At 48.2% G+C, this 288358-nt stretch overlaps 2 protein-coding genes and 1 long non-coding RNA gene across 7 annotated transcripts in view; 2 read left to right on the forward strand and 1 right to left on the reverse strand.

The window, feature by feature from the left end:
* The first annotated feature begins 17656 nt into the window (after positions 1–17656).
* Positions 17657–138710, forward strand: CERS5 (ceramide synthase 5). 3 transcript variants are annotated; one of them, XM_063952017.1, is made up of 11 exons: positions 17666–18202; positions 68724–68829; positions 91888–92018; positions 105400–105457; positions 107388–107438; positions 107949–108041; positions 110963–111091; positions 124054–124160; positions 125422–125578; positions 125847–125876; positions 137993–138710. In XM_063952017.1, the coding sequence occupies exons 1-11, from the start codon at positions 18030–18032 to the stop codon at positions 138140–138142; spliced, it is 1185 nt and encodes a 394-aa protein (XP_063808087.1). In that variant the 5' UTR covers positions 17666–18029; the 3' UTR covers positions 138143–138710. The 3 variants fall into 3 exon arrangements, with proteins under 3 accessions (XP_063808089.1, XP_063808087.1, XP_063808088.1); XM_063952019.1 differs by lacking the exon at positions 110963–111091 and having other exon boundaries at positions 17657–18202; XM_063952018.1 differs by lacking the exon at positions 125847–125876 and having other exon boundaries at positions 17679–18202.
* Positions 138711–195335: 56625 nt separating this feature from the next.
* Positions 195336–200060, reverse strand: LOC135006402 (cytochrome c oxidase assembly protein COX14). 3 transcript variants are annotated; one of them, XM_063952022.1, is made up of 2 exons: positions 199914–200060; positions 195336–197080 (listed from the first exon to the last, which is right to left on the reverse strand). In XM_063952022.1, the coding sequence occupies exon 2, from the start codon at positions 197071–197073 to the stop codon at positions 196912–196914; it is 162 nt and encodes a 53-aa protein (XP_063808092.1). In that variant the 5' UTR covers positions 197074–197080; positions 199914–200060; the 3' UTR covers positions 195336–196911. The 3 variants fall into 3 exon arrangements, with proteins under 3 accessions (XP_063808092.1, XP_063808091.1, XP_063808090.1); XM_063952021.1 differs by having other exon boundaries at positions 199853–200060; XM_063952020.1 differs by having other exon boundaries at positions 199859–200053.
* Positions 200016–288358, forward strand: part of LOC135006438 (uncharacterized) — a 92272-nt gene continuing 3929 nt past the window's right edge. The window contains exons 1-2 of the long non-coding RNA XR_010206642.1: positions 200016–200069; positions 202147–202228. This is a non-coding gene — a long non-coding RNA (uncharacterized LOC135006438). The remainder of the gene's footprint in view (positions 200070–202146; positions 202229–288358) is intronic.

The raw sequence follows: 288358 nt of genomic DNA on the forward strand, positions 1-288358 counted from the left end.
TCATCCTACTGCAAAGCGGATAACTGAGTCCTTGACAACTATGTTGGTGTTAGACGTGCGTCCGGTATCCGCCGTTAGTTCACAGGGAACTAGACAATTTATTGAGGCAGTGTGCCCCCCGTTACCAAATACCATCTAGGTTCCACTTCTCTAGGCAGGCGATACCGAGAATGTACACGGACGTCAGAAAAAGACTCACCAGTGTCCTAAAAAATGCAGTTGTACCCAATGTCCACTTAACCACGGACATGTGGACAAGTGGAGCAGGGCAGGGTCAGGACTATATGACTGTGACAGCCCACTGGGTAGATGTATGGACTCCCGCCGCAAGAACAGCAGCGGCGGCACCAGTAGCAGCATCTCGCAAACGCCAACTCTTTCCTAGGCAGGCTACGCTTTGTATCACCGCTTTCCAGAATACGCACACAGCTGAAAACCTCTTACGGCAACTGAGGAAGATCATCGCGGAATGGCTTACCCCAATTGGACTCTCCTGTGGATTTGTGGCATCGGACAACGCCAGCAATATTGTGTGTGCATTAAATATGGGCAAATTCCAGCACGTCCCATGTTTTGCACATACCTTGAATTTGGTGGTGCAGAATTTTTTAAAAAACGACAGGGGCGTGCAAGAGATGCTGTCGGTGGCCAGAAAAATTGCGGGACACTTTCGGCGTACAGGCACCACGTACAGAAGACTGGAGCACCACCAAAAACTACTGAACCTGCCCTGCCATCATTGAAGCAAGAAGTGGTAACGAGGTGGAATTCAACCCTCTATATGCTTCAGAGGTTGGAGGAGCAGCAAAAGGCCATTCAAGCCTATACAATTGAGCACGATATAGTAGGTGGAATGCACCTGTCTCAAGTGCAGTGGAGAATGATTTCAACGTTGTGCAAGGTTCTGATGCCCTTTGAACTTGCCACACGTGAAGTCAGTTCAGACACTGCCAGCCTGAGTCAGGTCATTCCCCTCATCAGGCTTTTGCAGAAGAAGCTGGAGGCATTGAAGAAGGAGCTAAAAGGGAGCGATTCCGCTAGGCATGTGGGACTTGTGGATGCAGCCCTTAATTCGCTTAACAAGGATTCACGGGTGGTCAATCTGTTGAAATCAGAGCACTACATTTTGGCCACCGTGCTCGATCCTAGATTTAAAGCCTACCTTGGATCTCTCTTTCCGGCAGACACAGGTCTGCTGGGGTTGAAAGACCTGCTGGTGACAAAATTGTCAAGTCAAGCGGAACGCGACCTGTCAACATCTCCTCCTTCACATTCTCCCGCAACTGGGGGTGCGAGGAAAAGGCTCAGAATTCCGAGCCCACCCGCTGGCGGTGATGCAGGGCAGTCTGGAGCGACTGCTGATGCTGACATCTGGTCCGGACTGAAGGACCTGACAACGATTACGGACATGTCGTCTACTGTCACTGCATATGATTCTCTCAACATTGATAGAATGGTGGAGGATTATATGAGTGACCGCATCCAAGTAGGCACGTCACACAGTCCGTACTTATACTGGCAGGAAAAAGAGGCAATTTGGAGGCCCTTGCACAAACTGGCTTTATTCTACCTAAGTTGCCCTCCCACAAGTGTGTACTCCGAAAGAGTGTTTAGTGCCGCCGCTCACCTTGTCAGCAATCGGCGTACGAGGTTACATCCAGAAAATGTGGAGAAGATGATGTTCATTAAAATGAATTATAATCAATTCCTCCGCGGAGACATTGACCAGCAGCAATTGCCTCCACAAAGTACACAGGGAGCTGAGATGGTGGATTCCAGTGGGGACGAATTGATAATCTGTGAGGAGGGGGATGTACACGGTGATATATCGGAGGGTGAAGATGAGGTGGACATCTTGCCTCTGTAGAGCCAGTTTGTGCAAGGAGAGATTAATTGCTTCTTTTTTGGGGGGGTCCAAACCAACCCGTCATATCAGTCACAGTCGTGTGGCAGACCCTGTCACTGAAATGATGGGTTGGTTAAAGTGTGCATGTCCTGTTTTGTTTATACAACATAAGGGTGGGTGGGAGGGCCCAAGGACAATTCCATCTTGCACCTCTTTTTTCTTTTCTTTTTCTTTGCATCATGTGCTGATTGGGGAGGGTTTTTTGGAAGGGACATCCTGCGTGACACTGCAGTGCCACTCCTAGATGGGCCCGGTGTTTGTGTCGGCCACTAGGGTCGCTAATCTTACTCACACAGTCAGCTACCTCATTGCGCCTCTTTTTTTCTTTGCGTCATGTGCTGTTTGGGGAGGGTTTTTTGGAAGGGACATCCTGCGTGACACTGCAGTGCCACTCCTAGATGGGCCCGGTGTTTGTGTCGGCCACTAGGGTCGCTAATCTTACTCACACAGCTACCTCATTGCGCCTCTTTTTTTCTTTGCGTCATGTGCTGTTTGGGGAGGGTTTTTTGGAAGGGCCATCCTGCGTGACACTGCAGTGCCACTCCTAGATGGGCCCGGTGTTTGTGTCGGCCACTAGGGTCGCTAATCTTACTCACACAGCTACCTCATTGCGCCTCTTTTTTTCTTTGCGTCATGTGCTGTTTGGGGAGGGTTTTTTGGAAGGGACATCCTGCGTGACACTGCAGTGCCACTCCTAGATGGGCCCGGTGTTTGTGTCGGCCACTAGGGTCGCTTATCTTACTCACACAGCGACCTCGGTGCAAATTTTAGGACTAAAAATAATATTGTGAGGTGTGAGGTATTCAGAATAGACTTAAAATGAGTGTAAATTATGGTTTTTGAGGTTAATAATACTTTGGGATCAAAATGACCCCCAAATTCTATGATTTAAGCTGTTTTTTAGTGTTTTTTGAAAAAAACACCCGAATCCAAAACACACCCGAATCCGACAAAAAAAATTCGGTGAGGTTTTGCCAAAACGCGTTCGAACCCAAAACACGGCCGCGGAACCGAACCCAAAACCAAAACACAAAACCCGAAAAATTTCAGGCGCTCATCTCTAATTTGAATAGACACTTCAGAATATGCTGCATATCTGAACATCTTTATTCACCCTGTTACCTTTGAAAACTGTAAGTGAAAGGGAAAATATAAATTCCTTTATCTTTTTAGCACAGATTAAGCTTTTAACAAAGCACTGAAATGTAGCATGTACATAGTGGTCCCAAATACCTTACACTGGTAGTGCAAATAAATAACTTCTCCCTTCAGGCTCTTAAAACTAGAACTCAGGGATTGCTGGGACACATAGTGCCACAAAAATTCTCTATTTAAATAGAACCACATTTATAAAAGGTTTCAACTTTGCTTGATTGGTCTTAATGAGCTAATTAACAAGGACACCAGACTCCTATTACCAGATTTTGCAGGCACAGGTAAAAATAAAATTGGAAAAGAAATTCAGTCATAAATTATCAGCTGCTTGAAAACCCCTTAGAGCAAATCAGCACAGCTAATTTCAATGAATGGTGCAAAGCAGGAAGAACAGAACAGTCCAGGCAAACTGTTTAACCTCTTTGCTGCCAATGCAAACCTTTGCACCAAAATCAAACACATTCAATATAAACAAAACATATCTTTATTTTTACCCCGTGTGGTCAGGGCCGGTGCAAGGTTTCTTGCCACCCTAGGCAAAATTTCAGCCTGCTGCCCCCCCCCCCCATCCCACCCCAATCCGCACACTGAGTCTTAGTACATACAGTAAATGCAGTAAAACCCAAAAAACTTGTTTTTATTGCATTTTCCTGTTCGTACATCCTGTCCAGCTGACTCTTAGGGAGATATTAAATTAGTGATAAGTTTTCCGACAGTCGGAAAATCAGCACTAATTCATCCGTTGGGTATTCAATAGCGGCCGTTTGACAGGTTTTGCTCCATTTTTGACATGCCTTTAAAAAATTTTTAATTTGTTGAATCGTCATGGTCAAAAACGGACCAAAAAACTGTTGAAAACACCCGCAAATTCAACAAATGTTCTCCCGGGCGGATTTTTCGACAAGTTGAAAAATTGGAACGGGCTTTGAATAGGTTGATTGTGAATTCAACCTACAAAAGGGCGATAAGTGCAATTTTTAGACGAAAAAACTGCACTAATTGAATACCCTCCTTAGTGGGAACCTCAAGACAGATTGCTGCAGGTGTTCTACATATATATGTATGTCTTTCCTTTCCCCCTTCCAGCAACCCTTCACCTCTACCCCTTATATATTATAAGATCTAGCCTCACCCCCACCCTTTACTGTATAGATTTAATGATCCTCCCCACCCCTTAAGTATTTCCCCCCTCCAGGGCAGGATTAATGGTGGGTACACACTGATAGATATATCTGCCAATCAATTGATCTGCAGATATATCTATGGACGGATCGGGCAGTGTGCTGTGCATACACACTGCCCGATCCGTCGGGGACTGATGTCATGAACTGGGCGGGCGTGTGTACACGCCCGCCCAGTTCAGCTGTCAATCACCGCCGGCCGCCACAGCATGTGTACGGGTGGGCGGCTGGTCGCCCGTACACACACAGCGACGCGCCAATATATCAGTAGATATATTGGCCGTCGGCTGTGCTGTGGGGCCGGCGCAATACGCCTGTGAACGACGGAGTTCACAGACATATCGCCCGTACACACTGGCCGACGGTCCCGTGATATATCGGCCGTTCAAGAGAACGGACGATATATCGGCCAGTGTGTAGGGGCCATAAGACTGATGGGGGCCCGGGGCAACAAGGTTGTGGGTTCCTCCACCACTAAAATAGATGACAAACACCCCCCAACCCTCCCCCCTCGAAATACACAAACACACACTGAAACAAAGCCCACCACACACACACACCTTTACCTGGACAGGACAGCACAGCGCAAGTCCGCTGTGTGTGGTAGTCTCCTCGGTCTGACTGCCATTGCAGGATGTGGGAGCTGGTAACGGAGCACCGGAGGAGGGGTGGAGGCTGCAGTGCTCTGTTGCAGGGAGCTGCAATGTGGGAGCGGGCACTGGAACCATGAAGGAGGAAGAGACTGCAGCCATCTAATCCAGGAAATAGCGGGTGGAGGCGGGAAGCAGAGCACCGGCTGCAGCGCACACACAGCAACGGGCGGGTGTAATATGTGGAGCGAGTTCGTGGGGGGCGGGAGTATGACAAGTGTTGCTGGCTGCAGAGAGGAGCGGAAGACAGTTGCTATAGCAACTGTAATAATAGCCGCAGCACGCCGCGTACTCTATGTACATAGAACATTAGCGCCGCTGCCGATGGTTTACACTCACATTGTCAGTGCTGCAGGGATGCCGCGGCCGCCCTGACAGTGTGAGTGTAACCATCGGCAGCGGCGCTAATGTTCTATGTACATAGAGAAAGCAGCGTACTGCCGGCTATTATTACAGTTGCTATAGCAACTGACTTCCGCTCCTCTCTGCAGCCAGCAACACTTGTCATACTCCTCTTCAGTAAGGGAAGCATTCATCGGCAGCGTGAGCTGCCGCCCTCAAGTGGCCGGCGCCCATAGGCAGCTGCCTAAAGCTGCCTAGTGGTGGCGCCGGCCCTGCGTGTGGTTGGTTTTAACCACTACTCACAACACCCTTGGTGTGGTACTGATGCCCGCGTATTCAGCTTTGTCTGGAGTTCGCTAGTATGTGTGCTGCTACCTTGCGGCTGTTGGGTCCTCTGCCACGTGTGACACGACTAGCAGAAAGGTCCCTGTTCAGGCGCCATTTGTAACAGTAGTCTTGCTCGAATGTGCTCTGCTACAAAAAATAAGAATTTACTCACCGGTAATTCTATTTCTCGTAGTCCGTAGTGGATGCTGGGACTCCGTAAGGACCATGGGGAATAGCGGCTCCGCAGGAGACTGGGCACAACTATAAAGAAAGCTTTAGGTCTAACTGGTGTGCACTGGCTCCTCCCACTATGACCCTCCTCCAGACTTCAGTTAGGATACTGTGCCCGGAAGAGCTGACACAATAAGGAAGGATTTAGAATCCCGGGTAAGACTCATACCAGCCACACCAATCACACCGTATAACTTGTGATACAATACCCAGTTAACAGTATGACAACAACTGAGCCTCTCAACAGATGGCTTAACAATAACCCTTTAGTTAAACAATAACTATATACAAGTATTGCAGACAATCCGCACTTGGGATGGGCGCCCAGCATCCACTACGGACTACGAGAAATAGAATTACCGGTGAGTAAATTCTTATTTTCTCTGACGTCCTAAGTGGATGCTGGGACTCCGTAAGGACCATGGGGATCATACCAAAGCTCCCAAACGGGCGGGAGAGTGCGGATGACTCTGCAGCACCGAATGGGCAAACTCTAGGTCCTCCTCAGCCAGGGTGTCAAACTTGTAGAATATAGCAAATGTGTTTGACCCCGACCAAGTAGCAGCTCGGCAAAGTTGTAAAGCCGAGACCCCTCGGGCAGCCGCCCAAGAAGAGCCCACCTTCCTCGTGGAATGGGCTTTCACTGATTTAGGATGCGGCAGTCCAGCCGCAGAATGTGCAAGCTGAATCGTACTACAGATCCAGCGAGCAATAGTCTGCTTTGAAGCAGGTGCACCCAACTTGTTGGGCGCAAACAGGATAAATAGCGAGTCAGTCTTTCTGACTCCAGCTGTCCTGGAAACATAGATTTTCAGGGCCCTGACTACGTCCAACAACTTGGAAGCCTCCAAGTCTGTAGTAGCCGCAGGCACCACGATACGTTGGTTCAGATGAAAAGCTGATACCTCTTTAGGAAGAAACTGGGGACGAGTCCTCAATTCTGCCCTATCCATATATGGAAAATCAGATAAGGGCTTTTACATGACAAAGCCGCCAATTCTGATACACGCCTGGCCGAAGCCAAGGCCAACAACATGACCACTTTCCACGTGAGATATTTCAATTCCACGGTTTTAAGTGGCTCAAACCAATGTGACTTTAGGAAATCCAACACCACGTTGAGATCCCAAGGTGCCACTGGAGGCACAAAAGGGGGCTGAATATGCAGCACTCCCTTAACAAAAGTCTGAACTTCAGGTAGTCAAGCCAATTCTCTCTGGAAGAAAATCGATAGAGCCGAAATCTGGACCTTAATGGAACCCAATTTAAGGCCCATAGTCACCCCTGACTGTAGGAAGTGCAGGAAACGGCCCAGCTGAAATTCCTCCGTTGGGGCCTTCCTTGCCTCACACCACGCAACATATTTTCGCCATATGTGGTGATAATAGTTTGCGGTTACTCCTTTCCTAGCTTTAATCAGCGTAGGAATGACTTCCTCCGGAATGCCCTTTTCCTTCAGGATCCGGTGTTCAACCGCCATGCCGTCAAACGCAGCCGCGGTAAGTCTTGGAACAGACAGGGCCCCTGCTGCAGCAGGTCCTGTCTGAGTGGCAGAGGCCATGGGTCCTCTGACATCATTTCTTGAAGTTCCGGGTACCAAGCTCTTCTTGGCCAATCCGGAACAATGAGTATAGTTCTTACTCCTCTTCTCCTTATTATCCTCAGTACCTTTGGTATGAGAGGAAGAGGAGGGAACACATAAACCGACCGGTACACCCACGGTGTCACTAGAGCGTCCACAGCTATCGCTTGCGGGTCTCTTGACCTGGCGCAATATCTTTCTAGCTTTTTGTTTAGGCGGGACGCCATCATGTCCACCTGTGGCCTTTCCCAACGGTTTACAATCAGTTGGAAGACTTCTGGATGAAGTACCCACTCTCCCGGGTGGAGGTCGTGCCTGCTGAGGAAGTCTGCTTCCCAGTTGTCCACTCCCGGAATGAACACTGCTGACAGTGCTAACACGTGATTTTCCGCCCATCGGAGAATCCTTGTGGCTTCTGCCATCGCCGTCCTGCTTCTCGTGCCGCCCTGTCGGTTTACATGGGCGACCGCCGTGATGTTGTCTGACTGGATCAGTACCGGCTGGTTTTGAAGCAGGGGTTTTGCCTGACTTAGGGCATTGTAAATGGCCCTCAGCTCCAGAATATTTATGTGCAGGGAAGTCTCCTGACTTGGCCATAGTCCTTGGAAGTTTCTTCCCTGTGTGACTGCCCCCCAGCCTCGAAGGCTGGCATCCGTGGTCACCAGGACCCAGTCCTGTATGCCGAATCTGCGGCCCTCTTGAAGATGAGCACTCTGCAGCCACCACAGCAGAGACACCCTGGTCCTTGAAGACAGGGTTATCAGCCGATGCATCTGAAGATGCGATCCGGACCACTTGTCCAACAGGTCCCACTGAAAAGTTCTTGCATGGAACCTGCCGAATGGAATTGCTTCGTAGGAAGCTACCATCTTTCCCAGGATCCGCGTGCAGTGATGCACCGACACCTGTTTTGGTTTTAGGAGGCCTCTGACTAGAGATGACAGCTCCTTGGCCTTCTCCTCCGGGAGAAACACTTTTCTCTGTTCTGTGTCCAGAACCATCCCCAGGAACAGTAGACGTGTCGTAGGGACCAGCTGTGACTTTGGAATGTTTAGAATCCAGCCGTGCTGTTGTAGCACCTCCCGAGATAGTGCTACCCCGACCAACAACTGCTCCCTGGACCTCGTCTTTATCAGGAGATCGTCCAAGTACGGGATTATTAAAACTCCCTTCTTTCGAAGGAGTATCATCATTTCGGCCATTACCTTGGTAAAGACCCTCGGAGCCGTGGATAGACCGAACGGCAACGTCTGGAATTGGTAATGACAATCCTGTACCACAAATCTGAGGTACTCCTGGTGAGGATGGTAAATGGGGACATGCAGGTAAGCATCCTTGATGTCCAGTGATACCATGTAATCCCCCTCGTCCAGGCTTGCAATAACCGCCCTGAGCGATTCCATCTTGAACTTGAATTTTTTTATATACGTGTTCAAGGATTTCAAATTTAAAATGGGTCTCACCGAACCGTCCGGTTCCGGTACCACAAACATTGTGGAATAGTAACCCCGTCCTTGTTGAAGTAGGGGCACCTTTACTATCACCTGCTGGGAATACAGCTTGTGAATTGCCTCTAACACTGCCTCCCTGCCTGAGGGAGTTGTTGGCAAGGCAGATTTGAGGAAACGGCGGGGGGGAAACGTCTCGAATTCCAGCTTGTACCCCTGAGATACTACTTGAAAGATCCAGGGATCCACCCGTGAGCGAGCCCACTGATCTCTGAAATTTTTGAGACGGGCCCCCCCCCCGTACCTGGCTCCGCCTGTGGAGCCCCAGCGTCATGCTGTGGACTTAGAGGAAGCGGGGGAGGACTTTTGCTCCTGGGAACTGGCTGTATGCTGCAGCTTTTTCCCTCTACCTCTGCCTCTGGGCAGAAAGGACGCGCCTTTAACCCGCTTGCCCTTATTGGGCCGAAAGGACTGTACCTGATAATACGGTGCTTTCTTTGGCTGTGAGGGAACATGGGGTAAAAATGTAGACTTCCCAGCTGTTGCTGTGGAAACGAGGTCCGAGAGACCATCCCCGAACAACTCCTCACCCTTATAAGGCAAAACTTCCCTGTGCCTTTTAGAATCTGCATCTCCTGTCCACTGCTGAGTCCATAACCCTCTCCTGGCAGAAATGGACATTGCACTTATTTTAGATGCCAGCCGGCAAATATCCCTCTGTGCATCCCTCATGTAGAAGAGTGCGTCTTTAATATGCTCTACGGTTAGCAATATAGTGTCCCTGTCTAGGGTATCAATATTTTCCGACAGGGAATCTGACCACGCAGCTGCAGCACTGCACATCCATGCTGAAGCAATAGCTGGTCTCAGTATAACACCTGTGTGTGTATATATAGACTTCAGGATAGCCTCCTGCTTTCTATCAGCAGATTCCTTCAGGGCGGCCATATCCGGAGACGGTAGTGCCACCTTCTTTGACAAGCGTGTGAGCGCTTTATCCACCCTAGGGGATGTTTCCCAACGTGACCTATCCTCTGGCGGGAAAGGGTACGCCATTAGTAACTCTTAGAAATTACCAGTTTCTTATCGGGGGAAGCCCACGCTTCTTCACACACTTCATTTAATTCCTCAGATGGAGGAAAAACAACTGGTAGTTTTTTCTCTCCAAACATAATACCCTTTTTTGTGGTACCCGGGGTAACATCAGAAATATGCAACACATTTTTCATTGCCTCAATCATATAACGTGTGGCCCTATTGGAAGATACATTAGTCTCATCGTCGTCGACACTGGATTCAGTATCCGTGTCGACATCTGTGTCTGCCATCTGAGGTAGCGGGCGTTTTAGAGCCCCTGATGGCTTTTGAGACGCCTGGGCAGGCACAGGCTGAGAAGCCGGCTGTCCCATATTTGGTATGTCGTCAAACCTTTTATGCAAGGAGTCGACGCTGTCGCGTAATTCCTTCCACAGAGCCATCCACTCAGGTGTCGACCCCGCAGGGGGTGACATCACATTTATCGGCATCTGCTCCGCCTCCACATAAGCCTCCTCATCAAACATGTCGACACAGCCGTACCGACACACCGCATACACACAGGGAATGCTCTGACAGAGGACAGGACCCCACAAAGCCCTTTGGGGAGACAGAGTATGCCAGCACACACCAGAGCGCTATATAACACAGGGATCCCACTATAAATGAGTGTTTTTTCCCTTATAGCTGCTTATATTATATATATATATACTGCGCCTAAATTTAGTGCCCCCCCTCTCTTTTTTACCCTTATGTAGCTTGACACTGCAGGGGAGAGCCAGGGAGCGTCCTTCCAGCGGAGCTGTGAGGGAAAAATGGCGCCAGTGTGCTGAGGGAGATGGCCCCGCCCCTTTTCCGGCGGACTTCTCCCGCTTTTTCTGGAATTCTGGCAGGGGTATTTTTACACCTATATAGCCTTCCTGACTATATATGGTGTAGATTTGCCAGCCAAGGTGTATTATATTGCCCTCAGGGCGCCCCCCCCCCCAGCGCCCTGCACCCATCAGTGACCGGAGTGTGAGGTGTGCATGAGGAGCAATGGCGCACAGCTGCAGTGCTGTGCGCTACTTTGTTGAAGACAGAAGTCTTCTGCCGCCGATTTTCCGGAACACTTCTTGCTTCTGGCTCTGTAAGGGGGCCGGCGGCGCGGCTCCGGGACCGAACGATCGAGGTCGGGTCCTGTGTTCGTTCCCTCTGGAGCTAATGGTGTCCAGTAGCCTAAGAAGCCCAAGCTACCACCAGTTAGATAGGTTCGCTTCTTCTTCCCTTAGTCCCTCGCTGCAGTGAGTCTGTTGCCAGCAGATCTCACTGTAAAATAAAAAACCTAAAATATACTTTCTTTCTAGGAGCACAGGAGAGCCCCTAGTGTGCATCCAGCTCAGCCGGGCACAAGATTCTAACTGAAGTCTGGAGGAGGGTCATAGTGGGAGGAGCCAGTGCACACCAGTTAGACCTAAAGCTTTCTTTATAGTTGTGCCCAGTCTCCTGCGGAGCCGCTATTCCCCATGGTCCTTACGGAGTCCCAGCATCCACTTAGGACGTCAGAGAAATCCACCAACGACCGACTTCAGGCTTGTGCAAAAACAACAAATATCTTTTATTTAGGTAGCTCAAAAACAAAGATATACATAAAACAAAGATCACTGTCATTAGTATAAACTACCAGGGAGGCTAGGCCCTGCCTCTCTCCCTCTTACTTAATAAGGAACGGTTTAGGTCTCAGCATCCTGACACTAGTGGTCCAGCCCTCCGTATCCCACTGTCCCCAGCAGGCCTATCACCTGGACACCAGGGACGTGCGGTGAGCTAAATAGCTCAGGAGGCACTGACTAGCACCAGAGCCAGATTTACATGCAATACATGAGCCAAAACGTACATCTGGGCATTATACACAGGTGCAGCAGTATAAACTCCTGGAAATTTGGTAAGTTTTGAGCAGAGATGTGTGGAAAAGTTAGCCAAGTGAGGCACTGCCTCACCTGCCATAGACTTTTTACTCCAGAGTTTGGCTATAAAAATTATTAGAATACTGCAAAGAAGATATTTCAAATATATTTTTTGTATTTTTCATATACTTTACACAGTCAAAGCTCTGGCACAAATGTTAGTACGACAGGAAAGGCCCTGCCTCACCTGCCTCACCCCACTGCACGTCACTGCTGGACACTAACTGCTTTCAGGAGCCCAGACTCATGGGAGAGACTCTGCTTTAAACCCAGCACCCAGGTGCTGGCTGATGAAGTAGCTTCATTGGCTTAGAAGCCTATAAGACCTGGTCTAGGCCAAATGGATGGGAACCTGGTCCATCCACACTTCCCACCTACCCCCAGGACCCTGTGAGTGGCTTCCAGGTCGCAAAGTACCTCTCCTGCCACTATATATATATATATATATATATATATATATATATATATATATACACATACATACATACACACACACACACACACACACACACACACACACACTGTAGTTGTTAACCTTTTTAACCCAAAGTAAAAAAGTAAACCTATGTTTAAATCTCATAAAAGACAAAGTACTCCTCTATAATCTGAGGTTGTCATCAGCGCATTACAAGGGATATTCAGAGATGGTCGCAGTCGCAGATTTTGCTATTTTATCAATTAAGTTTGAAAAGTAAAGTAAGCTCATACATCCCCATACTTTCCTATTCACTGAGGCAGCCACATGTATGTGTTTTGTTTAGACTTTTTTCTTTCAATGATGTACTCTCCCTATTAACTAGGTCTGTGGGTGCTGTGCAGCCTCTGTGCATCTCCCTGGGATTGGTAGTTAACTCTACCTGAACTCTTCTTCTCAGGCTCCAACACATTCTCACTGCAAGAGCTCTCATGGAGCCTATTGTCTGTCAGTCGCCGCTGATGTCACACAGGATGCATTTATTTAGACACTGTCACAGCACAAGTTAATTATGGGAATTTGTTTTTTTTTCCCCAAAGGATCTCCATAAAGCTCTAGTCAGCTGGAAAATGAAGTAATAAAATATAATTATGTACTATAGTGAGATAAAACTCTGAGTCAGCCCATTAGCTGTTTTATATACAACTGATTGTGTTGTAACTTCTCTGCCCTTGTAGGCACATTTATATATATATATATTTTTACCTGATCTTTGGAATGTAATATGATATAGAGTGTACATCAGGGGTGGCCAAACAGTCGATCGCGATCCCCTGCCTAGCCACCCGAAGCCGCGCCTCTCCTGCCTGCCGCTCTGCCTCCTCAGTCTGGTCTGCGGCAGTGACGGCCGAGTGTATAGCTCAAATCAGGTGCCGGTTCGTTAGCCAATGAGAGCTTGCGGACCGGCGCCTGATTTGAGCTATACACGCTGCCGTCACCGCCGGAGATCAGACTGAAAAGCAGGGCGGCAGGCAGGAGAAGCGCGCGCTGCGCTCTCCACTCCGGTGAGCTCTACTATGGGGGCATATCTGGCATTGTGGGCACATGGCTCAGTGGGGGCATATCTGGCAATGTGGGGCATATCTGGCACTGTGGGGTCATATGTGGAACTGGGGGCATATCTGGCTCTGCGGGCACTTGGCACTGTGGGGGCATATCTGGCACTGTGGGGGCATATCTGGCACTGTGGGCACATGGCACTGTGGGGGCATATCTGTAATCTGGCACTGTGGGGGCATATCTGTATCTGGCACTGTGGGGGCATATCTGGCACTGTGGGCACATGGCACTGTGGGGGCATATCTGGCACTGTGGGGGCATATCTGGCACTGTGGAGGCATATCTATCTGGCACTGTGGGGGCATATCTGGCACTGTGGAGGCATATCTGTATCTGGCACTGTGGGGGCATATCTGGCACTGTGGGGGCATATCTGGCACTGTGGACACATGGCACTGTGAGGGCATATCTGGCACTGTGGGGGCATATCTGGCACTGTGGGGGCATATCTGTAATCTGGCACTGTGGGGGCATATCTGGCACTGTGGGCACATGGCACTGTGGGGGCATATCTGTATCTGGCACTGTGGGGGCATATCTGGCACTGTGGGTACATGGCACTGTGGGGGCATATCTGTATCTGGCACTGTGAGGGCATATCTGGCACTGTGGGCACATGGCACTGTGGGGGCATATCTGGCACTGTGGGGGCATATCTGTAATCTGGCACTGTGGGGGCATATCTGGCACTGTGGGCACATGGCACTGTGGGGGCATATCTGTATCTGGCACTGTGGGGGCATATCTGGCACTGTGGGCACATGGCACTGTGGGGGCATGTGTATCTGGCACTGTGGGGGCATATGTGTTTGAGGTTTTTACCTGTGGGGGCCAATGTGTTATTTCGTGTGAGGCAGTCATTACACTCTGTGCAGCAAGGCTACGTCCCTTTTTTTTGTTAAACCACGCCCACTCTTTGTTATGCCACACCCACTTTTTGTTATACCACGCCCCTTTTTTGCGCGCACGCCTGCGGCGCACGCTATTATTCCTCCTAGGTAGATCACAAAAGCTTTTTAGCTTTCAAAGTAGATCGCTGACTCCAAAAGTCTGGCCGCCTCTGGTGTACTTAATGGGGCTGGTACAGAAATTAGGGTAAACAGGACTACATGTACATGGAATACAAGGATGACATCAGACCAGTAACCACCTCACAGCAAATGTTTATGGCCCTATCGCTGTCTAACCATACTTGCCAACTTTGTTGTTTCAGGGAGATTATTGTTGGTAGTAGATTGCGGCACACTCATGGGTATTTCCTGCAGCGACGGGTTAAAATTGTAGTACTAAGAGCAGCATGCCGCCAGAACCAGTTCGTGTATGGGTAGCTCTGCATACAGTGTATTCTCTTTAAGCCTCGGAACTAGCTCATTGTACTGCCATTATATATCTAAGCAGTGTACAGAAATAGAATAGTAGTCCAGATGATTGCATGACCTACCCAATACCAGTGGTGCAAGAATAAAAAATTCTTAGTCGTACCAAATAATGGGTGTGTTCAATGAAAATAGGGGCGTGATACACACATGGGGGGCCAGATACACATATGACCCCAACAGTGCAGTGCCAGATACACATATGCCCCCAATAGTGCCAGATACACATATGCCCCCAATAGTAGAGTGCCAGATACACAAATGCCGCCACAGTACCAGATACACATATGCCCCCCAGTGCCAGATACACATATGTCCCAATAGTGCCAGATATGCCACCCTAGTGCCAGATAGACATATGTCCCCCCCAGTGCCAGGTACACACATCCACCCCCTGCTCACCACTACTACTGCTATGTGTGAGGAGCGGAAAGCACAGCACGCGCCTCTACTGCCCCTCAGTGCTCATCCGGTTTCCGGCTGCGCCGTGTCTCACAAATGAGGTGCCAGTTCGTGAGCCAATCAGGAGCATCCTAAGGGTTGTCCCTTGTCTACACAGTCTAGCTGCGAAGGCAGTCGCCAGGCAGCCATGTTTCGGGTTGCAGCGGCTGCGTGCGACGTCACACAGCTGCCACGGCCCGCCCTACACACAATTTGGACGCACCTCTGTTGTTCGGCCCACAATCCTAGAATGGCGCGTTGATGCCTACAGAACGCTGCATTGACGCCCCATCCCCGCCGGGACTTAGACTGTGATCGCAGTTTAAGTCCTCACGCATGCACGCAGTGGCATGCGCAGAAGTGCTGAAATAGCCAAATAGCGATTTGAGAACTTCTATGATCAGTACTGAGGCCCTCATTCCGAGTTGTTCGCTCGCTAGCTACTTTTAGCAGCATTGCACACGCTAAGCCGCCGCCCTCTGGGAGTGTATCTTAGCATAGCAGAATTGCGAACGAAAGATTAGCAGAATTGCGAATAGAAATTTCTTATCAGTTTCGGAGTAGCTCCAGACTTACTCCTACATTGCGATCAGTTCAGTCAGTTTCGTTTCCTGGTTTGACGTCACAAACACACCCAGCGTTTGCCCAGACACTCCCCCGTTTCTTCAGACACTCCCGCGTTTTTCCCAGAAACGCCAGCGTTTTTTCGCACACTCCAAGAAAACGGACAGGTTCCGCCCAGAAACACCCACTTCCTGTCAATCACACTACGATCACCAGAACGATGAAAAATCCTTGTTATGCCGTGAGTAAAATACCTAACTTTTGTGTAAAATAACTAAGCGCATGCGCTCTGCGAACCTTGCGCATGCGCAGTAAGCGACTAATCGCAGTATATCGAAAAACGGCAACGAGCGGACAACTCGGAATGACCCCTTGAGTTAGGCCTTTTATCCCAAAAACATTTCTACTGCATTTTAGCCCTGCCACAAAAGGACCAGCTAACATCATGTCAGTGATTCTCTCATTAACACAGGTGAGAATGTTGATGAGTACAAGGCTGGAGATCACTCTGTCATACTGATTGAGTTAGAATAACAAACTGGAAGCTTTAAAAGGAGGGTGGTGCTTGAAATCATTGTTCTTTCTCTGTTAACCATGGTTACCTGCAAGGAAACATGTGCAGTCATCATTGCTTTGCACAAAAATGGATTCACAGGCAAGGATATTGCTGCTAGTAAGATTGCACCTAAATAAACCATTTATTGGATCATCAATAACTTTAAGGAGAGAGGTTCAATAGTTGTGAAGAAGGCTTCAGGGCACCCAAGAACATCCACCAAGCGCAGGATTGTCTTCTAAAGTTGATTCAGCTGCGGGATCGGGGCACCAATAGTGCAGAGCTTGCTCAGGAATGGCAGCAGGCAGGTGTGAGTGCATCTAAACGCACGGTGAGACAATGACTTTGGGAGGATGGTCTGATATCAAGAACGGCAGTAAGGAAGCCACTTCTCTCCAGGAAAAAACATCAAGGACAGACTGATATTCTGCAAAAGCTACAGGGATTGAACTGCTGAAGACTGGGGTAAAGTCGTATTATTTAATGAATCCCCTTTCAGGTTGTTTGAGGCATCTGGAAAAACACTTGCCCGGAATAAGGAAAGGTGAGACCATTCATGTGTGGGGTTGCTTCTCAGCAAAGGGAGTGGGCTGACTCACAATTTTGCCTAAGAACACAATCATGATTAAAGAAAGATACCAAAACATCCTCCAAGAGCAACTTCTCCCAGCCATCCAAGAACAGTTTGGTGATGAACAATGCCTTTTCCAGGATGATGGAGCATTTTGCCATAAGGCAAAAGCGATAACTAAGTGGCCCGGGGGAACAAAACATCGACATGTTGGGTCCATGGCCAGGAAACTTAACCAGATCTTAATCACAGTGAGAACTTGTGGTAAATCCTCAAGAGGCAGGTGGACAAACAAAACCCCACAAATTCTGACAAACTCCAAATATTGATAAGGCAAGAATGGGCGGCCATCAGTCAGTATGTGGCCCAGAAGTTGATTGACAGCATGCCAGGGAGAATTTCAGCAGTCTTGAAAAAGAATGGTCAACACTGCAAATATTGACTCTTTGCATAAACTTTATGTAATTGTCAAGAAAAGCCTTTGACACTTATGAAATGCTTGTCATTTTACTTCAGTATACCATAGTAACATCTGACAAAAAAGGCTAAAAACACTGAAGAAGCAAACTTTGTGAAACCCAATACTTGTGTCATTCTCAACAATTTTGGCCATGGCTGTATAGGAATAACTGGTGACAGGGGAAGTCATTATATCTCCTTGTACTAACAGGAAAGCAGGCCTACCCTATACCACATTTCCCTAGGCTACACCTCCCCACCTTCTTTCCTGCAGCAGCTTACTGCCAAGCCAGTCCTCTCCTGGGAGGCCTACTACCCGAGTCACCAGCAGATGGTGCTGTGACACTTAGGCGCCGCTGTCCCCGCGCATGTCCTGTCATGCAGCTTATCATGTCGCCTCTACAGCTATTGTGTTAAGGAAGGCTTATTATATACAGTGTCGCCGGGACAGTGATACGGGCGGACACAGACGCGGTGTGCATCAACTTGGGTGTAGCAACATGGCTCATCATCCTACGACCCGGGTATAGCAACATGTCTGCAGCTGCTGCCGCCGGGTGGAGCAAGATGGTGGCGGGACGGTGAAGATATTCCGGGTGCGGTCTTCTCCCGGAGGCGGGGTTACACACGAGTATCGCTGCGAGTCCCGCCCGGCCAGCTCCCGTGTCAGAGTGTGTACGGCGGCGGGGGACCGTCATCCCGAGCGTCCCGGCGGCGGCTGGAAGATGTCTGCTCTCTTGGCCTGGTTCTGGAACGAGCGCTTCTGGCTGCCGCAGAACGTCACCTGGGCGGACCTGGCCGATGCGGAGACCGGGGATCAGTACCCGCGGGCTGGGCACATCCTCTACGCCTTCCCCACTGCGCTGGGCATCTTCGCTCTCCGCCTGCTGTTCGAGAGGTGAGTTCCGGAGGGACCCCCAGGCCTAGGACACCTGTCCCCATCAGCTCTGTGCATCCAGCTCCTGCAACCAGGGTTATAGTGTCCAGTGCTGGGCAAGGGGGCATAGTGCAGAGGCACCACAATGGTGTGTGCCCATTCATGTCTCCCATTGTATGGCAGGGAGGACCATGCACTGCCCCCACCAAGCATATCATCACACTGGCCACAATGTTCCAAAGAGTGGCTTTCACTCTAATTTTGTCTTCATTCATTATATTATATATCCACTTACTTGTTGCACTGTTTGAAAATAGATTTAGCTGGCGCTCTAGTATTTGAGAAGTAAACCTGGCACCACTTAGCTGCACCAAGCATCCGTCCAGACACTTTTTCTTACAATATTGTCCTTATTTGCATCACTATTGTGACAAAAGTACAATGCATGGGTACCCAGAATACTGATGTTGGACTTCATGTAGTTACTGTGTGCCACTCAGTTACGGGGCATCGCACAATGTATGGGTACCATAAAATGCAGAAGTCCGGTAGGAGGGACTCCGCACGTTGTTATGGTTAATCTGCAATTAAGACGCAAAGTCTAAGGGGAAGTACGAAGGTATGGGAATTTGCTATCTTTGCGGAGTAGTGTCAAATCATCTTGTGTTATGTGGTGCAAAAATACTAGGTGACTGAGGACAAAGCTATTTGATTTTATGTACTTTCACGCAGCATGGTATCTTGTATGACTATTGCAGCAGTATTGGTAAAGGGGGATGCAGTTTCATTGCCGTCAGTCAGGATCCCGGCGGACAGGATACAGACGCTGGAATCTCGACCGCTGACAATGCCGCCAGCCGGAATCCTAGCCCATGGGCTATTCCCACTCCACAACAGCCATAGAGTGGGAATAGAACCTGTGGCGAGCGAGTCCGCAAGGTGATTTTCTGTGCTTGCTGCTGGCATACTGGCGGCAAAGATGCCATTGTCAGTATACTGACAGCCGGCATATTGGCTGTTGGTATATCATACTGAACCTGGTAGAGAGTATCATGTAACATGTTACGTGCAGATCTGTTGGGGCTGATTCAGATGTTTTACTCTGCGGCTACCACTAGGGGGTACGAAACAGAGCAGTTCAATTCTTGCTCTGTTGAGACGCCCCCGGTGGTCGTGGGGGATGACATTTCTTCTTGCAGCCTCTTGAGATGAGAGAATAAATGTGTGCTAAGTCAGCACAGTAGTTTGGACCCCCAAAGCAGGACTTTTGGGTTTAGCTGTTTTACGCTGCTAAACCCTGTCTGTTTGGGTGCAATATGCATGGACGCCCAAACAACAACTGAATCCTGACAATTGTTTGGGCGTCTAAACAAATCCATTTAGATGGGGTTTTTAGACACCCCAAACAATTAAATTTCCCCTCAATAGAGTGTTTAAGAACCAGGTTCTCTGGCTATAATACATGCGTGCTGAGAAAGCAGGTGTTTCAGTAGTCTGAAAAGATCTTTTGAAAACAGGCTGCTGTAGTGATATTAGTAAAAAGTTACCATCTGTGTTTTATTGTTTATTGCCCCACAAGCAAAATACTTTCCGTGGATTGATGCTTCCGCCTGCACTCTGAGGCAGTAAGGGACCCTCGACTGAAATCATCGCTTCAGCAATGTCATTTAATTGCCAGCAGTTTCAAAATGGCAGCCTTGACTGGGGTTGTGGAAATTGGTGCCCACAATTCTTCTGTGGTTGAGCACAAACCCTGGTGGTACTGTGTGGACTGGATTCTCTCTCCCCCCCCCCCCCCCCCCCCCCTTGTCTTTATAACTAAAGTCAGCTTTTCGGATAACCCTTCATTGTCATTACCCATATACAATGGGGCTCTTATACACATTTGTCGGTAAGGTATCAGGGTGCTGTGTTGAGTGTGCTTTTAAAAACTACTTTTCACATGTACAAAATGAAAGTTGTTCAGATCAGTAAATTAACTTTAATTACCTGGGCAGTCACAGTGTTTATTTTATCGTGATGGCAATATTCTTTGTGGTCCCTTGAAAAACCTAAATTGTATGTCTTTGTGGAATACGTGAACATGGTTACATGTACTTGCCTTGATTACACAGCTCTTGGTGTCATTATCTTTAGTGCACATGGATTAGTTACAGTGAGATATATAAGGAGGGGTTGTAACCAAATCCCAGCTAAGCACACTGCATCCTGACCCTGCTGGAAATCTCTAGCCTCTTCTTACACCTCCGCTCCCTCACATGAACAGTAACACTGATAAGTCCTGGCTGCAGTCACTAGTTTACGTTGTGCCAATTGGACTCTGGCTTCCCTTAGAGCCAAACAATGTGTGTACTTTGGTACAAACTCCTGTATGATTACCATGCATGAGTAAAATGTTTTCCTTCCTTAAAGAACTATTTACTATGTGTACAAATCATTTTCTGCTTAAATTTTAATATGGGTGACCTTAGTCGTTTTGTATATTATCTGGAGTAAAATGTGTCCGCTTTATTGACCATGACTGTTGCATGCATCAAAAATGACTGTGAACACTGTCAATGTTATCTCTGAAACATTAGGCTTGGGGAGGAGGGGGTGGACAGATGATGACTGCTGTTTCTCTCTTCTAATGAGAACACGTAATGTAATTGGCAGAAACCATTATACGGTCTTCCTATGTTCCAAAGGGGATACTAGTGTTCACTCTAGGAATTTTTTAGGGCAGGGTGCTGATCACGGGGAGGGCACATTTTTCATTCGGGAGGGCACATTTTTCGTTCGGGAGGGCACATTTTTCAGTTAGAAGGGCAAAATTAGGTACATACTATAATGCTTGGTCCTCCCATTCCCACATGATAAAGAATGGGCAGTGCGCGCCAAAGGCGCGCAGCAAAAATGTAGGGGCGTTGTTTTACGTGGGGAAGGGGCATGGCCACATAATAGTGGCAATTCACATTACACCACACAGTAGTGCAGCTAATACACACTGCACCAGGTAGAACCTCCTATACACACTGCGACAGGTAGAGCACGTTATACATATTGCGCCAGGCAGAGCACATTCTACACTTTGCGCCAGGCAGAGCCCGTTATACACATTGCGCCAGGTAGAGAGCACTGAGACGCACTGCACCAGGTAGAGAGCACTGAGAGACACTGCACCAGGTAGAGAGCACCGAGAAACATTGCACCAGGTAGAGAGCACCGAGAAACATTGCACCAGGTAGAGAGCACTGAGACACATTGCACCAGGGAGAGAGCACTGAGACACACTGCACCAGGTAGAGAGCACCGAGAAACATTGCACCAGGTAGAGAGCACCGAGAAACATTGCACCAGGTAGAGAGCACCGAGAAACATTGCACCAGGTAGAGAGCACCGAGAAACATTGCACCAGGTAGAGAGCACCGAGAAACATTGCACCAGGTAGAGAGCACCGAGAAACATTGCACCAGGTAGAGAGCACCGAGAAACATTGCACCAGGTAGAGAGCACCGCGAAACATTGCACCAGGTAGAGAGCACCGAGAAACATTGCACCAGGTAGAGAGCACCGAGACGCATTGCACCAGGTAGAGAGCACTGAGACGCATTGCACCAGGTAGAGAGCACTGAGAAACATTGCACCAGGTAGAGAGCACCGAGAAACATTGCACCAGGTAGAGAGCACGTTATACACATTGCACCAGGTAGAGAGCACTGAGACACATTGCACCAGGTAGAGAGCACTGAGACGCATTGCACCAGGTAGAGAGCACTGAGAAACATTGCACCAGGTAGAGAGCACTGAGAAACATTGCACCAGGTAGAGAGCACTGAGACACATTGCACCAGGTAGAGAGCACTGAGACACATTGCACCAGGTAGAGAGCACTGAGACACATTGCACCAGGGAGAGAGCACTGGGAGGGAGGGGAGGACGGGCAGATGCAGAGCAGCACTCACCGTTGCAGCGGGTCCAGTCTCTTGATGCTGACGGCGGAGCCCAGGTCGCCGTGGTGAGGGGGAATTTCAAACCATGCCGGAGGACTGGCGGGCGGGAGACACCGCAGGCTCTGATTGGCTGCTCCTGCACGCTGACCCTGTCTCCACCTTCAACTGAGAGCTATCAGCGCGGCGGGGGGAGGAGTAACAGTGCGGCAGGGGGAGAAATGACAGCACACTGGCGCGGGGAGAAGTGACAGCGCTGGCGCGGGGAGAAGGCAGTCCTTTGGTGATTAGCAGGGCGGGCACAAACGGGCAGGGCGCTTTCTGTCACTCAGAAAAGGGGCAGGGCGCAGCGCCCTGCGAAAGAAGCTTAGAGTGAACACTAGATACGGTCTTTAGGTCGACAGTAAGTAGGTCGACACTGTATAGGTCAACCACTACTGGTCGACAGTAAGTAGGCCGACATGGTTTCTAGGTTGACAGGGACTCTAGGTCGACATGTTCTAGGTTGTCATGACAAAAGGTCTGAGTTTTTCACTTTTTTTTTCTTTAATATTTTTTTAACTTGATCATGCTTTACGATCCATGTGGACTACAATTGGGAACGGTAACCTTGCCAAAAGCTTGGCGAGCGAAGCAAGGGGACACTGTGCACTAATTGGGGTTTTCGGTCACTCTACGGAGAAAACAACACCAAAAAAGTAAAAAAAACTCACGTCGACCTTTTCTCATGTCGACCTAGAGTTCCTGTTGACCTGCTTACTGTTGACCAATAGTGGTCGACCTAAGTCTAATCTACCTAACGTACCACACCCGTTCCAAAGTATGTGTAGTAGAATCTTAGGGCTTTATTTACCAATTGCACTGGCAGTCAGTGGTAAGAATACCAGGCTTTACACTGAGTGGTGTTTACATTGTCTCCTGCAGCCCGCTGGGAAGTGGCTTCGGAAATAAAGCCCCTAATTTTGGTTAGAGTAATGTTGGTTACACTCCCAGCAACTGTAATGTAACGATACATCACAGCATTGGCTGTGGAATTTTCCCAATGGACATGCAGCACATCCAATGGGACAATGCGACCACCCAATTCATCAAACAAAGAAGTGGGTGGATTTGAGTGTACACACGAAGGCCCTGTACTCACGGAGAGATCCACGCTTAAAATCTAAGCAATCTGACTAGATTGCTGAGATTTTAAGAACAGATCACTCGTGTGTACCTCCAACAGCGATAGGGCCGCGCATCGCTATCTCCGGTGGTAGATTGGCCTGCATGCAGGCTCAATCTAGCACGTCGCCCATTTCACCTGCTGGGTGAAATGAGCGGCCCCCCGTCCTCCCCCCTCATCGCCCAGCACACATCGCGCTGTGCTGATCGGCGGGAGAGATGTGTGCTGAGCGGTTCGCTCAGCACACATCTCTCCCGTGTATATGGCCCTTAAGCGATGGTGGTTGCTATCTGTTGTGTATCGCAACATGATATCATATGAGGACAGTTGTACTAAACCATGGAGAGAGAGTACCAGCCAGTCAGCCAGCCCCTAACGGTCATTTAAAGACACAGCCTGTAACATAGCAGGAGCTGATTCGCTGGTACATTATCACTATCCAAGGTTTAGTACAGCTCCTCTATAGTGTGCTAACCGCTTTAGGGTTCTATGGGGTAGATGTATGAACGGTCGGTACAGTGGGAAGAGTTATGTGTGCTGATACCGCTTCTCCCCCATGTATAAATGTGGCAGTGTGTACTCAGTTACAGGAGCTCTATGCGCCCCTGTCATTATCTAAAAGATAGCACGCCGTTGTGCAGGGCAAGATAAGAACAGTCAATCGCACTGACTGTTCCAACATCGGCAGCTATACATTCCAACAGCTGCAGGTGTTGTTGCCCCATCTCCACAGCAGGGCCAGTGCTGTGGCGGCTGCTGGCTATGGGCTGTCCATGAGATCTCACACATGCGCACTGGATCCGGCAGGGCAGGGAGAGAAAGTGCATCAGTACGAAGCGGATGCACTGTGTGCTATGGCGCGAATTGCCGCCAGCAGGTGAGAAGTTAATGTATCTTGTCAATGTTCCTTCCTGCTTCTCTTCGGTAATGAGGCGAAGCAGGAAGATCGTGCCGCTATAATAATACATCTGCCCCTATGTACTAAGGGGCCCATTTCTCAAACCTTGGAGAGTGATAAATTGAATGGTGATAAAGTACCAGCCAATCAGCTCCTCACTGCCATGTTGCAGGCTGTGTTTGAAAAATGACAGGAGTTGGTTGGTACTTTATCTCCATCTATTTGATCTCTCTCCGAGGTTTAGTACATAGATCCCCTCATACCTCTTTCAGACATCAGACCTGGGAAGTGTCTAGTACCTGGCAAATTCCTGGGTTTGAGCTCCATGACCTTGGTCAGGAGAAGGGTCGAGTCCCGGCTTATTTGCATTCAGACGTACCAAAATCCCAGGTTGATGTGCGTTCATGTGCATAAATCTGTGATTTTGATGCATGTCTGAAAGGGGTATTAGTCTAGTAATATACCTGATGGTTATATAGGGGATCTATTATGATTAGCCTTTATTTATATGCCAATTGCACCATACCGTATATAGGGGCAGATGTATTAAGGCCGGAGAAGTGATAAAGCAGTGATAAGTGGAAGGTGATAACGCCCCAGCCAATTATTACGGGTTTGAAAAATGACAGTTAGGAGTTGATTGGTTGGTGCGACATCACCTTCCACTTATCACTTCTTTATCATGGCTTTATCACTTCTCCTGGCCTGCTACATCTGCCACATAGTTGCATAGAAAACACAACCACTTCATTATGTAATGTATAAAAAGAACCGCATAAGGGGATAAACAAAATGGTGAAATATGATAAAAAATTACGACTAATCTCCCTCAGTGAGCCAGTGCCTGGGGCGGGCAGACCAATAGGTTCATTTACAAGACCATGAATGGGAGTGTACTGGGGACATTCATAGTGGGAGAGAGAACAAAGGGAGGAGGGCCTATACCTGATGTTGGTTCTCCCTTTATAAAGCTTATGCTAAAACCTCAAACCCATGTTAAGAGATTAACTGCTCAGTCCATCAGAGACGGCATCAAGTGAGAATCTGGACAGCTTCCATTTAGTGTTGAAGCTAATTTGTCAGTGCAAACCAGCCTGTTTTCTAGGTGTACTCACTACTTTTTCCAAAGCTGTGTGCAGTGCATGGTTGGTTACATCATACATCTTCATAGTTGGTGGGGACGATTAAATTCTTATGCTGGAGTTAAGCTCTCAGGATGAATGCCTAGGAGCTATTCAATTAATTCTTGCGATGGGCACTATTTAGTGCAACAATGCATTTGATAAGCTGTGTTAAGCAGCATCTTTAGTGCTAAGTGCCGGGCACAATGCAGTTATGGGGTGCCCAGCCCCAAGCTCTACTTAAGGACTATTTCTGCTAGCACCTCATGAGGGTCCAAGCGGAATCCACGATAAATGCAGCCTCGATTAAATGTAATTAATTGAATAGGGACTTAGCCCGGTAACGAAATTCCTGCAAATGAATTGAATTACCCACAGTGATTGATATTGTCTTAACATCTTGTTGAGGTTCATAATCCTGGAAACCTTGACAAAAACCATTGTTCTAGACTCCATCTAGTACGATCGGCAATTCATCCAAGAATTCAAGGAAATCCTTTGTTAAAAATCCTCGATTGGAAGGTCACGTCTGTTTTCGGTTAGGATTGGGGATTCAAGATTTTGAATGTTGAATATTTGAGATTCCCCGAACTTGGTGTCTGACTTTAAGGATATGCTGGTTCTCTTTTATTGTCAGTGTTATTGCTTCTGTAAATTATTATCAGTTATTTATATAGCGCACACATATTCCGCAGCGCTTTACAGAGAAAATTTGGCCATTCACATCAGTCCCTGCCCCAGTGGAGCTTACAATCCATATTCCCTATCACATGTACACACACACACATTCACACTAGGGTTAATATTGTTAGGAGCCAATTAACCTACCAGTATATTTTTGGATTGTGTGAGGAAACCGGAGTACCCGGAGGAAACCCACGCAAGTACGGTGAGAATATACAAACTCCGCACAGTTAGGGCCATGGTGGGAATCGAACCCATGACCTCAGTGCTGTGAGACAGTAATGCTAACCATTACACCATCTGTACTGCCCTAAAGAGAACACTGAACAAGACTAATGTGCTATATAATACTGAGGAAGAAACCACAAAAAAACTTAAATGCCAACAGTCTCAGTTTGGGCAAATATCACCTTGGTGATCCTGAAGCCTATTTGAAGAGTGTTCTATACACGGATTAAATAAAAGTAAAATTTCTTTCCCTGAAATGAGCGTATTAAACACTGCATTACTAAAAAAAAAAAAAAAAAAAAAAGATACCTCGTTCCAACTATGGAGAGTAGCGGTGGTACCATCTGCATCATGGTTGAGCTTTGGGATATGGAAAGTGGTGACATGACAAGATGTGAGCAGGTCATGCTAGATAGTTTTCTTTATAAAAAATACAAAACCTCCCAAAGCCAATATTTTGCAGAAATCTATGCCCCAACATGAACCTTTTTGCAGCACCAGTCCGTGTTCTCACTCATACCCCTTTCACATCGCACACATAACCCGGTATCGACACAGTTTATTGCCGTGTCGAAACGGGTCAGTGTGCGATGTGAAAGCGCCTTTCCCGAATTAGCGTGTCGCCTGACCCGGTAATTCAACCCGGTTAAAAAGAAGGGTTTTTACCGGGTTGAATACCGGGTCAGGTGCAGTGTGAATGGGAGCCGTTCCGATGCGACACTGCTCCCATTCACAGCATAGGGAGAGGCGGCGCAGGAGATGAGCTCATCTCCCAGCGCCGCCTCCACCCCCGCCCTTGCTGCTGCTGCGCCCCTTGCTGCTATGGCAACCGACCCGGTATATTGCCGGGTCGGAAAGCCAGCAGAGGAGAGCAGATGCTGGATCCCACCCGGTAAGGACACGTTTCTCTTACCGGGTAGGATCCGGCATTTACGATCTGAAAGCAGCATCACTGTAATGGCCGTCTGCTCCACTCCCCTCTTCCTGCTCAGCCTGTTTGTTACAAGCCAGGCAGCGGTCTATGCAGTAAGCAGCACGTGGGAAAGTGGTATTGGAGGACCTGGTGAGTGATTAGCTTTGGACTGTCCTTGTCCACTGAATTTGGTTGTAACTTGCATGGCATACCACTGACTCTGACTTTCACCCGTGATAAGGTAAATTACGAAGAGGTGTTTCTGTATGAATATCTTTAATGTGTTTTAATTAGCACATAGTTCATTCATAATGGCCATTTCATTTCTCTAACGTCCTAGTGGATGCTGGGACTCCGTCAGGACCATGGGGAATAGCGGGCTCCGCAGGAGACAGGGCACATCTAAATAAAGCTTTTAGGATCACATGGTGCGTACTGGCTCCTCCCCCTATGACCCTCCTCCAAGCCTCAGTTAGGTTTTTGTGCCCGTCCGAGAAGGGTGCAATCTAGGTGGCTCTCCTAAAGAGCTGCTTAGAAAAAGTTTTTTTTAGGTTTAAATCTCAGTGAATCCTGCTGGCAACAGGATCACTGCATCGAGGGACTTAGGGGAGAGATTTCCAACTCACCTGCGTGCAGGATGGATTGGAGTCTTAGGCTACTGGACACTTGGCTCCAGAGGGAGTCGGAACACAGGTCCTCCTGGGATTCGTCCCGGAGCCGCGCCGCCGATCCCCCTTACAGACGCTGAAGACGGAGGTCCGGAAAGCAGGCGGCAGAAGACTCCTCAGTCTTCATGAAGGTAGCGCACAGCACTGCAGCTGTGCGCCATTGTTGCTACACGTCTCACTGATTCAGTCACGGAGGGTGCAGGGCGCTGCTGGGGGCGCCCTGGGCAGCAATATTAAATACCTTTAGTGGCAAAATAAATACATCACATATAGCCATTAAGGCTATATGTATGTATTTAACCCAGGCCAGTTTTCTTAAAACCCGGGAGAAAAGCCCGCCGAAAAAGGGGCGGAGCTTATTCTCCTCAGCACTCAGCGCCATTTTCCTGCTCAGCTCCGCTGGTGAGGAAGGCTCCCAGGACTCTCCCCTGCACTGCACTACAGAAACAGGGTAACAAAGAGAAGGGGGGCATAAATTGGCGATATTGATATATTAAAAGCGCTTATATCAAAAACAACACCTTCTAGGGTTGTTTATATACATTTATAGCGTTTTTGGTGTGTGCTGGCAAACTCTCCCTCTGTCTCCCCAAAGGGCTAAGAGGGTCCTGTCTTCGATTAGAGCATTCCCTGTGTGGCTGCTGTGTGTCGGTACGTGTGTGTCGACATGTATGAGGACGATGTTGGTGTGGAGGCAGAGCAATTGCCGGTAATGGTGATGTCACCCCCTAGGGAGTCGACACCGGAATGGATGGCTTTAGTTATGGAATTACGTGATAATGTTAGCACATTACAAAAGTCAGTTGACGAAATGAGACGGCCGGAAAACCAGTTAGTACCGGCTCAGGCGTCTCAGACACCGTCAGGGGCTGTAAAACGTCCCTTACCTCAGTCAGTCGACACGGGTACCGACACAGATGAATCTAGTGTCGACGGTGAAGAAACAAACGTATTTTCCAATAGGGCCACACGTTATATGATCACGGCAATGAAGGAGGCTTTGCAGATCTCTGATACTGCTGGTACCTCAAAAAGGGGTATTATGTGGGGGGTGAAAAAACTACCTGTAGCTTTTCCAGAATCAGAGGAATTGAATGACGTGTGTGACGAAGCGTGGGTTAACCCAGATAGAAAACTGCTAATTTCCAAGAAGTTATTGGCATTATACCCTTTCCCACCAGAGGTTAGGGCGCGCTGGGAAACACCCCCTAGGGTGGATAAGGCGCTCACACGTTTATCAAAGCAAGTGGCGTTGCCGTCTCCTGATACGGCCGCCCTCAAGGATCCAGCAGATAGGAGGCTGGAAACTACACTGAAGAGTATATACACACATACTGGTGTTATACTGCGACCGGCAGTAGCCTCAGCCTGGATGTGCAGTGCTGGGGTAGTGTGGTTGGATTCTCTGACTGAAAATATTGATACCCTGGATAGGGACAGTATTTTATTGACTCTAGAGCAATTAAAGGATGCTTTTCTTTATATGCGAGATGCTCAGAGGGATATTTGTACTCTAGCATCAAGAGTAAGCGCGATGTCCATATCTGCCAGAAGAAGTTTATGGACGCGACAGTGGTCAGGTGATGCGGATTCCAAAAGGCATATGGAAGTATTGCCATATAAAGGAGAGGAATTATTTGGGGTCGGTCTTTCGGACCTGGTGGCCACGGCAACTGCCGGCAAATCCACTTTTTTACCTCAGACCCCCTCCCAACAGAAAAAGACACCGTCTTTTCAGCCGCAGTCCTTTCGCTCCTATAAAAACAAGCGACCAAAAGGACAGTCTTATCTGCCGCGAGGCAGAGGAAAGGGTAAGAGAGGGCAGCAAGCAGCCCCTGCCCAGGACCAGAAGCCCGCCCCGGGTTCTACAAAGCCATCAGCATGACGCTGGGGCTTTACAAGCGGACTCAGGAGCGGTGGGGGGTCGACTCAAGATTTTCAGCAATCAGTGGGCTCGCTCACAAGTGGACCCGTGGATCCTGCAGATAATATCTCAGGGTTACATGTTGGAGTTCGAAAGGTCTCCCCCTCGCCGGTTCCTAAAGTCTGCTTTACCAACGTCTCCCTCAGAAAGGACGTCGGTTTTGGAAGCCATTCACAAGCTGTATTCTCAGCAGGTGATAGTCAAGGTACCCCTCCTACAACAGGGAAAGGGGTATTATTCCACACTATTTGTGGTACCGAAGCCGGACGGTTCGGTAAGACCTATTCTAAACCTGAAATCCTTGAACCTGTACATACAGAAATTCAAGTTCAAGATGGAGTCACTCAGAGCAGTGATAGCGAATCTGGAAGAAGGGGACTTCATGGTGTCCCTGGACATAAAAGATGCTTATCTGCATGTCCCAATTTACCCCTCACACCAAGGGTATCTCAGGTTCGTGATACAAGACTGTCATTATCAGTTTCAAACGCTGCCGTTTGGTTTGTCCACGGCCCCTCGGGTCTTTACCAAGGTAATGACCGAAATGATGGTTCTTCTACGAAGAAAAGGCGTATTAATTATCCCTTACTTGGACGATCTCCTGATAAGGGCAAAGTCCAGAGAACAGCTGGAAGTCGGTGTAGCACTAACCCAGGTAGTGCTTCAGCAACACGGGTGGATTCTGAATCTTCCAAAATCTCAATTGACCCCGACAACTCGTCTGCTGTTCCTGGGAATGATTCTGGACACGGTTCAGAAAAAGGTGTTTCTCCCAGAGGAGAAAGCAAGGGAGTTATCCGAACTTGTCAGGAACCTCCTAAAACCAGGAACTGTGTCAGTACATCAATGCACAAGAGTCCTGGGAAAGATGGTGGCTTCTTACGAAGCGATTCCATTCGGCAGATTCCATGCACGGACATTTCAGTGGGATCTGCTGGACAAATGGTCCGGATCGCATCTGCACATGCATCAGCGGATAACACTGTCACCAAGAACAAGGTTGTCTCTCCTGTGGTGGTTGCAGAGTGCCCATCTGTTAGAGGGCCGCAGATTCGGCATACAGGACTGGGTCCTGGTGACTACGGATGCCAGCCTACGAGGCTGGGGAGCAGTCACACAGGGAAGAAACTTCCAGGGCGTGTGGTCAAACCTGGAGACGTCCCTTCACATAAATATACTGGAGCTAAGAGCGATCTACAATGCTCTAAGCCTGGCAAAATCGCTGCTTCAGGGTCAGCCGGTGTTGATCCAGTCGGACAACATCACGGCAGTCGCCCACGTAAACCGACAAGGCGGCACGAGAAGCAGAAGAGCAATGACAGAAGCTGCAAGGATTCTGCGCTGGGCGGAGAATCATGTCATAGCACTGTCAGCAGTGTTCATCCCGGGAGTGGACAACTGGGAAGCAGACTTCCTCAGCAGACACGACCTTCACCCGGGAGAGTGGGGACTTCATCCAGAAGTCTTCCACATGATTGTGAACCGTTGGGAAAGACCAAAGGTGGACATGATGGCGTCTCGCCTCAACAAAAAATTGGACAGATATTGCGCCAGGTCAAGAGACCCTCAGGCAATAGCTGTGGACGCTCTGGTAACACCGTGGGTGTACCAGTCAGTGTATGTGTTCCCTCCTCTGCCTCTCATACCAAAGGTACTGAGAATTATACGGAAAAGAGGAGTGAGAACAATACTGGTGGCTCCGGACTGGCCAAGAAGAACTTGGTATCCGGAACTTCAAGAGATGCTCACGGAGGATCCATGGCCTCTACCTCTAAGAAGGGATCTGCTTCAGCAGGGACCTTGTATGTTCCAAGACTTACCGCGTCTGCGTTTGACGGCATGGCGGTTGAACGCCGGATTCTAAAAGAAAAGGGCATTCCAGAGGAAGTTATTCCTACCTTGATTAAGGCTAGAAAGGAAGTGACTGTACAACATTATCACCGCATTTGGCGAAAATATGTTGCGTGGTGTGAGGCCAAGAAGGCTCCAACGGAAGAATTTCAATTGGGTCGATTCTTACATTTCCTGCAAGCAGGATTGTCTATGGGCCTAAAATTGGGGTCCATTAAAGTTCAAATTTCGGCCTTATCAATCTTCTTCCAGAAGGAATTGGCATCAGTGCCTGAAGTACAAACTTTTGTCAAAGGTGTACTACATATACAACCCCCAATAGTGCCTCCAGTGGCACCGTGGGATTTGAACGTAGTTTTGAATTTTCTCAAATCTCATTGGTTTGAGCCTCTAAAATCGGTAGATTTAAAATACCTTACATGGAAGGTAACCATGCTATTGGCCCTGGCTTCAGCCAGGAGAGTTTCAGAGTTGGCGGCTTTATCATACAAAAGCCCATATCTGATTTTCCATTCGGACAGGGCAGAACTGCGGACACGTCCTCATTTTCTCCCTAAGGTGGTTTCGGCTTTTCACTTGAACCAGCCTATTGTGGTGCCTGCGGCTACTAGCGACTTGGAGGACTCCAAGTTACTGGACGTTGTCAGAGCATTAAAAATATATATTTCAAGGACAGCTGGAGTCAGAAAATCTGACTCGTTGTTTATATTGTATGCACCCAACAAGATGGGTGCTCCTGCGTCTAAACAGACGATTGCACGTTGGATCTGTAGCACAATCCAACTTGCACATTCTGTGGCAGGCCTGCCACAGCCTAAATCTGTAAAGGCCCACTCCACAAGGAAAGTGGGCTCATCTTGGGCGGCTGCCCGAGGGGTCTCGGCATTACAACTTTGCCGAGCAGCTACGTGGTCAGGGGAGAACACGTTTGTAAAATTTTACAAATTTGATACTCTGGCTAAGGAGGACCTGGAGTTCTCTCATTCGGTGCTGCAGAGTCATCCGCACTCTCCCGCCCGTTTGGGAGCTTTGGTATAATCCCCATGGTCCTGACGGAGTCCCAGCATCCACTAGGACGTTAGAGAAAATAAGAATTTACTTACCGATAATTCTATTTCTCATAGTCCGTAGTGGATGCTGGGCGCCCATCCCAAGTGCGGATTGTCTGCAATACTTGTACATAGTTATTGTTACAAAGATCGGGTTATTACTATTGTTGTGAGCCATCTTTTCAGAGGCTACTTCGTTTTTTGTTATCATACTGTTAACTGGATTCAGATCACAAGTTGTACGGTGTGATTGGTGTGGCTGGTATGAGTCTTACCCGGGATTCAAGATCCTTCCTTATTGTGTACGCTCGTCCGGGCACAGTACCTAACTGAGGCTTGGAGGAGGGTCATAGGGGGAGGAGCCAGTACGCACCATGTGATCCTAAAAGCTTTATTTAGATGTGCCCTGTCTCCTGCGGAGCCCGCTATTCCCCATGGTCCTGACGGAGTCCCAGCATCCACTACGGACTATGAGAAATAGAATTATCGGTAAGTAAATTCTTATTTTTAAACTTGCCATTGCTTGTCGTATGGATGGTTGGATTTGACATGTCCTATAATTGGCTGAAAATATAATGGTTCATTGCAACCTTTGTAATGAGGGGATGCGTGCAATTTGTTGGCTGTCGGGATATCCACGCCAGAATCACTGCACAACAGGACTATTCCCACTAGTGGGTGTCCACGACACCCATATAGTGGGAATAGATCCTGTGGCGAGTCACCGAGCCTGCAAGGGGACACTTTGCACTCACGCCGCTGCCGGCATTCTGGCGGGCGGGTTGCCGCTGTCGGGATATGGACAGCCGGCATCCTGTCCACCGGTATATCATACTGAATCTGTAATGAGGCAAGAGATGGAAACAAGGTTCCAGTAGGAAATGAACACATGATTTGTCATCACTTTTATAACATAAGTAGTTATAGTTATTGGAACTCTTATTTCTGCCCACATATGTTGTCATTACCCTGTGAATATGAATGTACTAGGCTTACCTGATCTTTCCTATGAGACTGTATATCAATGGCTGCTACACTGCTAGTGTGGACATTGAATGTGGAAGAGCCTTCACATTGGTTAGGAGGGAGGAGTATGGGCAAACCTGTGAGGCATGGCCACGACCCCGCTGAAAAAATACTGTGCGTGGCGTCTCAAAACTTGTCCCCTGCAGCAGCACTGAAAAGTGGGACATTTCTTCTCAATAGCAGCTGAACAATGCTGGGAATCTCCAACAAGCCAGATCCTGGGTAATAAGTACCCTTCAACCCCCCTTCCATATGCACCCCTGCTTCCTTTATGAAATAAGTATTTGTTAGTTAATTATTTATTACCAGTTATTTATATAGCGCTCACATATGCTGCAGAGAATGTTTGCCCATTCGTTAGTCCCTGTCCCTGTGGAGTTTACAATCTAGGGGCTCGATTCAATTCAACGCGGATTGAATAGCGACGTTAATTAACTCCCAGTGCTTTTCAATTCAATGCACAGTCATGTTGGGGATGGCCGTTCTCGAGAACTAAGGGTGTTTTTCCACGAGGACTGGCATTCTCCGTCTGAAGTACCCGGCGCAATGCTGTTTCCTCTATGCTAAGGACAGAATCAGCATCGCGTCAGCACTTTTGTCAGATTTCTGCTTGCACACCCGGATGGGTGCGAGAAGAAATCCTTTCTTCGGGTGTCGCATCGCACTGAATTTAATAGCACCGGGAGCCAGTTAACCTATTAGTATATTTTTGGATTGTGGGAGGAAACCGGAGTACCCTGAGGAAACCCACACAAGCACAGGGAGAATATACAAACTCCACACAGTTAAGCCCATGGTGGGAATCGAACCCACGACCTCAGTGCTGTGAGGCAGTAATGCTGACCATTACACCATCTGTACTGCTCAAAAACATGAAAGTCTCTTTAGGAGAGCCAGGTTAGCTGTGAGCTTGGCCTGTAAGAGAGACGCCTGACTACTCACAGACTGCTTCCTATTAGCTGTCTTGTGCTCTTTGTTCTGTGAGAGCTCACGTGTCATTTACCTTATCTAATCAAGCTTTTTTTGTTGTAGTGCAAAATTAGTAGAGATTACGGTCAATCAAAAACTGTAGACATCTTTTATGTTTTGCTAATAATAAAATTAAGCTGCTACCTGTTTTCTGATAAATGGATTTGTAACAGTGTAACATTTTCGTTCTCACTAGAAATATCTCACAGCTTATTTTACCTGCATTGATCTGTGTTTCGCTGTTTGAGCGTTGTGTGGAAGCGATTATCCTTTCATCTCCAGCCTGGGTCATTTTTCCTGCCACCTGCCGCTTAACGGTGTCTGTTTTCCTTTCTTTATGTGGCTGTACATTATTCTGTACAGTCATTACCAGCTAATTGGTGATTCTAAAGGCTTACTTATGAATGGTGTGCTGGTCTGCTTTTGTACCAGTGAGATGGACTGTCATCCCTTTTATTTGTATATGTAGAACTGCGTACGTATACTAGTTTGGGATAAAATACTTTCCTTTGATCTGTACAACTGTATAGTATGAGAAATTTAGGAACATTAGCTCTGTCTTGACATTGCATCTACATTTGTTTCTTGGTGAACCTTTTTGGGCAGCAACACTTCTTTTTAATTGCTTTCCAGAAATCTTACCACTTTTTAAGTGGACCTGTCACCTCCATACACACGGCCTGATCCAGATTTGTAAGTAAAGTAGAAATGCAAGTAACTTTGTCTGGAACAAGGAGGCGCGCTTCAGTAGGATCCCGACGGTCAGTATTCTTATCTCCGTCAGGGGAGCGGGCTAGGTGGCTGTGCGCAGTGGGGAGCGGAGACGCCGGGCAGCGTGGGACCGGTGTAGAAAGTCTTATCCCAGCGGTTAAACGGGTTCTCAACTTTCCAGAGGATCCTATTACAGAGGCCAAGGAGTTTCAGTTGTTTGAAGAACAAGAGGTTACTCCGGTGTTCTATCCATTTTCTCAGCAGCTTCATGATCGCCTGGCTACTGCTTGGAAACATCCGGACAAACTGTTCCAAATGCCGAAGAAATTCCTTTCTCACTATCCTTTCCAGCCTTCCATGACTAGTAGGTGGGAAAACCGCCCTCCGTTGGATGCTTCTGTATCACGGTTATCCAAGAAGACTATGCTCCCGGTACCAGGGGCCACGTCTCTCAAGGATGCTTCGGACCGTAGGATTGAGTCCACTTTAAAAAGTCCATATACACGGTGGCTGGAGCCCAGCTTAGGCCTACTTTTGGTAAGTGCATGGGTCAACTCTGCCATTGTCAAATGGGCAGAAGAGTTGAGTAGTGGCTTGGACTCTGGAGTGTCTAGGGAAGAACTTAAGATTACCGCGGAGCATATACGGGGATCTGCCAATTACTTGGCATCTACCGCTAAGGACACAAGTCTTATTAGTTCCAGGATTTCTGCATCTGCTGTTTCAGCTCGCAGAACGCTCTGGCTTAGATCTTGGCATTCGGATACTGAATCCAAGAAAGTGGCTGAAGCCATTCCTTTTACGGGTGAGTCTTTATTTGGACCAGAGTTAGATAAATGGATTTCGCAGGCCACGGGAGGAAAATACACGTTTTTGCCATCTGCACCTCCACCGACCAGGCGACCCTATACGGGTCCTTCCTTTCAATCCTTTAGTCCTCAACAGTCCTTTCATGGCAGAGGTAGAGGATCTTTCTCTCAGACTAGAGGAGGCAGAGGTCACGCGCAGACAGCAGACCGTCTCCCAGAAACCAAACCGAATGAGAAACAGGTGGCATGACAGTTTTCCAACCCACCTGGGAGATCCACAGGTGGGTGCTCTGCTAATGGCATTTCGGCAGGTTTGGGAACTAACTTCTTCAGATCCTTGGATTCACAGCCTCATTTCGTTCGGGTACAAAGTAGATTTTGCAGCTTCTCCGCAGCATCGGTTCTTCACAAACGGTCTTCCTCTGTCGCCAGATAAAGCCATTGTGTTGCAGGACATTATTCAAAATCTTGTGGTATCACAGGTGTTGGTACCAGTTCCAGTGAATCAAAGGAGTCTGGGTTTCTATCAAATCTTTTTGTAGTCCCCAAACCAGACGGATCTGTCAAGCCGATCCTGAATCTGAAGTCTCTAAACGAGTACGTGTTAATATGTTGATTCAAGATGGAATCCGTTCAGTCGGTCATAGCGAACTTAGTACCAGCAGAGTTTCTAATATCCTTGGGTATAAAAGACGCATACCTGCATATTCCGATTTGGAAACCACATCACACGTACCTGCGTTTTGAAGGAACATTATCAATTTCGGGCTCTGCCGTTCGGACTGTCATCGGCCCCCAGAATTTTTACCAAGGTCATGTCAGTGATGGTAGCTCATCTGAGATCGTTAGGAGTTACCATTGTCCCATATCTGGACGACTTGTTAATCAAAGCACCACTGGAGACTGCTCTTCTAGAACATGCACGTTTAACGTACCAGATTCTCATTCACCATGGCTGGATTATCAATTTCGACAAATCACAACTGATACCATCCCAGCGTCTTCGATTTTCTAGGTCTGATTCTCGACACACGGCAACAGAGGGTGTTTCTTCCAATCGACAAAGCACTGGACATTCGTCAGATGGCCCAGTTAGTCCTAAAACCAAAATGGGTATCCTTGCACCTCTGTAACCGTCTGCTAGGGAAGATGGTAGCAGCCTTCGAGACCCTGCAGTTAGGTCGTTACCACTCCAGAACGTTTCAATTGGACTTTGTCACAGTGGTCCGGTTCTCATCTACAATTGCACCGACAGGTCCACTTATCTCCCCAGACGCGGATGTCACTGCTCTGGTGGCTCCAGCTGAACAATCTTACGGTGGGTTGCTGGTTCGTAATTTGGGATTGGATTGTTGTGACTACAGACGCATGTCTCAGAGGATGGGGGGCAGTGGTGGTGGATTCTCACTTTCAGGGAAGGTGGTCAACACAGGAAAGCAGGTTACCTATAAACGTCCTGGAGCACAGAGCGATTTTCAATGCTCTGAGGGAGGCATGTCACCTGCTTCGGTCCCATCCTGTTCGAATTCAGTAGAACAATGCAACAGTGGTGGCGTATATCAACAGGCAGGGCAGAACTCGCAGTCGCATGGCGATGCGAGAGGTCTCTCAAATACTGTGGTGGACAAAAGAGAAATTGGGTGATTCTGTCTGCAGTATTTATCCCAGGAGTAGAAAATTAGGAGGCGGACAGCCTCAGTCGCCAAGATATTCACCCAGGAGAATGGACTCTCCACCAGGAGGTGTTCTAGGCCCTAATTTACAGATGGGGCAGTCCACAGATCGATCTCATGGCGTCAAGACTAAATCACAAGTTGCCAAGATACATGTCAAGAACAAGGGATCCAGCAGCAGAGGTGGTGGATGCTCTCACAACTCCCTGGAATTACGATCTTGTATACCTATTTTCTCCTCTTCCACTACTGCCTCGGGTCTTAAAAAGGATAAAACGAGAGTCGACTGCAGTGATTCTAGTTGCGCCAAACTGGCCACGAAGAAGTTGGTTGTCATACCTTCAACTTTTTCTAGTGGACGAACCTTGGCCTCTACCTCTTCGACCAGATCTTCTTCTTCAAGGTCCTTTCCTCCACCCCAATTTGACGCAGCTGCGTTTGACGAGGTGGCTGTTGAGACCGCTATCCTAAAAGATAGGGGGATTCCTGATTCTGTCATACCTACAGTGTTGAGAGCTAGGAAACCAGTGACATCGGCCCACTATAATCATATCTGGCGTTCCTATGTGACTTGGTGTCAGGGTCGTCAACTTCCTTCTAAGTCTTTTCGTCTCCAGATTACTATTTTTCTGACGGGTTCCACAGGTTATCCACAGGATAACATTGGGATATGATGGAGCGACAGCAGATTGGCACCAAACGATCACAAGCTTCCTGGGCTCGTCCATATAATTTGACCAACTCAGTCAAATTAGTTAAATTTTTTTTCTTCCCATAAACGTTTGGCCATGTTACCAGAAATACAGACTTTCCTTCGGGGTACGCTTCGCCTTCAGCCTCCTATTATTCCCACTACAGCCCCATGGGACTTAAATTTGGTGCTGTCCTTCCTTCAGTCTTCTACATTTGAACCATTGGAGGATACAGACTACAGACTTCTTACATGGAAACTGGTCCTTCTGTTGGCCCTAGCCTCGGCGAGTTTCAGACTTGGGGGCTCTTTCGTGTAAACCGCCATATTTGATTTTCCACGATGACAGAGCAGAACTTCGTACTCAATCGTCTTTTCTTCCTAAGGTGGTATCTGCGTTTCATATAAATCAGCCAATTGTTGTTCCAGTCTTTTTCGGGATCCATCCGGATGTTCATCTACTTTGGACTTAGTAAGGGCCTTACGTGTCTGTGTCGATAGGACGGCTTCGGTAAGGAAATCGGACACGTATGATGCTAACCGCAGAGGATGCCCTGGCTCGTTGGATTCGTCTAACCATTCGACAAGCTTATATCTATAAGCGACTACAGCCTCCAGCTTCTCTTGGAGCGCATTCCACTAGGTCGGTGATGCATCCTGGGCAGCATGCAGAGGTGCCTCCACATCGCAACTTTGCCGGGCTGCCACTTGGTCGTCTGCAAACACTTTTGTTAAGTTCTATCGTTTTGATACATTTGCGGCTTCAGCCTCCAGTTTCGGTAAGTTGGTCTTACAGGTACCTCAGAGCTTTCCCGCCCAAGGAGGAAACTTTGGGACGTCCCAGTGTAAGCTCCAGTGTCCCCTACTGGAATGAAAGAGAAAATAGGGTTTTTGGTACCTACCGGTAAATCCGTTTCGATGCTTCCACAGGGGACACTGGATGCCCACCTCAGCTCTGATTATCTTCTTTTTGATTATAGTGTTGGGTTTGACCTGTTAGTTACAGGTGCAAGAAAAAAATATGTGAACCCTTTGGAATTTCCTGGATATGTGCATAAATTGGTTATAAAATGTGTTCTGATTCATCTAAGTCACAACAATAGACAAACACAGTCTGCTGAAACTAATACCACACAAACAATTATCTCATGTTTTTATTGAACACACAATGTAAACATTCACAGTGCAGGGTGGACGAAGTATGTGAACCCCTAGGCTGACTTCTCCAAGAGCTAATTTGAGTCTGGAGTCAGCCAACCTGGAGTCCAATCAATGAGCCGAGATTGGAGGTGTTGATTAAAGCTGCCCTGCCCTATAAAAAACACACACCAGTTTTGAGTTTGCAATTCTCAAGAAGCATTGCCTGATGTGAACCATGCCTCGCAGAAAAGAGCTCTCAGAAGACCTATGATTTAAGAATTGTTGATTTGCATAAAGCTGGAAAGTGTTACAAAAGTATCTCTAATAGCCTTGATGTTCATCAGTCCACGGTAAGACAAATTGTCTATAATTGGAGAAAGTTCAGCACTGTTGTGTAAAGATCACTGCAAGAGCACAGCGCAGAATGCTCAATGAGGTGAACAAAAAGACTTACAGAAATCTCTGGCACATGCTAACATCTCTGACTAATCTACCATACATAAAACACTGAACAAGAATGGAGTTCATGGGAGGATACCACGGAGGAAGCCACTGCTGTCCAAAAAAAAAAAACATTGCTGCACATTTGAAGTTTGCAAAAGAGCACCTGAATGTTCCACAGCACTACTGACACAATATTCTGTGGACAGATGAAACCAAAGTTGAGTTGTTTGGAAGGAACACACAATACTATGTATGGAGAAAAAAAAAGGCACAGCACACAAATATCAAAACCTCATCCCAACTGTGAAGTATGGTGGAGGGGCATCATGGTTTGGGGCTGCTTTGCTGCATCAGGGCCTGGATATGTTGCGATCATCGATGGAAAAATGAATTCCAAAGTTTATCAAGACATTTTGCAGGAGAACTTAAGGCCATCTGTCCACCAATTGAAGCTCAACAGAAGATGGGTGATGCAACAGGACAAGGACCCAAAGCACAGAAGTATATCAACAACAGAATGGCTTCAACAGAAGAAAATATGCATTCTAGAGTGGCCCAGTCAGAGTCCTGACCTCAACCCGATTGAGATGCTGTGGCATGACCTCAAAGAGCGATTCACACCAGACAACCCAAGAATATTGCTGCACTGAAACAGTTTTGTAAAGAGGAATGGTCCAAAATTCCCCCTGACCGTTGTGCAGGTCTGATAAGCAACTATAGGAAATGTTTGGTTGAGGTTATTGCTGCCAAAGGAGGGTCAACCAGATATTAAATCCAAGGGTTCTCATACTTTGTCCACCCTGCACTGTGGAGCTTTACATTTTTAAATTAGATGTGCCAGTTCCCACTAGCTAACCCCTCAATACCCCAGCGTAAGCTCCAGGGTCCCCTGTGGAATCAGAGAAACGGATTTACCGGTAGGTACCAAAATCCTATTATCACATGACATGATCATGTGTTTGGACTTATTTTGGGAGGTAAGCATGGTATCATACAGGGTAGCAGAATTCTTTGATGATGGGTCTTAACTGCTATTGTTATTACTAATACATTGTAGACATTATGGAGTGTCTGGCTCCTAAAAGCCTCACCTGGCTTTAAATAAAAATAAAAACTCTTTTAATACCTGAACTAAATTGTATACATTTGGCATTTCCATTTACGTGTCGAGGTAAATTTCCAGGATTGTTGTACAAGGAACCATCGGAATATCATGGGATTATTGTAGGAAGTATGAAAAAATCTTATGTAGAATGTACTGGTTTGCATTGGCAAAACCAATGCAGTGTGGAACCATGAAAATGGGTATGCTCATAAGTGTGAAGCAGTTATTATGGGGAAAGCCTTACTGATGTAGTAGTTACCAAATCTGCAGCCTTTGCCATGTGTGTGAATTTCAGTCCTTTGTGATGCTGTTCAGCCCATGCACCCCATGTGCAGTCTTGCTGTATGTTGGGACAGCCGGGGTGGTAGTTCTTTCTTATGCAGGGCCAGGTATTCGCCTGAGACAGCAGAAGCTAGGTTTTTTATTTTACAGTGATTCCTGCTGGCAACAGGATCACTGCAGCGAGGGACTGAGGGGAGAAGGAGTCAACTCACCTGCGTGCAGGATGGATTGGTTTCTTGGCTACTGGACATCAAGCTCCAGAGGGACGATCACAGGTACAGCCTGGATGGTCACCGGAGCCACGCCGCCGGCCCCCTTGCAGATGCTGAAATCAGAAGAGGTCCAGAATCGGCGGCTGAAGACTCCTGCAGTCTTCTAAAGGTAGCGCACAGCACTGCAGCTGTGCGCCATTTTCCTCTCAGCACACTTCACACGGCAGTCACTGAGGGTGCAGGGCGCTGGGAGGGGGGCGCCCTGGGAGGCAAATGAGTACCTATAAAGGCTAAAAATACCTCACATATAGCCCTAGAGGCTATATGGAGATATTTAACCCCTGCCTAATTTTTCTAAATAGCGGGAGACGAGCCCGCCGGAAAAGGGGCGGGGCCTATCTCCTCAGCACACGGCGCCATTTCCTCTCACAGCTCCGCTGGTCAGGACGGCTCCCAAGTCTCTCCCCTGCACTGCACTACAGGAACAGGGTAAAACAGAGAGGGGGGGGCACATTTATGGCGATATTTTGATATAACAAAGCAGCTATAAGGGAGCACTTATTATAAGGCTATCCCTGATATATATATAGCGCTTTTGGTGTGTGCTGGCAAACTCTCCCTCTGTCTCCCCAAAGGGCTAGTGGGTCCTGTCTTCGTTAGGAGCATTCCCTGTGTGTCTGCTGTGTGTCGGTACGTGTGTGTCGACATGTATGAGGACGATATTGGTGTGGAGGCGGAGCAATTGCCAAATATGAGGATGTCACCCCCTAGGGAGTCGACACCAGAATGGATGCCTTTATTTATGGAACTACGGGATAGTGTCAACACGCTAAAGCAGTCGTTTGACGACATGAGACGGCCGGACAATCAATTAGTGCCTGTCCAGGCGACTCAAACACCGTCAGGGGCTGTGAAACGCCCTTTGCCTCAGTCGGTCGACACAGACCCAGACACAGGCGATGACTCCAGTGGTGACGGTGACGAATCAACCGTATTTTCCAGTAGGGCCACACGTTATATGATTTTGGCAATGAAGGAGGCGTTACATTTAGCTGATACTACAGGTACCACTAAACAGGGTATTATGTGGGGTATGAAAAAACTACCTATAGTTTTTCCTGAATCAGAAGAACTAAATGACGTGTGTAATGAAGCGTGGGTTGCCCCTGATAAAAAGCTGATAATTTCAAAGAAATTATTGGCATTATACCCTTTCCCGCCAGAGGTTAGGGAGCGCTGGGAAACACCTCCTAGGGTGGACAAGGCGCTAACACGCTTATCTAAACAAGTGGCGTTACCCTCTCCTGAGACGGCCGCACTTAAAGATCCATCAGATAGGAGGATGGAAAATATCCAAAAAAGTATATACACACATGCAGGTGTTATACTACGACCAGCTGTAGCGACTGCCTGGATGGGCAGTGCGGGGGTAGTTTGGTCAGAATCCCTGATTGAAAATATTGATACCCTGGACAGGGACAATATTTTACTGTCGTTAGAACAAATAAAGGATGCATTTCTTTATATGCGTGATGCACAGAGGGATATATGCACACTGGCATCACGGGTAAGTGCTATGTCCATTTCGGCCAGAAGAGCTTTATGGACGCGACAGTGGACAGGCGATGCGGATTCAAAACGGCATATGGAAGTTTTGCCGTATAAAGGGGAGGAGTTATTTGGAGTCGGTCTATCAGATTTGGTGGCCACGGCTACAGCCGGGAAATCCACCTTTCTACCTCAAGTCACTCCCCAACAGAAAAAGGCACCGACTTTTCAACCGCAGCCCTTTCGTTCCTTTAAAAATAAGAGAGCAAAGGGCTATTCATATCTGCCACGAGGCAAAGGTCGAGGGAAGAGACAGCAACACGCAGCTCCTTCCCAGGATCAGAAGCCCTCCCCGGCTTCTACAAAAGCCTCAGCATGACGCTGGGGCTTCTCAAGCGGACTCGGGGACCGTGGGGGGTCGTCTCAAAAATTACAGCGCGCAGTGGGCTCACTCGCAAGTAGATCCCTGGATCCTGCAGATAATATCTCAGGGATACAGGTTGGAATTAGAGACAGATCCACCTCGCCGTTTCCTGAAGTCTGCTTTACCAACGTCCCCCTCCGAAAGGGAGACGGTGTTGGAAGCCATTCACAAGCTGTACTCTCAGCAGGTGATAGTCAAGGTACCTCTTCTGCAACAAGGGAAGGGGTATTATTCCACTCTTTTTGTGGTACCGAAGCCGGATGGCTCGGTAAGGCCTATTCTAAATCTGAAGTCCTTGAACCTGTACATAAAGAAGTTCAAGTTCAAAATGGAGTCACTCAGAGCAGTGATAGCGAACCTGGAAGAGGGGGACTTTATGGTATCCTTGGACATCAAGGATGCGTATCTCCACGTTCCAATTTACCCCTCACACCAGGGGTACCTCAGGTTCGTTGTACAAAACTGTCACTATCAGTTTCAGACGCTGCCGTTCGGATTGTCCACGGCACCTCGGATCTTTACAAAGGTAATGGCCGAGATGATGATTCTTCTTCGAAGAAAAGGCGTATTAATTATCCCATACTTGGACGATCTCCTAATAAGGGCGAGGTCCAGAGAACAGCTAGAGATGGGATTAGCACTGTCTCAGGAAGTGCTAAAACAGCACGGGTGGATTCTGAATATTCCAAAATCCCAGTTAATGCCGACAACTCGTCTGCTGTTCCTAGGGATGATTCTGGACACGGTTCAGAAAAAGGTTTTTCTCCCGGAGGAAAAAGCCAAGGAGTTATCCGAGCTTGTCAGGAACCTCCTAAAACCAGGAAAGGTGTCTGTACATCAATGCACAAGAGTCCTGGGAAAAATGGTGGCTTCTTACGAAGCAATTCCATTCGGCAGATTCCACGCAAGAATTTTCCAAAGGGATCTGTTGAACAAATGGTCAGGGTCGCATCTTCAGATGCACCTGCGGATAACCCTGTCTCCAAGGACAAGGGTGTCTCTTCTGTGGTGGTTGCAGAGTGCTCATCTATTGGAGGGCCGCAGATTCGGCATACAGGATTGGATCCTGGTGACCACGGACGCCAGCCTGAGAGGCTGGGGAGCAGTCACACAAGGAAGAAACTTCCAGGGAGTATGGACGAGCCTGGAAACGTCTCTTCACATAAACATTCTGGAACTAAGAGCAATATACAATGCTCTAAGCCAGGCAGAACCTCTGCTTCAGGGAAAACCGGTGTTGATCCAGTCGGACAACATCACGGCAGTCGCCCATGTGAACAGACAGGGCGGCACAAGAAGCAGGAGTGCAATGGCAGAAGCTGCAAGGATTCTTCGCTGGGCAGAGAATCATGTGATAGCACTGTCAGCAGTGTTCATCCCGGGAGTGGACAACTGGGAAGCAGACTTCCTCAGCAGACACGATCTTCACCCGGGAGAGTGGGGACTTCATCCAGAAGTCTTCCACATGCTGGTAACCCGTTGGGAAAGACCAATGGTGGACATGATGGCGTCTCGCCTCAACAAAAAACTGGACAGGTATTGCGCCAGGTCAAGAGATCCGCAGGCAATAGCTGTGGACGCGCTGGTAACGCCTTGGGTGTACCAGTCGGTGTATGTGTTTCCTCCTCTGCCTCTCATACCAAAAGTATTGAGAATTATACGGCAAAGAGGCGTAAGAACGATACTAGTGGTTCCGGATTGGCCAAGAAGGACTTGGTACCCGGAACTTCAAGAGATGATCACGGAAGATCCGTGGCCTCTACCTCTAAGGAGGGACTTGCTTCAGCAGGGTCCCTGTCTGTTTCAAGACTTACCGCGGCTGCGTTTGACGGCATGGCGGTTGAACGCCGGATCCTAAAGGAAAAAGGCATGCCGGAAGAAGTCATTCCTACTTTGATTAAAGCAAGGAAGGAAGTAACCGTGCAACATTATCACCGAATTTGGCGAAAATATGTTGCGTGGTGCGAAGATCGGAGTGCTCCGACGGAGGAATTTCAACTGGGTCGATTCCTACATTTCCTGCAATCAGGATTGTCAATGGGTCTCAAATTGGGATCTATTAAGGTTCAAATTTCGGCCCTGTCGATTTTCTTTCAAAAAGAATTGGCTTCAGTCCCTGAAGTCCAGACCTTTGTTAAGGGAGTGCTGCATATACAGCCTCCTGTGGTGCCTCCAGTGGCACCGTGGGATCTCAATGTGGTTTTGGATTTCCTAAAATCTCATTGGTTTGAACCACTAAAAAAGGTGGATTTGAAATATCTCACATGGAAAGTGACCATGCTTATAGCCCTGGCTTCTGCCAGGAGAGTGTCAGAATTGGCAGCTTTATCTTACAAAAGCCCATATCTGATTTTCCATTCGGACAGGGCAGAACTGCGGACTCGTCCGCATTTTCTCCCTAAGGTGGTGTCAGCATTTCATCTGAACCAGCCTATTGTAGTCCCTGCGGCTACAAGTGACTTGGAGGACTCCAAGTTACTGGACGTTGTCAGAGCATTAAAAATATATATTGCAAGGACAGCTGGAGTCAGAAAATCTGACTCGTTGTTTATATTGTATGCACCCAACAAGATGGGTGCTCCGGCGTCTAAGCAGACGATTGCTCGTTGGATCTGTAGCACAATCCAACTTGCACATTCTGTGGCAGGCCTGCCACAGCCTAAATCTGTAAAGGCCCACTCCACAAGGAAGGTGGGCTCATCTTGGGCGGCTGCCCGAGGGGTCTCGGCATTACAACTTTGCCGAGCAGCTACGTGGTCAGGGGAGAACACGTTTGTAAAATTTTACAAATTTGATACTCTGGCTAAGGAGGACCTGGAGTTCTCTCATTCGGTGCTGCAGAGTCATCCGCACTCTCCCGCCCGTTTGGGAGCTTTGGTATAATCCCCATGGTCCTTTCAGGAACCCCAGCATCCACTAGGACGATAGAGAAAATAAGATTTTACTTACCGATAAATCTATTTCTCGGAGTCCGTAGTGGATGCTGGGCGCCCATCCCAAGTGCGGATTATCTGCATAAATTGTACATAGTTATTGTTAACTAATTCGGGTTATTGTTGAAGGAAGCCATCTTTCAGAGGCTCCGCTGTTATCATACTGTTAACTGGGTTTAGATCACAAGTTGTACGGTGTGATTGGTGTGGCTGGTATGAGTCTTACCCGGGATTCAAAATCCTCCCTTATTGTGTACGCTCGTCCGGGCACAGTACCTAACTGGAGTCTGGAGGAGGGTCATAGGGGGAGGAGCCAGTGCACACCACCTGATCGGAAAAAGCTTTACTTTTTGTGCCCTGTCTCCTGCGGAGCCGCTATTCCCCATGGTCCTTTCAGGAACCCCAGCATCCACTACGGACTCCGAGAAATAGATTTATCGGTAAGTAAAATCTTATTTTTTGCTGCGATAAATGCATCAAAAATACCGGACGATGTAATTGGATACCAGTGGGAAAAAAACATTGGTGATAAAATAAATTAAATCTGTCAAGATACAGGTCTTTGTCATTATTATTTTGAGTTAGCTTATATTTCCTAAAGCCTGTTTCTTTTGCTCGTACACTAGTTGATTCCTCTTATAAATCATTCTGGCTCCATTTTCCTGGTGCTTTTCCTAACCCTTTTGATACAAAGGTCTGTTGCTTTCAGTATTAAATGTTTTTTAGTTTTTCCCACCTCTCCTGCACTCCTTCCAAGTTCCTCCAATCCGCCAATGAATCGCTTAAACATCTCACCGTTTTTTGCAACGTCAGCCTTCCTAAAATCCAACACCTTTTTGTTTTTGTGTGGCATGAGTTGGACACTGTCTTTATACTATACTATACTATACTGCTTGATGGTCACTCGAACCTAGGTTCTCACCCATATATGTCTGATATACTGTCGCCATTTGTTAGAATGAAATCTAATATCGCTTCTTTGCAAGTGGGCTTCCTTGCCAGTTGCTTCAAAGATTATTGGCTATTGAAGCATGGGCCCTAGAGTTGGAAGCTGAAATCTCTTCTGACCATGCTAGACAATGCTTGTCATATATTGTCACAGCTTCTCCCTATATTAAAGAGACTGCTTCTGATGCCGGTATTCTAGCAGCCAAGGCCTCTACTACGTCAGTCCTGGCTCGCCGGATATTGTGGCTGAGATCCTGGTCTGTGGATCTGGACTCTAGAAAAACCCTGGAGGTCCTCCCTTTTCAAGGGAGATATTCTGTTTGGGGGGGACTTAAATAAGATAGTGGCTGACTTGGCTACTGCCAAAACTGCCTGTCTGCCAAGTACCGCTCCTTCTGTGTAGAAGGCTAACGGTACTTTCGTCCTTCAGGTAAAGCAAAAGGTCAAGCGTACAACAAGCAGGCCCGCACTTCCAAACCTGGTAAGCCGAAGCCCAAAAGAGCCTGGGCTGCCCGTTAGCCAGCTTCCAAGACGGATAAGCCTGCCGCATGACAGGGCGGGCCTCCCACTGGGGGATCCCAGGGTGGGGGGCTGGCTTCTAGGGTATACCCAGGAATGGTTGAAGACCACTGCAGATGCCTGGGTACGGGAAGTCGTCACTCGAGGTTACGCCATAGCCTTCAAAAACCGCCCCCCCTCATCGATTTTGCCTGACAGACGTCCCGTTGGACCAGACAAAGGCAAACACTCTACATTCGGTGGTACAGACCCTCCTAGATACAGGAGTGGTAGTACAGGTGCCTCTTGCTCAGAGGGGCCGGGGGTACTATTCTCCGCTGTTTCTAGTCCCGAAACCGAATGGGTCCTCTCGGCCCATTCTCAATCTCAAGATATTGAACAGGTTTGTGAAAGTTTCCAAGTTCCGTATGGAAACCTTTCGCTCTATAGTTCTGGCCTTGGAACCTGGGGATTACATGGTCTCCGTGGACATACAGGATGCTTACCTGCATATTCCTATAGCAGTGTCACATCAGCAATACCTGAGGTTTGCGATTGGAAACCTCCATTACCAGTTTCGGGTGTTACCTTTTGGTTTAACTACGGCTCCGCGAGTCTTCACCAAAGTTATGGCGGTGTTGACGGTGGTACTCCGCCGTCTAGGGGTCAGGATCCTGCCGTATGTGGGCTACTTGTTAATCCTGGCAAATTCCCCAGAACTTCTCCTACGTCATCTGGATATGACTGTCCGGTTTCTACAAGCCCACGGGTGGCTCATCAACTGGAAGAAATCCTCCCTGGTCCCTGCTCAGAGCATGGTGCACCTGGGAGCGCTATTGGACACTCGCAACCAGCGGTTGTTCTTGTCTCAGGAGAGAGTCCTGAAGCTTCAGGACAGGATTCGTTACTTCATTTCTCGTCCGCAAGTGTCGATCCATTCGGCGATGCAGGTGCTGGGCCTCATGGTATCAGCATTCGACATGGTGGAGTATGCTCAATTCCATTCTCGCCCCCCTCCAGAGGCTGATTCTAGCCAAGTGGGACGGCCTGCCTCACCGGATCAGGTCTCACATGATCTCATTGACTCCGGAGGTCCGTCTGTCGCTGCACTGGTGGCTCCAGGACCAACAATTGTGCAGGGGCCGTCCCTTCTGGATATCCGACTGGGTCCTGTTGACGACAGATGCCAGTGTAAGAGGTTGGGGCGCGGTGCTGGAGCAACACTCCCTTCAGGGTCGGTGGACCAAGGAGGAATCTCTCCTCTCGATCAACATTCTGGAATTGCGGGCTGTCTTCAGTGCGTTGAACCTGGCCCAGCATTTAATTCAGAACCGTCCTGTTCAAGTACAGTCGGACAACGCTACCACAGTGGCTTACATAAATCATCAAGGTGGCACTCGAAGCTGTTTGGCAATGAAGGAAGTCTCACGGATTCTACAATGGGCGGAACGCCATCTACCGGCCATATCGGCAATATTCATTCCGGGGGACCTGAATTTGGAAGCGGACTCTCTCTGTCGTCAGGACGTACACGCCGGAGCGTGGGGCCTCCATCCAGAAGTGTTTCAACTCCTAGTTGAAAAGTGGGACCTTCCAGACGTAGATCTGATGGCGTCTCGACACAATCACAAGGTTCCGGTCTTCGGAGCAAGGACAAGGGATCCTCAAGCAGCATTCGTGGATGCGCTGGCGGTGCCGTTGAGGTTTCGGCTGCCGTACGTGTTCCCTCCGGTGTCACTCCTGCCCAGGGTAATTCGGAAGTTCAAGCAAGAAAGAGGAATTCTGCTTCTCATAGGTCCAGCGTGGCCCAGACGGCACTGGTTCTCAGATGTGCAGGGCCTATCGTCAGAGCGTCCAATTCTACTTCCACAACGCCCAGACCTCCTCGTTCAGGGCCCCTGTGTCTACCAGGACCTAGCCCGGCTGTCTTTGACGGCGTGGCTCTTGAAGCTTCCGTCTTGAGGGCTAAAGGGTTTTCTGAGGCGATCATTCAAACTATGTTGCGGGCCCGGAAACCGGCTTCTGCTCGGATTGATTATAGGGTCTGGCATTCTTACTATGTTTGGTGCGCATCTAACAATTATGACACTTCCAAGTTTAGTATAGCCAAGTTGTTGGCCTTTCTTCAGCAGGGCCTGGACTTAGGCCTGCGTCTGGCCTCCCTCAAGGTTCAAATATCTGCCTTGTCAGTGTGGTTTCAGAGAAAGATTGTGACCTTACCTGATGTGCATGCCTTTACTCAGGGTGTGTTGCGTATCCAACCTCCCTATGTCCCGCCTGTGGCTCCTTGGGACTTGTCGGTAGTTTTGGAGGCGTTAGTCTCCGTTTGAACCTCTTGGTTCAGCTGATCTTAAGTGGCTTTCCCTTTAAGGTGGTGTTTCTGCTGGCTATTGCTTCAGCTAGAAGAGTGTCATATTTGGGTGCCTTGTCTTGTAGTTCCCCATATCTGATATTTCACCGTGACCGGGCGGTTCCTAGGACTTGTCCCGGTTATTTACCTAAGGTGGTTTCTTCGTTCCACCTTAATCAGGAGATTGTGGTACCGGCCTTTGTCTCTCCTGACCTGTCTCCCAAAGAGCGGTCTTTGGATGTAGTACGGGCTCTCCGTATCTATGTGAAGAGAACTGCTTCTGTTAGGAAATCTGATTCTCTCTTTATTCTGTTTGGGTTTCACAAACGGGGCTGGCCTGCTCACAAGCAGACTTTGGCCAGATGGATTAGAATGGTGATTGCACATGCTTATGTGAGGGCTGGTCTGTCAGCTCCTGCTCACATTACGGCCCATTCTACTCGGTCTGTTGGACCTTCTAGGGCGGCCCGCCGTGGTGCGACCCTTGAACAATTGTGCAAGGCGGCTACGTGGTCCTCAGTGAACACGTTCATTAGGTTCTATGCCTTCGATACTGCGCTTCCCAGGATGCTTCCTTTGGACGCCGGTTTCTTGAGCCCGCTACACTGCGTCCCTTCCCATAAGGAACTGCTTTAGGACATCCCCTATGTCTATGCTTGTGGAGCCCAGTGTACCCCGCAGCAGAAAACGAGTTTTATGGTAAGAACTTACCTTTGTTAAAACTCTTTCTGCGAGGTACACTGGGCACCACAAGGCGCCCACCCTGTCATGAGAGTGTGTTGTACGTGGCTACTAACCGTTGTCGTCTCTTTTCCTGCTACTGCATTGGGCTGGTTAACTAAAAACTGAGCTCCTGTGCAGGGAGGCGGGGTTATAGAGGAGGCGGCGCTATGCATCTTGGAAACAGTCAAAGCTTTTGAGCCTGTTGGTGCCTCGGATCAAGATCCTACTCTACACCCCTATGTCTATCCTTGTGGAGCCCAGTGTACCTCGCAGAAAGAGTTTTAAGGTAAATTCTTACCATAAAACTCATTTTTCCTTAATTTTCTATATTGCACTGGTTAGTCATTCTGATTAATTGTCATGAGTGACACCACTTGTCGTCTGTCTTCCCGATGGGACACCGCAATCAGTCTCACTATCTTGGATGACGGAAGCTATTGGACTTTGGGGGTGATCCAGACCTGATTGTAGATGTGCTAAAAAAAAGCACATCTACAATCAGAATCTCTGACATATGGGTGGACGCCCAGCACAGGGCTAGTCCGTCCCGCATGTCAGGCACCCAACCCCCCGCACAGGTGCAAAAGCATCACATGGCAGCGATGCTTTTGCACCCGCCAAGTAGCTCCCTGCCTGCACAACCTAGCTGCGCTGGCAGGCGGATAGCCGCCATGTTCGCAGCGGCTGCATGTGATATCACGCAGCTGCCACGGTCTGCCCCAGCAACGGTTCAGACACAGAAAAAAAATGTGTGTACAGGTGCGCTAACAGCAGCTGGTTTTGGGGTGGTCTGAAGTTCCCCAAATAGGCACAATATAGTACAAAAAAGAAACAATATACCAGCGTTGGCTGTTTTGTCAATAATAGATAATGGACTTATATTAATATAGAAGACATTTATTAAAAAATTTTAAACAATAAAAACATATTGTACGTATAAGGATAATTTAAGAATAGCCACTGGTGGTAAGAAAATCTTTTAAGGTTGGATTAATCCACAGTCTCACAGAAATAAAACAATCAGTATTGATTTTACCAGATTAGTTGGTGGGAGAAAGTAGTCCCTTTTTAATTTCAATGTCCTTAAATAAGGATCCAAGTTCCGGAAAAGAACCAGAACCTTTGGGAGATGGCACTCTCCTACTGAATCAGCTGGGACGTCCTTTGCGTGCTGATATGATGGTATAATAGGTAAGGGTGGGAATAGGCAGTCCCTCGTTCTCATCAGCTGGGATGTCCTTTGGTGCTGTCAGTAGGTCCCACTTGTAGATGGATATATTGAGAACTTAGAGAGATGGCACTTTCCTCATGTGTCAGCTGGAGTGTCCTTTAAATTAGTGATGTGCACCGGACATTTTTCGGGTTTTGTGTTTTGGATTCGGTTCCGCGGCCGTGTTTTGGATTCGGACGCGTTTTGGCAAAACCTCACCGAAATTTTTTTGTCGGATTCGGGTGTGTTTTGGATTCGGGTGTTTATTACAAAAAACCCTAAAAAACAGCTTAAATCATAGAATTTGGGGGTCATTTTGATCCCATAGTTTTATTAACCTCAATAACCATTATTTCCACTCATTTCCAGTCTTTTCTGAACACCTCACACCTAACAATATTATTTTTAGTCCTAAAATTTGCACCGAGGTCGCTGGATGGCTAAGCTAAGCGACACAAGTGGCCGACACAAACACCTGGCCCATCTAGGAGTGGCACTGCAGTGTCAGGCAGGATGGCACTTCAAAAAAATAGTCCCCAAACAGCACATGATGCAAAGAAAAATTAAAGAAAAAAGAGGTGCAAGATGGAATTGTCCTTGGGCGGAGGACCCACCCTTATGTTGTATAAACAGGACATGCACACTTTAACGAACCCATCATTTCAGCGACAGGGTCTGCCACACGACTGTGACTGAAATGACTGGTTGGTTTGGGCCCCCACCAAAAAAAGAAGCAATCAATCTCTCCTTGCACAAACTGGCTCTACAGAGGCAAGATGTCCACCTCATCATCATCATCCTCCGATTCCTCACCCCTTTCACTGTGTACATCCCCCTCCTCACAGATTATTAATTCGTCCCCCCTGGAATCCACCATCTCAGGTCCCTGTGTACTTTGTGGAGGCAATTGCAGCTGGTGAATGTCTCCACGGAGGAATTGATTATAATTCATTTTGATGAACATCATCTTCTCCACATTTTCTGGAAGTAACCTCGTACGCCGATTGCTGACAAGGTGAGCGGCTGCACTAAACACTCTTTCGGAGTACACACTGGAGGGAGGGCAACTTAGGTAGAATAAAGCCAGTTTGTGCAAGGGCCTCCAAATTGCCTCTTTTAACTGCCAGTATATGTACGGACTGTCTGACGTGCCTACTTGGATGCGGTCACTCATATAATCCTCCACCATTCTTTCAATGGTGAGAGAATCATATGAAGTGACAGTAGACGACATGTCAGTAATCGTTGGCAGGTCCTTCAGTCCGGACCAGAAGTCAGCACTCGCTCCAGACTGCCCTGCATCACCGCCAGCGGGTGGGCTCAGAATTCTTAGCCTTTTTCTCGCACCCCCAGTTGCGGGAGAATGTGAAGGAGGAGATGTTGACGGGTCACGTTCCGCTTGACTTGACAATTTTCTCACCAGCAGGTCTTTGAACCTCTGCAGACTTGTGTCTGCCGGAAAGAGAGATACAACGTAGGTTTTAAATCTAGGATCGAGCACGGTGGCCAAAATGTAGTGCTCTGATTTCAACAGATTGACCACCCGTGAATCCTGGTTAAGCGAATTAAGGGCTCCATCCACAAGTCCCACATGCCTAGCGGAATCGCTCTGTTTTAGCTCCTCCTTCAATGTCTCCAGCTTCTTCTGCAAAAGCCTGATGAGGGGAATGACCTGACTCAGGCTGGCAGTGTCTGAACTGACTTCACGTGTGGCAAGTTCAAAGGGTTGCAGAAACTTGCACAACGTTGAAATCATTCTCCACTGCGCTTGAGACAGGTGCATTCCACCTCCTTTGCCTATATCGTGGGCAGATGTATAGGCTTGAATGGCCTTTTGCTGCTCCTCCATCCTCTGAAGCATATAGAGGGTTGAATTCTACCTAGTTACCACCTCTTGCTTCAGATGATGGCAGGTTCAGGAATGTTTGGTGGTGCTCCAGTCTTCTGTACGCGGTGGCTGAATGCTGAAAGTAGCCCGCAATTCTTCGGGCCACCGACAGCATCTCTTGCACGCCCCTGTCGTTTTTTAAATAATTCTGCACCACTAAATTCAATGTATGTGCAAAACATGGGACGTGCTGGAATTTGCCCAGATGTAATGCACGCACAATATTGCTGGCGTTGTCCGATGTCACAAATCCCCAGGAGAGTCCAATTGGGGTAAGCCATTCTGCGATGATCTTCCTCAGTTTCCGTAAGAGGTTGTCAGCAGTGTGCCTCTTCTGGAAAGCGGTGATACAAAGCGTAGCCTGCCTAGGAACGAGTTGGCGTTTGCGAGATGCTGCTACTGGTGCCGCCGCTGCTGTTCTTGTTGCGGGAGGCAATACATCTACCCAGTGGGCTGTCACAGTCATATAGTCCTGAGTCTGCCCTGCTCCACTTGTCCACATGTCCGTGGTTAAGTGGACATTGGGTACAACTGCATTTTTTAGGACACTGGTGACTCTTTTTCTGAGGTCTGTGTACATTTTCGGTATCGCCTGCCTAGAGAAATGGAACCTAGATGGTATTTGGTACCGGGGACACAGTACCTCAATCAAGTCTCTAGTTGGCTCTGAATTAACGGTGGATACCGGAATCACATTTCTCACCGCCCAGGCTGCCAAGGCCTGAGTTATCTGCTTTGCAGCAGGATGACTGCTGTGATATTTCATCTTCCTCGCAAAGGACTGTTGGACAGTCAATTGCTTACTGGAAGTAGTACAAGTGGTCTTCCGACTTCCCCTCTGGGATGACGATCGACTCCCAGCAGCTACAACAGCAGCGCCAGCAGCAGTAGGCGTTACACTCAAGGATGCATCGGAGGAATCCCAGGCAGGAGTGGACTCGTCAGACTTGCCAGTGACATGGCCTGCAGGACTATTGGCTTTCCTGGGTAAGGAGGAAATTGACACTGAGGGAGTTGGTGGTGTGGTTTGCGGGAGCTTGGTTACAAGAGGAAGGGATTTAGTGGTCAGTGGACTGCTTCCGCTGTCGCCCAAAGTTTTTGAACTTGTCACTGACTTATGATGAATGCGCTGCAGGTGACGTATAAGGGAGGATGTTCCGAGGTGGTTAACGTCCTTACCCCTACCTATTACAGCTTGACAAAGGTAACACACGGCTTGACACCTGTTGTCCGCATTTGTGTTGAAATAATTCCACACCGAAGAGCTGATTTTTTTTTGACCAGGCATGTCAATGGCCATATTCGTCCCACGGACAACAGGTGTCTCCCCGGGTGCCTGACTTAAACAAATCACCTCACCATCAGAATCCTCCTTGTCAATTTCCTCCCCAGCGCCAGCAACACCCATATCCTCATCCTGGTGTACTTCAACATTGACATCTTCAATTTGACTATCAGGAACTGGACTGCGGGTGCTCCTTCCAGCACTTGCAGGCGGCGTGCAAATGGTGGAAGGCGCAAGCTCTTCCCGTCCAGTCTTGGAAAGGTCAGGCATCGCAACCGACACAATTGGACTCTCCTTGGGGATTTGTGATTTAGAAGAACGCACAGTTCTTTGCTGTGTTCTTGCCAGCTTAAGTCTTTTCATTTTTCTAGCGAGAGGATGAGTGCTTCCATCCTCATGTGAAGCTGAACCACTAGCCATGAACATAGGCCAGGGCCTCAGCCATTCCTTGCCACTCCGTGTCGTAAATGGCATATTGGCAAGTTTACGGTTCTCCTCAGACGCTTTTAATTTTGATTTTTGGGTCATTTTACTGAACTTTTGTTTTTTGGATTTTACATGCTCTCTACTATGACATTGGGCATCTGCCTTGGCAGACGACGTTGATGGCATTTCATCGTCTCGGCCATGACTAGTGGCAGCAGCTTCAGTACGAGGTGGAAGTGGATCTTGATCTTTCCCTATTTTACCCTCCACATTTTTGTTCTCCATTTTTTAATGTGTGGAATTATATGCCAGTATCAATAGCAATGGCCTACTACTATATATACTGCCCACAACTGAAATGCACCACAGGTATGGATGGATAGTATACTTGACGACACAGAGGTAGGTAGAGCAGTGGCCTTCCGTACCGTACTGCTATATATACTGGTGGTCACGGTCAGCAATCTGCAAAACTAAAATGCACCACAGGTATAGAATGTAGATGGATAGTATACTTAATGACGACACAGAGGTAGGTACAGCAGTGGCCTTCCGTACCGTACTGCTATATATAGTATACTGGTGGTCACTGTGTCGGCAAACTGCAAAACTAAAATGCACCACAGGTATAGAATGTAGATGGATAGTATACTTAATGACGACACAGAGGTAGGTACAGCAGTGGCCTTCCATACCGTACTGCTATATATACTGGTGGTCACTGTGTCAGCAAACTGCAAAACTAAAATGCACCACAGGTATAGAATGTAGATGGATAGTATACTTAATGACGACACAGAGGTAGGTACAGCAGTGGCCTACCGTACCGTACTGCTATATATACTGGTGGTCACTGTGTCAGCAAACTGCACAACTGAAATGCACCACAGGTATAGAATCTAGATGGATAGTATACTTAATGATGACACAGAGGTAGGTACAGCAGTGGTCTACTGTACCGTAATGCTATATATTATATACTGGTGGTCACTGGTCAGCAAAACTCTGCACTGTACTCCTCCTATATAATATTATACTGGTGGTCCCCAGTCCCCACAATAAAGCAGCACACTGAGCACAGATATGGAGTGTTTTTCAGGCAGACAACGTATAGCAAAACTCTGCACTGTACTCCTGCTATATAATACAGCTGCTCCCCAGTCCCCACAATTAAGCAGTGTGAGCACAGATATATGCAGCACACTGAGCACAGATATGGAGCGTTTTTTTCAGGCAGAGAACGGATAACTGGTGGTCACTGATCAGCAAAACTCTGCACTGTACTCCTCCTATATTATACAGCTGCTCCCCAGCCCTCCCCACAATTAAGCAATAGTGCACAATCAAGTTCAACAATAACGGAGAGGACGCCAGCCACGTCCTCTCCCTAACATTTCCAATGCACGAGTGAAAATGGCAGCGATGCGCGACTGCTTATATAGAATCCAAATCTCGCGAGAATCCGACAGCGGGATGATGACGTTCGGGCGCGCTCGGGTTAACCGAGCCATACGGGAGAATCCGAGTATAGCTCGGACCCGTGTAAAAAGGGTGAAGTTCGGGGGGGTTCGGTTTCTGAGAAACCGAACCCGCTCATCACTACTTTAAATGCTGATGCAGTGAAGTGACAGATATTTTGATGAAATAGATGAGGTCCTGGTTCATAAAATGACTGGATGACGTGGATTCCAACAATTGCGGCAGCAGTGGCGTACAAACTCAACGCGTTTCACTGGTGTGAAGTATAAATCCAGCTTCATCAGTATAATTGCAAGTCACTCTGAGGGTTCCTTATGTACCTCTCATGATGAATTGATGAATAACACTTTACACTTGTGTAAACAATCATTTAATTAGATAAACCCTATATAAAAACAAGTTATACTCTATATCAGGCATTCCCAACCACGGTCCTCAAGGCACACCAACAGTGCAGGTTTTAGTGATATCCAGGCTGCAGCACAGATGGTTAAATCAAAATAACTGAGCTACTAATTAAGTCACCTGGGCTGAAGCCTGGATATCACTAAAACCTGCACTGTTAGTGTGCCTTGAGGACCGTGGTTGGGAATGCCTGCTCTATATACTAGGAGTCTATATTGGTCACATAAATGAAAAGTAAAGGTTGATTACAAAAACGAGCATTAGAATAAATTATAATCATAAATTTTACCTTTATCTCCATATTCAAGATGATCCGGTCTCACGTGATCATTCCGGTCACATGGTTGGATTTCTCTTTACATACGTCTATTATTGTTTCCTTTTTTGTACTAACTGTTCAGACACGCCTGCTTTGTCCAGACCGTACCCCCCTGACGGTGTTCTAATGCCGTTGGCATGCCCCCTCCCGTCCTGCTTTCGCACCTCACGGGGTGCTCGTGCGCACTAAACATAGGGCATCAGGCTACGATCGCTGTAGCGATCGGGTCTGAATTAAGCCTCTTGTTTGGCTTCACAGTAGACCTTTTAGCTGCAGTAATTGACACACAGGCTGAATTGGTAGCAATTCTAAAACAGGTGATCTCAACTTGCGCTCACAATAGAACAGTGACTGCCAGTGATGTCAATATAGAGCCTTCACCAAAAAGCCCAAAACATAGAGGTATAAAGTGAAAGAATGATATCACACGGCGCTACTATTCATAATATACTTAAAATTATACAACCATTTATGTGGATCTGATCATATCTTAAAAGGCCTCCAAAGTCTGAAATTCAGAGGGAGAACAAATAATGGTGCAGTACAATAGGTAAAGTGAACAGGTGATAGATTTTTATTGGCCCCACTCACAATTAAGCAAATGGATTATTTGCATATCATCCAAACATGGATATGATGTTTTCAATCCTTAGGTCACCTTCTTTATCACTAAAACTTTAAATGAATATATATGTAGTGCAATACTTTTTTTTTAAAAAAACACATATTTTAATACCAAAAGGTGCTCACATAGATAAAAACAGAATAGGCATATCACCAATGGTAAACCTCCCCAGAGGATGTCGCACAGTCCAGACCGCCACTAGATGTTTTTGTGGTCAAGAGAAAGTCCCTCCAAGGCTCCGGAAACCACGGGAAGAAAGTCTTTCAGGATACTGGATACTGCAAGAGCTACCGCTGGATAGGTCCAAAGATGAAATCCCCGTTTGCTTAAACGCGTTTTCGGACATTAATGTCCTTCCTCAGAAGCATAGGGGCTAGATGACCTGTGTCTCCTTTTATACCGTCTCACCAGATTCCAAATTGGCGCCTCCTGGCGCTATTTTCCGGTATCGCCGTCATAACCGGAAGTGCGTCACCGGAAGTGACGGCCGTGCGTTCCACACGCGATGACCTTCTTCCTGTTTGCGTTCCACCATCTACCGTATATACTAGAGTATAAGTCGACCCGAATATAAGCCGAGGCACCTAATTTTACCACAAAAACCTGGGAAAACTCATTGACTCGAGTATAAGCCTAGGGTGGGAAATGCAGCTCTAGCCGTACACAGCCCTCATACTGCCAGATATGCCCCCACAGTGCCAGATATGCCCTCATGCTGCCAGATATGTCCCCACAGTGCCAGATATGCCCTCATGCTGCCAGATATGCCCCACAGTGCCAGATATGCCCTCATGCTGCCAGATATGCCCCACAGTGCCAGATGTGCCCTCATGCTGCCAGATATGCCCCACAGTGCCAGATGTGCCCTCATGCTGCCAGATATGCCCCACAGTGCCAGATGTGCCCTCATGCTGCCAGATATACCCCACAGTGCCAGGAAGGGTACTTACCCTCCATCGCTCCCGCGTTGTCTTTTGAAGGAGGGACACGGAGGGCACAGCGCGCGGCTCTCCTGAGTCTCCGTCTCTGGCGGCGTGTATGTGTTAAAGTGCCGGCTCGTGAGCCAATTAGAGCTCACGAACGGGCAGTTCATTTAACACACACACACAAGCCGCCGGAGATGGAGACGCAGGAGGGACACAGGAGAGCCGCGTGCTGTGCCCTCCGTGTCCCTCCTTCCACTGACTCGGGTATAAGCCGAGGGGGCTTTTTCAGCACAAAAAAAGTGCTGAAAAAGTCGGCATATACTCGAGTATATACGGTATATATCGGTGGTTCTGGATGAAACATTAATGGAAACACATTTTCTCTGACGTCCTAGTGGATGCTGGGCACTCCGTAAGGACCATGGGGAATAGACGGCTCCGCAGGAGACTGGGCACATCTAAAGAAAGATTTAGGACTATCTGGTGTGCACTGGCTCCTCCCCCTATGACCCTCCTCCAAGCCTCAGTTAGATTTCTGTGCCCGGCTGAGCTGGATGCACACTAGGGGCTTTCCTGAGCTCCTAGAAGAAAGTATAGTTTAGGTTTTTTATTTTTAGTGAGACCTGCTGGCAACAGGCTCACTGCAACGAGGGACTAAGGGGAGAAGAAGCGAACCTACCTAAGTGGTGGTAGCTTGGGCTTCTTAGGCTACTGGACACCATTAGCTCCAGAGGGATCGAACACCGGACCCGACCTCGTCGTCCGTTCCCGGAGCCGCGCCGCCGTCCCCCTTACAGAGCCAGAAACAAGAAGGTGGTCCGGAAAATCGGCGGCTGAAGACTCCTGTCTTCTCCAAGGTAGCGCACAGCACTGCAGCTGTGCGCCATTGCTCCTCATGCACACCACACACTGCGGTCACTGATGGGTGCAGGGCTCTGGGGGGGGGGGGGGCGCCCTGAGCAGCAATAATAACACCTTGGCTGGCAAAACTAACACCATATATAGCCCCAGAGGCTATATAGCTGTATATTAACCCCTGCCAGAAACGATAAAATAGCGGGAGAGAGCCCGCCGAAAAAGGGGAGGAGCCAACTCCCTCAGCACACTGGCGCCATTATTCCCTCACAGCTTCGCTGGAAGGAAGCTCCCTGGCTCTCCCCTGCAGTCCTGCACTACAGAAAGGGTAAAAAAGAGAGGGGGGGGCACAATTTAGGCGCAGTATATATATATATATATATATATATATATATATATATATATATTATAGGCAGCTATAGGGGAAAACACTCTATATAGTGATATCCCTGTGTTATATAGCGCCCTGGTGTGTGCTGGCATACTCTCCCTCTGTCTCCCCAAAGGGCTTTGTGGGGTCCTGTCCTCTGTAAGAGCATTCCCTGTGTGTCTGCTGTGTGTCGGTACTGCTGTGTCGACATGTATGATGAGGATAATGATGTGGAGGCGGAGCAAATGCCTGTGAATGTGATGTCACCCCCTGCGGGGTCGACACCAGTGTGGATGGACTTATGGAAGGAATTACGTGACAGTGTCAGCTCCTTACATAAAAGGTTTGACGACATAGGACAGCCGGCTACTCAGCTTGTGCCTGTCCAAGCGTCTCAAATGTCATCAGGGGCTATAAAACGCCCGCTACCTCAGATGACAGATACAGATGTCGACACGGATACCGACTCCAGTGTCGACGATGATGAGACGAGTGTACCCTCCAATAGATCCACCCGTTATATGATTGAGGCTATGAAAAATGTTTAACACACTTCTGATGATACCCCAGGTACCACAAAAAAGGGTATTATGTTTGGTGAGAAAAAACTACCAGTAGTTTTTCCTGCATCTGACGAATTAAATGAGGTGTGTGAGGAAGCGTGGACTTCCCCAGATAAGAAATTGATCATTTCTAAACGGTTAATGGCTGCGTACCCTTTCCCGCCAGAGGATAGGTCACGCTGGGAAACACCCCCTAGGGTAGATAAAGCATTGACACGCTTATCAAAGAAGGTGGCACTACCGTCTCCGGATACGGCCGCCCTAAAAGAACCTGCTGATAGAAAGCTGGAAAGTACCCTAAAAGCTATATACACACACACTGGCATTATATTGAGACCCGCTATTGCATCAGCTTGGATGTGCAGTGCTGCTGCTGCGTGGTCAGACTCCCTGTCGGAAAACATTGATACCATGGATAGGGATAATATTTTGCTAACGATTGACCATATAAAAGACGCGGTCTTATACATGCGTGATGCACAGAGGGATATTTGCCGGCTGGCATCAAAAATAAGCGCTATGTCCATTGCCGCCAGACGGGGGTTATGGACTAGGCAATGGTCAGGTGATGCCGACTCCAAGCGGCACATGGAAGTTTTACCCTATAAAGGGGTGGAACTTTTTGGGGAAGGTCTTTCAGACCTCGTTTCCACAGCTACTGCTGGGAAATCGACTTTTTTGCCACAGGCTACCCCACAGCAAAAGAAAGCACCGTATTATCAGGCCCCAGAAAAATAAGCGGGCTAGAGGCTCATCCTTTCTGCCGAGGGGCAGAGGAAGGGGGAAAAAGCTGCAGCACACAGCTAGTTCCCAGGAGCAGAAGTCCTCCCCTGCGTCCGGTAAGTCCACAGCATGACGCTGGGGCTGCTCAGGCGGAATCGGGAACGGTGGGGGCACGTCTCAGGTTTTTCAGCACACAGTGGGCTCTCTCACAAGTGGATCCCTGGGTCCTTCAAGTAGTATCTCAGGGGTACAGGCTGGAATTCGAGACGTCTTCCCCCCCGCTGTTTCCTAAAATCTGCCTTGCCGGCAACTCCCTCTGCCAGGGAGGCAGTGTTGGTGGCTATTCAAAAACTGTATTCACAGAAAGTGATCGTCAAGGTACCCCTCCTTCAGCAAGGAAAGGGTTACTACTCCACAATGTTTGTGGTACCGAAACCGGACGGTTCGGTGAGACCCATCTTAAATTTAAAAACCTTGAACACTTATATCAAAAGGTTCAAGTTCAAGATGGAATCGCTCAGGGCGGTTATTGCGAGCCTGGAGGAAGGGGATTACATGGTATCCCTGGACATCAAGGATGCGTACCTGCATGTCCCCATTTACCCTCCGCACCAGGAGTACCTCAGATTTGTGGTACAGGACTGTCACTATCAGTTTTAGACGCTGCCGTTCGGGTTATCCACGGCACCGAGGGTCTTTACCAAGGTAATGGCCGAAATGATGATACTCCTTCGCAAGAAGGGAGTTTTAATTATCCCGTACTTGGACGATCTCCTGATAAAGGCGAGGTCCAAAGAACAGTTGATAGTGAGGGTGGCACTTTCTCAGGAAGTGCTACAACAGCACGGCTGGATTCTAAACATTCCAAAGTCACAGCTGGTCCCGACGACACGTCTTCTGTTCCTGGGAATGATTCTGGACACAGACCAGAACAGAGTGTTTCTTCCACTGGAAAAAGCCGAGGAATTGTCATCTCTGGTCAGAGACCTCCTAAAACCAGGAAAAGTGTCTGTACATCAATGCACACGAGTCCTGGGAAAAATGGTAGCTTCATACGAAGCAATTCCATTCGGAAGGTTCCACGCAAGGACGTTCCAGTGGGACCTGTTGGACAAATGGTCCGGGTCCCATCTCCAGATGCAACAGCGGATAACCCTATCGGCCAGAACCAGGGTGTTGCTGCTGTGGTGGCTGCAGAGGGCTCATCTACTAGAGGGCCGCAGATTCGGAATACAGGACTGGGTCCTGGTGACCACGGATGCCAGCCTTCGGGGCTGGGGGGCAGTCACAAAGGGAAGAAATTTCCAAGGACTGTGGTCAAATCAGGAGATTTCTCTTCACATAAATATCCTGGAGCTAAGGGCCATTTACAATGCCCTAAGCCAGGCAAGACCCCTGCTTCAAAACCAGCCGGTACTGATCCAGTCAGACAACATCACGGCGGTCGCCCATGTAAACAGACAGGGCGGCACGAGAAGCAGGATGGCGATGGCAGAAGCCACAAGGATTCTCAGATGGGCAGAGAATCATGTGTTAGCACTGACGGCAGTGTTCATTCCGGGAGTGGACAACTGGGAAGCAGACTTCCTCAGCAGGCACGACCTCCACCCGGGAGAATGGGGACTTCATCCAGAAGTCTTCCAAATGCTGGTCAACCGGTGGGAAAAACCACAGGAAGACATGATGGCGTCCCGCCTCAACAAGAAGTTGAAAAGATATTGCGCCCGGTCAAGAGACCCTCAGGCGATAGCGGTGGACGCTCTAGTGACACCATGGGTGTACCAGTCGGTTTATGTGTTCCCTCCTCTACCTCTCATACCCAAGTTACTGAGAATAATAAGAAGGGGAGGAGTGAAAACCATACTCGTGGTTCCGGATTGGCCAAGAAGAGCTTGGTACCGGGAACTTCAAGAGATGCTTACAGAGGACCCTTGGCCTCTGCTGCTCAGACAAGACCTGCTGCAGCAGGGACCCTGTCTGTTCCAAGACTTACCGCGGCTGCGTTTGACGGCATGGCGGTTGAACACCGGATCCTGAAGGAAAAGGGTATTCCGGAGGAAGTCATCCCTACCCTGATCAAAGCCAGGAAGGATGTCACCGCAAGACATTATCACCGCATTTGGCGAAAATATGTTGCTTGGTGTGAGGCCATGAAGGCCCCGACGGAGGAATTTCAACTGGGTCGATTCCTGCACTTCCTGCAAGCAGGGGTGACGTTGGGCCTCAAATTGGGGTCCATAAAGGTCCAGATTTCGGCTCTGTCGATTTTCTTCCAAAAAGAACTGGCTTCACTGCCCGAAGTTCAGACTTTTGTCAAAGGAGTACTGTATATTCAGCCTCCTTTTGTGCCCCCAGTGGCACCTTGGGATCTCAATGTGGTTTTGGCATTCCTGAAATCACATTGGTTCGAACCACTTAAGATCCAGGACGGCTGGAGACAGAAAGACTGACTCGCTGTTTATCCTGTATGCACCCACCAAGCTGGGTGCTCCTGCTTCTAAGCAGTCTATTGCGCGCTGGATTTGTAGCACTATTCAGCTGGTGCATTCTGCGGTAGGCTTACCGCAGCCTAAATCTGTAAAAGCCCATTCCACACGGAAGGTGGGCTCATCTTGGGCGGCTGCCCGAGGGGTCTCGGCTTTACAACTTTGCAGAGCAGCTACTTGGTCGGGGGCAAACACGTTTGCAAAATTCTACAAATTTGATACCCTGGCTGAGGAGGACCTGGAATTCTCTCATTCGGTGCTGCAGAGTCATCCGCACTCTCCCGCCCGTTTGGGAGCTTTGGTATAATCCCCATGGTCCTTACGGAGTCCCCAGCATCCACTAGGACGTCAGAGAAAATAAGAATTTACTCACCGGTAATTCTATTTCTCGTAGTCCGTAGTGGATGCTGGGCGCCCATCCCAAGTGCGGATTGTCTGCAATACCTGTACATAGTTATTGTTACAAAAATCGGGTTTTGTTGTGAGCCATCTCTTCAGAGGCTCCATTTGTTATCATACTGTTAACCGGGGTTCCTATCACGTGTTATATGGTGTGATTGGTGTGGCTGGTATGAGTCTTACCCGGGATTCAAAAATCCTTCCTTATTGTGTCAGCTCTTCCGGGCACAGTTCCTAACTGAGGCTTGGAGGAGGGTCATAGGGGGAGGAGCCAGTGCACACCAGATAGTCCTAAATCTTTCTTTAGATGTGCCCAGTCTCCTGCGGAGCCATCTATTCCCCATGGTCCTTACGGAGTCCCCAGCATCCACTACGGACTACGAGAAATAGAATTACCGGTGAGTAAATTCTTATTTTAAACATTGCAAACATAATTCATTTTTAAATTACTTACTGATTAACAATATATAGAAGGAGAATAAGATTATTCTAATAACATAACTTTATATATACATAAAAAGAGAGATTTAGGAATGATTCCATTAGAGAAGAATAGAAGAGATTCGTAAATAGTTCAGAGGAACCATTTTAACTCGAAGTCACTATTTAGACCCTGTGGCATAAGTGTTCCTAAATTATGTATCCAGAGCATTTCCGCCCTGGCTAGGCGGGTGTCTACATCCCTATCCCGCCAGGTAGGACTTAAGGCCCATACACACTTGACGATGCACACATCGTTAACGACTTCCCTTGAACTTCCCTTGAACAGCTGAGCACACCACATGAGCATACACACTACCAACGACCAAAGACGAAAGATGAAAGACCAAAGACGAAAGATGAAAGACCAAAGACGAAAGATGAAAGACCAAAGACGAAAGACCAAAGACCATAGACCATTCATCGTTAAAGCATCCAAGCTGAACAGTTTATTAAAATAATGAGCTGGTGAACAGTGGCTTGGTCGTTGGTCTTTCACACCATACACATTCAACGTTGTCTCTGGTCGGTAACGACCATAGTGGAAATTGAGCATACATGCTCCACAGATGAACGATGGACGTTAACGTCCCGCGGGGCCGCGCATCGTTGGTCGTTGGATGCATACACACTTGACGATATAATGAACGACGTCGTTCATGAGGGCTGAAATGAACGACATCGTTCATTTTATCGTCAAGTGTGTATGGGCCTTTACACACTGAATACCCCAGAACGACTTAATGCCACAGAGACTGCATCCATGGACTTTCCTAAAATGTGCAGATAGAGAATGCGATTCTAATCCTTTTTTAATATTGTACAGGTGTTCAGAAAGCCTTACTTTGAGACATCTAGTTGTTTTGCCAATATATATTAAACCACAATGACACTCTATTCCATATATTATATTTTTGGAGTTGCATGTTATAAACTCCATTAATTTTATACTTTACATCTTTTACTGTAAAGTCTTTGATTTTACTTGCTCCTTTTGTGACTTTACACATGTTGCACATGGCGCACCTATAGAACCCCTGGGAGCGAATACTGCTCCTTTTAGGCGGTTCTATAGCACTGTGTACTAATTTGTCTCTAAGTGTATTTGATCTTCTATATATAAAAGACGGTTTCTCAGGTAAGGCCATACCAATAATGGGGTCCTTTTTGATGACCTTCCAATGTTTTTTAAATGCTTGTTCTATTGCCTTATGTTGTACATTAAATTCTGATATGAAGGCCCATTGAATATTATCATTTTTCTTTATGACCCTATCTTTGCTTTTTCACGACTAGACTATCCCTATCTACAAGATCTACTTTTTGACGAGCCTCTATAAGAAGATTTCTATTATAACCCTTATCTTCAAAACGTTTAGTAATTTCTTCAATTTCTAGATTATATATCTTTTTCCGTACAATTACGTTTTGTTCTTAGGAACTGACTGTAGGGGATACTGACTGTCAAGCCAATTTCTGTGATGTTGGCTTGTATTCTCAATAAAACTATTTGAGTCTGTAGGCTTGCGATACAGTCGGGTGTGTACCTGATTATCCTTAATGTAGATACATAAATCTAAAAAGATTATATCATTATAGCTTTTAGTGATGGTAAGGCTAATGTTAAAATCATTTACCCCCAAGGAGTCACAAAAAAGGTTTAATTGATCCATATCTTCACTCCAGATAAACAATAAATCATCAATGCGAGCACCTTTTGGTATTACAATATGTGTTTTAAAAAAAAACAGTATTGCACTATATCTATATATATATATATATATATATATATATATATATCTATCTATCTATATATATATATATATATATATCTATCTATATATATATCTATATATATATCTCTCTATATATATATATATCTCTCTATATATATATATATATATATATATATATATATATATATATTCATTTAAAGTTTTAGTGATAAAGAAGGTGACCTAAGGATTGAAGACATCATATCCATGTTTGGATGATATGCAAATAATCCATTTGCTTAATTGTGAGTGGGGCCAATAAAAATCTATGACCTGTTCACTTTACCTATTGTACTGCACCATTATTTGTTCTCCCTCTGAATGTCAGACTTTGCCTTTTAAGATATGATCATATCCACATAAATGGTTGTATAATTGTAAGTATATTATGAATAGTAGCGCCGTGTGATATCATTCTTTCACTTTATACCTATATGAATTGGTAGCAAAGAAAAGAAAAAAGCTGTCACTGTGCACCTGGACAAACCATGTTTAAATGCATGCGGTGCAAATCCATGTTTTTCTGCATAGAGGAAAGTGCTGGTTGCTCTGTAAATGCACAATAGACTGATTTTTATACTGCAACTTAGTGCTCAGCTAAGACACGCCCCTCTAAATCTCTCCGCACATTTCACATCTACTCCGTCTGCAGTGCCAAGGAGCAAATTTTTTTTTTAACCAGAAACAGTCCCACATTCAGTATTAAATATTTTATTTGTGGTCTGGGATTGCTGTATGTAGCAATGGCATATCTCTATTTGGTGCAGGCTATGCATGATGCCCTCTCCCCCATTGTTCCTATGGTACCACCTTTCCTGTGATGTAGTGGGAAAGTCTGTTCTGGCACTGTGCCAGAGTCTCTGCTCTCTTCTGCACATGCCTCATCTTTCTGCTTGCATCGCCAGTACGATGGCAGAGCTGCAAGGAGTAGGTGTAGGAGCGGATGTATGCGACATAGGTATGGAGGGTGAGAGCCTGCGGAACACCGGCCCCGTCATCTCTTAAACCGAGGCGAAACACATTTTGTTCATCATGTTACATCAAGCATCCTGCTCTGTGAAATAGGCCAAATTCCAGCTCTACACATTTCCAGTCGCCTCACCTGGACCAACACCCTCACTATATGCTCAGATAGAGCTGATAACTTAATAAGTTCATGCAGCACTAGACACACACAAAAAAGTCTAGTTTTTGTTGCCTGCGATGAAGACAAAGCAACGTTTGTGAAGTCGCAAGCAAACCACACATAAATAGTGACAACATTTTGATTTGATGCAATTAACTGTAAATAGTGTTCTATTTATCTGATTTAATTGACCTTTTCTTAACAGCAGTGATCAATGAATAATGGAACTGCTTCTATTGTGATTCATTTAAGTTGGGGTCTGACTAAATATTCAAAACTTTTTCAGGTTTATTGCTAAGCCATGTGCCCTCCAACTGGGTCTCCAGGGCAGTGGCCCACGCAACGCACAACCCAACGCCATCCTAGAGAAAGTCTTCATGTCCATCACAAAGGTAGGCTCAAGTATTTTATTATTATTTGCTCAATATATAAATGGGTATAATAAGTATTGCAGTTCCATCAAGTGTAAAGCTGGGTACACACTAGACGACGTGCAAATGATACCATGTCGCTCACGATTTTCCCTTGAACTCCCGAGCAAACTATACTGTGCATATACACTGAGCGATTTTACAAACGACATACATAAATCGTCTGACACTACCAAGTTGTTGGTCTTCAGTTTAATTTAATATATCGTTCATCACTGGTAGTGTACACACACGTTAGTGACTTTTTCGAATTTGGGCTGCATGTGTAGACAACAGAGGACCTCGCTAGCGACCTGCAGAGCGCACATCGCTAGTGAAATAGTGCGTACACACTGGACGATAAAACAAATTTGTAAAGATGTGTCGTTATCGGCAAATTCGTTTAAAATGTCGTCTAGTGTGCGCCCGGCTTTAGTTGAAAGAGGGTGTTTACAAGCTGATGCACAAGTTGTATGAATGTGGATTTTCTGTTTTTCTCTAAGTACAGTTTATTCTCATTTACACAAAATGCTTCCTGCTAAATCTCATTATTCAAATGTTATTTGTGTAAATAAACCTCACACCCTTTACAGGTCTTTACTTGCAGACTTAATTATCAAAGGAATGAGCATGCATTGCCATGCAGTGATGAAGCTGAACCATTGCACATACATTTTCAACTAGATTATAATAGATAGACCTATACTAACCATTTATTTCCAAGGGATGTCTGGGATTGTGCTGGGGTGCTTTTTTTTCTCTAAATAAGAACTGTGATGCGGGGCATAGATACCAGTATGCATAGTCTACCTTTATGCTTAGGGAGCTGCCATTTTATAAACCTATGTAAGAAAAGGCCGCATATTATAATGGAAATGAAGTGCTTGTTTGTATAGAGAGTGAAGGATGTTCAGTGCTGCAGAAATCCTCATGGCACCTTTCAGTTGGCACAGATTGAGTCCTAAGCAGTGGTATGCAATTAGGTGAGGTGACAATTCTGCAGATGAGACTTTGGTATATGGTTCTGAAATTACTGGGCAGAGAGATAAGTTGACAGTCGCTTCAGGTCATAAGACTTCTTATCACAATACTTTGCACCTTGGACATTTAATATCACGTGGGGAGGGAACCATTTAATTTTCTCTATCGTCCTAAGTGGATGCTGGGGTTCCTGAAAGGACCATGGGGAATAGCGGCTCCGCAGGAGACAGGGCACAAAAGTAAAGCTTTTACAGGTCAGGTGGTGTGTACTGGCTCCTCCCCCCATGACCCTCCTCCAGACTCCAGTTAGATTTTTGTGCCCGGCCGAGAAGGGTGCAATTCTAGGTGGCTCTCATAAAGAGCTGCTTAGAGAGTTTAGCTTAGGTTTTTTATTTTACAGTGATTCCTGCTGGCAACAGGATCACTGCAACGAGGGACAGAGGGGAGAAGAAGTGAACTCACCTGCGTGCAGGATGGATTGGCTTCTTGGCTACTGGACATGAAGCTCCAGAGGGACGATCACAGGTACAGCCTGGATGGTCACCGGAGCCACGCCGCCGGCCCCCTCACAGATGCTGAAGCAAGAAGAGGTCCAGAATCGGCGGCTGAAGACTCCTGCAGTCTTCTTAAGGTAGCGCACAGCACTGCAGCTGTGCGCCATTTTCCTCTCAGCACACTTCACACGGCAGTCACTTAGGGTGCAGGGCGCTGGGGGGGGGCGCCCTGGGAGGCAAATGTAAACCTTTAAAAAGGCTAAAAATACCTCACATATAGCCCCAGAGGCTATATGGAGATATTTACCCCTGCCTAAATGTACTAAATAGCGGGAGACGAGCCCGCCGGAAAAGGGGCGGGGCCTATCTCCTCAGCACATGGCGCCATTTTCTGTCACAGCTCCGCTGGTCAGGAAGGCTCCCAGGTCTCTCCCCTGCACTGCACTACAGAAACAGGGTATAACAGAGAGGGGGGGCAAAATAAATGGCAATATATTAATATAAAAGCAGCTATAAGGGAGCACTTAATCATAAGGCTATCCCTGTCATATATAGCGCTTTTTGGTGTGTGCTGGCAGACTCTCCCTCTGTCTCCCCAAAGGGCTAGTGGGTCCTGTCTTCGTATAGAGCATTCCCTGTGTGTCTGCTGTGTGTCGGTACGTGTGTGTCGACATGTATGAGGACGTTATTGGTGTGGAGGCGGAGCAATTGCCAAATATGAGGATGTCACCTTCTAGGGGGTCGACACCAGAATGGATGCCTTTATTTGTGGAATTACGGGATAGCGTCAACTCGCTTAAGCAGTCGTTTGCCGACATGAGGCGGCCGGACACTCACTTAGTGCCTGTCCAGGCGCCTCAAACACCGTCAGGGGCTGTAAAACGCCCCTTGCCTCAGTCGGTCGACACAGACCCAGACACAGGCACTGATTCCGGTAGTGAAGGTGACGAATCAACCGTATTTTCCAAAAGGGCCACACGTTATATGATTTTGGCAATAAAGGAGATGTTACATTTAGCTGATACTACAGGTACCACTAAACAGGGTATTATGTGGGGTGTGAAAAAACTACCAGTAGTTTTTACCGAATCAGAAGAATTAAATGACGTGTGTGATGAAGCGTGGGGTGCCCCGATAAAAAACTGCTAATTTCAAAGAAGTTATTGGCTTTATACCCTTTCCCGCCAGAGGTTAGGGAGCGCTGGGAAACACCTCCTAGGGTGGACAAAGCGCTAACACGCTTATCAAAACAAGTGGCGTTACCCTCTCCTGAGACGGCCGCACTTAAAGATCCATCAGATAGGAGGATGGAAAATATCCAAAAAGGTATATACACACATGCAGGTGTTATACTACGACCAGCTATTGCGACTGCCTGGATGTGCAGTGCTGGGGTAGTTTGGTCAGAGTCCCTGATCGAAAATATTGATACCCTGGACAGGGACAATATTTTACTGTCGTTAGAACAAATAAAGGATGCATTTCTTTATATGCGTGATGCACAGAGAGATATCTGCACACTGGCATCACGGGTAAGTGCTATGTCCATTTCGGCCAGAAGAGCTTTATGGACACGACAGTGGACAGGCGATGCGTAGAGGAGTTATTTGGGGTCGGTCTATCGGATTTGGTGGCCACGGCTACGGCCGGGAAATCCACCTTTCTACCTCAAGTCACTCCCCAACAGAAAAAGGCACCGACCTTTCAACCGCAGCCTTTTCGTTCCTTTAAAAATAAGAGAGCAAAGGGCTATTCATATCTGCCACGAGGCAGAGGACGAGGGAAGAGACAGCAACAGGCAGCTCCTTCCCAGGAACAGAAGCCCTCCCCGGCTTCTACAAAAGCCTCAGCATGACGCTGGGGCTTCGCAAGCGGACTCGGGGGCGGTAGGCGGTCGTCTCAAGAATTACAGCGCGCAGTGGGCTCACTCGCAGGTAAATCCCTGGATCCTGCAGATAATATCTCAGGGGTACAGGTTGAAATTAGAGACAGAGCCACCTCGCCGTTTCCTGAAGTCTGCTTTACCAACGTCCCCCTCAGAAAGGGAGACGGTTTTGGAAGCCATTCACAAGCTGTATTCTCAGCGGTGATAGTCAAGGTACCTCTTCTACAACAAGGGAAGGGGTATTATTCCACTCTTTTTGTGGTACCGAAGCCGGATGGCTCGGTAAGGCCTATTCTAAATCTGAAGTCCTTGAACCTGTACATAAAGAAGTTCAAGTTCAAGATGGAGTCACTCAGAGCAGTGATAAGCGAACCTGGAAGAAGGGGACTTTATGGTATCCTTGGACATCAAGGATGCGTATCTCCACGTTCCAATTACCCCTCACACCAGGGGTACCTCAGGTTCGTTGTACAAAACTGTCACTATCAGTTTCAGACGCTGCCGTTTGGTTTGTCCACGGCACCTCGGGTCTTTACAAAGGTAATGGCCGAGATAATATTTCTTCTTCGAAGAAAAGGCGTATTAATTATCCCATACTTGGACGATCTCCTAATAAGGGCAAGGTCCAGAGAACAGCTAGAGATGGGTTTAGCACTATCTCAAGAGGTGCTAAAGCAGCACGGATGGATTCTGAATATTCCAAAATCCCAATTAATGCCGACAACTCGTCTGCTGTTCCTGGGGATGATTCTGGACACAGTTCAGAAAAGGTTTTTCTTCCCGAAGAAAAAGCCAAGGAGTTATCTGACCTGGTCAGGAACCTCCTAAAACCAGGAAAGGTGTCTGTACATCAATGCACAAGAGTCCTGGGAAAAAATGGTAGCTTCTTACGAAGCAATCCCTTTCGGCAGATTCCATGCAAAGGGATCTGTTGGACAAATGGTCAGGGTCGCATCTTCAGATGCACCTGCGGATAACCCTGTCGCCGAGGACAAGGGTATCCTTTCTGTGGTGGTTGCAGGAGGCTCATCTATTGGAGGGCCGCAGATTCGGCATGCAGGATTGGATCCTGGTGACCACGGGTGCCAGCCAGAGAGGCTGGGGAGCAGTCACACAGGGAAGAAATTTCCAGGGAGTGTGGTCGAGCCTGAAAAAGTCTCTTCACATAAGCATTCTGGAACTAAGAGCAATCTACAATGCTCTAAGCCAGGCGGAACCTCTGCTTCAAGGAAGACCGGTGTTGATCCAGTCGGACAACATCACGGCAGTCGCCCATGTAAACAGACAGGGCGGCACAAGAAGCAGGAGGGCAATGGCAGAAGCTGCCAGGATCCTTCGCTGGGCGGAGAATCACGTGATAGCACTGTCAGCAGTATTCATCCCGGGCGTGGACAACTGGGAAGCAGACTTCCTCAGCAGACACGACCTTCACCCGGGAGAGTGGAGACTTCATCCAGAAGTTTTCCACATGCTATTAAACCGTTGGGTAAAACCAATGGTGGACATGATGGCGTCTCGCCTCAACAAAACACTGGACAGGTATTGCGCCAGGTCAAGAGATCCGCAGGCAATAGCTGTGGACGCGCTGGTAACACCTTGGGTGTACCAGTCGGTATATGTGTTTCCTCCTCTGCCCCTCATACCAAAGGTATTGAGGATTATACGGCAAAGTGGAGTAAGACTAGTGGCTCCGGATTGGCCAAGAAGGACTTGGTACCCGGAACTTCAAGAGATGGTCACGGACGATCCGTGGCCTCTACTTCTGAGAAGGGACCTGCTTCAGCAGGGTACTTGTCTTTTTCAAGACTTACCGCGGCTGCGTTTGACGGCATGGCGTTTGAATGCCAGATCCTAAAAGGAAAAGGCATTCCAGAAGAAGTCATTCCTACCTTGATAAAGGCAAGGAAGGAAGTCACCGCGAAGCTTTATCGCCGTATTTGGCGAAAATATGTTGCGTGGTGCGAGCAGCGGAGTGCTCCGATGGAGGAATTTCAACTGGGTCGTTTTCCTACATTTCCTGCAATCAGGATTGTCTATGGGTCTCAAATTGGGATCTATTAAGGTTCAAATTTCGGCCCTATCAATATTCTTCCAAAAAGAATTGGCCTCAGTCCCTGAGGTCCAGATTTTTATCACAGGAGTACTGCATATACAGCCTCCTGTGGTGCCTAAGGTGGCACCGTGGGATCTAAATGTAGTTTTAGATTTCCTCAAATCAAATTGGTTTGAACCACTAAAGAAGGTGGATTTGAAATATCTCACATGGAAAGTGACTATGTTACTGGCCCTGGCTTCGGCCGGGAGAGTATCTGAACTGGCGGCTTTGTTTTATAAAAGCCCTTATTTAATTTTCCATTCGACATAGGGCAGAGCTGCGGACGCGTCCGCATTTTCTCCCCAAGGTGGTATCAGCGTTTCACCTGAACCAGCCTATTGTAGTGCCTGCGGCTACAGACGACTTGAAGGACTCCAAGTTGTTGGACGTTGTCAGAGCCTTAAAAATATACATTTAAAGGACGGCTGGAGTCAGAAAATCTGACTCGCTGTTTATACTGTATGCACCCAACAAGTTGGGTGCACCTGCTTCTAAGCAGTCGATTGCTCGTTGGATTTGTATCAAAATTCAACTTGTACATTCTGTGGCAGGCCTGCCACAGCCTAAATCTGTTAAGGCCCATTCCGCAAGGAAGGTGGGCTCATCTTGGGCGGCTGCCCGAGGGGTCTCGGCATTACTACTCTGCCGAGCAGCTACGTGGTCAGGGGAGAACACGTTTGTAAATTTTTACAAATTTGATACCCTGGCAAAGGAGGACCTGGAGTTCTCTCATTCGGTGCTGCAGAGTCATCCGCACTCTCCCGCCCGTTTGGGAGCTTTGGTATAATCCCCATGGTCCTTTCAGGAACCCCAGCATCCACTTAGGACGATAGAGAAAATAAGAATTTACTTACCGATAATTCTATTTCTCGGAGTCCGTAGTGGATGCTGGGCGCCCATCCCAAGTGCGGATTATCTGCAATACTTGTACATAGTTATTGTTAACTAATTCGGGTTATTGTTCAGGAAGCCATCTTTCAGAGGCTCCTCTGTTATCATACTGTTAACTGGGTTTAGATCACAAGTTGTACGGTGTGATTGGTGTGGCTGGTATGAGTCTTACCCGGGATTCAAAATCCTCCCTTATTGTGTACGCTCGTCCGGGCACAGTACCTAACTGGAGTCTGGAGGAGGGTCATGGGGGGAGGAGCCAGTACACACCACCTGACCTGTAAAAGCTTTACTTTTGTGCCCTGTCTCCTGCGGAGCCGCTATTCCCCATGGTCCTTTCAGGAACCCCAGCATCCACTACGGACTCCGAGAAATAGAATTATCGGTAAGTAAATTCTTATTTTCCTGTCGATCATTAGCTGTGGTGTTCAGATCTCAGATTTCATTTGTATTCATATTGTTTATTATGTGATATATATGATACATACGATATCCCAGCGGATGGAATGCCGGCACTCATATGAGACACTGCTTCAGGAAGCCTATGTCTATCTGGTGGGTATGGTTACCCTCCCCCCTTTGCCACACTAAACCGCCCAGGTGGTGCCTACCACTAACCCTCCCTGCAGCTTAATTGCCCTTTGCCTTCAGAACAGCATCAATTCTTCTAGGTACACTTGCACACAGTTTTTGAAGGCCCTCGGCAGGGAGGTTGTTCCAAACATCTTGGAGAACTAACCTCAGATCTTTTGTGGAAAGAGGCTTGCTTAAATCCTTCTGTCTCTTCATGTAATCCCAGACTCTGTGTTGAGATCAGAACTCTGTGGGGGCCATGTTGTCACTTCCAGGACTCCTTGTTCTTCTTTACGCTGAAGATAGTTCTTAATGATATTGGCTGTATGTTTGGGGTCTTTGTCCTGTTTCAGAATACATTTGGAGCCAGTCAGACGCCTCCCTGATGGTATTGCATGTTGGATAAATGCCTGCCTGTATTACTCAGCATTAAGGGCACCATTAAATTCTGACTAAATCCCCCTGGTGATGTGATTCATAACTTGATAGTGTATGGCTAACATTTCCCCTTAACTGGGACTGTAATACCAAGTTACATAAGCATTTTTGTACAAAAAGCAATAGCCATTCTGGGTGGTATATACAGTTCCATATATAGTGGGGTCAGGGGGGCATAATCCTATGTGGCATATAATTGTTACACACAAAGGAAAGCATAACTAGAAACATAGAATTTGACGGCAGATAAGAACCACTTGGCCCATCTAGTCTGCCCCTTTATTTTTTATCCTTTAGGCAATCTCAACCCTTGAGCTAGATTCACATTAGCAGGTCTGCACAAGTGACTCCACACTTCTGTGTCACTTTAGATCCCACGGGCATTAACCAAATAATGCTATGTCAGTGTATACGCAATTTTGCCTCCCAGGTTATGTAGCACCATACTGCTAAATACATTCCATTAATGGCTTGCCATCGTGTGATGAAGAAACAGCATTTTATGTAGTCTTACAATGAAACCTTGTTGCATGTTTGTTTCTAAATATAAAACATACATTTGTTATTACAGTGCTTGAATGTTTAAGCCAGTTTCCCTTGTTTGAGTGCTGATAATGCCATACTCCACTTGTTTTGGTAGATCTATTCCTCAGCAGATGTTAGGAGGAGATATTGCTGTATAGTTTGTGTAAGGGCTGGGTACATCTCCCTGTTAATGCTAATCATTCTGTGTGTTTGGTTTCCTCTGTGTACTTTGTATATAAATCATACTGTGCACTTATGCAATAACTGCAGATCAGTGTCTGAAGCCTGGTGGTAAGCAGATGTGCTCATTGTCACACAGCAGACAAAGGTTCAAGCCTTTGTTATCTAATGAATAGTGGAATAGGATAATGCACTTGATCTTCTTTCAGTCATGATTAATCATTCCTCTACAATTCAACATGTGAACTGCCTCAGCCCGGCTAACATGATTACACAGTACAGGGGGGTACACACGGAGAGGTCCGTATTTAAAATCTAAGCAATCTGACTAGATTGCTTAGATTTTAAGCACGGATCTGTCGTGTGTATGCCCCCCAGCGATAGTGATGCGCGGCCCCACGCAGCGCTATCGCTGGTGCTAGAATGGCAGGCTCAATCTAGCGGGCCGCTCACTTCAACGCTGTGTGAAGTGAGCCCCATCCCCTTGCTCAGCACACATCTCGCTGTGCTGAGCGGGGGGAGAGATGTGTGCTGAGCGGTCTGTGTTAAGATCGCTCAGCACACATCTCTCCCATCAGTACTGGCCTTACCATTGGTAATAGAGATGGCTACACTTTTTTATATCATATGAGCACATGTATGAGCCGTACAGAGCTCTCCCCACAGGCTTATTCTCTTGGTAAAATTGTTGAGATTCTCAAAATAACAAGATATTGTCAATGAATATTAGTTTGTAGTTTAATGATGACTGTGATACTATACTGCAGCACAGGTGCCCTGCACAAGTAATTGTGTGTGTGTGTGTGTGTGTGTGTGTACACATATGTTTTAGTAAGGTTTTAATTTATTAAAATTCTAATCTTACTACACCAGCAATATAAATAAATAAATATATAAATATATATATATATATATATATATATATATATATATATATATATATATATATATATATATATATAATATACCACCACACTCTCCACTCCCAGGTTGTGGTGCAGTGGCCTGTCGCCACATTGCTCAGCACTCACCATAGTAAGAGTGCTCACCTTAATACATAAATACATCAATGTTTCTCATACGTCCTAGAGGATGCTGGGGACTCCGTAAGGACCATGGGGTATAGACTGGTTCCGCACACTATATGACTTTGAATGGGTGTGAACTGGCTCCTCCCTCTATGCCCCTCCTCCAGACTCCAGTTAGATTCTGTGCCCAGGAGAGACTGGACACACACTAGGGGAGCTCTACTGAGTTTCTCTAAAATACTTTGTTAGGTTTATTATTTTCAGAGAGACCTGCTGGCTACAGGCTCTCTGCTTCGTCGGACTGAGGGGAGAGAAGTCAGACCTACTTCTTCTGAGTTAAGGGCTCTGCTTCATAGGCTTCCGGACACCATTAGCTCCAGAGGGTTCGATCACTTGGTGCGCCTAGCTGCTTGCTCCCAGGGCTGCGACGTCACCCCCCTCACAGAAGCCAGAAGAAAGAAGCTGGGTGAGTATGTGAAGAACAGAAGACTTCCGAGTCTCAGAGGTACCGCGCAGCGGTCGCGCTGCGCGCCATTGCTCCCACACACCAACTGCTCTACAAGGGTGCAGGGCGCAGGGGGGGGCGCCCTGGGCAGCAATTTATACCTCCATTGAGTCTAGCTAAACATGTATACAGTGCATAGGCACTGTATACTGACCCCTGCCAGCATAAAAAGCTATATTAATAGCGGGGCTGAAACGTGCCGAGAAGGGGCGGGGCTTAGCCCTCACAACATGATTCATCGCCATTTTCTCCATGTACCCGCCAAAGCAATGTGTACAATGCAAACATGGGGGGGGGGGGCACAGTGTTTTTTTGCAATATAGAAGGAAATATGGCACTATCTTAGATAACGGGCATGTAATCATTGTGTTGTGCATGTATGTCTGTTTGTTCCCTGTCAGATATACCCACTATAGCTTTTTAGTCCGCATGTGTCGACATGCGTGAGTGCTCTGTCGCAAACAGCTATGGGAATCCCTGTCTGCATTGCCGACGCCTGTTGGTACTTGATTCAGTAGATGCAGTGTCAACAGGTCGGTAGTTGTATGCTTTTCAGAAGTAAACACTGTATGGTAGACACAGTAGTATGTGGGTGACCCTGTCGGCACCAACTGTTATTACTGGGTGTAAATTAACATGTTGTAACTGCCTTATACCTGTATGTATGTATGTGTGTGTGTGTGTGTGTGTGTATGTATATATATATATATATATATATATATATATATATATATATATATATATATATAGTACGGTTCCATGGGCCTGTAGCTTGAGCACAGACATGGTAGTATTTGTGGGGGAGTGTTATTAAAATTATATATGTATACTTTCCTCGGGGTCGCAAGAATGTTATTTTGCCTGGTTGCTACTCCCTGCTGTCGACGAATACTAGGTTTTCTGTCGACCATAAGGTTTCCTGGTTAGATCCACAACTGGGGCATTCAGTACATGGTCATACACATTCAGAACACATTAATGTCACTAGGGACCTGGCGGTTCCGGACTGTATGTGTGGGTATATGTGTATTACATTATGTATATTCATATTACGATTTCTAATGAATGCTGAAGTAAAAGTATTCCTTCTCATGTGCTGGTCGCTCTGTTGATAAAGCTCTAGGTCGGCTGTGACGAGTTGGTCTCAGATCCTCACAAGGAGTCCGAATGTTTATTCTTTTCCCGCCGCGGATAGAATGCTGTGAAAGTCAACTCCTGGTCGACACGGGGCCCTGTCACAAAGGATCGTACACAGGAAGCTAAGTGATATTTTATTTCTATGCTTTGGAGTTATTTGCATTACATGCATATGGGGGAGTGTTTGTATTCGGAAAGGCATCAGATAGAATTATCCTAAAGAGAGAGGGGATGTTTCTTATGTTGATTCTTCTCTATAACATTGCGGCAGGCTGCCGTGCGACTGCAGGAGGTGTGGCCGGGGGAATGCTGAGGCTGACTCAGAGAGATACTGGAGTTTTTCCCTGGGACGGTGTACCACTGTTTGGGGATGCCTCAGTTCAGTCAATCTCGGCGGAGTTAGATTCCCTCACAACGGTTGGTGACGCATTCTTTTGTGGGATGCAGTCATTTTAACCGGTTCGTTACCGTTCTTTTTTCCCTTTCTGTGCAGATAGTGGAAGGTGAAAAGGTAAGAGTTCTGCAGCCTTGTTAGGTTCGCAGAAGTGGATGTCGTTTCCTGTTTCTACCACATCCACCGCATGTCGCTGGGTCTATCTGGCTGGAGCCCACTCCGGTGGGAACTCGTCTACTACTCTTCAGTCAGACCGGGAATGGATTTGGACCTGTGAGTTAATAATAGAATCCAAAGGGGGACATACTGGCGTTTACAAATGTTTCCCCGCACTGATTTTTCAAATAGATCTTACGGTTTCCCCTCTGGAAGGGGAGGTAGTACGCGACACCGTACCAGAATTGCGTCAGGTTCAGGGCATTGTCCTGCTGTCCCTGTTAAAAAAAAAAAAAAAAAGAAAAAAGAAAAGGAAAACAAAGATTTCTCCTTACGAAGTTGAACTACAGGATGGAATTTCTCAGGCCAGGGAGCTCCAGCACGTAAAGGTAGAAAGGGGTTTAAATGCGTTTTTCTCCGCATTCAGCTCACCTGGGTTGATATCCAGGATTGTCTTTGCCATTTCACCGGAGTGATGGCAGTAGGATGGTATTCTTTCAATAGTAAGAGCCATTGTTATTCTGTCCTGATTAAGGCGAGGTCAAGACACAAGTGGTGCAAATCGTTGTTTCTCTCTGACTGTTCTTCAACACAGGGAAAGGCTGTTGTTCCCAACGACGCAGACGTCGGAGGTGGGTATCAGAGTAGATACTGAACGGTTGAGGTTCTGTGTGTTCCTGTGGAAAGAGTTCAGAGGTCTGAGGATCCAGAGTCGGATCAGATTTGCAGTGACAATCCATCAATATGTTCCGTTGATGAAGAAGATGGGTGCGGCCTAAGAGGCCTATTCGGTGAGCAGGTCAAATGCCAGAGTGGTTTTCACGGGGCCAGTTGGAAATGTGGTCCGGGTCTCACCTGCACATGCGCTGGAATATAATCTTAATGGACAGGATATCGCTCCTGTGGTGTCTGCTCAGTTCTCACCTCCCTAGAGGGACGAAGGTTCGGAATCCAGGATGAGATCCTGGTGTCCATGCTTGCAGATCTCCGAGACTGGGGAGCAGTCCTTGCAAGGGAAGTATTTCCAGAGGAAAAGGTCAAGCTGGGAAGCTTGTCTGCAATAAGCTTTCTTGAATTAAGAGCTATTTTCAATGAACATATGCTTTGTGATCTGCCCGTGTTAATTCTGTCGGACGACTTGACAGCAGTGGTGTAAGTAAGCCGCTAGGGCGGAACAAGGAGCAAAGCGGCAATGGCAGAAGCCAAAAAAGTTTTCCGCTGGGTGGAAAGACTGGTAAACGCTATATTAGCAGTCTTCGTTACGGATGTGAACGACGGAGAAATAGATTCCTCTGCAGACGCGATCTCCATCCGGGAGAAATACAGTCGTCATTGAGAAGTTTTCACTGAAGTGACAAGTCTTTGAGGAGTGCCTCAATTGGACATGTTGGCGTCTCGCCTCAACGAAGAGACCTCAGGGATTTTGTTCCAGGTCAGGGGACACTCAAGCTATAGCAGTGGACGTCCTCGGGACACCTTGGGTGTTTTCAGTCGGTCTATGTGTCCCTTCCGTTTTCACTCTTCTGAAGGTGATAAACGTAAGAAGAACAAAGGTTCAGGCTATCCTCATTGTTCCGGTCTAACCAAGGAGGGCTTGGTATCCAGTTCTTCAAGATTTACTCATAGAAGATCCCTGGCCTCTTCCTCTACGTGAGGAACTGTTACAGCAAGATCCGGGCGTGTATCAAGACTTACCGCGGCTGCGTTTGACGGCGTGGCGGTTGAACGCCATATCCTAGCCAGAAAGGGTATTCCCAGTGAAGTAATTTCCACACTTCTTCAGGCTAGAAAAGAAGTAACGGCAAAGCCTTACTACCGTGTTTGGAGAAAATATGTGTCTTGGTGTGAATCCAAGAAGGCTACTACGGAAGATTTTCAGCTGGGTCGTTCTTCTCCTCCATTCTTTGCAAGCAGGTGTGGGTGCAGGCCTAAAGTTAGGCTCCATTTCAGTGCGGTTTTGGCCTTATAAATTTTCTTTCAAGTAAAGAATTGCCAACCTTTCCGGAAGTTCGGACCTTCGTGAAAGGAGTACTGCACATCCAACCTCCATTTGTGCCCCCATTGGCACCGTGGGACCTTGACGTGGTGTTGCGTTTTCTTGTGTCACACTGATTGGAACCTTTATGAAAGGTTGTGTTAATTTCTCTCTTGGAGAGTGGTCATGCTTTTGGCTTTGGCGTCTGCAAGGCGGATGTCGGAAGTAGCGGCTTGGTCTCACAAGAGCCCCTGTTTGATCTTCCAGGTGGATAGAGTGGAATTGAGAACTCTGATAATAGTTCTGCCAAAAGTGGTTTTGGTGTTTCACAGAAACCAGTCAGTTTGATGCCTGTGGTTACTTAAGCATTGGCTGATTCAAGGTCTCTCGATGTAGTCAGGGCTTTGAATATTAATGTCGCCAATTTGGCTCAGATTGGGAAAACAGAGGCCCTGTTTGTCCGGTATGCTCCCAGCGTGATTGGGGCGCCTGCGTCTCTGCAGTCTGTTACACGCTAGATCTGTGATACGATTCGGCGTGCTCGTTCTACGGCTGGATTGCTGTTACCGAAGTTGGTGGAGACCCATTCTACTAGGAAGATGGGCTCTTCTTGGGCGGATGCCCGAGGAGTCTTGGCGGTTCAACTTTGCCGAGCGGCTACTTGGTCGGGGTTCAAACACTTTTGCTAAGCTCTACAAGTTTGATACCCTGGCTGATGGGGACCTCATGTTTTCTCAATCGGTGCTGCAGAGTCGTCCGTACTCTCCCGCCCGGTCTGGAGCTTTGGTATAAACCCCATGGTCCTTACGGGGTCCCCAGCATCCTCTAGGACGTATGAGAAAATAGGATTTTAATACCTACCGGTAAATCCTTTTCTCTTGGTTCGTAGAGGATGCTGGGTGCCCGTCCCACTGCGTACTGTGTCTGCAGTTATTGGCTATGGTTACACTCTTGTGGTGTTTCTTTTTTGTCAGGCTGTTGCTGACGTTGTTCATGCCATGGCATGCGGTGTCTTATTATTGGTTTTGTTGACACAGGTTTTGTTGCATATTCTCTCAACATGTGGCTGTGTATTATTCATGCCGTTGGCTGGTATTCTATTGAATGCCACGTTCTTCGGTATGTTCGAGGTGTGAGCTGGTATGACACTCGCCGTGTTAAAACAATAAATTCTTTCCTCGAAATGTCAGTCTCCCTGGGCACAGTTCTCTAACTGGAGTCTGGAGGAGGGGCATAGAGGGAGGAGCCAGTTCACACCCATTCAAAGTCTTATAGTGTGCCCATGTCTCCTGTGGATCCCGTCTATACCCCATGGTCCTTACGGAGTCCCCAGCATCCTCTACGGACTAAGAGAAAAGGATTTACCGGTAGGTATTAAAATCCTATTTTTTGGTTCATGAATTGTACAATGCACTTAAGCTTGCAGCCCGGGTGACTGTACTGATTAATTTGATATGCAACACTTGTAGTTTTCCCACTAGGTTTTTAAGCAGGCAGGGGTTACGGGGGCAGCACACACACAAAAAGGGGGCGTCCTTAAATGGGGTGTGCTAGGCTTCACCCAAGCTCTCCGTTTAATGTGACTAGATGCTGAGTGCGAGCGCACGGCATCTATTCATGCAACAGCAAGCTGATTTAGCAGGGCGCCGCTAAAGGGGCAGGGCTAAAACAGCCTAGCGTGAATACTATACTTGTATAGCTGTGTGCGACTGAGTCTCTGAATCTGTATACGAAGTGTTACGATGCCGTGGCCGGAGCTTTTCTCGATGCAAAGTTCTACTGTGCTTCATATACAGATTCGGCTGCAAACTAATCAACAGAGTCTCCTGGTGTGTCCTTGACGAATCGCGAAGTGGGTGCAGCCAGTCAGATCATCCAGCTGTTCAATTCAGCACTGCGTATCTTGGCAGAGGGGGCTGCAGTCAGCCCTCCTAGCATTTAATGCTGCCCCCAGCTCTTCTGTGCTTTTTTTTCATTTATTTTTGTTTGACAGATTTGTTATAGCTTGTAACACTTTTTCTGCTGCGGGGTACACTGGGCTCCACAGGTAGTGACATTGGGGTGTAGAGTAGGATCTTGATCCGAGGCACCAACAGGCTCAAAGCTTTGACCTTCTTCCCAGAATGCATAGCGCCGCCTCCTCTATAACCCCGCCTCCGTGCACAGGAGCTCAGTTTTGTAGTTGGTGCCATGCAGTAAGCAGGCATACAACAGGGAGGCTGCTCCAGCAGCCCTGAGAAGCTTTTAAAAGAAAAATGAAGACTTCAAGGGCTGCAGCAGAGGCACTGTCTGTGTTAGATGTCAGTCAGACATCTCCTGCTACAGCTCCATCACCTCCCCCAGCGGCGCTGTACACTCCCGCGCCCTGGTTGCCGGGTACATATAGCTGAGGCTCCAGTTTTCTTCCAGTTAGTCACACACACGACTGCTGTTCTCCTGAATCGCGTGGCCGCACGCAGGAAGGAGGTAACTGGGTTCCCCCCGGTGGGACCCGCTGTAAATCGTGATCCCGCGCGGCCGGTGGGAGGCGTGCCGCGCGTGGACACTGTGATAGTACAGGGACCCCACTAGACCACCAGGGCAAGGGCACAGGTCTGTTTTCTTTCATAAACCGTTTATATAAGCCCACAGTACCTGGTGGTGAAGTCCAGCAGGGGGATAAGGCTTTGACCTGTAGCCCCTGCCCCAGGGAGCCATTTAGAGTAAATGTTCCCGCCCTGGAGCTGCATATCTCTCTCTCCCTGTCAGCGTTTGGGCGCCATTAGGACAAGCTGAGCTGAGCTGATCTTGGGACTGTTTGGGCAAATCCTCCTCTGTAAAGCTGCCTGCATGTCAGCGCTGTGCATTTTACAGGACACTTAAGTATTCTACATGTCTGCTGACAGTGTTAGTTAAGAAAGAGTGCATTTAGTTAGGGTTATATAGTACAAGTACCCTGTGATATACATCCAGCCTTTACTGTGCATTGTTAAATCTATTGAGTTTATAGCTATACATAGTACTACTCTGTATTGCTAGTCCAGTGCAGTTTTATTGCGTGTCATAATTTCTGTATTGTACATTGTGACTGTGTGTGTGTGTGTGTGTGTGTGTGTGTGTGTGCATATAGCTGCTGTGTGACCTCCATTTCGTGTATCTCACTCAGATTGCTGTCCCTATATTCTATAACCTGAGGGGTTAAGTGCATCAGGTTTATCTTTTTAATATAGGTAGTTCACGGGATATACTTAGTGTGTATTTTTCTCTGTGATTTTTAGTCACCATATACCTCTTGAATTCCCTGTTTGTGCTGATACACTGCACAGGGGGTTCTTGTCAGGTATTGTGCTGCTGACATTGTACTGTGTTGCCTTGCATTGAGCTTTCGGATATGTCCACTACAAAGGGCAATGGTGCTGGGGCTACCACATTGCGTGGTGGTGACGCTGCAGACACATATGAGGAAACCAGCAGCTGAGGGTTCAGGTTCTGGGGGATCCTTACCCCCAAGTGGGACTGTAGCAATGGGGGTTCAAAATTATCCACCTTGGGCTACCTTCTCAATGCTATTGAATGCGCTGATAACTAGACTAATGCCCCCTATGGGACCTCCTTTGCCGGTACAACCGCTTATGGGGGTAATTCCAAGTTGATCGCAGCAGGATTTTTGTTAGCAATTGGGCAAAACCATGTGCACTGCAGGGGAGGCAGATATAACATGTGCAGAGAGTTAGGTTTGGGTGGGGTGTGTTCAATCTGCAATCTAATTTGCAGTGTAAAAATAAAGCAGCCAGTATTTACCCTGCACAGAAATAAAATAACCCACCCAAATCTAACTCTTTCTGCACATGTTATATCTGCCTCCCCTGCAGTGCACATGGTTTTGCCCAATTGCTATCAAAAATCCTGCTGCGATCAACTTGGAATTACCCCCCTGGTCCCCGTGGTTAACCCGCCTTGGGCAGATCAACTGTCCGCTCAGTTACAGCAATTGAACCAATCACTGACTACTCGGAAGTCTAACCCTCGCCCGCCTAACACCAAGGGGTCCTCTAAGCGGGCCATTACTTCCTCACAATCCACCAACGTCCCAGACACCTCGTCTGATGAGGATGGCGTTTATACTGACCCCACAGATTCTGATGGGGAATCTGTTTCACAGGTAGATGTTCCTGACTTGAATGCTATCAGGACCATTCTTCAAATTACTGATGACCTGGAGCCTGATGCTGCCCCTAAGAAACCAGACAGGTTTAAACGTCAGAAAGTGGTTAAAAAAGTTTTACCTCATTCTGACCATTTAGTTGACATACGTCAGGAGTCCTGGGAAAATCCAGGAAAGAAATTCACACCTCACAAGAAGATGCTGGCTCGCTACCCCCTCGCAGCAGAGCGAAGTCAAAATTGGGAAACACCCCCGCCGGTGGATTCGCAGGTGACGTGGCTGGTGGTATCCTCAGCTCTGCCGGTAACTACCATCACGTCTTTGAAATAACCGACGGATAAGCGTGTGGAGGGTTGTTTAAAGGTGATTTACACCTTAACTGGTGCTGCGCATAGGTCCACCATTGCTGCGACATGGGCTGCAGAGGCTGTTTGAAGCGTGGGCTCAGGAGCTGGAGGAGGAATTGCCCTCCAATGCTTCTGATCATGCTAGACAATGTCTGTCTTATATTTTCACAGCTTCTCATTACATTAAAGAGGCGGCTTCTGATGCCGGTATTCTGGCGGCCAAGGCTTCTACTACGTCCATTTTGGCTTGCCGGATTCTCTGGTTACAGTCCTGGTCTGTGGATCTGGACTCTTAAGAAAACCCTGGAGGTACTCCCCTTTTAAGGGAGACATTCTTTTCGGAGAAGATCTCAACAAGATAGTGGCTGACTTAGCTTCTGCTAAAACAGCTTGTCTTCCTAGTACTGCTCCTTCGGTGCCGAAGGCTAAGAGTACTCCCTTTGGCTCCTTTCATCCTTCAGGGAAAGCAAAAGGTCAGGTGTACCCGAAACAGGTTCGCACTTCCAAACCTAAACGGGCCTGGGCTGCCCGTCAGCCTGCTTCCAAAACTGACAAGCGTGCCGCATGACGGGGCGGGCCTCCCTCTGGGGGATACCAGGGTGGGGGGCCGACTTCTAGGGTATACCCAGGAATGGTTGAGGACCACTTCTGATGCCTGGGTATGGGCAGTCGTCACTCGAGGTTACGCCGTATCCTTCAAGAATCGTCCCCCTCATCGATTTTGCCTGACAGACGTCCCTTTGGATCAGGTGAAGGCAACAACTCTTAATTCGGTGGTACAGTCCCTCCTGGACACAGGAGTGGTAGTACAGGTGCCTCTGGCTCAGAGAGGCAAGGGGTACTATTCGCCGCCCGAAACCGAATGGGTCCTCCCGAAACCGAATGGGTCCTCCCGACCCATTCTCAACCTCAAGTCCTTGAACAAATTTGTGAGGGTCTCCAAGTTTCATATGGAAACTCTTTGCTCTATTGTTCAGGCCTTGGAAACTGGGGATTATATGGTCTCCCTGGACATACAAGATGCTTACCTGCATATTCCCATTGCAGTGTCGCATCAGCAGTACATGAGGTTTGCGGTTGGCAACCTCCATTACCAATTTCGGACATTACCTTTTGGTTTGACCATGGCTCTGCGAGTCTTCACCAAGGTCATGGCGGTAATGACGGCTGTACTCCACCGTCAAGGGGTCAGGATCCCACCGTACCTGGACGACTTTTTGACCCTAGCAAATTCCCCAGATATTCTCTTACGCCATCTGGATCTGACTCTCCAGTTCCAGCAAGCCCACGGATGGCTCATCAACTGGAAGAAATCTTCCCTGGTCCCTGTTCAGAGCATGGTGCACCTGGGGGCGTTGTTGGACACTCACGACCAGTGGTTGTTCTTGTCTCAGGAGAAAGTCCTGAAGCTTCAGGACAGGATTCGATGCTTCCTATCTCGTCCGCAAGTGTCGATACATTCGGCAATGCAAGTGCTAGGTCTAATGGTGTCGGCTTTCGACATGGTGGAGTACGCTCAATTCCATTCCCGCCCACTGCAGTAACTGATTCTTGCCAAGTGGGATGGCCTGCCTCACCGGATCAGGTCTCAAATGATCTCCTTGTCTCCGGAGGTCCGTCTGTCACTGAGCTGGTGGCTTCAGGACCAACGATTGAGCAGGGGTCGTCCCTTCTAAATCTCCAACTGGGTCCTTCTGATGATGGATGCCAGTCTGAGAGGTTGGGGCGTGGTGTTGGAGCAACACTCCCTTCAAGGTCGGTGGACCAAGGAGGAGTCCCTCCTCCCGATAAACATTCTGGAATTGCGGGCGGTGTTGAACTCATTGAACTTGGCCCAGCATTTAATACAGAACAGACCTGTTCAAGTACAGTTGGACAACGCCACCACGGTGGCGTACGTCAATCATCAAGGCGACACTTGAAGCCGCATGGCAATGAGGGAAGTATCACGGATTCTTCAGTGGGCAGAACGCCATCTGCCAACCATATCGGCAGTGTTCATTCCTGGGGCCCTAAACTGGGTAGCGGACTTTCTCAGTCGTCAGCACGTACACGCCGGGGAGTGGAGCCTCCATCCAGAAGTGTTTCAACTCCTCGTGGACAAGTGGGGCCTTCCAGATGTGGACCTGATGGCATCTCGACACAATCACAAGGTTCCGGCCTTCGGAGCAAGGACAAGGGATTCTCAAGCAGCATTCGTGGACGCACTGGCAATTCCATGGAACTTTCGGCTGCCATACGTGTTCCGTTCCCTCCGGTGTCACTCATGCCCAGAGTAATAAGGAAGTTCAAGCAAGAAGAAGGACTCCTACTCCTATGTTCATACATTCACTTAGGGTATGTTGTGGATTCAACCTCCTTACGTCCCGCCTGTTGCTTATTGTGGCTTGTCGGTGGTTCTGGAGGCGTTGCAAGGGTCTCCGTTTGAGCCTCTTGAATCGGCAGATCTTAAGTGGCTTTCTTTTAAGGTGTTGTTCCTGCTGGCTATTGCCTCTGCCAGACGGGTGTCGGATTTGGGTGCCTTGTCCTGTAAGTCACCATATCTGATTTTTCACCGTGACCGGGCGGTTCTTAGAACACGTCCCGGGTACCTGCCTAAGGTGGTGTCTTCTTTCCACCTTTAATCTGGAGATTGTGGTTCCGGCCTTTGCCTCTCCTGAATTGTCTTCCAAAGAGCGGTCTTTTGATGTGGTACGGGCTCTCCGTATCTATGTGAAGAGAACTGCCTCCATCAGGAAGTCTGATTCTCTTTGTACTATTTTGGTTTTCACAAACACGGCTGGCCTGCTCACAAGCAGACCTTGGCCAGATGGATTAGAATGGTGATTGCACATGCTTATGTACAGGCTGGTCGTCCAGCTCCTGTTACTATAAAGGCCCATTCTACTCGGTCTGTTGGACCTTCTTGGGCGGCTCGCCGTGGTGCGACCCTTGAATAATTGTGCAAGGCGGCTACGGGGTCCTCAGTGAACACGTTCATAAGGTTCTATGTCTTCGATACATCCGCCTCCCAGGATGCTTCCTTTGGACGCCGTGTTCTTGTGCCCGCTACAGTGCGTCCCCTCCCATAAGGAACTGCTTTAGGACATCCCCAATGTCATTCCCTGTGGAGCCCAGTGTACCCCGCAGCAGAAAACAAGATTTATGGTAAGAACTTACCTTTGTTAAATCTCTTTCTGCGAGGTACACTGGGCTCCATAGGGTGCCCACCCTGACGCACTTAGGTTCTTTGGGTTGGTATGGCATTTGCCGCTGACACCCTCTCCTGTCGTGAGAATGTGGTGTATGTGGCCACGTCTCTCTTGCCTGCTACTGCATTGGACTGGTTAACAAAAACGGAGTTCCTGTGCACGGAGGCGGGGTTGTAGAGGAGGCGGCGCTATGCATTCTGGGAAGAAGGTCAAAGCTTTGAGCCTGTTGGTGCCTCGGCTCAAGATCCTACTCTACACCCCAATGTTATTCCCTGTGGAGCCCAGTGTACCTCACAGAAAGATTTAACAACGTAAGTTCTTACCATAAATCTCGTTTTTAGAATAGCTATGTTGTTATAGATGTCTTATATTCTTCTGTGATTAACTGTATTCTAATTTATTAGAGGGTAATGTGCAGGTGTAGTCATAACAGAACGAGGAGATTAGGGGTAAGCTGCAGACAGAGTTAGAGTATATACCTACTGTACAGCGCCCGCTGTCTCTCCATTCTGAGCACATTCAGATTCATGCAGAAAGCTGCAATAACACATGTGCTTATGTAGCATTTGAAAGAGAATTGAAATATGTAAGAATGTATGCATTTACAGTCTCTAAAGCAAACATGTTCCAGACATGACAGGTGTGTTTTATGGTTTGTATAATCTGTAAACTTGTGTAAATGCTTGAAGCCAAATGTGTATACCAAGCGTTGACCTGTGTTTTGTAAGGTGGTTCTAGTTGCTCTGAGCTGGAGTGAGGAGGAGTTGCTCTCTTCTGTATAGAATGCATGTAGTAACACCCATATGTACTACCCAATTCTTCCTCTCTCAGACCTGTGAGCCAAGATGTGAAGTGAGGCTATTCAATAACGAGTCTGATGCTATAATTTGTTTAATTGTATTTAGTACATATTGGCGCTGATTCAGTTGTTCTTTGCGCTCCCTGCTGGGAGTCTTTAGCAGTGGGTGTATATCGGAGCTTATTTAGTTGTTGCTCTGGTCAGATGCCCATTAACAGTTAATGCGCCTGTCCGCTCTAGGTTCAGCTGTGCAAAGCATCCAAAGTCTGGGTTTGGGCGCTTCGGGAGCCGAAATTACAGGCACTTAAACACATTTTATTTTTTTCTTGCACCTCCAGAGGCTTTGATAAAAAATGTGACTGACGCGGCTTATGGGCATCTATCGGAGAAACAGTTCCGGTAGACCAATTTATACACCTGGCGCTGTCACTTACAAAGTGAAATACGTCCATTACTAAAGACATCAAGCAGGTGGCACGCACAACGTTTGAATCAGCCCCATTAATGCTGCTCCCCTTCTGCATCCACACACCTCTGCATTCTTTTCCATTGGTCAGAGCAATTCAAACAGTTTTCTAAAAAAAAAATGTTTGTTTTTGACATGCAAGGCCTTCCGGGACGTTCATCTAGAACATCCTCATGAGTCACTAAATCTTTTGTGCCACTCACATGTGCACGTGACATTCAATCTGCCCTGTAAACCTCGATTAGCATATGGAATGATTTGTTGGGTGTTTGTTTAACTAAATAATGTAAGATAACACGTTGCTCTTCTTTTGAACTAAGCATATTTACGACACACGGGATAAACAAAACTTCTTTGATCGCTGTGTGACAGCAAACTATCTGCGAGAGGGGTGAATCGTGCAAAACCCTCCAAGGTCAATGTTCCCCCACTCCCTTTTTAACTCAGTATGGTTTATTTTTTATAAGCACAGTCCCGTTATTTAATAGCCACACCTCGTACAAACATGCAGCATAGTGAATGACGGTCTGTGTGTACGAGCTGAGATAGTAGAATGAGCAGGGTCTCCCAGTAACACCGTAGTACTGAGGCTACTGTTACACACTGATGCAGGAAGATTGTGGTGTCTGAGTACAACTGTATGAAAGCATTGATATATCCAAGCTGCTACCTGTCAGACCTTAAACCATATAAGCAGGCTCCTCCATATGAAGTGCACGCAGAAAGATTTCTTCTGAGATGGACATAAAATATGTGGCATAAATACTGCTTACTTATCATGGGTTTCACCACTTACGCTGAGTACTATAATAATACTATCATTGTATGTTCCCCAGTGTCCCGATGGGAAACACCTGGAGGGGCTATCGAAGCAGTTGGACTGGGATGCACGCAAGATCCAGAGGTGGTTCAGGCAAAGGCGGAATCAGGATAAGCCAAGCTTAGTAACAAAGTTTTCTGAAAGCATGTAAGTGGGCGTGCAGTGTTTAAGTGAGAGAAATGCATTTCTTGTAGTTTGCTGTTTAATTCCCTACCCCACACATTCAGAGTTGCCTAATGTGTGTCTGTGTGTGATTAGACTTGGCATACAGTTACAGATTAAAGTGCAGTGAGTCACATATTGTGGTGTGTGTGTGTGTGTTTCTTTTGTTAATCATTCTCATTTTTGTTTATTTTAAGCTACAGAGTCCAATATTTGTAACACACTTCAACTTTTATTTTTATTGAATTTTACAACAAAAATCCAAAACAAAACGGGTAGTGAAAAGAAATGGGAAAGTGGGAAGGGAACAATTAAGCCTGCAGGCCAGGTTATTATTAGTATCCTTTATTTATATGGCACCACATGGGATCCGCAGGGCCTAAATACAGAGTACATAAACAAATACACCATAAATCGCATAAAAACATTCCTACCGATGTGTGTTCATAGCGTCTATACTCAGCACAGCTGGAGAGTCCTGGCGTGAGTGAGCTGATAGGTCCTATGCAGTTCCGTTCGCGTCGGACGTCTTTTGTTGCCAAAAATGCTACTTATTTGTATCAGGATGTGGATATGAAGCACAAGCAAACTGTGTTGATTAAAATGATATGCGGCATGAGACTATTCTGTGTGCAACTGCAGCTGCATACAGAATGCAACATTAGTGTTTTCCAGGCATTTCGTAGGCAGATACAGTTGCACAAAGAATATAGGCATGCCGCATATCATTTTAGTCAGCAAAGTTTGCTTATGTGTCTTATTTGCATTATGTTGTGCGTAAGATGCACTTTAGGCGAAAAGACACCTGACGCTAGAATCTGTCATGCCAAACAGCCAAGAAGGGGCTGTTTGGCATGACTTCAGCAAAGATGTATGTGGGCACATCTGTACATACAGCAAAGGAACAAAATATAGCATGGGCATTAACAAACTAGATTCTAAATGCTGAAACCGTGTGGAGTCGCATGATGCCATCTCTTGGGTAGCAGAGCTTTTGTATGATATGTCGCCCTGTACCCGCTGCCTTCCTGGCCTCTGCCCAATACTCACTCCACCCAAACCGTATCATAAGCGGATTAGTAGCTGGAGAGGAGTAGGAGCAACCTGGGATTTCAAATTCACTATGAGCTTGTACCTCTTTAGACCAGGCTTTTTCAACCAGTGTGGTGCGACCAGTTGCAAGGTGTGCCGCGGAGCCAAATCAGCTTCCTGTACCTTCTTCATAATGAACGGTTGGCCCGGGATCTTCTTAGAGGATCAGTCATGCTCCGGCTGTGACTTATGCCTTGATGACGCGGCAGTGTGATATCATAAGTCACGGCTGCCGCGTCTCACCACCCAGCCAGCCCACCCGCCTGTATACATATCTTCCAGTTCCCGCTTGCATCCACAGCTTTCCTTGCCCACCCACATCCACACCTGCCTGATTGGTCGCTGCTCAGTATTCGCAGCACTCCACTATGAACAACCCCCGCCACTGAGGAACAGGCAGGAGGACAGCTGACAGGAAGGGGCTAATATTTGTTATGTTATTTCTCCTTTGGGGAACAAAAGGATTTATGGGAGGAATAATGTGAATAATTCATGTGGGGAGCAATATGGTTTATGTGGGGAGAAATGTGATTGATTTATTTGTGAGCAACATGATTTATGTGGTGAGCAATGTGATTGTTTTTCCTGTGTAGGCCAATGTATGTGTGGATTCTTTTTTTTACTGTGAGGGCCAATGTGTGTTTTTTTTCTGTGGCGAACTGATGGTGTGCCTTGGCAATTTCAAAATATTCGGTGTGCCGCGAGTAAAAAAAAAAAAAAAATGTTTAAAATCACTGTTTTAGACTGTAGTTGCTAGGCTCGGCTGAATGCCAGTGGTAGGCAATTGGTACCTTAGTCCAGCAGTTCACAAACTTTTTGGAATCATGCCACCCTAAAGTATCAGAATTTCTCTAACGTCCTAAGTGGATGCTGGGGACTCCGTAAGGACCATGGGGATTAGCGGCTCCGCAGGAGACTGGGCACAACTACAAAGAAAGCTTTAGACTACTGTTGTGCACTGGCTCCTCCCACTAAGACCCTCCTCCAGACCTCAGTTAGATTTTTGTGCCCGGCCGAGAAGGGTGCACACTAGGGGCTCTCCTGAGCACCTAGAAAGAAAGTATATTTAGGTTTTTTATTTTCAGTGAGATCTGCTGGCAACAGACTCACTGCAGCGAGGGACTAAGGGGAGAAGAAGCGAACCTACCTAACAGGTGGTAGTTTGGGCTTCTTAGGCTACTGGACACCATTAGCTCCAGAGGGATCGACCGCAGGACCCGACCTTGGTGTTCGTTCCCGGAGCCGCGCCGCCATCCCCCTTACAGAGCCAGAAGCACGAAGAAGGTCCGGAAAATCGGCGGCAGAAGACTTCGGTCTTCACCAAGGTAGCGCACAGCACTGCAGCTGTGCGCCATTGCTCCTCATGTACACCTCATACTTCGGTCACTGATGGGTGCAGGGCGCTGGGGGGGGGCGCCCTGAGGGCAATAGATAACACCTTGGCTGGCAAAAAAAATTACCCCTGCCAGTATAACAGAAAAAGCGGGAGAAAGTCTGCCGAAAAGGGGGCGGGGCTTCTCCCTCAGCACACTGGCGCCATTTTTCCCTCACAGTTCCGCTGGAAGGAAGCTCCCTGGCTCTCCCCTGCAGTCTGAGAATACTACAGAAGGGTAAAAAAGAGAGGGGGGGCACTAAATTTAGGCGCAGTATAGATATATATAAAAAAGCAGCTATAGGGAAAACACTCATTGATAGTGTAATCCCAGTGGGATCCCAGTGTTATATAGCGCTCTGGTGTGTGCTGGCATACTCTCTCTCTGTCTCTCCAAACGGCTTTGTGGGGTCCTGTCCTCTGTCAGAGCATTCCCTGTGTGTTTGCGGTGTGTCGGTACGGCTGTGGCGACATGTTTGATGAGGAGGCTTATGTGGAGGCGGAGCAGATGCCTGTAAATGTGATGTCACCCCCTGCGGGGTCGACACCTGAGTGGATGGTGCTGTGGAAGGAATTACGTGATAGTGTCGACTCCTTACATAAAAGGTTTGACGACATACCTAATGTGGGACAGCCGGCTTCTCAGCCTGTGCCTGCCCAGGCGTCTCAAAAACCATCAGGGGCTCTAAAACGCCCGCTACCTCAGATGGTTGACACAGATGTTGACACGGATACTGACTCCAGTGTCGACGACGATGAGACTAATGTAACTTCCAGTAGGGCCACACGTTACATGATTGAGGCAATGAAAAATGTGTTACACATTTCTGATGTTACCCCCGGTACCACAAAAAAGGGTATAATGTTTGGAGAGAAAAAACTACCAGTAGCTTTTCCTCCATCTGAAGAGTTAAATGAAGTGTGTGAAAAAGCGTGGGCTTCCCCTGATAAAAAGATGGTAATTTCTAAGAGGTTACTAATGGCGTACCCTTTCCCGCCAGAGGATAGGTCACGCTGGGAAACATCCCCTAGGGTGGATAAGGCGCTCACCCGCTTGTCGAAGAAGGTGGCACTACCGTCTCCGGATACGGCCGCCCTGAAGGAATCTGCTGATAGAAAGCAGGAGGCTATCCTGAAATCTATATATACACACACAGGTGTGATACTGAGACCGGCTATAGCTTCAGCCTGGATGTGCAGCGCTGCTGCTGCGTGGTCAGATTCCCTGTCAGAAAATATAGATACCCTAGATAGGGACACTATTTTGCTGAACGTAGAGCATATAAAAGACGCACTTTTATACATGAGGGATGCACAGAGGGATATTTGCCGGCTGGCATCCAAAATTAGTGCAATGTCCATTTCTGCCAGGAGAGGGTTATGGACTCGGCAGTGGACAGGTGATGCAGATTCCAAACGACACATGGAAGTTCTGCCTTATAAGGGTGAGGAATTGTTCGGGGATGGTCTCTCGGACCTCGTTTCCACAGCAACAGCTGGGAAGTCTACATTTTTGCCCCATGTTCCCTCACAACCAAAGAAAGCACCGTATTATCAGGTACAGTCCTTTCGGCCCAATAGGGGCAAGCGGGTTAAAGGCGCGTCCTTTCTGCCCAGAGGCAGAGGTAGAGGGAAAAAGCTGCAACATACAGCCAGTTCCCAGGAGCAAAAGTCCTCCCCCGCTTCCTCTAAGTCCACAGCATGACGCTGGGGCTCCACAGGCAGAGCCAGGTACGGTGGGGGCCCGTCTCAAGCATTTCAGCAAGCAGTGGGCTCGCTCACGGGTGGATCCCTGGATCCTTCAAATAGTATCTCAGGGGTACAAACTGGAATTCGAGACGTCTCCCCCCCGCCGTTTCCTCAAATCTGCCTTGCCAACCACTCCCTCAGGCAGGGAGGCAGTGTTACAGGCAATTCAAAAGCTGTATTCACAACAAGTGATAGTAAAGGTGCCCCTACTTCAACAAGGAAGGGGTTACTATTCCACAATGTTTGTGGTACCGAAACCGGACAGTTCGGTGAGACCCATTTTAAATTTGAAATCCTTGAACACATACATAAAAAAATTCAAGTTCAAGATGGAAACGCTCAGGGCGGTTATTGCGAGCCTGGACGAGGGAGATTACATGGTATCGCTGGACATCAAGGATGCTTACCTACATGTCCCCATTTACCATCCTCACCAGGAGTACCTCAGGTTTGTGGTACAAGATTGTCATTACCAATTCCAGACGTTGCCGTTCGGTCTCTCCACGGCTCCGAGGGTCTTTACCAAGGTAATGGCGGAAATGATGATACTCCTTCGAAGGAAGGGAGTTTTAATTATCCCGTACTTGGACGATCTCCTGATAAAGGCGAGGTCCAGAGAACAGTTATTGGTAGGGGTAGCACTATCTCGGGAAGTGCTGCAACAGCACGGCTGGATTCTAAACATTCCAAAGTCACAGCTGGTCCCTACGACACGCCTGCTGTTCCTAGGGATGGTTCTGGACACAGAACAGAGAAAAGTGTTTCTCCCGGAGGAGAAGGCCAAGGAGCTGTCATCTCTAGTCAGAGGCCTCCTAAAACCAAAACAGGTGTCGGTGCATCACTGCACGCGGATCCTGGGAAAAATGGTAGCTTCCTACGAAGCGATTCCATTCGGCAGGTTTCATGCAAGAACCTTTCAGTGGGACCTGTTGGACAAGTGGTCCGGATCGCATCTTCAGATGCATCGTCTGATAACCCTGTCTCCAAGGACAAGGGTGTCTCTGTTGTGGTGGCTGCAGAGTGCTCATCTTCAAGAGGGCCGCAGATTCGGCATACAGGACTGGGTCCTGGTGACCACGGATGCCAGCCTTCGAGGCTGGGGAGCAGTCACACAGGGAAGAAACTTCCAAGGACTATGGACAAGTCAGGAGACTTCCCTGCACATAAATATTCTGGAACTAAGGGCCATTTACAATGCCCTAAGTCAGGCAAAACCCCTGCTTCAAAACCAGCCGGTACTGATCCAGTCAGACAACATCACGGCAGTCGCCCATGTAAATCGACAGGGCGGCACGAGAAGCAGGACGGCGATGGCAGAAGCCACAAGGATTCTCCGATGGGCGGAAAATCACGTGTTAGCACTGTCAGCAGTGTTCATTCCGGGAGTGGACAACTGGGAAGCAGACTTCCTCAGCAGGCACGACCTCCACCCGGGAGAGTGGGGACTTCATCCAGAAGTCTTTCAAATGATTGTAAACCAGTGGGAAAAACCACAGGTGGACATGATGGCGTCCCGCCTAAACAAAAAGCTAGAAAAATATTGCGCCAGGTCAAGAGACCCGCAGGCGATAGCTGTGGACGCTCTGGTAACACCGTGGGTGTACCGATCGGTTTATGTGTTCCCTCCTCTTCCTCTCATACCAAAGGTACTGAGGATAATAAGGAGAAGAGGAGTAAGAACTATACTCATTGTTCCGGATTGGCCAAGAAGAGCGTGGTATCCGGAACTTCAAGAAATGATGTCAGAGGACCCATGGCCTCTACCGCTCAGACAGGACCTGCTGCAGCAGGGGCCCTGTCTGTTCCAAGACTTACCGCGGCTGCGTTTGACGGCATGGCGGTTGAACACCGGATCCTGAAGGAAAAGGGCATTCCGGAGGAAGTCATACCTACGCTGATAAAAGCTAGGAAAGAAGTAACCGCGAACCATTAATGGGCCTTAAATTGGGTTCCATTAAGGTCCAGATTTCGGCTCTGTCGATTTTCTTCCAGAGAGAATTGGCTTCACTACCTGAAGTTCAGACTTTTGTTAAGGGAGTGCTGCATATTCAGCCCCCTTTTGTGCCTCCAGTGGCACCTTGGGATCTCAACGTGGTGTTGGATTTCCTAAAGTCACATTGGTTTGAGCCACTGAAAACCGTGGATTTAAAATATCTCACGTGGAAAGTGGTCATGTTGTTGGCCTTGGCTTCGGCCAGGCGTGTTTCAGAATTGGCGGCTTTGTCATGTAAAAGCCCTTATCTGATTTTCCATATGGATAGGGCAGAATTGAGGACTCGTCCCCAGTTTCTCCCCAAAGTGGTATCAGCTTTTCATCTGAACCAACCTACCGTGGTGCCTGCGGCTACAAATGACTTGGAGGATTCCAAGTTGCTGGACGTAGTCAGGGCCCTAAAAATTTATGTTTCCAGGACAGCTGGAGTCAGGAAGACTGACTCGCTCTTTATCCTGTATGCATCCAACAAGATGGGTGCTCCTGCTTCTAAGCAGACTATTGCTCGCTGGATCTGTAGTACGATTCAGCTTGCACATTCTGTGGCTGGACTGCCGCGTCCTAAATCGGTAAAAGCCCATTCCACGAGGAAAGTGGGCTCTTCTTGGGCGGCTGCCCGAGGGGTCTCGGCTCTTCAACTTTGCCGAGCTGCTACTTGGTCAGGGGCAAACACGTTTGCTAAATTCTACAAATTTGATACCCTGGCTGAGGAGGACCTGGAGTTCTCTCAATTGGTGCTGCAGAGTCATCCGCACTCTCCCGCCCGTTTGGGAGCTTTGGTATAATCCCCATGGTCCTTACGGAGTCCCCAGCATCCACTTAGGACGTTAGAGAAAATAAGAATTTACTCACCGGTAATTCTATTTCTCATAGTCCGTAGTGGATGCTGGGCGCCCATCCCAAGTGCGGATTGTCTGCAATACTTGTATATAGTTATTGCTTAACTAAAGGGTTATTGTTGAGCCATCTGTTGAGAGGCTCAGTTATATTTCATACTGTTAACTGGGTATTGTATCACGAGTTATACGGTGTGATTGGTGTGGCTGGTATGAGTCTTACCCGGGATTCAAAATCCTTCCTTATTGTGTCAGCTCTTCCGGGCACAGTATCCTAACTGAGGTCTGGAGGAGGGTCTTAGTGGGAGGAGCCAGTGCACACCAGTAGTCTAAAGCTTTCTTTGTAGTTGTGCCCAGTCTCCTGCGGAGCCGCTAATCCCCATGGTCCTTACGGAGTCCCCAGCATCCACTACGGACTATGAGAAATAGAATTACCGGTGAGTAAATTCTTATTTTCTCTGACGTCCTAGTGGATGCTGGGAACTCCGTAAGGACCATGGGGAATAGCGGGCTCCGAAGGAGGCTGGGCACTCTAGAAAGATTTATGACTACCTGGTGTGCACTGGCTCCTCCCACTATGACCCTCCTCCAAGCCTCAGTTAGATTTTGTGCCCGGCCGAGGTTGGATGCACACTAGGGGCTCTCCTGAGCCTTTAGAAAGAAAGTATAGAAATTAGTTTTTTTTATTTTCAGTGAGACCTGCTGGCAACAGGCTCACTGCAGCGAGGGACTAAGGGGAGAAGAAGCGAACCTGCCTGCTTGCAGCCAGCTTGGGCTTCTTAGGCTACTGGACACCATTAGCTCCAGAGGGATCGACCGCAGGCCCAGCCTTGGTGTTCGGTCCCGGAGCCGCGCCGCCGTCCCCCTTACAGAGCCAGAAGCAAGAAGAGGTCCGGAAAATCGGCGGCAGAAGACATCAGTCTTCACCAAGGTAGCGCACAGCACTGCAGCTGTGCGCCATTGCTCCTCACACACACTTCACACTCCGGTTACTGAGGGTGCAGGGCGCTGGGGGGGGGGGCGCCCTGAGAAGCAATAATAACACCTTGGCTGGCAAAAATACCACAATATATAGCCCCAGAGGCTATATATGTGGAAAATACCCCTGCCAGAATATAGGAAAAAGCGGGAGAATAGTCCGCGGAAAAGGGGCGGAGCTATCTCCTTCAGCACACTGGCGCCATTTTTCCCTCACAGCTCCGCTGGAAGGAAGCTCCCTGGCTCTCCCCTGCAGTCTACACTACAGAAAAGGGTAAAAAAGAGAGGGGGGGGCACTAAATTTAGGCGCAGTATACATTTATATAGAAAAAGCAGCTATAGGGGACATAACTCAGTTAGTCCCTGCATTATATAGCGCTCTGGTGTGTGTTGGCATACTCTCACTCTGTCCCCCCAAAGGGCTTTTGTGGGTCCTGTCCTCTGTTGGAGCATTCCCTGTGTGTGTGCGGTGTGTCGGTACGGCTGTGTCGACATGTTTGATGAGGATAATGATGTGGAGACGGAGCAGATGCCTTTAGAAGGGATGTCACCCCCTGCGGGGCAGACACCTGAGTGGATGAGCTTATGGAAAGAAATGAGTGCACGTATAGACTCCTTACATAGGAAATTTGACGACATGCCAAATGTGGGACAGCCGACTTCTCAGCTCGTGCCTGTCCAGGCGTCTCAAAGGTCATCAGGGGCTCTGAAACGCCCGCTACCTCAGACCGCAGACCCAGATGTCGACACTGATACTGACACCAGTGTCGACGACGATGAGTCTAACCTGATGCCCACTAAGGCCATTCACTGCATGATTGAGGCAATGAAAGAGGTGTTACACATTTCTGATATAAATACAGGTACCACTAAAAAGGGTATTATGTTTGGGGAGAAAAAACTACCCGTAGTTTTTCCCCCATCAGATGAATTAAATGAAGTGTGTGAAGAAGCGTGGGCTTTCCCTGATAAAAAATTGGTAATTCCTAAGAAGGTACTAATGGCGTTCCCTTTCCCGCCAGAGGATAGGTCACGTTGGGAAACACCTCCTAGGGTGGATAAAGCGCTCACACGTTTGTCTAAAAAGGTGGCACTACCGTCTCCGGATACGGCCGCCCTCAAGGAACCTGCTGATAGAAAGCAGGAGGCGATCCTGAAGTCTGTATACACACACTCAGGCATTATACTTAGACCAGCTATTGCGTCAGCATGGATGTGCAGTGCTGCCGCCGCGTGGTCAGATAAACTGTCAGAAAATATTGACACACTAGACAGAGACACGATCCTGCTAACCATAGACCATATCAAAGACTCAGTCTTATATATGAGAGATGCACAGAGGGAAATCTGCCGGCTGGCATCTAAAGTAAGTGCATTGTCCATTTCTGCTAGGAGAGGCTTATGGACTCGCCAGTGGACAGGAGATGCAGATTCTAAAAGGCACATGGAAGTTTTGCCTTATAAGGGTGAGGAATTATTTGGGGATGGTCTCTCGGACCTAGTTTTCACAGCAACGTCTGAGAAGTCAGCATTTTTACCCCATGTCCCCTCACAGCCTAAGAAGGCGCCGTTTTATCAGGTTCAGTCCTTTCGGACCCAGAAAAACAAGCGTGGAAAAGGCGGGTCTTTTCTGTCCAGAGGCAGAGGTAGGGGAAAAAGGCTGCAACAAACAGCAGGTTCCCAGGAGCAAAAGTCCTCCCCCGCTTCTTCTTCCAAGTCCGCCGCATGACGGTGTGGCTCCACAGGCGGAGCCAGGTACGGTGGGGGGCCGCCTCAAGAATTTCAGCGATCAGTGGGCTCGCTCACAGGTGGATCCCTGGATCCTTCAAATAGTATCTCAGGGGTACAAACTGGAATTCGAGGCGTCTCCACCCCACCGGTTCCTAAAATCTGCCTTACCAACCACTCCCTCAGGCAGGGAGGCAGTGTTACAGGCAATTCACAAGCTGTATTCACAACAGGTGATAGTAAAGGTGCCCCTACTTCAACAAGGACGGGGTTACTATTCCACAATGTTTGTGGTACCGAAACCGGACGGTTCGGTGAGACCCATTTTACATTTGAAATCCTTGAACACATACATAAAAAAATTCAAGTTCAAGATAGAATCGCTCAGGGCGGTTATTGCAAGCCTGGACGAGGGGGATTACATGGTATCCCTGGACATCAAGGATGCGATCTCCTGATAAAGGCGAGATCCAAGGAACAGTTGTTGGTGGGAGTAGCACTATCTCAGGAAGTGCTGCACCAGCACGGCTGGATTCTGAATATCCCAAAGTCACAGCTGGTTCCGACGACACGGCTACTGTTCCTGGGTATGATTCTGGATACAGTCCAGAAAAAAGTGTTTCTCCCGGAGGAGAAAGCCAGGGAGTTGTCATCTCTAGTCAGAGACCTCCTGAAACCGAAACAGGTATCGGTGCATCACTGCACGCGGGTCCTGGGAAAGATGGTAGCTTCTTACGAAGCAATTCCCTTCGGCAGGTTCCATGCCAGAATCTTTCAGTGGGACCTATTGGACAAATGGTCCGGATCGCATCTTCAGATGCATCGCTTAATAACCCTGTCTCCAAGAACCAGGGTGTCTCTACTGTGGTGGCTGCAGAGTGCCCCTAGAGGGCCGCAGGTTCGGCATACAGGACTGGGTCCTGGTGACCACGGATGCCAGCCTTCGAGGCTGGGGGGCAGTCACACGGGGAAGAAACTTCCAAGGACTATGGTCGAGTCAGGAGACTTCCCTTCACATAAATATTCTGGAACGAAGGGCCATTTACAATGCCCTAAGTCAAGCAAAATCCCTGCTCCTACACCAGCCGGTGCTGATCCAGTCAGACAACATCACGGCAGTCGCCCATGTAAATCGACAGGGAGGCACAAGAAGCAGGATGGCAATGGCAGAAGCCACAAGAATTCTCCGATGGGCGGAGAATCGTGTACTAGCACTGTCAGCAGTGTTCATTCCGGGAGTGGATAACTGGGAAGCAGACTTCCTCAGCAGACACGACCTCCACCCGGGAGAGTGGGGACTTCATCCAGAAGTCTTCCAGATGCTGGTAAACCGTTGGGAAAAACCACAGGTGGACATGATGGCGTCCCGCCTCAACAAAAAGTTAAAAAGATATTGCGCCAGGTCAAGGGACCCTCAGGCGATAGCTGTGGACGCTCTAGTGACACCGTGGGTGTACCAGTCCGTTTATGTGTTCCCTCCTCTGCCTCTCATACCAAAGGTATTGAGAATAATAAGAAAGCGAGGAGTAAACACAATTCTCGTGGTTCCGGATTGGCCAAGACGAGCGTGGTACCCGGAACTTCAAGAGATGATCTCAGAGGACCCGTGGCCTCTGCCGCTCAGACAGGACCTGCTACAGCAGGGGCCCTGTCTGTTCCAAGACTTACCGCGGCTGTGTTTGATGGCATGGCGGTTGAACGCCGGATCCTGAAGGAAAAGGGTATTCCGGAAGAAGTCATTCCTACGCTTATTAAAGCCAGGAAAGATGTTACGGCAAATCATTATCACCGCATATGGTGGAAATATGTTGCATGGTGCGAGGCCAAAAAGGCCCCAACAGAGGAATTTCAACTAGGTCGATTTCTGCATTTCCTGCAAGCAGGAGTGAATATGGGCCTAAAACTAGGCTCCATTAAAGTACAGATCTCGGCTCTGTCGATTTTCTTTCAAAAAGAACTAGCTTCAGTACCTGACGTTCAGACATTTGTGAAAGGAGTGCTGCATATTCAGCCCCCGTTTGTGCCTCCTGTGGCACCTTGGGATCTCAACGTGGTGTTGAGTTTCTTAAAATCACATTGGTTTGAGCCACTAAAAACCGTGGATCTAAAATATCTCACGTGGAAAGTGGTCATGTTATTGGCCTTGGCTTCAGCCAGGCGAGTGTCAGAATTGGCGGCTTTATCATGTAAAAGCCCTTATCTGATTTTCCATATGGATAGGGCAGAATTGAGGACTCGTCCCCAGTTTCTCCCTAAGGTGGTGTCAGCGTTTCACCTGAACCAGCCTATTGTGGTGCCTGCGGCTACTAGGGATTTGGAGGACTCCAAGTTGCTAGACATTGTCAGGGCCCTGAAAATATGTTTCCAGGACGGCTGGAGTCAGAAAATCTGACTCGCTGTTTATCCTGTATGCACCCAACAAGCTGGGTGCTCCTGCTTCTAAGCAGACTATTGCTCGCTGGATTTGTAGTACAATTCAGCTTGCACATTCTGTGGCAGGCCTGCCACAGCCAAAATCTGTAAATGCCCATTCCACAAGGAAGGTGGGCTCATCATGGGCGGCTGCCCGAGGGGTCTCGGCTTTACAACTTTGCCGAGCAGCTACTTGGTCAGGGGCAAACACGTTTGCAAAATTCTACAAATTTGATACCCTGGCTGAGGAGGACCTGGAGTTCTCTCATTCGGTGCTGCAGAGTCATCCGCACTCTCCCGCCCGTTTGGGAGCTTTGGTATAATCCCCATGGTCCTTACGGAGTTCCCAGCATCCACTAGGACGTCAGAGAAAATAAGAATTTACTCACCGGTAATTCTATTTCTCGTAGTCCGTAGTGGATGCTGGGCGCCCATCCCAAGTGCGGATTGTCTGCAATACTTGTAAATAGTTATTGCTAACTGAAGGGTTATTGTTGAGCCATCTGTTGAGAGGCTCAGTTGTTTTCATACTGTCAAACTGGATATAGTATAACGAGTTGTACAGTGTGATTGGTGTGGCTGGTATGAGTCTTACCCGGGATTCAAAATCCTTCCTTATTATGTCAGCTCGTCCGGGCACAGTGTCCTAACTGAGGTCTGGAGGAGGGTCATAGTGGGAGGAGCCAGTGCACACCAGGTAGTCATAAATCTTTCTAGAGTGCCCAGCCTCCTTCGGAGCCCGCTATTCCCCATGGTCCTTACGGAGTTTCCAGCATCCACTACGGACTACGAGAAATAGAATTACCGGTGAGTAAATTCTTATTTTTTTTCACGGCACTCCTAGGCCATAAGTTTCTTATTGATGTAAATTTAGAAAAAAAATATTACATTAATTAAACTGTCTTTATATGTAATCCTTAGGCTCACTTATGTGGTGAGGGACATGATTCACTTCCGTTTTGTCCACATAGTTGATTCGCAGCCACCAGCACTGGTTTTGCCTATTACATTGACCATAAATAATTTGAATTGGTCCTGGACCACCAATCCAAGGCACCCCTGCAAGTGTCCCGAGGCACCCAATGGATTGGTGCCATGGCAGACCGTTTGAGAACCACTGCTTTAGTCACTTTAAAATGATGTCCGATCACATACTGATCTCCAGAGTTGATATTCTACTAAACATATCAAAATCTTTCCTTCTAGGTGGAGGTTTATATTTTACCTATATATCTTTTCCTATGGATTATGGTTTCTTTGGTCGGTAAGTTGGTCAAATATTATTTATTTATTTATTATTATTATTATTTGTAATTTTTTGTTCTTAATGTTTTATACATATTCATTTTTGAATTCAGAGTGAAGTTTATTTAAAGAAAATAAATATCTCCCTGAAAGACATTTTAAATATTTCTAGGCAGCAAACTCTGATTTAGTCACTTTATTTTTTTTTTTTTTATTAGCCATGTTTTCAGAAAATGAAGACTGTGTTTATAGTGACTGTAAATTGGCAACTTTTACATAGCGTTATATATTTAACAATGTATAATCTTTTTGCCTGGCAGAGTAACCAGCCTGACTGGTAGCTATATACAGTCATTTTTATTTCTTGCCACGTTCAAAGTGCATACGCCTTTGTGTCTGCTAATTAATTTTCAGCATTTCCTCTAATGCAGCCTGTTGGCATCACTAATCAGTTGCCTACAGATTGCAAGCAAAGCATTCTCCCATATTTGTTAATACCCAGTCTTGTTTATTATGGAGCTTGTTCCAGTTTCTGAATAATAATTTGGTTATTACTGGTATCATTTTTTATTTTTTATTTTTTAATACGACTGAATAAAGATTGCTTAAAATAGCTGGTCTCATAGGCCGATCCTGCCAATTACATGGCTGGGGTCTGTGATGCTGGTTGCAATATGTTGTTTGTGGCCGGCCTAACGACTTCATTCCTAAGCTGGGTACGTACTATATGATGTATTGGCCAGTGTTGCGATCCGTGACTGATCGTAATGCCTATAGTACAGTGTGTACTCCCAGGCCCATTTAATTTATCGTTGGATGAAAGGGGAAGGTCGCAGTGTCCCATCTGATGTGCTGCACTACAAATGGGCCGATGCCACAGGCAACAGTGTTGTGTAATGATTGGCGTGTACAACGATGCAATGTATAGTTACATCTCTTAGGTGTGATCTCAGCTTTAGGAGATTATTCAATACCTACAGGTTTGGCCCGTTCCGACACTTCCAATCCGACTTTTTTTAAAAAGCCTAATTCACATTGTCGGAAAAGGGGCTGAAACCTGTCTGGTTTGGCTGTGCTTCCAACGATACACACTGCTGAAGCCGGCGATCCGCGTGTATTACCGACATGTCGGGAATTCCCGACTTGTTGGAAAAAACGCCCCCCTATTGAATAGGTTGGAACCCCTTCCGACCTAAGTGTCGGAAGCTGCTGTCTTTCCGACAAGATGGCAGCTTCCGACACTTTTTGAATATACCCCTTAGTGTGCGTTAGAATACCAACTGCACACTGCTGAGTTGTTTCTGGGAGGCACATTACGTGACAAGACCATAGATGCAAGGAGTATAAGTGAAGCAATGGTGCAATATTGAGAAATGGTAAAAGAGAAATACACACACACACACACACACACACACACACACACACACATACGCACGTAGGTTTCTGGGGTGTAGGAAGGAAGGAAACTACGCAAATATGAGAACATAGAAACTACACACAAATAGGACCTTAGTCCGGAATTTTACTCATGACCTCAGGGCTGTGAAGCTATGATTTTTTACAGACTCTTGAATCATGTAGTATTGCTGTACACTAGAACTTCCCAAACACGGTCATTAAGGCACCCTAACATTCCAGGTTTTATATTCATGGCTCAGCATAGATGGTTAACTCAAGTTGACTGAGGTACTAGTTAAGTCACATGTGGTCAAACATGGATAGACTTAAAACCTGGACCGTTTGGGTGCTCTGAGGACTGCGTTTGGGAACCTCTGCTGTAGGCATTAGGTAAGAAGCTCTCTGCGTAAACCGTTCATTAGGAGCCTGTGGCATCACAAAGGTGCTTTTCCCTAATCAAGTAACAGGCTGCACTCCCATAAATATGCATCCAAACTTTTGTCTAGGTGCACTTTAAGAATGTTACAACTCTACATTGTTTATTATTGCAGACACCATGGTTCTGGGATACACGACAATGCTGGTACAATTACCCTTATCAGGTAAATCTTATTTTGAAGCTTTGAATGTTACTAAACCCTAATGCAGCATATTTAAACACCTTAAAGCAATGTACTGGTTAATCACTGCTGCACTGGTACATATCAAAGCCCTCCAACACTTTACAAATGCTGCTGACAGTGGTATCTGCTATGCTGTGCCCAATTACTAGCGGGTGTGTCTGATGAAATATTTTTTTGTATTTTTGTATAAATATTTTTGTGATTATCTGTATATCTGATATCTGTGTCAGAGTGGACAGGTTTGTAAGTTGGTTCTACGTTCACCCATCCCTGCTACATCACCCACCTTGTGTAATAGGCCATGTTTATTGGATTGCCATTTCTCTATAGACATTAATTATCAGTATGTTGTGCTTAAATATGAACATTCCCAAGCCTCTAATCCTACATTCTGATGGGTATGTGAATTGTATGTTCTTTTTAATAATTTAGGACCATAGTAAATGTTTTATATTACATTTCATGTGTCCTTTTTTATTTTCTTTCCAGCCGCTCACACTGGGTCTCTACTACTATTATATACAGGAGCTGGCTTTTTACTGGTCCTTAATGTTCTCCCAGTTTACAGATATCAAACGTAAGGTAAGATTTTGCTGTTTAAATGTACTACTTGTGAATGAGCTGCCAGCTACTACTTCCAGATCAGGAGAAATAAAAGTTTGTGTGAATCAATATATGGGGATGTAGTTAAAACGCTGCCAGACGGGATCCCGGTGGTTGAAATACCGATGCCGGAATCCCGAACGACGGCATAATGCCGGCACCAAATTCCTGACCTGAGTCCGGGATCATGGCGTCACTACCGACGCCTGGATTCCTGAACGTTCTTTTAGTGCTCGCGTCCTGCTGTGGGAGGTTAGGTTTAGGCATTATAAGGGGGGTTAGGGTGCAGGGACGGGGAGAGGGGGGTTAGGAACTTACATGGGGAGGGTTAGGCACCACTGGGGAGGGGTAGGGAGCAGGGGAGGATTAGGGTACTTTCTGGGGAGCTGTTAGGATTCTGATGGTTGGGATGCCGCTCTCTGTATTCTGACCCCTGGCATTCTGTCCATTGGTATATCATACCAAATCCAATATGTGTGTACACACCACCCTGTATGCTGCATGGGGTGAGCCAGTTTAGGTACAGGGAAATTGCTCATAAGTGGACTTTCCCTTTGGCTTTTCATTGGCCTTGTGTAATTGTAAACAAACCGGTTTCCTGCATGTAATGTAATACACACTGAAGCTGTTAGCTTAGCTGAAATGCACACTTGGGTTGTCAATGAAAACAGGGCACTCCTGCTGTGGGCAACCTGATGAGACAGTGGTTAGCATTACTGCCTCACAACACTCATGGTTTAATTCCCGACATGGGAGATATATCAAGCCTCCTAAAGAGTGGAGAAGTTGCCCATAGCAATCAAATAAGCTTCTGGCTATCATTTTATAAATCGCATTCTAAAAATGATATGTAGAAGCTGATTATAATGGGTAACTTCAACACTTCTCCACTCTTGTGTGTGCTAAATGTGAATGGCTAAATATTCTCTGTAAAGTGATGTGTAATATGTGAGCGCTAAAAAAAGAAAAGTTAATAGTATAAGAAGCCGACGTTAGAGAGCATAGGGGGTAATGCAGAGTTTATCGCAGTAGCAAATTTGTTAGCAGTTGGGCAAAACCATGGGCACTGCAGGGGGGAAGGGGGGGAGAGGCAGATATAACATGTGCAGAGAGAGTTAGATTTGGGTGGGTTATTTCGTTTCTGTGCAGGGTAAATACTGGATGCTTTATTTTTACACTGCAATTTAGATTTCAGATTGAACACACCCCACCCAAATCTTACGGCCTGATTTGGAGCGCTCAGCACACACCAAACCCCCCCCCCTCCCCCCACTCAGCACAGCGCAATGTGTGCTGAGCGTGCAGAGGGAGACGGGTGAAATGAGCGACCTGCATGGGCCAATCTAGCACCAGTGATAGCGATGCATGGGGCCGCGTATCGCTATCGCTGTGGGGGTACACGCGGAGAGATCACTGCTTAAAATCGAAGCAATCTAGTCTGATTGCTTAGATTTTAAGCAGTGATCGCTCCGTAAGTACCCCCCTTAACACTCTCTGCACATGTTATATCTGCCCCCCCCCCCCCCTGCAGTGCACATGGTTTTGCCCAACTGCTAATAAATTTGCTGTTGCGATCAACTCTGAATTAGCCCCACTGTGCCTGGATGCTGCACTCTATTACATGCTCTTCTTTCTCGGGCAAACCAGGTGCACAAAAGCAAATAACAGCCAATCACTCAGCACTGAAGCTATTTAATGTTAGTTTTGCTCATGGAATAAGTGATATTTCTTGTGCACATCCGGCTCACTGTCTGTCCGCGTACTGAACAGTATTGCTGGGATCCTTTTGTGGCCTAAATTGTCTTATTAGAGAGCATTGGCTAGCTCAGAGGTAGATAACACACAACCAATGTTAATTATGTTCATTTTGGTCACTGTATATAACCTACAAATGAAGCACTCCTGTCCTTATGTTGTGTGTTTGCTTTATAAAGTGGAAGCAGTTTTTGAGATTTTGTTTTGTAAACCATAAGTACGAGCCCTCTGCAATGGCGTGTAACTGTGGAATGTGGACATCCTGGTTTATGCTGGTGGAACTCTGCTCTGAGCTGTCTTGTGACTGCATTTCCTGTACTCTCCAGTAGTAATTGGAACTAATGGAACACAACCCCTTTCTCTCTTCAGCCTGTGTCCTTGTGTTTGTATAATTGCATTCAACCAGTCTCTTATTATAACCATCTCTGTGGTGCCTTTTTTTCTGCACTTCCTGTGACCACAGTAACTTAATTATTTCTCTTTATGATTGAAGGATATTATATACAAGGGACGTAGCACAAGGTGGAATTGCTGTTTTGTTTTGTTTTTTTATATGGAAATGTACTTTAATATAAAAGTAACACCACCCTTACCTAGCTGAACAAACAAACTGTAAAACAAATGCTTATTTTACACATTTCAGCCTATTTGGCAGTTGTTGTATACGTGCCCTTTGGGTAACTGCAGTCTAATGGGGTTCTACGCTGACGGTCTTGCTCTTACGGAAATTGTTTGTGTGATGTTGGTCACTCAGCATTGCTGGTATGTGAGGGAGATGTTGGAGTAAATTCTCCTACGGATTAACTGTGCTGTCCACAAAACGGGCCGGTTTTCGTGCAAAGCCAGCTCACACGATTTCAGTCACATGACGATCCCAGAAGAGGCAGAAATACAGAGCAATATCTTCGGAAGCTGTTTCCAGTCACTGACATGCTGGATATTTTTTCCCCTCAATTGAATGCACCCAGTGATTCTAACAGAGACACGTTAAATGACCGTGATAGCAGAGCTCCTTTGGCTATTTTTAAAACTCCAACTACAAGCATGCACTGCCACTTTAATATGCATTAACATGTTTTAGTAGAAGAATAAACTGTGTCATGCACGTTGTCCCTGTCTAATCTGGATTTATTTTTGGCTTGTAGGATTTCTTAATCATGTTTGTTCATCATTTGGCCACTGTTGGCCTCATCTCGTTTTCCTATGTCAATAACATGGTGCGTGTGGGGACCTTGGTCTTGTGCCTGCATGACGCTTCCGATTTCTTGCTGGAGGTGAGGCTGTTTTTTAATATATTTAACCAAATGATGTTTATAGTAAATTTGCATGCAAATTAATGTTAGTGATGTCTGTCAAGAAGGAAAGGCTAAAACAATTATCAGGGCGCGCATAAACAATTTTTCTCTATCGTCCTAAGTGGATGCTGGGGTTCCTGAAAGGACCATGGGGAATAGCGGCTCCGCAGGAGACAGGGCACAAAAAAGTAAAGCTTTACTAGGTCAGGTGGTGTGCACTGGCTCCTCCCCCTATGACCCTCCTCCAGACTCCAGTTAGATTTTGTGCCCGAACGAGAAGGGTGCAATCTAGGTGGCTCTCCTAAAGAGCTGCTTAGAGAAAGTTTAGTTTAGGTTTTTTTCTTTACAGTGAGTCCTGCTGGCAACAGGATCACTGCAACGTGGGACTTAGGGGGAAAGTAGTAAACTCACCTGCATGCAGAGTGGATTTGCTGCTTGGCTACTGGACACCATTAGCTCCAGAGGGATCGAACACAGGCCCAGCCGTGGAGTCCGGTCCCGGAGCCGCGCCGCCGACCCCCTTGCAGATGCTGAAGCGTGAAGAGGTCCGGAAACCGGCGGCTGAAGACTCCTCAGTCTTCATAAGGTAGCGCACAGCACTGCAGCTGTGCGCCATTTTCCTCTCAGCACACTTCACTGGGCAGTCACTGAGGGTGCAGAGCGCTGGGGGGGGGCGCTCTGAGAGGCAAATATAAACCTTATACAAGGCTAAAAATACCTCACATATAGCCCATAGGGGCTATATGGAGATATTTAACCCCTGCCTGACTGGAAAAATAGCGGGAGAAGAACCCGCCGAAAAAGGGGCGGGGCCTATCTCCTCAGCACACGGCGCCATTTTCTGTCACAGCTCCGCTGGTCAGAACGGCTCCCAGGTCTCTCCCCTGCACTGCACTACAGAAACAGGGTAAAACAGAGAGGGGGGGCACATTAATGGCTATATATATATATATTAAAGCAGCTATAAGGGAGCACTTAATATAAGGATATCCCTTGTATATATAGCGCTTTGTGGTGTGTGCTGGCAGACTCTCCCTCTGTCTCCCCAAAAGGGCTAGTGGGTCCTGTCTTCATTAGAGCATTCCCTGTGAGTTTGCGGTGTGTGTCGGTACGTGGTGTCGACATGTATGAGGACGATATTGGTGTGGAGGCGGAGCAATTGCCAAATATGCAGATGTCACCCCCCAGGGGGTCGACACCAGAATGGATGCCTTTATTTGTGGAATTACGTGATGGTTTATCTTCCCTTAAACAGTCAGTTGAGGACATGAGGCGGCCGGACAATCAATTAATGCCTGTCCAGGCGCCTCAAACACCGTCAGGGGCTGTAAAACGCCCTTTGCCTCAGTCGGTCGACACAGACCCAGACACGGGCACTGATTCCAGTGACGACGGTAGAAATTCAAACGTATTTTCCAGTAGGGCCACACGTTATATGATTTTGGCAATGAAGGAGACGTTACATTTAGCTGATACTACAGATACCGTAAAACAGGGTATTATGTATGGTGTGAAAAAACTACAAACAGTTTTTCCTGAATCAGAAGAATTAAATGACGTGTGTGATGAAGCGTGGGTTGCTCCTGATAAAAAGTTGATAATTTCAAAAAAGTTATTGGCATTATACCCTTTCCCGCCAGAGGTTAGGGCGCGCTGGGAAACACCCCCTAAGGTGGACAAGGCGCTCACACGCTTATCCAAACAAGTGGCGTTACCCTCTCCTGAGACGGCCGCACTTAAGGATCCATCAGATAGAAAGATGGAAGTTATTCAAAAGAATATATACACACATGCAGGTGTTATACTACGACCAGCTATAGCAACTGCCTGGATGTGCAGTGCTGGAGTAGTTTGGTCAGAATCCCTGATTGAAAATATTGATACCCTAGATAGGGACAATGTTTTACTGTCGTTAGAACAAATAAAGGATGCATTTATCTATATGCGTGATGCACAGAGGGATATTTGCACACTGGCATCTCGGGTGAGTGCTATGTCCATTTCAGCCAGAAGAGCCTTATGGACACGACAGTGGACAGGCGATGCGGATTCAAAACGTCACATGGAGGTTTTGCCGTATAAAGGGGAGGAGTTATTTGGAGTTGGTCTATCAGACTTGGTGGCCACGGCTACTGCCGGGAAATCCACTTTTTTACCTCAAGTCACTCCCCAACAGAGAAAGGCACCGACCTTTCAACCGCAGCCTTTTCGCTCCTACAAAAATAAGAGAGCAAAGGGCTTGTCGTACCTGCCACGAGGCAGAGGAAGAGGGAAGAGACACCAACAGGCAGCTCCTTCCCAGGAACAGAAGCCCTCCCCGGCTCCTGCAAAAACCTCAGCATGACGCTGGGGCCTCTCAAGCGGACTCGGGGACAGTGGGGGGCCGTCTCAAAAATTACAGCGCGCAGTGGGCTCACTCGCAGGTAGACCCCTGGATCCTGCAGATAATATCTCAGGGGTACAGGTTGGAATTAGAGACGGATCCTCCTCATCGTTTCCTGAAGTCTGCCTTACCAACCGTCTCTTCCGAAAGGGAGAGGGTGTTGGAAGCCATTCACAAGCTGTACGCTCAGCAGGTGATAGTCAAAGTACCCCTATTACAACAAGGAAAGGGGTATTATTCCACTCTATTGTGGTACCGAAGCCGGATGGCTCGGTAAGGCCTATTCTAAATCTGAAGTCCTTGAACCTCTACATAAAAAAGTTCAAGTTCAAGATGGAGTCACTCAGAGCAGTGATAGCGAACCTGGAAGAAGGGGACTTTATGGTATCCTTGGACATCAAGGATGCGTATCTACACGTTCCGATTTACCCCGCACACCAGGGGTACCTCAGGTTCATTGTTCAAAACTGTCACTATCAGTTTCAGACGCTGCCGTTCGGATTGTCCACGGCGCCTCGGGTCTTTACCAAGGTAATGGCCGAGATGATGATTCTTCTTCGAAGAAAAGGCGTATTAGTTATCCCATACTTGGACGATCTCCTAATAAGGGCAAGGTCCAGAGAACAGCTGGAGACAGCTTTAGCACTATCTCAAGAGGTGCTAAGACAACACGGGTGGATTCTGAATATTCCAAAATCCCATTTAATCCCGACAACTCGTCTGCTGTTCCTAGGAATGATTCTGGACACGGTTCAGAAAAAGGTTTTCCTTCCAGAGGAAAAAGCCAAGGAGTTATCCGATCTGGTCAGGAACCTCCTAAAACCAGGAAAAGTGTCAGTACATCAATGCACAAGAGTCCTGGGAAAAATGGTGGCTTCTTACGAAGCAATTCCATTCGGCAGATTCCATGCAAGAATATTCCAAAGGGATCTGTTGGACAAATGGTCAGGGTCGCATCTGCAGATGCACCTGCGAATAACCCTGTCACCAAAGACAAGGGTGTCACTTCTGTGGTGGTTGCAGAAGGCTCACCTATTAGAAGGCCGCAGATTCGGCATTCAGGATTGGATCCTGGTGACCACGGACGCCAGCCTGAGAGGCTGGGGAGCAGTCACACAAGGAAGAAACTTCCAGGGAGTATGGACGAGTCTGGAAAAGTCTCTTCACATAAACATTCTGGAACTAAGAGCAATCTACAATGCTCTAAGCCAGGCGGAACTTCTCCTGCAAGGAAAGCCGGTGTTGATTCAGTCGGACAACATCACGGCGGTCGCCCATGTAAACAGGCAGGGCGGCACAAGAAGCAGGAGTGCAATGGCAGAAGCTGCCAAGATTCTTCGCTGGGCGGAGAATCACGTGATAGCACTGTCAGCAGTGTTCATCCCGGGCGTGGACAACTGGGAAGCAGACTTCCTCAGCAGACACGATCTTCATCCGGGAGAGTGGGGTCTACATCCAGAAGTCTTCAACATGTTAATAGACCGTTGGGAAAGACCAATTGTAGACATGATGGCGTCTCGCCTCAACAAGAAACTGGACAAATATTGCGCCAGGTCAAGAGATCCACAGGCAATAGCTGTGGACGCACTGGTAACTCCTTGGGTGTACCAGTCAGTGTATGTGTTTCCTCCTCTGCCGCTCATACCAAAGGTATTGAAGATCATACGGCAAAGAAGAGTAAGAACAATACTAGTGGTTCCGGATTGGCCGAGAAGGACTTGGTATCCGGAACTTCAAGAGATGCTCACGGACGAACCGTGGCCTCTACCTCTGAGAAGGGACCTGCTACAGCAGGGTCCCTGTCTTTTTCAAGACTTACCGCGGCTGCGTTTGACGGCATGGCGGTTGAACGCCAGATCCTAAAAGGGAAAGGCATTCCAGAAGAAGTCATTCCTACCTTGATTAAGGCACGGAAGGAAGTCACCGTGAAACATTATCACCGCATTTGGCGAAAATATGTAGCGTGGTGCGAGGATCGGAGGGTTCCGACGGAGGAATTCCAACTGGGTCGTTTCCTACATTTCCTGCAGTCAGGATTGTCTATGGGTCTCAAATTGGGATCCATTAAGGTTCAAATTTCGGCCCTGTCAATATTCTTCCAAAAAGAATTGGCCTCTGTCCCTGAGGTCCAGACTTTTGTCAAGGGAGTACTGCATATACAGCCTCCTGTGGTGCCTCCGGTGGCACCGTGGGATCTAAATGTAGTTTTAGATTTCCTCAAATCCCATTGGTTTGAACCATTGAAAAAGGTGGATTTGAAATATCTCACATTGAAAGTGACTATGTTACTAGCCCTGGCCTCTGCCAGGAGAGTATCTGAATTGGCGGCTTTATCTTATAAAAGTCCTTATCTAATCTTCCATTCGGATAGGGCAGAACTGCGGACTCGTCCGCATTTTCTCCCTAAAGTGGTATCAGCATTTCATCTGAACCAACCTATTGTGGTGCCTGCGGCCACTAGCGACTTGGAGGACTCCAAGTTGTTGGACGTTGTCAGAGCCTTAAAAATATACATTGCAAGGACGGCTGGAGTCAGAAAATCTGACTCGCTGTTTATATTGTATGCACCCAACAAGTTGGGCGCACCTGCTTCTAAGCAGTCGATTGCTCGTTGGATTTGTAACACAATTCAACTTGCACATTCTGTGGCAGGCCTGCCACAGCCTAAAACTGTAAAAGCCCACTCCACAAGGAAGGTGGGCTCATCTTGGGCGGCTGCCCGAGGGGTCTCGGCATTACAACTCTGCCGAGCAGCTACGTGGTCGGGGGAGAACACGTTTGTAAAATTTTACAAATTTGATACCCTGGCAAAGGAGGACCTGGAGTTCTCTCATTCGGTGCTGCAGAGTCATCCGCACTCTCCCGCCCGTTTGGGAGCTTTGGTATAATCCCCATGGTCCTTTCAGGAACCCCAGCATCCACTTAGGACGATAGAGAAAATAAGAATTTACTTACCGATAATTCTATTTCTCGGAGTCCGTAGTGGATGCTGGGCGCCCATCCCAAGTGCGGATTATCTGCAATACTTGTACATAGTTATTGTTAACTAATTCGGGTTATTGTTAAGGAGCCATCTTTAAGAGGCCCTTTCTGTTGTCATACTGTTAACTGGGTTTAGATCACAAGTTGTACGGTGTGATTGGTGTGGCTGGTATGAGTCTTACCCGGGATTCAAAATGCCTCCCTTATTGTGTATGCTCGTCCGGGCACAGTACCTAACTGGAGTCTGGAGGAGGGTCATAGGGGGAGGAGCCAGTGCACACCACCTGACCTAGTAAAGCTTTACTTTTTTGTGCCCTGTCTCCTGCGGAGCCGCTATTCCCCATGGTCCTTTCAGGAACCCCAGCATCCACTACGGACTCCGAGAAATAGAATTATCGGTAAGTAAATTCTTATTATTATCAATCAATTTATACGAACACCTAAAATAAACACATACACATTTGTTTAAGAAAAAATTGCTTATGTGTGTATGTATGTGTATGTATATATATATATGTGTGTATATATATATATATATATATATATATATATATATATATATATATATATATATATATATATATATATATATATATATATATATATATATATAAATGTATTATTGAATAAAAAAAACCCTGATTAATAAAGTTCTCCTGTTTCAGCGGTAAAAAAAAGACTGTTTTCCTTTAATAGACAACTTTCTTTGTATCCAAATGTAACTCGGTTATTAGGATTAAAAGGGTCATTCCGAGTTGATCGTAGCTGTGCTAAATTTAGCACAGCTACGATCATGTTCCCTGACATGCGGGGGGACGCCTCCCCCCCCCCCCCCCCCCCACCGCACAAATACAAACGCATCGCACAGTGGCGATGCCTTTGTATTTGAGGAGTAACTCCCGGCCAGCGCAGCACCTGCGGCAGGCCGAGAGTTGTTAGTCGCTCCCGCTGGCTGCAGCGGCTGCGTGAGACGTTGTGCAGCCGCCGCAAAACGGTCCGGCCACACCTGCGGCAGGCCGGACTGCTCCCCCTAAACGGCGGCTTGACTCCGCCGTTCAGCCCCCTCCCGCCCAGCGACAGCCTCTGTCTCAGAGGCGATCGCTAGGTAACGAAAGCTGCCATGCGCCGGCGCATGCGCAGTTCCGACCCGATCGCTGCGCTGCGACAAACTGCAGCGAGCGATCAGATCGTAATGACCCCCTAAATTCAGTATCAAAAAACCAATTCAGAACAAAGTTCCGTATGCTCCAATAAATGTATCCACCTGTCAGTGAGAAAAGCAGCTGGTAATTTTCCTTGTGTAGTGCTGCTAATGACAGGAGGAACACAAACACTTCTAAAACCTCTTTCAATGCTAGTTAGCGGGCCACCGTTCTGCTCCTGTAACTGGTATCGTAATTCATCAGGTGCAACCGATGTATGCGTTTTTGAAGTATTAGGATAGTAGTCAATATTTAGGTACCGATTTGTACCATATTAATCCAGCTCCAGCTACTTAGCTTAATGTCCACAGTGTAATAATACACTAGGTAGCGTGTTATACCTGCTCCAGCTGTAAGCTTTGGGGCCACAATACACAATGTCCACAATACTTGCTGCCGGAAGATGACTCTGTCAGCATCTACAGACTGCCCAATGTGCTGGTATCTGATTTAGCCACAGCCGGTTGATGTGAGATACATGGAGAGGTCTCGTTTGTGTTCATCAACCAACTGTATAAATCGGCATATTGTGGAATGGAGTGTCCTGAATAAGGATGAATCCGCTGGGAAAAATATTATGGAGTCCAGTAGGAAAGGCATCAGTCTTCACATGATGAGCTAAGATGGGATTATAGGTTTTGATTGCTGTTCCTTCTGTTCTGAAATATTGTCACCCTGCCCTCACCTCACCCTTATTGAGGTTTTGCTAGCTTACAGCTCAGGAGCCCTGATCAGTGCTATTAAAGAGGACTGGGTATGTTCCCGCCTACACTGTGAGCTTATGCTGCATGGTAGAGGGGTGGATAGACGGAATGTGTTTTCCAGTAGTGGTGGCAGATATTCTCCATAGTATACAAAAATTCGACCACTGCTTCTCCAGTTTACCACCACTTTCTGCAGCAGGGTCCGCTGTGATTACACAGGGAATTACATCGGGGTGTAGAGTTGGATCTTGATCCGAAGCACCAACAGGCTAAAAGCTTTGACTGTTCCCAGGATGCATAGCGCCGCCTCCTCTATATCCCCGCCTCCAGGAACTGGAGTTCAGTTTGTAAGTTGGTGCCTGCAGTGCAGGCAGCTAACAGGGAGGGCTGCGCTAGGCAGCCCTGAAAAGAGCTTTTTGAAGAAAGAAGACTTCAAGGGCCGCAGCACAGGCAGTTAGAAGTGCTGTATGTCATGTTGACATATCGTGCTGCGGCTCCCTCACCTCCCCCAGCGGCGCTGTATACTCCTGCGCCCTGGTTGCCGGTTACTTACAGCGGAGGGCTCCGGATACTTCAGGCACACACTCGCCGCTGCTCTCCTGGATCGTGTGGCTGCATCTTCGGGAGGAGGTAAGAGGGTCCCCCAGGCAGGACCCGCTGAAATCGCGATCCGGCGCGGTCTCCAGGAGATGGACCGCGCGTGCTGGCGTGGACACTGGGTCCGTACAGGGACCTCACTAGACCATCAGGGCAAGGGGCACAGGTTGGATTTCTTAAAATCCGTTTCAAATAGGCCCCGCAGTACCTGGTGGTGAAGTACAGCAAGGGGATAAGGCTCTGACTTGTAGCCCCTCCCCCCAGGGCGCCATTTACTGCAAATGTTCCTGCCCTGGAGCTGCATATCTCTCTCTCTCCCTCACTCACTCCCTGTTAGTGTTTGGGCGCCATTACACACATGCTGAGCTGATTTTGGGACTGCTGGGCAATGTCTCCTCTGTAAAACCGCCTGCATCATCCGCGCTGTGCATTTTACGGGACACTTAAGTATTCTACATGTCATTTAGAGAGTGTTGGTTAAGAACAAGTGCATAATTTACGGGTTATTTAGTACAAGTACCCAGTGATATAACAATGCACAGTAAAGACTGGTTGTATATCTATATATACATAGCTTTACTTAGTAGTCCAGTTACTTAGTATTGCTAGTCCAGTGCAGTTTTATTGTTTGTAATCATTTCTGCATTGTACATGTATCAGGGTTCTCATATGATATAGTGTCTCACAGGATATACTACTTTGGTATTTTTCTCTGTGTGTTTACCTCTTAAATTCTCTGTTTGTGATTTGCTTTGCAGCCACACTATACGGGGGATTTTTGGCAGGTGTTTTGTTTGCTTTTATTGTACTATTACGCCCTAAGGTTACGCTTACAAATAATGCTTGCTAAACAGAGTGGTAGATCCATGGCTGATCCTGCACCGTGCAGTGCTGACGCCACGGATTGCTCGGAGGAAAACATTGCAGCTGAGGGTTCAGGTACCGGGGGTTCTAGACCCCTCAGTCAGTCTGCAGCACCGGGGGCACACCAAGACCCACCTTCGGCTGCCTTTTCTAATTTAGTCACTACGCTGGTAACTAGACTTGCACCCCCTGTGGGACCTCCTGTGCCATTACAGCCACATATTGTCCCTGCGGTTAATCTGTCCACTCAGTTACAGCAGTTAAATCAGGCTTTGGCAAAACAAAAACCTAACCCTCCTCCGCCTAAGACCAAGGGGTCATCTAAGCGGGCCATTACTTCCCACACGTTTCAGATACTTAATCTGATGAAGATGGCGCATATACTGACCCCTCAGACACTGATGCAGATGCTTCTGATGGGGAATCTATTACACAGGTGGATGTACCTGAGCTCTTGGAGGCTATCAGACTGATTCTTCAAATTGATGATGAAGCAGAACCTCCAGATACCTCTAAGAAACCTGATAAGTTTAAGCGTCAGAAGGTTACTAAATTAGTTTTACCCCATTCTGACCATTTGGTTGACATACGTCGGCTATCCTGGGAGTATCCAGGAAAGAAATTCTCCCTGTCTAAGAAGATGCTAGCTCGTTATCCCCTCACTGCAGAGTTAAGTAAAAATTGGTACACGCTGCTGCCGGTGGACTCGCAGGTCGCGCGTCTGGTAGTGTCTTCTGCTCTGCCTGTCACTACAGTCACCTCTCTGAAGGAACCGACGGATAAGCGTGTGGAGGGTTGCCTAAAGTCTACACTCTTGCAGGAGCTGTGCATAGGCCCACTATTGCGGCTTCTTTGGCTGCAAAAGCTATTGAAGCCAGGGTTCAGGAAGTTGAAGCAGAACTACCGTCTGATTTTCCTGAAAATGCTAGACAGTGTCTTTCATATATTATTACAGCCTCTCATTATATTCAGGAGGCGGCATCTGATGCTGGTGTCCTGGCGACCAAAGCGTCTACTACGTCCATTCTGGCTCGCCGGATTCTCTGGTTGCGGTCCTGGTCTGTAGATCTGGACTCTAAAAAGACCTTGGATTGTTGCTGACTTAGCATCTGCTAAGACTGCCTGTCTCCCTAGTACTAATCCTTCGGCTCCGAAGGCTAAAAGTACTTCATTTTGCTCCTTTCGACCTCCAAGTAAAGCAAAGGGTCAGGCGTACCCGAAACAGGCTCGCACTTCCAAATCCAGAAGCCCAAACCTAAACGTTCCTGGGCTGCCCGTCAGCTTGCTTCCAAAATAGACAAACCTGCTGCAGGACGGGGCGGGCCTCCTCCTGGGGGACCCCAGGGTGGGAGGCTGACTTCTGCGGTTTGCTCAGGTATGGTTACAGACCACTTCAGACGCCTTGGTATAGGAAGTCGTCGCTCACGGATACAGTCTCTTTCATGAAACGTCCCCCAGTTTTGCTCAACAAACATCCCTTCGGATCTGGTAAAAGCAAAGACACTCCATGTGGTGGTACAATTCCTCCTAGACACGGGGTGATAGTGCCGGTGCCTCTGGATCAGAGAGGCAGGGGGTACTGTTCAACGTTGTTCCTAGTTCCGAAACCGTGGGTCTTCCCGGCCCATTCTCAACCTCAAGTCCTTGAACAAATTTGTGAAAGTTTCCAAATTCCGTATAGAAACTCTTCGCTCTATTGTTCTGGCTTTGGAGCCCATGGACTATATGGTGTCCCTGGACATACAGGATGCTTACCTGCATATTACTGTTGCCATGTCTCATCAGCAATGCCTGCGGTTTGCTATTGGCAACCTACAATTTAAATTCCAGGCCATACCACTTGGCCTGACCATGGCTCCGAGAATCTTCACCAAGGTCATGACTGCTATGCTCCGCCGTCAGGGTATCAGGATCCTGCCATATCTGGATGACTTGTTGATCCTGGCGAACTCTCCAGAGGTTCTCCTCCGTCATCTGGAACGGACGGTCCAATTCCTGCAAGCCCACGGGTGGCTCATTAACTGGAAGAAATCCTCACTGGTCCCTGCTCAGAGCATGGTACACCTGGGGGCATTATTGGACACCCACAACCAACGGTGGTTGTTTTCTCCAGAGAAAGTCCTGAAACTTCAGGAAAAGATAAGATGCTTCCTATCTCGCCCACGTGCGTCGATGCACTCGGCGATGCAAGTACTAGGCCTTATGGTGTCTGCTTTCGACATGGTGGAGTACGCTCAATTTCATTCCCGCCCTCTGCAGAGGTTAATCCTTTCCAAATGGGACGGCCTGCCACACCGGATCAGGACTCTCATGATCTCCTTGACTCCGGAGGTTCGCCTGTCACTGACCTGGTGGTTACAGGACCAGCAATTGAGCAGGGATTGTTCCTTCTGGATCTCCAACTGGGTCCTTCTAATGACGAATGCCAGTCTGCGGGGTTGGGGCGCGGTGTTCAAGCAACATTCTCTTCAGGGTCGATGGACGAGGGAGGAATCTCTTCCCGATAAACATTCTGGAGTTGCGGGCAGTGTTCAATGCTTTGAAACTGGCCCTGACTCTGATACAGAACAGGCCTGTTCAAGTACAGTCTGACAACGCCACCACGGTGGCGTACATAAATCATCAAGGCGGCACTCGAAGCCGCATGGCAATGATGGAAGTGTCAAAGATTCTTCTATGGGAGGAACGCCATCTGCCAGCCATATCGGCAGTGTTCATTCCGGGGTCCTCAACTGGGAAGCGGACTTACTCGGTCGTCAGGACGTACACGCCGGAGAGTGGAGCCTTCATCCAAAAGCCTTTCAACTCCTAGTGGACAAGTGGGGCCTACCAGATGTAGACCTGATGGCGTCTCGACACAATCACAAGGTTCCAGTCTTCGGAGCAATACAAGGGATCCTTAAGCAGCGTTCGTGGATGCCCTGGCAATTCCATGGAAATTTCGGCTGCCATACGTGTTCCCTCCGGTGTCTCTCCTGCTCAGGGTAATAAGGAACTTCAATCAAGGAGGAATACTACTTCTGATAGCTCCAGCGTGGCCCAGACAGCATTGGTTCTCAGACCTGCAGGGTCTCTCGATAGAGTGTCCTCTTCTACTTCTGCAACGCCCAGACCTCCTCGTTCAGGGCCCTTGTGTCTACCAGGATCTGGCCCGACTGGCTTTGACGTCGTGGCTCTTGAAGCTTCAGTTGTGAGGGCCAAGGGATTCTCTGAGGCGGTCATTCAAACTATGTTGTGATGTGCAATGGGCACGGCCGCTCCCACTCGACGGTGACGTGCTCATCACGTGATTATTATGCGATCTATTGCATGATCGCATGGTAATCACTTTTGGCAGTTGAACTGCTGGTGCAATACCCCGCGATGTTGCGTTGCGGGGCATCACACAAGTGTATGGGCACCATTATTTTTTAATGACTTGTGTCCTGATTAACACTTGCTCTATAGTCTGACTGACTGATTGAACCAAGTGTAACCTATTTGATCTTTTGTAGTGTGTGTACCAGTGATCCCTCATTCATTGGATCATACAGTCTGATGCGCTGCACATGGACAATGCAGTGTAGTTTACATGCAGAATGTAGTGATGTCATATATTGTATAGTGTTTGTTGCGGCACAATGTATGGTTATAGTGCGCCGCCCCGTCACTGGGTCGCACCATCGTATAGTGTCTACCTAGCTTAACGTCTGAAACCAATCATGTTGCAATGAGTGCAAATCCTTTTTTCTTTTGCATGCAGGCTAAATACTGTTTGCATGTAGCCCACAGATACTGGGCAGCTTTATTATGAAGATCTCCGTTTGGATACGCCTGTCTCAAATATAAATCTCGCTGCAAATTTTAAATCTCCCCCACCTGCAGCACAACAGGGTTTTGCCAAAGTGCAAAGATACTCGCTCTCTTTGTTTTGCTCCCACCTCAGAATATGCTCCAATGTTTCTTTAGAAAAACAACCCTAGTAATACCCGGGAGTACTCGCTACAGTGTCTGTGGTTGATTTCGCACAGTCTATCATTTGGGTTCCTTACACCAGAGGGAGTACAGTCAGTGTTCACAACAATGTAATATAGTTATACCAGTAGTGGAATGTTTGCTGGAAACTTTTCCCCTACAAAATCTAACAATGTCTGCTGTGTCTGTCATGTGCACAAGATAATGACTTTTTACCTTTACTGCCTATATCATGTTTCCATTCATCTCTTCAAGGCAGCAAAAATGACAAATTATGCAAAATTCCAGAAGATATGTGACACTCTCTTTATGGCGTTTGGGTTTGTGTTTGTTACCACGCGACTTTTGATTTATCCCATATGGTAAGAACAATTTAAAAACCTGTTTGGTTTTTTTCCTTTTATTTTTTTCATTTCATGAAAATATAAAATTATAAACATTTTAGGGGTAAATGGTATTTTACGTTTTGCTCAATTTTTATAAAAAAAAAAGTGTAATTCTGAAGGAGGAATTTTTTCTTGCTGCTGTGGACGTGCTTGCAGAGGTGGGCTTGTCTACCATGCCTTTTGTTTTTGTATCTGTCTCATGATCTCTTTATCAGTCATATTCAGGGTTGGTAAATCTTTCAACCTATAACAGCTGGGGGTTGGCTTAGTTGCCAGGGAGATGCTTTACGTAGGATTGGCAACAGGGAGACCATGGGAAAGCACTAGGTTTGGTCAGGTTTTATAGGTATAGTATAAAAAGCTGGGAGGCATTTTATAATCACTTAAGTGGCTAACATTAATTCTAAAAATCTCAAAATTGTCTTTTTTTTTTTTTTTTATCTTCAGATTTTGTAAAGAATACCTATATAAACCAGATTCAGTGTCATTTTTGTTAACAAATATCAAGATTTGTTAATACAACTATACTGCATAATTTGATCATAGGAAATTCAAAGGATTTTTGGGGTCAGTTTTGGAATTAAAATATAGCTTTATATAGTTAAATAAAAACAAGACACACACACTACCACTTCTTGCAGGACTGTGATTGCAAGAGGATCAGCCAGAAGCAGGGGTTCACTGGTGCAGTAAGTGGGTTGGGAACAGTCGGCCCTGCAACTGTCCCTGAGGAGTCACTGACCGTACTGGGAGGGTGGAGTAGGTGCCCAGCGTATGGCCCGAGTTGCTGCTGCCATCACTTACTGGACCCAAAAGACTACCAGAGAGACTGCACCTGCAACTCATAACAGGCTGTACAGGGGACGAGTAGTGGGGTGAGGAAATCAATAGAGAGAGCATCGGGCTGCTGGCTGGGAGAGTGGAAGGCAGGGCTGAATCGCAGCAGCCCCATAAGCATAGCTTGTAACTGGGCTAGAGAACCAGCCAGTCATGGTCGCATCTGATGCGATGATGCCAGGCAAGTGGTTAAAGCATTATATAATATACTAATTTGCAGTGTTAGAGCCTAGAATGCAATACGTGCAGTATATTTTATCTTCATTATACATCTCGGTGTACACTGGGAGGAACAAAATGTCTGAGGTCATAGCGCTTAAATTGGAAACCTTCAGGCTGCATGCTCTGAATGTGTATAATGTCATTCTAACATGGATCTATCTAATTATGTTGGTTGCAGGATCTTAAATACAACTTTGTTTGAAAGCTGGGAGCTGATTGGGCCCTATCCCTCGTGGTGGCTGTTTAATAGTCTCCTTTTAATTTTACAAGTTCTTCACGTCGTCTGGTCCTGCCTCATAATTCGAATAGCATACAAGTCTCTGACAAAGGGAAAGGTAGGTCAGCTGCCATTCTGTATTACCTAGCTTTTGTTATGGGGAAATTGTGGCAAAAACTAAAAACAAAAATCTTGCTCTATTCTCCCCCCTCTCTGCTCTATCTGACTGGTGTCTGGAAGTCTCACCCCCTCGTGTTCGCTAATCTAATGATACTGCTGCTTACCTACCTACTGCCCTGTTGTGCAGTGACCTTGTCAGGGGACGACCTCTGATGTCTTGGCAACTCCCTGCCTCACTCTTTCTTCCTCCTTTTTCTCTGTGTCAGGTTGGAACTGGAAAATGTCACCCTTTGCCTGTAAGTGCTCTCTGTGCTCTTACCCCTTTGTTACACCACATATACCCGCTTGGTGCCCCTTCACCTCCTGCATGTTTGCTGCCTTCATCTGACACTACAGCCCCGATTCATGAAAGGGAACAGCATGTAGTGACTCGCATGGAGGTCCACGAGACACTCACTTGCTGAATGTGGGCCTCGGACTTCATGACCTCATCTAATCTGCATAGCTATTAATGGCTTGAATTGCACCTGTCTATTACACACAGTGAAGGCAGCCATTGTGTTGATGCAACCTAACCATCCTCCATAACTATTGACATCACTGAAACACTTCTCATTCATTGTTTGTTCTGCTAAACCTGGATTCCTCCACTGTGTGGGTTCTCGAATTACCGAATATACATTGACACTCCTTTGACAGTAACATATGAGTCTCATCAGATGTGTACTGTCCAAGGCGAGCTGTGCTGTGCCTAATCTGCTCTTACATTTTCTTTTTTTCTTTTGTATAATTCTTAATGGTTAAGTTTTCGTCTATTCCTTCATGCGGTTTGATGCATGGCTACACAAGGAAAACAGTCCTACTGAAGAAAGGTTGCCGGATGCCTGGAAGCATCACATGGTCACATTTGTTATGTAATTGCTCCTTCACTTAAATATTTTTTTTTCCTTTTCTTTCCGCTCCGTATCTCATTACTGCGTAATGTAAGCCTAATTTCAACTAAAGTGGTTTTTAGTGCACTTGTAATGGGAAATGTTCATTAAAGTTGACCTGATACTTAGAAAACATAAAACTATACTTGATGTGAGATTAGTATAGAAGATGGTAATGGCTTATGGCAATGATGTACACCAGGGATATTCAACGTTTGCTCATCTAGCTCCTGTGGAACTACACATGCCAGCATGCCTTGCCACAGTTTTGCTATTAGATTGTGCTAAAACTGATGTACAGGTTGCAACATGATAGTATATCTGAGACCTTGCCTGGGCTCTTCTGATACGCAACTAATAAATTAAGGTGCGCATCAGAAGAAGTATTAGGAAGTATTACCTACCTAAAAGCCAACCTTCAGGCATAAACGGATACATGTTGTGGTGGTTTTACGTGGAACAGAATAAGGATTCATAAAAGAATGCCATGTCCCTGAGGAGGAACTTGAAATGGACAAAAAAAGTGCAGGATTACAAGTTATTTTACATGGCCTGAAAGAACTGTAGTGTGGGCGCCACAGGTTCCAGGTCTTCTGTCGCCTCGTCATAGAGTTCTAAAGTGGCCTCCAGGTTCTGCTGGACCTTGTTGAAGATGCATCAAATTGCATCTCACTCTCTTAAGTTGCTCTGTCTATGAACTGTACATGTTCCGTCACAGATGTTTATTTTTCCTGTGCAGTTCTGCTAATCTTTCGTTCGCACTTCTGCTAAGATACACTCCCAGAGGGCGGCGGCTTAACGTTTGCACTGCTGCTAAAAGCAGCTAGCGAGCGATCAACTCGGAATGAGGGCCCCTGTGCGACCAGGTCAGATAAAGCACTTGCAGACATGGTCGCATCTGATGCGACCATGCCGGCAAAATTGACAATCAATTTCACATGCTGTTGTGCAAATGGAATAGACAACAGGTGGGAATTATAGGCAATTAGCAAGACACCCCCAATAAAAGAGTTGTTCTGCATGTGGTGACCACAGACCACTTCTCAGCTCCTATGCTTTCTGGCTGATGTTTTGGTCACTTTTGAAAGCTGGCGGTGCTTTCACTCTAGTGGTAGCATGAGACGGAGTCTACAACCCACACAAGTGGCTCAGGTAGTGCAGCTCATCCAGGATGGCACATCAATGCGAGCTGTGGCAAGAAGGTTTGCTGTGTCTGTCAGCGTAGTGTCCAGAGCATGGAGGTGCTACCAGGAGACAGGCCAGTACATCAGGAGACGTGGAGGAGGCCGTAGGAGGGCAACAACCCAGCAGCAGGACCGCTACCTCCGCCTTTGTGCAAGGAGGAACAGGAGGAGCACTGCCAGAGCCCTGCAAAATGACCTCCAGCAAGCCACAAATGTGCATGTGTCTACTCAAACGATCAGAAACAGACTCCGTGAGGGTGGTATGAGGACCCGACGTCCACAGGTGGGGGTTGCGCTTACAGCCCAACACCGTGCAGGACGTTTGGCATTTGCCAGAGAACACCAAGATTGGCAAATTTGCCACTGGCGCCCTGTGCTATTAACAGATGAAAGCAGGTTCTCACTGAGCACATGTGACAGACGTGACAGAGTCTGGAGACGCCAAGGAGAACGTTCTGCTGCCTGCACCATCCTCCAGCATGACCGGTTTGGTAGTGGGTCAGTAATGGTGTGGGGTGGCATTTCTTTGGGTGGGCCGCGTAGCCCTCCATGTGCTCGCCAGAGGTAGCCTGACTGCCATTAGGTACCGAGATGAGATCCTCAGACCCCTTGTGAGACCATATGCAGGTGCGGTTGGCCCTGGGTTCCTCCTAATGCAAGACAATGCTAGACCTCATGTGGCTGGAGTGTGTCAGCAGTTCCTGCAAGACGAAGGCATTGATGCTATGGACTGGCCCGCCCATTCCCCAGACCTGAATCCAATTGAGCACATCTGAGACATCATGTCTCGCTCCATCCACCAACGCCACGTTGCACCACAGACTGTCCAGGAGTTGGCGGATGCTTTAGTCCAGGTCAGGGAGGAGATCCCTCAGGAGACCATCCGCCACCTCATCAGGAGCATGCCCAGGCTTTGTAGGGAGGTCATACAGGCACGTGGAGGCCACACACACTACTGAGCTTCATTTTTAACTTGTTTTAAGGACATTACATCAAAGTTGGATCAGCCTGTAGTGTGTTTTTCCACTTTAATTTTGAGTGTGACTCCAAATCCAGACCTCCATGGGTTAATAAGTTTGATTTCCATTGATAATTTTTGTGTGATTTTGTTGTCAGCACATTCAACTAAAGAACAAAGTATTTAATAAGAATATTTCATTCATTCAGATCTAGGATGTGTTATTTTAGTGTTCCCTTTATTTTTTTTTATATAATCTCTATATATCTGCATTTCTACCTTTTACACGGTCTCAAAATTGCCCCTGAAGAGAATACATGTTTTTACAAGATTTCCCTTTGATCACCTTTTATCTGTACCAACAAACATTGCATGCTGTTCCTTCGCAGACTGAGCCAATCAGATTGCAGGTTATCCATTTATTAAGGACCGCTAGCATTATAGATACACAATGTTGGTTAAAATTGCAGCACTTTTATTGGCAGAAATTACAGAATTACGGCCTTCATTGCTGAATGCATTGGTAAAAGTAAATTGTGCTTACCTGTCATCCTTGGGTTCAGTTATGTGGTGGTGTACAGTCATGCTTCTGATTGTCCACATTTTTTGATAGGCAAAACCAGTGCTAGTGGCTGCCAATCCACTTTCACCATAAATTGATTTAGTCCTGGACCACCAACCCGCTGCTCCCCAGGGTGCCTAGGCATACAGTTTGGGAAGCACTGCTGTATAGTGAAATGCACGCCGCAGAACACCAGGAAAACGGATGACACTTAAAATATTTCTCTTTATAGAGTTCTTCATTCACTGCCACATTTACTACCATTTTTTTTTTTTTTTTGCTGACTTTTCACAAAAAACATAAAAGGGTATATTACGTTGAGCAGTTTAAAAATAATAATGAGCAATATTACGAAAATGGAAGAGACTCTGAAGGCACAACCAGAGTGCGCGTCCCTCCTGCAGTGCCGGCACGGCCATTAGGCATGCCTCTCCTGGAGATATGGATTGTTTTTTAATACTGTTTTCTGTACACTGCAGAGCTCGGGTTTTCCGAGACGTATTGCAGCAATTGGAATAACCCCGCTCGGAATACCCTTCCGAGCTAAGATCTGGCGCTCAACCGCCATGCCGTCAAACGTAGCCACGGTAAGTCTTGATAAGCGAACGGCCCCTGTAGTAGAAGATCCTCCCGAAGAGGTAGGGACCTTGGGTCTTCCAGCAGATCTGCGTACCAAGCCCTCCTTGGCCAGTCTGGAGCAATGAGGATTGCCAGAACTCTTGTTCTTTTTACAAGTTGTAGAACTCTTGGAATTAGAGGAAGTGGAGGGAATACATACACTGACGTGAACACCCACGGCGTTACTAGGGCGTCCACCGCCATTGCCTGTGGGTCCCTCGACCTGGAACAGTACCTCAACAGCTTCTTGTTGAGGCGAGAGGCCATCATGTCTATGTACTGGTTACCTTCTCAAACACCCCTGGGTGAAGGCCCCACTCTCCTGGATGGAGATCGTGTCTGCTGAGGAAGTCCGCTTCCCAGTTGTCTACTCCCGGAATGAAGATTGCTGACATCGCTACAGTGTGTCTTTCTGCCCAGAGGAGGATTTTTGTCACCTCCGACATTGCAGCCCTGCTCTTCGTTCCGCCTCGTCTGTTTATGTAGGCCACTGTGGTCACGTTGTCCAACTGCACCTGAACAGCCCGATCCTGTCGAAAGTGTGCTGCCTGAAGAAGGCCGTTGTAAACGGCTCTTGGCTCCAGATGTTTATCTGTTTCCCCTTGAGCGACTGCTCCCCAACCTCATAGATTTGCATTTGTGGTTAGAAGGATCCATTCCTGAACTCCGAACCTTCTGTCTTCCAGAAGGTGTTGTGGTTGTAGCCACCAGAGGAGTGAAATCCTGGCTTTCGGAGACAGACGTATCCTCTGGTGCATGTGTAGGGGAGATCCCAACCACTGGTCCAAGAGATCCATTTGAAAGGAGCGAGCATGAAACCTTTCCGTACTGCAGAGCCTCATAGGAGGAAACCATCTTCCCAAGAAGGCGGATGCACTGATGAACCGACACCCTGGCAGGCTTCATTACATCTCGAACCATGGTTTGAATCACCCAACGCTTTCTCCACCGGTAGAAACACCCTCAGCACCTCTGTCGAGGATCATCCCCAGGAAAGACAGCCTCCTTGTCTGCTCCAGATGAGACTTTGGAAGGTTCAGAATCCAACCGTGCTCCTTGAGCAGATGCGTCGTGAGAGCAATGGATCTGAACAACTTCTCCTTGGATGATACCTTGATCAGCAGATCGTCCAGATACTAAATTATGTTCACCCCCTGCTTGCGGAGGAGAACCATCTCTGCCATCACCTTGGTGAAGACCCCCGGTGCCGTGGGGAGACCGAACGGAAATGGCTGAAACTGACAGTGATCGTCTAACAGTGCAAACCTGAGATAAGCCTGATGCGGCGACCAAATGGGAATGTGGAGGTACGCATCCTTGATGTCCAGGGACACCAAGAACTCCCACTCCGTCAGTCCTGAGAACTGCCCTCAGAGACTCCATCTTGAATTTGTCCCTGAGATAAGGGTTCAAAGATTTCAAGTTCAGAATTGGCCTTACTGACCCATCCGGCTTCGGAACCACAAAAAGGTTTGAATAGTAACCTTTGGTCAACTGATGAGGTGGAACTGGAACAATGACCTCGGACACTATATCAATTTTCGGATAGCGTACAGTAGAATAGCTCTGTCTGCCGGCAAGCCTGATTTGAAGAATCTGTGAGGTGGGAGAGTTTGAATCTCCAGCCTGTACCCCGGGACACAATATCCTGTATCCAGGGGTCCAGGCCAGATGATACCCAGACGTGGCTGAAATGCCGGAGTCTTGCTCCCTCCTGACCTTCCGCCAGGCTTTGCGGTCCACCGTCATGCTGAGGACTTTGAGGTACCAGAAGCAAGTTTCTGGTCCTGGGAACCTGCGGGAGCCGGCTTTTTGGATTTGGCACGACCGCCTATAAAGAAGGTGTGAGAGGGCTTGTTCTTTCTTGGCCTAGTGGGCCGAAAGGACTATGACGTGTTGGGAGTAAAAGGCTTCTTCGTAGCTGGTGCAGCTGAGGGGAGAAAAGGAGACTTACCCTCTGTAGCCGTGGCATTCCACGTATCCAGCGCCTCCCCAAACAGAGCCTGCCCTGTATAGGGTAGGCTCTCCACACTTTTCCTGGATTCCGCGTCCGCAGACCATTGGCGCAGCCCAAGACCCCTGTGAGCCGAGACGGACATGGAGATCCCCCATAGCCATGGAAACCAGATCCTTCATGGATTCTACCAGGAACCCTGCGAATCCTGTATGTTACGTAAAAATAAATCAACGTTCCCTTTATCCATCGTAGTCAAGTCCTCCTGCAGAGTGATTGACCACTTTGCTATAGCTTTTGAAATCCATGCACAGGCAATAGTAGGCTGCAGTATAGCCCCTGAAGCTGTGTATATGGATTTGAGCGCAGCATCCACTTTGCGATCTGCCGGGTCTTTCAACGTTGTAGATCCCGGGACTGGTAAGACAACCTATTTTGACAGCCTAGAGACAGAGGCGTCAACTATAGGCGGAGACTCCCATTTCTTTCTATCATCTTCCGGGGAAGGGAAAAGCAACCAGAACCCTTTTAGGGATCTGGAATTTTTTCTCTGGGTTTTCCCAGGCTTTTTCAAATACAGGTTGAGTATCCCTTATCCAAAATTCAAAATCACACATTTTTGGTTCCCCTACTGAGATAATAACACACATACATATATAATATATTATATATCTATCTAATATATCTATAAATACACATAATATAATATATATATGTCATTATCTTAGTAGGGGACCCAAAAATGGGGGATTTGGATAAGGGATACTCAACCTGTATAGCATTTAATTCCTTAGATGCCAGGAAGGTGAGAGGGGCTTTCTTACGGTCTGAAAAAGCGTCCTCAACCTGCTCAGGAGGTGTGTCAGAAATATGTAACACATCCCGCATGGCCTCAATCATCAACTGCACCTCCTTAGCAAGTATGCCGACCCCCTCGACACATCCCCATCACCGTCTGCTGCGTCAGAATCGGTATCCGTGTCATCCTGCATAATCTGGGCAAGAGCACGTTTGTGAGAATGTACCGCAGGGGGCCCCGAGGGAGCAGTATCGGACCATACTACCATAGAGGACTGCAATACCTGAGTAGCATGCTGAATCCTTGCAACCCTTTCAGAAATCTGTGAAATATCCCCCCTAAGAGAGGTTAACCACTCCGGTTTTCTAGCTGGAATCTGCGCTACAACAGTGCAATCCTGACTTATATGGGATGGGATCTTCCTGAGAAGATAAATCCTCTGCAGCATATGAGACAGTCTCTAGACATGGTTGCTTGTACACCCCACATACACACAGGGTACAGGACAGACCGTTTCCCCCCCAAGAATGGCAGAGAGGCACAGAGATTGGAGCCAACCCACACACAGCGCTATATAGGTATAGGGAGACCCTTAACCAGCGCTGACTGTGTCCCTTAATAGGTGACAGTCTTTACACAGCCTCCCCTCCCTTCCACAACTCCCTGCTACCGTACAGATAGCTGGAGGAGCTCTGGAGGCACTACTCTTCCACTGGCAGCGTGTCTGCAGGCAGGAAAATGGCACTGAACGCTGCTGGGTCCGCTCTGATGAGAAGCTCCGCCCCCTTAATGGCGCTGTCTTCGCGTTCTTCCTAGATTATACTGGCCTGAGGATTTAGTGCTGGCTGAGATCTGCGGATCCCGACGGGCTTTTTCTGGTCAGTGTAGTGTTAAGGCGCCGGCTCAGGGCGCGCCGCACCTAAGTACAGCTGAGCTCCCCGGAGCACCGTTAGTACTGCGCTCCTACCCTGTAGCCGCCATCTTCACATCAGCTCCCTGCTTGTTAGGGAGCCGATGACTCACTCGGCACACTTCAGCTCTGTAAGGGGGTGGCGGCATGCTGCTGGGGTGAGCGTCCCCCTGCAGCGTGGAGCGATTTATCCTCTCTGGAGCTCAGTGGACAGTGTGGCTCAGACCCCGCAGGGCGGACACTGCTGCTCTCCCATATCCCCCCCCCCCCCCCTCAGTCCCTCGAAGCAGGGAGGCTGTTGCCAGCAGCCTCCCTGTAAAGAAAAAAGAAAACTCCTAAAATAAACTTTTCTAAAGAAGCTCTGTAGAGCTCCCCTAGCTGTGACCGGCTCCTCCGGGCACGTTTTCTAAACGGAGTCTGGTAGGAGGGGCATAGAGGGAGGAGCCAGCCCACACTGTTAAACTCTTAAAGTGCCAATGGCTCCTGGAGGACCCATCTATACCCCATGGTACTAATATGGACCCCAGCAGCCTCTAGGACGTAAGAGAAAATAGTGCATATCTTACTGTGTGTATAGAACCAACAATGAACGATGCGCGCTCCCACATATCGTCATTCCTGGAAAAAATAGACTGCATGAAGTGTCACCCACTGTATAGCCAAAATCGTTCACAGCCAAAATCATTCAGTGTGTATAGTCAATATCGTTGGTTCTGGACTCCGGGAGCTTCAAGCGAAATCATTGCGCTAAAATCGTTCATAGCCAGAATCGTACCGTATGTAGGTCCCTTAAATCTGCTCCAATGTTTTTGCCATTCATCTTGGAGTCGGACAGTAGTAAAATAGAGGAATCTGTAGCAACTTCACAGCCTGTCCTCTTACACCATTATGTCTGAGGCATTAGTCTATTATGTTTTATTGTTTATACAAAACTGTGGTTATCCAATGCACAGACCAGAGCACGGTTGTATAGTACCTAGGGACAGGTTATTAATGCTGTCTGTATATCGAAAGAAAACCTAAAGGAATGTGATTAGTAAAATTTGAAGAACTTGTACAAGTCAACAAGTTAAAGTTGTCTGAATGTGGAAAACTTGAGTATTTGTTTCCTTTTTGTGGTATTCCATAGTGATTGTAAAAATAAATATAATGCTGTATACCAGTGGTTCCTAAACTCTGTCCTCAAAGTACCCTAACAGTCCAGGTTTTAAGGATATCCATGCTTTAATTTAAATAAATGGGGTACTAATTAAGTCACCTGTGCTGAAGCATGGATTGCCTTAAAACCTGGACCGTTAGGGTGCCCTGAGGGCTAGATATATGATGCAGTGGATAAGTTGCCCATGACTACCAATCAGCTGCTGCTTATAAATTTATAGCATGCTCTTGTTAAATTAAATGTTACTTGAAAGCTGATTGGTTGCCATGGGCAACTGCTCCACTAGCTCACTTCACTCTATTCACTGCATCATAAATATGTGAAGCGAGTGCAGTTCTCTGTGGATATGAGTGTGTGTATAATAAATTGTGTGTGTGTGTGTGTGTGTGTGTGTGTGTGTGTATATATAATATATTCTATATCTCTCAAATCACAAATATAGTAATTGGAACCCAGTTTTACGTTGCTACTAATTGACCCCTCAGCTGAGTAAATGACTTGCTGGTGAGTCGTTCTACTCAGGGGATCTGTCTTGAGCACAAGTATCCGGTGTTGCTCAGCAGTGGGAGATGTTGTTGTTGTTAGGACTTTGGGGCTTTATATTACAGTGGTCATGCAATATCCTCGTTTTCTGCAAAATTGCAACCAGTGTTTTATACCCTATGGTGAATACATATCCACCACTCTTAACATATCCACTGAATAACAATGTGAGTGAACATTAATGAAACACTGTTGGTAATCTTTCTAAGATTAATAGAAATGGGATTGCAGCTCCAGTGTTTCACAATATCAAACAAGACAAAGCAAATAAACCATGATACAAAAGCGAGTAGATTAGTAATACCATATAAAACACACAGTGGTATTTACCACACGACTCTAAAAAGAACTAGAACCAAAAAGAGATCTTCTACAAACAACCTAAACGAAGTCACAGAGGCACTTGTACTGAATGTGTAAGTAAGACGCCAGTTTATGTGATTGGTTTCACACGTAATCCTAAAGTATAAACAAGTCGCATTAAATCAATACTGCAGAAACTTATAATTGAGTGATGTCAAAAAAATAGCCTTTTCCTCGCAACTCCAGTGATGTTAGCAGTTCTTAGCTAATAGAATATCTGGTCATCCCCAAAAATTGTCTGCCTCCACTATCTGCAGTTCTCTTGTGGCGTCCAATCATTTTTATGGTTGCACACTTGTATGCAACATGCCGGTTTTTGGAGGTGGTCTGGAATTATGATATTTAAGCGTTGGGAGGGACGGATTATCCCATCAGTGCACACAGTTCCTAGTGATGTTTAATGCAAGCTTAGCGTAAGTCATTGCCCTGCATTAGTATGAAGTATGTAGATTTCCTGCTGGTGTTTGAAGCCCGAGTTATTACTTATGTAGTATTTCATCATGCATTGCTCATGTAGCCGTTTAGATTCTGAGAACTGCTTCTCTTTCCTGGTAACTGAGCCACTGCTGCTTCTATCAAATATGCATGGAGTGTATACGTGTATAATGAAGCGTTAATAATACATTGCTGATTTTTTATTTTTTTTTGTCTTGCGCTTTCTATTGTTTAAGGCATGCAGCCAGACCATTCTGTTGGTCTCCTGTGTATTCATGAATAATTAGCTATACTGTTACCTTCTGGATGTTCTACCATTTCCATTATATCATTCCGATTATGTAGCCCAAAGAGAACATGTAATGCACATCCGTTGTTTATTCCCCTGTGCCAGCTTTTCAGTTTATTATCCTTTTAAATTGTGTTTAACATTCTGATGGCTGGGTGCAGTGGTGTGCTTGATGTAGTGATAAGGATTTGTTTCTGTGCCTCCTAGTTGCGGGCTGTTACGCAATGTAGTATAAAGGGGAAGCACAAGCCACTCCAGCCTCAGAATTGGGAGCAAGACCTACTCCATGACACTGTACTAGCTGTACAGCTGGCAGTCTGCTCATAGGCATTTTCTGCAGCGTGTTGTACAATAGTATTCTTGGGTGGTCTTCAGCATACCGAGAGATTTTCTCTCTCATGGGGGTCCACGACCCCCTGGAGGGAGAATAAATAGTGTGGCGTGCGTAACGTGCCACCGTGCCCGCAGCGTGGTGAGCGCAGCGAGCCTGCAAGGGGCTCATTTGCGCTCGCCACGCTGTCGGGCGCCGGTATGCTGGTTGCCGGGAGCCCGGCCGCCGGCATACCATACTACACCCGTATTCTCTGCTGCTAACATTTTATGGACTACCTAATGTTCTTAAAAACAAAAACACTGACAAAGTTGACTCTATCCAGAGACGTTGCTATCTGTGTGAATGTGCATGTAGAAATACAAGAAGGTAAATTACTATATTTGAGTTATACAGCTGTACTTATAAACATTGTATTTTTGGATGCTGTGGTGTTATACATCAGAAGTCTTAAGGTGTGTACACACGGCGAGATAATTCTGTAAGAATTTGACTATATTTAGTCAAAATCTTATGAAAAGTTAGTGCATATCTCAAGGTATTAGGCAGCCGTGGGATCGGTATCGTAAGGCTAGATAGACTGTGCGGGCAAGTCAATCTTGACAATTAAGGATGCGGATCTTTGTTGTATTTGTAGAGAAAAGGTTTAAATAAATAACTCTACATTTGTATGTATGTTGCTGAAGTGGCTCAGCAGACCCATATTGATTAATTTATCTTAGAAACCTCTTCTAATGACTGCGAGAGCTCAGCCTGTAATGATCACACTAGCCACCTGTTTCAGTTTGTGTATTTTGTTTCTGTGCTACTTACCGTAATGTTTTTAAAAAAAACAGCTAATTTTGCTTGTACCCCTAAGAGTTGTGAGCTTAAAATAGCAAATGAAGCATATGAACAAGTGATCATTAAATGTAAATCACAAGGAATGCCGACATGAGACTAATATGGAACCCCGCAGCGATTTGTCACCTCCGTGGTGTAAAAGTAGTGTTGTGACGCTCTATGAAATCCGTGTAGAGAACTGGCATCATGGCCGCTCTGTGGCTCACAATTCATACATCCAGGTTGTTTTGTTCAACATTTGTTTTACTCTTTTATATCGCCATCCCAGTGTGGTGGTGGTGGCTGCTGTTTTGCTAGCCATGAGTACTGTTATAATAAACTTGACCATGTCTCCTCTATGGCATCCATCTGCTGCTTGTTCTAACTATAGATCACATACTGTACGTACTTCTAGAGATTGTGGAAGTGGATAATTTGCTGTCTAATCAACTACTGACGACTAACTATGACTCATCTGCTTTCTCCTCATCTCCACTGTAAAGTAGGACAATAACCTCTGTGTATAAAGCTTTTTTTATGCTCTTTTTGCCAGGCCTTGAAAGACGAACGCAGTGATATAGAAAGCAGCTCAGAAGAGGAGGATACGGCATTAAATGGCACCAAATCAATTCACAACACATCCAGCAATGGGTCGAACAGGGTGAATGGTCATGCTGCAAGTGGCCAATGGGCTGAGGAGTAAATGGGTGAACTACCTGGCAACATGGTAATATGTTCCCTTTTGTAAGAGACATGTCATGAGACTTGGCCGCAGTCATTCCTCACAAAAACCTGAACTGAGCCGCCCCTGGAGGGTGAAGCACATCCTGCATCGGACAACAGACAGATTTTATCCCAGCAATTACTTGAGTTTGTTACCTTGGACCTGGATGAGCACGCACTGGCTGCTGTATAGCCTGACCTGATACATCTGCACCTTTCATAAACTGTGCTGAATACCCTCCCCACCAATTAACCATTTTTGAAGAGACTGCCGTTTGCTGTGGCAAGGATGGTGGTCCATGAGCCAATATAACACTTGGTAATAGCTGTTTTGTTTAGTGGGTCCTGGTCTCCTTTTTAAAAGCGATTTTGTTCTATGTGGATGAGAATAGTCAGAGAGCACGCACATAGTTGCGCCAGGTACAGCGGATGGCGACCCCATCACATGCTGTGTGCGGAAACTGATCCGGAGAGTGCGCCTTAATGTCCTATTTTATATCATTGTTTACTTCAGTCTGTGAAAAAAAATAATAAAAAAAAGACACAAATTTGGGGTTTCTGTATTTAATTTAAAAATGTTTTAATTTATGAAATGCCATAACGGTTCTGTGACGTGCGGACTAACGCCGAGGGCTGTGTATGCTTCATGTATTAAAGACTTAAGAAAACACAAACCCCATGTTTTACTGTAAGGCAAGGGCAGGTCTGTGTCTGAGAGGCCAGATTCCAAGGAAGCTTTTATGACTGACCATTTGTCAAATAGGTAGCACTGTTCTTTTACGGTCTCTGAATGTTATTTATCAAGCTGCTACTTTAATAAATGCTAATGAACAGAGAAGAAGGTTCTCTGTACTTACGTTTGTTTTTTCTAGAATGGTCCCGTTGACTTTGTACCTTTTTTTTGTTTGTTTGTTTTAGTCTGCATTATACTTTGCATTGAACAACATTATCATTTGTGGCATTACAATACTTTCTGTTCTGTTTTATGAGCTGATTCTGAACTGAAAGCAAAGCAAGTAACAGGGGATTAAAGTATTTATCATGCATGCAAAATAATAAATCTGTCTGGTTTTGCATGAAGCTCCCAAATGCTGGCCAGCTTTATCTCCCCCTTCAGTAGTGTGGATACGCCCCTCACACACCCCTGCAGATTACAGCCGCCCCACCTGCATGCCTTTGCCCAGGTCCCAGGTGCACAATTACTCCCTCTTGATCTTATCAATATTTCTAGCCAAAATACATGCCCATCACACTAAAGGGAAAGTTGCTTATGACGTCTGTTTTTCCGGCTGGGTCCACAGGTTATCCATAACATTGGGATATGCCAGAGCGACAGCGGAAATGGCACCAAACTGTCACAAGCTTTCTGGCCTCCCAGGATGCATCGGGGCTTCTCCATATAATCCCGCCTACTGACTCAGTCAAATAGTTTTTTGTTTGGTGCGGCAGGAGCCGGACCATGGTCACAGGGCTGCAATTAAATAGCAGCCTGAAGCTTTTATTATTTTCTTTTTATAGTCTTACTATGTTTTGAGTGCTTTCTAAACAGCGTCTTAAACGCATGCTAGAAAGAGTCGCTCCAACAACTCTCCACCGGGTCGCAACAACGCTTACCTTCGCGGTACAGTGCTGTCTCGGCGGGCGTCTGTGTCGGATGATTCTAGCAGGTCCAGCAGACTTTACCAGGCTGTGGCCGGAGCTTGGGGAGAAGGTAAGTCATTGGTTTCCTCTTACTAGGGGTTCCGGACACAGCTACACTGTATTGGAGGAGACTACAAACAGTGGTTGATGCGCCGCCACTCTTAAGTGCAACAGCGCTATGCTTTAGGGATCATAGGCGCCAGGACTAGGTGAGGCCGCGATCTTTAGAGTTTAAGTCAACGGGGGGAGTTAGACGCTCTCCTGGTCGCCCCTCCCCCAAGTTCATGACCAGTTTCCGTGCGTCTCCCGTCCATGAACTAATGACCTCACTTCCGTCTCAGACGCTACCACGAGGGTACTTGGTCGCAGCTTAGACGCTGCGATTGTGTACACTAGACTTTCCGCCTAGACCCGGTCGCAGACAGGAGCGTCTGCATACACTTTTCTCTAACGTCCTAGTGGATGCTGGGGACTCCGTAAGGACCATGGGGAATAGACGGGCTCCGCAGGAGACTGGGCACTCTAAGAAAGATTTAGTACTACTGGTGTGCACTGGCTCCTCCCTCTATGCCCCTCCTCCAGACCTCAGTTAGAATCTGTGCCCGGCCAGAGCTGGGTGCTTTTAGTGAGCTCTCCTGAGCTTGCTAATAAAAGTATTTTAGTTAGATTTTTTTATTTTCAGAGAGCTTCTGCTGGCAACAGACTCTCTGCTACGTTGGACTGAGGGGAGAGAAGCAAACCTACTAACTGTGGCTAGGTTGCGCTTCTTAGGCTACTGGACACCATTAGCTCCAGAGGGATCGAACACAGGACCTGACCTTGTCGTCCGTTCCCGGAGCCGCGCCGCCGTCCCCCACGCAGAGCCAGAAGTCAGAAGCCAGCGGGTTGAAGAAAGAAGACGTCGAAATCGGCGGCAGAAGACTCCTGTCTTCATATGAGGTAGCGCACAGCACTGCAGCTGTGCGCCATTGCGCCCACACTAACCCACACACTCCGGTCACTGTAGGGTGCAGGGCGCAGGGGGGGGGGGCGCCCTGGGCAGCAATTAGATACCTCCTGGCGAAAGCAGCATATATACAGTTGGACACTGTTATATGCATGAGCCCCCGCCATTAATTTTACACAAAATCGCGGGACAGAAGCCCGCCACTGAGGGGGCGGGGCCTTCTTCCTCAGCACTCACCAGCACCATTTTCTCTCCACAGCTCCGCTGAGAGGAAGCTCCCCAGGCTCTCCCCTGCAGACTCACGGTAGAAAGGGTAAAAAGAGAGGGGGGGGGCACATAAATTTAGCGCATTTAATATATATATATACAGCAGCTACTGGGTAAACACTAAGTTACTGTGTGATTCCTGGGTCATATAGCGCTGGGGTGTGTGCTGGCATACTCTCTCTCTGTCTTTCCAAAAGGCCTTGTGGGGGTCCTGTCCTCATATAGAGCATCCCCTGTGTGTGTGGTGTGTCGGTACGCGTGTGTCGACATGTTTGACGAAGAGGGCTATGTGGAGGCAGAGCAAGTACAGATGAATGAGGTGTCTCCGCCGACGGCGCCGACACCTGATTGGATGGATATGTGGAAGGTGTTAAATGATAATGTAAACTCCTTACATAAAAGGTTGGATAAAGCTGATGCCTTGGGACAGTCGGGGTCTCAGCCCATGCCTGATCCTACAGTGCAGAGGCAGTCAGGGTCTCAGAAGCGCCCACTATCCAAAATGGTTGACACAGATATTGACACGGATTCTGACTCCAGTGTCGATGACGATGATGCAAAATTGCAGCCTAAAATGGCTAAAGCCATCCGCTACATGATTATAGCAATGAAGGATGTATTGCACATATCAGAGGTAAACCCTGTCCCTGACAAGAGGGTTTATATGTATGGGGAGAAAAAGCAAGAGGTGACTTTTCCCCCCTTCACATGAGTTAAATGAATTATGTGAAAAAGCGTGGGATTCCCCCGATAAGAAAGTGCTGATTTCCAAAAGGTTACTTGTGGCGTACCCTTTCCCGCCAACGGACAGGATGCGCTGGGAATCCTCCCCTAGGGTAGATAATGCTCTGACACGCTTATCTAAAAAGGTGGCCCTGCCGTCACAGGATACGGCCGCCCTAAAGGATCCTGCAGATAGGAAGCAGGAAAGTATCCTGAAGTCTGTTTATGCACACTCAGGTACTATACTGAGGCCGGCCATTGCGTCGGCCTGGATGTGTAGTGCTGTAGCAGCATGGACAGATAATCTGTCTGAGGAAATGGATACCTTAGACAGGGATACCGTGTTACTGACCCTGGGGCATATAAAAGACGCTGTCCTATATATGAGGGATGCCCAGAGGGACATTTGCCTACTGGGCTCTAGAATAAATGCAATGTCAATTTCTGCCAGAAGGGTCCTGTGGACTCGGCAATGGACAGGTGATGCCGACTCCAAAAAGCACATGGAGGTGTTACCTTACAAGGGTGAGGAATTGTTTGGGGACGGTCTCTCGGACCTAGTTTCCACAGCTACGGCTGGGAAGTCAAACTTTTTGCCATATATTCCCTCACAGCCTAAGAGAGCACCGTATTACCAAATGCAGTCCTTTCGATCACAGAGAAGCAAGAAGGTCAGAGGTGCGTCCTTTCTTGCCAGAGGCAGGGGTGGAGGAAAGAAGCTGCACCATACAGCTAGTTCCCAGGAACAGAAGTCCTCCCCGGCTTCCACTAAATCCACCGCATGACGCTGGGGCTCCACAGGAGCCAGGAGCGGTGGGGGCGCGTCTCCGAAATTTCAGCCACCAGTGGGTTCGCTCACAGGTGGATCTCTGCGCTGTACAGATTGTGTCTCAGGGATACAAGCTGGAATTCGAAGTGATGCCCCCTCACCGTTACCTCAAATCGGCCCTGCCAGCTTCCCCCATAGAAAGGGAAGTAGTGTTAGCGGCAATTCACAAGTTATATCTCCAGCAAGTGGTGGTGAAGGTTCCCCTCCTTTAACAAGGAAGAGGATACTATTCCACAATGTTTGTGGTACCGAAACCGGACGGTTCGGTCAGACCCATATTGAATTTAAAATCCCTGAACATTTATCTGAAAAGATTCAAGTTCAAAATGGAATCGCTCAGAGCGGTCATTGCAAGCCTGGAAGAGGGGGATTAAGTGGTGTCTCTGGACATCAAGGATGCTTACTTGCATGTCCCCATTTATCCACCTCATCAGGAGTACCTCAGATTTGTGGTACAGGATTGTCATTACCAATTCCAGACGTTGCCGTTTGGGCTCTCCACGGCACCGAGAATATTTACCAAGGTAATGGCAGAAGTGATGGTGCTCCTTCGAAAGCAAGGAGTCACAATTATCCCATACTTGGACGATCTCCTCATAAAGGCGAGGTCCAGAGAGCAATTGCTAATCAGCGTAGCACACTCTCAGGAAGTGTTGCAACAGCACGGCTGGATTCTGAATATTCCAAAGTCGCAGCTGATTCCTACTACGCGTCTGCCTTTTCTGGGCATGATTCTGGACACGGACCAGAAGGTGTTTCTCCCGGCGGAGAAGGCTCAAGAGCTCGTGACTCTTGTCAGAGACCTCTTAAAACCGAAACAGGTGTCGGTGCATCGCTGCACGCGAGTCCTGGGAAAGATGGTGGCATCATACGAAGCCATTCCCTTCGGCAGGTTTCATGCGAGGATCTTTCAGTGGGATCTGTTGGACAAGTGGTCCGGATCGCATCTTCAGATGCATCGGCTGATCACCCTGTCCCCGAGGGCCAGGGTGTCTCTTCTGTGGTGGCTGCAGAGTGCTCACCTTCTCGAGGGCCGCAGGTTCGGCATACAGGACTGGGTCCTGGTGACCACGGATGCGAGCCTCCGAGGATGGGGGGCAGTCACTCAGGGAAAAAACTTCCAAGGGTTGTGGACAAGTCAGGAGGCTTATCTGCACATAAATATCCTGGAACTAAGGGCCATATACAATGCCCTGAGTCAAGCGGAGCCTCTGCTTCGCAACCAACCGGTGCTGATTCAGTCAGACAACATCACCGCAGTGGCTCATGTAAACCGCCAGGGCGGCACAAGAAGCAGAGTGGCGATGGCAGAAGCCACCAGGATTCTTCGTTGGGCGGAGAATCACGTGCAAGCACTGTCAGCAGTGTTCATTCCGGGAGTGGACAACTGGGAAGCAGACTTCCTCAGCAGGCACGACCTCCACCCGGGAGAGTGGGGATTTCATCACGAAGTCTTCACTCAGATTACAAATCGATGGGAACTGCCACAGGTGGACATGATGGCGTCCCGTCTCAACAAAAAGCTACAAAGGTATTGCGCCAGGTCAAGAGACCCTCAGACGATAGCTGTGGACGTCCTGGTAACACCGTGGGTGTTCCAGTCGGTCTATGGGGTATATGCAATTCACGGCGAATCGCGGCAATTTTTCGCCGTTTTTTAATTCGACTAAATTCGCCAGGTGAATTCCGGAAGGTGGCTTCCGGAATTCACCATATTCAATGAAAAACGGATTCGCCAGAGTCGCGGGCGAAAATCGGCCGATTTGGCGGATTTTGCCGCGATTTTAAAAAACGGTAAAAAACGGGGAAAACCCGAAAAAAAAATGGCGTGGGGTCCCCCCTCCAAAGCATAACCAGCCTCGGGCTCATCGAGCTGGTCCTGGTTCTAAAAATCCGGGGAAAAATTGGCCAGGGATCCCCCGTATTTTTAAAACCAGCACCGGGCTCTGCGCCTGGTGCTAGTGCCAAAAATACGGGGGACAAAAAGAGTAGGGGTCCCCCGTATTTTTAACACCAGCATCGGGCTCCACTAGCTGGACAGATAATGCCACAGCCGGGGGTCACTTTTATGCCGTGCCCTGCGGCCGTGGCATTAAATATCCAACTAGTCACCCCTGGCCGGGGTACCCTGGGGGAGTGGGGACCCCTTCAATCAAGGGGTCCCCCCCCCCCAGCCACCCAAGGGCCAGGGGTGAAGCCCGAGGCTGTCCCCCCCCATCCAATGGGCTGCGGATGGGGGGGCTGATAGCCTTTTGTGATAATAAAAAGATATTGTTTTTTCCAGTAGTACTACAAGTCCCAGCAAGCCTCCCCCGCAAGCTGGTACTTGGAGAACCACAAGTACCAGCATGCGGGAGAAAAACGGGCCCGCTGGTACCTGTAGTACTACTGGGAAAAAAATACCCCAAAAAAAACAGGACACACACACCGTGACAGTAAAACTTTATTACACACTACCGACACACACATACTTACCTATGTTGACACGCCGACTGCCACGGTCTCCGACGATCCGAGGGTACCTGTGAAAAAATGATACTCACCTTCCAGCGTCCAGAGATAAATCCACGTCCAGAGAGATAAATCCACGTACTTGTAAAAAAAAAAGAAAACGCAAATAACCGCTCCATACCGGACTAGAAAGGGGTCCAATGCTTTCACATCAGACCCCTTTCTCCCGAATGCCGGGACATCACGTGACTCCTGTCACTGAAGTCCCTTCAGCCAATCAGGAAGCGCTACTTCCGTGGCGCTCACCTGATTGGCTGTGCGCTGTCTGTACTGTGACAGCACATCGCAAAGCCGCTCCATTACTTTCAATGGTGGGAACTTTGCGGGTAGCGGTGGGGTCACCCGCCGGTCAGCCGCTGACCGGCGGGTGACCTTACCGCTAGCCGCTAAGTTCCCACCATTGAAAGTAATGGAGCGGCTTTGCGATGTGCTGTCACAGTACAGACAGCGCACAGCCAATCAGGTGAGCGCAACGAAGTTGCGCTTCCTGATTGGCTTAGAGACCTTTCTGTGACAGCTGTCACTGACAGGTCTCATTCGTGGAAAGGTGTCCCATGTGTCAGCATGGGACCCCTTTCAGTCCGGCATGGAGCGGGTGTTCGGTTTGTTTTTTTGCCAAGTACGTGGATTTATCTCTGGACCATGGCTGAGGTGAGTATATTGATCTTTTCTTTTCAGGTATCCGTGGATTCTACATGGAGAAGAGGACCGATGTCGGCGTGTGAACATAGGTAAGTATGTGTGTGTCGACGTATGAAATAAAGTTTTACTGTCGACGGTGTGTGTGTGTCCTGTTTTTATTTGGGTATTTTTTCCCCAGTAGTACTACAGGTACCAGCGGGCCCGTTTTTCTCCCGCATGCTGGTACTTGTGGTTCTCCAAGTACCAGCTTGCGGGGGAGGCTTGCTGGGACTTGTAGTACTACTGGAAAAAACAATATCTTTTTATTATCACAAAAGGCTATCAGCCCCCCCATCCGCAGCCCATTGGATGGGGGGGGACAGCCTCGGGCTTCACCCCTGGCCCTTGGGTGGCTGGGGGGGGGGGACCCCTTGATTGAAGGGGTCCCCACTCCCCCAGGGTACCCCGGCCAGGGGTGACTAGTTGGATATTTAATGCCACGGCCGCAGGGCACGGCATAAAAGTGACCCCCGGCTGTGGCATTATCTGTCCAGCTAGTGGAGCCCGATGCTGGTGTTAAAAATACGGGGGACCCCTACTCTTTTTGTCCCCCGTATTTTTGGCACCAGCACCAGGCGCAGAGCCCGGTGCTGGTTTTAAAAATACGGGGGATCCCCTGTCAATTTTTTTCCCCACATTTTTAGAACCAGGACCAGCTCGAAGAGCCCAGGGCTGGTTATGCTTTGGAGGGGGGACCCCACGACATTTTTTTTTATGATTTCACCGTTCCAGCAGCATAAAAAAAAAAAAAAAAAATATTTTAAAAAATATATAAATAATATTTGTGCCTCCAAAAAAAAAAAAAAAAAGTACCTAATCCCTTCTAATATAAATAGATCTGCTATTCCCCCCCCAAAAAAAACACAAAAAAAAACATGTTTAAAATTTTTTTATTTGTTTTCACCCTCCAAAGTGTGGCGGATTGAAAATGACGAATTTGCTGTCTAAAAGCACTGCTGTCGAATTTCCAAACTTGAATTGAATATGCTTTGGTCGAATTGCAGCACTTGTATCATTGCAGAAAAGTCGAATTTGCAAAAATTCGAATTTCAAAAAGTCGAATTTTGAAAGTCCGTTTTTTGGTCGGAAAGCACTGAATTGCATAGGCGATTTTTTTTTTTTTGGTCGAAAATGACCCGAAATTCGACAATTTCGGGAATTCGACCGCAATTGCATATACCCCTATGTGTTTCCTCCTCTTCCTCTCATACCCAAGGTGCTGAGAATAGTAAGAAAAAGAGGAGTGAGAACAATACTCATTGTTCCAGATTGGCCAAGAAGGACTTGGTACCCGGAACTGCAAGAAATGCTCACAGAGGACCCATGGCCTCTGCCTCTCAGACAGGACCTGTTGCAACAGGGGCCCTGTCTGTTCCAAGACTTACCGCGGCTGCGTTTGACGGCATGGCGGTTGAACGCAGGATCCTAGCGGAAAAAGGCATTCCGGATGATGATATTCCTACGGTGATAAAGGCTAGGAAGGACGTGACAGCAAAACACTATCACCGTATATGGCGAAAATATGTTGCCTGGTGTGAGGCCAGGAAGGCCCCTACAGAGGAATTCCAGCTGGGCCGGTTCCTGCACTTCCTACAGTCTGTAGTAACTATGGGCCTGAAGTTGGGTTCCATAAAGGTCCAGATTTCGGCCCTATCCATTTTCTTTCAAAAGGAACTGGCTTCTCTTCCTGAAGTTCAGACGTTTGTTAAGGGAGTGCTGCATATTCAGCCCCCTTTTGTGCCACCAGTGGCACCTTGGGATCTCAACGTGGTGTTGGGTTTCCTGAAATCCCACTGGTTTGAGCCACTTTAGCTCCACGGTCTTAAGAATCTCACGTGGAAGGTGGTCATGTTATTGGCCTTAGCTTCGGCTAGGCGTGTGTCAGAATTGGCGGCTTTGTCGTGTAAAAGCCCCTATCTGGTGTTCCATATGGACAGGGCAGAATTACGGACTCGTCCGCAATTTCTGCCGAAAGTAGTGTCATCTTTTCATTTGAACCAACCTATTGTGGTGCCTGCGGCTACTCGTGACTTGGAGGATTCCAAGTTGCTTGATGTAGTCAGGGCTTTGAAGATTTATGTAGCCAGGACGGCTGGAGTCGGGAAGACTGACTCGCTGTTTATCCTGTATGCATCCAACAAGCTGGGTGCTCCTGCTTCAAAGCAAACTATTGCTCGCTGGATCTATAGCACGATTTAGCAGGCTCATTCTGCGGCTGGATTGCCGCATCCAGAGTCAGTGAAAGCCCATTCCACAAGGAAAGTGGGCTCTTCTTGGGCGGCTGCCCGAGGGGTCTCGGCATTACAGCTTTGCCGAGCAGCTACTCGGTCGGGTTCAAACACATTTGCTAAGTTCTACAAGTTTGATACCCTGGCTGAGGAGGACCTTGTGTTTGCCCATTCGGTGCTACAGAGTCATCCGCACTCTCCCGCCCGTTTGGGAGCTTTGGTATAATCCCCATGGTCCTTACGGAGTCCCCAGCATCCACTAGGACGTTAGAGAAAATAAGATTTTACTCACCGGTAAATCTATTTCTCGTAGTCCGTAGTGGATGCTGGGCGCCCGTCCCAAGTGCGGACTTCTTCTGCAATACTTGTATATAGTTATTGCTTAAATAAGGGTTATGTTATGGTTGCATCAGGTTTGTCTGATGCTCTGTTGTTGTTCATACTGTTGACTGGGTATGTTATCACAAGTTATACGGTGTGGCTGGTATGAGTCTTACCCTGGATTCCAAAATCCTTTCCTTGTAATGTCAGCTCTTCCGGGCACAGTTTCCTTAACTGAGGTCTGGAGGAGGGGCATAGAGGGAGGAGCCAGTGCACACCAGTAGTACTAAATCTTTCTTAGAGTGCCCAGTCTCCTGCGGAGCCCGTCTATTCCCCATGGTCCTTACGGAGTCCCCAGCATCCACTACGGACTACGAGAAATAGATTTACCGGTGAGTAAAATCTTATTATCTTTCATTGAGTGTCTGTGTCCATTAAAGAGCGTCTGTGTCTCTCATCAGTTATCATGAGCGGCAGTGTACACTAGTAGCGTCTGAATCCACTCAGCGTCTTTCGAGTGTATTGATGGATATGGAAGTGTGGTGAGTCTCCCTGTATCCCACTCTATGGAGAAAGGGTTATACAGTACTAAAAATTCTCTCTACTTGTTAGTATGAATTGTTAATTTTTGGTACATATTGCATATGAGGCCTGTACATTACTGTTGTTTTCTGCATAATATGTCTGAAAAAACTGGTTAAAAACAGAAATACAATTGTCCCATTTACTTGTAAGTAATTTCTGATGGTTGATTGTATTCTCATATGACAATGTCTAATATTTTAACATGTGACTGACTGCTAGTATGTGTGCTGACTTTTATATGTTGTCAGTTCTGTTCTGAACCTCAATTCAGGTGCATGGTTGTGGTCAGATTGATCTCACTTCTATATATCTATATATAGGTGATTTTCAGTCACAAATTGTGTAGTCATAAAACAGAATATTACTATGTCTGTGTGCAGCAAAAGTGACGATGATAATTTATCAGGCACTCCTACATCTTTAACATGTTTGTCTTGTAAAACAGGATTAATTGAAATAGCCCAGTTGGTCACTTATGAGGGGTTATGTGCAAACTGTTTTGCTTATCGGCAAAGTAAAAAGCAGGATTTGGTTCAACAACCAGTAGAGCCACCATGGAGTATGTTCGCGCAGACTTTGTCTTCAATAGCGGACAGATTAACTCCTGCAGTTCCACCCCAGGGAATAGGTTACACTATTAACCCATACATGCAGCTCCCTCCTTATGGTTTGGTTCCAGTAGCTTCTACAAGTGACCAGGCTAGTAACCAAGGTACAGGTAAGACTAATATAGATACGTCTGTTGCAGACTACACAAGATGATGATACAGTATATTCAAATACTCCGTATGATGATCAGTCTCAATGTTTCAGCCCAGAGCATATAGCTGAACTTATTGATGCAATGAAGGCTATTCTCTCATTGGAGGAATCAGCCAAAACCGTATCAAAGTCTAAAGCACCTGTGTTTAAACGAACAAAAACAGTTAAAACTGAATTCCCAGGGTCAGAGGATCTGACGGAAATGATGGAAGGACAGTCTGCAAGGAAGACCAGTCCAGATCTGCTCAGACAATGCAACAGCGGTAGCGTACCTAAACCATCAGGAAGGAACTCACAGCAAAAGATTGATGGAGGAAGTAACTCCCATACTAAGGTGGGCAGAGCTCCATCTTCCAGCATTGTCCGCAGTATTTGTTCCAGGTGTACTGAACTGGGAAGCAGATTTTCTCAGTCGACACACCATTCAGGAAACCGAATGGGCATTACACCCAGAAGTGTTTCTGACTATAGTGAACAGATGGGGTCTGCCAGAGATAGATCTCATGGCGTCTCGTCTGAACAACAAAGTTCCAATGTACGGATCAAGAACAAAGGATCCCGGAGCGATCCTTGTAGACGCACTGTTAGTAAATTGGAAATTTCATCTGGCATATCCGTTTCCTCCAATCTCTCTGTTACCGAGAGTAGTGAGGAAAATAAAGCAAGCAAAGGGAGCCATAATTCTAATAGCTTCAGCTTGGCCCAGAAGGCATTGGTACACAGATCTACTAAGGATGTCCATGGAAGCACCAATACTGCTCCCTCAACATCCAGATCTGCTAATGCAGGGTCCTTGTTATCACAGCCATCTGGATTGTCTGTCTTTGACGGCGTGGCTGTTGAAACCTCTATTCTAGAAGCTAGAGGATTTTCAAAACAAGTAATTCAAACTATGCTTAAAGCAAGAAAACCTTCAGCTCGTATTTATCATCGAATATGGCAAGCCTATATTCCTTGGTGTACTGGAAAAAGTTTGAATCCAAGATCTTTTAAAGTATCCAGGATTTTAGATTTTCTTCAAGCAGGTTGGATAAGGGGTTGAAAGTAGCTTCCTTGAGGGTTCAAGTATCAGCATTAACTGTATGGTTTCAGAGAAAGATTGCTGACTTACAGGATGTGCGTACTTTCTTTCAGGGAGTTGTACACATCCAACCTCCATTTGTTCCTCCTGCAGCTCCCTGGGATTTGAATCTTGTTCTTAAAATCCTTCAGGAACCTCTGTTTGAACCACTTAAGAGAGCAGATCTTAAATGGTTGACGGCTAAGGTGCTCTGTCTACTGGCAATGGCGTCCGCTAGAAGAGTGTCAGATTAAGGAGCACTGTCGTGTAAGTCTCCTTTTCTAAGTTTTTTCCCAGATAAGGCAGTTCTCAGAACTAGGCCTGGTTATCTTCTGAAGGTGGTTTCAAAATTTCAGTAGTCCCAGCTTTTCAGGTATCGGGACTTTCTGCGGGAGAAATGTCACTGGACGTGGTCCGAGCGTTAAGAATCTACATAGATCGTACTAGTGCCATCAGAAAGACAGATTCTCTCTTCATCCTCTATGGATTTCACAGAAGGGGATGGCCTGCTAGTAAACAGACGCTGGCAAGATGGCTCCGAATGGTAATTTCAGAAGCTTATTCTCGTGCTGATCTCCCTACTCAGGCTAATGTCTCTGCTCACTCTACACGTAAGGTAGGTCCTTCATGGGCAGCACAACATGGTGCTTCAGCAGAACAGATTTGTAAGGCAACCACATGGTCTTCCATTAACTCATTTATTAGACATTATGCCATGGATACTTTTGCCTCTCATGACGCTAAATTCGGGCGAAAAGGTTCTCCTGTCTAATCAGGAGCGTCCCCACCACTAAAACTGGCTTTGAGAATCCCAATGTTATCCTGTGGACCCAGACGGAGAAATATACAGTTATGAATTTCTCCTATGTCCACAGGTATCCACAGCGGTCCCACCCTGAGGCACCTGATTTGAGGATCTTTACAATCACTAAACCTCTTCCCTCTTGCATGGAAGGGTGTGTATGTGTGTTCTTTTCGCCTGAATAGGTTTCTACCTGATGCTCCTGCCTAAATTGCTGTGGAAATAACTGATTTGACTGAGTCAGTAGGCGGGATTATATGGAGAAGCCCCAATGCATCCTGGGAGGCCAGAAAGCTCGTGACCGTTTGGTGCCATTTCCGCTGTCGCTCCGGCATATCCCAATATTATCCTGTGGATACCTGTGGACATATCAACGGTAAGTTCTTACCATAACGGTATATTTTATCATGTCGCAGATCTGCTGTTTCTGAATGTTGTATTTTGGTACACAAGGACACATCCTAAAAAATAAAAAACATTTTAGAACACTATTACTGAACTACAAACCCAAATACACATATTCACATGTAAAATGTTTTAGTTGGGGCAATGAAATGGTGCCAAAGTATAACACCACCAATCGAGTTCAGAAAGTGGACTATTTTACCTATTAGCATGAATTTGCTCAATAGAAGAAGGGTGGGAATATCTGCTTTTAAATTCCCACCCCAATAAAAGCCATATGTGACCGGGTGACCTTTGCTCCAGTCGGCAATCAGACTTATTTTTATCTCACTGGATCTCTGAATATTAGGGATACCTTCTTACAGTCTATAACCACCTGTTACTGACTACCCATGGCACAGTGGGCGGGTAACTCTCTGCCACCAAACACCTACACCAGCACTTTGAAACGCTTAATTCTGGGTAAGTGTGGACACGCTGCTGCAACACCACCTGATTGGTATTGTATCATTTCTACTGGTCCCTTAATATGGGCCAGTCTTTGCAAGGTAGCTGGCTTGAACTTGGAGACACTGGGCTCAATCCAGAACAGCCAGCAAATGTAAACTGTTTTCTCTTACGTCCTAGAGGATGCTGGGGACTCCGTAACACCATGGGGATAGACGGGCTCCGCAGGAGACATGGGCACTAAAAAAGAACTTTAGACATGGGTGTGCACTGGCTCCTCCCACTATGCCCCTCCTCCAGACCTCAGTTTGATACTGTGCCCAGAGGAGACTGGGTGCATTACAGGGAGGTTTTCTGAGTTTCCTGAAAATAAATAATTTTTGTTAGGTTTTTTATTTTCAGGGAGCCTGCTGGCAACAGGCTCCCTGCAGCGAGGGACTGAGGAGAGAGAAGCAGACCAACTTAACTGCTAGGCTCTGCCTCTTAGGCTACTGGACACCATTAGCTCCAGAGGGAGTCGGAACGCAGGTCCTCCTAGCTGTTCGTCCCGGAGCCGCGCCGCCGTTCTCCTCACAGAGCCCGAAGATAGAAGCCGGGTGAGTATGAGAAGAAAGAAGACTTCAGAGGCGGCAGAAGACTTCAGATCTTCATAGAGGTAACGCTGCGCGCCATTGCTCCCACACAACACACACGTGGCGGGCACTGTAAGGGTGCCCTGGGCAGCATTTTAAACCTCTGTTCTGGCAATAAGGGACATATATGGGCTCTGGACTGTATATTCTGACATCCCCCGCCAGTTTTTAAAAGAATTGAGCGGGACCGAAGCCCGCCGCAGAGGGGGCGGAGCTTGATCCTCAGCACTCACCAGCGCCATTTTCTCCACAGCACACCGCTGAGAAGCTGGCTCCCCGGACTCTCCCCTGCTGAGCACGGTGACAGAGGGTTTGAAAGAAGGGGGGGGGTCACATAATTTGGCGCAGTGTTATATATATATATATATATGTATGTATGAAATAAAAGCGCTATCTGGGTAATTTTTTTCCCTGGGTCATTGGTGCTGGCATACTCTCTCTCTGTCTCTCCAAAGGGCCTTGTGGGGGAACTGTCTCCAGATAGAGAGTTTCCTGAGTGTGTGGTGTGTCGGTACGCGTGTGTCGGCATGTCTGAAGCGGAAGGCTCTTCTAGGGAGGAGGTGGAGCAAATGAGTTTGGTGTCTCCGTCGGCAACGCCGACACCTGACTGGTTGGATATGTGGAATGTTTTAAATGCAAATGTGAGTTTATTGCACAAAAGGTTGGACAAAGCTGAGTCCAGGGAATGTACAGGGAGTTTAGCCCAGCCTTTCACTGTCACAGTGACCTTCTGGGTCTCAAAAGCGCCCACTATCCCAAATAGTAGACACTGATACCGACATGGATTCTGACTCCAGTGTCGACTACGATGATGCAAAGTTGCAGCCAAAGTTGGCTAAAAGTATTCATTATATGATTATTGCTATAAAAGAGGTGTTGCATATCACAGATAAACCCGCTGTCCCTGACACGAGGGTCCACATGTTTAAAGAAAAGAAACCTGAGGAAACCTTTCCTCCATCTCATGAGCTGAACGAATTATTTGACAAGGCTTGGGAATCTCCAGATAAAAAACTGCAGATTCCCAAAAGGATTCTTATGGCGTATCCTTTCCCGGCTAAGGACAGGATACGGTGGGAATCCTCCCCAATGGTGGACAAAGCTTTGACACGCTTATCCAAAAAGGTAGCGCTGCCTTCTCAAGATACGGCAACCCTCAAGGATCCTGCTGATCGCAGGTAGGAGACTACCTTGAAGTCTATTTACACACATACTGCTGGTACCTTACTCAGATCGGCGATAGCGTCGGCTTGGGTTTGTAGCGCGGTAGCAGCGTGGACATACCTTATCGGCTGATATAGATTCGCTGGATAAGGAAACCATTTTATTGACCCTGGGTCATATTAAAGATTCTGTCCTATATATGAGAGATGCTCAGAGAGACATTGGCCTACTGGGTTCCAGGGCCAACGTTAGGGCTCGCCTAGCCGAAATCGCCATATGGACCCGACAATGGACGGGCGATGCTGACTCGAAGAGGCATATGGAGGTTTTACCTTATAAGGGTGAGGAATTGTTTGGGGAAGGTCTTACGGACCTAGTTTCCACGGCTACGGCAGGTAAATCAACCTTTTTGCCTTATGTTTCCTCACAGCCTAAGAAAACGCCACATTATCAGATGCAGTCCTTAAGGTCGCATAAGCCCAAGAGAGTGCGGGGATCTTCCTTTCTTGCCAGAGGTAAGGGCAAGGGGAAAAAGCTGCCAGCTACAGCTAGTTCCCAGGAACAGAAGTCCTCCCCGGCCTCTACAAAATCCACCGCATGACGCTGGGGCTCCGCTGAGGGAGTCCGCCCCAGTGGGTGCACGTCTTCGACTTTTCAGCCACGTCTGGGTTCAATCACAGGTGGATCCCTGGGCAATAGAAATTGTTTCCCAGGGTTACAAGCTGGAATTCGAAGAGGTGCCTCCTCGCCGATTTTTCAAATCGGCCCTGCCGGCTTCTCCCCCAGAAAGGGAGGTAGTGTTAAAAGCTATTCAAAAATTGTGTCTTCAATAAGTGGTGGTCAAAGTCCCCCTGCTGCAGCAGGGGATGGGGTATTACTCAACCCTGTTTGTAGTCCCGAAGCCGGACGGTTCGGTCAGGCCCATTTTGAATTTAAAATCCTTAAACCTATACTTAAAAAGGTTCAAGTTCAAGATGGAGTCGCTCAGAGCGGTCATCGCCAGCCTGGAAGGGGGGGATTATATGGTGTCCCTGGACATAAAGGATGCATACCTTCATGTCCCCATATATCCGCCTCATCAGGCGTTCCTGAGGTTTGCTGTACAGGATTGTCATTACCAATTTCAGACGTTGCCGTTTGGGCTTTCCACGGCCCCGAGGATTTTCACCAAGGTAATGGCGGGACTGATGGTGCTCCTGCGCAAGCAGGGTGTCACAATTATCACGTACTTGGACGATCTCCTGATAAAAGCGAGATCGAGAGAACAGTTGCTGAACAGCGTATCACTCTCCCTGAGGGTGTTGCAATAGCACAGCTGGATTCTCAATATCCAGAAGTCACAGCTGATTCCAACGACTCGTTTGCCCTTCTTAGGCATGATTCTGGATACGGACCAGAAAAGAGTTTATCTTCTGATGGAAAAGGCCCAGGGACTCATGTCTTTGGTCAGGGACCTATTGAAGCCAACACGGGTGTCTGTGCATCACTGCACTCGAGTTCTGGGAAAGATGGTGGTGACTTACGAGGCCATTCCATTCGGCAGGTTCCATGCGAGAACTTTTCAATAGGACCTTCTGGACAAGTGGTGCGGGTCACATCTACAGATTCATCAGATGATCACCCTGTCCCCCAGGGCCAGGGTATCTCTCCTGTGGTGGCTGCGGAGTGCTCACCTTCTGGAGGGTCGCTGGTTCGGCATTCAGGACTGGGTTCTGGTAACCACGGACGCGAGCCTCCGAGGTTGGGGTGCAGTCACACAGGGAAGAAACTTCCAGGGTCTCTGGTCAAACCAGGAGGCTTGTCTTCACATCAACGTAGTGGAGTTGAGGGCCATATACAACGCCCTTCGACAAGCGGAAAATTTGCTTCGCGACCTACCGGTTCTGATCCAGTCAGACAACATCACCGCAGTGGCGCATGTAAACCGCCAAGGCGGAACAAAGAGCAGAGTGGCAATGGCGGAAGCCACCAGGATTCTTCGCTGGGCGGAATATCATGTAAGCGCCCTGACAGCAGTCTTCATTCCGGGAGTTGACAACTGGGAAGCGGACTTCCTGAGCAGACACGATCTACATCCAGGAGAGTGGGGACTTCATCAGGAAGTCTTTACAGAGATTGCAAGTCGGTGGGGACTGCCTCAGATAGACATGATGGCGTCACGCCTCAACAAGAAACTACAGAAGTATTGCGCCAGGTCAAGGGACCCTCAGGCAGTGGCGGTGGACGCCCTGGTGACACCATGGGTGTTTCAGTCGGTCTATGTGTTTCCTCCTCTTCCGCTCATGTCAAAGATATTGAGAATCGTAAGACAAAGAGGAGTACAGACAATTCTTATTGTTCCAGATTGGCCGCGAAGGGCCTGGTATCCGGATCTGCAGAAAATGCTCACAGAAGATCCGTGGCCTCTTCCTCTCAGAGAGGACCTGTTACAACAGGGGCCCGGTCTGTTCCACGACTTACCGCGGCTGCGTTTGACAACATGGCGGTTGAACGCTGGATCCTAGCGGAAAAGGGCATTCCGGATGAGGTCATTCCTACTTTGATAAAGGCTAGGAAAGACGTGACTGCGAAACATTATCACCGTATATGGAGAAAGTACGTATCTTGGTGTGAGTCCAGGAATGCTCCTCCGGAAGAATTCCATTTGGGCCGTTTCCTTCACTTCCTACAAACAGGAGTGAATTTGGGCCTAAAATTAGGCTCCATTAAGGTTCAGATTTCGGCCCTATCCATTTTCTTTCAGAAGGAATTGGCTTCTCTCGCAGAAGTCCAGACTTTTGTGAAGGGAGTGCTGCATATCCAGCCTCCTTTTGTACCTCCAGTGGCACCCTGGGACCTTAATGTGGTGTTGCGGTTCCTTAAATCGCACTGGTTTGAACCACTTAAAATGGTGGAATTAAAATATCTCACTTGGAAAGTGGTTATGTTGTTAGCCTTGGCATCGGCGCGGCGAGTGTCGGAGTTGGCAGCTTTATCTCACAAAAGCCCCTATCTGATTTTCCATGTGGATAGAGCAGAGTTGCGGACTTGTCCTCAATTTTTGCCAAAGGTGGTTTCTTCTTTTTATATAAACCAACCTATTGTGGTACCTGTGGCTACACGGTACTTGGAGGATTCCGAGTCCCTTGATGTGGTCAGGGCATTGAAAATGTATGTTGCCAGAACGGCCCGGGTTAGGAAAACAGAGGCACTGTTCGTCCTGTATGCAGCCGACAAGGTTGGCGCTCCTGCTTCGAAGCAGACTATTGCTCGCTGGATCTGTAACACGATTCAGCAGGCTCATTCTACGGCTGGATTGCCGTTACCAAATTCTGTAAAGGCTCATTCCACTAGGAAGATGGGCTCTTCTTGGGCGGCTGCCCGAGTTGTCTCGGCTTTACAGCTGTGCCGAGCTGCTACTTGGCGGGTTCAAACACCTTTGCGAAGTTTTACAAGTTTGATACCCTGGCTGATGAGGACCCCATGTTTGCTCAATCGGTGCTGCAGAGTCATCCGCACTCTCCCGCCCGTTTTGGAGCTTTGGTATAATCCCCATGGTCCTTACAGAGTCCCCAGCATCCTCTAGGACAGAGGTTCTCAAACTCGGTCCTCGGTGGCACACACAGTGCATGTTTTGCAGGTCTCCTCACAGAATCGCAAGTGAAATAATTAGCTCCACCTGTGGACCTTTTAAAATGTGTCAGTGAGTAATTAATACACCTGTGCACCTGTACACCAGGGTTACCTGCAAAACATGCACTGTGTGTGCCCCCGAGGACCGAGTTTGAGAACCTCTGCTCTAGGACGTAAGAAAAAATAAGATTTTAAACCTACCGGTAAATCTTTTTCTCCTAGTCCGTAGAGGATGCTGGGCGCCCGTCCCAGTGCGGACTAAATTCTGCAAGACTTGTATATAGTTTTTGCTTACATAAGGGTTATGTTACAGTTTTAAACTGTCTCGGGCTTATGCTGTTTTGTTTCATACTGTTAACTGGTTCGTATATTCCATGTTATACGGTGTGGTCTGGTATGAATCTTGCCCTTAGCTTAACAAAAATCCTTTCCTCGTACTGTCCGTCTCCTCTGGGCACAGTTTCTCTAACTGAGGTCTGGAGGAGGGGCATAGAGGGAGGAGCCTGCTCATTTCACCCAGCGGGTGAAATGAGCGACCTGCTAGATTGGCCTGCATGGCAGGCCAGTCTAGCACCAGCGATAGCGATGCGTGGGGCTGCACATTGCTAACGCTGTGTGGGGTACACATGGAGCGATCATGCTTAAAATCTAAGCAAGCCAGTCAGATTGCTTAGATTATCGCTCCGTGAGTACCCCCCTTTAGTGTGCATTTCAAAGAAAAGTGCTGTACACAAAAGGCTTGACCAATCATCACCTAAACCCTACTGGAGCCAAGACAATTGCTATCACTGTCTATGTCACAGAAATGGGTATAGGTCGTTGGGTAGACACAATTTAGGTCGACCATGGATGGTCGTCATGCATTAGGTTGACATGGTCATTAGGCAGACATGTACTAGGTCGACATGGTTTTTTAAAAACTTTTTTTGGTGTCGTTTTCTTCGTAAAGTGATGGGGAACCCCAATTAGTGCACCGTGTCCCCTCGCATTCAGGCAAGGTGCCTCGCTTCGCTCTGCACAGGTTATCGTTCCAATCGTAGTCCACGTGGATCGTTAAGTATGAAAAAAATCCCAAAAATATGAAAAACTCATGTCAAACTTTTGACCTGTCGACCTAATGACCATGTCGACCTTCAGTGATCGACCTAACGACCGTATCCACACAGAAATTAGTAACGGCTTATAAAATAAAATGATCAAATACCAGAACATGATCAAACATGCGTTCCCCAATTTCATAACAGCACACATGCTAAAAATAGGATTTTAGTACCTACCGGTAAATCCTTTTCTACTAGTCCGTAGAGGATGCTGGGGACTCCAAAAGGACCATGGGGTATAGACTGATCCGCAGGAGCTTGGGCACACTATAAAGACTTAAACTGGGTGTGAACTGGCTCCTCCCTCTATTCCCCTCCTCCAGACCTCAGTTAGAAAACTGTGCCCAGGAGAGACGGACATTTCGAGGAAAGAATTTATAATTTAAACACAGTGAGTGTTATACCAGCTCACACCACGAACATACCGCAAGACATGGCCTTCAACAGAATACCGGCCCACGGTATGGAAACCATACAGCCATATGCTGAGAGAATATGTAACACACCTTGAGTGTCAACCCAACCAATAACAAGAAACCACATGCCATGGCATGAACAACGTCAGCGATAGTCTTACAAAGAAGAAACACCACAAAGTGCAATCAAAATCAATAACTGCAGACACAGTACGCACTGGGACGGGCGCCCAGCATCCTCTACGGACTAGGAGAAAAGGATTTACCGGTAGGTACTAAAATCCTATTTACGTCCTAGAGGATGCTGGGGACTCCAAAAGGACCATGGGGTCTATACCAAAGCTCCAGAACGGGTGGGAGAGTGCGGACGACTCTGCAGCACCGATTGAGCAAACATGAGGTCCCCATCATCCGGGGTATCAAACTTGTAGAGCTTAGCAAAGGTGTTTGAAACCCGACCAAGTATCCGCTCTGCAAAGTTAACCCGCCGAGACACCTCGGGCGTCCGCCCAAGAAGAGCCCATCTTCCTAGTAGAATGGGTCTCCCCCGACTCCGGTAACGACAATCCAGCCGTAGAACTAGCACACCGAATCTTATCACAGATCCAGTGTGTAACAGACTGCAGAGACGCAGGTGCCCCAAGCACGCACTGAGCCCAATTTGCGACATAAATCTTCAAAGCCCTGACTACATTGAGAGACATTGAATCAGCCAATGCAGAAGTTACCACAGGCATCAAACTAGGCAGATTTTTGATGAACCCCGAAAACCCTTTTCGGCAGAACTACTATCCAAGTTCTCAATTCTAACCACTTGGAAGATCAAACAGGGGTTCTTGTGAAACAAATCCGCTACTTCCGACAACCGCCTTGCGGTCGCCCAAAAATCAAAAGCATGACTACTCTCCAATAGAGAAATTTTAACACAACCTTTAATAAAGGTTCCCATCAATGAGACACAAGAACCGCAACACCACGTCAAGAGCCCACTGTGCCAATGGGGCACCAATGGAGGTTGGATGTGCAGTACTCCATTCACGAAAGTCTGAACTTCCAGAAAGGTGGCCAATTCTTAAGAAAATTTACAAGGCCAAAACAGCCCTGAAACGGAGCCTAACTGTAGGCCTGCATCCACACCTGCTTGCAAAGAATGGAGAAGAACGACTCAGCTGAAAGTCTGCCGTAGGAAGCTTCTTAGATTTACACCAAGACACATATTTACGCCAAATACGGTGTTAAGGCTTCGTCGTTACTTCTTTTTTAGCCTGAAGAAGTGTGGAAATGACCCCACTGGGAATACCCGAACGGACTAGGATATGGCGTTCAACCACCACGCCGTCAAACGCAGCCGCGGTAAGTCCTGATACACGCCCGGATCTTGCTGTAACAGTTCCTCCCGTAGAGGAAGAGGCCAGGGATCTTCTATGAACAAATCTTGAAGAACTGGATACCAAGCCCTCCTTGGCTAGACCGGAACAAAGAAGATCGCCGGAACCTCTGTTCTTCTTACGTTTATCACCTACAGCAGAGTGAAAGCGGAGGGGACACATAGACCGACTGAAAACACCCAAGGTGGCACGAGGGCGTCCACTGCTATAGCTTGAGTGTCCCTTGACCCGGAACCAAATTCCTGAGGTCTCTCGTTGAGGCGAGACGCCAACATGCCCAATTGAGGCACTCCTCAAAGACTTGTCACCTCTGTAAACTTCTCGATGACGACAGTATTTCTCCCGGTTGGAGAGCGCATCTACAAAGGAAATCTAATTTTCCGTTGTTTACGTCCGGAACTAAGACTACTAATATAACCTTTACCAGTCTTTTCACCCAGCGGAAAACTATTTTAGCTTCTGCCATTACCTTTGTTCCTTGTTCCGCCCTAGCGGCTTACTTACGCCACTGCTGTCAAATCGTCCGACAGAATTAACACGGGCAGATCACGAAGAATATGTTCGTTGAAAATAGCTCTTACTTCAAGAAAACTTATTGTAGACAAGCTTCGCAGCTTGACAATTTCCTCCGGAAATACTTCCCATGCAAGAACCTTCGTCCTTCTAGGAGGTGAGAGCTGAGCAGACACCACAGGAGCGATATCCTGGCCATTAGAATTATATTCCGGTGCATGTGGCAGTGAGACCCGGACCACATTCCCAACAGGTCCCGTGAAAGCCACTCTGGCATTTGACCTGCTCACCGAAAAGACCTCTTAGGCCGCACCCAACTTCTTCATCAACGGAACATATAGATGGATTGGCACTGCAAATCTGATCCGACTCAGGATCGTCAGACCTCATTCCACAGGAAAGCACAGAACCTCAACCGTTCAGTATCTACTCTGATACCACCTCCGACCTCTGCGTCGTTGGGACCAACAGCCCTTCCCTGTGTTGAAGAACAGTCAGATAGAAACAACGATTTGCACCACTTGTTACCAGACCTCGCCTCAATCAGGCGAACATCTCATAACAGAATAACAATGGATCTTACTATTTGAAGAAAACCATCATACTACCATCACTCCAGTGAAATGGCAAAGACCATCCTGGCTATCCCTCCAGGAAATCTGAATGCGTAAAACAACGCAAGTAAACTTTTTTTTTTGATAACCGGGACAGAAGGACAAGGCCCTGAACCTGACGCACCTCTGATATGGCGTCGCGTATTACCTCCAGCAGTAGACGAGTCCCCACCGGAGTGGGGTCCAGGCAGGTAGACTCAGCACCATGTGGTGGATGTGCGAGAAACAGAACACGACATCCGCTTCTGCGAACCTAACATGGCTGCAGAACACTTACCTTTTCACCCTCCATCTGCCCAGAAAGGAAAAAATAAGATTTTACTCACCGGTAAATCTATTTCTCATAGTCCGTAGTGGATGCTGGGAACTCCGTAAGGACCATGGGGAATAGCGGGCTCCGCAGGAGACTGGGCACTCTAAAGAAAGATTTAGTACTATCTGGTGTGCACTGGCTCCTCCCTCTATGCCCCTCCTCCAGACCTCAGTTAAGGAAACTGTGCCCGGAAGAGCAGACATTATAAGGAAAGGATTTTGGAATCCCGGGTTAGACTCATACCAGCCACACCAATCACACCGTATAACTTGTGATACACTTATCCAGTCAACAGTATGAACAACAACAGGGCATCAACAATGGATGCCAACATAACATAACCCATTATTAAGCAATAACTATGTACATGTATTGCAGAAAGTCCGCACTAGGGACGGGCGCCCAGCATCCACTACGGACTATGAGAAATAGATTTACCGGTGAGTAAAATCTTATTTTCTCTAACGTCCTAGTGGATGCTGGGAACTCCGTAAGGACCATGGGGATTATACCAAAGCTCCCAAACGGGCGGGAGAGTGCGGATGACTCTGCAGCACCGAATGGGCAAACTCAAGGTCCTCCTCATCCAGGGTATCAAACTTGTAGAATTTTGCAAATGTGTTTGAACCCGACCAAGTAGCAGCTCGGCAAAGCTGTAAAGCCGAGACCCCTCGGCCAGCCGCCCAAGAAGAGCCCACCTTCCTTGTGGAATGGGCTTTCACTGATTTTGGATGCGGCAATCCAGCCGCAGAATGAGCCTGCTGAATCGTGTTACAGATCCAGCGGGCAACGGTTTGCTGTGAAGCAGGAGCCCCCAACTTGTTGGGGGCATATAGGATAAACAGCAAGTCAGTTTTCCTGACTCCAGCCGTTCTGGCAACATAAATCTTCAAAGCCCTGACTACATCTAGTAACCTGGAATCCTCCAAGTCACGAGTAGCCGCAGGCACCACAATAGGTTGGTTCAAATGAAAAGATGACACCACCTTTGGCAGAAATTGGGGACGAGTCCGCAATTCTGCCCTGTCCATATGAAAAACCAGATAGGGGCTTTTACATGACAAAGCCGCCAATTCTGACACACGCCTAGCCGAAGCTAAGGCCAATAGCATGACGACCTTCCACGTGAGATACTTTAGCTCCACGGTTTTAAGTGGTTCAAACCAGTGGGATTTTAGGAAACCCAACACCACGTTGAGATCCCAAGGTGCCACTGGTGGCACAAAAGGGGGCTGAATATGCAGCACTCCCTTAACAAACGTCTGAACTTCAGGAAGAGACGCCAGTTCCTTTTGAAAGAAAATGGATAGGGCCGAAATCTGGACCTTTATGGATCCCAACTTCAAGCCCATAGTCACTCCAGACTGTAGAAAGTGCAGAAATCTGCCCAGTTGGAATTCCTCTGTAGGGGCCTTCCTGGCCTCACACCAAGCAACATATTTTCGCCATATGCGGTGATAATGCTTTGCTGTCACGTCCTTCCTAGCCTTTATCAGCGTAGGAATAACTTCCTCCGGAATGCCTTTTTCCGCTAGGATCCGGCGTTCAACCGCCATGCCATCAAACGCAGCCGCGGTAAGTCTTGGAACAGGCAGGGCCCCTGTTGCAACAGGTCCTGTCTGAGAGGTAGAGGCCATGGGTCCTCTGTGAGCATTTCTTGCAGTTCCGGGTACCAAGGCCTTCTTGGCCAATCCGGAACAATGAGTATTGTTCTCACTCCTCTTCTTCTTACGATTCTCAGCACCTTGGGTATGAGAGGAAGAGGAGGAAACACATAGACCGACTGGAACACCCACGGTGTTACCAGGGCGTCCACAGCTATCGCCTGAGGGTCTCTTGACCTGGCGCAATACCGTTGTAGCTTTTTGTTGAGACGGGACGCCATCATGTCTACCTGTGGCAGTTCCCATCGATTTGTAATCTGAATGAAGACTTCGTGATGAAGTCCCCACTCTCCCGGGTGAAGGTCGTGCCTGCTGAGGAAGTCTGCTTCCCAGTTGTCCACCCCCGGAATGAACACTGCTGACAGTGCTTGCACGTGATTCTCCGCCCACCGAAGAATCCTGGTGGCTTCCGCCATCGCGACTCTGCTTCTTGTGCCGCCCTGGCGGTTTACATGAGCCACCGCGGTGATGTTGTCTGACTGAATCAGCACCGGTCGGTTGCGAAGCAGGGGCTCCGCTTGACTCAGGGCGTTGAATATGGCCCTTAGTTCCAGGATATTTATGTGCAGACAAGCCTCCTGACTTGACCACAACCCTTGGAAGTTTCTTCCCTGAGTGACTGCCCCCCACCCTCGGAGGCTCGCATCCGTGGTCACCAGGACCCAGTCCTGTATGCCGAAACTGCGGCCCTCGAGAAGGTGAGCACTCTGTAGCCACCACAGAAGAGACACCCTGGCCCTGGGGGACAGGGTGATCAGCCGCTGCATCTGAAGATGCGATCCGGACCATTTGTCCAACAGATCCCATTGAAAGATCCTCGCATGGAACCTGCCGAAGGGAATGGCTTCGTACGATGCCACCATCTTTCCCAGGACTCGCGTGCAGTGATGCACCGACACCTGTTTCGGTTTTAAGTGGTCTCTGACTAGAGTCACAAGCTCTTGAGCCTTCTCCGCCGGGAGAAACACCTTCTTCTGGTCTGTGTCCAGAATCATGCAGACGCGTCGTAGGAATCAGCTGCGACTTTGGGATATTCAGAATCCAGCCATGCTGTTGCAACACTTCCTGAGAGTGTGCTACGCTGATCTGCAACTGCTCCCTTGACCTCGCCTTTATGAGGAGATCGTCCAAGTATGGGATAACTGTGACTCCTTGCTTTCTCAGGATCACCATCATTTCTGCCATTACCTTGGTAAATATTCTCGGTGCCGTGGAGAGCCCAAACGGCAACGTCTGGAATTGGTAATGACAGTCCTGTACCACAAATCTGAGGTACTCCTGATGAGGCGGATAAATGGGGACATGCAAGTAAGCATCCTTGATGTCCAGAGACACCACTTAATCCCCCTCTTTCAGGCTTGCAATGACCGCTCTGAGCGATTCCATTTTGAACTTGAATCTTTTCAGATAAATGTTCAGGGACTTTAAATTTAATATAGGTCTGACCGAACAGTCCGGTTTCGGTACCACAAACATTGTGGAATAGTATCTCTTTCCCTGTTGAAGAAGGGGAACCTTTACCACCACCTGCTGGAGAAATAGCTTGTGAATTGCCGCTACCACTACTTCCCTTTCTATGGGGAAAGCTGGCAGGGCCGATTTTAGGTAACGTTGAGGGGGCATCACCTCGAATTCCAGCTTGTATCCCTGAGACACAATCTGTATAGCCCAGGGATCCACCTGTGAGCGAACCCACTGGTGGCTGAAATGTCGGAGACGCGCCCCCACCGCTCCTGGCTCCACCCATGGAGCCCCAGCGTCATGCGGTGGATTTTAATTGGAAGCCGGGGAGGACTTCTGTTCCTGGGAACTAGCTGTAAGGTGCAGCTTTTTTCCTCTACCCCTGCCTCTAGCAAGAAAGGAAGCACCTCTGACCTTCTTGCTTCTTTGTGTGCGAAAGGACTGCATTTGGTAATACGGTGCTTTCTTAGGTTGTGAGGGAATATATGGCAAAAAGTTTGACTTCCCAGCAGTAGCTGTGGAAACCAGGACCGAGGGACCGTCCCCAAACAATTCCTCACCCTTGTAAGGTAACACCTCCATGTGTTTTTTGGAGTCGGCATCACCTGTCCACTGCCGAGTCCACAGGACCCTCCTGGCAGAAATTGACATTGCATTAATTCTAGAGCCCAGTAGGCAAATGTCCCTCTGGGCATCCCTCATATATAGGACAGTGTCTTTTATATGCCCCAGGGTCAGCATAATGGTATCCCTGTCCAAGGTATCCATTTCCTCAGACAGATTATCTGTCCACTCTGCTACAGCACTACACATCCACGCCGACGCAATTGCCGGCCTCAGTAGAGTCCCTGAATGTGTATAAACAGATTTCAGGATACTTTCCTGCTTTCTATCTGCAGGATCCCTTAGGGTGGCCGTATCCTGCGACGGCAGGGCCACCTTCTTAGATAAGCGTGTGACAGCTTTATCTACCCTAGGGGAGGATTCCCAGCGCACCCTGTCCTCTGGCGGGAAAGGGTACGCCATAAGTAACCTTTTGGAAATCAGGACTTTCTTATCGGGGGAATCCCACGCTCTTTCACATAACTCATTTAACTCATGTGAAGGGGGAAAAGTCACCTCTTGCTTTTTCTCCCCATACATATAAACCCTCTTGTCAGGGACAGGGTTTACCTCTGATATGTGTAAAACATCCTTCATCGCTATAATCATGTAGCGTATAGCTTTTGTCATTTTCGGTTGCAATTTTGCATCATCGTCGTCGACACTGGAGTCAGAATCCGTGTCGACATCTGTGTCAACCATTTTGGATAGTGGACGCTTTTGAGACCCTGAGGGCCTCTGCGCTGCAGGATCAGGGATGGGTTGAGACCCTGACTGGCCCGAGGTATCAGCTTTATCCAACCTTTTATGTAAGGAGTTTACATTATCATTTAACACCTTCCACATATCCATCCAATCAGGTGTCAGCGGCGACACGTCAGTCAACTGCACTTGCTCTGCCTCCACATAGCCCTCTTCGTCAAACATGTCGACACACGCGTACCGACACACCACACACACAGGGGAAGCTCTAAATGAGGACAGGACCCCCACAAGGCCTTTTGGAGAGACAGAGAGAGAGTATGCCAGCACACACCCCAGCGCTATATAACCCAGGGATTACACAGTACTTTAGTGTTTACCCAGTAGCTGCTGTATTATGATTAATGCGCCTAAATTTATGTGCCCCCCCCCCCCCCCCCTTCTTTTTTCACCCTTCTACCGTGATTCTGCAGGGGAGAGACTGGGGAGCTTCCTCTCAGCGGAGCTGTGGCAGGAAAATGGCGCTGGTGAGTGCTGAGGACGAAGGCCCCGCCCCCTCAGCGGCGGGCTTCTGTCCCGCGATTTTCTGTAAAATAAATGGCGGGGGCTCATACATATAACAGTGTCCCACTGTCTATATGCAGTTTTCGCCAGGAGGTATCAATTGCTGCCCAGGGCGCCCCCCTCCTGCGCCCTGCACCCTACAGTGACCGGAGTGTGTGGGTCAGTGTGGGCGCAATGGCGCACAGCTGCAGTGCTGTGCGCTACCACATGTGAAGACAGGAGTCTTCTGCCGCCGATTTCGATGTCTTCTCCGCTTCTGCCTTCTGGCTCTGCGAGGGGGACGGCGGCGCTGCTCCGGGAACGGACGACAAGGTCAGGTCCTGTGTTCGATCCCTCTGGAGCTAATGGTGTCCAGTAGCCTAAGAAGCGCAACCTAGCTGCAGTTAATAGGTTTGCTTCTCTCCCCTCAGTCCCACGTAGCAGAGAGTCTGTTGCCAGCAGAAGCTCTCTGAAAATAAAAAACCTAACTAAAATACTTTCTTATTAGCAAGCTCAGGAGAGCTCACTAAAAGCACCCAGCTCTATCCGGGCACAGATTCTAACTGAGGTCTGGAGGAGGGGCATAGAGGGAGGAGCCAGTGCACACCAGATAGTACTAAATCTTTCTTTAGAGTGCCCAGTCTCCTGCGGAGCCCGTCTATTCCCCATGGTCCTTACGGAGTTCCCAGCATCCACTAGGACGTTAGAGAAAAGACCAGCATCGAACTAGTTAAAGCGACTGCATCCCACAAAAGAATGCGTCACCAACCGTTGTGAGGGAATCTAACTCACCAAGTTAGATTTATCAGGAATATCCGCTGAGATTGACTGAACTATGGACCCCCAAACAGCGGCACACCGACCCAGGGAAAAAACTCCAGTATCTCTCGGAGTCAGCCTCAGCATTTCCTCGGCCACCTCCTGTATACGCACTGTAGCCTGCCACGATATATAGAGAAAACCCAACATAAGGAAAATCCCCTATCTCTGCAGGATAATTTTATCGGATGTCCTTCCGAATATAAACACTCCCTCAAGTGCATGTAATGCAAATAAGTCCAAAGAATAGAAATAAAATATCACTTAGCTTCCTGTATCCGATCCTTTGTGACAGTATGCCGTGTCGACCAGGAGTTGACTTTCACAGTATTCTCTCCGCCGCTGGAAAAGAATAAACATTCGGACTCCTTGAGAGGACGGGAGACCCACTAGTCACGGCCGACCTAGAGCTTTATCAACAGAGCGACCAGCACATGAGAAAGAATACTATTACTTCAGCATTCATTATCAATCATAAGATGAATATACATATTGTAATACACATATACACACATATCCTACCTATATATACATATAACATACATATAAGCGGATTGTCCGGAACCTTCCGGACCCAAATGACATTATTGTGTTCTGAATGTGTATGACCATGTACTGAATCTGCAGTTGTGGCTCTACCAGGAAACATTATAGTCGACAGAAAACCTAGTAATCGTCGACAGCAGCGAGTAGTACCCAGGCAAAATAACATACTTGCGACCCCGAGGGGTCCGAGGGAATTATACATAAATAATTTTAATAACATTCCCCCACAAATACTACCATGTCTGTGCCCGAGCTACAGACTCGCGGAACCGAACCATATAAATACATATAAATATATATATACAGGTATAAGTTAGTTACAGCATGTCAATTTACACCCGGTAATAACAGCTGGTGCCAACAGGGTCACCCACATACTACTGTGTCTCCCATACCGTGTTTACTATGAACAAGTATAACACAACCGATCTGTTGACTCAGTATCTACTGTATCAAGTACCAAACAGGCGTCGGCGATGCCGACAATGAACCCCAGAGGCGTTAGTGACAGAACATTCACACATGTCGACACAAGTGTATATCTGACAGGGAGCACACAGAGAGTATACACAACCATGAGTACATGCCCATTTCCAAATTAAATAGTGTTATACATTCCTACATAACACTAACAATATGTGCCCCCCCTGGTTTGTGCTGTACACGTTTTGGCGGGGACATTGATTAAAAATGGCGCTGTCTCTTTGCTGTGAGGGCTAAGCCCCGCCCCATATCGGCGCGCTGTAGCCCGCTATATTTTCTCTGACGTCCTAGTGGATGCTGGGAACTCCGTAAGGACCATGGGGAATAGCGGCTCCGCAGGAGACTGGGCACATCTAAAGAAAGCTTTAGGATCACCTGGTGTGCACTGGCTCCTCCCCCTATGACCCTCCTCCAAGCCTCAGTTAGATTTCTGTGCCCGACGAGAAGGGTGCACACTAGGGGCTCTCCTGAGCTCTTTGTGAAAGTTTTAGTTTAGGTTTATTATTTTCAGTGAGACCTGCTGGCAACAGGCTCACTGCATCGAGGGACTAAGGGGAGAAGAAGCGAACTCACCTGCGTGCAGAGTGGATTGGGCTTCTTAGGCTACTGGACATTAGCTCCAGAGGGACGATCACAGGTTCAGCCTGGATGGGTCACCGGAGCCGCGCCGCCGTCCCCCTTACAGAGCCAGAAGAGCGAAGAGGTCCGGAAAAATCGGCGGCAGAAGACGATCCTGTCTTCAGATAAGGTAGCGCACAGCACCGCAGCTGTGCGCCATTGCTCTCAGCACACTTCACACTCCGGTCACTGAGGGTGCAGGGCGCTGGGGGGGGCAGCGCCCTGAGACGCAATAAATCGATAAAAAAAAACCTTATATGGCTAAAATAAATGCATCACATATAACTCCTGGGCTATATGGATGCATTTAACCCCTGCCAAAACATACAGAAAAAGGATGATAAGGACGCCGAGAAAGGGGCGGAGCCTATCTCCTCAGCACACTGGCGCCATTTTCCCTCACAGCTCAGTTGGAGGGAAGCTCCATGGCTCTCCCCTGCAGTCACTACACTACAGAAAGGGGTTAAAAAAGAGAGGGGGGCACAAATTAGGCGCAGTATATAACAATACAGCAGCTATAAAGGGAAAAACACTTATATAAGGTTATCCCTGTATATATATAGCGCTCTGGTGTGTGCTGGCAAACTCTCCCTCTGTCTCCCCAAAGGGCTAGTGGGGTCCTGTCCTCTATCAGAGCATTCCCTGTGTGTGTGCTGTGTGTCGGTACGTTGGTGTCGACATGTATGAGGAGAAAAATGATGAGGAGACGGAGTAGAGTGTCTGAAATTGTGTTGTCACCCCCTAGGGGGTCGACACCTGAGTGGATGTACTGTTGAAATTGCGTGACAGTGTCAGCTTTGTATAAAAGACAGTGGTTGACATGAGACAGCCGGCTACTCAGCTTGTGCATGTCCAGACGTCTCATACAGGGGCCCTAAAGCGCCCGTTACCTCAGATACAGACGCCGACAGGGGTACTGACTCCTGTGTCGACGGTGAAGAGACAACCGTGATTTCCAATAGGGCCACACATTGCATGATTGAGGCAATGGAAAAAGTTTACACTTTTCTGATAATATGAATACCACCAAAAAAAAGGGGTATTATGTTTGGTGAGGAAAAACTTCCTGTAGTTTTCCCGAATCTGAGAAATAAAATGAGGTGTGTGATGATGCGTGGGTTTCCCCCCGATAACAATTGATATTTTCTAAAAAGTTATTGGCAGTATACCTTTTCCCGCCAGAGGTTAGGGTGCGTTGGGAAACACCCCCTAGGGTGGATAAAGCGCTCACACGCTTGTAAAAACAAGGGCTCTACCCTCTCCTGAGATGGCCGCCCTTAAGGATCCTGCTGATAGAAAGCAGGAGCGTATCCTAAAATGTATTTACACACATACTGGTGTTATACTGCGACCAGCAATCGCCTCAGCCTGGATGTGCAGTGCTGGGTTGGCGTGGTCGGATTCCCTGACTGGAAATATGATATCCTAGATAAGGACAGTATATTATTGCCTATAGAGCAATTAAAAGATGCATTTCTATATATGCAGGATGCACAGCGGAATATTTGCCGACTGGCATCAAGTATAAGTGCGTTGTCCAATTATTCCAGTAAAGTGGTCAGGTGATGCGGATTCCAAACGGCATTTGGAAGTATTGCCTTAAAAGAGGGGATGTACCCCAGGTTGCCTATCAAAATAAGACGCCGTATTATCAGGCGCAGTTCTGGTTGGCAAGCGGACAAAAGGGTTCCTCTTTTCTGCTCGTGACAGAGGGAGAGGAAAATGGCTGCAGAGATCAGCCAGTTCCAAGGAACAGAAACCCTTTTCCGCCGCTGCCAAGCCCTCAGTATGACGCTAGGGCTTTACAAATTCAGGCACGGTGGGGTCCCGTTCTCAATGAATTTCAGTGCGCAGTGGGCTCACTCGCAAGTAGACCCCTGGATCCTTCAGATAATATTTCAGGGGTACAAATTGGAATTCGAGACGTATTCCCCTCGCCGTTTCCAAAAGTCTGTTTTACCGACGTCTCCCGCTGACAGGGAGGCAGTTTTGGAAGCCATTCACAAGCTGTATTCCCAGCAGGTGATAATCAAGGTACCCCTCCTGCAACAGGGAACGGGGTATTATTCCACACTATTGTGGTACCGAAGCCAGACGGCTCGGTGAGACCGATTTTAAAATCTAAAATCTAAAATCTTTGAACACTTGCATACAGAGGTTCAAATTCAAAATTGAGTCACTCAGAGCAGTGATTGCAAACCTGGAAGAAGGGGACTACATGATGTCTCGGGACATCAAGGAGGCTTACCTTCATGTCAAAATTTACCCTTCTCACCAAGGGTATTTCAGGTTATGGTACAGAACTGTATCAGTTCGGACGCTGCCGTAGGGATGGTCCACGGCACCCCGGGTCTTTACTGAAGTAATGACCGAAATGATGATATTCCTTCGAAGGAAGGGAATTTTAGTTATCCTTTACTTGGACGATTCCCTGATAAGGGTAAGATCCAGGGAACAGTTGGAGATCGGTGTAGCACTATATCAGGTAGTGTTGCGGCAGCACGATTGGATTTTCAATATTCCAAAATCGCAGCTGGTTCCGACGACTTGTCTTCTGTTCCTAGGGATGATTCTGGACATAGTCCAGAAAGAAGGTGCTTCTCCCGGAGGAGAAAGCCAGGGAGTTATCCGAGCTAGTCAGGAACCTCCTAAAACCGAACCAAGTCTCAGTGCATCAATGCACAAGGGTTCTGGGTAAAAATGGTGGCTTCCTACGAAGCAATCCCATTCGGCAGATTCCACGCACAGTGGAACCTTCTGGACAAATGGTCCGGGTCGCATCTTCAGATGCTTCAGCGGATAACCCTGTCACCAGGGACAAGGGTATCCCTCCTGTGGTGGTTGCAGAGTGCTCATCTTCTAGAGGGCCGCAGATTCGGCATTCGGGACTGGGTCCTGGTGGCCACGGATGCCAGCCTGCGAGGCTGGGGAGCAGTCACACAGGGAAGGAATTTCCAGGGCTTATGGTCAAGCCTGGAGACATCTCTTCATATAAACATTCTGGAACTAAGGGCCATTTACAATGCCCTAAGTCAAGCGAAACCCCTGCTTCAGGGTCAGGCGGTATTGATCCAATCGGACAACATCACGTCAGTCGCCCACGTAAACAGACCGGGCGGCTCGAGAAGCAGGAGGGCAATGGCAGAAGCTGCAAGGATTTTCGCTGGGCGGAAAATCATGTGATAGCACTGTCAGCAGTGTTCATTCCGGGAGTGGACAACTGGGAAGCAGACTTCCTCAGCAGACACGACCTTCACCCGGGAGAGTGGGGACTTCACCCAGAAGTCTTCCACCTGATTGTAAACCGTTGGGAAAAACAAAAGGTGGACATAATGGCGTCCCGTCTAAACAAAAAACTAGACAGATATTGCGCCAGGTCAAGGGACCCTCAGGCAATAGCGGTGGACGCTCTGGTAACACCGTGGGTGTACCAGTCAGTGTATGTGTTCCCTCCTCTGCCCCTCATACCAAAAGTACTGAGAATCATAAGAAGGAGAGGAGTAAGAACTATACTCGTGGTTCCGGATTGGCCAAGAAGGACTTGGTATCCGGAACTTCAAGAGATGCTCACGGACGAACCGTGGCCTCTACCTCTAAGAAAGGACCTGCTCCAGCAAGGGCCTTGTCTGTTCCAAGACTTACCGCGGCTGCGTTTGACGGCATGGCGGTTGAACGCCGGATCCTGAAGATCCCTACCCTGGTCAAGGCCAGGAAAGACGTAACCGCAAAACATTATCACCGCATTTGGCGAAAATATGTTGCGTGGGGTGAGGCCAAGAAGGCCCCTACAGAGGAATTTCAACTGGGTCGTTTCCTCCATTTCCTGCAAACAGGACTGTCTATGGGCCTAAAATTAGGGTCCATTAAGGTTCAAATTTCGGCCCTGTCGATTTTCTTCCAAAAAGAACTGGCTTCAGTGCCTGAAGTTCAGACATTTGTAAAAGGGGTACTGCATATACAGTCTCCTTTTGTGCCTCCAGTGGCACCTTGGGGATCTCAATGTTGTGTTGAGTTTCCTAAAGTCACATTGGTTTGAACCACTCACCACTGTGGACTTAAAATATCTCACATGGAAGTGACGAGTTAGCCCTGGTTTCAGCCAGGCGGGTGTCAGAATTGGCGGCTTTATCATATAAAAGCCTTACTTAATATTTCATTCTGAAAGGGCAGAATTGAGGACTCGTCCTCAAATTTTCTACCTAAGGTGGTTTCTGCATTTCACATGAACCAACCTATTGTGGTACCTGCGGCTACTAAGGACTTGGAGGATTCCAAGTTGCTTGACGTGGTCAGGACCCTGAAAATACATGTTTCCAGGACGGCTGGAGTCAGAAAATCTGACTCGCTGTTTATCCTGTATGCACCCAACAAACTGGGTGCTCCTGCTTCTAAGCAGACGATTGCTCGTTGGATTTGTAGTACAATTCAGCTTGCACATTCTGTGGCAGGCCTGCCACAGCCAAAAATCTTAAAATGCCCACTCCACAAGGAAGGTGGGCTCATCTTGGGCAGCTGCCCGAGGGGTCTCGGCTTTACAACTTTGCCGAGCAGTTACTTGGTCAGGAGCAAATACAAATTTGATATCTTGGCTGAGGAGGACCTGGAGTTCTCTCATTCGGTGCTGCAGAGTCATCCGCACTCTCCCGCCCGTTTGGGAGCTTTGGTATAATCCCCATGGTCCTTACGGAGTTCCCAGCATCCACTAGGACGTCAGAGAAAATAAGAATTTACTTACCGATAATTCTATTTCTCGTAGTCCGTAGTGGATGCTGGGCGCCCATCCCAAGTGCGGATTGTCTGCAATACTGGTACATAATTATTGTTACCAAAAAATTCGGGTTATTGTTGTAGTGAGCCATCTTTTCTAGAGGCTCCTCTATTATCATGCTGTTAACTGGGTTCAGATCACAAGTTGTACAGTGTGATTGGTGTGGCTGGTATGAGTCTTACCCGGGATTCAAAATCCTTCCTTATTGTGTACGCTCGTCCGGGCACAGTATCCTAACTGAGGCTTGGAGGAGGGTCATAGGGGGAGGAGCCAGTGCACACCAGGTGATCCTAAAGCTTTCTTTAGATGTGCCCTGTCTCCTGCGGAGCCGCTATTCCCCATGGTCCTTACGGAGTTCCCAGCATCCACTACGGACTACGAGAAATAGAATTATCGGTAAGTAAATTCTTATTAAAACAGTTATATGCAGGCAGGGGACCATATACAGTGGCTACCCACTGTATGTGTTCTGGGAGTGTAAAAATAATGTAAAACATACTGCCCAGAGCGCCCCCCTCCCTGCGCCCTGCACCCGATACCAGCCGTTGGTGTGTGGGAGCAATGGCGCGCAGCGGTACCGCTGCGACATGCTGGCGGGGGTAGCGGACACGGTGCCGAATAACAACTCAAGCCAGCCTTTTTTGTTTAAAAGAGCCTCAGTAACTTGCTGCCCAGGGCGCTCCCCCCCAGCGCCCTGCACCCTGTGAGTGCGTTGGTGTGTGGGAGCATGGAGCGCAGCGCGACTGCCGCATGTTACCTCCGTTACTGAAGTCTTCTGCAGTCACTGAAGTCTTCTGTTCTTCTAATACTCACCCGGCTTCTGGCTTCTGTGAGGGGGGTGACGGCGCGGCTCCGGGAACAAGCAGCTAGGCGCACCAAGTGATCGAACCCTCTGGAGCTAATGGTGTCCAGTAGCCTGAGAAGCAGAACCCTTAAACTAAGTAGAAGTAGGTCTGACTTCTCTCCCCTCACTCCCACGCTGCAGGGAGCCTGTAGCCAGCAGGTCTCCCTGAAAATAAAAAACCTAACATAAAGTCTTTTAGAGAAACTCAGTAGAGCTCCCCTAGTGTGTGTCCATTCACTTCTGGGCACAAAGTCTAACTGAGGTCTGGAGGTGGGGCATAGAGGGAGGAGCCAGTTCACACCCAGTTTAAGTCTTTATAATGTGCCCCAGCTCCTGCGGATCCGTCTATACCCCATGGTCCTTTTGGAGTCCCCAGCATCATCTAGGACGTAAGAGAAAATAAGAATTTACTCACCGGTAATTCTATTTCTCGTAGTCCGTAGTGGATGCTGGGAACTCCGTAAGGACCATGGGGAATAGACGGGCTCCGCAGGAGACTGGGCACTCTAAAGAAAATATTAGTTACTATCTGGTGTGCACTGGCTCCTCCCTCTATGCCCCTGCTCCAGACCTCAGTAAGGGAAACTGTGCCCGGACGAGCTGACATTACAAGGAAAGGAAATTTGAATCCAGGGTAAGACTCATACCAGCCACACCAATCACACCGTACAACTTGTGATAACCTTACCCAGTTAACAGTATGAACAACAACTGAGCCTCACTCAACGGATGGCTCATAACAATAACCCTTATTTAAGCAATAACTATATACACGTATTGCAGAAAGTCCGCACTTGGGACGGGCGCCCAGCATCCACTACGGACTACGAGAAATAGAATTACCGGTGAGTAAATTCTTATTTTCTCTGACGTCCTAGTGGATGCTGGGAACTCCGTAAGGACCATGGGGATTATACCAAAGCTCCCAAACGGGCGGGAGAGTGCGGATGACTCTGCGGCACCGAATAAGCAAACACAAGGTCCTCCTCAGCCAGGGTATCAAACTTGTAGAACTTTGCAAATGTGTTTGAACCCGACCAAGTAGCCGCTCGGCAAAGCTGTAAAGCCGAGACCCCTCGGGCAGCCGCCCAAGAAGAGCCCACCTTCCTTGTGGAATGGGCTTTTACTGATTTTGGATGCGGCAATCCAGCCGCAGAATGAGCTAGCTGAATCGTGCTACAGATCCAGCGCGCAATAGTTTGCTTTGAAGCAGGAACACCCAGCTTGTTGGGTGCATGCAGGATAAACAGCGAGTCAGTCTTCCTGACTCCAGCCGTTCTGGAAACATATATTTTCAAAGCCCTGACTACGTCCAGTAACTTGGAGTCCTCCAAGACCCGAGTAGCCGCAGGCACCACAATAGGTTGGTTCAAATGAAACGATGATACCACCTTTGGGAGAAATTGGGGACGAGTCCTCAATTCTGCCCTGTCCATATGGAAGATCAGATATGGGCTTTTACATGACAAAGCCGCCAATTCCGACACACGCCTAGCCGATGCTAAGGCCAACAGCATGACCACTTTCCACGTGAGATACTTTAGTTCCACGGTCCTAAGTGGCTCAAACCAGTGGGATTTCAGGAAATCCAACACAACGTTAAGATCCCAGGGTGCCACTGGTGGCACAAAAGGGGGCTGAATATGCAGCACTCCCTTAACAAACGTCTGAACCTCAGGCAGTGAAGCCAGTTCTTTTTGAAAGAAAATGGATAGGGCCGAAATCTGGACCTTTATGGACCCCAATTTTAGGCCCATAGTCACCCCTGACTGTAGGAAGTGCAGGAATCGACAAAGCTGGAATTCCTCTGTAGGGGCCTTCCTGGCCTCACACCAAGCAACATATTTTCGCCATATACGGTGATAATGCTTTGCTGTCACGTCTTTCCTAGCCTTTATCAGCGTAGGAATAACTTCATCCGGAATGCCTTTTTCAGCTAGGATCCGGCGTTCAACCGCCATGCCGTCAAACGCAGCCGCGGTAAGTCTTGGAACAGACAAGGCCCTTGTTGCAGCAGGTCCTGTCTGAGAGGCAGAGGCCATGGGTCCTCTGTGCGCATTTCTTGCAGTTCCGGGTACCAAGTCCTTCTTGGCCAATCCGGAACAATGAGTATTGTTCTTATTCCTCTCTTTCTTACTATTCTCAGTACCTTGGGTATGAGAGGAAGAGGAGGAAACACATATACCGACTGGTACACCCACGGTGTCACTAGGGCGTCCACAGCTATCGCCTGAGGGTCCCTTGACCAGGCGCAATATCTTTTTAGCTTTTTGTTGAAGCGGGACGCCATCATGTCCACCTGTGGCAGTTCCCATCGCTTTGCGATCTGTGTGAAGACTTCTTGATGAAGTCCCCACTCTCCCGGGTGGAGGTCGTGTCTGCTGAGGAAGTCTGCTTCCCAGTTGTCCACTCCCGGAATGAACACTGCTGACAGTGCTTGCACGTGATTCTCCGCCCACCGAAGAATCTTTGTGGCTTCCGCCATTGCCATCCTGCTTCTTGTGCCGCCCTGGTGGTTTACATGGGCGACCGCCGTGATGTTGTCTGACTTAATCAGTACTGGCCGGTTTCGAAGCAGGGGCTCTGCTTGACTCAGGGTGTTGTAAATGGCCCTTAGTTCCAGTATATTTATGTGTAGAGAAGTCTCCAGACTTGACCACAGCCCTTGGAAGTTTCTTCCCTGAGTGACTGCCCCCCACCCTCGGAGGCTTGCATCCGTGGTCACCAGGACCCAGTCCTGTATGCCGAACCTGCGGCCCTCGAGAAGGTGAGCACTCTGCAGCCACCACAGAAGAGACACCCTGGCCCTTGGGGACAGGGTGATCTCGCATGGAACCTGCCGAAGGGAATGGCTTCGTATGAAGCCACCATCTTTCTCAGGACTCGCGTGCAGTGATGCACCGATACCTGTTTTGGTTTCAGGAGGTCCCTGACCAGAGATGCTAAGTCCTGGGCCTTCTCCACCGGGAGAAACACCTTCTTCTGTTCTGTGACCAGAATCATGCCCAGGAAAAGCAGACGCGTCGTAGGAATCAGCTGCGACTTTGGAACATTCAGAATCCAGCCGTGCTGTTGCAACACTTCCTGAGAGAGTGCTACGCTGATCAACAACTGCTCCCTGGACCTCGCCTTTATGAGGAGATCGTCCAAGTACGGGATAATTATAACTCCCTTCTGCCGAAGGAGTATCATCATTTCGGCCATAACCATGGTAAATATTCTCGGTGCCGTGGACAGGCCAAACGGCAACGTCTGGAACTGGTAATGACAGTCCTGTACCACAAACCTGAGGTATTCCTGGTGAGGTGGGTAAAATAAGAATTTACTTACCGATAATTCTATTTCTCGGAGTCCGTAGTGGATGCTGGGGTTCCTGAAAGGACCATGGGGAATAGCGGCTCCGCAGGAGACAGGGCACAAAAGTAAAGCTTTCCGATCAGGTGGTGTGCACTGGCTCCTCCCCCTATGACCCTCCTCCAAGCCAGTTAGGTACTGTGCCCGGACGAGCGTACACAATAAGGGAGGAATTTTGAATCCCGGGTAAGACTCATACCAGCCACACCAATCACACCGTACAACTTGTGATCTAAACCCAGTTAACAGTATGATAACAGCGGAGCCTCTGAAAAGATGGCTCACAACAATAATAACCCGATTTTTGTAACTATGTACAAGTATTGCAGATAATCCGCACTTGGGATAGGCGCCCAGCATCCACTACGGACTCCGAGAAATAGAATTATCGGTAAGTAAATTCTTATTTTCTCTATCGTCCTAGTGGATGCTGGGGTTCCTGAAAGGACCATGGGGATTATACCAAAGCTCCCAAATGGGCGGGAGAGTGCGGATGACTCTGCAGCACCGAATGAGAGAACTCCAGGTCCTCCTTAGCCAGGGTATCAAATTTGTAGGATTTTACAAACGTGTTTGCCCCTGACTAAATAACCGCTCGGCAAAGTTGTAAAGCCGAGACCCCTCGGGCAGCCGCCCAAGATGAGCCCACCTTCCTTGTGGAATGGGCATTTACATATTTTGGCTGTGGCAGGCCTGCCACAGAATGTGCAAGCTGAATTGTATTACACATCCAACTAGCAATAGTCTGCTTAAAAGCAAGAGCACCCAGTTTGTTGGGTGCATACAGGATAACAGCAAGTCAGTTTTCCTGACTCCAGCCGTCCTGGAACCTATATTTTCAGGGCCCTGACAACATCTAGCAACTTGGAGTCCTCCAAGTCCCTAGTAGGTGCAAGGCACCACAATAAGCTGGTTCAGGTGAAACACTGACACCACCTTAGGGAGAGAACTGGGGACGAGTCCGCAGCTCTGCCCTGTCCGAATGGACAAACAAATATGGGCTTTTTTGAGAAAAAAACCACCAATTTGACACTCGCCTGGTCCAGGCCAGGGCCAAGAACATGGTCACTTTCCATGTGAGATGCTTCAAATCCACAGATTTGACTGGTTTTAAACCAATGTGATTTGAAGAATCCCAGAACTACGTTGAGATCCCACAGTGCCACTGGAGGCACAAAAGAGGGTTGTATATGCAATACTCCCTTGACAAAGTTCTGGACTTCAGGAACTGAAGCCAATTCTTTCTGGAAGAAAATTGACAGGGCCGAAATTTGAACCTTAATGGACCCCAATTTGAGGCCCATAGACACTCCTGTTTGCAGGAAATGCAGGAATCGACCGAGTTGAAATTTCTTTGTGGGGCCTTCCTGGCCTCACACCACGCAACATATTTTCGCCACATGTGGTGATAATGTTGTGCGGTCACCTCCTTTCTGGCTTTGACCAGGGTAGGAATGACCTCTTCCGGAATGCCTTTTTCCCTTAGGATCCGGCGTTCCACCGCCATGCCAACAAACGCAGCTGCGGTAAGTCTTGGAACAGACATGGTACTTGCTGAAGCAAGTCCCTTCTTAGCGGCAGAGGCCATAAGACCTCTGTAAACATCTCTTGAAGTTCCGGGTACCAAGTCCTTCTTGGCCAATCCGGAGCCATGAGTATAGTTCTTACTCCTCTACGTCTTATAATTCTCAGCACCTTAGGTATGAGAAGCAGAGGAGGGAACACATACACCGACTGGTACACCCACGGTGTTACCAGAACGTCCACAGCTATTGCCTGAGGGTCTCTTGACCTGGCGCAATACCTGTCCCGTTTTTTGTTCAGACGGGACGCCATCATGTCCACCTTTGGTATTTCCCAACGGTTTACAATCATGTGGAAAAAACTTCCCGATGAAGTTTCCACTCTCCCGGGTGGAGGTCGTGCCTGCTGTGGAAGTCTGCTTCCCAGTTTCCATTCCCGGGATGAAACACTGCTGACAGTGCTATCACATGATTTTCCGCCCAGCGAAAAGTCCTTGCAGTTTTTGCCATTGCCCTCCTGCTTCTTGTGTCGCCCTGTCTGTTTACGTGGGCGACTGCCGTGATGTTTTTCCCACTGGATCAATACCGGCTGACCTTGAAGCAGAGGTCTTGCTAAGCTTAGAGCATTATAAATTTACCCTTAGCTCCAGTATATTTATGTGGAGAAAAGTCTCCAGACTTGATCACACTCCCTGGAAATTTTTTCCTTGTGTGACTGCTCCCCAGCCTCTCGGGCTGGGCTCCGTGGTCACCAGCATCCAATCCTGAATGCCGAATCTGCGGCCCTCTAGAAGATGAGCACTCTATAACCACCACAGGAGAGACACCCTTGTCCTTGGATATAGGGTTATCCGCTGATGCATCTGAAGATGCGATCCGGACCATTTGTCCAGCAGATCCCACTGAAAAGTTCTTGCGTGAAATCTGCCGAATGGAATTGCTTCGTAGGAAGCCACCATTTTCTACCAGGACCCTTGTGCAATGATGCACTGTTTTTAGGAGGTTCCTGACTAGCTCGGATAACTCCCTGGCTTTCTCTTTCGGGAGAAACACCTTTTTCTGGACTGTGTCCAGAATCATCCCTAGGCACAGCAGACGTGTCGTCGGGATCAGCTGCGATTTTGGAATATTTAGAATCCACCCGTGCTGTTGTAGCAGTATCCGAGATAGTGCTACTCCTACCTCCAACTGTTCCCTGGACTATGCCCTTATCAGGAGATCGTCCAAGTAAGGGATAATTAAGACGCCCTTTCTTCGAAGAAGAATCATCATTTCGGCCATTACCTTAGTAAAGACCCGGGGTGCCGTGGACAATCCAAACGGCAGCGTCTGAAACTGATAGTGACAGTTCTGCACCACGAACCTGAGGTACCCTTAGTGAGAAGGGCAAATTTGGGACATAGAGGTAAGCATCCCTGATGTCCCGGGACACTATATAGTCCCCTTCTTCCTGTTCGTTATCACTGCTCTGAGTGACTCCATCTTGATTTGAACCTTTGTAAGTGTTCAAAAATTTTTTAGATTTAGAATAAGTCTCACCTAGCCTTCTGGCTTCAGTACCACAATATAGTGTGGAATAATACCCCTTTTCTTGTAGTAGGAGGGGTAATTTAATTATCACCTGCTGGGAATACAGCTTGTGAATTTTTTTCCCATACTGCCTCCTTGTCGGAGGGAGACCTTGGTAAAGCAGACTTCAGGAGCCTGCGAAGGGGAAACGTCTCGACATTCCAATCTGTACCCCTGGGATACTACTTGTAGGATCCAGGGGTCCTGTACGGTCTCAGCGCCATGCTGAGAACTTGTCAGAAGCGGTGGAACGCTTCTGTTCCTGGGAATGGGCTGCCTGCTGCAGTCTTCTTCCCTTTCCTCTATCCCTGGGCAGATATGATCTTATAGGGACGAAAGGACTGAGGCTGAAAAGACGGTGTCTTTTTCTGCAGAGATGTGACTTAGGGTAAAAACGGTGGATTTTCCAGCAGTTGCCGTGGCCACCAGGTCCGATGGACCGACCCCAAATAACTCCTCTTCCTTTATACGGCAATACACCTTTGTGCCGTTTGGAATCTGCATCACCTGACCCCTGTCGTGTCCATAACATCTTCTGGCAGTTATGGACATCGCATTTACTCTTGATGCCAGAGTGCAAATATCCCTCTGTGCATCTCGCATATATAGAAATGCATCCTTTAAATGCTCTATAGTCAATAAAATACTGTCCCTGTCAAGGGTATCAATATTTTTAGTCAGGGAATCCGACCAAGCCACCCCAGCTCTGCACATCCAGGCTGAGGCGATCGCTGGTCGCAGTATAACACCAGTATGTGTGTATATACTTTTTATGATATTTTCCAGCCTCCTGTCAGCTGGTCCTTGAGGACGGCCCTATCTATAGACGGTACCGCCACTTGTTTTGATAAGCGTGTGAGCGCCTTATCCACCCTAAGGGGTGTTTCCCAACGCGCCCTAACTTCTGGCGGGAAAGGGTATACCGCCCATAATTTTCTATCGGGGGGAACCCACGCATCATCACACACTTTATTTAATTTATCTGATTCAGGAAAAACTATGGTAGTTTTTTCACATCCCACATAATACCCTCTTTTGTGGTACTTGTAGAATCAGAAATATGTAACACCTCCTTCATTGCCTTTAACGTGTGGCCCTAATAAGGAATACGTTTGTTTATTCACCGTCGACACTGGATTCAGTGTCCTTGTCTGTGTCTGTGTCGACCGACTAAAGTAAACGGGCGTTTTAAAACCCCTGACGGTGTTTTTGAGACGTCTGGACCGGTACTAATTGTTTGTCGGCCGTCTCATGTCGTCAACCGACCTTGCAGCGTGTTGACATTATCACGTAATTCCCTAAATAAGCCATCCATTCCGGTGTCGACTCCCTAGAGAGTGACATCACCATTACAGGCAATTGCTCCGCCTCCTCACCAACATCGTCCTCCTACATGTCGACACACACGTACCGACACACAGCACACACACAGGGAATGCTCTGATAGAGGACAGGACCCACTAGCCCTTTGGAGAGACAGAGGGAGAGTTTGCCAGCACACACCAAAAACGCTATAATTATATAGGGACAACCTTATATAAGTGTTTTCCCTTATAGCATCTTTTTTATATATTTCTAACGCCAAATTAGTGCCCCCCCTCTCTGTTTTAACCCTGTTTCTGTAGTGCAGTGCAGGGGAGAGCCTGGGAGCCTTCCCTCCAGCCTTTCTGTGAGGGAAAATGGCGCTGTGTGCTGAGGAGATAGGCCCCGCCCCTTTTTCGGCAGCCTCGTCTCCCGCTCTTAACGGATTCTGGCAGGGGTTAAATATCTCCATATAGCCTCCGGAGGCTATATGTGAGGTATTTTTAGCCAAAATAGGTTTTCATTTGCCCCCCAGGGCGCCCCCCTCCCAGCGCCCTGCACCCTCAGTGACTGCCGTGTGAAGTGTGCTGAGAGGAAAATGGCGCACAGCTGCAGTGCTGTGCGCTACCTTTAGAAGACTGAGGAGTCTTCTGCCGCCGATTCTGGACCTCTTCTTATTTCAGCATCTGCAAGGGGGCCGGCGGCAAGGCTCCGGTGACCATCCAGGCTGTACCTGTGATCGTCCCTCTGGAGCTGATGTCCAGTAGCCAAGAAGCCAATCCATCCTGCACGCAGGTGAGTTCACTTCTTCTCCCCTAAGTCCCTCGTTGCAGTGATCCTGTTGCCAGCAGGACTCACTGTAAAATAAAAAACCTAAGCTAAACTTTTCTAAGCAGCTCTTTAGGAGAGCCACCTAGATTGCACCCTTCTCGGCCGGGCACAAAAATCTAACTGGCTTGGAGGAGGGTCATAGGGGGAGGAGCCAGTGCACACCACCTGATCGGAAAGCTTTACTTTTGTGCCCTGTCTCCTGCGGAGCCGCTATTCCCCATGGTCCTTTCAGGAACCCCAGCATCCACTAGGACGATAGAGAAATGGGGACATGCAAGTAAGCATCTCTGATGTCCAGCGACACCATAAAATACCCCTCTTCCAGGCTTGCAATAACCGCTCTGAGCGATTCCATTTTGAACTTGAATTTCTTTATATAAGTGTTCAAGGATTTTAAATTCAGAATGGGTCTCACCGAACCGTCCGGTTTCGGTACCACAAACATTGTGGAACAGTAACCCCTTCCCTGTTGAAGGAGGGGGACCCTGACAATCACTTGCTGGAGGTACAGCTTGTGAATTGCCGCCAGTACTACCTCCCTTTCCATGGGGGAAGCTGGCAAGGCTGATTTGAGGTAACGGCGGGGGGGGGGGGGGAGTCGCTTCGAATTCCAGCTTGTATCCCTGAGATACAATTTGTATAGCCCAGAGATCCACCTGTGAGCGAACCCACTGGTTGCTGAAGTTTCGGAGACGCGCCCCCACCGCACCTGGCTCCGCCTGTGGAGCCCCAACGTCATGCGGTGGACTTAGTGGAAGCAGGGGAGGACTTTTGCTCCTGGGAACTGGCTGCATGTTGCAGCTTCTTACCTTTACCCGTGCCTCTGGCAAGAAAGGATGCGCCCCTGACCCTCTTGCCTTTTTGGGAACGAAAGGACTGCATTTGATAATACGGTGCTTTCTTAGGCTGTGAGGAAACCTGAGGCAAGAAAGTCGACTTTCCAGCTGTCGCTGTAGACACGAGGTCCGACAGACCGTCCCCAAACAATTCCTCACCCTTATAAGGCAAAACCTCCATGTGTTTTTTAGAATCAGCATCTCCTGTCCATTGCCGAGTCCATAAGACCCTCCTGGCAGAAATGGACATAGCATTAATTCTAGAGCCCAGCAGGCAAATGTCCCTCTGAGCATCCCGCATATATAAGACGACGTCTTTGATATGGCCCAGGGTTAGCAAAACAGTATCCCTGTCAAGAGAATCTATGTCGTCTGACAGAGTATCTGTCCATGCTGCTACAGCACTACACATCCATGCTGAAGCAATAGCAGGTCTCAGTATAGTACCTGAGTGTGTATACACAGACTTCAGGATAGCTTCCTGCTTTCTATCCGCAGGCTCCTTTAGGGCGGCCGTATCCTGAGACGGCAGGGCCACCTTTTTAGATAAGCGTGTCAGTGCCTTGTCCACCCTAGGGGATGTTTCCCAACGTAACCTGTCCGTTGGCGGGAAAGGGTACGCCATCAGTAACCTCTTAGAAATCACTAATTTCTTATCAGGGGAACTCCATGCTTCTTCACACAATTCATCAGATGGGGGAAAAGTCACTGGCTGCTTTTTCTCCCCAAACATATAAACCCTCTTGGTATTAACAGGGTTAATCTCAGAAATGTGTAATACATCTTTCATTGCAATAATCATGTATCGGATGGCCTTGGTCATTTTAGACTGTAAATGTGCCTCACCATCGTCGACACTGGAGTCGGACTCCGTGTCGACATCTGTGTCAACCATCTGAGATAGAGGGCGTTTATGAGCCCCTGACGGTTTCTGAGTCGCCTGGGCAGGCGCGGGCTGAGACCCCGGCTGTCCCAAGGCTGCAGCGTCATCAAACCTTTTATGTAAGGAGTTTACATTGTCATTTAAGACCTTCCACATATCCATCCAATCAGGTGTCGGCCCCGACGGGGGCGACACCACACTTATCTGCCCTTGCTCCGCCTCCACGTAACCTTCCTCATCAAACATGTCGACACAGCCGTACCGACACACCGCACACACACAGGGAATGCTCAGACTGAGGACAGGACCACACAAAGTCCTTTGGGGAGACAGAGAGAGAGTATGCCAGCACACACCACAGCGCTATATAACACAGGGATTCTCACTGATAATAATAAGAATTTACTTACCGATAATTCTATTTCTCGTAGTCCGTAGTGGATGCTGGGGACTCCGTCAGGACCATGGGGAATAGCGGGCTCCGCAGGAGACAGGGCACATCTAAAAAGCTTTTTAGGTCACATGGTGTGTACTGGCTCCTCCCCCTATGACCCTCCTCCAAGCCTCAGTTAGGTACTGTGCCCGGACGAGCGTACACAATAAGGAAGGATCTTGAATCCCGGGTAAGACTCATACCAGCCACACCAATCACACCGTACAACTTGTGATCTGAACCCAGTTAACAGTATGATAACAAAACGAAGTAGCCTCTGAAAAAATGGCTCACAACAATAGTAATAACCCGATTTTTGTAACAATAACTATGTACAAGCATTGCAGACAATCCGCACTTGGGATGGGCGCCCAGCATCCACTACGGACTACGAGAAATAGAATTATCGGTAAGTAAATTCTTATTTTCTCTAACGTCCTAGTGGATGCTGGGGACTCCGTCAGGACCATGGGGATTATACCAAAGCTCCCAAACGGGCGGGAGAGTGCGGATGACTCTGCAGCACCGAATGAGAGAACTCCAGGTCCTCTTTAGCCAGAGTATCAAATTTGTAAAATTTTACAAACGTGTTCTCCCCTGACCACGTAGCTGCTCGGCAAAGTTATAATGCCGAGACTCCTCGGGCAGCCGCCCAGGATGAGGCCACCTTCCTTGTGGAATGGGCATCTACATATTTCGGCTGTGGCAGGCCTGCCACAGAATGTGCAAGCTGAATTGTACTACAAATCTAGCGTGCAATAGACTGCTTAGAAGCAGGAGCACCCAGCTTGTTGGGTGCATACAATATAAACAGCAAGTCAGACTTTCTGACTCCAGCCGTCCTAACTATATATATATATATATATATATATATATATATATATATATATATATATATATATATATATATATATATATATATATATATTTTTAGGGCCCTGACAACGTCTAGTAACTTGGAGTCCTCCAAGTCCCCAGTAGCCGCAGGCACCACAATAGGTTGTTTCAGGTGACAACGCTGACACCCCTTTAGGAAGAAACTGGAGACGAGTCCCAGTTCTGCCCTGTTCAAATGGAAAATTCTAATATGGGCTTTTGTAAAACAAAACCGCCCATTCTTTTTGACAATCGCCTGGCCGAGGCCAGGACTAACAACATGGTCACTTTCCATGTGAGATATTGGTCAACAGCATGGTCACTTTCCATGTGAGATATTTCAAATCCACAGATTTGAGCGGTTCAAACCAATATGATTTTAAGGAATCCCAACACTATGTTGAGATCTCACGGTGCCCCTAGAGGCACAAAAGAACTGTATATGGAATACACCCTTTACAATCTGGACTTCAGGAACTGAAGTCAATTTTTTCTGGAAGAAAATCTACAGGGCCGAAATTTAAATCTTAATGAACCCCAATTTGAGACTCAAAACACTCCTGTTTTCAGGAAGTGCAGAATCGACCTAGTTGAATTTCCTTCGTGGAGCCTTCCTGGCCTTACCCACGCAACATATTTTCACCACATGTGGTGATGACGTTGTGCGGTCACCTCCTTCCTGGCTTTGACCAAGGTAGGTATGACCTCTTATGGAATGCCTTTTTCCCTTCAGAATCCGGTATTCAACCGCCATGCCGTCAAACGCAGCCGCGGTAATTCTTGGAAAAGACATGGTACTTGCTGAAGCAAGTCCCTTCTTAGCTCCCCAGGCCCTTAGTCCTCTGTGAGCATCTCTTGAAGCTCCGGGTACCAAGTCCCTCTTGGCCCATCCGGAGCCACTAGTATAGTTCATACTCCTCTATGTCTTATAATTCTCAATACCTTGGTTATGAGAAACAGAGGAGGGAACCCATACACTGACTGGTACACCCACGGTGTTACCAGAACATCCACAGCTATCGCCTGAAGGTCTCATGACCTGGCGGAATACCTGTCCCGTTTTTCGGGCGGGACGCTATCATGTCCACCTTTGGTCTTTGCCAACGGTCCACAATCATGCTGAAAAACTTCCCTATGAAGTTTCCACTCTCCCGGGTGGAGGTCATGCCTGCTGAGGAAGTCTGCTTCCCAGTCGTCCACTCCCGGAAAGAACACTGCTGACAGTGCTATCACATGATTTTCCGCCTAGCGAAAAATCCTTGCAGTTTTGTCACTGCCCTCCTGCTTCTTGTGCCGCCCTTTCTGTTTACGTGGGCGACTGCCGTGATGTTATCCCACTGGATCAATACCGGCTGACCTTGAAGCAGAGGTCTTGCTAAGTTTAGAGCCTTATAAATTTGCTCTAAGCTTATTTATGCAGAGAGAATTCTCCAGACTTAATCACACTTCCCTGGAAATTTTTTCCCTGTGTGACTGTTCTCCAGCCTCTCAGGCTGGCCTCCGTGGTCACCGGCATCCAATCCTGAATGCCAAATCTGCGGCCCTCTAGAAGATGAGCACTCTGTAATCACCACAGGAGAGACACCCTTGTCCTTGGATATAGGGTTATCCGCTGATGCATCTGAGGATGCGATCCGGACCATTTGTCCAGCAGATCCCACCGAAGAGTTCTTGCGGGGAATCTGCCGAATGGAATTGCTTCGTAATAAGCCACCATTTTTACCAGGACTCTTGTGCAATGATGCACTGACACTTTTCCTGGTTTTAGGAGGATCCCGATTAGCTCGGAGAACTCCCTGGCTTTCTCCACTGGGAGAAACACGTTTTTCTGGACTGTGTCCAGAATCATCCCTATGAACAGTAGACGTGTCATCGGAAAAAGCTGCGATTTTGGAATATTTAGAATCCACTCGTGCTGACGTAGAACTACTTAAGATAGTGCTACTCCGACCTCCAACTGTTCTCTGGACCTTGCCCTTATCAGGAAAGCGTCCATGTTTCCTTTTAAGAAAAATCATCATTCCGGCCATTACCTTGGTAAAGACCCGGGGCGCCGTGGACAACCCAAACGGCAGCGTCTGAACTGATAGTGACAGTTCTGTACCAGGAACCTGAAGTACCCTTGGTGAGAAGGGCAAATTTGGACCTGTAGGTAAGCGTCCCTGATATCCAGTGACACCATATCGTCCCCTTCTTCCTGGTTCGCTATCACTGCTCTGAGTGACTCCATCTTGATTTGAACGCTTGTATGTAAGTGTTCAAATATTTCAGATCTCACCGAGCCGGTTGGCTTCAGTACCACAATATAGTGTGGGATACTACCCCCTTCCATGTTGTAAGAGGGGTACTTTGATTATCACCTGCTGGGAATACAGCCTGTGAATTGTGTGAGGGGGAGATGTCTCGAATTTCCAATGTACACCTGGGATACTACATGTAGGATCCCGGAGTTCCCTTGCGAGTGAGCCCCCTGCGTACTGAAACTCTTGAGATGACCCCCTACCGCACCTGAGTCCGCTTGTACGGCCCCAGCGTTATGCTGCGGACTTGGCAGAAGCTGTGAGGGGCTTCTGTTCCTGGGAATGGGCTGCTTGCTGCAGTCTTCTTCCCTTTCCTCTACCCCTGGGCAGATATGACTGGCCTTTGCCCGCCTGCCCCTATGGGGACGAAAGGACTGAGACTGAAAAGACTGTGTCCTTTTTTGCCGATATGTGATTCGGGGTAACAAAAAGTGGATTTTTCAGCTGTTGCCATGGCCACCAGGTCCGATGGACCGCCCCTTTATACGGCAATACTTCCACATGCCGTCTGGAATCTGCCTCACCTGACCACTGTCGTGTCTTCGTCTGGCAGATATGTAAATCACATTTACTCTTGATGCCAGAATGCAAATATCCCTCTGCGCATCACGCATATATAGAAATGCATCCTTAAAATGCTCTATAGTCAATAAAATCTTGTCCCTGTCAAGGGTATCAAAATTTTCAGTCAGGAAATCCGACCAAGCCCCCTCAGCGCTGCACATCCAGGCTGAGGCGATTGCTGGTCGTAGTATAACACCAGTATGTGTGTATATACTGTCATGATATTTTTCAGCTTCCTATCAGCTGGCTTCTTGAGGGCGGCCGTATCTAGAGACGGTAACGCCATGTTTTTATAAGCGTGTGAGCGCCTTATCCACCCTAAGGTGTGTTTCCCAACTCGCCCTTACTTCTGGCGGGAAAGGGTATACCGCCCATAACTTTCTATCGGAGGAACCCCACGTATCATCACACACTTCATTTAATTTATCTGATTCAGGCAAAACTACAAGTAGTTTATTCACACCCTACAAAATACCCTTATTTGTGGTACTTGTAGTATCAGAAATATGTAACAGCTCCTTCATTGCCCTTAACATGTAACTCGTGGCCCTAAAGGAAAATTACGTATGTTTCTTCACCGTCGACACTGGGGTCAGTGTCCATGTCTGTGTCTGTCGACCGACTGAGGTAAATGGGCGTTTTTACAAGCCCCTGACGGTGTCTGAGACGCCTGGACCGGTACTAATTTGTCCGCCGGCCATCTCATGTCGTCAACCGTCTTGCAGCGTGTTGACATTATCACGTAATTCCATAAGTAGACCATCCATTCCGGTGTCGACTCCCTAGAGAGTGACATCAACATTACAGGCAATTTGCTCCGCCTCCTCACCAACATTTTCCTCATACATGTCGACACACACGTACCGACATACAGCACACACACAGGGAATGCTCTGATAGAGGACAGGACCCACTAGCCCTTTGGGGAGACAGAGGGAGAGTTTGCCAGCACACACCAAAAGCGCTATAATGTATATAACAACCCTAGAAGGTGTTGTTTCTATATATGCGCTCTTAATATATCATTATATCGCCAATTTATGCCCCCCTTCTCTTTTAACCCTGTTTCTGTAGTGCAGTGCAGGGGAGAGTGGGAGCCTTCCTCACCAGCGGAGCTGATCAGGAAAATGGCGCTGAGTGCTGAGGAGAATAAGCTCCGCCCCCTTTTCGGCGGGCTTTTCCTCCCGGTTTTTTAATAACTGGCCTGGGTTAAAATACATACATATAGCCTTAATGGCTATATGTGATGTATTTATTTGCCAAATAGGTATTTATATTGCTGCCCAGGGCGCCCCCAGCAGCGCCCTGCACCCTCCGTGACCGTGTCAGTGAGCCGTGTGACAACAATGGCGCACAGCTGCAGTGCTGTGCGCTACCTCTCTGAAGACTGTGAAGTCTTCTGCCGCCTGTTTCCGGACCTCCGTTCCGCCGTCTTTCTTCAGCGTCTGTAAGGGGGATCGGCGGCGCGGCTCCGGGACGAACCCCAGGCTGACCTGTGTTCCGACTCCCTCTGGAGCTCAGTGTCCAGTAGCCTAAGACTTCAATCCTCCTGCACGCAGGTGAGTTGCCAGTCTCTCCCCTAAGTCCCTCGTTGCAGTGATCCTGTCGCCAGCAGGAATCACCGATTAGAAACCTAAAAAAAACTTTACTAAATAGCTCCTTAAGAGAGCCATCCAGTTTGCACCCTTCTCGGACGGGCACAAAAACCTAACTGAGGCTTGGAGGAGGGTCATAGGGGGAGGAGCCAGTACACACCATGTGACCTAAAAAGCTTTTTAGATGTGCCCTGTCTCCTGCGGAGCCTGCTATTCCCCATGGTCCTGACGGAGTCCCCAGCATCCACTAGGACGTTAGAGAAAAGTGATTTACCCAATAGCTGCTTTATATGTTTTATTTGCGCCTAAATTTATGTGCCCCCCCCTCTCTTTTTAACCCGTCTTGTACCTGGATACTGCAGGGGAGAGCCTGGGGAGCTGCTTCCAGCGGAGCTGTGAAGAGAAAATGGCGCTGGTGTGCGGAGGAAGAAGGCCCCGCCCCCTCAGTGGCGGGCTTCTGTCCCGCTTTCTGTGTGAAAAAATGGCGGGGTTTTTTACATATATACAGTGCCAGACTGTATATATGTATTTTTATGCCAAAAGGTACTTCAATTGCAGCCCAGGGCGCCCCCCCCCCCCCCCCCCCCGGCACCCTACAGTGACCGGAGTGTGTAAGTGTGCTGGGAGCAATGGCGCACAGCTGCGGTGCTGTGCGCTACCTTAATGAAGACAGGAGTCTTCAGCCGACGATTTCGTCGTCTTCAAGCTTCTGTTCTTCTGGCTCTGCGAGGAGGACGGCGGCGCGGCTCCGGGAACGGACAATCGAGGACAGGTGCCTGTGTCCGAACCCTCTGGAGCTAATGGTGTCCAGTAGCCTAAGAAGCACAAGCTAGCTGCAAGCAGGTAGGTTTGCTTCTCTCCCCTTAGTCCCACGTAGCAGTGAGTCTGTTGCCAGCAGAAGCTCACTGAAAATAAAAAACCTAATAAATACTTTCTTTACTAGTAAGCTCAGGAGAGCCCACTAGGAGCACCCAGCTCTGGCCGGGCACAGATTCTAACTGAGGTCTGGAGGAGGGGCATAGAGGGAGGAGCCAGTGCACACCAGATAGTACCTAATCTTTTCTTTAGAGTGCCCAGTCTCCTGCGGAGCCCGTCTATTCCCCATGGTCCTTACGGAGTTCCCAGCATCCACTAGGACGTCAGAGAAATACATTACAAAGTATACACTTATAGTACATGTAATATGATAGTTCATTTGAAAATGGCACTGGAGGACAAACACAACCATCTTGGCCGTGTAGACTGACTCTCCAGCCACACCATAAAACCACTGAAATCACCTACTCTTCAAGTATAGGGCAGATACACCTTTGTTTACAAGGGATCAAAGGGGAAAAAAATTGCACTGGTGCAAGCATTAAAATGGAGTGACACACTGAATAGAAAAAGCTGTGTCTGTGGGAGCTTTAATTGTACTACTTTTACACTAAAAACACAGGTTTCCGGACACCGTTCCAACCTGGGTCAGACCCCGTTTACACTGCACAATACACTGAACCTGAGTGAGCCATGCGTGTCACTCACAGACCCTCCCTTAAGGTGGGCCTCTGCATACACAGCCAATCAGCAGCTTTTAAGCATAACCCAGGTCGAGCTGTTTACACTGCATAGTTACCTAAGTCCAACCCTGCTAGGTACCAGGGTTCGATTCCCTGATCACTCGACCTGGTTTATTTTTCAAGGACCCTTTTACAACAAGCTGTGACCTGGGAAGACCCAGGAATAACCCGGATCAAAAGCTTGGTGTAAAAGGGGTATAATTAACTAGCTTTAGAGGTCATTTCAATTAGATGCACGTTCCCCTTGTAACCGTGGAAATGCCACCAGTTGCACCACAACGCCACACCCATTTGTGTCCTGATCTCACCCTGGACTTGTGGCTTTTTGTACGCAATCCTATGGGGTTGCAAATAAAAATCCACAAATCCAGGGGGAACTGTAGTGCTGCATATGTCCACACTTACTCATGTTGTGAGGGAACTTGCGTCTAATTGAATTGAACCCATGATATTTCACACTGCGTTGTGTTGTGTTGTGTTGTATTCCTATGCCCCAGGCATGTATTGTTTGTACATGTTGGAATCTTACAAGTGAAAGCGGATGTACGGTCTGAAACTTATTGTGTATCAGGGTAAAGATAGTGTCACACTGCTGACTGTGTAGCCACAAAGTTATAGGCCGTACACACTGGGCGATAATACTCAAAGATATGAACGATCTTGTTCATTAATGAACGAGATACCGTTCATATCTTTCAGTGTGGAGGCACCAGCGATGAACGATGCGCGGCCCCGCGCTCGTTCATCGCTGGTGCCCCGTTGCCTGTGCATGCAGGCCAATATGGACGATCTTGTCCATATTTACCTGCACTTCTATGGTGACGGGGGAAGTGAAGCAACTTCGGCCGTATCCGGCATCGGGCAGCTCGGTGGCGGATCGCTCAATGTGTAGGGCCCTTTACTGTACCACAACTTGCTGGCTTGGCAGAGGGATTAACAGCATTTTGAATAGCAAGAAGTTGAAACACTAACCAGTGTAAGTAGCATTTCATTGTTGTGATTGGGGTAAATGAATGAAACTTCCCTCTTGCTGAAATTGCTGTGACTCTGCAATCTTTTACTCCAGGGCTGTTTAACATGCAGCCGTCCAGCTATTGTGTAAGTAACATCCCAGTTTGCCCTGCCACAGTTTTGTTATTCGGGAATGCTAAAACTGTAGCAGGGCCTCCTGGGGTGTGTAGTTCCACAACGGGAGGGCCGCATGATGAGCACGCAGCTTTCCTCTCGTGTGTAACCAAAATAACTATTTCCTAGTACATTAATACTACTGTATGATGGCTAAATAACATTATCCTTTGATGTTCCATAATCCCATTGGGAACACAACTTTGTATAGGTATTATTGAACCGTTCATAGAATATGCACAGATGACACACCCTTGATCACACTGCGTGGGCCATGAGTACATCATATACTAGAAGGGGATGCGGTCAAGATCCCGCCGGACGGAATCCCGGCGGTCTAAATACTGACACCGGAATCGCGACCGGCACAATCCCGACATTCTCCCTCCGTCCATGGTGTCCATGACACTCAGAGTGAGAATAAATAAGTGTGCCGAGCGCAGCGAGCCCGCAAGGGGCTGTGTTCCACTCTCCACCCCTGTAGGGATTGTGCTGGTCAGGATTCCGGTGTCGGTATTTCAACCGCAGGGATCCCGTCCAGCGGGATTACGTACTGATCCCACTAGAAGAGGTTATAAGGATAGATCATGTACACCATTTGATCTGTTTATTATTTCAATCAGTGTTCATTATCTGTACTACCAGAGCCAGCTGTACTTTGTTCCCCTAGTGACTGTTACTGGTGTACATATGGCACATGCAATTAAGGATATCGGTAACATACATCTTTATGTACCTGATTTAGATGCCTATGTAGATTTAAGGTAAATATCCCACATAATGGGGGAGATATATCGAAGCATACAAAGAATGGAGAAGTTGCCCATAGCAACCTATCAGCTTATCTCTAGCATTTATCACGTACATTCTATGAAATGATAGCAGTAGCTGATTACTTGCTGTGGGCCACTTCTTCACTCTTTAGAAGCCTTGATACATCTCCCCCAATGCCAGAGGAAAAACAGATTAGAAATGAAAAGGGGGGGGGGGAAGAGCACCCCAAGTTTTACCACCCCACATGTAACAGAGTTTCCTTTCCGCATTGTTATTGGAAGCAAAAAAAAACCCACTGTCCATCTACAGATGGAGCCCTGCTTGTCTATCCCTTTAATAGGAATAACTGAACCAGTGTTGTCGGACTTAATCCCCTGCTGTATTCTCTCTGTATTGTATTGCAGCTGAGAACAATAGCTGAGAGGTTTATGCTAATAAACCTTGGTGCACCTTGACACACCAGAGAAGGCTAGATGAGCGAGGCTACAGTAAAGCTCCATGTAATGGGCTTGTGGGTATAATTCAGCATTAGTCCCTGCTGCTGAAATGGGGAGGATCTGCTCCCTTCCATTCACCCCTATAGTGGAGGACCCCTTTACACGCATTTGTAATCAGTTTACACAAATTGCAGACAGGTCTGTGCTTCCGAAATGTTTAATTTGATTACAATAATTTGCACCAGAACATATGTAATGCCCCCTTTTGTTATACACTCCAAATACTTATCCACCACTGGCATCTCCATACAGAACAGTGGAAACGATGCCAACAGCAAGTGATTTGAAAGATTTTTAATGCAACTTCAAAATGTTCTGTCCCGATACACTCAGTATAAGGGTTCAGTCACTCTCTACATTCCACACTTACAGCTGAGAAACAAAACAATCCACACCGGATAAGAAGCTAGACTCCAACTTGACTATCAACAACGCTGACTGCCTGCAGAGTCTGCTTTTATTTCTCATACTTCAATGCGGACCTGTACATATTGCAGATCTTCTCCAGTACTGCTAACGCCCCAAACATATACACGAGTGAAAGACTCATTCCTAATCCTAACTTCAGGTCACCTGGCCTTAGTAGCCCGTAGCTCCACATAATGGCGCTAACTTGCTGCAATATGAATATAAAGGCCAAACTATGCATGTTAACATCTAATTATCTTTATGAACAAATGTTACCAGATTTTAATTATGTCATATGTATTTATTTTTAAATAATATAAATGCATGTTCTACAGGCTGCCTTAAGTACTGGCATACTGTGCTCAGCGTGTTCCCAGTCACCCAATAGCACGTTATCTTTTAAAATGCTGCATTGGAAGAGTTCCGAATATTTCTCTTGACATTACCATATGTGACATTTGTTCCACTGGGAAATGGCTCTGGAACTTGTTAGTCTATTAAAGATGAGGATACAGGCCAGCCAGCAAGCTCATTTCCAAACCTAGTTATCAGTATTATAGGCCCAAGAAGACTCCCAAACATCAAATGTTCAGTTGTCAATGTATTCTGTAATTGTGCCATGATGGTTGCAAATATTGGGTCAGGGCCCCAAGTAGCCAGAGCTAGACCGATCATACTGTAATCATCCAGCAGCCTTTAGCCATCATGTTCAGATGTGCAGATGACTGGCCTGTCGCTCGTACATCAGGGCAGCAGTGACTAGGATGTAGTTTTGATGCAGCAGCAGCAATATGCAGAGAACGGAGGACTGCACTAAAGCCCTGAAATGCTGATTAGTATCCGCAGTTAAGAGGATACCTGCACCGTGGTAAGTTATCACTTGCTTGTCCCCAAGACGGTGTACCTAATCTAAAAACTGACTGGTTCTTGACCAATGGCATCAAATATATCATCACCTCCTCACAGACAGGTTCTAAGAACAGACATTGTCAGGGGGAATACAAGTAACTGTATTCCGTAAATGCCCATAATGAGATGGCACTTTAATTCATGCGAATCCTACAGTGTGCCCATTGACTCAGTGACTTAACACCTGATTCCATGGCCGCTGAAAGAGGAACCTTTGAGTAGGACAGTGGTTACTGAAATTTATTTGTAGGGGAGGAAAAAGTTCACATGAAAAGTTACGTTAGGGCCCAATGATGTGAAAGTTGGGACTTGTAAACTTTGCCTTTCTGCATGAGACAATGTATGGTGGTCACATTGCCAGTTATGTACAATTGCCTCCTTTAGAGGATGGATAAGTCTTTCAGTCTGTTTGGTTCTTTGCCGCCTCTTGCAGTTGCTCCCTACGCTGGAAATACCGATACGCCCGGAGACTACACAGATATCCTCCATAGAGTGTCAGCAGCATCATGGAGCCAGAAAACATCTTGTACCCAATATCTGCAAGACGCTTGGCGGAAGTCATTATTTATCTGAAAGGAAAAGAAAGTTATTGTCAAATCTACAATTAGTTAGAAAACATAAATTTGCCATTGAAAGTAGTCATTTACAGCATGTTAATTCAAAATATAGTATGAATCCATAATAATTTGTTTTTATGATAATTTGATGAACATGTGCAATGGCTCTCCCAAGTTTATCCCCTTTTCCGTGACCTTTCCACGCTCAGAGTGGGCACATAAAGCACACATGACATCTCATTTATAAAGGACGTAAATGCTGCCCACTGAGCTCATTTCATGGTCTGCTCCCAATTCCCAGTCTTTGGAACCACTGACAGAAAAATAATAATAATAATTTAAACGAATGAGATTTAGGGTACCTTAACATTTACTTATGTCAGGCCTGGCCAACCTGTGGCTCTCCAGCTGTTGTGAAACTACACATCCCAGCATTCCCTGCCACAGTTTTAGCATTCCCTAATAGCAAAGTGGTGTCAGAACAAGCTGGGAATTGTAGTTTCACATCAGCTGGGGAGCCACAGGTTGGCCTGACTTATATTATTTTGTAATTATTCACAAAAGGGGTGGTTTTCAGTATACCGGTTGTTGGGATCCCGGCGCACAGTATACCGGCGCCAGAATCCCGACAACCGGCATACCGACACCTTTTTTCTCTCTTGGGAGTCCACAACCCCCCTGGAGGGAGGATAGCGTGGCACGCCACCGTGTCCGCAGCGTGGCGAGCGCAGCGAGGCCGCAAGGGGCTCATTTGCGCTCGCCCCGCTGTCGGCAAGCCGGTGGTCAAGATCCCAGCACCGGTATGCTGGCCGCCAGGGACCCGGCCGCCGGCACCTCATACCACACCCCACAAAAGTGGGACCAGAACATTTATTTTCATGCAAAAGTGGCAATGAAGGTACAGAATGCACAAATAATAACAACTAATAAAATTTAATGTAATCTTTGCACTTGAGTACAAAACTATACACATCATCTGCCCATCTCCAACCTTTAACTGATTCAGCAGCCATCTTGGCTCACAGAACCTGTGCACTAACTGAATTTAAACGATTTACACAAAAGTAAACACGTAACATTACATTACTTTTGGTATCCAGATGATAGATCTACACTGTCTAGGCAGAAAGTCAAAAGGTCGACATGTAAAATGTAGACAGCGCTTAAAGATGACAGGTACAAAAAGGTTAACACGATAATGGTCAATACACATGGTCGACACGTTTTTTTGGGTTTTTCACATATTTTTTAACTTTTGCATGATTTTACCATCCACATGGACTATGATTGGGAATAGTAACCTGTGGTGAGCGCAGTGAAGCACCTTGCCCGAAGCGTGGCAAGCAAATAGAGCCTACGAGTTCTACACTTGCATATCATTCTACATATCATGAAACATAAAAAAATTACACAAAACAAAAATGGATCATTGTGATGGATAAGGAGAAATTAGAGAGGGAAGGTGGAATTACTGGGAAATAAATACATTGGCAATTGGAGTACCAGATATTCCATCATGTTTCATATTAGTAATTATAGAATTTAAGGACATATTTAATAACGAGTGACATTCTTGTTATCACTCATTACTAATCTTAAATGGTGCTCCAACCAATCTGCTCCTGTCATTTTGCAAACACATGACAGTTAAGAGCTGATTGGCTGGAGCACCATTTAAGATTAGTAATAATGAGTGATAACAAGAATATCACCAGTTACTAAATATATGCCCCTTAGTGTCCTAAACAGGTCCAACAGCAGAGTGTGGCCAAAGAGGATAACAAAGTAGTTATGCTCGGTCTGTAATGCTGGTACACGTAATTTAGGGCTCCAAGGAGAACACTATGCAAGTACAGAAATCTGAAAAATTTCTTCAAATGTCTGATTGACTGTACATTTTATACCACATTGTACTTCATTTAGGGTATAGAAATGTCCTTTGTATACTTAGGGGTCGATTCAATTGCCCGTGATACCAGGTATGCCCGTGAGTAAATACATATGCTGCACATGAGTATTTTTTTATGCAGCCCTATGGGGCTGGGTACAAAAACCTGGAGTGGCATTGCCGGAGTTCCCAGGCCATTGTAATGGCAGATCACTGACATGGCCCTCAGCTGAATCAGCTTTTTACTGTACATTATTAGGAAAACACATACATTACTGCCACACCCATAAATAACACTGGGGCAGAGGTATTAACTTGGAGAAGGCATTAGGAAGTGATAAACCAGTGATAAGTGGAAGGTTATAACGCACCAGCCAACCAGCTCCTGTCAATTTGCATATTGGAGCTGATTGGCTGGTGCGTTTATCACCTTGCACTTATCACTGGTTTATCACTTCCTTATGCCGTCTCCAGGTTAATACATTTGCCCCACTGTGCTGTGGCACACTAATAAAGATGCCCAGAAGCAGCAGGAGTGGCAATATCAGGTTATGCAATATGGAGCACAAGGAGAGGCAACACAGTCATTCCTCTTGTATAACAGCATTGGCCCCTAGGTGCCAAGAATCCCCCAACACAGTGACTGCCGTACTGAGGAGTGGGGCCCCCAGCATCCCAGCTACAGTAATGCTGCCTTACTGCCTGCAGCCCTGGCAACCCTCACACCCCAGGAGGGTAACCTGTGGCTCCACGACCTCCTGCAAATACAAGTGCCCGGTAACAAGCCCCCACCCCCGGTATAACAGTGTGCTGAGACTTGTAGTTCCACAACACTGACAGGTGGTGCCTGATCTCCCAAATTACCCATCTCCAACCACTAAACGACTGCGCCTCACACTCACTCCGATGGTCTCCTCTGTAATCTCCCATACACAAGCACAGTGCCAGGACACACACCGACTTTGCCAGTGACTTTCAGCAGGCGCTCTCAATCTCGCGTCATTTCCTTCAATATCACCATAGAGATTACAAAGAGGCATTCTATCCTTTCTTCGTTCTCTATGATGCCAGGAGGAGTCCGTGTTTCGGATCGCGTGGTGCCTGGGATTGGAAGTGAGTGACGTAGTTGCACCAATCACCGTGCGGGCGTGTCAGCGCTTTGGTTCTCAGGTGCAGTCAGTGTAAGGAGAGAGTATAGAAAATGAATGCCTTATAGTGTGTTGAGCAGTACATAGGAGATACTGGTGATATCAGTGTATGATTATAAACTGTGCTAGGAGAGATTGAAACATTAAGATATCTTTAGGAAGCAGTGATACTAATCACCATTGTTCGTTGTTTTTGGCGGAAAACTGGGTTATTGCTGTTTCCTGCAATTTATAAAAAGAGTTACCGCTGAGAAATCATTGATCATAACTCCTTTAGCACTCGCTAAATGGGTTGTCATCCTTTTGTGGGAATGTGTCCTGTTTTACAGGACACATTCCAGCTGCAGCAGCCAGGGCGCCTGTGTCCCCTGCGGGACAATGTCTCTGACAGCGCTGGGACAGCTTGTCTGTCCCCAGCGCCTGTCAGTGTGTGGCGGCGGCGGGTGTCCGGTGCAGGGATTACCCTTTTCCCTGCACCGAACCAGAGGCTGCGGGGGCATTTGAATGTTGGCGCCCTCCGGGAGCCAGTCGCGGCTCCCGGAGCGGCAGCCAATCGGAGAGGGGCGCGGCGAGCCAATCGGCGCTCGCCGCGTCATAGGCCCCGCCTCTGACGTCAGACGCCGGGCGGGAGCCTGAAGATAGGTCCGCGCGCAGGAGCGCGAGGAGGAGGGACGCTGGGCGGGAACAGCGGAGAGAGGAGGCCGCGGCGAAGATCCCGGCGGCGCGAGGAAGAAGAGGATGCCGCGGTGGGAGGTCCTGAGGCAGCGGAAGAGGCGAAGAGACGACCGGCTGCGGGAAGATGTCCAGCGGCGGCTGGACGCGTCGAGGCGACGGCGGCGCCGCTGGCCAGGACGGGCCAGCGGCCGAAGATTGAAGAAGATAGCGCCGGAGAAGTCACCAGGGGTGGAAAGTAAGAGAGCTGACGAAGCTCCCCCCTGGTGCCTCTCCCAGCGGGTCAGGTAGGCCCTTCTCAGGTGCCCCTGTACCCGCCCCTCCCTAGACCACCGGGTGTTCGGGCATTAGGCCTGTGGGCACAGTCCGGCCCTCCCGGCCTGTGGGCACGTAGTCGGGCCCTCCCGGCCCGTGGGCACATTGTCGGGCTCGTGGCCCTGTTAGCCGGGCACTAGGCCCGCGGCCACGCCTAGTCGCTCGTGGCGCAAGATAGGCGGGCATTAGGCCCGAGGGACAAACACAGGCAATAGGCCTGGGGAACATTAGAGGGCATTAGGCCCTAGTGTATTTTGGGCAGTAGGTACATATAAGGTGACCCTGGGCACAAGGCCCAGGTCACCCAACGGGTGACAAGTTTAGGCGGGCGCTAGGCCCGTGGGTGAAGTCAGGCCACCGGCCTGTGCGCAGTCAGGGGGCGCTAGGCCCAGTGAAGAAGTGTTCCCCCAAGGTGAATAAAGGTGGCACTGGGCACTAGGTCCAGGCCACCCTGAGGTGATTAGGTAGACAGGCTCGCTTGGCCTGAGGCCCACATAAGGGAAGGTACAGGAGGTGGGTAGGCTGTGCGGCGTCCACCCCACAGAGTGCAGGTAGGGATCTAAAGGAATCGCACCGTTTGATGTACTCTGATGTGTATTGTTACCGTGCAGGGCATAGTGTTGTTTAGAGTTCGTGCATAGTTTGTGTTGCACCACCCACACTTGAGCCAGTTTGAGGGCTTTGTTTATGTAGTTAGTGTAGCGGATGCACACTAGGTTAGAGTGAGGCCCTGCACGGCTGTTTCTCTCTTTGCCTCCTTACAGGGACCTGTAAGTGGAGAAGATCGGATTACAAGACGTAGGACGGTGAGTAACATCTGTCTGTGTGTTCCTTCTGTGTGTCCCTATCTGTCTCCCTTCCTTCAGGGCGAACGGTGAGCCTTGCACGCCGGTGCAAGGTAGAATTTCCACCTGGTGCGAGAGTGCCAATAGGTGAAATTCGGGCTTTGAGGCGGACGCCTGGGATGACCCTCACCTAGCCCGAAAGCACTAGGGTCGGAGGGCGTTTCGGTCTACAGTTAGGAGGACGGCACTCAGCAATCTCCTTCCTCCTAGGTCGTCGTGTCCGGATCCGACGGAAGATTTGCCAGGTCCGTTGAAGGTTCCGGTACCTGAAGGTGAGAGAGAGCGGCGCCTGGTGAGTACCGAAGCTACACCTGCACGGCAGCAGGCACCACCACACGCGCAGCCGCACCTCTTACACTTTCAGTATTGAATACCCTCCAGCTGTAACTTTTTGGCAGGTACAGTACTTTTTTTATGGTCTGTACGTGCCAAAAAGGGCTTTATACCGATTTTTGACTCTCCAAATTTCCATTGAAAGTATAGGAAAGGGGACGTGACTACGCTCCCCTTTACCCGTGGCCACGCCCCTTTCCTAATTTGAACTAGTTTTAATGTGAAAAATGTAAGAGGGTATGGTATTCATCAAACAGCACCTACAGGTAATTACAATTGACTACAGCTACCATCATATTCTGCTGCATTAGATCTATACATGCAAAGCTAATTCTGCTGGGTAATTACAATTGACTACAGCTACCATCATATTCTGCTGCATTAGATCTATACATGCAAAGCTAATTCTGCTGGGTAATTACAATTGTAAAATTATTGCATAGTATGTGATTTTGAAGTACTTTTTTAAGTTTTGAATGATATAGACCCAGTTTAATCTTTGTGGAATGCCTGGTTGTTGTTTTTAAGGTAATTTATTGCCTTGCATTTGAGGGGGTGGGGTGTGGTTACAGATTTCAATTATTGGTTTCACTTGTAATAGTCTTCTACTTAAGTCCACTGGTGTAGGCTGTGCATTTAGTATCGAAGCGTGCATTTTATCAAAGCGTGATAAAATTGACACATAACAGCAGCGTTCAATCAGCGTACAATCGAAGTGAAAAAGAAGGAACACAGAAGCACAACAATCAAACAAAACCAAAAAAAAACTGAACTAATAACAAATGTGAGTCACTTACTCCTCAGATCACTTACCTCCTGATTGTTGCATCTGATTAAATAGCACGGAAATACCTTACTTGGACATTTCAAAAACCGTCCATTTCACCTACAAATGCTTGTATCTGCATTGTAATTTTTTTTTTTTTTTTTTTTTAAATTGTTTATTTTAATTTTCAGGTTATAAATGTCACAACGGCTCCCCACCACACGTGGGGTGAGCTGCTACTTGTTACAATATACTATCCAAGGCAGAAATGTAATCTTAATACAAAGAACAAGCGGTTCCCAACATGTGGAGAGATAATCAAAATAAGAGCCATTAACCAAACATTTGTTAGAACGATAAACAGCGGTGATTTATGTCACGGAGTGAGTGAGGGCTATTCAGACGGGTGAGAACCGGGGATTAGATTCATAACTATAGCAACATAAAGGATATTACTAAAGAGAGAGAGAGCGTGAAGAGAAAGAAGGGGAGACGGGCAAAGACGGGGAGGGAATAGAGTGGGGGGGGAGAAGGGACATGGGTGGAGGCACCGCCAGTGCGCCCCCGTGTACCGCTGAGCTAGTACAGGGCGTTAGAACCAAAAGGGAAGGTGCTACTTGAGGAACACGAAGAGGATATATTAAAGATAAACCTATATCCACTTGTCGGGTGAGGAGGTTACTGACATCATAGTAGGAGAGCCGTCGGGCCCTCGGGGAATCGTAGTCCCCCTGCGGGAGTCTGAGAATCAAACCATAATTCCCAACTCAGGAGAAACTGGAAGGACCTGTTATGAAGGTATGCTGTGATTTTTTCCATGCTTGCGAGGTACCATACTTTGTTGATGACTTGTTTGATAGGGGGGGCCTCCCTCTGTTTCCATTGGCGGGCAATTGAGCACCTGGCCGCATTTAGGATCTGCGTCAGTAGTTTACTGGAGTTTGGAGGTGCGTTGGCAATGGGGAGACCTAGTAGGAAGGACCAAGGATCTTTTTTAACCTGGGTCTGGAGTACTGTGCTCAACAGGCGTGCAACTGCGTCCCAATATAGTATAATTTTAGGGCACGTCCACCAAATGTGGAGGAAAGAGCCGTGGCCGCCGCATCCTCTCCAGCACATGGGTGATGAGGAGGGAAACATTTTGTGGAGTCTAGAGGGGACAAAATACCACCTGTATAGGATTTTGTATGCGTTCTCCTTTACTAGGGTTGAGATAGAGGACTTCGCGGCTGCAGCGAAGATGTCCGACCAAACATAGTCATCTGGCACCGGACCGAGGTCCCGTTCCCACTGGAGTATGAAAGCCGGGGTCGTCGTCTGGTCCCCTGTCTGGAGAAGGGAATACAGTAGGGAAATGATTCCGCGTGCGAGCGGTTTCTGATAGCAGTAGGACTCCAGAGTGGTGAGAGGTTGGAACGGGGACGAGCTCGTTAAAGATGTGACAAAATGTCTAATCTGGAAATAGGTGAAAGGGTTCGCCTCCGGGAAGTCAAATTTCGTCATGATATCCGGTAAAGGCGCACATGAACCCTCGGTGAGCACGTCCATGACAAAGCGGATATTCCGTTCCAACCATGGACGCGAGCGGGTCAGAGATTGTCCCGGAGTGAATGAAGGGTTGTCCCATAAGGGAGTGAGTGCCGAGGGAGATGATAACAGGTGAAAATGACGCGCGCAATAGTCCCAGATCTGGCAAGTGAAATCCAACACAGGGTGCATTAGTAGATGAGGAGATCTAGTTCTAGGAGGGGATATAAGTAGGGACGACAACGATGGAATGCGGCTAAGCGCTGTCTCCAATTGGAGCCAGCGTACAGACTGCGGAGGAGCAAACCAGGTCACCGCCTGGCTGAGATGGGTGGCCAAGTAGTAGAGACGGATATCCGGAAAACCTCTACCTCCATCCTGCACCGGTTTGCGCAGAGTAGAGAAGCCTATCCTAGGGACCTTACCTCTCCACACAAAGCGGAGCAACCAGGAGTGGACCTGAGCCAATACATAGTCCGGGACTTTTACTGGCAGCGTCTGGAACAAATAAAGTAGGCGGGGGACAATGTTCATTTTCAGAGCTATGATACGACCCAGCCAGGAGATAATCAGTGATTTCCATTTCTGGAGGTCGGCTTTAAGGTTTCTAAGCAATGGCGTGAAGTTTTCTTTATATAAGTCTCCGTATTGGCGCGTAATAAAGATCCCTAAGTAACGAATCTTAGAAGCGCACCAGGAGAATCTGAAGTCGTTCTGCATGTGGGACAGTCGAGGAGGGGGGATGTGGAAGGGAAGAGCTTCCGTTTTGGACCAGTTGACTTTGTAACCCGAAACATGGCCATAATCAGATAGGAGGTCAAAAAGATTCGGCAGAGAGGTGTGCGGTGAGGAAAGCGATAGGAGGACATCATCTGCGAACAGAGAGATCTTGTAGTCAAAGCCCCCCACCTCCAACCCACCAATGTCGGGCGAGGCTCGTATGCGAGCTGCTAATGGCTCAATTACTAAGGCAAAAATCAGAGGTGAGAGTGGGCATCCCTGTCTAGTACCGTTGGATATGTCCAGAGGGTCCGACTGTACCCCATTTACAGATACTCTGGCGGAAGGATTCGAGTACAAGGCCTGGATCCCCGTGAGGAATTCTCCCTGGAAGCCAAAGTGAGCAAGAGTTTCAAACAAAAAGGGACAACCTATCCTGTCAAACGCTTTCTCCGCGTCTAGAGAAAGCAGAAGAGCAGGAGTGCGTGTAAGGTTGATGTGGTGAGCAAGACTAACAACACGCCTCGTGTTGTCTCGGGCTTGGCGGCCGGGGATAAATCCCACCTGGTCATTATGGATCAGGTGGGGTAATACGCTATTCAGTCGGAGGGCTAGAATTTTTGCGTATATCTTAACATCCGAGTTTAGTAGCGAAATGGGTCTATAGTTAGCGCAATTGGATGCGTCTTTACCGTCTTTAGGAATAACTATTATCTTAGCCTCCAGGGCCGATTTGGAGAAAGAAGCTCCCTGTAAGATAGCGTTGAAGAGGGATGAAAGATGGGGCATAAGCTGGGGGAGAAAAGCCTTGTAATAGGCGGCGGTAAAGCCGTCTGGGCCAGGCGCCTTGGTGAGTTTTAGGGCTTTGACCACGGCGGCAATTTCTTCGTCGGAGATCTTTGAGTTTAGTTCTGCAGCGACCGATGGGCTCAGGCAGGGAAGGTGGCAATGGGATAGGAAGGTACGGATGGCCCCAACAAAGTCCGGGTTCGATTGAGTGGACCTATGGGCATTGTACAACTTTTCGTAAAAGCGCGAAAAAGTTTCAGTTATACGTTTGGGATCAGCTGTTTTCTTGCCAGGGGAATACTGGATAGATAAAACGTTGTTTCTTGCAAGTTTAGCCCGAAGCCTAGTGGCTAGTAGGCGATCAGCTTTATCCCCTTTTTCATAAAAGGACTGATTGAGCCATTTCAGGCTGGATTCTACTTTTGCCGTCAGGAGCATGGTCAGCTCCCCCCTGGCCGTGGACAAGGATGAGAGATCTGCTTCGGAGCCAGTTGTTTTGTGTTTCCGTGAGAGGGAGGCGACTAAGTCCGAGAGCTCCCGGATGCGTTTGGATCTGGTCTTCTTATTATAGGTGGAGGCGCTGATCAAGCAACCACGGATTACTGCCTTATGGGCGTCCCATAATAACATAGGCGAGACAGACGGGGATGTGTTTGTCTCAAAGTAGTGGGAGAGTTCCGCAGCTATGTGAGTTTTCGTTTGGGGATTGAGAAGGAGTCTGTCATTCATCCTCCACACAGGGTGGCGATCGGGAGGGCGTGGACCCGAGACGTCCACAGTAACCGGACCGTGGTCTGACCACGTGCTAGGGTGGATGGAGGTGTCAAGGATACATTGAGCAGGTTCCGAGCTTAGAAATATCATGTCCAGTCTTGTGTAAACGTCATATATGGGGGAGTAGTATGTGTAATCCTTAGCATTCGTCTCTTTCACTCTCCACGAATCGAAGAGAAGGTGTCGTGATAGCAGGAGATTTAAAGCAGCTGCATTGCGCGAGTGTGAGGCACGCAGAGATCTGGGTAGAGGTTTAGATCTGTCCAGGGCACTATCCAGAGTCACATTAAAGTCTCCTCCTAAAACCACGTTTCCGCGTCTGTGCAGGGCTAATAGACTATTTAGGGAGTGGAAGAAAGGGGCCTGGAGCTGGTTTGGAGCGTATATATTCAGGAATGTGTAGGGGGATCCGTTTAATAACCCTACTAGCATCAGGTATCTCTACCTTCAGGGTCCTTCCATGTTTCAGAGGGGGTGAAATCTAGGTGGCTAGCAAATAGTATAGAAACCCCCTTTTTCTTGCGTATGGGGTCGCAAGCATGGAAAGTGTGTGGGAAGGATTTTGATCTAAGTTCTGGATGTAACTTACCCGAGAAGTGGGTCTCCTGTAAAAATACGATGTCACCTCTGAGTTGCTTAAGGGTCTGGAATAAGAGAGAACGTTTACGTGGGCTATTCAGACCTTTCGTGTTCAGAGTGACTATTCTAAGTACCATGGTATGAAAGCGGAGCTCTATTCATGTGGGAGCGCACCAGCGGGACCCCAGGAGTGAGAGGGGAAGGGACAGGGAAGGAGACCAGAGAAAGAAGAGGAGAGAGAGTAGGAGAACAGAGGTAGAACAGGCTGATATAAGTATCAGTATCTAGTAGACAGAAAAAATCCATTCTCACTAGTCGGACCCAAGGAAGAAATAGACCTGCAGGTCCAGTTCGTCCGACGTCGACCTCGGAGGTCGAATGGGGGGTGAATGAACCCAGCCGATCGGAGAGGAGGCCGGGTCCCGTGTGTGATCAGAATCAATTTAAGTGTATATATTGCAAATAGTAGGCAAAAGGAGCTAACAGGGAAAGGAGGGGGGGGGGGGGAGGGAGAAAGGCAGACATAAAGGAACCAAGGGTAGACCTGGTATGGCGATCATAGGGTCGCAATAGTAACACTAGGACTAATATAAAGAAAGGAAAAAAAAAAAGGAGAAACAAAAAGAGGCCGCGGACCATTCGCGTCACCCGGGGCAGGAGCCCCCGCGGCCAACCGCGAGGAGCCCCTGTCCCAGGGGCCCGGGAAGGCCCGCCCACCTAACATGCAACAGGGCAATAAACAGTAAACATTAGTTATATAGAGGGCCCTGCACCCCACGGGAACCCCCGCAGAGCGCAGCTAGAGCCCCTTAGGTTCGCTAAGAGTCCGTGTGGGCGTCCAATCCCTACGAGGCCATCAACCTATGTCGGCTCATGTATCCGGAGAGGCGCTTGGTGCCGGTCCAACTGTGTTCCAATCTGGAGAAGGGGCCGTGAGGGGAGGGGAGGTGTTGACTGGGAGAGGTCGCTGAGAGGTGGCCGGGGGGCCGGAGATGTTCAGTTGACGGAGCAGTTGTAGGGCCTCATCAGGAGATCTGGCAGAGAGAAATTTGCCGTCTGCCCTGACCTGGAGGGCAAAGGGAAAGCCCCATCTATATCTGATGTTGTTGTCTCTCAGGGCTTTGGTTATGTCCTTTAGTTCCCGTCTTCTATTCAGCGTAATCGGTGACAGGTCCTGGAAGATCGAAAGATCGGAGCCCTCGAAAGAGGTGATCGGAGACCTCCGGGCTTTGGCAAAAACTTGGTCTTTGACAGCAAAGTAGTGAAAACGTAGAATCACATCTCTCGGTGTTTTAGCATCTTGAGATCTAGGGCGCAGAGCTCTGTGAGCCCTATCTAGGAGTAGCATGTCATCCGGGACGGAGGGGGCAAGTGTGCGGAAGAGGCGGAGCAGGTAATCCATGAGTTGGGTTTGTTCCACCGTCTCGGGCACGTTACAGATTCGAAGATTGTTCCGACGGCCCCTGTTGTCCAAATCTTCTTGTTTTTCGGCCAACAGCATTACATCGGTGCGCATTTGAGTTATCTCCTGTTCTGATTCTTGTTGGAAGGCTATGAGCTCCTCTTGTTTTCTTTCGATGGCATCAACTCTGGAGCCCAGGCCGTCCACATCAGTTTTCAAACCCGATATAGCCTCTTGCACCTCCGCGCGAATTGATTTTTTAATGTTGCGCATTTCGGACAGGAGAAGGGCGACGTCTGCTTTTGTGGCGGGTGTAGAGGAAGAGTCATCGTCTGAGTCCCGGTCTGAGGTGGGAGGAGGTGAGGAGGTTTTCCGAGTGGAGGATGGGGTAGAATTCTTGAAGTAGCCCACCAGGTTATGGGTATTCGTCTTTTTCCCCCCTTTAGGCATCGTGGTGGTGAGAGGTGGTGGAGATTGGTAGTCAACACCTGGGTAGGTATGGGGGAGCTCCTATAGCATTAGAATCACACACGGGATCGGGTGCATTTCACGAAGAGATCACATGGTAGGCGGTTCACAGAGGGATGGCCCGGAGAGCCCGGTCGAGTGCGCTGAAGTGGGAAGGTACACCTTTAAACCCCCAACCAGTTTAGGATCTTCTGAGGCTACCGATAGGGTCACCTAATAGATCGCAGCCGTTGGGTGTGTGGGCGTAAGAGGAGGCGCCTTGAGGGTGCCCCGGGTGGCACCGGTGTTCACAGGCCCACGGTTATTTACCAGAACCCTGTTTGCATGTACTTGGGGGGAGCTGCGTCACTTACAACGGTGGATAATTAGGGGGGGGAGAGCATGTGCTGGGTAGTGAATTTCCCCAGCAACTGTACATTGAGGTGCCCCGTCAGCTTGCTGCACAAGGCCGTGCAGCCAGTCGGGGGAATAGTGCCTATGAGGTGTGCTTGGACCAGCTGGCCCAGTTCTGTGGGAGCACAGTTCAAGCGTGGCACATCAAATCTGGGGAGGAGTAGATGAGGGAGTAAGCACTCTCCCAGTCACAGGGCTGTGAGCTCTACCCTTTGCTGTAGTGCAGGGCTATGTTGTACGCGTATGCTCCGGGACCCAGGAGGGGGTTTTAGAGGGCTGGGGATTTCACAGGGGATCTAGAGCCGAGCGGGGCCCACGCCAAGATGGCCGCCGTGCGTCCCGTCGTCCCGTCTAGCGGGTCGGTGATTGATTTATTCCCCAGCCGGGGAGGTAAGCAGGGCCAGCGGGGAGGCCCCCACGGGGGAGCACCACTTCTGCGTCGGCTGTCAGGGGTGAAAGAGGCCGGAGGATTTGGTCGCGGTAATCGCAGGACCCGTCGGGCCGGTGGGATGACTGAGGCCCCGGTCCGAAGTCAGCTGACAGGCCGCCGGAGCTGCTCTCGTATGTGTGACTGCGAGGGACGGGGCAGCCGGGAGAAAGAGTTCTTTGATGAGGCGCTGGGAAGCGCCAGCGTGTGACTCACCCGCCGCTCGTCAGCCGCTCTCAGTTCCGACGACTGTCGTGGAGGTCCCGGTGGGCTCCAGATCGGGGGATGACGCCTCTTTCCTGCCTGCAGTCCTCCCGTGATGTGGTAAGCGCGGTCTCCGTGTCTCGCCGCCAGCAGGTCCGCACAGAGGGTGGGGGGGGGGGGGGGAGGAACCGTACTCCAGCTCCCGGCTTCTGATGGAGGGGAAGGCCACAACCTGCGGGAACCCTTAAAAGGGCTCCCCGGCTCCGCGACCGAAACCCCTCGTCCCAGGTGACAAAGGGAGCAGGTGTCTTTGTCTGTGTGCCTGTGGGGTTCAGTAAAGCTCTGTAATACTGATGTATATGAGTGGGGCTGCAGGAGCTCACATGTATCACCTCTCCTCAGCTCACCAGCCAGGCCACACCCCCCCGTAATTTAGTTTTTTAATCACAGCTGCACCAATGCAATTTAACCTGCAAACACTTTAAAAAAAACTAACATAATTACCATTGCTTCTTAAACCTCTCACAATCCTTTCATTTCTTACACTCCAAATACATTTCTGCAACCACTTTATCTACGCTTTTGACTCTTTTCATACTAAATCTACACCCCTTGAGCCTACACTGCTTTTCTCACCTGCATTTCAGCAAATCTTCTGCTTGGATTCACTTGCAGTCTCCTCTCCTACTTCCACTTTCCCTCAACCTATTTACCTACTTAACACTATGTCAAGGCTTTCCTATACTCCCCACATCACTCAGTGTCTACCTAATAATGTATCTTTATCCTTCCCCCCTAGTCTCCTACACCTCCTCCTCTCTCCCCTCCTCTGTCTCCCCTCCATCCCTCTGTTTCCTACCCCCACCTTTCCTGTTACCCCACTTTCATTCACCTCTGCCCCATGGTCCTGCTACCCCACAACTCAGCCCTGCTCCCTCTCTCCCTTCCCTGTCACCTGCCCACACCCCCATCCACATCACACTGACCTCCCTCCCTGCCCACCTCCTGCAGTTTCCCCTCCTAGCTCAGGCACCCGTACCATCACTACTCTCTCATCATCCCTGCCCTCAAAGTTAATCCCACCTCATCGCTACAGCAACCCTGAAAATCTCATTCACATCTCTCCCACAAACTCATACCCCCTATCCTGTGCACTCTGGAATGCCAGATCTGTTTGTAACAAACTGGTCCCCACTCATGACCTTTTCATTTCCAACTCCCTACACCTACTAGCCATTACTGAAACTTGGATTACACACTCTGACACTACTTCTGCTGCTGCTCTCTCTGCTGGGGACCTCACATTCACACACACACCCCGACCTGGGGGTCGCCATGGGGGTGGTGTTGGGGTCCTTTTACCTTCTAGTTACTCCTACCAACTCATACCACCAGAACCATCCCTTATATTCTCTACATTTGAGGTCCACGCCATATGCCTCTTCCAACCAGTCCATCTTAGAGTAGCTGTCATTTACCGCCCCCCTGGCACTGCTTCCAAATTCATCGACAACTTTGCTTCCTGGCTTCCTCACTTCCTCTCTTCTGACATTCCCACCATTATTCTAGGCGATTTCAACATCCCTATTGACATCCCCACACAATCCCCTGCCTCTAAACTCCTTAACCTCACCTCTTCACTTGGTCTCTCCCAGTGGACCTCCTCACCCTCCCATGTGAATGGGAGCTCACTGGATCTGGTCTTCACTCACCGCTGTGATATTTCTGATTTTTCCAACTCCCCATTTCCCCTCTCTGACCACCACCTGCACTCCTTTAACCTATCTCTCTCGACTTCCCCATCTCTACCTCCTAAGGCTACCATCACTAAGCGTAACATTGAAGCTATTGACACCACATTCCTTTCCTCCCTGTTTGACTCACTTCTCTCTCCTATTCTCTCTCTCTCATGCCCTGAACAAGCCACTTCCACATACAATGCTTCCCTTACTTCTGCTCTTGACTCTGTTGCTCCACCAACCACTATTCACCCTCGCAAATTAACACCTCAACCCTGGCACACCAAATGTACCAGATATCTGCAAAAATGCTCACGTACTGCTGAGCGACACTGGAGGAAATCACGCTCTAAGGCAGACTTCCTCCATTTCAAACTTATGCTTTCATCCTTCAGTGCTGCCCTTTCTCTTGCTAAACAGTCATACTTCAAGAACCTCATCTCCTCCCAGTCTTCCAACCCCCGGCGCCTCTTTGCCACTCTCAACTCACTCCTCTGCCCACCTCCACCTCGTCTCCCTTCCTCACTCTCTGCTCTTGACTTTGCCACTTACTTCACATCCAAAATTGACTCCATACGTCAGGACATCACATCACACCAGACCATCAGTAACCAGCCTTCTCCCATCCCTTACCAACCCTCCCCATCCCTCGCACCAACTCTGTCATCTTTCTCCCATGCATCTGGAGAGGAAGTCATGGCCCTCATTCGTTCCTGTCCCCTCACCACCTCCCCACTTGACCATATCCCCTCCCGCCTCCTCCGCTACCTCTCTTCTTCTGCTTGTTCCCATCTTTCCCACCTTCTCAATCTCTCCCTATCATCAGGCACTGTCCCCTCTGCCTTCAAGCATGCACTCATCTCTCCTATTCTTAAAAAAACCTACCCTTGATCCAAACACTCTCTCCAACTACCGACCCATCTCTCTCCTCCCATTTGCCTCCAAACTCCTTGAGCGTATTGTCTACAACCGCCTTACTTCCTTTCTTTCCTCACACTCACTGCTTGACCCATTCCAATCTGGCTTCCGTCCTCTCCACTCCACTGAAACTGCCCTTACAAAAGTATGCAATGACCTCCATGCTGCTAAATCTAAGGGACACTACTCTCTACTTATTCTACTTGATCTCTCTGCTGCTTTTGACACTGTGGACCATCCTCTCCTACTGCAAATCCTTCACTCCATTGGTCTGCGTGACACTGCCCTCTCTTGGTTGTCGTCCTACCTTTCTAACCGTTCATTCTCTGTCTCCTCTCATGACTCCACCTCCCCCTCACTTCCACTAACTGTAGGGGTACCCCAAGGTTCTGTCCTTGGTCCTCTTCTCTTCTCTCTCTATATGTCCTCACTAGGTAAGCTCATTAGTTCTTTTGGTTTCCAATATCATCTTTATGCTGATGACACTCAAATCTATCTTTCCTCTCCAGACCTCTCCCCTACTCTCCTCACTCGTATCTCCAACTGTCTCTCTGCTATCTCTTCCTGGATGTCCCAGCGCTTTCTTAAACTTAACATGTCTAAGACCGAGCTGATCATCTTCCCTCCCTCCCGCATAACCTCACCTCCTACAATCTCATTATCTATTGATGGCACTACTATCTCCTCTACCCCCCAAGTGCGCTGTCTTGGAGTAATCCTTGACTTCTCCCTCTCCTTCAAACCTCACATTCAGCACCTCTCACAAACCTGCCGTTTTCATCTAAAAAATATTTCCAGGATCAGACCCTTTCTGACCCAGGATGCTACTAAGACTCTTATCCACTCACTGGTCATCTCCAGACTGGACTACTGTAATCTCCTCCTGACTGGCATTCCTGACAAATACCTCTCTCCACTCCAATCTATCCTCAATGCTGCTGCCCGGCTCATTTTCCTCAACAAACGCACTACGTCCACCTCTCCTCTCTTACTGGCTCCCCTTCCCTTTCAGAATCCATTTCAAGCTTCTCACACTTGCTTACAAAGCCCTCACCCACTCCTCTCCCATCTACATCTCTGATCTTATCTCGCTTTACACTCCCACCCGTCCTCTTCGCTCTGCTAATGCTCGCCGACTCTCCTGCCTACGGATTACTTCCTCCCACTCCTACCTCCAAGATTTTTCACGCGCTGCACCACTTCTCTGGAATTCCCTACCTCTCCCCCTCAGACTCTCCACCTCTCTACAAAACTTCAAACGGGCTCTCAAGACCCACTTCTACACCAAACCCAGCCAAATCTCATCCTAAACCTCTGTTCCACGCTCTCTATGTACCCCATCTGTCTCACCCCTGTCTGTCTACCCCTCCCCATTAGAATGTAAGCTCTCACGAGCAGGGCCCTCTTCCCTCATGTGCTTACCCTTTTCTTACTTTAATAATCTTCAACTGCACCAAATCCAGCAGTCTTCTGCCACCTGATACTTATTCCAGTGTCATCTGCTGATGTAGCTATGTTTATTTACCCTGTACTTGTCCTATATTGTCGTCAACTGTAAGTTGCTGTTTTCTTGTTTGATTATTTGTTTATGTACTCTGTAATTGGGCGCTGCGGAACCCTTGTGGCGCCATATAAATAAAGGATAATAATAAATAATAATAGCAGTAAACTAAGTTTAACACTGTTTGCCCCTGTACTGCTCTCATCCATACTTGCCTACCTGACCCTCTCCATGAGGGAGAAAATGATCTGTTCCTGGACTTTCCTGGTAATGTATGATTGCCATCACCTGTTGTGAGCTAGTTAATTGATAAGAAAGGTGTTTCACCACAGGTGATGGAAATCATATATTACCAGGAAAGTCCAGGAACAGAGCATTTTCTCCCTCATGGAGAGGGTCAGGTAGGCAAGTATGCTCTCATCAGCTATTTATTATTATTTATTAACCGTTTCTTATATAGCGCAGCAAATTCCGTTGCGCTTTACAATTGGAAATAACAATGATATAACAAAACTGGGTAATAACAAACAGTCATAGAGGTAGGAAGGCCCTGCTCGAAAGCTTACAATCTATAGGGAAATAGGAATGGATACACAAGGAGGGTGGTATTCATGTGACCGCCGGTCAGCTGACCGACAGTCACATAACCTCCTCCACCAGCCCGACAGCTCACTATCCCGATGGTCGGCATGCCGACCAACAGGGACTATTTCCACTCGTGGGTGTCCACGACACCCATAGAGTGGGAATAGAACCCGTGGCGACCGCAGGTCACCACCGAGCCCGCAGCGTGGCGAGCGCAGCGAGCCCGTAAGGGGCTTGCTGCACTCGCCCCTCCCCGCCGGGATCCCGGCGTCGGTATGCTGCCGGGATCCCGGCGTCAGTAAGCTGACCAGCTGTCTCCTGACCGCCGGTCAGCAGTACTACACCCCACAAGGATAGGTGCTATCTATTGCATAGTTGTCCTCAAGATTGCAAAGGTTCTTGGTGGGCTGTATGATATGGTCACACAGCAATGCTGAGGGTGTAGTATGGTATGCCGGCGGTCGTGCTCCCGGCGCCGGCATACCGACAGCTGGGCGAGCGCAAATGACCCCTTGCGGGCTCGCCACGCTACAGGCACGGTGGCGCGCCATGCTATCTATTCTCCCTCCTGGGGGGTCATGGACCCCCAAGAGGGAGAAAAGATGTCGGTATGGTGGTCACCGAGAGCCCGGCTGCCGGCAACCAGAAGACCACCCCAGTGATGAAACAGGGTCGAGAGAAAGAGAAAGTGAAGAATGAGAAGATGTGAGGATATGTGTGGACTGTGCAGAGTGGATGCAATTTGATAGGAAAGTTTCTGAAAGTTATGTGGGCAGTTTTGAAATGTGATAAGCTAGCCTGAAGAAGTGAGTTTTCAGGGAACGCTTGAAGGTTTGGAGACTAGAGGAGAGTCTTATTGTGTGTGGTAGGGCATTCCACAGAGTGGGTGCAGCCCAAAGAGAGTCCTGCAATCGTGTGTGGGAGCGAGTAATGAGTGTGGATGAGAGACGCAGATCTTGTGAAGAGCGAAGAGGTCGGGATGGGAGATATTTTGACATAAGATATAGAGCGGTACGGTCCCCATTGCTGGCAAAGGGGACCCAGTGCTGCCTTTCCAGCTTCAGCGAAGCCTTGCAGGCATCGGTGGGTCCCCGGCGGGTGAAGGAGTCGTGCACATGCGCAGACTGAACTTCGCACATGCGCATGACTAAGCAGTCCGTCGCTGGTAGCATCAGTCTGCCAGCGGGAGAGCGGAGGACAGTGCTGCGGGAGGAGACCTTGCGAAAGAGGTAAGTATTGAAGAATGACAGCTGCATTTTCGTTTGTATCACGGTGATCCTAAATGAAAAATGGGGCTTGTGGTCTGCCTGATTTTCTAATTTGCCATGTACCCATATCCTGTTATAGGCTGTTATGGGGACTACTGTGTTTTTGTACTTTACCAAGCTGATATAGACTATCCTTATTGCAGTTTGTGAGTAAAAACATAACTCCTCCATAAAATGCGTTGTGCATGCTTACTGGGGCGCCAGAGAGGCAGAGTCTTCTCTTCCACTCTCAGACAGGCCTCAGCTGGGGCTTCCTTCCACTGGCCTGTTACGTTCCAGCGCTTACTGGGCAAACGTGATTTTCGCTTGCACAGAATTATTGTACCAGCATTACGCTTATGTGGAATGGAGAAAAAGGCACGACCGCCAATGGTGAGTACCGGCCCCACACTGAGTAGTGCAAGGAGGGGGGCCTTTGGAAATTTTCCCATGGGGCCCCCATAGTCTAACTACACCCCTGGTTATGGCTGATGGGTATACAGTTGCAAGAAAAAGTATGTGAACCCTTTGGAATGTCCTGGATTTGTGCATAAATTGGTAATAAAATGTATTGTGATCTTCATCTAAGTCACAACAATAGACAAACACAGTCTGCTGAAACTAATACCACACAAACAATTATATGTCCTCATGTTTTTATTGAACACATCATGTAAACATTCACAGTGCAGAGTGGACAAAGTATGTGAACCCTTGGATTTAATAACTGGTTTACCCTCCTTTGGCAGCAATAACCTCAACCAAACGTTTCCTATAGTTGCATATCAGACCTGCACAACGGTCAGGGGGAATTTTGGACCATTCCTCTTTACAAAACTGTTTCAGTTCAGCAATATTCTTGGGTTGTCTGGTGTGAATCACTCTCTTGAGGTCATGCCACAGCATCTCAATCGGGTTGAGGTCAGGACTCTGACTGGGCCACCCCAGAAGGCGTATTTTCTTCTGTTGAAGCCATTCTGTTGTTGATCTACTTCTGTGCTTTGGGTCATTGTCCTGTTGCATCACCCATCTTCTGTTGAGCTTCAATTGGTGGACAGATGGCCTTAAGTTTTCCTGCAAAATGTCTTGATAAACTTGGGAATTTATTTTCCTGTCGATGATAGCAATCTGTCCAGGCCCTGAGACAGCAAAGCAGCCCCAAACCATGATGCCCCTCCACCATACTTCACAGTTGGAATGAGGTTTTGATGTTGGTGTGCTGTGCCTTTTTTTCTCCACACATAGTGTTGTGTGTTCCTTCCAAACAACTCAACTTTGATTTTGTCTGTCCACAGACTGTTTTCCCAGTAGTGTTGTGGAACATTCAGGTTCTCTTTTGCAAACTTCAAACATGCAGCAATGTTTTTTTTGGACAGCAGTGGCTTCCTCTGTGGTATTCTCCCATGAACTCCATTCTTGTTCAGTGTTTTACATATGGTAGATTCGTCAACTGAGATGTTAGCATTTGCTAGAGATTTCTGTAAGTCTTTAGCTGACACTCTAGGATTCTAGCATTTGCTAGAGATTTCTGTAAGTCTTTAGCTGACACTCTAGGATTCTTCTTCACCTCATTTAGCATTCTGCGCTTTGCTCTTGCAGTCATCTTTACAGGACGCCCACTCCTAGGGAGAGTAGCAACAGTGCTGAACTTTCTCCATTTATAGACAATTTGTCTTACCATGGACTGATGCACATCAAAGCTTTTAGAGATACTTTTGTAACCCTTTCCAGCTTTACGCAAGTCAACAATTCTTAATTGTAGGTCTTCTGAAAGCTCTTTTCTGCGAGGCATCGTTCACATCAGGCAATGCTTCTTGAGAAATGCAAACTGAAAACTGGTGTGCGGGTTTTTTTATAGGGCAGGGCAGCTTTAACAAACACCTCCAATCTTGTCTCATTGACTGGACTCCAGGTTGGCTGACTCCTGACTCAAATTAGCTCTTGGAGAAGTCATTAGCCTAGGGCAGGCATTCCCAACCACGGTCCTCAAGGCACACTAACAGTGCAGGTTTTATTATATCCAGGCTGCAGCACAGATGGTTAAATCAAAATAACTGAGCTACTAATTAAGTCACCTGTGCTGAAGCCTGGATATCACTAAAACCTGCACTGTTGGTGTGCCTTGAGGACCGTGGTTGGGAATGCCTGGCCTAGGGGTTCACATACTTTGTTCACCCTGCACTGTGAATGTTTACATGATGTGTTCAATAAAAACACTAGAACATAGAATTGTTTGTGTGGTATTAGTTTCAGCAGACTGTGTTTGTCTATTGTTGTGACTTAGATGAAGATCAGAACACATTTTATGACCAATTTATACACAAATCCAGGAAATTCCAAAGGGTTCACATACTTCTTTTTTTTTCTTGCAACTGTATATTCATAATGTCCTGGCTGTCTACCAGGGTGTGCTGATTTAAATCAACTTAATTTAAATCACATACTTTTTTTTTTTTTAATCATTTTAAATCGCGATATTATTATTTTTTTAAATAAAAAATAAAGGTGTTTAATGTATTGTTACAAGGAGCAGGTAGTTCATGTTGCTAATTATTTTAGGAACAATCATTTGCAAATCATTGCAAGTGCCAAATATAGACAAGAGGGTGGATTGAAGCTCATTCTTCCTCCTCATGTAAGGTGGAACACAATGGTTGACTGTCTGAATTCTTACATTGAGCATTGGGTAATTCTTATGAAAGTGTGTGAAGAAAACTGTGAACAAATGAATAAGATTGTTCATAACAACGTTAACAACATTGAGCTGAAGAGAAATACCAAAAATTATTTCGCTGCCTAAAGCCCGTCTCAATAGCCCTCGACAAGGGGTTATTCAGGTCACATCACTAAGCGATGCGACTGCAATTTCCCCTCTGGTACTGTCAGCACACACGCGCAGGTCCCGGCGGCAGATTGCCTGCATGCGCAGCCTAGCTGCGGCTGCAGGCGGTCGTCCACAGTTGCTACGACCGCAATTAAATTGCAGTCGCAGGAGAAGCCATTCAGCATGCTGGGCCGCTTTGCCCTGCGATGGGCGGCCCACAGCATATGATAGAAAGGATTGCAGATTCTGTAATCCTTACTGAATAACCCCCACAGTTCAAAAAGATAGCTGCACCATTTCCAATGCTGTACTTGTGTGGAAAGAATTAGAGGATAGTTCGAAGGAACTAAATCTGGACAAACCAAGCATGAAGACATTTTTGGGCCGCTATAATCAAGCATTTGGACCTGCACATTTTCTCGCTTACTTGATGGACCCACATTAATGTGGTAGCTGTTAAACTGCAGAAGAAAAGTTAGAAGCTCTTAAGTTTGCCAAAGAAAAATGTCCACATTCAAATACCCTTCTACCAACACTAATCAAGTTCCAAGCAAAAGACAACTCCATTAAATGACCTCTTGTTTGACCATGATGTGTCCACAGTACACCAATAAATTGATGGAAAATGCACATTGCTTCAGAAACTGTAGCTGGTAATGGAAATATTATTGTAGCAGTCAGTGGCGTAAGTTCATCCCAGTTGCCCAGAGGCAAGATAAATATTGTGCTTCCCCCGTCCGTTACAAAAAATGATTAGTATTTTAACTGACTCCTCTATACCCGCCACTACATCACTGACCCCTCTATACCCACCACTACATGACTGACCCCTCTATACTCACCACTACATCACTGACCCCTCTATCCTCACCACTACATCACTGACCCCTCTATACCCTACACTCTATCACTGACCCCTCTATACTCACCACTACATCACTGACCCCTCTATACCCTACACTCTATCACTGACCCCTCTATACTCACCACTACATCACTGACCCCTCTATACCCTACACTCTATCACTGACCCCTCTATACTTACCACTACATCACTGACCCCTCTATACCCTACACTCTATTACTGACCCTCTATACTCGCCACTACATCACTGACCCCTCTATACCCGCCACTACATCACAACTACATCACTGACCCCTCTATACTCACCACTGCATCACTGACCCCTCTATACCCACCACTACATCACTGACCCCTCTATACTCACCACTACATCACTGACCCCTCTATACTCACCACTACATCACTGACCCCTCTATACACTACACTCTATCACTGACCCCTCTATACTCACCACTACATCACTGACCCCTCTATACCCTACACTCTATCACTGACCCCTCTATACTCACCACTACATCACTGACCCCTCTATACCCTACACTCTATTACTGACCCCTCTATACTCGCCACTACATCACTGACCCCTCTATACCCTACACTCTATTACTGACCCCTCTATACTCGCCACTACATCACTGACCCCTCTATAGCCGCCACTATATCACTGACCCCTCTATACCCGCCACTACATCACCACTACATCACTGACCCCTCTATACTCACCACTGCATCACTGACCCCTCTATACCCGCCACTACATCACTGACCCCTCTATACACACCACTACATCACTGACCCCTCTATACTCACCACTACATCACTGACCCCTCTATACCCTACACTCTATCACTGACCCCTCTATACTCGCCACTACATCACTGACCCCTCTATACTCGCCACTAAATAACACTGCACACAGAAATGGGATCAGGATACCAATGCCGGAATTCCGACACTGCTCAGAATACCGAAGCAAGGATCCCAACATAGATCTCACAATCACGGCGCCAGCATTCCGAGCGCTGGAATCCTGAACAAGGAAGTGCCAGCCGCTGGAGAGGTAAACCGAGGTGCGGGGGGGGGGGGGGCTATGGGGGGTTTGGAATTAGACTACAGGGGAAGGGCTAGGGTTAGGCTACAGGGATGAGAGGGTTAGGCTTCAGGGGTGGGGGGTTAGGTTTAGGCTACGGGAACAGGGACTTAGTGTGTGTTAGGTACCACTGGTGAGGGTTAGGCTGGGGGTAGGGGGGGTTAGGGTTAGGGATTAGGATTAGGGACCTTTGCACAAACCTGTCAGGATTCCCAGCATTAGGATGCAGCAGTCGGTATTTTGACTGCTGGCATCCCGACAGCTGGGATATCATACGCATTACACTGAGACAGGGCAAGCATGTGTCATAGGGTTAGGCACTTTGGGGACGGTTAGAGTTTTAGGCTATGTGGGGGGACAGTTATGGTTTGGCTATAGGAGGGGAGGTTAGGGTTAGGCACCAGGGGGAGGGTTAGGCTACTAGTGGGGACGATTAGGTTTATGCACCAGGGGGGAGGTTATGGTTATTCTATGAGAGTGGAGGTTAGGGTTAGGCACCAGGGGGATGGTTAGTGTTAGGCTACGAGTGGGGAAGATTAGGGTTTTTCACCGGGGGAAGGTTAGAGTTATTCTACAGGAGGGGAGGTTAGGGTTAGGCACCAGGGGTATGATTAGGGTTAGGCTACGAGAGGGGATGATTGGAGTTAGGGACCAGGCGAAGGTTACGGTTTGGCTATGGGAGGGGATGGTTAGGGTTAGGCACTGGGAGGGTTAGGGTGAGATTTAGACTTAAAAAACAAACAAAACGTGTAATTCATGACATGTGGGGACAGAAGGTCCAGGTACATTAGCCTATATGGATATAGCTTAACTATGGCCCTCATTCCGAGTTGTTCGCTCGCAAGCTGCTTTTAGCAGCATTGCACATGCTAAGCCGCCGCCTACTGGGAGTGAATCTTATCTTAGCAAAATTGCGAACGAAAGATACGCAATATTGCGAAAAGATTTATCTGTGCAGTTTCTGAGTAGCTCGAGACTTACTCTTCCAGTGCGATCAGTTTAGTGCTTGTCGTTCCTGGTTTGACGTCACAAACACACCCAGCGTTCGCCCAGACACTCCTCCTTTTCTCCAGCCACTCCCGCGTTTTTCCCAGAAACGGTAGCGTTTTTTCACACACTCCCATAAAACGCCCAGTTTCCGCCCAGAAACACCCACTTCCTGTCAATCACACTCCGATCACCAGAACGAAGAAAAAACCTCGTAATGCCGTGAGTAAAATACCAAACTTCTTAGCAAATTTACTTGGCGCAGTGCGAACATTGGGGGTAATTCCAAGTTGATCGCAGCAGGAAATTTTTTAGCAGTTAGGCAAAACCATGTGCACTGCAGGGGAGGCAGATATAACATTTGCAGAGAGAGTTAGATTTGGGTGGGTTATTTTAATTCTGTGCAGGGTAAATAATGGCTGCTTTATTTTTACACTGCAAATTAGATTGCAGATTGAACACACCCCACCCAAATCTATCTCTCTCTGCACATGTGATATCTGCCTCCCCTGCAGTGCACATGGTTTTGCCCAATTGCTAACAGAATTCCTGCTGCGATCAACTTGAAATCACCCCCATTGCGCATGCGCAATTAGCGTAAAATCGCTGCGATGCGAAGAAAATTACAGAGCGAACAACTCGGAATAAAGGCCTATATACAATAAACAACAATAGTCCAGTGTTTCTTCAGCAAATGCAGCAGCTCCCAGGATTATGTATATTTAAAATAAAGGAAAGAAGCACTAATGTGTCACATTTAATATGTATACAGGATAAGTGGGAAAAAAATGATTAAAATGCAACTATAGTACAGTATATGAAAATAAATAATGAAATAAACAATGCCTGACACAAATGTGCTGACCCATACAGACCAGCCAAATAACTATAAGCCACTACACATATAGAGAACAAGTGTAGGAGCCTGTTATAGAGTGTGTGCCGAGATCTAAACTTGCACTAACCCTACTGAACTGGGATGATGTCCAGGACATCCAGAAATCCTTGCTGTGGTGTCCTAGTATGTAGTCCCAGAGTGCGGACCCCGGACTGGCAGAGCAATGCACAGCACAGCGCTATGTGCAGATTCCATCCCTGATATGCAGCATCGCTCTCCCCGCTCTCCATCGCTCTCTCAAACTTCTGGCAGCGGATTTATTGACAGCATTACAGCTCCCTTGAAGACTGCTCTACATGATCACAAGACCCGCTACCGCAGCGGCGGCTCCTGATTCCCCTGACCATTGACGATTGCACCACTGGCGGCTTTGTACATTAGGGTAAGCCTGGTTACCCCGTGCGCACGCCTATGGAGTCAGATGCCCCCTTCAGTGCTGGAGCCCTGCGGCAACTGACTGTTGCCTCAGAGTTTTGCCCCTGGTAGCAGTAGAGCAATTGCTAACAGCTGCAGCATCATTAGCTTCAGTAGAAATAGTATTTTCCACATTTGGTTTGGTGCAGTCAAAACTTTGACTGCTGCCAGGAGCTGTAGTTTATTTTAACTTTGATCACTGTAGTGCGGTGAGGTGCCAGATACAGCAGCGGTTGGAGTCTCAGGGTGACGCCGAGATAGGGTATTGGTTTCCCAGCCAGAAGGGCAGTTTGTGAGTGGCAGCGGAGCTTCTCACTGGGTGGCCGGCAGCTGATGACGAGAAAGGTGTCCATGCTTAGGAGGCTGGTGCTGGGACAGGAGTTGCAGTATGGACAGCACTTCCTCCGACAGCAGACAGGACCCTTAATTGACAGTCCGCAGTGGCCGTGATAGAGGTGGTCTAAGTTTTGTCCTTATATCACAGCAGTTTATCCAGCCCTGTCACTTGGTAGCTGTGTGGGTTCCTGGGTGCAAATGCAATACACAAATGTCTTCCTTCAAATATACCATACAGTATTATTTAGCATAGTAATAACCATATCACTGCAATGTAGTGCGCCTATCTATTTCTTTACACTACTAATTTAGAGAATTTATAGGAGAGGATAAATGAAGCCCATTCCTTCCAGGCTCATTACATACAGTGGGGTAAATTTACTAAGATGGGAGTTCTATTTAAGATGGGATGTTGTCCATAGCAACCAATCAGATTGTACTTTTCATTTATATAGCACCTTCTAGAAGATAATACCTGGAATCTGATTGGTTGCTAAGGGCAATATCCCATCCTAAATAGAACTCCCATCTTAGTAAATTTACCCCACTGCGTCCAATTATAGATTTTTAAAGCGGGGTACACTGTGTTCCACAGGGAATATATTGGGGTGTAGAGATGGATCTTGATCCAGAGGCACCAACAGGCTAAAGCTTTAGACTGTCCCAGGATGCATTGCGAGGCCTCCTCTATATAACCCCGCCTCCAGGCACTGTGAGCTCAGTTTTAGAGTTGGTGCCTGCATAAGCAGGTCACTTAACAGGGGGGCTGCGCAAGCAGCCCTGAAAAAGCTATTTAGAAGACTTCATATGTCAGTGTGACATACTGTGCTGCGGCTCCACCTCCCCAGCAGCGTCGCATACTCCCGCTGGCTCTGTTCCCGGGTACTTGCGGCAGAGACACTTCGGTTCCTAGGCACACCAGCGCAGACGCTCTCCTGTATCACGTAGCTGCTTCTCAGAGAGGAGGTAAGAGGTTCCCCCAGGCGGGACCCGCCATTAAATTGCGTTCCGGTCGCGGTCTTAGGAAATGGGCCGCGACGCTGGCATGGACACTGTGGCCATACAGGGACCCCACTATATCCACCAGGGCAGGGGAGCACAGGTCGGATAATACATTATCCATTTTTAATAAGGATCCATAGTACCAGGTGGTGAGGACCAGCATAGGGGATAAGGCGCTTGACCTGTAGCCCCTCCCACAGCTCCGGGCGCCATCTACTACTGGTGTACCCGCCCTGGAGCTGCCTCACACTCTCCCTCACTCCCTGACTGAGACGCTGGGCGCCATCTTCTAACAGTAGCTGCGACTGGTCTCCGGGACTGCAGGGCAAGGTCTCCTCTGTAAATCCGCCTGATGTATCAGCGCTGTGATTCTACAGACACTTAAGTATTCTACATGTCATTTTAAGATAGCGTTAGTTAAGAACAAGTCTACCTCTACCAGTATATATTGTACAAGTATTCTGATATATATTGTAACACTGTAGGGGAACAGGGTGCCGTCTCCTGGGGTAGATGGCAGCAAGCAGCAGGTAAGAAATCATACAAGTCCAGTTTGTGGTGCAACTGGCCGCAACCAGTTTTATTAAGCAGAAAATAAAATAAACATCAAAAGAAAATACCTTGCCTGTCCGGCGCTAACTATACACAAGACGTTCCTGACTGTCTCTAGATAAAACACAAAGTTTTCCAGTAAATACTGTATGGCTCATTTGTATAAGGAAGCATGTTTCTCCCACAGAGGTTTTGCAGTTTCTCCCCAGGCAGTCTGCCCACACTGATCAGGCTAGCAACCTTATAACACACTTGCACAGCTGAAAGCCCTGATTAGCCCTCTGTGAGGCCAAAGACCTGAGCTGGGCCCAATGTCTGGAACTTGCGCTCTCTCTCTCTCTCTCTCTCTCTCTCTCTCTCTCTCTCTCTCTCTCTCTCTCTCTCAGGGCCCTTATCCAGCTTTTCCAACAGACTGACAAGGTTCTAACAAAACAAAACATTTTCCTGGAAGTTTTCCTTTTTTTTACAACCTGTAAGACAAGAACCTGGGACAAACATACCTGCCCTCAAACACTATTCCAGTGTTCTTGTCACAATATATATATATATATCTAGTCCAGTGCAGTTTTATTGTCTGACTAAAATAACTATTATCTGCATTGTCACTGTGACTATGTGTGCCTGTATCTGCTGTGTGATTTTCACTTTTAGTATATCCCAGCTGTATCTATCACTGTATTCTGTACCCTAGGACAAGGTGCGTCATGGTCTCATATATAGTGCTGCACAGTATTTACCGTTAAGTGTATTCTACTGTGTACTCAGTCACCTAATACCGGATTTAGACGCTGGTGTTGTGTACTGTGTACGCTATCACATACTAGGGGATTTATTCACAGGTAGTGTACTCTGGCTGTATCGTACTCATTCGCTCTGCGGTTACATTCATTAAAATGTCTAACACTAAGGGCGGGAAATCCGCATGCGCCAGGGATTTGCCTGAGGGGGAAGCATTGAATGATGGTCTGTGTAATATGTGCTATACATCTCCCAGTCAGCCCACTGCTCGTGTAGCCAATCAGGAGCCACCTTGGGCGGCTTTCTCCACTATTCTTAATACGCTCCTGACACTCCTTACGCCCCCTATGGGACCTCCTGTGCCATTGCAGCCACATATTGTCCCTATGGTTAATCCGTCGTGGGCGGATACTCTGTCTACCCAGATACAACAACTGAATCAATCTTTGGTTAGACAAAAACCTACCCCACGTCCCTCTGCGGTCAAGGGGTCATCTAAGCAGGCCGCCTCCTCACAATCCACTAATATCTCAGATGATACTTCTGATGAGGATGGGGAGTATACTGATCCGTCAGACACTGATACAGTCGCTTCTGATGAGGAAACTACAACGCAAGTTGATGTCCCTGACCTTGTGGAGGCTATTAAGCTGATTCTACAAATCGATGATGATGTAGATCCCACTACTGCATCTAAGAAGCCTGATAAATTTAGACGTCAGAAGGTAACTAAAGTAGTCTTACCACATTCTGACCATTTGGTAGACATACGTCAGGATCCTTGGTCTTCTCCAGGAAAGAAATTCTCCCTGTCTAAAAAGATGCTAGCTCGTTATCCTCTCTCCACTGAGTTGTGTAATAAGTGGGAAAATCCACCACCGGTGGATTCCCATGTCACCTGTCTTGTGATGTCATATACTCTGCCTGTCACCACTGTCACCTCACTGAAGGAACCGACAGATAAGCGTGTCGAAGGATGCCTATTTACTCCCTTACAGGTGCTGTACATAGACCCACTATAGCAGCCTCCTGGGCTGCAACAGGAATTGAAGCATGGGTTCAGGCAATAGAGGAAGAGCTGCCTCAGGATATATCTGACACTGCCAGACAATATCTGTCTCATATTGCCACCGCCTCCCATTACATTCAGGAGACGTCCTCTGAGGCAGGTGTAATGGCGGCCAAGGCGTCGACCACATCCATCCTGGTTTGCGAATTCTGTGGTTGAGGTCATGGAAGGTGGACCTGGACTCCAAAAAGACCTTGGAGGTACTCCCTTTTAAGGGAGACATCTTGTTTAGGGAGGATCTGAATAAGATTGTGACTGACTTAGCGGCTGCTAAGACTGCGTTTATCCCAAATACTAATCCTTCTACACAGAAAGCAACAAGTACCACTTTTCGTTCATTTCGACCTCAAGGGAAAGCAAAAGGTCAGGCATACCCAAGACAAGTTTGTGTTCCTAAAACCTCTAAGCCCAAAGCAAAACAATCCTGGGCTGCCCATCAGCCTGCTTCCAAACAAGACAAGCCTGCTGCATGACGGGGCGGGCCTCCCCCTGGGGAATACTAGGGTAGGAGGCCGACTTCTACAATTCACCCAGGTCTGGTTAAAGACCACTTCAGACGCATGGGTGCGAGAAGTTGTCTCTCACAGGTACGCAGTCTCTTTCAAGAGACGTACACCTCGCCAGTTCCAACCGACGGTTGTCCCTTCTACACCTGGTTGTGCGTTCCCTCCTGGATACGGGAGTGGTAGTGCCGGGTCCCCTGTCCCAAAGAGGCAGAGGATACTACTCGACCCTGTTTCTAGCCCCGAAACTAGATGGGTCTTTCCGGCCTATACTCAACCTCAAATCACTGAACAAATTTGTTCCGTATGTAAACGCTGCGCTCGATTGTACTGGCCATGGAACCCGAAGATTATATGGTATCCCTGGATATACAAGATGCCTATCTGCATATACCTATTGCCATATCGCATCAGCAATATCTGCGGTTTGCTATTGGCAACCTTCATTATCAATTCCAGGCTCTGCCGTTTGGACTGGCCACGGCACCTCTGATCTTCACCAAGGTTATGGCCATGATGACGGCTCATCTGCGTCGTCAGGGAATTAGGATCCTGCTGTATCTGGACGACTTGCTGATCCTGGCAAACTCCCAAGATGTCCTTCTCAGTCATCTACAACTGACGGTAAACTTCATACAAGCCCACAGGTGGCTCGTCAACTGGAAGAAGTCCTCTCTGGTTCCTGCTCGGAGCATGGTGCACCTGGGAGAACTGCTGGACAGACACAGCCAAAGACTGTTTCTCTCTCCAGAGAAAGTCTTGAAACTTCGGAACAGGATCAGATCCTTCCTCCCTCGCTCAAGAGTGTCGATACACTCGGCGATGCAAGTACTAGGCCTTATGGTGTCGACGTTCGACATGGTAGAGTACGCTCAGTTTCATTCCCGCCCTCTACGGAAGTTAATCCTTTCCAAGTGGGATGGCCTGCCTTATCGGATCAGGTCTCAAATGATCTCTTTGACTCCGGAGGTGCGTTTGTCACTGAGCTGGTGGCTACAGGACCAACAGTTGAGCAGGGGCCGCCCCTTCTGGATTCCCAACTGGGTCCTCCTGACTACGGACGCCAGTCTGACAGGTTGGGGCGCGGTGCTGGAGCAACACTCTCTCCAGGGTCGGTGGACCAGGGAGGAATCTCTCCTCCCGATAAACATTCTGGAATTGCGGGCAGTGTTCAATGCTTTGTCTCTTGCCCTGCCTCTGATACAGAACAGGCCTGTTCAAGTACAATCAGACAACGCCACCACAGTGGCTTACATAAATCATCAAGGCGTCACTCGAAGCCGCATGGCAATGATGGAAGTATCAAAAATCCTTTATTGGGCGGAACACCATCTGCCAGCAATATCGGCAGTGTTCATTCCGGGGATCCTCAACTGGGAAGCTGACTTCCTCAGTCGTCAGGACGTACACGCCGGAGAGTGGAGTCTTCATCCGGAAGTCTTTCAACTCCTATTGGACAAGTGGGGCCTACCAGATGTAGACCTGATGTCGTCTCGACACAATGACAAAGTTCCAGTCTTCGGATCAAGGACAAGGGATCCTCAAGCAGTGTTCGTGGATGCACTGGCAATTCTATGGAACTTTCGGCTGCCCTATGTGTTCCCTCCAGTGTCACTCCTGCCCAGGGTACTACGGAAGTTCAAGCAAGGAGGAATACTACTTCTAGTCGCTCCAGCGTGGCCCCGACGGCATTGGTTCTCAGACCTGCAGGGTCTATCGATAGAACATCTTGTTCTGCTTCCTCAATGCCCAGACCTCTTCGTTCAGGTCCCTTGTGTCTACCTTGACCTGTCCAGGCTGGCTTTGACGGCATGGCTCTTGAAGCTTCACTCCTGAGGGCCAAGGGATTCTCCGAGGTGGTTATCCAAACTATGCTAAAGGCCCGCAAACCGGCATCTGCACGGATTTATTATAGGGTGTGGAATTCTTACTTCATCTGATGTGCTGCTAAGAATTACGATGCTTACCAGTATAGTACTTCCAGACTTCTGGCTTTTTTGCAACAAGGCCTATATTTAAGACTTTGTCTGGCCTCCCTCAAGATTCACATTTCTCTAACGTCCTAAGTGGATGCTAGGGACTCCGTAAGGACCATGGGGAATAGCGGCTCCGCAGGAGACTGGGCACATCTAAAGAAAGCTTTAGGACTATCTGGTGTGCACTGGCTCCTCCCCCTATGACCCTCCTCCAAGCCTCAGTTAGATCTTTGTGCCCGAATGAGAAGGGTGCACACTAGGGGCTCTCCTGAGCTTCTTAGTGAAAGTTTTAGTTTAGGTTTTTTATTTTCAGTGAGACCTGCTGGCAACCGGCTCACTGCATCGAGGGACTAAGGGGAGAAGAAGCGAACTCACCTGCGTGCAGAGTGGATTGGGCTTCTTAGGCTACTGGACATTAGCTCCAGAGGGACGATCACAGGCCCAGCCATGGATGGGTCCCAGAGCCGCGCCGCCGGCCCCCTTACAGAGCCAGAAGACAGAAGAGGTCCGGAAAATCGGCGGCAGAAGACATCCTGTCTTCACCAAGGTAGCGCACAGCACTGCAGCTGTGCGCCATTGCTCCTCAGCACACTTCGGTCACTGAGGGTGCAGGGCGCTAGGGGGGGGCGCCCTGAGCAGCAATAAAAACACCTTGGCTGGCGAAAATACATCACATATAGCCCCCAGGGCTATATGGATGAATTTTAACCCCTGCCAGAATCCATAAAAAAGCAGGAGAAAAGTCCGCGAAAAAGGGGCGGAGCCTATCTCCTCAGCACACTGGCGCCATTTTCCCTCACAGCTCCGTTGGAGGGAAGCTCCCCTGGCTCTCCCCTGCAGTCACTACACTACAGAAAGGGTTAAAAAAGAGAGGGGGGCACTAATTAGGCGCAGTATTAACAATACAGCAGCTATAAGGGGAAAAACACTTATATAAGGTTATCCCTGTATATATATATATAGCGCTTTGGTGTGTGCTGGCAAACTCTCCCTCTGTCTCCCCAAAGGGCTAGTGGGGTCCTGTCCTCTATCAGAGCATTCCCTGTGTGTGCTGTATGTCGGTACGTTTGTGTCGACATGTATGAGGAGAAAAATGATGTGGAGACGGAGCAGATTGCCTGTAATAGTGATGTCACCCCCTAGGGGGTCGACACCTGAGTGGATGAACTGTTGGAAGGAATTACGTGACAGTGTCAGCTCTGTATAAAAGACAGTGGTTGACATGAGACAGCCGGCTACTCAGCTTGTGCCTGTCCAGACGTCTCATAGGCCGTCAGGGGCTCTAAAGCGCCCGTTACCTCAGATGGCAGATATAGACGCCGACACGGATACTGACTCCAGTGTCGACGGTGAAGAGACAAATGTGACTTCCAGTAGGGCCACACGTTACATGATTGAGGCAATGAAAAATGTTTTACACATTTCTGATAATACGAGTACCACCAAAAAGGGGTATTATGTTCGGTGAGGAAAAACTACCTGTAGTTTTCCTGAATCTGAGAAATTAAATGAGGTGTGTGATGATGCGTGGTTTTCCCCCGATAACAACTGATAATTTCTAAAATGTTATTGGCATTATATCCTTTCCCGCCAGAGGTTAGGGTGCGTTGGGAAACACCCCCTAGGGTGGATAAAGCGCTCACACGCTTGTAAGGGCTCTACCCTCTCCTGAGATGGCCGCCCTTAAGGATCCTGCTGATAGAAAGCAGGAGGGTATCCTAAAATGTATTTACACACTTACTGGTGTTATACTGCGACCAGCAATCGCCTCAGCCTGGATGTGCAGTGCTGGGTTGGCGTGGTCGGATTCCCTGACTGAAAATATTGATACCCTAGATAGGGACAGTATATTTTTGCCTATAGAGCATTTAAAAGATGCATTTCTATATATGCGTGATGCACAGCGGAATATTTGCCGACTGGCATCAAGTCTAAGTGCGTTGTCCATTTCTACCAGTAGAGGGTTATGGACACGTCAGTGGTCAGGTGATGCGTATTCCAAACGGCATTTGGAAGTATTGCCTTAATAAGGGGAGGAGTTATTTGGGGTCGGTCTTTCAGACCTGGTGGCCACGGCAACAGCTGGGAAATCCACGTTTGTACCCCAGGTCGCCTCTCAACATGAGAAGACGCCGTATTATCAGGCGCAGTCTTTTCGTGGACAAGCGGGCAAAATGTTCCTCATTTCTGCCCCGTGACAGAGGGAGAGGAAAAAGGCTGCAGAAATCAGCCAGTTCCCAGGAACAGAAACCCTCTCCCGCCTCTGCCAAGCCCTCAGTATGACGCTGGGGCTTTACAAGCAGAATCAGGCACGGTGGGGGGCCCGTCTCAATGAATTTCAGCGCGCAGTGGGCCTCGCAAGTAGACCCCTGGATCCTTCAGGTGATATCTCAGGGGTACAAATTAGAATTCGAGACGTCTTCCCCTCGCCGTTTTCCTAAAGTCGGCTTTACCGATGTCTCCTTCTGACAGGGAGACAGTTTTGGAAGCCATTCACAAGCTGTATTCCCAGCAGGTGATAATCAAGGTACCCCTCCTGCAACAGGGAACGGGGTATTATTCCACACTGTTGGGGTACCGAAGCCGGACGGCTCGGTGAGACCAATTCTAAATCTAAAATCTTTGAACACTTACATACAGAGGTTCAAATTCAAGATTGAGTCACTCAGAGCAGTGATTGCGAACCTGGAAGAAGGGGACTACATGATGTCTCGGGACATCAAGGATGCTTACCTTCATGTCAAAATTTACCCTTCTCACCAAGGGTACCTCAGGTTTATGGTACAGAACTGTCACTATCAGTTCAGACGCTGCCGTATGGATGGTCCACGGCACCCCGGGTCTTTACCAAGGTAATGGCCGAAATGATGATATTCCTTCGAAGGAAGGGAATTTTAGTTATCCCTTACTTGGACGATTCCCTGATAAGGGTAAGATCCAGGGAACAGTTGGAGGTCGGTGTAGCACTATCTCAGGTAGTGTTGCGGCAGCACGATTGGATTCTCAATATTCCAAAATCGCAGCTGGTTCCGACGACTTGTCTTCTGTTCCTAGGGATGATCCTGGACACAGTCCAGAAAAAGGTGTTTCTCCCGGAGGGGAAAGCCAGGGAGTTATCCGAGCTAGTCAGGAACCTCCTAAAACCGAGCCAAGTCTCAGTGCATCAATGCACAAGGGTTCTGGGTAAAATGGTGGCTTCCTACGAAGCAATCCCATTCGGCAGATTCCACGCAAGAACTTTCCAGTGGGACCTGCTGGACAAATGGTCCGGGTCGCATCTTCAGATGCATCAGCGGATAACCCTGTCACCAAGGACAAGGGTGTCCCTCCTGTGGTGGTTGCAGAGTGCTCATCTTCTAGAGGGCCGCAGATTCGGCATTCAGGACTGGGTCCTGGTGACCACGGATGCCAGCCTGCGAGGCTGGGGAGCAGTCACACAGGGAAGGAATATCCAGGGCTTATGGTCAAGCCTGGAGACATCACTTCACATAAATATCCTGAAGCTAAGGGCCATTTACAATGCTCTAAGCTTAGCAAGACCTCTGCTTCAAGGTCAGCCGGTGTTGATCCAGTCGGACAACATCACGGCAGTCACCCACGTAAACAGACAGGGTGGCACAAGAAGCAGGAGGGCAATGGCAGAAGCTGCAAGGATTCTTCGCTGGGCGGAAAATCATGTGATAGCACTGTCAGCAGTATTCATTCCGGGAGTGGACAACTGGGAAGCAGACTTCCTCAGCACGACCTCCACCCGGGAGAGTGGGGACTTCACCCAGAAGTCTTCCACATGATTATAAACCGTTGGGAAAAACTCGACAGGTATTGCGCCAGGTCAAGGGACCCTCAGGCAATAGCTGTAGACGCTCTGGTAACACCGTGGGTGTACCAGTCAGTGTATGTGTTCCCTCCTCTGCCTCTCATACCCAAGGTACTGAGATTGATAAGATGGAGAGGAGTAAGCACTATATTCGTGGCTCCGGATTGGCCAAGAAGGACTTGGTAACCGGAACTTCAAGAGATGCTCACGGAGGATCCGTGGCCTCTACCTCTAAGAAGGGACCTGCTCCAACAAGGACCCTGTCTGTTCCAAGACTTACCGCGGCTGCGTTTGACGGCATGGCGGATGAACGCCGGATCCTGAAGGAAAAAAGGCATTCCGGATGAAGTCATCCCTATCCTGATCAAAGCCAGGAAGGATGTAACCGCAAAACATTATCACCGCATTTGGCGAAAATATGTTGCGTGGTGCGAGGCCAGTAAGGCCCGACGGAGGAAATTCAACTGGGTCGATTCCTACATTTCCTGCAAACAGGAGTGTCTATGGGCCTGAAATTGGGGTCCATTAAGGTTCAAATTTCGGCCCTGTCAATTTTCTTCCAAAAAGAACTAGCTTCAGTCCCTGAAGTTCAGACGTTTGTAAAAGGGGTACTGCATATACAGCCTCCTTTTGTGCCTCCAGTGGCACTTTGGGATCTCAATGTAGTTTTTTGGGTTCCAAAAGTCACATTGGTTTGAACCACTTAAATCTGTGGAGTTAAAATATCTCACATGGAAAGTGGTCATGCTGTTGGCCCTGGCCTGGGCCAGGCGCGTGTCAGAATTGGCGGCTTTATCCTGTAAAAGCCCTTATCTGATTTTCCATTCGGACAGGGCGGAATTGAGGACTCGTCCTCAGTTCCTCCCTAAGGTGGTTTCAGCGTTTCACCTGAACCAACCTATTGTGGTGCCTGCGGCTACTAGGGACTTGGAGGACTCCAAGTTGCTAGACGTTGTCAGGGCCCTGAAAATATATGTTTCCAGGACGGCTGGAGTCAGAAAATCTGACTCGCTGTTTATCCTGTATGCACCCAACAAGCTGGGTGCTCCTGCTTCTAAGCAGACTATTGCTCGTTGGATTTGTAGTACAATTCAGCTTGCACATTCTGTGGCAGGCCTGCCACAGCCAAAAATCTGTAAATGCCCACTCCACAAGGAAGGTGGGCTCATCTTGGGCGGCTGCCCGAGGGGTCTCGGCTTTACAACTTTGCCGAGCAGCTACTTGGTCAGGAGCAAATACGTTTGTAAAATTCTACAAAATTGATACCCTGGCTGAGGAGGACCTGGAGTTCTCTCAATTGGTGCTGCAGAGTCATCCGCACTCTCCCGCCCGTTTGGGAGCTTTGGTATAATCCCCATGGTCCTTACGGAGTCCCCAGCATCCACTTAGGACGTTAGAGAAAATAAGAATTTACTTACCGATAATTCTATTTCTCGTAGTCCGTAGTGGATGCTGGGCGCCCATCCCAAGTGCGGATTGTCTGCAATACTGGTACATAGTTATTGTTACCAAAAAAATCGGGTTATTGCTGTAGTGAGCCATCTTTTCTAGAGGCTCCTCTGTTATCATGCTGTTAACTGGGTTCAGATCACAAGTTGTACGGTGTGATTGGTGTGGCTGGTATGAGTCTTACCCTGGATTCAAAATCCTTCCTTATTGTGTACGCTCGTCCGGGCACAGTATCCTAACTGAGGCTTGGAGGAGGGTCATAGGGGGAGGAGCCAGTGCACACCAGATAGTCCTAAAGCTTTCTTTAGATGTGCCCAGTCTCCTGCGGAGCCGCTATTCCCCATGGTCCTTACGGAGTCCCCAGCATCCACTACGGACTACGAGAAATAGAATTATCGGTAAGTAAATTCTTATTATCTGCCTTGTCGGTGTAGTTTCAGAGAAAAACTGCGTCTATTCCTGACTTTCATACATTCACTCAGGGCGTACTGCAGATTCAGCCTCCCTATGTCACTCCTGTGGCTCCAAGGGATCTGTCTGTTGTCCTGAATGCCCTGCAAGAGTCTTCATTTGAACCTCTTGAGTCAGTGGACCTTAAATGGCTCACAGCCAAGGTCCTGTTTCTCCTGGCTATTGCCTCAGCTAGGAGGGTGTTGGACTTAGGCGCTTTGTCCTGTCGTGCACCCTTTTTGATATTCCATCGTGACCAGGCAGTTCTGAGAACTCGCCCAGGTTACTTACCTAAAGTGGTGTCATCTTTTCACCTTAGCCAAGAGATTGTGGTTCCAGCCTTCATCTCTTCTGACTTGTCCTCCAAAGTGCGGTCTTTGGATGTGGTAAGGGCTCTCCGTGTTTATGTGAAGAGGACTGCCTCTATCAGGAGGTCAGATACCCTTTTTGTACTTTTTGGTTTCCACAAATGTGGCTGGCCTGCGAATAAGCAAACCTTGGCCAGTTGGATTAGAATGGTGATTGTACAAGCTTATGCGCAGGCTGGGCTCCCGGCTCCTGCTGCTATTAAGGCCCATTCTACTCGGTCTGTTGGACCTTCTTGGGCAGCCCTCCATGGCACGTCCGCAGAACAATTGTGCAACACATTCATTAGGTTCTATGCCTTTGATACTTCCGCCTCCCAGGATGCTTCCTTTCGACGCCGGGTTCTCAAACCCGCTAAGGTGCGTCCCCTCCCTTGAGGAACTGCTTTAGGACATCCCCGATGTATTCCCTGTGGAATACAGTGTACCCCGCTGCAGAAAGGGAGATTAATGGTAAACTTACCATGGTTAAATCTCTTTCTGCAAAGTACACTGGGTTCCACAGGGCGCCCACCCTGACACACTTAGCTGCTTTGGGTTTGTATGGTATTAGCCACTGGTCCCTTCTCCTGTCATGAGAACGTGGTTCTATGTGACTATAATCTGCCTTCTCTGTTACCTGCTTCTGCATTGGACTGATTAACTAAAACTGAGCTCACAGTGCCTGAAGGTGGGGTTATATAGAGGAGGCCCCGCAATACATCCTGGGACAGTCTAAAGATTTAGCCTGTTGGTGCCTCTGGATCAAGATCCATCTCTACACCCCGACTTATTCCCTGTGGAACCCAGTTTACCTCGCAGACAGAGATTTACCCATGGTAAATTTACCATAAATCTCCTTTTCTGCTGCGGGGTACACTGGGCTCCACAAGGATAGACATAGGGGTGTAGAGTAGGATCTTGATCCGAAACACCAACAGGCTCAAAAGCTTTGACCTTCTTCCCAAGATGCATAGCGCCACCTCCTATATCACCCCGCCTCTGTGCACAGGAGCTCAGTTTGTAGTTGGTGCTTGCAGTGCAAGCATGTGACAGGAAGAGCTGCTCACAGCAGCTCTAGAAAGCTTTTTCTGAAGAAAAAAGAAGACTACAAGGGCTGCAGCAGAGGCACAGATTGTGCTGGATGTCAATAGACATTGCCTGCTGCAGCTCCATCTCTCCCCCAGCGGCGCTGTATACTCCCGTGCCCTGGTTGCCGGGTACCTACAGCAGGAGGCTCCGGTTTTCTTCCAAGTTAGTCACACACGGCTGGGGCTCTCCGTGATCGCGTGGCCGCACTTCGGGAGGAGTTTATTGCGATCCGGCGCGGCCGGTGGGAGGCGGGCCGTGCGCTGGCGGTGAACACTGTGGCAGTACAGGCGATCCCACTATTCACCAGGGCATGGGTGCAGGTCAGGTTTTCTCTCTAAACCTTTTTTACAAGTAGCCCGCAGTACCCGGTGGTTTTGCCAGCAGAGGGGATAAGGCTTAGACCTGGAGCCCCTCCCCCAGCCCCAGGGCGCCATTTCCCGCAAATGTTCCCACCCTGGAGCTGCATATCTGTCTCTCCCTCACTCCCTGGCAGTGTCTGCGGAGCCATTATCCCTCAGCTCACTGTTCCTGGGAATGCTTGGGCAAATCCTCCTATGTAAAGCCGCCTGGTTGTCAGTGCTGTGACTTTACAAGACACTTAAGTATTCTACCTGCCTTTTTTAGTCAGTGTTAGTAAAGAAAGAGTGCACTTAGTCAGGGTTTCCTAGTACAATTACCCTGTGATATACATCCAGTTCTTACTGTGTACTGTTATATCTATTGTTATATAGCTGTGTAAGCTAGTCCAGTGCAGTATTATTGTTAGTAATAACCTCTGCATTGTACAGACTGTGACTATTTGTGTGTGCATTTGATAGCTGAGTGGTGTCCATTTCGTGTCTTTCACTCAACCTGCTATCCCTATATTCTATAACCTGAGGGGGCTTGGTGCGTCAGGTTTTATCTAATATAGGATTTTCACAAAGATATACTGTATTACGTATTTTTCTCTGTGATTTAGTTACCATATCTCTCCTTTATCTCTGCTGGTGCTGACTACACTGCGCAGGGGTTTGGGCTAGAGGTATTGTGCTGCTGATAAATTGTACTGTGTTACCTGATACTGCAAGTTATATCATGTCTGCTTTTGAGGGTAACGGTTCTGGGGCTGAACACACGGCTGGTGTTGCTGAAGCCGCAGATACCTATGAGGAGAAAATAGCAGCTTTGGGCTCTGGTTCTGGGGGCTCCTTGCCCACCAGTGGGACGGTGGCAACGAGGGCAAATAATGACCCGCCGTGGGCCACTTTTTCCACGCTTCTGCATACGCTAGTTCATAAACTAACACCCCCTATGGGATCCCCAATGCCGGTGCAACCGTTTGTGGTCCCTGCAGCTAACCCGCCGAGGGCGGAAGATTTATCTGCTCAAATAAAGAAGTTGAAACAGTACCTGACTACTAAAAAGTCTGACTACGTCTACGTCCAAGTGGTCCTCTAAGCGAGCGCTTGTCTCCTCACAATCCACTGCTGTCACTGACACCTCGTCGGATGAAGACGGCACTTACACTGACCCCACAGGTTCTGACTCAGATACGGCTGATGGGGAGGGTGGTTCACATGTGGATGTTCCTGATCTTTTGGAGGCTATTAAGTTGATTTTACAGTTTACAGATGATCCCGAGCCATCCGTTCCTCCTAAGAAACCAGATAGGTTCAAGCGTCAGAAGGTGATTAAACAAGTTTTACCTCACTCTGACCACCTAATTGATATACGTCAGGAACCCTGGGAAAACCCGGGTACGAAGTTTGTGCCCAAAAGAAGATGCTGGCTCGCTATCCCCTTGCGCCGAAGCTGTCTAAGAATTGAGAAACGCCTCCTCCAGTGGACTCACATGTGGCTAGGATGGTGGTGTCCTCAGCTCTACCGGTCACCACCGTCACGTCTCTAAAAGAGCCTACGGATAAACGTGTGCAGGGTTGTCTGAAAGCGATTTACACCCTCACGGGTGCTGCACAGAGGCCCACTATTGCAGCTACTTGGGCTGCAGAGGCCATTGAAGCATGGGCCTTGGAGTTAGATGCTGAAATCTCCTCTGACCATGCTAGACAATGCTTGTTTTATATTGTCACAGCTTCTCGTTGTATTAAAGAGGCGGCTTCTGATGCCGGTATCCTGGCAGCCAAGGCCTCTACTACGTCAGTCCTGGCTCACCGGATATTGTGGACGAGATCCTGGTCTGTGGATCTGGACTCTAGAAAAACCCTGGAGGTACTCCCTTTTAAGGGAGATATTCTGTTTGGGGAGGATTTAAATAAGATTGTGGCTGACTTGGCTACTGCCAAAACTGCCTGTCTGCCAAGTACTGCGCCTTCTGTGTCGAAGGCTAAAGGTACTTCCTTTTGCCCCTTTCGTCCTTCAGGTAAAGCAAAAGGTCAGGCGTACAACAAGAAGGCCCGCACTTCCAAACCTGGTGAGCCTAAGCCCAAAAGAGACTTGGTGGCCCGTCAGCCAGCTTCCAAGACAGATAAGCCTGCCGCATGACGGGGCGGGCCTCCCTCTGGGGGATCCCAGGGTGGGGGGCCGGCTTCTAGGGTATACCGAGGAATGGTTGAAGACCACTTCAGATGCCTGGGTACGGGAAGTCGTCACTCGAGGTTACGCCATAGCCTTCTAAAACTGACCCCCTCATCGATTTTGCCAGACAGATGTCCCGTTGGACAAGACAAAGGCAAACACTCTACATTCGGTGGGACAGACCCTCCTGGATACAGGAGTCGTAGTACAGGTGCCTCTTGCGCAGAGGGGCCGGGGGTACTATTCTCCACTGTTTCTAGTCCCGAAACCGAATGGGTCCTCCCGGCCCATTCTCAACCTCAAGGCATTGAACAGGTTTGTGAAGGTTTCCAAGTTCCGGATGGAAACCCTTCGCTCTATAGTTCTGGCCTTGGAACCTGGGGACTTCATGGTCTCCCTGGATATACAGGATGCATACCTGTATATTCCTATAGCAGTGTCTCATCAGCAATACCTGAGATTTGCGATTGGCAACTGCCATTACCAGTTTCGGGCGTTACCTTTTGGTTTAACAACGGCTCCGCAAGTCTTTACAAAAGTCATGGCGGTGATAACGGTGGTACTCCGCCATCAAGGGGTCAGGATACTGCCGTATTTGGACGACTTGTTAATCCTGGCAAATTCCCCAGAACTTCTCCTGCGTCATCTAGATGTGACGGTCCGGTTTCTGCAAGCCCACGGGTGGCTCATCAACTGGAAGAAGTCATCCCTGATCACTGCTCAGAGCATGGTGCATCTGGGAGCACTATTGGACACTCACAACCAGTGGTTGTTCCTGTCTCAGGAGAAAGTCCTGAAACTTCAGGACAGGATTCGTTGCTTCCTATCTCGTCCGCAAGTGTCAATACATTCGGCGATGCAGGTGCTGGGCCTCATGGTATCAGCATTCGACATGGTGGAGTACGCTCAATTTCGCTCTCGCCTTCTCCAGAGGCTGATTCTAGCCAAATGGGACGGCCTGCCTCACCGGATCAGGTCTCAAATGATCTCATTGACTCCAGAGGTCCGTCTGTCGCTGCTCTGGTGGCTCCGGGACCAGCAACTGTGCAGGGGCCATCCGTTCTGGATATCCGACTGGTTCCTGTTGACGACAGATGACAGTCTAAGAGGTTGGGGCGCGATGCTGGAGCAACACTCCATTCAGGGGCGGTGGACCAAGGAGGAGTCCCTCCTCTCGATCAATATTCTGGAGTTGCGGGTGGTCTTCAATGCCTTGAACCTAGCACAGCATTTAATTCAGAACCGTCCTGTTCAAGTACAGTCGGACAACGCCACCACAGTGGCTTACATAAATCATCAAGGCGGCACTCGAAGCCGCCTAGCAATGAAGGAAGTCTCACGGATTCTACAGTGGGCATAACGCCATCTACCGGCCATATCGGCAATATTCATTCCGGGAGTCCTGAATTGGGAAGCGGACTTTCTCAGTCGTCAGGACGTGCATGCCGGCGAGTGGGGCCTCCATCCAGAAGTGTTTCAACTCCTAGTGGAAAGGTGGGGCCTTCCAGACGTAGATCTGATGGCGTCTCGACACAATCACAAGGTTCCGGTCTTTGGAGCAAGGACAAGGGATCCTCAAGCAGCATTCGTGGATGCGCTGGCGGTACCGTGGAGGTTTCGGCTGCCGTACGTGTTCCCTCCGGTGTCACTCCTGCCCAGGGTAATTCGGAAGTTCAAGCAAGAAAAAGGAATTCTGCCTCTCATAGCTCCAGCGTGGCCCAGATGGCACTGGTTCTCAGACCTGCAAGGCCTATCGTCAGAGCATCAAATTTTACTTCCATAACGCCCAGACCTCCTCGTTTAGGGCCCCTGTGTCTACCAGGACCTAGCCCGGCTGTCTTTGACGGCGTGGCTCTTGAAGCTTCCGTCTTAAGGGCTAAAGGGTTTTCTGAGGCGATCATTCAAACTATGTTGCGGGCCCGGAAACCGGCTTCTGCTCGGATTTACTATAGGGTCTGGCATTCTTACTTTGTTTGGTGCGCATCTAACGATTATGACACTTCCAAGTTTAGTATAGCCAAGTTGTTGGCTTTTCTTCAGCAGGGCCTGGACTTAGGCCTGCATCTGGCCTCCCTCAAGGTTCAAATATCTGCCTTGTCGGTGTGGTTTCAGAGAAAGATTGCGACCTTACCTGATGTACATACCTTTACTCAGGGCGTGTTGCGTATCCAACCTCCCTATGTCCCGCCTGTGGATCCTTGGGACTTGTCGGTGGTTTTGGGGGCGTTACAAGAGTCTCCGTTTGAACCTCTTGGTTCAGCTGACCTTAAGTGGCTTTCCTTTAAGGTGGTGTTTCTGCTGGCTATTGCTTCAGTTAGAAGAGTGTCGGATTTGGGTGCCTTGTCCTGTAGTTCCCCATATCTGATATTTCACCGTGACTGGGCGGTTCTTAGGACTCGTCCCGTCTTATCTACCTAAGGTGGTTTCTTCGTTCCACCTTAATCAGGAGATTGTAGTTCCGGGACTTGTTTCTCCTGATCTGTCTCCCAAAGAGCGGTCTTTGGATGTGGTACGGGCTCTCCGTATCTATGTGAAGAGAACTGCTCCTATTAGGAAATCTGATTCTCTTTTTGTTGTGTTTAGGTTTCTCAAACGGGGCTGGCCTGCTCACAAGCAAACTCTGGCCAGATGGATTAGAATGGTGATTGCACATGCTTATGTTAAGGCTGGTCTCTCTGCTCCTGATCACATAAAGACCCATTCTACTCGGTCTGTTGGACCTTCTTGGGCGGCCCAACGTGGTGCGACCCAACGTGGTGTGACCCTTGAACAATTGTGCAAGGCGGCTACGTGGTCCTCTGTGAACACGTTCATAAGGTTCTATGCCTTCGATACTGCCGCTTCCCAGGATGCTTCCTTTGGACGCAGGGTTCTTGTGCCCGCTACAGTGCGTCCCCTCCCATAAGGAACTGCTTTAGGACATCCCCTATGTCTATCCTTGTGGAGCCCAGTGTACCCTGCAGCAGAAAACGAGTTTTATGGTAAGAACTTACCTATGTTAAAACTCTTTCTGCGAGGTACACTGGGCTCCACAAGGCGCCCACCCTGACGCACTTAGCTTCTTTGGGTTGGTATGGCATTAGCCGCTGACACTTCTCCTGTCGGGAGAGTGTGGTGTTTGTGGCAACTGGCAGTTGTCGTCTCTTTTACTTGCTACTGCATTGGGCTGGTTAACAAAACTGAGCTCCTGTGCACGGAGGCGGGGTGATATAGGAGGCAGCGCTATGCATCTTGGAAAGAAGGTCAAAGCTTTTGAGCCTGTTGGTGCTTCGGATCAAGATCCTACTCTACACCCCTATGTCTATCCTTGTGGAGCCCAGTGTACCTCGCAGAAAGAGTTTTAACAAAGGTAAGTTCTAACCATAAAACTTGTTTTTTGATTTATCTGATCCACCAAAGTACATTGAAGCACACAGACAAATAAATGTGAATGTAATCCACATGCATATGTTTGTCCACTGAGATGCTGTTTCTCTATTATAAAAGACATCATATGCTGCATAAAGAGAGCTTGATAGCGTCCCAAGAAATGTATAACATCCCCAGATTATAGGTTTGTTCAGAGACAGAATAAGTAGAGCCAGTTATTTCCTTGCTGTTGTCCATGTTGTTATACAGAGGGAAGATAAGAGAGTGGTGGGGCTGAGCTCACAGAAATAAAACAGTAGAAGTGGGTGGCGGCCTTCACCTACGTGGGAGTTAGATGATCCCTGTTGCCTATAACAGTGCAGGGATCAAATGCGCCCAGGTTAGGTGATTACTCCACTGAAAGAGACAGATATGTAGTATGTTATGCAATGGTATGCTGTGCAGGAGTAAGGGTAAATACCCTTCTGTGTGCTGTGTGACAATACTGTGTCGGTGCAGCGTCCGATATCCACTGCGGGTAGCAATCCCTTTCCGTGGTTGGTGTAGTATCGGGTCCCGACTTGCAATCAGCAAGGAACCAGTGTGATGTGCATTTTACCTTTCGGCTTGATCACACTGTGTGGGCATTATGTGTAAGGGGCACTAATACTGTGTGGGCATAATGTGTATATGGGGAACTACTGTGTAGCATAACATTGATAACTCGCTCTAGTGTGTGGTGTAACATGTATAAGGGGTACTACTGTGCGGTGTAAAGTGAATAAGGGAGAATACGGTGTGGTGTAATGTGCATAAAGGGACAACTATGTGGTGTGATGTGAATAAGAGACACTATTGTATGGCGTAATGTGAATAAGGTACACTATGATGCAGTGTCATTTGGGTAAGGGGTACTACAGCGTGGTGTAGTTTGAATTTGGGGGTACTATTGTGTGACCACGCCCCTTCCCTGCAAGACCACGACCATTTGTGGCACCATCCCCCCCTTCTCTATTAAAATATGAGGTTGCCGGCCCCTTACTTTGCCTGGGGCGCTCGGACCCTTAGATACAATCCTGAGGTAGAATACATTAACTAAAAAATAAACATTTTAATTTGCCTACTAAAGAAGTTAGTGGCTCACCCATGCTTTATTTTGGAAACATACCTCCCCCTTATCTTTCTGTAAAATATTGCAACAACAAACAACATTCCAAAGTCAGATATTTGACACACAGCATACAGAGTCATAAAACCATTGTAAAGGCATTAATCGCCCCGCAGTGCTCACAGAAGTCTATTGTATATAAGTGAAAGGAATGTGACAGTACAGCCATACTTCTTAGATCATGCTGCTGCCTTAACTTTATTTGCAAGTCTATGAACCATGAACCCCACACCCACCGCCACCAGGAGTACGGGGTATAGCACTGAGCTTTCTGGTTGTTGCCTGGGAGGGGTGAGGCTGTGACTGGATGCCTTCCCACCCTCACTGGCTGCATCCTGCGATTACAGAAAGGGTTTGGGTTACACGGGACCTGGCCAATTAGGGGATTCCCATTTACCGTTTATAACCGCCAGTTACTCCACCCACTGCACAGTGGGTGGATAGAAATAAACCAGGCGTGCGCTTGACCATACACAATAAAAATATTACAAGTTTAATAAACATATAACACTACATCGACATAAATTAAAACATACTGGACACATTAAAAATAAATCGTATTCAGCCTGAAACACCTAGTATTGTATTGGTGTGGCTGATATATTCACTATATAAATAAGAAGGCCTCTGGAGTGCATAAAAATTTCAATGACTGGGTATAATTACCGATATACACCAAGCGGAGACTCTCAGTATAGTTCAGTCAGTCTCAATGCTTAAATCCGTTTGTAAGTGATAACAAATATTAAGTAAGTCAAATTGTCACAGTTCCGCAGACCAGAGCCACACGCCGCTGCTTATGTCAGTGGGAATCTTACCCAGTGGTGAAAGGCGCTGTAAGAGCCGCTGGACAACGGATGGTGAGTGCGATCTCACTACTTGGGTGGATACAATGCTGCCACCACCAGGTTCCTTATTTCCGTGGCACCGCTTGCTGCTGTGTATGTGTCGACCCGCTGCTGGCACACCTCTGAGTTGGCGTTGGCTGACTTCCCGTGGTCACTAACCAGGCCGCTGCACGATAGCTTGTGGAAGGCGGAACTTGGAGATACTATGCTCCTATCCTGGACAGCCGAAGAACGGGACTGCTATTGGGCATTCCTGGGTGTTGCAAAATGGAAGGCAATTGTCGTCTTCAGGCAAAGATGTTTATTGCTCAAATCAAGACCTGACACTCCCTGTTTCCAGGGGACAGCATACAACAAAATGTTCACTGCAGAATAAAGTGAGATGGAGTACACTCTTCTGAGGTTTGCAGGCCTCTTTTTTCCCCAATTCTACACGCCATAGCACAGGGGGTAAGTCCTCCCCTTTCTCTCCGACCAATTACTGTACGAGCATGTGCTGTTTATGCCTTGGACACATGCACAGTTACTATTGTTCCCTATGAACAGTGGGGAGTGGTCATTCCTTTGGACTGCTGCTCTCCTGCGGAGTTACCCACTCGTCGGTGCCTTTCTGTGACTGAAAAAAGTTTCCCTCCAAAAACTACTTCCAGGAATCTCCGAGGGGACCCAGCTCACCATCTCTAGCCTGAAACTGAGGGAGAGGGCTGGGGTAATTCAGCAGCCTACAAAGAACTCTCTATTCCCCAGGGACAGAAGCAAACCAATTAAGTGCATTTTACTTAAATACAGTCAAAAATACTTTTTACACATAATTGCATCCTGAGCCTGTGTCCTGCAGTAGGCTGTAACCAGGCACACACTGCAGCTGCGGATCGGCTTTCCCCAGCTCAACGTTATACATACACCCTTAAATTACATTAAAATAACTGCACTTTGGGGGTAATTCCAAGTTGATCGCAGCAGGATTTTTGATAGCAATTGGGCAAAACCATGTGCACTGCAGGGGAGGCAGATATAGCATGTGCAGAAAGAGTTAGATTTGGGTGGGTTACTTATTTTATTTCTCTGACGTCCTAGTGGATGCTGGGAACTCCGTAAGGACCATGGGGAATAGCGGCTCCGCAGGAGACTGGGCACAACTAAAGAAAGCTGTAGGTCACCTGGTGTGCACTGGCTCCTCCCACTATGACCCTCCTCCAAGCCTCAGTTAGATTTTGTGCCCGGCCGAGGTTGGATGCACACTAGGGGCTCTCCTGAGCCCTTAGAAAGAAAGTATAGATTTAGGTTTTTTATTTTCAGTGAGACCTGCTGGCAACAGGCTCACTGCAGCGAGGGACTAAGGGGAGAAGAAGCGAACTCGCCTGCTTGCAGCCGGATTGGGCTTCTTAGGCTACTGGACACCATTAGCTCCAGAGGGATCGACCGCAGGCCCAGTCCTTGGTGTTCGGTCCCGGAGCCGCGCCGCCGTCCCCCTTACAGAGCCAGAAGCAAGAAGAGGTCCGGAAAATCGGCGGCAGAAGACATCAGTCTTCACCAAGGTAGCGCACAGCACTGCAGCTGTGCGCCATTGCTCCTCATGTACACCTCACACTCCGGTCACTGAGGGTGCAGGGCGCTGGGGGGGGGCACCCTGAGCAGCAATATTAACACCTTGGCTGGCAAAAATACCACAATATATAGCCCCAGAGGCTATATATGTGGTAAATACCCCTGCCAGAATCCAGAAAAAAGCGGGAGAAAAGTCTGCGAAAAAGGGGCGGAGCTATCTCCCTCAGACACACTGGCGCCATTTTCTCTTCACAGTGCAGCTGGAAGAAAGCTCCCCAGGCTCTCCCCTGTAGTTTTCAGGCTCAAAGGGTTAAAAAGAGAGGGGGGGCACTAAATTTAGGCGCAATATTATATATACAAGCAGCTATTGGGGAAATTTCACTCAGTTATAGTGTTAATCCCCACATTATATAGCGCTCTGGTGTGTGCTGGCATACTCTCTCTCTGTCTCCCCAAAGGGCTTTGTGGGGTCCTGTCCTCAGTCAGAGCATTCCCTGTGTGTGTGCGGTGTGTCGGTACAGCTGTGTCGACATGTTTAATGAGGAGGCTTATATGGTGACGGAGCAGATGCCGATAAATGTGATGTCGCCCCCTGTGGGGCCGACACCAGAGTGGATGGTTAGGTGAAAGGTATTAACCGACAGTGTCAACTCCTTACATAAAAGGGTGGATGACGTATCAGCTGTGGGACAGCCGGCTTCTCAGTCCGCGCCTGCCCAGGCGTCTCAAAGGCCATCAGGGGCTCAAAAAACGCCCGCTCACTCAGATGGCAGACACAGATGTCGACACGGAGTCTGACTCCAGTGTCGACAAGGTTGAGACATATACACAATCCACTAGGAACATCCGTGACTTAATCCCGGCAATAAAAAATGTGTTACACATTTCTAACATTAACCCAAGTACCACTAAAAAAGGGTTTTATGTTTGGGGAGAAAAAGCAGGCAGTGTTTTGTTCCCCCATCAGATGAATGAATGAAGTGTGTGAAAAGCGTGGGTTCCCCCCGATAAGAAACTGGTAATTTCTAAAAAGTTACTGATGGCGTACCTTTCCCGCCAGAGGATAAGTTACGCTGGGAGATATCCCCTAGGGTGGATAAGGCGCTCACACGGTTGTCAAAAAAGGTGGCACTGCCGTTTTAGGAACGGCCACTTTGAAGGTACCTGTTGATAAAAAGCAGGAGGCTATCCTGAAGTCTGTATTTACACACTCAGGTACTAGACTGAGACCTGCAGATCGTGCTGCTGCAGCGTGGTCGGTGACCCTGTCACACATGAGAACATATTAAAGACGTCGTCTTATATATGAGGGATGCACAGAGGGATATTTTGCCGGCTGGCATCCAAAATGAATGTAATGACCATTCTGTCAGGAGGGTATTAGAGACCTGTCACTGGACAGGTGATGCTGACTTTAAAAGGCGCATAGAGACTCTGCCTTATAAGGGTGAGGAATTATTTGGGGATGGTCTCTGGGACCTCGTATCCATTACCTCAGGTTTCCTCACAGACTAAGAAAGCACTGTATTATCAGGTACAGTCCTTTCGGCTTCAGAAAAGCAAGCGGGTCAAAGGCGCTTCCTTTCTGTACAGAGACATGGGGAGAGGGAAAAAGCTGCACCAGTCAGCCTGTTCCCAGAATCAAAATTCTTCTCTCGCTTCCTCTGAGTCCACAGCTTGACGCGGGGGCTCCACAGGTGTAGCCAGGTACGGTGGGGGGCCGTCTCAAAAATTTCAGCGATCAGTGGGCTCGCTCACAGGTGGATCTCTGTTTCATTCAAGTAGTATTTCAGGGGTACAAGCTGGAATTCGAGATGTCTCCCTCCCGCCGTTTCCTCAAATATGCCTTGCCGACAACTCCCTCAGGCAGGGAGGCTGCGCTAGAGGCAATTAATAAGCTGTATTCCCAGCAGGTAATACTCAAGGTGCCCCTACTTCAACAAGGACGGGGTTACTATTCCACACGGTTTGGGGTACCGAAACCGCATGGTTCGGTGTGACCCATTTTCTCTGACGTCCTAGTGGATGCTGGGGACTCCGAAAGGACCATGGGGAATAGCGGCTCCGCAGGAGACTGGGCACAAAAGTAAAAGCTTTAGGACTACCTGGTGTGCACTGGCTCCTCCCCCTATGACCCTCCTCCAAGCCTCAGTTAGATTTTTGTGCCCGAACGAGAAGGGTGCATACTAAGGGGCTCTCCTGAGCTGCTTAGAGTAAAAGTTTAAAGTAGGTTTTTTATTTTCAGTGAGACCTGCTGGCAACAGGCTCACTGCACCGAGGGACTAAGGGGAGAAGAAGCGAACTCACCTGCGTGCAGAGTGGATTGGGCTTCTTAGGCTACTGGACATTAGCTCCAGAGGGACGATCACAGGCCCAGCCATGGATGGGTCCCAGAGCCGCGCCGCCGGCCCCCTTACAGAGCCAGAAGACTGAAGAGGTCCGGAAAATCGGCGGCAGAAGACGTCCTGTCTTCAATAAGGTAGCGCACAGCACCGCAGCTGTGCGCCATTGCTCTCAGCACACTTCACATTCCGGTCACTGAGGGTGCAGGGCGCTGGGGGGGGCGCCCTGAGACGCAATAAAAACACCTTATTTGGCAAAAAATACATCACATATAGCTCCTGGGCTATATGGATGCATTTAACCCCTGCCAATTTTTCCTTAAAAAAGCGGGAGAAAGGCCACCGAGAAGGGGGCGGAGCCTATCTCCTCAGCACACTGGCGCCATTTTTTCCTCACAGCTCCGTTGGAGGAAGGCTCCCTGACTCTCCCCTGCAGTCCTGCACTACAGAAACAGGGTAAAACAAGAGAATGGGGGCACTAATTTGGCAGATAAATATATACAGCAGCTATATCAGGGAAAAACACTTATATAAGGTTATCCCTATATATATATAGCGCTCTGGTGTGTGCTGGCAAACTCTCCCTCTGTCTCCCCAAAGGGCTAGTGGGGTCCTGTCCTCTATCAGAGCATTCCCTGTGTGTGTGCTGTGTGTCGGTACGTTGTGTCGACATGTATGAGGAGAAAAATGGTGTGGAGGCGGAGCAATTGCCTGTGTTAGTGATGTCACCCCCTAGGGAGTCGACACCTGACTGGATGGTCTTATGGAAAGAATTACGTGATAGTGTCAGCACTTTACAAAAGACTGTTGACGACATGAGACAGCCGGCAAATCAGTTAATACCTGTACAGGCGTCTCAAACACCGTCAGGGGCTCTAAAGCGCCCGTTACCTCAGGTGGTCGACACAGACACAGACACGGACACTGACTCCAGTGTCGACGGTGAGGAAACAAACGTATTTTCCAGTAGGGCCACACGTTACATGATCACGGCAATGAAGGAGGTTTTGAACATTTCTGATACTACAAGTACCACAAAAAAGGGTATTATGTGGGGTGTGAAAAAACTACCCGTAGTTTTTCCGGAATCAGATGAATTAAATGAGGTGTGTGATGAAGCGTGGGTTTCCCCCGATAAAAAACTGCTAATTTCTAAAAAATTATTGGCATTATACCCTTTCCCGCCAGAGGATAGGGCGCGTTGGGAAACACCCCCTAGGGTAGATAAGGCGCTCACACGCTTATCAAAACAAGTGGCGTTACCGTCTCCTGATACGGCCGCCCTCAAGGAACCAGCTGATAGGAAGCTGGAAAATATCCTAAAAAGTATATACACACATACTGGTATTATACTGCGACCAGCAATCGCCTCAGCCTGGATGTGCAGTGCTGGGGTGGCTTGGTCGGATTCCCTGACTGAAAATATTGATACCCTGGACAGGGACAATATATTATTGACTATAGAGCATTTAAAGGATGCATTTCTATATATGCGAGATGCACAGAGGGATATTTGCACTCTGGCATCAAGAGTAAGTGCGATGTCCATTTCTGCCAGAAGAGGGTTATGGACGCGACAGTGGTCAGGTGATGCGGATTCCAAACGGCATATGGAAGTATTGCCGTATAAAGGGGAGGAGTTATTTGGGGTCGGTCTATCGGACCTGGTGGCCACGGCAACGGCTGGGAAATCCACCTTTTTACCCCAGGTCACCTCTCAGCAGAAAAAGATACCGTCTTTTCAGGCTCAGTCCTTTCGTCCCCATAAGGGCAAGCGGGCAAAAGGCCACTCATATCTGCCCCGGGGCAGAGGAAGGGGAAAAAGACTGCAGCAGACAGCCTCTTCCCACGAACAGAAGCCCTCCCCCGCTTCTGCCAAGTCCTCAGCATGACGCTGGGGCCTTACAAGCGGACTCAGGCACGGTGGGGGCCCGTCTCAAGAATTTCAGCGCGCAGTGGGCTCACTCGCAAGTGGACCTCTGGATCCTGCAGGTAGTATCTCAGGGGTACAAATTGGAATTCGAGACGTCTCCCCCTCGCCGGTTCCTGAAGTCTGCTTTACCAACGTCTCCCCCCAACAGGGAGGCGGTATTGGAAGCCATTCACAAGCTGTATTCCCAGCAGGTGATAATCAAGGTACCCCTCCTACAACAGGGAAAGGGGTATTATTCCACGCTGTTTGTGGTACCGAAGCCGGACGGCTCGGTGAGACCTATTTTAAATCTGAAATCCTTGAACACTTACATAAAAAGGTTCAAGTTCAAGATGGAGTCACTCAGAGCAGTGATAGCGAACCTGGAAGAAGGGGACTATATGGTGTCTCTGGACATCAAGGATGCTTACCTCCATGTCCCAATTTGCCCTTCTCACCAAGGGTACCTCAGGTTTGTGGTACAGAACTGTCACTATCAGTTTCAGACGCTGCCGTTTGGATTGTCCACGGCACCCCGGGTCTTTACCAAGGTAATGGCCGAAATGATGATTCTTCTTCGAAGAAAAGGCGTCTTAATTATCCCTTACTTGGACGATCTCCTGATAAGGGCAAGGTCCAGAGAACAGTTAGAGGTCGGAGTAGCACTATCTCAAGTAGTACTACGACAGCACGGATGGATTCTAAATATTCCAAAATCGCAGCTGATTCCGACGACACGTCTGCTGTTCCTAGGGATGATTCTGGACACAGTACAGAAAAAGGTGTTTCTCCCGGAGGAGAAAGCCAGGGAGTTATCCGACTTAGTCAGGAACCTCCTAAGACCAGGCCAAGTGTCAGTGCATCAATGCACAAGGGTCCTGGGAAAGATGGTGGCTTCTTACGAAGCGATTCCATTCGGCAGATTCCACGCAAGAACTTTTCAGTGGGATCTGCTGGACAAATGGTCCGGATCGCATCTTCAAATGCATCAGCGGATAACCCTGTCTCCAAGGACAAGGGTGTCTCTCCTGTGGTGGTTACAGAGTGCTCATCTCCTAGAGGGCCGCAGATTCGGCATTCAGGATTGGGTCCTGGTGACCACGGATGCCAGCCTGAGAGGCTGGGGAGCAGTCACACAGGGAAGAAATTTCCAGGGCTTGTGGTCAAGCATGGAAACGTCACTTCACATAAATATCCTGGAACTAAGGGCCATTTACAATGCCCTAAGTCAGGCAAGGCCTCTGCTTCAGGGTCAGCCGGTGTTGATCCAGTCGGACAACATCACGGCAGTCGCCCACGTAAACAGACAGGGCGGCACAAGAAGCAGGAGGGCAATGACGGAAGTTGCAAGGATTCTTCGCTGGGCGGAAAATCATGTGATAGCACTGTCAGCAGTGTTCATTCCGGGAGTGGACAACTGGGAAGCAGACTTCCTCAGCAGACACGATCTCCACCCGGGGGAGTGGGGACTTCACCCAGAAGTCTTCCACATGATTGTGAACCGTTGGGAAAAACCAAAGGTGGACATGATGGCGTCCCGCCTCAACAAAAAACTGGACAGATATTGCGCCAGGTCAAGGGATCCTCAGGCAATAGCTGTGGACGCTCTGGTAACACCGTGGGTGTACCAGTCAGTGTATGTGTTCCCTCCTCTGCCTCTCATACCCAAGGTACTGAGAATCATAAGAAGGAGAGGAGTAAAGACTATACTCGTGGCTCCGGATTGGCCAAGACGGACTTGGTACCCGGAACTTCAAGAGATGCTCACGGAAGACCCGTGGCCTCTACCTCTAAGAAAGGACCTGCTCCAGCAGGGACCATGTCTGTTCCAAGACTTACCGCGGCTGCGTTTGACGGCATGGCGGTTGAACGCCGGATCCTGAAGGAAAAAGGCATTCCGGATGAAGTCATCCCTACCCTGATCAAAGCCAGGAAGGATGTAACTGTGCAACATTATCACCGTATTTGGCGTAAATATGTTGCGTGGTGTGAGGCCAGGAAGGCCCCTACAGAGGAATTTCAACTGGGTCGTTTCCTGCATTTCCTACAAACAGGACTGTCTATGGGCCTAAAATTAGGGTCCATTAAGGTTCAAATTTCGGCCCTGTCAATATTCTTCCAAAAAGAACTAGCTTCAGTTCCTGAAGTTCAGACGTTTGTCAAGGGGGTACTGCATATACAGCCTCCTTTTGTGCCTCCAGTGGCACCTTGGGATCTCAATGTAGTTTTGGGATTCCTAAAATCACATTGGTTTGAACCACTCACCACTGTGGACTTAAAATATCTCACATGGAAAGTGGTAATGCTGTTAGCCCTGGCTTCAGCCAGGCGTGTATCAGAATTGGCGGCTTTATCCTATAAAAGCCCTTACCTAATTTTTCATACGGATAGGGCAGAATTGAGGACTTGTCCTCAATTTCTCCCTAAGGTGGTTTCAGCATTTCACTTAAACCAGCCTATTGTGGTGCCTGCGGCTACTAGGGACTTGGAGGATTCCAAGTTGCTGGACGTAGTCAGGGCCCTGAAAATATATGTTTCCAGGACGGCTGGAGTCAGAAAATCTGACTCGCTGTTTATTCTGTATGCACCCAACAAGCTGGGTGCTCCTGCTTCTAAGCAGACGATTGCTCGTTGGATTTGTAGTACAATTCAGCTTGCACATTCTGTGGCAGGCCTGCCACAGCCAAAATCTGTAAAAGCCCATTCCACACGGAAAGTGGGCTCATCTTGGGCGGCTGCCCGAGGGGTCTCGGCTTTACAACTTTGCCGAGCAGCTACTTGGTCAGGGGCAAACACGTTTGCTAAATTCTACAAATTTGATACCCTGGCTGAGGAGGACCTGGAGTTCTCTCATTCGGTGCTGCAGAGTCATCCGCACTCTCCCGCCCGTTTGGGAGCTTTGGTATAATCCCCATGGTCCTTTCGGAGTCCCCAGCATCCACTAGGACGTCAGAGAAAATAAGAATTTACTTACCGATAATTCTATTTCTCATAGTCCGTAGTGGATGCTGGGCGCCCATCCCAAGTGCGGATTGTCTGCAATACTTGTACATAGTTATTGTTACAAAAATCGGGTTATTATTGTTGTGAGCCATCTTTTCAGAGGCTCCTCTGTTATCATGCTGTTAACTGGGTTCAAATCACAAGTTGTACGGTGTGATTGGTGTGGCTGGTATGAGTCTTACCCGGGATTCAAAATCCTTCCTTATTGTGTACGCTCGTCCGGGCACAGTATCCTAACTGAGGCTTGGAGGAGGGTCATAGGGGGAGGAGCCAGTGCACACCAGGTAGTCCTAAAGCTTTTACTTTTGTGCCCAGTCTCCTGCGGAGCCGCTATTCCCCATGGTCCTTTCGGAGTCCCCAGCATCCACTACGGACTATGAGAAATATAATTATCGGTAAGTAAATTCTTATTTTATATTTAAAATCCTTGAACACATACATAAAAAAATTCAAGTTCAAGATGGAATCGCTCAGGGCGATTATTGCAAGCCTGGACGAGGGGGATTACATGGGATCCCGGGACATCAAGGATGCTTACCTGCATGTCCCCATTTACCATCCTCGCCAGGAGTACCTCAGATTTGTGGTACAGGATTACCATTACCAAGTCCAGACACTGCCGTTTGGACTGTACATGGCACCGAGGGTGTTTACCAAGGTAATGGCCAAAATGATGATACTCCTTCGAAAAAAGGGAGTTTTAATTATCCCGTACTTGGACAATATCCTTATAAGGGCAAGGTCCAAGGAGCAGTTGCTAGTCGGGGCAGCACTATTTTGGAAAGTGCTACAACAGCACGGTTGGATTCTAAACAGTCCAAAGTCACAGCTGGTTCCTACGACACGTCTACTGTTCCTGGGGATGGTTCTGGACACAGAACAGAAATAAGTGTTTCTCCCGGAGGAGAAAGCCAAGGAACTGTCATCTCTAGTCAGAGACCTCCTGAAGCAAAAACAGGTATCGGTGCATCATTGCACGCGAGTCCTGGGAAAAAATGGTAGCTTCCTACGAAGCAATCCCATTCGGCAGGTTCCATGCAAGAGGGCCACAGGTTCGGCATACAGGACTAGGTCCTAGTGACCATGGATGCCAGCCTTTGAGGCTGGGGGGCAGTCACACAGGGAAAAAACTTCCAGGGACTTTGGTCAAGTCAAGTGACTTCCCTACACATAAATATTCTGGAACTGAGGGCCATTTACAATGCCCTGAGTCAGGCAAGGCCTCTGCTTCAAAACCAGCCGGTACTGATCCAATCAGACAACATCACGGCAGTCGCCCATGTAAACCAACGGGGCGGCACAAGAAGCAGGATGGCGATGGCAGAAGCCACAAGGATTCTCCGATGGGCGGAAAATCATGTGTTAACACTGTCAGCAGTGTTCATTCCCGGAGTGGACGACTGGGAAGCAGATCTTCTCAGCGGACACGACCTCCACCCGGGAGAGTGGGGATTTCACCCAGAAGTCTTCCAAAGGATTGTACACCATTGGCAAAGGCCACAGGTGGACATGATGGCGTCCCGCCTCAACAAAAAGCTATAAAAGATATTGCGCCAGGTCAAATGACCCTCAGGCGATAGCTGTGGACGCTCTGGTAACACCGTGGGTGTACCAGTCGGTTTATGTGTTCCTCCCTCTGCCTCTCATACAAAAGGTACTGAGAATAATAGGAAGGCGAGGAGTAAGAACGATACTCGTGGTTCCGGATTGGCCAAGAAGAGCTTGGTACCCAGAACTTCAAGAAATTATATCAGAGGACCCATGGCCTCTGCCGCTCAGACAGGACCTGCGGCAGCAGGGGCCCTGTCTGTTCCAAGACTTACCGCGGCTACGTTTTGACGGCATGGCGGTTGAACGCCGGACCCTAAAGGAAAAGGGCATTCCGGAGGAAGTCATTCCTACGCTGATTCAAGCCAGGAAAGATGTAACTGCAAAACATTATCACCGCATATGGCGAAAATATGTTGCTTGGTGTGAGGCCAAAAAGGCCCCAACAGAGGAATTTCAACTAGGTCGATTTCTGCATTTCCTACAAGCAGGAGTGTCTATGGGCCTAAAATTAGGCTCCATTAAGGTACAGATCTCGGCTCTGTCGATTTTCTTCCAAAAAGAACTAGCTTCAGTACCTGAAGTTCAGACATTGTAAAAGGAGTGCTGCATATTCAGCCCCCGGTTGTGCCTCCAGTGGCACCTTGGGTTCTCAACGTGGTGTTGAGTTTCTTAAAATCACATTGGTGTGAGCCACTAAAAACCGTGGATCTAAAATATCTCACGCGGAAAGTGGTCATGTTATTGGCCTTGGCTTCGGCCAGGCGTGTATCAGAATTGGCGGCTTTGTCATATAAAAGTCCTTTTCTGATTTTCCATATGGATAGGGCAGAATTGAGGACTCGTCCCCAGTTTCTCCCTAAGGTGATATCAGCTTTTCACTTGAACCAACTATTGTAGTGCCTGCGGCTACTAGGGACTTGGAGGATTCCAAGTTACTGGACGTAGTCAGGCCCTTGAAAAATTGTGTTTCCAGGATGGCTAGAGTCAGGAGAACTGACTCGCTGTTTATCCTGTATGCACCCAGCAAACTGGGTGCTCCTGCTTCTAAGTAGACTATTGCTCGCTGGATTTGTAGCACAATTCAGCTGGCGCATTCTGCGGCTGGACTACCGCAGCCAGAATCTGTAAAAGCCCATTCCACAAGGAAGGTGGGCTCATCTTGGGCAGCTGCCCGAGGGGTCTCGGCTTTCCAACTTTGCCGAGCTGCAACTTGGTCAGGGGCAAACACGTTTGCTAAATTCTACAAAATTGATACCCTGGCTGAGGAGGACCTGGAGTTCTCTCATTCGGTGCTGCAGAGTCATCCGCACTCTCCCGCCCGTTTGGGAGCTTTGGTATAATCCCCATGGTCCTTACGGAGTTCCCAGCATCCACTAGGACGTCAGAGAAAATAAGATTTTACTCACCGGTAAATCTATTTCTCGTAGTCCATAGTGGATGCTGGGCGCCCATCCCAAGTGTGGATTGTCTGCAATACTTGTATATAGTTATTGCCTAACTAAAGGGTTATTGTTGAGCCATCTGTTGAGAGGCTCAGTTATATTCATACTGTTAACTGGGTATAGTATCACGAGTTATACGGTGTGATTGGTGTGGCTGGTATGAGTCTTACCCGGGATTCAAAATCCTTCCTTATTATGTCAGCTCGTCCGGGCACAGTGTCCTAACTGAGGCTTGGAGGAGGGTCATAGTGGGAGGAGCCAGTGCACACCAGGTGACCTAAAGCTTTCTTTAGTTGTGCCCAGTCTCCTGCGGAGCCGCTATTCCCCATGGTCCTTACGGAGTTCCCAGCATCCACTATGGACTACGAGAAATAGATTTACCGGTGAGTAAAATCTTATTTTCTGTGCAGGGTAAATACTGGCTGCTTTATTTTTACACTGCAAATTAGATTGCAGATTGAACACACCCCACCCAAATCTAACTCTCTGCACATGTTATATCTGCCTCCCCTGCAGTGCATATGGTTTTGCCCAATTGCTAACAAAAATCCTGCTGCGATCAACTTGGAATTGCCCCCTTTATTTGCTCAGCGCTGAGCTCCCTTAACTACCATCCGCAGCCTTGTAGAGATGAGACGCTGGGAGGGAGTCTCCCAGTCCTCAGTGGTGAGTGCTCAGAGCCCTGCAGCTCTGGGTTTGTGCTCCTGGCTGAAGCAGCTCCCCTGTGCCTGGCCGCCCCTGTCCCTACAGGGCAGCACCTGGACAGTCCTTTTTGAGGGTTAACTGGCATCGCACAGGGAGTCGGCTAGTTCGGTAGGCAATGCTCAGCCCCGTTACCTCGCCGCAGCCTCTGTAGGTGATCTGGGCTGGTGCACACCACATAGCCCCGCTGCCGCCTGGGAGCCGACACCCTCTTTCCGAGTGGTAGCTCCACTTTCACCTAAAACCCGGCAGCTCGGAACACTCTTACCGGCTGCCATGGCTCTCTGCATCGCTGAGGCGCCAGGAGCAAGGCTCCCGGACCTCAGCGCCCAGCACACCACGTACCCCAGCCAAACAGGGAGCCGGCTAGCCCGGTCCCCCCTGTGTGCGGCTCAGTCTGGGCAGCAGCGGCTTCCCTTCTCCCCCTGCGCAGCGCACCAGGAGCCAGAGGTCCTGGACTCCCAGCCGCAGTGCCGTGTACGTCCCTCTTCCCCCGTCGCACCGAGTGTTAACATCTCACTGCTGCACCCGCCAGAGAGAGTCCGGGCCGTGGCAGAGCAAAACATGTTAATACATTTGAACCATTTTAACCCTCTCAGCGCCTAGCGCCGAGGGTACATCTAAAAATTGCGCCTAGCACCAGTGTCTTTTTATCATTTGCACCAAGCACCCATTGTTTTTTCTAAACATGGCGCCGGGCACGGAGAGTTAACCCCTTCAGTGCTGTGGCTGCCATTAACCATGTGGCCATGGAAGGTCTCCAGCAACAGGGCCCTATTTTATTTTTTTGGGTTCCCAACTTTCCGAGGAATTCCAGCCCAGGGCTGCCTGGTTTGGGATGATAATTGTGATGGCAGGGGGACCCCACACTGAGTATCTCTCTTGCTATGGCATTATACCCCTGGCTGGTTCAGTCAGGTGCTGGTTGCCGTGGTATAAGGGGAATCTTAGCTTTTTTTGTTTTGTTTTTAAAGGGGGGGGGGGTGTTAATCATCGACTGCCTCCCCAGCCATTGATCTCAACACACGTCGTTGGCGGTTGCCCCCTGAAACTAGTGCTTTGGGGGGGAAAAGCCACAAAAATCTCTGCGTAGTATACATTTGAAACTCATAAAATTAGAATATCGTTCAAAAGTTCATTTATTTCAGTAATTCAACTTGAAAGGTGAAACTAATATATTATCTAGACATGCAGAGTGAGATATTTTAAACCTTTATTTGTTATAATTTTGATGATTGTGGCTTACAGCTTAAGAAAACCCCAAATCCAAAATCTCAGAAAATTAGAATATTACATAAAATCAATTTAAAAAAAGGATTTTAAATACAGAAATGTCGGCCCTCTGAAATGCATAATCATGCATATGTACTCAGTCCTTGGTTTGGGCCCCTTTTGCATGAATTACTGCCTCAATGCGACGTGGCATGGATCCTATCAGCCTGTGGCACTGCTGAGGTGTTATGGAAGACCAGGATGCTTCAATAGCGGTCTTCAGCTCTTCTGCATTGTTCGGTCTCATGTCTCCCATCTTTCTCTTGGCACAGAAGTCAGTGGCTACGATGGAGGATAATGCTAATGGGTCAGACTGTTTAAGGCATTTTTGGTTCATAACTTTGTACATATTAAAATATTCTGATGGTATGAAGTTGGGATATTACCATTTATTTCTGAAGATATTGTATACATGTTGTACTTAAAATTCAAGGGTGCTAATAATGACCATAACTGTGTGATCTACATGGTAGTACTGGGGCGTATACACCAAGGTCAATGACAAGGATGTGTGAAAGGGGCCAACCCGGGTAGAAGGTTCAATGTACACAGGGTCTGACCCAGGTTGGAACAGTGTTCAAAAACCATGGGGTAAATTTACTAAGATGGGAGTTCAATTTAAGATGGGATGTTGCCCATAGCAACCAATCAGATTCCAGGTTTTATCTTTTAGAAGGTTCTAGATAAATGAGAAGTAGAATCTGATTGGTTGCTATGGACAACATCCCATCTTAAATAGAACTTCCATCTTAGTAAATTTACCCTCATGTGTCTTCTCACTGACATTGATGTGGTGGAGAAACGCATCTGACCTCTCCCAGCAACTATGCTACATTCACTGTTTATTTTCGGTGTTTGACAATGCCAAAAAACACTAGCTCCAAACGATGCTACTGAGAGGTCACGTCTGCTGTGGCTCCTGTCAATGTGCCTGCTTGGCACCACCCTGCAGCAATGGTATATGCCCAGGGCTGGCTGTGATTCAGATATTTTCCTTTTCTCTGACGTCCTAGTGGATGCTGGGAACTCCGTAAGGACCATGGGGAATAGCGGCTCCGCAGGAGACTGGGCACATCTAAAGAAAGCTTTAGGATCACCTGGTGTGCACTGGCTCCTCCCCCTATGACCCTCCTCCAAGCCTCAGTTAGATTTCTGTGCCCGACGAGAAGGGTGCACACTAGGGGCTCTCCTGAGCTCTCTGTGAAAGTTTTAGTTTAGGTTTATTATTTTCAGTGAGACCTGCTGGCAACAGGCTCACTGCATCGAGGGACTAAGGGGAGAAGAAGCGAACTCACCTGCGTGCAGAGTGGATTGGGCTTCTTAGGCTACTGGACATTAGCTCCAGAGGGACGATCACAGGTTCAGCCTGGATGGGTCACCGGAGCCGCGCCGCCGTCCCCCTTACAGAGCCAGAAGAGCGAAGAGGTCCGGAAAAATCGGCGGCAGAAGACGATCCTGTCTTCAGATAAGGTAGCGCACAGCACCGCAGCTGTGCGCCATTGCTCTCAGCACACTTCACACTCCGGTCACTGAGGGTGCAGGGCGCTGGGGGGGGCAGCGCCCTGAGATGCAATAAATCGATATAAAAACCTTATATGGCTAAAATAAATGCATCACATATAACTCCTGGGCTATATGGATGCATTTAACCCCTGCCAAAACATACAGAAAAAGGATGATAAGGACGCCGAGAAAGGGGCGGAGCCTATCTCCTCAGCACACTGGCGCCATTTTCCCTCACAGCTCAGTTGGAGGGAAGCTCCCTGGCTCTCCCCTGCAGTCACTACACTACAGAAAGGGGTTAAAAAAAGAGAGGGGGGCACAAATTAGGCGCAGTATATAACAATACAGCAGCTATAAGGGGAAAAACACTTATATAAGGTTATCCCTGTATATATATATAGCGCTCTGGTGTGTGCTGGCAAACTCTCCCTCTGTCTCCCCAAAGGGCTAGTGGGGTCCTGTCCTCTATCAGAGCATTCCCTGTGTGTGTGCTGTGTGTCGGTACGTTGGTGTCGACATGTATGAGGAGAAAAATGATGAGACGGAGTAGAGTGTCTGAAATAGTGTTGTCACCCCCTAGGGGGTCGACACCTGAGTGGATGTACTGTTGAAATTGCGTGACAGTGTCAGCTTTGTATAAAAGACAGTGGTTGACATGAGACAGCCGGCTACTCAGCTTGTGCATGTCCAGACGTCTCATACAGGGGCCCTAAAGCGCCCGTTACCTCAGATACAGACGCCGACAAGGGTACTGACTCCTGTGTCGACGGTGAAGAGACAACCGTGATTTCCAATAGGGCCACACATTGCATGATTGAGGCAATGGGAAAAGTTTACACTTTTCTGATAATATGAATACCACCAAAAAAGGGGTATTATGTTTGGTGAGGAAAAACTTCCTGTAGTTTTCCTGAATCTGAGAAATAAGATGAGGTGTGTGATGATGCGTGGGTTTCCCCCCGATAACAATTGATAATTTCAAAAAAGTTATGGGCAGTATACCTTTTCCCGCCAGAGGTTAGGGTGCGTTGGGAAACACCCCCTAGGGTGGATAAAGCGCTCACACGCTTGTAAAAACAAGGGCTCTACCCTCTCCTGAGATGGCCGCCCTTAAGGATCCTGCTGATAGAAAGCAGGAGCGTATCCTAAAATGTATTTACACACATACTGGTGTTATACTGCGACCAGCAATCGCCTCAGCCTGGATGTGCAGTGCTGCGTTGGCGTGGTCGGATTCCCTGACTGGAAATATGATATCCTAGATGAGGACAGTATATTATTGCCTATAGAGCAATTAAAAGATGCATTTCTATATATGCATGATGCACAGCGGAATATTTGCCGACTGGCATCAAGTATAAGTGCGTTGTCCAATTATTCCAGTAAAGTGGTCAGGTGATGCGGATTCCAAACGGCATTTGAAAGTATTGCCTTAAAAGAGGGGCTGTACCCCAGGTCGCCTCTCAAAATAAGACGCCGTATTATCAGGCGCAGTCCTGGTTGGCAAGCGGGCAAAAGGGTTCCTCTTTTCTGCTCGTGACAGAGGGAGAGGAAAATGGCTGCAGAGATCAACCAGTTCCAAGGAACAGAAACCCTTTTCCGCCTATGCCAAGCCCTCAGTATGACGCTAGGGCTTTACAAGTTCAGGCACGGTGGGGTCCCGTTCTCAATGAATTTCAGTGCGCAGTGGGCTCACTCGCAAGTAGACCCCTGGATCCTTCAGATAATATTTCAGGGGTACAAATTGGAATTCGAGACGTATTCCCCTCGCCGTTTCCAAAAGTCTGTTTTACCGACGTCTCCCGCTGACAGGGATGCAGTTTTGGAAGCCATTCACAAGCTGTATTCCCAGCAGGTGATAATCAAGGTACCCCTCCTGCAACAGGGAACGGGGTATTATTCCACACTACTGTGGTACCGAAGCCAGACGGCTCGGTGAGACCGATTTTAAACTCTAAAATCTAAAATCTTTGAACACTTGCATACAAAGGTTCAAATTCAAAATTGAGTCACTCAGAGCAGTGATTGCAAACCTGGAAGAAGGGGACTACATGATGTCTCGGGACATCAAGGATGCTTACCTTCATGTCAAAATTTACCCTTCTCACCAAGGGTATTTCAGGTTATGGTACAGAACTGTATCAGTTCGGACGCTGCCGTAGGGATGGTCCACGGCACCCCGGGTCTTTACTGAAGTAATGACCGAAATGATGATATTCCTTCGAAAGAAGGGAATTTTAGTTATCCTTTACTTGGACGATTCCCTGATAAGGGTAAGATCCAGGGAACAGTTGGAGATCGGTGTAGCACTATATCAGGTAGTGTTGTGGCAGCACGATAGGATTTTCAATATTCCAAATTCGCAGCTGGTTCCAACGACTTGTCTTCTGTTCCTAGGGATGATTCTGGACATAGTCCAGAAAGAAGGTGCTTCTTCCGGAGGAGAAAGCCAGGGAGTTATCCGAGCTAGTCAGGAACCTCCTAAATCCGAACCAAGTCCCAGTGCATCTATGCACAAGGGTTCTGGGTAAAAATGGTTGCTTCCTACGAAGCAATCCCATTCGGCAGATTCCACGCACAGTGGAACCTACTGGACAAATGGTCCGGGTCGCATCCTCAGATGCTTCAACGGATAACCCTGTCACCAGGGACAAGGGTATCCCTCCTGTGGTGGTTGCAGAGTGCTCATCTTCTAGAGGGCCGCAGATTCGGCATTCGGGACTGGGTCCTGGTGGCCACGGATACCAGCCTGCGAGGCTGGGGAGCAGTCACACAGGGAAGGAATTTCCAGGGCTTATGGTCAAGCCTGGAGACATCTCTTCTTATAAACATTCTGGAACTAAGGGCCATTTACAATGCCCTAAGTCAAGCGAAACCCCTGCTTCAGGGTCAGGCGGTATTGATCCAATCGGACAACATCACGTCAGTCGCCCACGTAAACAGACAGGGCGGCACGAGAAGCAGGAGGGCAATGGCAGAGGCTGCAAGGATTTTCGCTGGGCGGAAAATCATGTGATAGCACTGTCAGCAGTGTTCATTCCGGGAGTGGACAACTGGGAAGCAGACTTCCTCAGCAGACACGACCTTCACCCGGGAGAGTGGAGACTTCACTCAGAAGTCTTCCACCTGATTGTAAACCGTTGGGAAAAACCAAAGGTGGACATAATGGCGTCCCGTCTAAACAAAAAACTAGACAGATATTGCGCCAGGTCAAGGGACCCTCAGGCAATAGCGGTGGACGCTCTGGTAACGCCGTGGGTGTACCAGTCAGTGTATGTGTTCCCTCCTCTGCCTCTCATACCAAAAGTACTGAGAATCATAAAAAGGAGAGGAGTAAGAACTATACTCGTGGTTCCGGATTGGCCAAGAAGGACTTGGTATCTGGAACTTCAAGAGATGCTCACGGACGAACCGTGGCCTCTATCTCTAAGAAAGGACCTGCTCCAGCAGGGGCCTTGTCTGTTCCAAGACTTACCGCGGCTGCGTTGGACGGCATGGCGGTTGAACGCCGGATCCTGAAGGAAAAAGGCATTCCGGATGAAGTCATCCCTACCCTGGTCAAGGCCAGGAAGGACGTAACCGCAAAACATTATCACCGCATTTGGCGAAAATTTGTTGCGTGGGGTGAGGCCAAGAAGGCCCCTACAGAGGAATTTCAACTGGGTCGTTTCCTCCATTTCCTGCAAACAGGACTGTCTATGGGCCAAAAATTGGGGTCCATTAAGGTTCAAATTTCGGCCCTGTCGATTTTCTTCCAAAAAAAAAAAAAAGAACTGGCTTCAGTGCCTGAAGTTCAGACATTTGTAAAAGGGGTACTGCATATACAGCCTCCTTTTGTGCCTCCAGTGGCACCTTGGGATCTCAATGTTGTGTTGAGTTTCCTAAAGTCACATTGGTTTGAACCACTCACCACTGTGGACTTAAAATATCTCACATGAAAGTGACGAGTTAGCCCTGGATTCAGCCAGGCGTGTGTCAGAATTGGCGGCTTTATCATATAAAAGCCCTTACTTAATGTTTCATTCTGACAGGGCAGAATTGAGGACTTGTCCTCAATTTCTACCTAAGGTGGTTTCTGCATTCCACAGGAACCAACCTATTGTGGTACCTGCAGCTACTAAGGACTTGGAGGATTCCAAGTTGCTTGACGTGGTCAGGGCCCTGAAAACATATGTTTCCAGGACGGCTGGAGTCAGAAAATCTGACTCGCTGTTTATCCTGTATGCACCCAACAAGCTGGGTGCTCCTGCTTCTAAGCAGACGATTGCTCGTTGGATTTGTAGTACAATTCAGCTTGCACATTCTGTGGCAGGCCTGCCACAGCCAAAAAATCTGTAAATGCCCACTCCACAAGGAAGGTGGGATCATCCTGGGCAGCTGCCCGAGGGGTCTCGGCTTTACAACTTTGCCGAGCAGTTACTTGGTCAGGAGCAAATACGTTTGTAAAATTCTACAAATTTGATACCCTGGCTGAGGAGGACCTGGAGTTCTCTCATTTGGTGCTGCAGAGTCATCCGCACTCTCCCGCCCGTTTGGGAGCTTTGGTATAATCCCCATGGTCCTTACGGAGTTCCCAGCATCCACTAGGACGTCAGAGAAAATAAGAATTTACTTACCGATAATTCTATTTCTCGTAGTCCGTAGTGGATGCTGGGCGCCCATCCCAAGTGCGGATTGTCTGCTATACTGGTACATAATTATTGTTACCAAAAAATTCGGGTTATTGTTGTAGTGAGCCATCTTTTCTAGAGGCTCCTCTATTATCATGCTGTTAACTGGGTTCAGATCACAAGTTGTACAGTGTGATTGGTGTGGCTGGTATGAGTCTTACCCGGGATTCAAAATCCTTCCTTATTGTGTACGCTCGTCCGGGCACAGTATCCTAACTGAGGCTTGGAGGAGGGTCATAGGGGGAGGAGCCAGTGCACACCAGGTGATCCTAAAGCTTTCTTTAGATGTGCCCAGTCTCCTGCGGAGCCGCTATTCCCCATGGTCCTTACGGAGTTCCCAGCATCCACTACGGACTACGAGAAATAGAATTATCGGTAAGTAAATTCTTATTTTTTCATGACTTTCTTTGCCAACTTGGTCTCCTCACTCTGTCTCCGGTAGCTTATTTGACCCATCATTGGCAACCCGTTCATGTAATTGTAGAATATTTCTATTCCCTCTTCTAGGATCAAATAAGTTTTATATTTTCACTTTAGCCACATAAACACTTAACCTAGAGGCAGAGCCATTTCTACCGGCGGGAGAGCTGTGCGATTGCACGGGGCGCCTGCCACGGCATCTGCTGTCTGCTAATACTGCTCCCCCTCCTCTCACCCATAGCACACCACTCGGGGGCGGAGTTTACAAAATTACACCCCCGAGTCACCCCGCCACCGCATCACTTCACTAAAGTACGCCCCCTGAGTGGAGTACTATGGGCGGGAGAATGGGGAGTCGGTAACGGACGGTAATAGCAAGGACTGGCCGCGCCAACGAGCATGACACTGAGTTGCCAGCTGAGAGCATGAAATCCCTGGCAATGCGCAACACCCCAAGCAATGAGCATGATACCCAGGGCAGGAAACCCCTGACAACATGCATTACACCCCTGGCAATTAGCATGACACTGAGAGCATGAAACCCCTGCAACGAGCATGACCTCCATCGCATGAAACCCCTGGCAACAAGCATTACACCCCTGGCAACTAGCATGACACGGAGAGCATTAAATCCCATTTTTTTACTGTTCGCACTGGGAGACAAATTGTCTAGAATCAGCTCTTCCTAGATGTAATAAGAGAATCTCATGACTACCCTGCTTATAATATATTGGTTTTAACTTTGTAGGTTTTAATAACTTTTATTGGTTTTAACTTTGTACTTTTTAAGAAGTAAAGTTCCATTGTACATTAGACATTCCTTTACTCTAATATTATGCATGCATGCACTATACTTTATTTAATTTACATTTAAAAAATTGTATGATGGAAATAAAATATCTTGCATTTATTCTAGAATCAAAATCAATACTTTACTGAGATTGGTTGAGGTAGAAAAATAAAGTAAAATCCCTTTTCCCAGGTACTTACATCTCCAGACATTGGCCCTCATTCCGAGTTGTTCGCTCGTTATTTTCCTTCGCATCGGTGCGATTTTCCGCTAACTGCGCATGCGCAATGTTCGCACTGCGGCTGCGTCAAGTAAATTTGCTAAGAAGTTTGGTATTTTACTCACGGCATTACGAGGTTTTTTCATCGTTCTGGTGATCAGAGTGTGATTGACAGGAAGTGGGTGTTTCTGGGCGGAAACTGGCCGTTTTATGGGTGTGTGTGAAAAAATGCTGCCGTTTCTGGGAAAAACGCGGGAGTGGCTGGAGAAACGGGGGAGTGCCTGGGCGAACGCTGGGTGTGTTTGTGACGTCAAACCAGGAACGAAACTGACTGAACTGATCGCAGTGGCAGAGTAAGTCTCGAGCTACTCAGAAACTGATAAGAAATTTCTATTCGCAATTTTGCGAATCTTTCGTTCGCAATTCTGCTAAGCTAAGATTCACTCCCAGAGGGCGGCGGCTTAGCGTGTGCACTGCTGCGAAAAGCGGCTAGCGAGCGAACAACTCAGAATGAGGGCCCTTGTTCAGGTCTTTCCCGGAAGAGTAAACAAACTGACCGTGTTGTAATGCTGGGTACACACTACACGATGCGTGTACCTAGCGACATCGGCAGCAACGGGACTCGGCAAAGGGAGCCGGCATCGTCCAGTGCTAACACACTTCTCGATGCTGGGAGTGACGGCGGCCCTCGCTAGCGATGTCTTTCATTGGTCCTGCATGAAAGGCCGATAGAGGATATCGCTGACGCTGTGTTGGAGTGCGCATCATCAGCGACATTATTGGGCACACACTAGACAATGTGCCGGATATGTTGGCCTGATCCACTGGATCAGACAACATATTGTCTAGTGCAGTGGTTCTCAAACTCGGTCCTCAGAACCCCACACAGTGCATGTTTTGCAGGTAACCCAGCAAGTGCACAGGTGTATTAATTACTCACTGACACATTTTGAAAGGTCCACAGGTGGAGCTAATTATTTCACTTGTGGTTTTGTGAGGAGACCTGCAAAACATGCACCGTGTGGGGTCCTGAGGACCGAGTTTGAGAACCTGTGGTCTATTGTGTACCCAGCTTTAGGGTTATTTCTCTAGCATCCATAAGGGATATTGGGGAATTAGTACAATGGGGTATAGACGGGGTTCAAAAGAGCCGGTGCACTTTAAATTTCTTCACTGGGTGTGCTGGCTCCTCCCCTCTATGCCCCCTCCCATAGGCAGTTTAGAAAAAAGTGCCCTCAGTAGAGGATGCACATCTCTGCAGCTCCAGAGAGTTTTCTTCAGATTCTTTTAAACTTTTATTATTTTTAGTATGCTGTTTGGGCAACAGCATACCTGCACCGTGGGAAGTTAGGGGGAGAAGGGGGGGGGGCACCGGCCTTACGAGGTGCAGAGCCGCTTCCAGAGTGTCCTGAGAGGTTGTTTGTTCAGCAGGGCACTGCGCTTTGGCTATCGCAATTGCAGCACGCCGCACACCCCTAACACTAGCCTGAAGGTGACATCCGTGGTGAGTACAAGCCGGGGGCCCCACTAGGGGAGTTCCCCGGTTCAAAGTGCGGCTGAATGCGGGCGCGGCATACGGGACCCTCGTGGGGGGGACCCGCTAGATCCCCCCTTGTAAACTGGCTCAGGATGGCTTAAACTAGCACTGGTGCAATGTTTTTAAGTATGATTGGAGACATTGTCAGTATAAAAACCCGCTGTAGCTCTGGCACCATTGGGGGGAGCGGAGCTACTTCAGAGCGGGACCAGAGGCATACTGCAGCAGCAATCAGCACACACAGCTCTCCTGACCCCCAAGACACGCTGGAAAACTGGTACAGGGTGTAGCAAAGGGGGAGAGCCGCTATTGTACACAATCTGGGTCCTCTACAGCAGTGGTTCTCCACCTCGGTCCTCAAGTACCCCCAACAGTTCATGTTTTCCAGGTCACCTAGCAGGTGCACAGGTGTATTCATTACTCACTGACACATTTTAAAAGACCCACAGGTGGAGCAAATGATTTCACTTGCATAGCGCGCCACCGTGCCCGCAGCGTGGGGAGCGCAGCGAGCCCGCAAGGGTCTCATTTGTGCTCGCCCAGCTGTTGGTATGCCGGCGGTCGGGATTCCGGCGCTGGTATGCTGGCCGCCGGCATACCCTACTACACCCCTCACTGGGGCTGTACAGCTAGGGGTGTGCTGGTGTCTCTCTCTGTGTGTCTCCTCTCACATACAGTAAGGGCAGGCTTGATCAGTATTACTGTCTGTGTGTATGTCATTGTGATTACTGTAAACATGGGTAACCACAAACTCTACTGATTGGCTGCATTGCTCACATGAATCAATCTTCACAACTCAGTGAAGGGGATGGGGGAGATGGTCCAGAGCTCTCCTAGCTAGGGGCTCTTAAAACTATGATGTCTGATATGTCAGCACAACTGTCTGCTAATGTTCAGAAAACTCGGCTACTACAACAGGCTGTTGCAGATTTAGCTGCTAGGGCAGATGTTACACAGCCCTCCATCTCTCATGCAGGTCCACAAAAGCGTGGTTTACCTGCCCTACTCTCTGATTCAGAGGAGGATATACAGGAGGTTGGGGATGACTTAGATCCCATTAGTGGGGATCCTGATTCTGCTCAGGGTATTGAACCCCTCATTCTGGCTATATGGGACGTGTTAAAGCTCCCTCTAGAGGACGCTGCGTCACAGCAGTTGTTTTTCTTTACACAAAACAAGCCAAATGTCACTTTCCCCGATTCTGCACAGTTAGATTACCTATTTAAGTTGGCCTGGAAAAATTCCAAGTGTCAAAAAAGTTTTTGCGCTCTTTCCCATTTGCTCCTGAAGGTAGGAAGTTCTCGGAAGAACCACCGGGGGTTGACGTATCAGTCTCTCGACTGTCCAAAAAGGCGGTGCTGCCTGCCCTGGGCTCCTTTACCATGAAGGATCCTGGGGACAGAAAGATAGGGATTACACTCAAATCTATTTACATGGCAGCAGGTTTATCGCAGGTCGGTCACAGCAGGTTGCTAGATGACCCATGCCATTCACACGTGGGCTACTCAGATTCAGGAGGGCCTCTCAGGGGCTATGCCTCTGGTCACTATGGTGACTCTCCTCAAGCACATTCAGACACTATACGCGTCCTGTGTGACTCGCTCAAGGAGATGGGGAATATTAATGCTAGGACTTCTGCCATGGCAGTGTCGGCACGCAGGGCTTTGTGGTTGCGTCAGTGGATAGCGGACACAGAATCAAAGCGCAGTGTGGAATCCCTCCCATTTTCAGGGGAATGGCTCTTTGGGGTTGAGTTGGATATGTGGATTTCCAAAGTCACTGCTGGGAAATCCACGTTTCTCCCTTCTGGGGCAGTCTGTTCAGTCCTTTCGGTCTATCATATTTTGTTCTAGGGCCAGAGGAGCTTCCAATACAAATAGAAGTGCCAGAGGTAAGTCAAAAAGACCTGCAACCACCGATTCTCAGGAACAGAGCACCAGTTCTGCTTCCGCTAAGTCCTCAGCATGACGGTTCCCACCCACCCCAAGGAGATCTCGAGGTGGGACCCCGACTGCGTCACTTCAGCCGCATCTGGGAAAGCTCCTGCCAGGATACCTGGGTAAGGGACCTCATTACTCAGGGCTACAAGTTGGAGTTCGACGGTGCTCCTCCCCAATGATTTTTCAAATCAAGTTTACCAGCTTTGGAGGATACGCAGGTTACGTTGCAGCAGGCCATCCAAAAGTTGGTCCAGTCTCACATCATTGTTCCAGTACCGATACCACAACGAGGCAGGGGTTATTACTGTTTGTGGTTCCGAAGGCGGACGGCTCGGTACGGCCCGTTTTGAATCTAAAGTCATTGAATCCTTACCTGAAGGTTTTCAAGTTCAAAATGGAATCCTTGAGGGCAGTGATTGCGGGTCTGGAAGAACAGGAGTTCCTGGTTTCCCTGGATATCAAGGATGCCTACCTTCATATTCCAATTTGGCCACCTCATCAGGCTTATCTGAGGTTTGCCATACTGGACGATCACTACCAGTTCCAGGCACTAACTTTTGGCCTGTCCACAGCTCCGAGGGTATTCACGAAGGTGATGGCAGAGATGATGTTCCAACTCCGGGTCCAGGAGGTCAGTGTTGTCCCTTACCTGGACGATCTTCTGATAAAAGCAAGATCCAGGGAGCTTTTATTGCTCCATATCGACCACACTATCCAACTTCTGTCACGCCATGGGTGGATTCTCGATCTACAGAAATCCCACCTGGAATCAACTCAGCAGCTCCTGTTCTTGGGGATGTTACTGGATACGGTAGCCCAGAAGGTGTTCCTCCCAGAGGACAAGGCGAGAACACTTCAGAAAATGGTCCGCATGGTGCTCCGACCTGCTCGTGTATCCACCTTTGCATCAGATTGTTGGGAAAGATGGTCTCCTCCTACAAGGCGATCCAATATGGGAGGTTCCATGCCAGAACATTTCAATTGGATTTCCTGAGCAAGTGGTCCGGATCACTTCTACAGATGCACCGAATAATTTGGCTGTCACCTCAGGCCGGGATTTCCCTCCTGTGGTTGCTGCAGTCCTCCAATCTCCTGGAAGGCCGGAGTTTCGGGATTCAGGATTGGACCCTCCTCACGACGGATGCGAGTCTGCGAGGATGGGGTGCTGTCACCCAAGGGGCACAGTTCCAGTGCAGGTGGTCAGCCTATGAAGCCCTCCTTCTGATCAACATTCTGGAACTTCGGGCGATCTACAATGCTTTGCTTCAGACCTCTCCTCTGCTCACGAATTACGCGATCCAAGTTCAGTCGGATAACGCCACTGCAGTGGTGTACATCAATCGGCAAGGAGGGACAAAAAGCAGAGCCTGCATGCCTCTGGGCGGAAAGAAATGCAAGAGCAATGTCGGCAATCTTCATTCTGGGTGTAGACAACTGGGAAGCGGACTTCCTCAGTCGTCACGACCTCCACTCGGGAGAGTGGGGACTACACCATCAGGTGTTCCAACATCCTAGCTCACAAGGACCTTTCCAAAAAGGTTATTGCTACCATGGTTCAAGCCAGGAATTCTGTGACGTCAAAACACTATCATCATATCTGGAGAAGATATGTCTCTTGGTGCGAGGAATGCACGTATCCACCTGCAGAGATTCACTTGGGACTTTTTTTTATGTTTTTCCTGCAGGCTGGTGTGGATAAGGGCTTACGTCTGGGTTCCATTAAGGTCCAGATTTCAGCTCTCTCCATTTTCTTCCAGAAGAAATTGTCACTGTTGCCAGAAGTTCAGAGCTTCTTGCAAGGGGTACTCCACATAAAACCTCCTTTTGTGCCGCCTACGGCGCCCTGGGATTTGAATGTGGTGTTGGAATTTCTAAAGTCCTCCTGGTTTGAGCCTCTGATGATGGTAGAAGACAAGTACCTCACGTGGAAGAGAGTGATGTTACTGGCCCTGGCTTCTGCTAGGCGTGTCTCAGAATTGGGGGCCTCATCGTGTAAAAGTGCATACTTGGTCTTTTACGAGGAGAGAGCGGAGCTCAGGACTAGGCAGCGTTTCCTGCCGAAGGTTGTCTCTGCGTTTCACCTGAATCAACCTATTGTGGTACCATCCAGTTCAGACACTTCTGCTCCTCCGGTGGCATTGGATGCAGTGCGTGCCTTGAAGATCTATGTCAAGCGGACGGCTTGGATCAGAAAGACGGATTCCTTGGGGTAAATTTACTAAGGTGGGCGTTCTATTTAAGATGGGATGTTGCCCATAGCAACCAATCAGATTCTACTTCTCATTTATCTAGCACCTTCTAGAAGATAATACCTGGAATCTGATTGGTTGCTATGGGCAACATCTCATCTTAAATAAAACTCCCATATTAATAAATTAACCACCTTGTTCGTGCTCTATGATATGCAGAAAAAGGGTTGTTCTGCTTTGGAGCAATACATTGCTCGTTGGCTTAGGCTTACTCTCCAACAGGCCTATGTGTCGGCAGACTTACCTGTTCCTAAGTCTCTGAAATCCCACTCTACAAGATCTGTGGGCTCTTCCTGGGCTGCTGCCCGAGGAGTCTCGGCCTTGCAACAATGCCGAGCTGCTACCTGGTCGGGGAAGAACACCTTTGTGAAGTTCTACAAGTTTGATACCCTGGCCTAAGAGGATACCCAGTTTGGGCAGGCAGTGCTGACGCAGTCTCCGCACATTCCCGCCCGTTCTGAAAGCTTTGGGACGTCCCCATCGTACTAATTCCCCAATATCCCTTATGGATGCTAGAGAAAATAGGATTTTAATTACCTACCGGTAAATCCTTTTCTCGTAGTCCATTAGGGATATTGGGCGCCCGTCTCGGTGCGTTGACTTTTCTGCAGGTTCTCTGTTATGTGGTTACCTTTTCAGCTGTTGCTGGTTGCTGTTGCTGGTTGTTATATGTTCGTGATGTGCTGGTATTAAATCTCACCACTCTTTGTTGTCATGTTCCTTCTCTCATATATGTCCTTTCTCTTTCAGGCACTGTTTTACCTATAACTGCGTGTGGGAGGGGGCATAGAAGGGAGGAGCCAGCACACCCAGTGAAGAAATTTAAAGTGTACCGGCTCCTTTGGACCCTATCTATACCCTATCGTACTAATTCCCTAATATCCTTTAGGGACTACGAGAAAAGGATTTACCGGTATGTAATTAAAATTCTATTTTTTAACTGTGATGTCTAGAAATGTTTATTTAGGATTTATTCCAATTCTCAGAAATTATTAGGGGAGCTATTTTATTTTTTTCATAATAATATAATATAAGCAGACCTCTAATAAAGCAGACTGGCCTTTATTTCGTGCCTAAATTGAAGCAACAGTATCCAAAGTGGTTGATTCAATTGTGGGTGAATTGCAGCAACAATGTATTCTAGTCTGCAGCCCTATAGGTGTGTGCACAAAATTTTTGGGAAAACTGTAAGTGCAATATATGTGCGCACTAGATTGCGGGCATTGACGGTTTTGCCCACAAGTGAATCTACCCCAAACGGTCATGTGTTTTACAAAGAAGCAGACAATCTCTCCCTTCCTATTATCTTTTTCTGTTCTCAAGAATAGTTTCAATTCAAACCGTAGTTATTTGGACACTATCCTTCATGAATTCTTCCTGCAAATGATTTTTTTTACAGGATCTCTCTCTAAATCCCTCCTGTCCTTTAAATGTAGTTGTTGCATACTTGCCTACTGCCCAGAATGGACGGGAGGCTCCCGGAAATCAGGTAGCAGTCCCGGGCAGCCGGGAAAGAAGGCAAGTTTCCCAGAGCTGGGCAGACGTCCGCATACCCCCATCCTCCTCTGCCTTTTTTCCAGAGCAGAAGTTGGAGGGACACTGACACCATTTGCGCTGAATCACCTTCACCCGCCCGCACCAGGAACAGGCAGAAAGTGCAGACTGTGGGGTAAATTTACTAAGATTCGTATTTTCCGGTTTGAGGTCAAAGTTCAATCACGAATGACATCGCAAGTTTAAATTTGCAACTTTTTGAATTTATTACGGCTAATTTACTAAACTGTCGTATTCTGCATTTTCCGTTTTTCCGATGTCGATGTCATTCGGTTTTTTTGGCAGTGTTTTACGTGAGTGACTTGTAAAACACTGCCGACTTTAATACAATGAATCTCGGCCAGATCTGAGAGATCCGTGCTGGGCTTCATTGTGCACTTTAAAAAAAAAAAAAAAATCAGTGCTAAATTAAAAAAAAAATGCGTGGGGTCCCCCCTCCTAAGCAAAACCAGCCTCGGGCTCTTTGAGCCGGCCCTGGTTGCAAAAATATGGGGGGAAAAATGATAGAGGTTCCCCCATATTTCAACAACCAGCACCGGGCTCTGCGCCTGGTCCTGGTTCCAAAAATACGGGGGACAAAAAGCGTAGGGGTCCCCCGTATTTCTGAAACCAGCACCGGGCTCCACTAGCCAGATACATAATGCCACAGCCGGGGGACATTTTTATATAGCTCCCGGCGGCCCTGGCATTACATAACCAACTAGTCACCCCTGGCTGGGGTACTCTGGAGGAGTGGGGACCCCTTCAATCAAGGGGTCCCCCCCCTCCAGCCACCCAAGGACCAGGGGTGAAGCCCGAGGCTGTCCCCCCCATCCATGGGCTGCGGATGGGAGGCTGATAGCCGTTGTGTAAAAAAATGAATATTGTTTTTAGTAGCAGTACTACAAGTCCCAGCAAGCCTCCCCCGCAAGCTGGTACTTGGAGAACCACAAGTACCAGCATGCGGAGGAAAACCGGGCCCGCTGGTACCTGTAGTAGTACTACTACTAAAAAAATACCCCAATAAAAACATAAGACACACACCTTGAAAGTATAACTTTAATAATAAGATTTTACTTACCGATAAATCTATTTCTCGTAGTCCGTAGTGGATGCTGGGACTCCGTCAGGACCATAGGGGAATAGCGGCTCCGCAGGAGACAGGGCACAAAATTTAAAAGTTTGACCACTAGGTGGTGTGTACTGGCTCCTCCCCCTATGACCCTCCTCCAAGCCTCAGTTAGGATACTGTGCCCGGACGAGCGTACACAATAAGGAAGGATTTTGAATCCCGGGTAAGACTCATACCAGCCACACCAATCACACCGTACAACTTGTGATCTGAACCCAGTTAACAGTATGACAAACGTAGGAGCCTCTGAACAGACGGCTCACAACAATAACAACCCGATTTTTTTTTGTAACAATAACTATGTACAAGTATTGCAGACAATCCGCACTTGGGATGGGCGCCCAGCATCCACTACGGACTACGAGAAATAGATTTATCGGTAAGTAAAATCTTATTTTCTCTGACGTCCTAGTGGATGCTGGGACTCCGTCAGGACCATGGGGATTATACCAAAGCTCCCAAACGGGCGGGAGAGTGCGGATGACTCTGCAGCACCGAATGAGAGAACTCCAGGTCCTCCTTAGCCAGGGTATCAAATTTGTAGAATTTTACAAACGTGTTCTCCCCTGACCACGTAGCTGCTCGGCAGAGTTGTAATGCCGAGACCCCTCGGGCAGCCGCCCAAGATGAGCCCACCTTCCTTGTGGAATGGGCCTTGACAGATTTAGGCTGTGGCAGGCCTGCCACAGAATGTGCAAGTTGAATTGTGCTACAAATCCAACGAGCAATCGTCTGCTTAGAAGCAGGAGCACCCAGCTTGTTGGGTGCATACAGTATAAACCGCGAGTCAGATTTTCTGACTCCAGCCGTCCTTGAAATATATATTTTCAATGCTCTGACAACGTCCAGCAACTTGGAATCCTCCAAATCGCTAGTAGCCGCAGGCACCACAATAGGCTGGTTCAGGTGAAACGCTGAAACCACCTTAGGCAGAAAGTGAGGACGCGTCCGCAGTTCTGCCCTGTCCGAATGGAAAATCAGATATGGGCTTTTATACGATAAAGCCGCCAATTCTGACACTCTCCTGGCTGAAGCCAGGGCCAGTAGCATGGTTACTTTCCATGTAAGATATTTCAAATCCACCGATTTGAGTGGCTCAAACCAATGGGATTTGAGAAAATCCAAAACTACATTAAGATCCCACGGTGCCACTGGGGGCACAACCGGGGGCTGTATATGTAGTACTCCTTTTACAAAAGTCTGGACTTCAGGAACTGAAGCCAATTCTTTCTGGAAGAAAATCGACAGGGCCGAAATTTGAACCTTAATGGACCCTAATTTGAGGCCCATAGACAATCCTGTTTGCAGGAAATGTAGGAATCGACCCAGTTGAAATTCCTCCGTCGGGGCCTTCCTGGCCTCACACCACGCAACATATTTTCTCCAAATGCGGTGATAATGTTGTGCAGTCACCTCCTTCCTGGCTTTTACCAGGGTAGGGATGACCTCTTCCGGAATGCCTTTTTCCCTTAGGATTCGGCGTTCAACCGCCATGCCGTCAAACGCAGCCGCGGTAAGTCTTGGAATAGACACGGTCCCTGCTGAAGCAGGTCCCGTCTTAGAGGTAGAGGCCACGGATCTTCCGTGAGCATCTCCTGAAGTTCCGGGTACCAAGTTCTTCTTGGCCAATCCGGAGCCACGAGTATCGTTCTTACTCCCCTTTGCCGTATAATTCTCAGTACTTTTGGTATGAGAGGCAGAGGAGGAAACACATACACTGACTGGTACACCCATGGTGTTACCAGAGCGTCTACAGCTATTGCCTGAGGGTCTCTTGACCTGGCGCAATACCTGTCCACAGCTGACAGTGCTAACACATGATTTTCTGCCCAGCGGAGAATCCTTGCAGCTTCTGCCATTGCCCTCCTGCTTCTTGTGCCGCCCTGTCTGTTTACGTGGGCGACTGCCGTGATGTTGTCCGACTGAATCAACACCGGCTGACCCTGAAGCAGAGGTTTTGCCAGGCTTAGAGCATTGTAGATTGCTCTTAGCTCCAGTATATTTATGTGAAGAGACGTCTCCAGGCTTGACCACACGCCCTGGAAGTTTCTTCCCTGTGTGACCGCTCCCCAGCCTCTCAGGCTGGCATCCGTGGTCACTAGGACCCAGTTCTGTATGCCGAATCTGCGGCCCTCTAACAGATGAGCACTCTGCAACCACCATAGCAGAGACACTCTTGTCCTTGTGGACAATTTTATCCGCTGATGCATCTGCAGATGCGATCCGGACCATTTGTCCAGCAGATCCCACTGAAAAGTTCGTGCATGGAATCTGCCGAATGGAATCGCTTCGTAAGAAGCTACCATTTTTCCCAGGACTCTTGTGCATTGATGCACAGATACTTTTCCTGGTTTTAGGAGGTTCCTGACTAGATCGGATAACTCCCTGGCTTTCTCCTCCGGAAGAAATACCTTTTTCTGAACAGTGTCCAGAATCATCCCTAGGAACAACAGACGTGTCGTCGGGATCAGTTGGGATTTTGGAAAATTCAGAATCCACCCGTGTTGTTGGAGCACTACTTGGGTTAGTGCTACTCCGACCTCCAGCTGTTCTCTGGATCTTGCCCTTATCAGGAGATCGTCCAAGTAAGGGATAATTAAGACGCCTTCTCTTCGAAGAAGGATCATCATTTCGGCCATTACCTTGGTAAAGACCCGGGGTGCCGTGGACAATCCAAACGGCAGCGTCTGAAACTGATAATTACAGTTTTGGACCACGAACCTGAGGTACCCTTGCTGTGAAGGACAAATTGGAACATGAAGGTAAGCATCCTTGATGTCCAAGGACACCATAAAATCCCCTTCTTCCAGATTCGCTATCACTGCTCTGAGTGACTCCATCTTGAACTTGAATTTTTGTATGTACAGGTTCAGAGATTTTAGATTTAGAATCGGTCTTACCGAGCCGTCCGGCTTCGGTACCACAAATAGCGTGGAGTAATACCCATGTCCCTGTTGTAGGAGGGGTACCTTGACTATCACCTGCTGAGAATACAGCTTGTGAATGGCCTCCAATACCGTCGCCCTGTCGGAGGGAGACGTTGGCAAAGCAGACTTTAGGAAACGGCGAGGAGGGGACTTCTCGAATTCCAACCTGTAACCCTGAGATACTACCTGCAGGATCCAGGGGTCCACCTGCGAGTGAGCCCACTGTGCGCTGAAATGTTTGGGACGACCCCCCACCGCCCCTGAGTCTGCTTGTAAGGTCCCAGCGTCATGCTGACGCCTTTGTAGAAGCCGGGGAGGGCTTCTGCTCCTGGGAAGGAGCTGCTTGTTGCAGTCTCTTACCCTTTCCTTTGCCTCGGGGCAAATAGGAATGTCCTTTTGCTCGTTTGTTCTTATAGGAACGAAAGGACTGCGGCTGAAAAGCCTGCGGCTTTTTCTGCTGGGAGGTGACCTGGGGTAAAAAGGTGGATTTTCCGGCCGTTGCCGTGGCCACCAGATCCGATAGACCGACCCCAAATAATTCCTCCCCCTTATACGGCAATACTTCCATATGTCGTTTGGAATCCGCATCACCTGACCACTGGCGCGTCCATAAACTTCTTCTGGCAGATATGGACATCGCACTTACTCTTGATGCCAGAGTGCAAATATCTCTCTGTGCATCTCGCATATAAAGAAATGCATCCTTTAACTGCTCTATAGTCAGTAAAATACTGTCCCTATCCAGGGTATCAATATTTTCAGACAGTGACTCCGACCAAGCCACGCCAGCACTGCACATCCAGGCTGAGGCGATTGCTGGTCTCAGTATAACACCCGTATGTGTGTATATACTTTTTAATGTATTCTCCAGCCTCCTATCAGCTGGATCCTTGAGGGCGGCCGTATCAGGAGACGGTAACGCCACTTGCTTTGATAAGCGTGTGAGCGCCTTATCCACCCTAGGTGGTGTTTCCCAGCGCGCCCTAACCTCTGGCGGGAAAGGGTATAATGCCAATAACTTCTTTGAAATTAGCAGTTTTCTATCTGGGGTAACCCACGCTTCATCACACACTTCATTCAGTTCCTCTGATTCAGGAAAAACTATCGGTAGTTTTTTCACACCCCACATAATACCCCTTTTTGTGGTACTTGCAGTATCAGAGATATGCAAAGCCTCCTTCATTGCCGTGATCATATAACGTGTGGCCCTACTGGAAAATACGTTTGTTTCTTCACCGTCGACACTGGATTCAGTGTCAGTGTCTGGGTCTGTGTCGACCGACTGAGGTAAAGGGCGTTTTACAGCCCCTGACGGTGTCTGAGACGCCTGGACAGGTACTAACTGGTTTGCCGGCTGTCTCATGTCGTCAACCGACTTTTGTAGCGTGCTGACACTATCCCGTAATTCCATAAACAAAGCCATCCATTCTGGTGTCGACTCCCTAGGGGGTGACATCAGCATTACAGGCAATTGCTCCGCCTCCACGCCAACATCGTCCTCATACATGTCGACACACACGTACCGACACACAGCAGACACACAGGGAATGCTCTGATAGAAGACAGGACCCCACTAGCCCTTTGGGGAGACAGAGGGAGAGTTTGCCAGCACACACCCAAGCGCTATAAATATATATAGGGACAACCTTAATAAGTGTGTTCCCTTTATAGCAGCTCAAATATTATAAATATCGCCAATAAGTGCCCCCCCTCTCTGTTTTTACCCTGTTTCTGTAGTGCAGTGCAGGGGAGAGTCCTGGGTGCCTTCCTCGCAGCGGAGCTGGGCAGGAAAATGGCGCTGTGTGCTGAGGAGAATAGGCCCCGCCCCCTTTTCGGCGGGCTTCTTCTCCCGGTTTTTTTGGAACCTGGCAGGGGTTAAATACATCCATATAGCCCCAGGGGCTATATGTGATATATTTTAGCCAGAATAGGTATATTACATTGCTGCCCAGGGCGCCCCCCCCAGCGCCCTGCACCCTCAGTGACCGCTGGTGTGAAGTGTGCGGAGAGCAATGGCGCACAGCTGCAGTGCTGTGCGCTACCTCATGAAGACTGAGACGTCTTCTGCCGCCGGTTTCTGGACCTCTTCTCTATTCGGCATCTGCAAGGGGGTCGGCGGCGCGGCTCCGGTGACCCATCCAGGCTGTACCTGTGATCGTCCCTCTGGAGCTAGTGTCCAGTAGCCTAAGAAGCAAATCCATCCTGCACGCAGGTGAGTTCACTTCTTCTCCCCTAAGTCCCTCGTTGCAGTGAGCCTGTTGCCAGCAGGACTCACTGAAAATAAAAAACCTAACAAACTTTTTCTAAGCAGCTCTTTAGGAGAGCCACCTAGATTGCACCCTGCTCGGACGGGCACAAAAACCTAACTGAGGCTTGGAGGAGGGTCATAGGGGGAGGAGCCAGTACACACCACCTAGTGGTCAAACTTTTAAATTTTGTGCCCTGTCTCCTGCGGAGCCGCTATTCCCCTATGGTACTGACGGAGTCCCAGCATCCACTAGGACGTCAGAGAAACATACATACACACCTCCATATACACATACTTACCTTATGTTCACACGAGGGTCGGTCCTCTTCTCCATGTAGAATCCATGGTGTACCTGTGGAAAAAATTATACTCACATACTCCAGTGTAGAAGCCTCTTCTTCTTTTAATCCATTTGTAATCCAGGTACTTGTCAAAATAAAAAAACGGACACCCGACCTCGCACTGAAAGGGGCCCCATGTTTTCACATGGGACCCCTTTCCCCGAATGCCAGGAACCCCCTCTGACTTATGTCTAAGTGGGTTCCATCAGCCAATCAGGGAACGCCACGTTGTGGCATCCTCCTGATCGGCTGTGTGCTCCTGTACTGTATGACAGGCGGCACACGGCAGTGTTACAATGTAGCGCCTATGCGCTCCATTATAACCAATGGTGGGAACTTTGTGGTCAGCGGGTGACCGAAAGTAACCTCACCGCTGACCACAAAGTTCCCACCATTGGTTATAATGGAGCGCATAGGCGCTACATTGTAACACTGCCGTGTGCCGCCTGTCATACAGTACAGGAGCACACAGCCAATCAGGAGGGTGCCACAACGTGGCGCTCCCTGATTGGCTGAAGAAACCCTCTTAGACATAAGTCAGAGGGGGTTTCTGGCATTCGAGGAAAGGGGTCCCATGTGAAAACATGGGGCCCCTTTCAGTGCGAGGTCGGGTGTCCGTTTTTTTATTTTGACAAGTACCTGGATTACAAATGGATTACAAGAAGAAGATGCTTCTACACTGGAGTATGTGAGTATAATTTTTTCCACAGGTACACCATGGATTCTACATGGAGAAGAGGACCGACCCTCGTGTGAACATAAGGTAAGTATGTGTATATGGAGGTGTGTATGTATGTATTAAAGTTATACTTTCAAGGTGTGTGTCTTATGTTTTTATTGGGGTATTTTTTTAGTAGTAGTACTACAGGTACCAGCGGGCCCGGTTTTCCTCCGCATGCTGGTACTTGTGGTTCTCCAAGTACCAGCTTGCGGGGGAGGCTTGCTGGGACTTGTAGTACTGCTACTAAAAACAATATTCATTTTTTTACACAACGGCTATCAGCCTCCCATCCGTAGCCCATGGATGGGGGGGACAGCCTCGGGCTTCACCCCTGGTCCTTGGGTGGCTGGAGGGGGGGGACCCCTTGATTGAAGGGGTACCCACTCCTCCAGGGTACCCCGGCCAGGGGTGACTAGTTGGTTATGTAATGCCAGGGCCGCCGGGAGCTATATAAAAGTGTCCCCCGGCTGTGGCATTATGTATCTGGCTAGTGGAGCCCGGTGCTGGTTTCAGAAATACGGGGGACCCCTATGCTTTTTGTCCCCCGTATTTTTGGAACCAGGACCAGGCGCAGAGCCCGGTGCTGGTTGTTGAAATATGGGGGAACCTCTATCATTTTTTCTCTGACGTCCTAAGTGGATGCTGGGGACTCCGTCAGGACCATGGGGTATAGCGGCTCCGCAGGAGACAGGGCACAAAAATAAAGCTTTAGGATCAGGTGGTGTGCACTGGCTCCTCCCCCTATGACCCTCCTCCAAGCCTCAGTTAGGTTTTTGTGCCCGTCCGAGCAGGGTGCAATCTAGGTGGCTCTCTTAAGGAGCTGCTTAGAAAAAGTTTTTTAGGTTTTTTATGTTCAGTGAGTCCTGCTGGCAACAGGCTCACTGCATCGAGGGACTTAGGGGAGAGAAGTTCAACTCACCTGCGTGCAGGATGGATTGGCTTCTTAGGCTACTGGACACCATTAGCTCCAGAGGGAGTCGGAACACAGGTCTCACCCTGGGGTTCGTCCCGGAGCCGCGCCGCCGACCCCCCTTGCAGATGCTGAAGATTGAAGGTCCAGAAACCGGCGGCAGAAGGCTTTTCAGTCTTCATGAAGGTAGCGCACAGCACTGCAGCTGTGCGCCATTGTTGTCACACACTTCACACCATAGGTCACGGAGGGTGCAGGGCGCTGCTGGGGGCGCCCTGGGCAGCAATGTATAATACCTTTTATGGCTAAAAAATACATCACATATAGCCCTTGAGGCTATATGGATGTATTAAACCCATGCCAGATATCTCAAACTCCGGGAGAAAAGCCCGCCGGAATAGGGGGCGGGGCTTATTCTCCTCAGCACACAGCGCCATTTTCCTGCTCAGCTCCGCTGTGAGGAAGGCTCCCAGGACTCTCCCCTGCACTGCACTACAGAAACAGGGTAAAACAGAGAGGGGGGGCATTTTTTTTGGGCGATATTTTATATATTTAAGCTGCTATAAGGATACAACACTTATATAAGGTTGTTCCCATATATATTATAGCGCTTGGGTGTGTGCTGGCAAACTCTCCCTCTGTCTCCCCAAAGGGCTAGTGGGGTCCTGTCTTCGATAAGAGCATTCCCTGTGTGTCTGCTGTGTGTCGGTACGTGTGTGTCGACATGTATGAGGACGATGTTGGTGTGGAGGCAGAGCAATTGCCGATAATGGTGATGTCACCCCCCAGGGAGTCGACACCGGAATGGATGGCTTTGTTTATGGAATTACGTGATAATGTCAGCACATTCCAAAATTCAGTTGACGACATGAGACGGCCGGAAAACCAGTTGGTACCTGCCCAGGCGTCTCAGACACCGTCAGGGGCTGTAAAACGCCCTTTACCTCAGTCGGTCGACACAGACCCAGACACGGACACTGAATCTAGTGTCGACGGTGAAGAAACAAACGTATTTTCAAGTAGGGCCACACGTTATATGATCACGGCAATGAAGGAGGCTTTGCATATCTCTGATACTGCAAGTACCACAAAAAGGGGTATTATGTGGGGGGTGAAAAAACTACCTGTAGTTTTTCCTGAATCAGAGGAATTGAATGATGTATGTGATGAAGCGTGGGTTAACCCAGATAGAAAAGTGCTAATTTCAAAAAAGTTATTGGCATTATACCCTTTCCCGCCAGAGGTTAGGGCGCGCTGGGAAACACCCCCTAGGGTGGATAAGGCGCTCACACGCTTATCAAAACAAGTGGCGTTACCGTCTCCTGATACGGCCGCCCTCAAGGATCCAGCTGATAGGAGGCTGGAAACTACCCTAAAAAGTATATACACACATACTGGTGTTATACTGCGACCAGCCATCGCCTCAGCCTGGATGTGCAGTGCTGGGGTGGTCTGGTCGGATTCCCTGACTGAAAATATTGATACCCTGGATAGGGACAGTATTTTATTGACTATAGAGCAATTAAAGGATGCTTTTCTTTATATGCGAGATGCTCAGAGGGATATTTGCACTCTGGCATCGAGAGTAAATGCGATGTCCATATCTGCCAGAAGAAGTTTATGGACGCGACAGTGGTCAGGTGATGCGGATTCTAAACGACATATGGAAGTATTGCCGTATAAAGGGGAGAAATTATTTGGCGTCGGTCTATCGGATCTGGTGGCCACGGCAACTGCCGGAAAATCCACCTTTTTACCTCAGACCCCCTCCCAACAGAAAAAGACACCGTCTTTTCAGCCGCAGTCCTTTCGGTCCTATAAGAACAAGCGGGCAAAAGGACAGTCATATCTGCCCCGGGGCAGAGGAAGGGGTAAGAGAGGACAGCAAGCTGCCCCTGCCCAGGAACAGAAGCCCTCCCAGGGTTCTGCAAAGCCCTCAGCATGACGCTGGGGCTTTACAAGCGGACTCAGGAGCGGTGGGGGGTCGACTCAAGAATTTCAGCGCACAGTGGGCTTGCTCACAGGTGGACCCCTGGATCCTGCAGGTAGTATCTCAGGGTTACAGGTTGGAATTCGAGAAGTCTCCCCCTCGCCGGTTCCTAAAGTCTGCTTTGCCAACGTCTCCCTCAGACAGGGCGACGGTATTGGAAGCCATTCACAAGCTGTTTTCTCAGCAGGTGATAGTCAAGGTACCCCTCCTACAACAAGGAAAAGGGTATTACTCCACGCTATTTGTGGTACCGAAGCCGGACGGCTCGGTAAGACCTATTCTAAATCTGAAATCTTTGAACCTGTACATACAGAAATTCAAATTCAAGATGGAGTCACTCAGAGCAGTGATAGCGAATCTGGAAGAAGGGGACTTTATGGTGTCCCTGGACATAAAGGATGCTTACCTGCATGTCCCAATTTGCCCTTCACATCAAGGGTACCTCAGGTTCGTGGTGCAAAACTGTCATTATCAGTTTCAGACGCTGCCGTTTGGATTGTCCACGGCACCTCGGGTCTTTACCAAGGTAATGGCCGAAATGATGATTCTTCTTCGAAGAAGAGGCGTATTAATTATCCCTTACTTGGACGATCTCCTGATAAGGGCAAGGTCCAGAGAACAGCTGGAGGACGGAGTAGCACTAACCCAATTAGTGCTGCAACAACACGGGTGGATTCTGAATTTTCCAAAATCTCAGTTGACACCGACAACACGTCTGCTGTTCCTGGGAATGATTCTGGACACGGTTCAGAAAAAGGTGTTTCTTCCGGAGGAGAAAGCCAAGGAGTTATCCAAACTTGTCAGGAACCTCCTAAAACCAGGAAAAGTGTCTGTGCATCAATGCACAAGAGTCCTGGGAAAGATGGTGGCTTCTTACGAAGCGATTCCATTCGGCAGATTCCACGCACGAACTTTTCAGTGGGATCTGTTGGACAAATGGTCCGGATCGCATCTGCAGATGCACCAGCGGATAACCTTATCACCACGGACAAGGGTGTCTCTTCTGTGGTGGTTGCAGAGTGCTCATCTGTTAGAGGGCCGCAGATTCGGCATACAGGACTGGGTCCTGGTGACCACGGATGCCAGTCTGAGAGGCTGGGGAGCGGTCACACAGGGAAGAAACTTCCAGGGAGTATGGTCAAGCCTGGAGATGTCTTTTCACATAAATATACTGGAGCTAAGAGCGATTTACAATGCTCTAAGTCTGGCAAAACCCCTGCTTCAGGGTCAGCCGGTGTTGATCCAGTCGGACAACATCACGGCAGTCACCCACGTAAACAGACAGGGCGGCACAAGAAGCAGGACAGCAATGGCAGAAGCTGCAAGGATTCTTCGCTGGGCGGAAGATCATGTGATAGCACTGTCAGCAGTGTTCATTCCGGGAGTGGACAACTGGGAAGCAGACTTCCTCAGCAGACACGATCTACACCCGGGAGAGTGGGGACTTCATCCAGAAGTCTTCCACATGATTGTGAACCGTTGGGAAAAACCAAAGGTGGATATGATGGCGTCCCGCCTCAACAAAAAACTGGACAGGTATTGCGCCAGGTCAAGAGACCCTCAGGCAATAGCTGTGGACGCTCTGGTAACACTGTGGGTGTTCCAGTCAGTGTATGTGTTCCCTCCTCTGCCTCTCATACCAAAAGTACTGAGAATTATACAGCAAAGGGGAGTAAGAACGATACTCGTGGCTCCGGATTGGCCAAGAAGAACTTGGTACCCGGAACTTCAAGAGATGCTCACGGAGGATCCGTGGCCTCTACCTCTAAGACGGGACCTGCTTCAGCAGGGACCGTGTCTATTCCAAGACTTACCGCGGCTGCGTTTGACGGCGTGGCGGTTGAACGCTGAATTCTAAGGGAAAAAGGCATTCCGGAAGAGGTCATTCCTACACTGGTAAAAGCCAGGAAGGAGGTGACTGCACAACATTATCACCGCATTTGGAGAAAATATGTTGCGTGGTGTGAGGCCAGGAAGGCCCCCACGGAGGAATTTCAATTGGGTCGATTTCTACATTTCCTGCAAACAGGATTGTCTATGGGCCTCAAATTGGGGTCCATTAAGGTTCAAATTTCGGCCCTGTCGATTTTCTTCCAGAAAGAATTGGCTTCAGTTCCTGAAGTCCAGACTTTTGTAAAAGGAGTACTACATATACAGCCCCCGGTTGTGCCCCCAGTGGCTCCGTGGGACCTTAATGTAGTTTTGGATTTTCTCAAATCCCATTGGTTTGAGCCACTCAAATCGGCGGATTTGAAATATCTTACATGGAAAGTAACCATGCTACTGGCCCTGGCTTCAGCCAGGAGAGTGTCAGAATTGGCGGCTTTATCCTATAAAAGCCCATATCTGATTTTCCATTCGGACAGGGCAGAACTGCGGACGCGTCCTCATTTTCTGCCTAAGGTGGTGTCAGCGTTTCACCTGAACCAGCCTATTGTGGTGCCTGCGGCTACTAACGATTTGGAGGATTCCAAGTTGTTGGACGTGGTCCGGGCATTGAAAATATATATTTCAAGAACGGCTGGAGTCAGAAAGTCTGACTCGCTGTTTATATTGTATGCACCCAACAAGCTGGGTGCTCCTGCTTCTAAGCAGATGATTGCTCGTTGGATTTGTAGCACAATTCAACTTGCACATTCTGTGGCAGGCTTGCCACAACCAAAATCTGTCAAGGCCCATTCCACAAGGAAAGTGGGCTCATCCTGGGCGGCTGCCCGGGGGGTCTCGGCATTACAACTCTGCCGAGCAGCTACGTGGTCGGGGGAGAACACGTTTGTAAAATTCTACAAATTTGATACCCTGGCTAAAGAGGACCTGGAGTTCTCTCATTCGGTGCTGCAGAGTCATCCGCACTCTCCCGCCCGTTTGGGAGCTTTGGTATAATCCCCATGGTCCTGACGGAGTCCCCAGCATCCACTTAGGACGTCAGAGAAAATAAGATTTTACTTACCGATAAATCTATTTCTCGTAGTCCGTAGTGGATGCTGGGCGCCCATCCCAAGTGCGGATTGTCTGCAATACTTGTACATAGTTATTGTTACAAAAAAATCGGGTTGTTATTGTTGTGAGCCGTCTGTTCAGAGGCTCCTACGTTTGTCATACTGTTAACTGGGTTCAGATCACAAGTTGTACGGTGTGATTGGTGTGGCTGGTATGAGTCTTACCCGGGATTCATTATCCTTCCTTATTGTGTACGCTCGTCCGGGCACAGTATCCTAACTGAGGCTTGCAGGAGGGTCATAGGGGGAGGAGCCAGTGCACACCACCTGATCCTAAAGCTTTATTTTTGTGCCCTGTCTCCTGCGGAGCCGCTATACCCCATGGTCCTGACGGAGTCCCCAGCATCCACTACGGACTACGAGAAATAGATTTATCGGTAAGTAAAATCTTATTTTCCCCATATTATTGCAACCAGGACCGGCTCAAAGAGCCCGAGGCTGGTTTTGCTTAGGAGGGGGGACCCCACGCAATTTAAAAAAAAACAAAAAACACTTTCCCATCCCCTTCCCACTGATAAACATGCACGGATCTCATGGATCCGTGCATGCCTATCCAAACACGGGGAAAAAAAGCAGGTCTGTTTTTTTTTAGCACTTTTTCACGAATTGTATTTCAGCACGGCAGTGTTTGGCTATTGTCAGCAGTGTTTGTGATTTGCACTTTTTTGTAAATTCCCGATTTCTACCAAATTGCAGGCGTATTTGACCGATGGTGTATTGATTCGTGATTTTTTCCTAGGACTTCCAAAATATTACGAATGCCCTCATCACTGCCGAGATTTTTGCTTAGTAAATTCCCGACATGACACTTTGAAGAAAAAACGGCATCTCGGTCAAAATCGGGAGCTTAGTAAATAGGGTGGTCTTCTGTTTGCCGGCGGTCGGGCTCCCGGCGCTCAGTATACCGGCGCCGGGAGCCCGACCGCCGGCTTACCGACACTTATTTTCCCTCGTGGGGGTCCACGACCCCCATAGAGGGAGAATAAAATAGTGTGGCGCGCGTAGCGCGCCACCGTGCCCGTAGCGTGGCGAGCGCAGCGAGCCCGCAAGGGGCTCATTTGCGCTTGCCAAGCTGTCGGTAAGCCGGCGGTCGGGCTCCCGGCGCCGGGATGCTGGTCGCCGGGAGCCCGACCGCCGGCCACCCGTAGTGAACCCTAGTAAATATACCCCTGTGTATGTATGTGTATGTTGAAGTGCTGTACAGAGGGGTGCATAGGAGGTTGGACAGAATGCCTCTGTACAGTTTTTTCTTCTGACAACACACTATGGGGGAAATTTACTAAAATTCGTATTTTTCAGAATGAGCTTAAAGTACAAACACGAATGACATCGAATGTGTAAAAGTGCAACTTTTTGAATGGATTATGACTCATTTACTAAGCTGTCGTATTTGAAATTTTCGTGTTTTCCGATGTCGATGTCATTCGTGTTTTTCAAAGGTAGAATGCGGCCGATTTTGTAGATTTGCGGCCGTGTTATGCGTTTTTTTTACCGACTGCGTCATTTTTCGGTTACGGCAGTGTTTATCCGTTCCCAGCCGCGTTTTTTTTCTAAGTTTCGTTTTTGTCACTCCTCCGTGATTGTTTTGTTTCGTGATGGAGGAGTGTCTGTGCTCATTACTATAAATCCGCCCCAAACCGGCCGCACCTCGTGGGTTTAGTTAGTGGAGAGGTGAGAGGAAGGTGTGTTAGGAGTTGGTGAGTTGTTTGGAGTTTTTGGCGGTTTGGAGGAGGTTATTTGCGATTGTTGAGTGCTGTACTGTGTGTGTAAGTAGTCTTGTCATACTTGTTGTGTAGTTATTTAAAAGTCTGTCTAGTTTTTTGTCTTGTTTTTTTTTTAACGTCTATTGTCATTGTTTGTG

This window comes from Pseudophryne corroboree, chromosome 2 (genome assembly GCF_028390025.1).
Source record: "Pseudophryne corroboree isolate aPseCor3 chromosome 2, aPseCor3.hap2, whole genome shotgun sequence".
Taxonomy (NCBI): domain Eukaryota; kingdom Metazoa; phylum Chordata; class Amphibia; order Anura; family Myobatrachidae; genus Pseudophryne; species Pseudophryne corroboree.

Bases quoted from the DNA above. Each gene is read 5' to 3' on its own strand.
- CERS5 (XM_063952017.1), top strand. From the start codon at position 18,030: ATGTCTGCTCTCTTGGCCTGGTTCTGGAACGAGCGCTTCTGGCTGCCG. The intron at 68,830-91,887 runs GTAGGCTCAAGT...TATGTTCCCCAG, and splicing joins TCTTCATGTCCATCACAAAG to TGTCCCGATGGGAAACACCT. The intron at 124,161-125,421 runs GTAAGAACAATT...TGTTGGTTGCAG, and splicing joins CTTTTGATTTATCCCATATG to GATCTTAAATACAACTTTGT.
- LOC135006402 (XM_063952022.1), bottom strand. From the start codon at position 197,073: ATGACTTCCGCCAAGCGTCTTGCAGATATTGGGTACAAGATGTTTTCT.